We start from the raw sequence: 288358 nt of genomic DNA on the forward strand, positions 1-288358 counted from the left end.
TTAATAAAAAAATATTTTTTAGCTTATAATACAACTTTTTTCTATTCTTTTAAACTTTTATTGAGGTCTTATTGGCTTATAACATTGTGTAAATTTCAAATGTACATCATCATATATCTGTTTCTGTACAGACTGCATCGCGTTTGTCACCAGTAGTCTACTTTTATCCCTCACTGTAGATACGTGCCCTTTTTCCCTTTCTGCCCTCCCCCCACTCTCTTCCCCTCCAGTAACCACTTATCTGTTCTCTTTATCCATGTGTTTGTTTGTCTTTACAGGGAGGATAACATGTTAACTGGTTAGCAAACACAGCCAGATTACCATGATCTTCTGGTTCTCATTAAAACTACAGAATGCAATTCTTCAAGCCAGTTTCTATGCGAAACAAATGTGTTCTGTATCTTGTTATTGTGTTGGCATTAGGATCCCAGTTAGAACTCTTTACAGCTCATAATTTTAAATGTATAATATAATGCGGCACACCTTTAAATCTGTTGACTCCTTGAGTTTTCACAACATTGTAATGCAGGCAGGACTACTATAATAAAAAATAAGAATAATAATGCAACAGATAGTTATTTCAACATTTCTCAGATGTGATCTGCAGGCAACCTGCATTACAAGACTTGGGCTTCTTTAATGAAGGCAAGTTCTTGGGCCCCAACAGCAGCCTGCTAAATTCTTGTGTGTGCTGAATTTGAGAACCACTGGTTACTTGAGTGTGTATGATGGCCCAGGCACTGTGCTTAGTCCTTATTTAAGTTTTCTTCTTTACAACAACCCTAAGGAGAAAGAAGTCATCCTTGTCTTACACAAGTAATTGAAGCTTACAATGTTGACTAGTGACAGAGAATCAGAATCCTTGTTAATTGCCTGAAAGTCAAATGCTTTTCCTATGATGCCCTGACTATCTCTGGTTTGAGCAATCAGCTCTGATTTCTAAGAAATTCTTGCTATCCAGCATGACATATAACGACAAAAAATCTGTTGATGACATAAAGAACACCTTCACAGACCCCCTCCATTTGGGCAAACAAATGGGCTAAGGATGTTTTGTAGGCAGATTTCTTTGTTTCTTCCTTTTCCTGTCTGCAAAGAACACAAATGGGCAGAGATTGCTGGGTGCTGTAAAATGCATGCAGGATCTCCAACAATTCTGTTGATAGTTTAAGGGTAAATGACACAGCAGTTAAGTTCATGTGCTCTGCTTCAGTAGCACAGGGTTCACTGGCTTGGATCCTGGATGCCGACCTACATGCTGCTGTTTATCAAGCCATTCCGTGGTAGGCATCCCACATGTAACGTAGAGGAAGATGGGCACAGATGTTAACTCAGGGCCAATATTCATCAGGAAAAGGAGGGGGATTTATGACAGCTGTTAGCTCAGGGCTAAGCTTCCTCAAAAAAAAAAAAAAAAACAACAACCAAAAACAACCTGAAAATAGATAATTGGCCTAAGTGTAAGAGCTTAAACTATACGAGGAAGAAAACAAAGCAAGTATTTATAACCTTGGGTTAGTCAACTTATTAAATAAGACACAAAAGCAAGCTAGAAAATAAAATGTAGATAAATTGAACTTTTTCAAATTTAAAAATTTTTCTACATCAATGGAGACCATGAAGAAAATAGAAAAGATAACCTAAATGATGGGAGAAAATATTTGCCAGTAATGTATCTGATGAGGGACTTGTATTCAGAATATATAAGAATCCTTACAATTCAAAAATGAGGAGAAAAATTAAAAGATGATCCAAAGATTTAAATAGATATTTCTCCAAAGAAGATAAATAAGTAGTCACTAAGTACATGAAAAGATGCTCAACATCATTAGTCATTAGGAAAATGTAAGTCAAAGCCACGATATAGTAGCACTTCACATTCACTAAGATTGTTAAAATCAAAAAGAAAGAAAATAACTTGTGTAGGTAAGAAGGAAAAATTGGAACTCTCATACCTTGCTGGTGTGATTGAAAAGTGGTACAGCTAATTTGGAAGACAGTCTGGCAGTTCCTTAAGATGTTAAATATAGATTCAACATGTGACTCAGCAATTCTGTTTTATATATCTACTCAAGATAAATCAAAACATATGTCCATACAAAATTCATACAAGAATGTTCATAGCAGCTGTCAAGAAGCAGAAGGAACAAAATATCCATCGATGGATGAATGAGTAAACAATATATGGTGTATCCATATGAAGAATATTATTCAAAAAGGGATCCAAATATGAAGGGAGGAAGTGAAACACTCACTATTTGTGGATGAAATTATTCTATATATAGAAAACTCTAAAGAATCCACTAAAAATGAGAAATAATAAATACAGTAAATTTACAAAATATAATATCAAGATACAAACCTTATTGCATTTCTATTCACTAATAATGAGGTATGAAAAAGTGAAGTCAAGAATACAGTCTGGGGGCCAGCCATGTGACTGAGTGTTTAAGTTCGTGCACTCTGCTGCAGTGGCCTAGGGTCTTGCTGGTTTGGGTCCTGGCCACAGACATGGCACCACTGGTCAGGCCACGCTGAGGTGGCATCCCATGTACCACAACTAGAAGGACTCATAACTAAAATATACAACCATGTGCTGGGGGCATTTAGGGAGAAAAAGCAGAAAGAAAGAAAAAGAAAGAAGATTGGCAACAGTTGTTAGCTCAGATGCCAACCTTTAAAAAAAAAAGAATACAATCTGATTTAAAGCCACAATAAAAAGAATAAGATCCTAGGAATAAATTTAACCAAGGAGGTGAAAGACTTACACACTTAAAACTATAAGACGTTATTGAAAGAAATCAATGAAGACATGAAGAAATGGAAAAGTATTCCATGCTCATAGATTAGAAGAATAAAATACTTAAAATGTATGTAAATAATTAATATACTTATATACACTTAAATATACTTAAATTAAATATACCTAAATTAAAGAATACTTAGTATACTTAAATATGCTTAACATACTTAAAATGAATATGTAGATTAACTAAAGCAATCTACATATTCAGTGCCATCCTGATCAAAATCCTAGTGACATTCTTCAGAGAAATACAACAAACCATCCTAAAATTTATGTGGAAGCAAAAGATGCCAAATAGCCAAAAGAATCCTGAGAAAAAGAATAAAGTTGGAGGTATCACACTCCCTGAATTCAAGCTATACTACAAAACTATAGTAATCAAAACAGGACAGTACTGGTAGGAAAACATACACAGAGATCAGAATTCTCAACAGAATTGAGAGCCCAGAAATCAAACACATCTATGGGCAGCTAATTTTTAACAAAAGAGTCAAGAATACACATGGAGAAAGGGAAGTCTCTTCAATAAATGCTTTTGGGAAAATTGGACAGGCACATACAAAAGAATGAAAGTAGACCATTATCTTACGCTATACACAAAATTTAACTCAAAATGGATTAAGGATTTGAATGTAAAATCTGTAATAAAAAAATTCTTAGAAGAAAATACAGGCAGCACACATTTTGACATTGGTCTTAGTAGTATCTTTTCAAATACCACATTCTATTCAGGCATGAGAAAAAAAGAAGTAACAAATAAATGGGACTACATCAGATTAAAAAGCTTCTGCACATCAAAAGAAACCATCAACAAAATGAAAAAACAACGCACCACTGGTTAGAGTATTTGCAAATCATATATCTGACAAGGGGTTAATTCCCAAGGTATATAAAGAACTGATACAGCTCAATAATAAAAAAAATGAACAATCCAATCAAAAAATGGGCAGAGGATATGGACGGACATTTTTCCAAAGAAGATATGCAGATGGCCAACAGGCACCTTAAAAGATAGTCAGCATCACTAATTATTAGGGAAATGCAAATAAAAACTACCAGAAGATATCACCTCACACACATCAGACTGGCTATAATTAAAAAGACAAGAAATAACAAATGTTGGAGAGGATGTGGGGGAAAATGAGCCCTCATGCACTCCTGGGGGAATGCAAACTGGTGCAGCCACTATGGAAAACAGTATGGAGATTTCTCAAAAAATTAAAAATTGAAATCTCATGTTATCCAACTAACTCACTACAGGCATTTATCAAAAGAACATGAAGTCAACAATTCAAAGAGATTTATGCATCCCTGGGTTCATCAGAGCATTATTGACAATAGCTAAGATGTGGAATCAAGCCAAGTGACCATAAATGGATGAATGGACAAAGAAGACGTACATATGCAATATAATACTGCTCAGCTATAAAAAAGACAAAACCATGCCATTTGCAGCAACTGGATGGACTTGAGGGCATTATGATAAGCAAAATAATTCAGACACAGAAAGACAAATATCATATGATTTTTCTCATATGTGGAAGATAAACAAACACACACATAGATATGGAGAATAAACTGGTGATTACCAGAGAAGATGGGTTGGGAAGAGGATGAAAGGGATAAAGGGACACATATGCATGGTGATGGATAAAAACTAGACTCTTGGTGGCAAACAAGTCGCAGTCTATTCAGAAACTGAAATATAATAATGTACATCTGATATTTACAATAAAAAGGAAGAAAGTAATGATATTTGCTAAAACATGGATGAAAAAGGAAAAGAACAAATTATTTTGACAATAATACATTTATATAGCTCTCCTCTCAGTTTTCACCCATCATCTAGTTTTATTTTCTTAATATAATCTGACATTAACTGAAAGTATTTCTAAACTTATTCATTTATGATGTATTTCTTCTTTTTAAATAAATGTTACACAGAATAAATTTCAGCCGTATGATCGTCATTGCTGTTTCCCAATACCTAAACAGCATCTGGGGCTCAAGAAATATATTCTTGAAAAATGAATAAACTGTCAACAGGCAGCAAAGCTTTCCTTTTATTAAAATAATTTTATTGAAATGAATATATTGAGGCTCAGAAAACTCCCATTACTTGTCTAAGTCAGGCCAGATTATTGCTTAGATCTTCCTTACTCTAAAATTCATAGACTGGAAGAGAGAATGCCCTCCTTTGGCACTGGTTGAGAGAATTAAACTCTTTACTCTTCCATCTGTAGGTGAGGTCTTTTTAAGCCATGGAAAGGAGCAATCACACAGTGACAGAGCTCATCCTTCTGGGCTTCATTAACAGAGCCCCTGATGCAGATGGTCCTGTTCCTAGTGTTTCCTGGTGTGTAATCTTTGACTGTGGTAGGAAATATCACCATCATTGTGGTGATCTGTAATGACTCCTGGCTGCACATGCCTGTGTATTTTCTCAGTGGCAAACTTTCTTTTCTGCACCCTACCTACATCTGGTATTCCTCTGTGTACACCCCAGGGATCCTAGTGACCTGCATGTCTGCACACAAAAGTAACTCCTTTGGTTTCTGTGTAGCTCAGTTCTTCTTCTCCACTGGGCTGGTATACAAAGAGTGTTACCTAACTGCCACAGCTTATGACAGCTGTGTGGCCATTTCCAACCCCCTGCTTTATGCTCAGGTCATGTCAAGGAGAGTATACATCTGTGTGATTGTATATTCCTATACTAGAGGTTCTGTCAATGCAATAATTCCCACCGGCAACACATTCACAATGTATTTTTGTGGTGACAATGTCATTGATGCCTTTTTCTGTGATGTTCCATGCCTAGTGAAGTTGGCATGTCATGTGAAAACAGCTTACAGGCTGTGCAGAACTTGCTACTGGCCTCCAATGTCTTTACTCCCACTGCACTTATATTGGCGTCCTACCTCTTCATCAAGGCCACCATCTTGAGGATCTTTTCCACCCAGGGCTGCCTCAAAGCCTTCTCCACATGCTCTTCCCACTCGATCTCTGTCACCTTGTACTATGGCTCGACTCTCTGCATCTACTCTCACCCAAATTTCAGCTGTTTCCTCTAGAGAGGAAAACTACATTCCACAGTTTATACAGTGGCATTCCCCATGTTGCATCCCATGATCTACAATGTGAGGACTAAAGATGTCAAAGAAGCTCTGAAAAATTTTTCAGGTTAACAAAATCCAAACACTAAATTGACATAAATTTCTTAAATCAATGCCCAGTGAAAGTGGAATTCTTCAGGGGAAGCTTGCAGAAATGGATTGAAAAGAAAAAAGAAAATTTTATTCTGTTAAGAAATCCAGGTGCCGGCGCGCTAGCACAGCATTTAAGTGCACACGTTCCGCTTTTGCGGCCCAGGGTTCGCTGGTTTGGATCCCCGGTGCGGACATGGCACCACTTATCAAGCCATGCTGTGGCAGGCATCTCACATATAAAGTGGAGGAAGATGGTCACAGATGTCAGCTCAGGGACAGCCTTTCTCAGCAAAAAGAGGGGGATTGGCGTCAATTGTTGGCTCAGGGCTAATCTTCCTCAAACAGCAACAAAAACAACAACAACAACAACAAAGAAATCCAATGAAAAAAATTTATTTCTTTGTATTAGTTTATTTTGTTTTTGTGATCAGACTATAATCTGTACTATGGAATCAATTTACTATTAATATCGTTTTAAAAAGCAGTATTACAGTTTAATGCAAAAAAATGAGTATATGTTACTTTGGGATCAAAGGAATGCACTTTACTTTGCTATCTCCCCTGAGACTGATCCTTTTTTTTTTTTTTTTACCCCCTATGTGATGGGTATTGTGGGAATGTGATGAAAAGATTATTTGGATATTTGAGGTTTGTGGAATACATCCCAAATCCTTCTTGTCCTGTATACACTGAGCTTATGTGGTATGGAAGAATAAGGAATGTTAAAAATTTTGTGATAAAAAAAGCGAGAGAACTGATATGTTAAATAATAAATTCTGGTGAAAAGATAGATCAGAAATGTCAGAGCTAATAAAAATGGTGAAGTGGCTACAACTATGCGTTCTAAAATTTTCATTTAAATGCATTCTATAAATGTGCTCATTACAACAAGTGTAAGTTTTCAATAGCAAATTCTAACTTCTCAGGCTCAAGGGGCTCATTTGTCAAATGTGATTAAAACTCCTTAATTTGCAGTGTTGTTGCAAAGAGTATTGAGAAAAAAAATTCAACTAAACCTGCCACATACTGAATATTGAGCTGTAAGTTTCTTTGTATTGAAAAATTCCACTGGGGGAAAGAAACAAGCATTGGGTCTAGAATACAATGGGGTTTGGTTTGTTGGTTTTTTGTTTCAGTTGTTTCCCTGAATGTTGTTATTTTCTGCATGCGGATATGTAGTGGTATGGAATGACAGACAGGATGAAAGACCAACTCATTCTGTGTGCAAAAGATCACTCTTTCATAGTGATATACAATCCTAAAGACACATCTTTCTCCATGGATTTAAAGGTGTTTTGGCTGTTTTCCTTTTTTTTTTTTTTTTTGTAATCTAAGCAACTCAAACATTTTGCTTAATGTTAAATTGATGTAGAAGGCTCAATGTTTGCAAAGATATATTCTATCTACTCAAATTAGAGTTTTATGCAAGTACTTGGAGGGAATGACATCAAAAATAAATATGTGTAAATTTCCAAGAGTTTCACCATTCCAAATCTTATTCTTAACAAACAAAGTTTTCCTGCCAAGCTTCAAATTCAAATTATGTACACTAAAACCATTCAATTTTATATTCTCTTTAGGAGACTTCCCAAAGATAAGCAAGATGATAAATTTTTAGAAAATCCAAAACTGCAAAGAAGCAAAATGCAATATTGCAGAACGTCAAACAAGTCAATATTAGAAGTTTACAATAGTTTAATCATAATAAAATAATAAACTGTTAGAAAATGGTTTCCTCAACGTGTCATTGTTTTAAGTATAACTTCTTGAATATATTTGAAATATTACAACGTTTACAAATTATCTATAAGCCCATAATTTGGAAAATAGAATAAGAGCATTCTGCAAAATGATAAGCTTCATCTCTGTGGCCTTATGATCTGTGTTGCTTTCCAGAAGGCCCCCTTGACCTCTTTGTTTCTCAGAATATAGATGAGAGGATTGAGCAATGAGTTGACCAGGGTGTAGAGGAGAGAAGCCAGTTTGTCTCTCCACATGGAGTAGGTGGAACTTGGCCCTGAATACATGAAGAGTAAGGATCCACAGAAGAACATGATGGAGATGAGGTAAGAAGCACAGATGGAGAAGGCCTTGTGCCTTCCTGAGGCTCAGCGGATCCTCAAGATAGCCAGAAGGATGTTAAAATAAGAAATCACGATGGCAAGAATGCTGGAGAGTACCGTGAAGCCCACCAAACCCTGGGGGACTTTTCATATACCTGGGTGTCTATACAAGACATTTTTGCCAATGTTGTTCCATCACAGAAATGGTGATCAATGATATTTTTACCACAGAAATTCAAGTGGAAATTGTTAACAATATGAGCTACAGCATTCAAGGACCCTCCTATGTAGGAGGCAGCAACCAGTCCAGTACACAGAGAATTGGACATAATACTTGAATAAACTAATGGATTACGGATGGCCACAAGAGAGTCATAAGCCATGGGTGCTAGGAGATAGCAGTCAGTGTAGGCAGCAAGGTAATTAAAGAACAGTTGGGCTGCACATCCAGCCAAGGAAATACACTTATTTTCTGAGACACAAATGGCTAGGATTTGGGGAATATACACAGACGTGTACCAGAAATCCAAAAAAGATATATTGCCGATGAAAAAGTACATAGGAATGTGCAGGTGGGACTCAATATGGATTAAGAAAACCATGGTCATGTTTCCTGACATGGTTATCAAACAGAGCATCAGAAATATTTCAGTTAGAATCAGCTGCCACAAGGGATCTTCTGAGAAGCCCACCAAGATGAATTCAGACAGAATGGTGCAATTTCCAACTTCCATGTCCACAGAGGTAAAAGTGTGATAAACATTATGAGGAAAAAATTATGTAGTGATTTTACTGTTGAAAGAAATACACAAAGGTATCAGTTAAGACGGTAATTACTAGAGGCTTATGGAATTTTATCTCTTACTATCTAGAATGATACAATTTCAATCTGAGACTAAAGAAATACAGGAATTGGAGTAGAATCTGATTCTGAAATTAGGGTTTTCACTTAGTAATTGCTTAATGCAGGGTCAGTCCCCAATTCTCACCAAAAAGATGAGCAAAATGATGACCCCTGACAGGTGTCTCATTGAATAAAGAAGATATGCATGAAAACAGCGAGCCTGATGTTTGGTATATCATGAGAACTCAAAAAATTTCAGTATATTTCATATATTATTAAGAACTTATGTGTCAAGCATTGTCCTCACAGTTATACAAAAACAATATATTGTTCTATTCCTTCTATTTATTCTGTTAGTACAAACAGAATAAATAAATAAATATGTGTACATATAGATATATATATATATTTCTCACTATTTGCCAGTTAATATTCTAAGTTCTAATATGACCCACTTAATGCTTACCACAACTTGATAAGATAGGTATGTATATGATCCTCATGTAGTTTAAGAAATATTTCCAAGGTTATAGAGTTATTCAACAGCAGAACTGATTAGAACACAGAATTTTCTTTATCAAGTGCATATGCTTTCAACTGTTAAGCTTTACATCTTTTACAGGAGAATTGTGTTCTCTCTTTTTCTAGCTAAGGATATCCTATAATTCTCTGACAACTTGAATTTCTTTACCTATTAAAAAGAGCTTTAAAACATCACTTTTTAAAAACAATTCATTGTTTTACACTTTCTCCTACTAGATGTAAGATTCATATTCATAATTTGGGCATTATTTTATATAGTGGGTGGTGAACATTAGACCGAACCCAATTTTTGGTGTCAAGGATTTATTGCGAAACAGTGAATCCTTCAGAGTTACTATCTTGAAGCTCCAAAGCTCTCTGAGAGAAGCTAAAAGGAGGTATCTAATTTAAAATTTTACTTAATTAGGGCTGATGCCCCAAGAGCTTTAGATCTGATGTCCCTTTAACTAAAAAGGCAGTCAGGAAAGCTAAAATCAAGAAAGGATTGTAATTTATTCTGATGCGTAAAACATTTACCATAGAGAACCCAAGTCTTCGCCCTTGAGCTCTAGATCTGCTTCTGCTAGGAAGAGAGTTACAGTATCTTTCAAATGTGGCTGATGATGTTATGATAGGTCATGACTTCATTGATGACACTTTGGTAAAAGCAGCTTGAAGTTCTGAAGACCATTCCATTTCTTTATTACTAGATGATGTATCTTTTCCCATTAACATACAAAGAACAGATGCTTTAGTGCTACACCCAATGTTCCATAAGCTTGCTCTAATTTACCTTTATAACTCTCTCTCTCACCACTTGTCTTCATCTATTTAGGATGTCAACCAAACTAAATTCCTCCTTGATTGATTTCCCATGATAATCTCACAGGAGCTTCACAGTTGATAGTGCTATGATGTTATTCACATGTATGCTATGAATTTTTTTCATAATTTGCTCAAACTTGAGTATAAATACTTGCCAAGAATGTATGCTTATTATATTGGTAAAGTAAAAGTGGTGGGTTATAGCCACCATCTCAATAGTTACCATGAATTTTTTCTGCTATGTTATCATGTGTCTGTACATAGAAGTGTATCTGCATCTTATTAAGCTCATTTTTAATACAGTATAATTTGGGGAAAAATGTAAATATCTAGCCAGAGCCAATTACTACTTTTCTTATATTACCTTCAAAACAGGCAAATAACTGATAAAATAAAAATTCTGCCCTAAGTTCAAAGTCTTCCCAGAAGAAAAGGTATTTAAATGAGACTAAAAATGACTTGAAATGAAAAATCATGTTAAAATGCTCCTAATGTTTTCTAAGTTAAAGTCAAATTCCATACGATGGCCTAAGGGTCTGCCAAGAGCCTACCCTCCATTACCTACTGGCCCTTATCTCCTAAGACTCACCCCTCCTCCTGCATTCTGTTCCAGTTCTGCTGACTTAATCACTGATTGTGAAAAAACACCAGCCCTTCCCCAACATCAAAGATTTCTAAACTGTCTATATCTTTGCCTGAAACACTATTCCTCAGATATTTCCAGGCTGAGACCCTCATCTCTTTTAAGTCCCATTCAAATATCATTTTCTGACTAAGACACATCCTCATCACTATTTTAAATTCTATGCCTTCTTCCCATCAACAATCTTCAACATTTTTATTCTATTCAGACTCTGCTCTATTTTGTACCAGACCTATTGGGATCATCTAACTCTTGTTTACTAAGTTTATTGTCCATTTTTCCCACCAGAAGGGATTAACCATGGGGAGAAAGATTTCCCTGTTTTGTTTACTACTGTATCCCAGCATACAGAATGGTTCCTAAAAACTAATTGGCACTTAATAAATATTTCCATAATGAATAAGGGGGTAATTACTTTTTTACTTTGAAGTTGTTTTTCTTAAAGTGTTGTCTACTTCTAACTTAGCTCAAAATACTCGCGACTAATCTACTCTCACGTGGACTTTCTTTGCCTAGTGTACTGTATTGCTAATAAGAAAGAAGAATAAATAAAGAGAAGACACATAACCACAACCTCAAATCCATCTTGATTTTGAAATAAACTACAATAAAATGTGAATGTGAAATGAAAGACACAGAAAATATCAGAGCCAATTATGCTAAAGTTTCCCATATAGAATGGCTTCTAAAGATATGTGTTCCCTTGTAGAAGCTCTGTTCCATGCTCTCTTCACTGGAGCACTCAAAATTATATGGATGAATGTGCCCCTGTAGCACCTAAAAATGAATACCAAGAAGTGAAAATATGATACATTAGCAGTTTGGACTGCACAGAGTACCACAATCTCTAGAATCAAAAAGCATGTCACGTTTTTTTGTCCTCTTGATTTGTGTAGGCGAATATATGATGACCCAGCATAACTACGACGCTGAATTTCAAATTCTTGATGAGAGTTACATATATCATTTGTGGGAATACTATTTAGGAATGTGTGTGTGTGTGTGATTGCATAACAATGATCTTTTGAGAGCAAGGCCAGACTCTGTAATCACCTTCTAATTGCAGTAGCTGAGGTCATAGAGAGGTCAGACCACTTAGCTGTCCCTAATTCCAGTTGCTAACCCTTAATCAGGAAGGACCCTCCTGGAACTCACATACATTTCCCTCTCCTGTGATATTTTGGCATGCTCTGTTAGACTCCACATGCGTATTTTCTCACACAGTCCTTTGGACCTCCTTTCACAGAAGCCAAGAAATATGTACCTCAGTTTCCAAAGATCAGTTAGAATTCATTTGGAACATAGAGATGATAGCTTAATTAGGATACAATGAAACGAAGAAGGTTTTACTAAACATTAGCTCTCTTAATGGATCTAAGTCACAATACAGTTATTAAATGCATCTGATGATAGAAACTCTCCAAATTGTACTAAATAGACTTTTCTAGAATGTGTCATATTGTTCATAATTTCTTTCCTTGCCATATTCTCTCCTCTATCTTCTTGGCTACTCTTCCTTGTCTCATTCATCAGGAGACTCTAATCAGTCCTGGTCTTATGGGTTGAATTGAATCCTACCACCATTCATATGTTGAAATCTCAATGCCCAGTAACTCAGAATGTGACTGTATTTGGAGATATGGCCTTTATAAGGTGACTATGTTAAAATGAGGTGGTTAGGGTGAGCACTAAACCAACTTGGCTGATATCTTTATAAAAAGAGGAAATGGAAATTTGGACACCCAAAAAGATACCAGGGATGGGTATGAACAAAGAAAGGACTATTTGACGACATCACAAAAGGGTGGTCATCTGCAAATCAAGAAAAGACGCCTCAGTAGAAACCAACCCTGATGGCATCCTGATCTTGGTCTTTTAGGATCCAGAATTGTGAGAAAATAAATTTCCATTGTTTACATCATCCAGTCTATGGTATTTTGATATTGACAGCCTTAGAAAACTAATATACTTGTTTATCAACACTAGCACGTTTTTATGTTGGTGCAATCTCATGTTTTATATGTCAAAAGACTATTAAAATTAGGAAATGTGATGCATCACAGTGAAATCTTCATCAATTTTTCATTAATGCATGCGTAACAGTGAACAAGGAAAGAAATACAAACATTCACAGAACCTTGATTGCTATCCATCATTGCTTCATTTAGTAAAAATGTGTACTCTGTCTTCTCATGCATGTAAAGCTTTTTGATATTTATCTCTCTATCTCTCTTCTTATCTATATGTTTCTATCTATATTTCCATATCTGCCTGTGGCATACATCTGTGTTACTTTTCCCTTAATTCTTTTATTTTCATTGCTGTTGAGGTAACATTGGTTTATAACGTAATTTTTTAATTGTTGGAGAAAATTTAATTTAATTAAATTTAATTGTTGGAGTCTTTTATTGGAACCTCACAGTGACTCTAAATAAAGCTATATGTTCTTTCTTGTATCTATTGCCAAGGAAATCTTTTTATCACAGCAAGTAAAATATTGAAAACCAGGAAAGTAAACTATTTATTTCTAGGTGCACTTCACATTAGATTTTTTTACTTAATGATATTCTAACTCTCTCTCCCAACAGATAGCTAAATACATTTGGAGTAATAAGTTCTGGGTTTGAATTCCTGTTTCCTTACCTATGAACTACATATTTTGAAGCAAGTCATTTAATCCACCTAACCCTGAGAATATTTCCGTAACCAATTTCATTATTCCCACTTACAGATTAAAATATGTGATATACAGGCAACTTATGTACTATGTGAAAATTATTTTAAAAATATACTCTCTCACTCCATTTTAAAAATCTTAGTAATGCTACAAACTCTGTTCCATACTAGCAGGTATACAAGTTTTTCCAAAAGGCCCAGCCTAATTTACTTTAAAAACTTATTTAAATGCATTAGTACCAACTTGAATAGACAAATGTAGATAGCTGCTCTCACATTTCTGTTGATGTTTTTGTTTTCTCATATTACATATTTCTGACAGAACAGGCTGATAACAATGATAGGTAGATAATCTGAAAAATAAAATACAGCCATTGCCTACCAAGTATTTTCATTTATGCAAACTACTTTAACCAACATTTTCTTCAGGGCAGTTTGAACAGCTTTATTTCTTAAGCTATAGATCAAGGTATTCAACATTGGAAACACCACAGTATAGAACACCAACACCATTTTATCCCTTTTGAGTTCATAGCTAGTACTTGGTCAGGAGTAAATGAAGAGAATTGAACCATAGCCCAAGGTGATAGCTTTCAAGTGAGAGCTACAAGTGGAGAAGGCCATGAGGAGGCCATTGGTGGAGGGATCTTCAAGATGGCAGCAATGATGAACAGGTAGGAGACAAGCATAAGCATGGTGGGAATGATGACATTGGAGGCAAATATGAAATACAGCACAGCCTGAAATAGCTCTCCTTCACATCACAAGCCAACGTTAAAAGAGGCGGCAGATAGAAGGACTCATCAATGATGTTCTTGGGCAGAAGTCCAGCGTAAATGTATTTGAGGTGATGAGGATTGAGTTAATAATGCCACGGATGTATGAAGTTACAACAAGACTGGCATATAATCTTAAGGAGAAGGTCTGGGATTAAAGCAAGGGTTTATCGGTCACCACATAGTGGTCACAAGCCATGGGAGCCAAAAAGTAACGCTCACTATAGCACAGTCCAGATGAGAAGAAGAACTGATCTACTCAACCAGCAAAAGAGACTCTTTTGTTATCAGAGATGCAGGTCATCAGGATTTTGGGTGTATAGACAGCAGAATACCAGAGATCCAGGAATGACAAGTTTCCAATGAAGAAATACATAGGTGTTTGCAACCAGGAATGCCCACAGATCAGAGAAATCAGGATGATATTCCCTAAGAGACCCACGACATAAATGATGAGGATGATGAAAAAGAACACTCTGTAACAATAAGTCTGCTGTGAACTGCAAAATTAGGAAATATTTTACTTTGTTGAAATTTTGTCCATCCATTGATTGTGGGTTTCTATGGTCCTTTTCTTGGAAAAGGTTAATAAATATGTCATGATTTGAGATATCAGCATATGAACTCCACAATGTTTTACCATTTCAATGACTGAAAAATCCAATTAATATATTATTCATTAAGAGACATAGCTAGGCTGAATTGGGCATCATTCTTGTTGGATAACTGGGAAATCATTCTATGCTGCCTTGAGAGACCAGGAATTATGCACAAACACAGTATGTATTACTTTATATTTTTAAAATTTTTTTCTACTTTTTGGAAGAGGTAATTTATGTTTTTTCTCTTCCATTTGCACTTAGGACGAATGTAGACCACGTAGAAGATATAAAAAAGGGAAGTTGAAAGGATATGCTGATTTCTCTTCAGGCATTTGAATCGCTTTGTCTTTTTCCAGAGAATTACATGAAGAAGCATCTTTATACTATTCTAACCATATTTTGGAATATCCTTTGAAGTACAGTTTACTGAAGTTTCTTGGAAGGCAATAGTTATATTTTATTCGACTATTTATCCGCAAAACCAATAAAGTAGTTTTGCATTAAAAAGAAAACATGTAACATATAAAATAATAAATTTGCTTAGATAATAAGAATTTGAGACCATAGCTACCTGTATAACTCTCAAGTGTACCCTCAAAGAACATGAAAATGTTAATCAATCGATAATCACATTCATAATGTGGTTGAATTTCCTATAGGAGAAAGAGTAAAACAAAAACCAAACAAGCAAAGGAAAATGAAGCTGGTAAACCTAAATTTTTTGGAAAATACAATAGGTTAAATAATGGCCTCTATTGATATCCATATTCTAATCACTGAAACCTGTGAATGTTACTTTATGTGGGAAAAGAGCTGTTAACTTAAGAATCTTGAGATGAGTAGATTATCAGGGTGAGCTCTAGGCAATGGGAAGTCAGAAGCAGACATTGGAGTGATACAACTGCAAGGAATGCCAACAGCCTCAAGAAGCCAGATGAACCAGAGAATGGATTGTCCTCTGGAGCCTCTGGGTGGAATGTGGCCCTGCCAACACCTTGATTCTAGCGCAGTTATATTGAGTTTGGACTTCTGACTTGTGGAACTGTGAGGGAATAAATTTTTGTTGTTTTAAGCCATCATGTTTGTGGTAATTTTTTAATACAGGAAGTTATAGACCTCAACCTCTACCAGTCTCCTTTCCTTTAAAAGTAGAAGCAGGTTACTGGACTGTTTCCAGCAATGTAAGATGCACCCTTTCTACTAGTCTATGTTGCAACCCAGGAGGTCCCTACTACAGCAATCAATAAAGGGCTAAATGATAATTGTCAGGGTTCTGAAGTGACAGGGGATGTAATATTTCTGCTATTAGACACAAAGCTTTGAACATCTCTTATGCTAGAGAAAAAATTAATAATTTTTGTTGTATGCTAGGTGATGGACTTAAAATTGTGCTAGAAAAATAAAGACACAGCTCTCCTGAACTGTATGCATTTGATGTTAAGAATCTATTATTTTTAACTAAAATAAATATTAATGCTATTGTTATTGTGTGACAAATAGAAATGGCAAGCAAGAGGACATATTGAAGCACATGAGGAAGCCCTTTGGTGTAAACCTAATTCGGCCTGACTTTGTTTTTCCAAAAGGGCCTGACACGGTCATTGAGCATGCATTGTATATCTGCTTTAAACATTTACTATGGCAAGAACAAATGGCCTTAAGATAAAGGTGCAACTTCCCCCCAAGTTGGCATTTCCTTAAGGATAAACATCTTTCTTCGTGTGAGATATAAAACACAGTTAAATAATATAAATTAAGAAAATGTGAAAAGGAAAAAAAAGCTAGACATAAAAGGGAGGCAAAGATAAACCTGTGGCACACCAATGAATCCAATCTACCGATCTGTACATGCCACATGTCAGACCAAAAGTTTCTAGCAGCTCATATACATACATATATATATATAATAAATAGCATCCAAAGGACAAGCAAAGCAAAGCAAACATTGGGCAACATGTTACAATTCTTAATGGTACTAACTTGCAATCATTTCTTGCAAGGGGCCTTACAAAAGAGTGAGTGAAATATCATACATAATATATGGAATGGTGCTCTTATATATGAAGACACAGAAAAAGAGCTTTGGTAAGTTACAGTTACTTGCCATTAATCTGTAGACTTAAAAGACAGAGGCATGTCTCGGTAGATTCAAGGGGCATTCAGAAACCTTCTTTGCACAGCATCTCTCCTCCTCATTGATCACATCTCCCTTCACAAGAAGACCTTTTTAAAAGGAAGATGCCTCTGGAAGTGGTCACCCAAAAGGAACAGATGCCTCAGCAGTCTCTAGGCTTAAGGCACCTGCCATTTCTGTCATTCAGTTTGAGATTTTAGTCAGATATTTCTTAATTTGTATATTAATCTTAAGTGTATTAAATGATCCCAAAAATATATCTATATTTTTATCTGTATCTATTTATGTATACATATTTTAGATAGATACATAAATAGATAATTCGATATAAATACAGAGATATAGAATTGTGCACTCCTCTTCTTAAGGAACTCCTGTCCCATACACTGCCTAACATAGAATAAGAACCATTTTAAAGTCATGAAAATATTGACTCATTTTAATTTTTCTATATTTGACCTACTCTAAGAACTAATAAGTTTCCTGCAAGATAACAGAAAAGACAACAATGGGCCACACACAGCTACAAAGGGTTTATGAGAGTGAAATCCATCAACTAATCATCTAATTGCCTGTTTCAGTAAAAGAGAAAATAAGGCCAGATAAAAAGATGTTTGGAGACAGTTTGGCTTCCTTTATTAAATATAATTACAGGAGAATAAATCTTATTCTATTTCATGAAGTGGAATTACCTATGTATGATTATTTTAAGAATTGTTTTCTCTTTTGTCCAAATTGTGATTTACTGACATTTTCCTTCTGGTTACTTAAAGCAGTAGTATTTCACGAACATAAATAGTTACTTCGTGAGAATTTTGACTCAAGTCCAGAATATCTCACATTACCTAGAATAAAAAGTGCCTTCTATTTACTCCACAGGAATCCTATTTCCAATTGTAACAATAGTGAAGACCGTATAAACTTGAGCATCCCATTGAGATATGCTGCTAAAAGTAAAGAGGATCTTCATGTGCTTTTCTGGTGCCAAGTGACCAATTATAATGCTCAATCAATTTTCTGGAATGCAGTAGGGAGAATTCCTTCATCATAGATATAATTGGTCCAACTGACCTGTAAAGCCCTTCTCCTTCATAAGTTTCCTTCATACATTTGAGATAGAAGAGAATTTGACAGAAAGGAATAACCAATAGGATAGTCTGCACACAATAGATGCTTGAGAATTATTTGCAGTCCATAATGATAATTATAATCATTATGATAACGAAATGCTCATAGGATTAGTACTGAAACATATTGATTATCAGTTAATAAAATGTGCCCATTTTCCAAACAGTAAAATTTGAGAGATAGAATTTAAGAAATTGAAATTGAGAGATAGAATTAGTGTCCTATAGTTAGAGCAAACATTATCTCTACATGAGACCATGATTATATTTATTCATTCACAATAGTTTTGTCGAGCAACTCCTATATACCCAGCATTGACTTAGATGTTGGGAGAGACAGAACAGTGAGGCAAAGTAAGGTCTTAGGTGACATTCAGTAGTGGGTAAGAGGAAAGCTCAGGAAAGGGATAACCAGGTGCGAATCCCAGGTCTAAACTCACTAGTTGTGTGAGTAAGGGCAGCACATGTAAAGTCACCAAGGTTCAGTTTCCCTATTTATAAAATAGACATAACTTGTCTTTCTCATAGCATTGTTCTGAAGATTGAATGAGATAACATATAATAGGTTTTAACAAACAACAATAAAAAATAAACAAAAGTAAAAATAAAATAAAGAGAAAGTGATACAGTGACTGCTCTTGTGGAAGTTATGACCTTGTGTGGAAGGTAATCAAATGATTACATAAATTTGTACTTATAAATTAGGACTAGTATTGTAGAATCATAAAAATAAGGAGTCATGAGATTTTATTATAGGATCTGTCATAGTGTGGGACCTTAGGGAAGATTTATCTGATGAGGTAATTTTTAACCTGAGAATTTAATAGTAATAATAGGATGTCATTAATCATAGTGAGTGATGAAGGTGAGGTTGGCAGCTGCAGGGAGGGTAGGGAGAATAGTCTTGCAGAGGTTACAGGAAATACAATGATCCCAGCTGAGAAAAAGCACCATGCATTACAGGAAGGGAAGGAAGTTGAGAGTAGCTGTCCCCTGGAGAAATAAATATAGCCACAATGAATTAGACAGGAGAGGTGAGCAAGGTCAAGTAGCTTAGGGACTGAATTGTCCATATTAATGAATATATGCTAAGTTCGATCATTGATGGGTTTTAATCCAATGCATGATTTGGTCAAATAAAATTCAAATAAAACTCTCTTTACAATGTGAAAAATAGAAGTGTGAAGGCAGAGAGGTTTAGGTGACTATTTCAAAAACCCAACCAATTACTGATGGCACTTGGAATTAGGGATAGCAATGGATTTGGTGATAAATAGTCTGATCTAAGAGATATTTGAGAAGTAATACACATACGGGATGTGGTGCCGAAAACTTTGAACACCCAAATATCTCTGACATTTCCTTGATTTTGAAAACAGCCACATTCCTCTCTCTCCGGGAAAAATAATTGAATGACTTTGTAAGGGAAGTTATCCTGCAGAAATTGTCAGTATCTTCTCAGTCCCTACCATCAACATTCCTCATTGTTTCCAGATCCAAAGAGAATTAGATCCAAGCGTAACCCAGACAAGGAGTAAAAGGACTTCTCTGGAAAAGACACATGTATTCAACCTCTGGAGGGGCAGGAACATGCTAAGTGTCATTAACAGGGTATGAGAAGCACACTAGGAATGGATACTAGGAAGTAAAACAAGGTGGATAAATGGAGAAATAACATCAACAGAGGCCTATATTCACTACAGGCTAGTGCAAGTGGATCCCTTACCAACTGCAAAGGAAAGATTCCAAAAGCTTACAGGGACAGGCATGTTGGTGTAGCTCAATTACATACATTTTACCCAACCCCCAACTAAATCTGATTTTCTCAAATCTTTTTTTCAGCACCCTTTTACACTCTTAAAAATTGTTGAAGACTCTAAACATATTTTCTTTATATAGAGTGTATTACCACATAAGAAATACAAACAATTATTTTTTTTAAATTAATGTTATGATAGATTACAACCTTGTGAGATTTCAGTTGTACATTTTTGTTAGTCATGTTGTGGGTACACCACTACCCCTTTGTGCCCTCCCCCCACCCCCCCTTTTCCCTGGTAACCACCGATCAGATCTCCTTATCAATATACTAACTTCCACCTATGAGTGTAGTCATATAGAGTTCGTCTTTCTCTGACTGGCTTATTTCGCTTAACATAATACCCTCGAGGTCCATCCACGTTGTTGTGAATGGGCCAATTTTGTCTTTTTTAATGGCTGAGTAGTATTCCATTGTGTATATATACCACATCTTCTTTATCCAATCATCAGTTTCTGGGCATGTAGGTTGGTTCCACGTCTTGGCTATTGTAAATAATGCTGCAATGAACATAGGGGTGCAACGGACTCTTGAGATTTCTGATTTCAGGTTCTTAGGATAGATACCCAGTAATGGGATGGCTGGGTCATAGGGTATTTCTATTTTTAACTTTTTGAGAAATCGCCATACTGTTTTCCATAGTGGCTGTACCAGTTTGCATTCCCACCAACAGTGTATGAGGGTTCCTTTTTCTCCACAACCTCTCCAACATTTGTCGCTCTTGGTTTTGGATGTTTTTGCCAATCTAACGGGTGTAAGGTGATATCTTAGTGTAGTTTTGATTTGCATTTCCCTGATGATTAGCGATGATGAACATCTTTTCATGTGTCTCTTGGCCATATTCATATCTTCTTTTGAGAAATGTCTGTTCATGTCCTCTGCCCATTTTTTGATCGGGTTGTTTGTTTTTTTGTTGTTAAGCAGTGTGAGTTCTTTGTATATTATGGAGATTAACCCTTTATCGGATAAGTGGCTTGTAAATATTTTTTCCCAATTAGTGGGCTGATTTTTTGTTTCAATCCTGTTTTCCCTTGCCTTGAAGAAGCTCTTTAGTCTGATGAAGTCCCATTTGTTTATTCTTTCTATTGTTTCCCTCAACTGAGGAGTTATGGTGTCTGAAAAGATTCTTTTGAAACTGATGTCAAAGAGTGTACTGCCTATATTCTATTCCAAAAGACTTATTGTCTCAGGCCTAATCTTTAGGTCTTTGATCCATTTTGAGTTTATTTTGGTGTGTGGTGAAAAAGAGTGGTCAATTTTCAATCTTTTGCATGTGGCTGTCCAGTTTTCCCAGTACCATTTGTTGAAGAGACTTTCTTTTCTCCATTGTAGGCCCTCTGCTCCTTTGTCGAAGATTAGCTGTCCATAGATGTGTGGTTTTATCTCTGGGCTTTCAATTCTGTTCCATTGATCTGTGGACCTGTTTTTGTACCAGTACCATGCTGTTTTGATCACTGTAGCTTTGTAGTATGTTTTGAAATCGGGTATTGTGATTCCACCGGCTTTGTTTTTCTTGCTCAGGAATGCTTTAGCAATTCGCGGTCTTTTGTTGCCCCATATGAATTTTAGGATAGTTTGTTCAATTTCTGTGAAGAATGTTCTTGGGATTCTGATTGGGATAGCATTGAATCTGTAGATTGCTTTAGGTAGTATGGACATTTTAACTATGTTTATTCTTCCAATCCATGTGCATGGAATGTCTTTCCATCTCTGTATGTCATCGTCAATTACTTTCAAGAAAGTCTTGTAGTTTTCATTGTATAGATCCTTCACTTCCTTGGTTAAGTTTATCCCAAGGTATTTTATTCTTTTTCTTGCGATTGTGAATGGGATTGAGTTCTTGAGTTCTTTTTCTCTTAGTTCATTGTTAGTGTATAGAAATGCTACTGATTTATGCACGTTAATCTTATACCCTGCTACTTTGCTGTAGTTGTTGATTATTTCTAATAGTTTTTCTGTGGATTCTTTGGGGTTTTCTATATATAAGATCATGTCGTCTGCAAACAGCGAGAGTTTTACTTCTTTGTTACCTATTTGGATTCCTTTTATTTCTTTTTCCTGCCAAATTGCTCTGGCCAGCACCTCCAGTACTATGTTGAATAGGAGTGGTGAAAGTGGGCACCCTTGTCTTGTTCCTGGCCTCAGAGGGATGGCTTTCAGTTTTTGTCCATTGAGTATGATGTTGGCTGTGGGTCTGTCATATATGGCCTTTATTATGTTGAGGTACTTTCCTTCTATACCCATTTTATTGAGGGTTTTTATCATAAATGAGTGTTGGATCTTGTCGAATGCTTTCTCTGCATCTATTGAGATGATCATGTGGTTTTTTTTTTCATTTTGTTGATGTAGTCTATCACGTTGATTGACTTGTGGATGTTGAACCATCCCCGTGTCCCTGGTATAAATCCCACTTGATCATGGTGTATAATCTTTTTGATGTATTGCTGTAATCGGTTTGCCAAAATTTTGTTGAGGATTTTTGCATCTATGTTCATCAGTGATATCGGCCTGTAGTTCTACTTCTTTGTGTTGTCCTTGTCAGGTTTGGGGATCAGAGTGATGTTGGCTTCATACAATGTGTTAATGAGTACTCCATCTTTCTCAATTTTCTGGAACAGTTTGAAAAGAATAGGTATTAAGTCTTCTTTGAATATTTGGTAGAATTCTCCAGAGAAGCCGTCTGGTCCTGGACTCTTATTTTTGGGGAGGTTTTTGATTACCGTTTCGATTTCCTTACTTGTGATTGGCCTATTCAGATTCTCCATTTCTTCCTGATTCAGTTTGGGGAGATTGTAGGAGTCTAGGAATTTGTCCATTTCTTCCAGGTTGTTCAATTTGTTGGCATATAGTTTTTCATAGTATTCTCTTATGATCCCTTGTATTTCATTGGTATCTGTTGTGATTTCTCCTCTCTCATTCCTAATTTTATTTATTTGTGATTTCTCTCTTCTTTGCTTGGTGAGTCTGGCTAAGGGTTTGTCAATTTTGTTAATTCTTTCGAAGAACCAACTCTTTGTTTCATTGATCCTTTCTATTGTCTTTTTTGTTTCAATATCGTTTATTTCTGCTCTTATTTTTATTATTTCCCTCCTTCTACTGACTCTGGGCTTTGTTTGTTCTTCTTTTTCTAGTTCTGTTAGGTGTCGTTTGAGGTTGCTTATGTGAGCTTTTTCTTGTTTAGTGAGGTGAGTCTGTATTGCGATGAATTTCCCTCTTAGGACTGCTTTTGCTGCATCCCAAATGATTTGGTATGTCGTGTTCTCATTTTCATTTGTCTCCAGATAATATTTGATTTCTTCTTTAATTTCTTCAATGATCCATTGTTTGCTGAGAAGCGTGTTGTTTAGTCTCCACATTTTTGCACCTTTCTCTGCTTTTTTCTTGTAGTTGATTTCTAGTTTCATAGCATTATGATCAGAAAAGCTGCTTGATATTATTTCAACTCTCTTGTATTTATTGATGTTTGCTTTGGTTCCCAAAATATGGTCAATCCTTGAGAATGTTCCATGTGCACTTGAGAAGAATGTGTAACCTGCTGTTTTTGGATGAAGTGTTCTATATATATCTATTAAGTCCATCTGGTCTAATTTTTCATTTAATTCTATTATTTCCTTGTTGATTTTCTGTCTGGATGTTCTGTCCATTGATGTTAATGGTGTGTTGAGGTCCCCTAGTATTATTGTATTGTTGTTGATGTCTTCTTTTAGTTCTATTAAGAGTTGCTTTACAAATTTTGGTGCTCCTGTGTTGGGTGCGTATATATTTATAAGTGTTATGTCTTCTTGGTGGAGAGTCCCTTTTATCATTATATACTGTCCCTCTTTGTCTTTCTTTATCTGTTTTGCTTTGAAATCTACCTTGTCTGATATTAGTATAGCGACACCTGCTTTCTTTTGTTCATTATTAGCTTGGAGTATTGTTCTCCATCCCTTCACTCTGAGTCTGTGTTTTTCTTTGGGGCTGAGGTGTGTTTCCTGGAGGCAGCATATTGTTGGATCTTGTTCTTTGATCCATCCTGCCACTCTGTGTCTTTTGATTGGGGCGTTCAATCCATTTACATTTAGAGTGATTATTGAGATGTGGGGGCCTACCACTACCATTTTGTGTCTTGTTTTCCGGTTTTCTTCAATTTCCTTTGTTTCTCGTCCCATGGTTTAATCTGTTCTGATGAAGAGCTGCTACTCTCTGTTGTTGTCCTTCTACTTATCTCCTCTGCTCTTGGTTTTGTAGCCCCTTTCCTTTTTGGATTTTTCAGGAATGAGGGTTTTCCTGAAGATTTCCTGAAGAGGAGGTTTTGTGGCAATGAACTCCCTTAATTTTTGTTTATTTGGGAAAATTTTTATTTCTCCATCGTATTTGAAGGATATTTTCGCTGGGTAGAGAATTCTCGGCTGTAGATTTTTGTCCTTCAGATTTTTGAATATATCATTCCACTCTCTTCTAGCCTGTAAAGTTTCTGCTGAGAAATCTGCTGATAGCCTGATGGGGGTACCTTTGTAGGTTAGTTTCTTTTGCCTGGCTGTCCTTAGTATTTTCTCCTTGTCGTTGACTTTTGCTAGCTTCACTACTATATGCCGTGGAGTTGGTCTTCTTGAATTGATAAAGTTTGGAGACCTATTGGCTTCTGTCACCTGGAGATCCATCTCTCTCACCAGATTTGGGAAGTTCTCAGCCATTATTTCTTTGAATAGGCTTTCTGCCCCTTTCTCCTTCTCTTCTCCCTCTGGTATACCTATAATCCTTACGTTGCATCTCCTAATTGTGTCTGATAATTCTTGGAGAGTTTCTTCATTTCTTTTTAGTCTTGCTTCTCTCTCCTCCTCTGCCTGCAGCAATTCTATATTGCCATCTTCCAAATTGCTAATTCTTTCCTCCATATTATCGGCCCTACTGTTCAGAGCATCTAGATTTTTCTTAATCTCCTCTATTGTGTTCTTCAGTTCCAATATTTCTGTTTGGTTCTTCTTTATCGTATCAAACTCTTTTGTGACATAGCTCCTGAACTCGTTGAGTTGTCGGTCAGAATTCTCTCTTAACTCATTGAGTATTTTAATGATGGCTATTTTGAAGTCGTCATCATTTAGGTTATATATCTCATTTTCTTTGGGATTGTTTTCTGTGTATTTGTTATTTTCTTTCTGTTCTGGAGATTTAATGTATTTTTTCATATTGCTTGATGTTGTTGATTTGTGCCTCCGCATGGAGATAGAGTTTAGTTGCTCCTTTCACTTGTTTCAGCTGCTGCGGTGGGGGAGCAGCTGTTTACACTGCACCAATGAGGAACCCTGTCCGCAGTTGCTAACTGGGCCTGGGCCCCTCCTCATAGTCACAGTGGTCCTTTGGATTCCCTCCTCTGCCGTGGGGGCCGTCACAGGGGGGCTTCAGGCTGCTGGTGCCTACTGTTGCAGCCCACCTAGACGTGCCCCATCCTTGGGGTCTGCAATGGTGTTATGGGCTTTTCCAGCGGCCAGGGGTGGGATCACTTATATTTGTCGCTCTGTCACTGTCGGCACCCACAAAATCTCACTTGTCCACTATGGGTCGCAGGAGGGCTATTGGCATCTTCTACAGTCTGTGGTTAGTTCACCTAGCTATGCTACTTTTGTCCCGGGGTCTTGCAGCCTTGTGACTGCCGGATGGGTGCTTTCTACTAGTGCTGTGCAGAGGCTTTCCCTGAGGCTGCTGTGATCCTGTAGGGTTTCCCCCTAGGCTATGGAGCTGGGTCGCTGGAACTCCCCCCCGCCCCAGTCCTGTTCCCCAGGAACTCGGGGAGCCCTTTGCCCTGTCTTGGGGGGATGGCCAGAGATCCTGATTTCAGTGGTAGCTGGTCAGCTGCTGCCCTGCCTGATATTCTCCTCTCCAGGACACTCCCGGTATTGTGGATGCTGGGCGTGGCCCCTCCACTAATAGCAGAGAGTTTTGTCTGCTGCCCGGGCAGAACTCTGGAGCTTCCCCTCCAGGCTGCGGAGCCGGCCTCTGGAGCTTCACCCAGCCCCAGTCCTCTCTGAGATCTCCAGCAATCCCCAGCCCCGTGGGGCGGGCAATGGCAGCCTGGGGTCACCTCGCCCTTGGGGATTCCCTCCAGGACCTTCCTGGAGTTGTGAATGCTGGGCGTGATCCCTCTCTTAATGGCAGACAGAGAGTTTTGTCTGCTGCCCGGGCAGAACTCTGGAGCTTCCCCTCCGGGGTGCAGAGCCGGCCTCTGGAGCTTCCCCCAGCCCCAGTCCTCTCTGATATCTCCGGCAATCCCTAGCCCCACGGGGCGGGCAACGGCAGCTGGAGGTCGCCCCACCCTCTGGGATTCTCTCCGGGACTTTCCCGGAGTTGAATGCTGGGCGTGGCCCCTCTGCTAATGGCAGACAGAGAGTTTTGTCTGCTGCCCGGGCAGAACTCCAGAGCTTCCCCTCCGAGGAGTGGAGTCGGTCTCTGGAGCTTCACCCAGCCCCAGTCCACTCGGAGATCTCCAGCAATCCCTAGCCCCACCATGCCAGCAGTGGCAGCCAGGAGACCTCCGTACCCTCAGCGACTCTCTCTAGGACCCTCCGGGCACCGCGAACACCAGGTGGGATCTCCCTGCCAATGGCAGGGAGAGACTCTCCCCACGGGCCCAGGTGTGCAACTCCAAAGTTTCCCTCTGCTTTTAGGAGTAATTGCGGGGGGTTTAGGTAGGGTTCTGGTCACCTGTTTCCACCGTCGCTCCTCTGTTGTGTGCTCGCTCCTGCCCTAGATATGTGTTGATCTTCTGGGGGCGTCCGTTGGAAGAAAGCCACTTGCGGGTACTAGGCTGTTCGGTCGGGGTCGGAGAGTTTTCACCTATTTCCACATCCTCCTGGAGGAAAGTCCGTCCGCCTTCCGCTGTATAGTCGCGTGGGCCTCTCAGACGTCCTGAGATGCTGTCTGGATATCCTTTGTTAAGCGATAAGTGTCCAAATAATTGTAGACTCGAAGGGGGAGAGACAAAGAGGACTACTCACGGTGCCATCTTGGATCAGCCTCCAAACAAAGAAATTTTAACAGATTTTATCAATTCATTTAAAATAAAAAACTAATGATATATCACCATAAGTAATAAATTAAAAAAATACAGGTAACTATTTATATACAAAAATAGTGAGAAGGGTGACATTGTTTTATATATTTGCAAATTTAAAAAATGTGTCTTATACAAGACAGTTGAATTCTCACACGTGTTTCTAAATCCCAAGTATGGAGCTCTAATGTTTCACCATAAGGAAAGGAAGACCCAAAAGAGTGTCAAAACATAGGTGTTTTTATAATTGTTTCAACAAAGTGAAGCAATTGTAGAAAAGAAACTAAAATATATGCGAAGGCTAAAGGAAGATAGAATTTATTTAAAAAAAGAAGAAAAATGTTAAATGATTCCCACTTCCTAATTTTAAAACTTACTACAAGTAGCATTAATTAAGACAATTAAGACACTGACATAAGGAAAGACAAACACATCAATGGAATAGAATGAAAAGCTCAGAAATAAACCTTTACATTTTTGGGTTTAGAAGGTAGGATAATGCCTCCCCCCAAAATGTCTATGTTCTAATCTCTGGACCCTGTGCCTATGCGAAGTTACACGGAAAGTGAAAATTAAGGTTGCTGATCAGCTGAATTTAAAATTAATTATCCTGGTTTATCGCCTGGGCCCAATGTAATCACAAGAGTCCTTAAATTTGAACAAGGAGGCAGAAGAGTTCAACTGGAGATGAGACTATGAACTAATGGCCATAAAGATACAATGCTGCTGGCTTTGAAGTTGGAAAAAAGGAGCCATAAACCAAGGAATGTGGGAAACCTTTAGAAGCAACAAAATAGATCCTCTCTTAGAGCCTCCAGACAGAAACACCACTGGACCAGTATCATGATTTCAGCCCAGTTGGACTAATTTTGGACTACTAATCTGTAGAAACATAAGATAATAGATTGTATGTTGTTTTAAGCCACTGAGAATGAGATAATTTGTTATAGGGGCAACAGAATACTAAAGCAATGGTCAAATGATTTTTGACAAGGATACCAAGACAATTCAGTAGGGAAAGAACAGCTTTTTTGACAAATGGTGTTGAGACAAATGGATATTCATATGGAAAAGAATAGATTTATATCCCTACTTCATACCATATACAAAAAGTGACTCAAAATGGATCAAAGACCTAATTGTAAGAGCTAAAATTGTAAAAATCTTACAAGAAAACAGCAAATATTTGCGACCTTGGGTTAGGCAATTGTTTCTTGAATAAGACACAAAGAGCAAGCAGGAAAAGAAAAATTAAATAAATTGGACCTGATCAACTTTAAAAGCTTTTGCACAACAAAGGAGGCCATCAAGAAAGTAAAAAGATAACCCAGACAGTAGACAAAAATATTCTCAAGTAATTTATCCCATAGGGACTTGTATCCAGAATATCTAAGAATCATCCCAATTCAACAATAGGGACAGAATACCTAATTAAAAGATTTTCCAAAGATTTATATACATTTCTCCATAGAAGATAAACAAATGGCCAATAAGTACATGAAAAGATGCTGAAAATCATTATCAGCAGGAAAATGTAAATAAAAATGATAATCTTATACATCTTCACATCCACAAGGATTGTTAAAATTAAAAATACAGATAATAATGGTAAGTTTGGCAGTTCCTGAAGGTGTTAAATATAGAATCAACAAATGTGAATATGAGATAAAAACACAGAAAATATCAAAGGCAATTATGCTGAAGTATCCCATATGGAGCAGCTTTTCAAGTTGTGTGTTCACCTGTAGCACTTAAAATTCCCTTCACTGGAGCACTTAAAATTCTATGAATGAATGTCTCCCTCCAGCATCTAAAAAAGAAATACTAAGAAGTGAAAATACCACACATCAGTAGTTTGGAAAGCACAGTACCACAACCACTAGACTCAAAAAGTGTGTCAAATTTTTTCATCCTCTTGATTTCTCCACTGCATAAGTGAATATGCGATGACCTAGCATAACTACCACATTGAATTTCAAATTCTAGATAAGGGTTATGTATGTCATTGGTTGGAATCCTGTTTAGGATAGTGTGTGTGTATGTTTAGGATAGCGTGTGTGTGTGTGTGTGTGTGTGTGTGTGTGTTTGGCACATGTGTTTGGCATAAGTGATCTTTTGAGATCCAGGAGAGGCTCTGTATCCCCCTTCTAATGCAGCTGAGGTCATAGAGAGGTCAAACCACTTCCCCGTCCCTGATCCCAGTTGCTTACCCTTGATCAGGAAGGACACTCCTGGAAGTGACACACTTTTCCCTCTCGTCTGATTTTTTGTGTGCTCTGTTTGACCCAATCTATGTATCTCCTGACAGCCCTTTGGGACTCCTTCCTCACAATAGCCCAGTAATATGTATCTCAGTCTCCAGATACTCAATTACAGTCCATCTGGAGTACAAGGATGATGTATTAATTAGGATATGATGAAATGAAGGATATTTTATCAAAACTTCACTATCTTAATGGATCTAAGTCACAATATGATTATTAAATGTGTCTGATGATAGAAACTCTCCAAATTATACTAATTATATTTTTCTAGACTGTATCATGTTGACTACAATTTATTTTTTTGTCATAGTCTTTTTTCTCTCTTTTAGGCTATTCTTTGTCTCATTCATCAGGAAACTTTTGTCAATCCCTTTTAAGAGTTGAATTGTAACCCCCCCAATTCATATGTTGAAGTCCTAATGCCCAGTGACTCTGAATATGACTGTATTTGGAGACAGGGCCTTTATAGAAGTGACTAAGTGAAAATGAAGTGGTTAGGGTAAGCCCTAATCTTTTCGGACTGGTATCTCTATAAAAAGCAGAAATGGAAATTTGGACACAGAAAGAGACACTGGGGATGGGTGTGAACAGAGAAAACACCATTTGAGGACACAGCAAGAAGGTGGTCATCTGCAGACCAAGGAAGGAGGCCTGAGAAGAAATCAACTTTGATGGCACCTTGATCTTGGCCTTTTAGCTTCCAGAACTCTGAGAAAATAAATTTCTTTTGTTTACATTGTCCAGTCTGTAGTATTTTGATATGGCAGCCCTAGCAAACTAATATACTTGCACACACATTAGGGTTTCTTTCATGTTGGTACACTCTCATGTTTCCCATGTAAAAATACCACTAAAATGAGGAAATGTGATGCACCAAAATGAAATATTCTCTAATTTCTCATTAATTCATATGTAACATTGAACAAGCAAAAAATTACAAATACTCATAGAATCTTAATTGTTATTAGTTATTGTTTCTCCTAGTGGAGATTTTAACTCTGAATCTTCTCTTGGATGTAAATCTTTTTAAAATTTATCTCTCTACTACCCATTTATATCTACATACAAATTTCTGTCTATTTCATATAGTCACTGTACATTTGCCCTTACTTCTTTTTTCATCTTTGTTGTTGAGGTAAGTTGAGTTTATAACTTAATTCTCCAATTGTTGGAGAAAAACTCTTTTGTCGGAAGCTCATGGTGATTCTACATAAAGATATTTGTTCTTTCCTGTATTTATTGCCGAGGAAATCATTGTATCATGGCAATCAAAATACTGAAATCAGAAAAGAAAATATTTATTTCTAAGGGCACTTTATAGTCGATGTTTCACTTATGACCCCCTAACTCACTCTTTCTCCCAACTTATGGGTAAGTACATTTGGAGTCAGAAGTTCTGGGTTTGCATTCCTATTTTCTCATCTATGAACTATATGATTTGCAGCAAGTCATTTAATCCATCTAATCCTGACAATCTTTCCATAACCCATTTCATTATTCCAATTAACAGATTAAAATATATTACTCACAGGCAATTTATAAACTGTCAAGTGAAATTTTTTAAAAAATCCACTCTCTTTCTACTCTCTTAGAATCCCAGTAATTTTATAAACTTTGTTTCAAGCTAGCAGGCATGGAAGGTTTTCCAAAAGGCTCTGTCTCATTTATTTTAAAAACTCATTTGAATACATTAGTACTAACTTAAATAGACAAACACATGCTAATGATTTCACATTATTCATGGATTTTTAAAATCTAATTCTCTTTAGTCTTTATTTTATTTATTTATTTATTTTGGGGGGAGGATCAGCTCTGAGATATCATCTGCCACCAATCCTCTTCTTTTTTGCTGAGGAAGACTGGCCCTGAGCTAACATCTGTGCCCATCTTCCTCTATATGTGGGATGCCTGCCACAGCATGGCTTGACATGTGGTGAGTAGGTCCACACCTAGGATGTAAACCAGTGAACCCCAGGCCACTGAAACAGAACATGCAAACTTAACTGCTGTGCCACTAGGCCGGCCCCCATTAATTTTTTGTTTTCTTATTTTATGTATTTCTGCGAGTACAGGCCAATATCAATGACAAGCTCTAAAATAAAATTCAGCCATCATTTACCAAGTATTTTCATTTAAGAAAACCTTGTTTTATCTAACATTTTCTTCAGGACATTCTTAGCACTTTTATTTGTTAAGCTATAGATCAAAGGATTCAACATTGAAAACACCACAGTACAGAACACCAACACCATTTTAATCCCTTTCCACTACAAATCTAGTACTGGGTCGACAGTAGATAAAGAGAATTGAATCAAAGAGCAAGGAGACAGCAGTCAAGTGAGAATAACAATTGGAGAAGGCCTTGATGTGTCCTTGGGTTGAGCAGATATTCAAGATGGCAGAAATGATGAAGAACTGGCAGGCAAAAATAACCATGGTGGCAGTGATGACATTGGAGGCAAGCATCAAGCAGATCACAGCCTGATATCTATTCTTCACATCCCAGGCTAACTTTACAAAAGGGGATGATCACAGGAGAAATCATTAATATTGTTGCCTAGAAGCTCAGGGTAAATGTCTCGCTGGTGGTGATAGTTGAGTTAATGAAGCCACTTGATATATGAAGTTGCAAAAAGACTGGCACATAACCTTGGTGACAAGGTGTGGGGATAAAGCAAGGGGTTAGAGAGATGGCCACATAATAACTTTCACTATAGGTCAGTCCAGCTGAGAAGAAGAACCGAGTAGGCAACCAGCAAAGGAGATCTTTTTGTCATCAGATATGCAGGTCATCCAGATTTTGGGATATGGACAGAAGAACATCAGAGGTCCAGGAACAACAGGATTCCAGTGAAGAAATGTATGAGTGTGTGGAGCTAAGAATCAGCAGAGATCAGAAAAATCAGGGTGATGTTCCATGAGAGACTGATGACATGAATGATGAGGAAGATGAGAAAGAGCACTCTCTCTAACTTCAAGTCTGCTGTGAACCCCAAAAGTATAAATTCTTTCACTTGGTGAAATTTTGTTCACCTATTGATTTTGGGTTTTTAAGCTCCCTTTCTGTGAAAAGAATAATAATTATGCTATGATTTCAGAAATAATTATTTCAGCTCGACCATGTTTTGCCGTTTTCAATCATGAAAAACCCAGTTGATGCATTTGCATTGTAAACTCTGAGACATGGTTATTCTGGTGTGGGTATCATCCTTGTTGGATACCTGGAAAACAATTCCATATTGCCTTGAAAGATCAGGAATTACACACAAACAGTGCCTATCACCTTATATTTTTAAACTTTTTTTCTACTTTTTGGAGGGAGTGATTTATGTATCTTTTCTTCTGTTTGCAATTAGGGTGAATGTGACCATTTGGAAGAGATAAAAAAGGAAGTTTGAAAGGATGTGCTGATTTCTCCTCAGCCATTTGAGTCTTTTTGTCTTTTTCCAGAGTATGAAGCACACATAGTAGCCTAACCATATTTTGGAATACCTGTGGAAATTCATTTTACTGTAATTTCTCAGAAGGCAATAATTATATTTTATTCATTTTTAATCCACAAAACCAAGAACAGAGTTTTGCATAAAGAAGAAAATGTATAACTTGAATAAAAGAATAGATTTACTTACATAATAAGAATTTGAGACCTTAGCAAACTGTATGACCCTCAAAGAAAGTTAAAATTTTAATCAATTGATGATTGTGTTCATAATACAGTTGAATTTCCTATAGAATCAAATCAAAAGAAAAACAAAACAAACAAACAAAAGAAAACCAAGTTAGCAAAACTAAATTGCTTTGGGGAATGCAGTAGGTTAAATAACAGTCTCTATAGATATCCATGTTCTAATTCCTGAAATCTGTGAATGTTATCTTATATGAGAAAAGAGCCAATAAGTTAAGAATCTTGAGAGGGGTAGACTATCAGGATTAGCCCTAAATGCAATAACAAATATCTTTCTATGAGGAAGGCAGAGGGAGATTAGAATATATAGACACAAGAGGACAAGGCAATGGAAACTCAGAAGCAGACATTGGAGTGATGTAACTGCATGGAATGCCAGCACCCTCAAGAAGTCAGAGGAGGAAGGGAAGGGACTCTCCACCGCAGCTTCTGGGTGAAGGTGGCCCGCCAGCACCTTGATTTTTGCTTAGTGACACTGGATTTGGACTTATGACATGCAGAGCTTTGAGAGAATAAACTTCTTTTGTTTAAAGCCATCAAGTTTCTGGTAATTTGTTAATATAGGAAAGCATAGAACTCAACCACTAACAGTCTTTCTTTTAAGAGAAGCAGGAGACTGAACTGTTGCCAACAATAGAGGAAGCATCCTCTCTGTCAATGATACAACCCAGGGGGCCCCTAGTAGACCACAAAAAAAAAGAGGGTTAAATGATGTTTGTCAAAGTTCTGAATTGAGAGGGAGTATAACATTTCTGTTATCAAATCCAAGGTCTTAAAAATTTCTTATGCTAAAGAAAAAAATTAATTATGTTCCTATGCTAGGTGATGGACTTAAAATTTTGTTGGAAAAAAGAATCTCTCTTGGAACTGTATCAATTTGATGTCAAGAACCCATAATTTTTAACTATAAAGTAAATATTAACACTATAGTTATTGTGAAATTCTTCATAACAAGCAAAAGAGGATTGAGATAGGTGACCTTTAAATTCCCTTAGAATTTCAAGGCTCTCAGAAGCTAAGATAATTTTTAACAAAGAATATTCCTGGCAAAACTTAAGACAAAGAAACAAGAGACCTGAGTCTGAACTTAGCTGGCTGCTGCCAATTTTAAATAAAATTATAACCTCCAAAATTGTTTTCTCACTATCTTTTTAGTTTAGTGAGACTTTATGAGATCACAGGTGTGATTAAGCACTTTAAAAACTAGAATTTATAATTAAGTAATAAATTTTCTATGATTTTGTGATGAATTCACCTCTGTCACCTGCTCTTCTGATATATTTGTTTTACCTCTCCAGAATTTCCAATTGTAGTTATGCTACTGCCCCCCTAGATTTTCTTGTGTTCTCATGAAGAAACTTCTCCTTCTTTAATATGCTGGGAAATTGCTGAGCTTTTTTGAAAAATTACAATTGGGAATAAAATTTGCAAAAGATATTTCATCTTTAATCTTTTTTTATACAATTACTAAAATATAACCTAAGTGTGCATGTCTACATATATGAATGTGTATATCAATGCTTTTACAAATAATAAATGGTTGAAGGTAGTTTAGTGTAGGACATGAGACACAGGTAAATAGCATAAATTAAGAAAATGTGAAAAGAAAGAGCATGCTCTGGACATAAATAGAGGCAAGGATAAAACTGTTGTACGTCAACCAGTCCAATCCACTGCTCTGTGCAGACCACAGGTTTGGTGAAAACATTCTAGCAGCCCGTAATTACAATTAGTAGCATCCAAAAGACAAGCAAACCAACTAAAAGGTTGGGTAACATATTACCATTCTCAATGACACTAACTTAAAATAATTTATCCTAAGAGTCATTTTAAAGAGTTTGAGTAAAATACTGTGCATAATATATTGAATAGTGTTCTTATATATTTAGTTCAAAAAAAGAGTTTTATTCAGTTGCATTTAATAGTCATTAATTAGCAGATGAAAGTTGAATGCATACATTATTAGATTTTAGGGATATTCAGAAAACTTCTTCCCACAACATCTTTCCTCCTCATCTATCTCCCTTCACAAGGAGAACTTTGTAAAAGGTAGATGCCTCTGAATGTGGTCACCCAAAAGGATCTGATGTCTCAGTCCTCCAGAGGTTTAATGCACCTACCATTCCTGTCATCCAGTTTGGGATTTTAACAGATATTTCTTTATTTATATATTGATTATAAATGTATGAGATGATCCCAATTATTTGCAACCTTCTCTTAAGGAGCCTAAGATAGAAAATCAACATTTCAAAGTCATGAAAATATTGACTCATTTTAAGGTTTTATACTTAACCTACTCTAAGGACTAATAAGTTTCCTGCAAGATAACAGAAGGGACAACATTGGGCCACACACAGCTACAGAGGGGTTATGAGAATGAAAAAATCCATCAAGTACACATCAAATTGTCTATTTCACTGAAAGAGAAAATAAAGATGGAATAAATGACATTTGGGGACATTTCAGCTTTCTTCACCAAATATAATTGTAGGAAAGAAAATCTTATTCTATTACAGGAGGTAGAATTACCTTATGTTTGATTATATTAAGAACTGTTTTATCTTTATCCATGTTGTAATTTACTGACCTTTTTCTTCTGGTTACTTAAGGCTATATATGTTATTTCATGAACATAAATAGTCACTTCATATGAATTTCAACTGAAGTCCAGAATTACTCTCAATACCTTAGAATAAAAGGTGCCTTCTATTAACTCTACAGGAATCTTATTTCCAGTGGTAAAAATACTGGAGAACATATAAGCCTGAGCATCCCTTTAGGATATGCAGCTAAAAGCAGACAGGATCTTCATATGCTATTGTGGTGCCAAGTGACCAATTACAATACTCAGTTATCTTTTGGTAATGTAGTAGGGAGAAATCATTCGTCATGTATAAAAATGGTCCTATTAATCTGTAGAGCACCTTTCCTTTGTAAATTCCATTCTTGCATGAGACAAAAGAGAATTTGGCAGAAAGAAATAACCAAGAGGACAGGCAGAACACAGTACATGGTGAAGAACTGCTTGCAGTCAATAATAATGATAATGAAAATACCTTAGGGTTTTAGTCCTGAAAAATGTTTACTATCACTTAATACACTGTGCCCATTTTACAAACAATGAAATTGAGAGACAGAATTTGAGAAATTGAAATTGAGAGACAGTACCAATTCATATGGTTAAAGCAAATTTTACATCAGATCATAATTATATTTATTCATTCAAAACATGTTTGTTGAACAACTCCTATATACTTAACATTCAGTTAAATGTTGGGGGAGATAGAACTGTGACACAAGGTAAGGTCTTAGGTGACCTTGAGTAGTGGTTATGGGGCAGTCTGACGAAAGGGATAACAGGTTGTGAAACTCAGTTTTCCTATCTATAAAATAGAGGCAAGTTTTCTTTCTCATAAAGTTATTGTAAAGACTGAATGAGATAACATATAATAAGGTTTTAATAAATATCAAGAAAAAATTAAAAAATAATCAAAAGTAAAAATATAAATAAAATAAAAAGAGAGACATACAATGCCTGTGCTTGTGCAAGTTATACACCTCATGGGGGAAGTAATCAAATAATTATATAAATTTATACTTGTAGATTAGGACTAGTGTCGTGGAGTCATAATAATGTGTCACGGGATTTTATTGCAGGACTTGACATAGTGTGGGATCATATGGAAGCATTATCTGGGGAGGTAATATTTGACATGAGAACTGAAGGACAACATGTCACTGGTCATAGTGGGTGATAAAGAAGGGGGTGGTAGTTGCAGAGAAGGTAGGGAGAGAAGTCTTGCAGAGGTTACAGGAAATGCAAAGATCCCATTTGAGAACAAACATTGTTGATTCCAGGAGTGGAAGGAAGTTCAGAGTGGCTGGATCCTGGAGGGATAAATAGAGACACACTGAATTAGGCAGGAGAGGTGGGCAAGTTCAAACAGCATAGGGACTGGCTGGTCCAGGTTAACGGTTTGTAGTATTTTCTAAGTGCAATGGGAGCCATTGATGGTTTTAGTCAGATGCATGCTGTGATCAAATAAAATCAAAATAACATTCTCTTTGCAATGGGAAATATAGAAGTGTGAAGGCAGAAAGTAGTTCAGATGAGTATTTCAGAAACCCAGGCAATTGCTTATAGCACTTGGATTTGGTGATAGCAATAGAACTGTTGATAAATAGTCATGTGTAAGTGATATTTGGGAAGTAACATACATATTTTGCATATACATATACATATACATCTATTAATGACTTTGTAAGAGCTGTTATCTTGCAGGAAACATCAGTATCTTCATAGTCCCTACCCTCAACACTCCTCTTTGCTTCCAGGTCCAGGAGAGTTACATCTAAGCATAACCCAGACGGGGAGTAAGAGGACTGCTCTGGGAGGACACATGTATACATCTGAGGAGTGGCAGGACTGCGCTAATTGTCATTAGGAGGACCTGGATAGCAGACCAGGAATGCATACTAGGGAGTGAGAAAAGGTAGATAAACCATGAAATAACACCAACAGAGGCCTACAGTCATTATAGTTTAGTGTAAGTCCATCTGTTAAAAACTGCAAAGGAAGGAATCCAAAAGCTTAGAGAGACAGGCATGTTGGTGTAGATCAATTATGTGCATTCTGCTCAACCATCAACTAAACCTGAGTTTCTCAAATCTTTAATCTCAGTCCTCTCTGAAGAATTCAAAGAGATTTCGTTTATGTGGATTGTATTCATCAGATAGAAGTAAAAGCAGAGAAATTTTAAATAGTTTTATTAATTCAGTTAAAATAATAAAACTAGTAATATAGTAACATAAGTAATAGATTAATAAATGCAGATAATTCTATTTCCATACCAAGAATATGTAGTGAGCAGAGTGGCATTGTTTTATATATTTGCATTTTTTAAAAATGTGTCTTATACAAGACAGTTGAATTCTCACATGTGTTTCTGAATTCAATCCATTGAGATATGTTGTTTTGGTTGAAGTACATGAAGAAAATTCAGCCTTGAACAGATATGCAGTTAAAAAGGAGAAGAATATTCAAATAGTCTTTTCAGATAATCATGATACCCTTCTTTCTCTTGCCATTTAAAAATTGGGTAACGAGTTGATGAAACATGAGAGAATGTTGCAAAATCTATCTGTATAGACACTCAGGTTAACACAAAGTCCACTTCTAAAACAGTGTAGTCACAGCTGAATATTACTCAAATAATATGACTCTCTGAAGTAAGCTTGGTGCAGTGGAAAGATAATGAATTTTATAATCAGATTTCCTTAAATTTCAATCCTGACTGCAATTGCTTTCTGAGTTTATTTTGGGCAAGTTAATTAATTGCTCTGGATTGATTTTCTTGTCTATAATGGGAACTGCACCACATACTCCATTGAACTATTTGACAGTTAAATAAACTTCCCAGGAAGGTGTTTTGCAAAGAATAGTTTCTCAAAATATAGTAATTGTTATTATTACTTTTTAAGTCATTCTATTCTTTTGCATTGAGCAAGATTTTCCTAAATAAAGTTAGCACACCTTTTCATTAATTGCCTTTTCAGAGACTTTCAAATCTCTGAACCCCTGAGATTCTTAAGGAATCAAATATATTGAGGAGCCTGATCAGGTATAAGTTATCTGGATCCATGGTATGGTCTTTGTTGGTTGGGACTGTGAGAGTTGCAGGTAAGTGTTCTGGTCCTGGGTGAAGTGAGTAGAATGTTTCTGCACTCATAATGAGAGTTTGCTGTAAGTATAAGGGACAAAGGACTCTGCCAGAAGATGATTTGTGGTAGCATTTATCTAACCCCGCGTGTATGAGATACTCACCTGGGACAGCATCTGAATCTCTCAGCATTCTCCATTTGGTTTTTCCTGTGGTGTTATAACAAAAACAGAGGAACCCATGGAGCCTATAAGCAACTGTTAACCTAATATCAAATATGAAAGGTGGTGGCTGAGTGTTAAATACTAGATCTCTGGATTAAGACAACACCACTTACTAACACTATAACTACCAGCTACTTATTAAAACTCAGTTTGATCATCTGCAAAATTATTGATATTAATCCTTAAACACACCTATGATGGATGCTGTGGGAATAAATATAATAATGCATGAGAAACTCTAAGCATGGTGCTTGACTCAGAGTAAAGTATTCAAAATTGTTAGCTACTATTTTTATAAATCATCAAATCCTGGGATAATTATGAGAATCAGAGAAAAATAGAATCAGGGGATACTAAGTTTAAGGTGGAATCCAGGAGTTTTCAACTTTTTCCTATAGGAAACCTCTTTTGTCTCATGTATTTATGTTTTCAGAGATTTTACTCAGCTACAAAATTGTTCTGTTTGTATTAAGTGATTCATTTAAAATAGGCAGCCCACAAAATCTTACAATAAACATACAAATTAATATGAGATACACATTGAACTGATGTATGTTTTCCACCAAAAGTAGATGGGGAAGAGTAGATTTTAGTGAAAATGAAAAGAAAATAATTTAAATTAATGGGATGTGTGTAATAGTAGATAATGAGCAGTGCTATGGAGAATGATAAAGTAGGAAACAGTTGTAATAAATGTCAGGAAAGTAGATTACAATATGGTGATCAGGGAATACCTGGAATGGGGTAATATTACTGTGAATTAAGACTTGAACAATGGGAGACAGTTCACCATAAAGACATCTGAGGATGACATTCCACTCCTAGGGAGGAGCAGATGTAAAGGCTCTGAGCATGCCCTGTTTAATCTAAGAACTAAAAGAAGGGTGGCATGGCTGGAGCTGAGTGAACAGTGGAAGGGAGAACTGTAAAAGTCAGATGTAGAAAGGTCTTGCAACCTTGTACATCTTCGTAAGTATTTTGGCTTTTATTCTAAATAAGTTGAGAAGTCATTGGAGTGTTTGAAGAAGAGAAGTAACATGATCTAACAGGTATTTTAATAAGATCACTCTAACTGCCTTGTTGAGGAACTCACATAGGGTAAGCATGGAAGCGGGGAGGAAGAAGGGAGACCATTAGGAAGTTCTGCAATAATGGAAATATGAGATAAGAGTGGCTTAATCTAGGGTGAAACCACTGACACTGGGACAAATTGGTCAGATTCTCAATCTGTTTTGAAAGTAGAACAAGATGTTGTTGACTGGTCAGCTACAATGTAAAATACAAAGACGAGTCAAAAAAATTCAGTGGTTTTCCTTAAAGTGAGATAGTGTCATTTACTGCAGTGGAGAGGTCTGAGAGAAAAACAGCCGTAGGAAGGATTATTAGGAACTTAGTTTTTCTGGAAATGTCCAGTGGACATCCTGTGGGAGATATTAAGTATGCATTTGTACTCATGAGCCTGAAGTTCAAGAAAGAGAAATGGGCAAGAGATTTTAAAAAATAATAATAAATTCACATATGGAGAGCATATAAAATCATTAGACTGGATGAATCAACAGGGAATATTGTGGATGGAAAAGAAAAGAGATTCAAGGGTTGATTCTGGGGCACTTCAAAATTCAAAGCTAGGAACAATAATTCTACTGAGACTATACAGCCATGGAAGTAGAAGGAAATTCAGGCAAGTTTGAGGAACTGGAAACCAAAGGAAGAGAGTGTATCTAGCAAGAAGGACTGATGAACTATGTCAAATGCTTCAGATAAGTTAAGTTAGATGAGGACTGAAATGTGATCATTGGATTCCGTTATGTGTGGTCACTGGACCTAGATGAAGACATGTTTAGTGGAGTAGAGGTAGCAAAAGTCTAGGAGGAACAATCTTCCTTTGTTCAATATTTTGCTGATAAATGTCAATTTATTACGTTATTTATTAATACTAATATTGATAGTCTAATATGAACTGTGTTTTCCTAGGTTCCAAGAGGATGGGCATACAAATAATAATATTCACTATGATATTTGCATATTTAGCTACAAAACCACTTAGGTTAATGGGAAATTAGTCTGACTGGAATTGCCCATGAAGTGTAATATAGATGTACTGTTGCTACATTCCCATCTATCCATTTCAATAGATCATTTATAGTTCCATGTGCAGGGAAGCCTGAAGAAAGTGAGTAGATTTCTGTGTCATCAGATCCATTACTGAGTCTCATTCATGATATTCTAAGTTACATATTTTTTCCTACTCATTATCATTAAGGAAAAAAATCCTTAATAATGAAAAAATATGAAAGAAATAAAAATGTAATATAATGTGTAAATTTCTAGTAATACATTACTTATGCAGTATAGATGAATTAATTAAATTTAAAATTGTCTCTTTAAATTATTGATATATAGGTTTTATGGTTAGAATATGTATAAAATATTTAGTTCTGAGTTCTTTATAATGTGATGATTGTATATCATCCTTCTGTATACATTTTTCCAAAACTTTCTACATATCCTCCTTTTTTCTTATAATCTCCTTTCTCTTATGCCTATAAATATTATTATGAAACATGAATTTATAATGGCTATACGATCTCAATATATGGAAGTACTGAAAAACATATTTGATTCTTTAAAAAATACATTAAAAATATGTGAAGTTTAGTATTTCAGATACAAATAATACAGATACAACAATTTAAGCTAAGAATTCACACATTTAAGAAAAAAGCACATTAATATTTTAGGGAAGACCAAAGTACAAGAAAAAAGAATTTATATGTCCATCCTTCCTTTAGTTGAACAATCATTCTTAAGCGAAAAAATAAATAACCAATTTCAGAAATTTGGAATTGAATATTGTTAAAGTCATTAACCAAGGAGGCCCTTAAGCTGAGGTGACTCAGCCTATACCTTATAGCTTATACCTATACCTTGGTAACAGTTGTAAGCCAACCAAAACCTTACTCGCAGTGAATGAACAGATGAACATGAAACTTAAAAACAAAAAAAACAATCACAAAGAACCAGCTGAGTTTTCATGAATAAGGCAGCCACATAATCTAATCGCAATCGAATAATTTCCTTACTTTGCTTCCAGTTCTTCTTGATAAATACTCTCCGAGCTCCTGTCTGTGGAGAACTCCCAAATGTTTTTGGGTTGGTGCTGTTTGATTCAGATCAATGTATGCTCAAATAAACTTAAAAATGTTAATGTACCTAAGTTAGTCTATTAATATGTAATTGTAAATTCTGAGTAGTTTGTTGCAAAATGAAAACTCTTTCTAAAATAAGCACTTATATTGCTAGATCTTAGACTTTTGGGTTTAACAATGATGCAATATTATTTATTTAGTATATTTTCCTTTTTTTCTTTTTTAAAATTTATTCATTTATTTATTTTAGGATGTACATCATAATATATTTCAAATTCTGTGTAGATTACATCATGTTCACCACCTGAAAACTAATTATAGTCCATCCATTCACATGTGAGCCTAATCACACTTTGCCCTCCCCCATCCCCCCCCCATCCCCTATGGTAACCACCAATCCAATCTCCAATGCCATGTGTTTATTTGTCATTGTGTTTATATTCTACTTATGAGTGAGATCATATGGTATTTGACTTTCTCCCTAGGACTTATTTCACTCAGCATAATACCTTCAAGGTCCATCCATGTTGTCACAAATGGCCGGATTTCATCATTTCTTATGGCTGAGTAGTAGGCCATGGTGTATGAATACCACATCTTCTTTATCCATTAGTCCCTTGATGGGCACCTAGGTTGCTTCCAAGTCTTGGCTATGGTGTATAATGCTGCAATGAACATAGGGGTGCAAGTATCTTTGTGTTTTCAAGTTCTTTGGATAAATACCCAGCAGTGGGATAGCTGGATCATATGGTAGACCTATCCTTAATTTTCTGAGGAAACTCCATACTGCTTTCCATAGTGGCTGCACCAGTTTGCTCTCCCACCAGCAGTGAACAAGGATTCCCTTCTCTCCACATCCTGACCAACATTTGTTGTTTCCTGTCTTGTAAATTATAGCCATTCTGACCAGAGTGAGGTGATACCTCATTGTAGTTTTGATTTGCATTTCCCTGATAGCTAATGATGTTCAGCATCTTTTCATATGTCTGTTGGCCCTCCATATATATTCTTTGGAGAAATCTCTGTTCAGATCTTTTGCCCATTTTTTAATTGGATTGTTGTTTTTTTGTTGTTGAGCTGTATGACTTGTTTGTATATTTTGTATATTAACCCCTTATCTGATATATGGTTTGCGAATATCTTCTCCCAATTGTTAGGTTGTCTTTTCATTTTGTTGATGGTTTCCTTTGCTGTGCAGAAGCTTTTTAGTTTGATGTAGTCCCATTTGTTCATTTTTTCTTTTGTTTCCCTTGCCCAGTCAGACATGGGACTTGAAAAGATGCTGCTCAGACCAATGTCAAAGAGCGTACTGCCTATCCTTTCTTCTAGATGTTCCATGGTTTTGAGTCTTAGATTCAAGTCTTTAATCCATTTTGTGTTGATTTTTGTGCATAGTGTAAGGGGATGGTCTGCTTTCATTCTTTTGCATGTGCCTGTCCAGTTTTCCTAACACCGTTTATTGAAGAGAGTCTCCTTTCTCCATTGTATGCTCTTGGATCCCTTGTCAAATATTAGCTGTCCATACATGTGTGAGTTTACTTCTGGGCTCTCAATTCTGTTCCTCTGATCTGTGTCTCTGTTTTTGTGCCAGTACCATGCTGTTTTGGTTACTATGGCTTTGTAGTATATTTTGAAATAAGGAGTGTTATACCTCCAGCTTTGTTCTTTTTCCTCAGGAATCCTTTGTCTGTTTGGGCTCTTTTCTTGTGCCTTATAAATTTTAGAATTCTTCATTCTATTTCTGAGAAAAATGTTGGAACTTTGACAGGGATTGGGTTGAATCTGTAGATTGCTTTAGGAAGTATGGGTATTTTAAAAATGTTAATTCTTCCAATCCAAGAGCACAGAATATCTTTCCATTTCTTTGTGTCTACTCTGATTTCTTTCAACAATGTTTTATAGTTTTCAGTATACAGAACTTTCACCTCTTTGGTTAAGTTTATTCCTAGGTATTTTATTCTTTTTGTTGCAATTGTAAATGGGATTGTATTCTTAATTTCTCTTTCTGCTACTTCGTTGTTAGTGTACAGAAACACAACCGATTTTTGTACATTGATTTTGTATCCCGCGACTTGACTGTATTCCTTTATTGATTCTAAATGTTTTTTTACTGGAATCTTTAGAATTTTCTAGATATAATATCATGTCATCTGCAAAGAGTGACAGTTTCACTTCTTTTCATATGTGGATCCAATTTATTTCTTTTTCTTGCCTGATTGCTCTGGCTAAGATTTCCAATACTGTGTTAAATAAGAGTGGTGGCAGCGGGCATCTTTGTTTGGTTCCTGTTCTTAGAGGGATAGCTTTCAGTTTTTCTCCATTGAGCATGATATTTGCTGTGGGTTTGTCATACATGGCCTTTATTATGTTGAGGTATTTTCCTTCTATACCCAGTTTATTTAGAGTTATTATTGTAAATGGATGCTGTATCTTGTCAAATGCTTTCTCTGCATCTATTTAGATGATCATGTGAGTTTTACTCTTCATTTTGTTAATGTGGTGTATCATGTTGATAGATTTGTGGATGTTGAACGATCCCTGCATCCCTGGAATGAAATCGACTTGATCATGATGTATGATCTTTTTAATGTATTGTTGTATTCCATTTGCTAGTATTTTGTTGAGGATTTTTGCATCAATGTTCATCAGTGATATTGGCCTGTAATTTTCTTTTTTTGTGTTGTCCTTGTCTGGTTTTGGTATCAGGATAATGTTGGCTTTGTAGAAGGAGTTAGGAAGCCTCCCCTCCTCTTCAATTTTTTGGAAGAGTTTGAGAAGGATAAATATTAAGTCTTCTTTGAATGTTTGGTAGAATTCACCAGGGAAGCCATCTGGTCCTGGACTTTTATTTTTTGGGAGGTTTTTGATTGCTATTTTGATCTCCTTACTGGTGAGCAGTCTAATCAAATTTTCTACTTCTTCTTGGTCAAGTTTTGGAAGGTTGTATGTTTCTAAGAATTTATCCATTTCTTTTAGATTATCCAATTTGTTGGCGTATGGCTTTTCATAGTATTCTCTTATTATCTTTTGTTTTTCTGAGGCGTCCGTTGTAACATCTCCTCTTTCACTTCTGATTTTATTTATTCGAGCTTCTCTCTTTTTTTCCTGGTGAGTCTAGCTAAGGATTTGTCTATTTTGTTTATCTTTTCAAAGAACCAGCTCTTGGTTTCATTAATTTCTTCTATTTTCTTTTTAGTCTCTAGTTCATTTCTTTCTGCTCTGATTTTTATTATTTCCTTCCTTCTGCTGATTTTGGGCTTTGTTTCTTCTTCTTTTTCCAGTACCTTGAGATGTGCTTTTAGATTGTCTATTTGGGATTTTTCTTCTTTGTTGAAGTAGGCCTGAAATGCTATAAACTTCTCTCTTAGAACTGCTTTTGCTGTATCCCATAGATTTTGGCATGTCATGTTTTCATTTTCATTTGTCTCCAGGAACTTTTTGATTTCTTCATTGACGCAATCATTTTTCAGTAGCATTTTGTTTAACCTCCTCATTTTTGTGGCTTTTCTGGTTTTCTTCCTGTAGTTGTCTTCTAGTTTCATACCTTTGTGGTCAGAAAAGATTCATGGTATGATTTCGATCTTGTTAAATTTATTGAGACTTGTTTTATGTCCTAAGATGTGATCAATCCTGGAAATTGTTCCATGTGTATTTGAAAAGAATGTGTATTCTGTGGTCTTTGGATGGAATGTTCTGTATATATCTGCTAAGTCCATCTGGTCTAATGTGTCCTTTAAGGCCAGTGTTTCCTTATTGATCTTCTGTTTGGATGATCTATCTGTTGATGTAAGTGGAGTGTTAAAGTCCCCTACTATTATTGTGTTACTGTCTATTTCTCCTCTTATGTCTATTAATAATTGCTTTATATATTTCAGTGCTCCTACGTTGGGTGCATAGATATTTACAAGTGTTATATATTCTTGTTGGATTGTTCCCTTTATCAGTATGTAGTGCATGTCTTTGTCTCTTGTTACACTTTTTGTTTTAAAGTCTATTTTGTCTGATATAAGTATTGCTACCCCCACTTTATTTTCTTTGCCATTTGCACGGAATATCTTTTTCCATGCTTTCACTTTCAGTTTGTGAGTGTCTTCAGGTCTGAAATGTGTCTCTTGTATGCAGCATATACATGGGTCTTGTTTTTTATCCAGTTGGCCACCCTATTGCATTTGACTGGAGAATTTAGTACATTGACATTTGAAGCAGCTGTTAATAAATATGTATTTATTGCCATTTTGTCACTTTTTTTCCTGGGTGTTTTAGTAGTTGTTCTCTAATCCTTTCTTTTTCTCTTGCTCTCTTCTCTTGTGGTTTGATGGCTATCTTTAGTAATATGTTTGATTTCTTTTGTCTTACTTTTTTTCTTGCTTCTTATAGGTTTCTGATTTGTGATTACCATGAGGATCTTATTTAATACTCTATGCATATAACAGTCTACATTGAGTTGATAGACTCTTTAGCTTGACGTCTCTCTAAAAGCTCTAGTTTTTCACTCCCCTCCTCCCACACTATATGTTTTTCAAATCATATATAGTCTCTTGTTTAGTGTGTGTCTATCTATTACCCTCTTATCATTGAAATAGGTGATTTTAGTACATTTGTCTTTTAACCTTCATATTATCTTCACAGGTAGTTGATCTGCTACCTTTACTACATTTTTACCTTACAAGTGATTTTATTGCCTGGTTTTAGTTGTTGTTGTTTTGTTTTTTTGATAATTTTTTTATCTCTGTTTGTGGTCATTGCTTTCCCACTTAAATAAGTCCCTTCAACATTTCTTGCAGAACTTGTTTCTTGGTGATAAACTCCTTTAATTTTTGCTTGTCTGGGAAGCTCTTTATCTCTCCTTCTGTTCTGAATGACAACCTTGATGGATAGAGTATTCTTGGCTGTAGGTTTTTTCCTTTTAGCACTTTAAATTCATCATGCCATTCTCTCTTGCCTGCAGGATCTAGGCTGAGAAGTCCACTGATTGTCTTATGAGTTTCCCTTTATATGTCACTTGTGGCCTTTCTCTTGCTGCTTTTAGGATTCTCTCTTTGTCTTTAATTTTTGACATTTTAATTAAAATATACCTTGGTGTGGGCCTCTTTGGGCTTATCTTGTTTGGAGCTCTCTGTGCTTCCTGAACGTGGCTGTCTGTTTCCTTCCTCAGGTTAGGAAAATTTTCTTCTATTATTTCTACAAATAAACTTTCTGCCCCTTTGTCTCTCTCTTCTGCTTCTGGGACACCTATAATCCAAATGTTAGCATGCTTGATATTGTCCCAGAGATCCCTTAGACTGTTCTCATTCTGTCTAATTCTTTTTTCTCTTTTCTGTTCTGCTTGGGTGATTTCCTCTAGTCTTTCATCTAACTCGCTGATCCGTTCTTCTGCTTCCTCTACTCTGCTATTGAGTCCCTCTAGTGAATTTCTCATTTCCAGTATTGTATTTTTCATTTCTGTTTTTTTTATATCTTTGCAGATGTGCTCACTGTGTTCATCCATTCTTCTCCCCATATCTGTGAGCATCCTCATGATATTTTGTTTGAACTCTGTCGAATAGGTCACTTGTTTCTGTTTCATTTAGTCCTTTTTCTTGGGTTGTGTACTGTTTCCTTGCTTGGAAAGCATTCCTTTGTCTCCTCATTATTCCTCTTTTTCTGTGCTTATTTCTATGTATTAGGTGAGTCAGCTATGTCTCCTGATCTTGGAGAAGTTGCCTTATGTATGAGATGCCTTATGACGCCCAGCAGTGTGCTTCCTTCTCGTCACCAGTCCATAAGAACCAGGAGTGATCCCTTTGTGGGCTACTTGTGTCTTTCTGCTGTGGCAGGGTTGCTTCCACTCCAGGTACCCAGGGAGTCTAATCTTTTCTTCCCTGGCCAGCTGTTTGTAAATCTGGTTTGGGGAGCCTCAGCACTGCTGCCTACAAAGCTTATCAGCACACTACTATTGCAGTTTTCCTCTTAATTGTGTTGGTACCCAGTTTAGCTGGTTGTTAGGCTCAGGGGTGTACAGTTGTGATAGGCCTTAGGCCTACAAGGCTGTTGTCAGTTCTCTTAGGAGTGCAGCTGAGTGGGGCTGGTCCCAGGCTTGGGAGCACTCAATTGTTTCAGGCTTTGGAAGGTGGGGCTTATCCTTTTTATGGCTATTTGTGAAACCAGGACTTCTGCCACTGGTATGCCTCAACCCCCACAGGACCACATACACGATTAACACAGTCCTGGTCCATACAGACTTCTCAACCCCCTGGAGTGTACCCCAGTGCCACACTGCAGAGGCCCCCACCTCTCCACCAATGCCCACCACAGTTCATCTGGTCCTCACACAGGCCCTGCCTCCAGAGGCAGACACACTTGCCTGCCTGTGGAGGATCAAGGCACCCAGCTAATGCAGGCTGAAAAGTAGCCTGAAGGCTTGCTGTTAGGTGGGACTAGTCTCTAGGGTGGGTTACCTGCCCTGGCTGTACTGGATTAAATCTGTGCTCTAGTGTGTGTGGCAGACCCCTGGGCTAATGGGCCAAGGGATGAACCTCAATGGCACCCACGAGGGTTGTGTCAGCATACCTGGACCAGCTCAGAACAATGGCCCCCACCAATATCTCAGTCTCTGGAGAGGTCTCTCCTCTCACCAAGATGCCCTCAGAGCCTACCAGGTGAGTATCGTTTCACCAAAGGACTGTCAGCCTTCTCTCTGGTGATTTTAGATTGCTGCAATGAGTGAGTTTGTGTGAAGGCACTTTAAGAGCCGGGTCTTTTTGGCTTTCAGCTGATAACTTTTCTGGGGGTATCCTTGCTGCAGTTCATAGCCAGCAAAGCCAGACAGTAAGAGCTATGTCTCAGTTGGGCTGAGTCTGAAGTATGCTTGTAGCAGTATTGGCCCTGCTCTGGACCTCACTCCTCCAGGGAGGGCTGCGTACCTTAGGGTGTTTCCCACCTGGCCAGCTGAGAAGCTGCACTGCTCCCAAAGGTGGCTTTTTTCCTCACCAGAAGCAATTTCTGCCTTCATCAGGACTGTGCCTTGTTGTGGGGGTTCTTTTTAACCAGTTTTCAGTCTGGGGTGATTTTTCCAAAAATAGTTGTAACCTGGTTGTGTTGGTGGGAGGAGACGAGTTCAACATCTGCTCACACCACCATCTTGATGAGCTCCCCTAAGCATCTTTTCCATCTGGCTACTCCCAAGCTATATCCTTTTATGATCAAACAGTAAGATGGTAAGTAAAGTGTTTCTCTGTGTTCTGTGAGCCAGCCACTCTAGCAAAGTAATCAGACCCAAGGAGGGAGTCTTCAGAACCTCATATCTGTAGCTGATTCTTCAGAAGCACAGGTGACAACCTGGACATGAGATTGGCATCTAGAATTGGAGAGGGGGTGCAATCTTGTGAGACTAAGGCCTTAACCTGTAGATCAGATCCTGTTCACCAGGTTGATAATGTCAGAATTGAGTTAAATTTTAGGACACCCAGCTGGTGACAGAGAATTTTTTGGTTGTTTGGTGAAAATAATTAGTGTTAGAATCCTACTTCCTTAATGGAAACCCCAAGAAGGCTAGGTCCATATCTATTTTTGCTCACCAACATATTGAATTCCAGCCCTAGCTTTGACACTTGCATAGCACCTAGCAGAGTAGCACTTGATAAATATTTAAGTTAATTCATTAATGTGCTGAAACATAATCATTTCTAGGTTATTTTTAAATTAAAAAAATACAGAGGAGAGTGTACAATGTCTTCCCATTGCCTGGGTGTGCAAAGATATATTCATATATACTCTTCTAAATGGAAAAAAAATCCTCCAGAAGGAGACACAGGAACTATTAATACTGTTTGTAGTTAGAGGTAAGCTGGAGGTCTGGACTGTGAAGATCACTTCTTATTATGTTCTCACTTGCATACCTTATTGGAATAATTACCATTGACATATATTATTTTTCAATATAAAAGCATGAAACAAAACAATAATAGTATAACCATTGTCAAATACAGATGGCAGATTATTGTTTTCCATAATGTAAAAGGGGGTAAGTAAAATTTCACATGCTTTTTAAAAGTTTTTATAATTAGATATATTTAAGGTGTGCAACATAATATTTTGATATACATATGCATAGTGAGTGATTACATCAGCAAGCTAATTAACATACCATTCTCCTTACATAATTAACATTTTTATGTCTGTGTGAGGACACCTGAGGTTTATTCTCTTAGTAAATCTCCAACATAAAATGTAGTATTTTTAACTATAGTCACCATGCTATACATTAGATTTCTAGAAATTATTCATCATACTTAATTGAAGCTTTTTATGCTTCAATTTGTATACATACAATTTGTATACACACAAATGCTTCAACATTTCCCCGTTTCCTTTAACTCCCTGGCCTGACCACTTTTTACTCTCTGCTTCTGTGAATTTGACTTTTCTAAATTCTACATACAATTGAGATTATGCAATATTTTTCTGTATCTAGTTTATTTCTTCTAGCATAACGTACTCCAGGTTCATTTATGCTTTTGCAAATGGGAAGTTCGTCTTCACTTTTAAAGCTGCATAATATTCCACTGTAAAAATATATATCATTGATGGGTAATTAAGATTGTCTCCTTATTTGGGCTATTCTGGATAATGCTGCAATGAACACAGGAGCACAAATACCTCTTCAAGGTATTGAGTTCATTTCCTTTGTATATATACCCAGCAGTGGGATTGCTGGATCCCATGGTAGTTCTAATCTTAATTTTTTGAGAAACCTCAATACTGTCTTCCAAAATGTCTGTACCAATTTAATATTCCCCAGAACAGTGTATAAGTGTTCCCTTTTCTCCACATCCTCACCAACATTTATCTTTTGACTTTTTGGTGATAGCCATTCTAAAAGTTGTGGGGAAACATCTCACATTTGCATTTTTCTGATGATTAGCAATTTTGAGCACCTTTTCATATATCTGTTGGGCATTTGTGTGTCTTCAGAAAAATGTCTAACTTAGGTCCTTTGCACATTTTTTAATCAAGTTGCTTGTTATTTTGCTATTCTGTTGTTTGAGCTCCTTATATATTTTGAATAATAGTCCCTTATCAGATCTATGGTTTGCAAATATTCTTTCCCAATCCATAGGTTGTGTTTCCATTTTGTTGATTGCTTCTTTTGCTGTGTAGGAACTTTTTAGTTCGAAGTAGTTGCACTTAATTATTTTTGCTTTAGGTACCAGTGCCATATTCCAGACATCATAACCAAGACCAATATTAAGATATTTTTTCCTATTTTTTCTTCTAGAATATTTATGGTTTTAGGTCTTATATTTAAATATTTAATTCATTTGAGTTGATTTTTGTATAGGTTTTAAGGTTCCATTTTAATTATTTTGTATAATTTCACCTAACTTTTATTTCAACCAGGTCATTTTTTCTTAAACCTTAGCACTTTAAACATTATTTCAGCAAATATGGAGCTAATATATGTATATACATATATATACACAAACACAAATATGTGTATATACATATACACATACACAAACTTTACATCTATAAGAAAATACATAAATTATATTTGCATAGCTTTATCCATTCAGAGGATTGTATCAATCAAGTGTCTCTCAGAGGAAAGATCCAGGTAAATTGATAAACAGGAAGAAAAGAGAACAAAGCAGGGGAAAGGGAGAACAAGTATCACTGCTTCCTTGTGTGCTCAAAACTATTTTCTTCCTCTTACTGGCTCCATCATAAAGTACCAGGAAGCACTGATTCTCTTTTCGAAAAAATCTGTACTTCTCTATCACAAGTTTCTAAAATCCTGCTAGAATATGTATATATTTTTAATTATTTTTTAATGGATTTCCTTTGGGAAGAGTCATGAGTTAATGAGTTATAAAAATGTTTAATATTCCCTTTCAACGTGAAAGCTATTGGAGTTTTCTTTTCCTCCTCCATATTCTTTCTCTCTTCTTTCTTTCTTTCTTTCATTTATTTTTCATGAAGACGTAGCATAGCACTTAGAATCAATCATGAGGACCGGCTTCTTGACAAAGTTGTGCTCCTAACTAACTCCCTGACCTAGAGGAGATCAATTCCCACTCTACTTATTAGTTCGTTCACCGGACAATGAAAGTGCTCACCCAGATCATCTCTAAAGTAGTCTTCACTTTTAACATTTCTATGACTAAAAGATACATATATATGTTAGTTTGGAGCCTGTCCAATCAGTAGTTAACTCTTCAGAGAAACTATCACAGCAAAATGCTAACTTAAACTGTTCTTGGTAGTGTGAGACTAACTGTTATGTATCGCAATGTGACTTCTGACATTCTGGGGATCCAGTGCCACTGCAGCTTCTCGTGCCATCATTGCTAGCTTACTGGTGGTAGCATCTGCCTAGTTTTACAGGGATATTGATGACTGCCTAAGCAGTGAGTTTCTTACTGCTTTAGTAAAATGAATGTCCTTGGAGCCTTTGGATGAGCAAGGTGGGAGGTGAGGAGGAGGATGATTAGGCAGTGGTAGAGCAGATTACACACAATGGATCATTTATAGTTTCTCAATCTTCCTTCAGATTTCTCCAATAGTATGGCAGGTTAGTTTGAGATTTTGACCTCAATGACTGCAGACAGCTTCTTTGAACTCAAGATTCAGTTAACCAGCCTCATGAATTATTAATATCATTCTAGGGATTCAAGCTATCACATTAAATCCCAAATCCTTGGTAAGTGTGCCTGTGTCAGTAAATTTAGCTATACGAAACTTAATATGTCCATGTCCTTGGTCTCATGCTATTAGAATTCTTTCCTGTCGATGTTCCCCATTCTCTTGTCAATAGGGATTGGTGAGGTCCTTTTAATCTTACCACATCAGGTTTTCTATGTCACTATCTGGGCTATATTGATTTTTAAGTTTCACCACAAGCCCACAAGCAATGTGGGGGCTTGGTGTTAAGGAGAATTATATTTGAATGTGCAACTACCTCAGGTGCTGTCAATAAAAGGCTGTCATTGAAGGGAAGTCCTTAGTCCTTATATGAGAGGAAGAAACTCTTTGTTTTTCAAAAGAGACTTAGGAGGATTTGAGATTCAGAATTCTCAGATTTGTCCTTCTCTGCCCAAATGCTCCTATCCTATATCTCAGAACCTCGCTCCTATCCAGTTAGAACTCCTCTATTCCCATGAAATACTTACAAAGGTTAACCATTTTTGGGGGGAGGAAACTTTTCAATGTTGACAAGGATGTCATGGCATTGGTCCTCAAATGCAGCTTATCAAGGACAACAGGAGATAAAGACTCCTTCATAGCTGTAATTTAAACTTCTTGGCTGCCTGTTTCCTTTTTCTGCAGGTTAGCCACAGGTATAAATTTGGGCAGGAGCCAACTCACCTCAGGATATTTATAAGCTCTACTTGCATGCCTCTGTGCCACAGAAAGTTGATCTCTCACTGTCTTCTCTTCACTCATCCTTCAGTCCATGATGCCCTCGGTAACCAGTTAAATAAGTTGGATGCCACTAGATGTCATAGATAAATAGTGTCCCATTTCCCACCACTATGGGTTTATATCTAATCTTCAAATATGTGAAGAATCCAGTTTCATTTGAATGTATGTCTTCTGGGACTATTGCTAGGACCAATAACATATATAAACCTAGTAGCTAGCAGACATTTACCTAAACGGCTAATTTGGGAAGGGATTAATAAAGGGATTATTAGAAAGAAATGTATGGTGCACGGAATTCCCCCAAACTCGTGTAATAATTCTAGAACTAATAACTTCTGAAAGATGTTCTTCCTCTATCCCTGAAGGAGCAAGAAGAGAGAGAGTTTACTAGCACTGGAGAGAGAGCTTTGAAAGAGGGTCACCTGGAAGGAGCTATGGTCCAGGTCCAGGGATGCAGCCACCTGTGGCATGTCTGCAAGCAAGGGGCCTTGGAAAAACATTATGACCTCACTCTCCTCCCTGCCAGTTACAACCACTGACTAAACCCATTAAATAGATGGAGAGTAAAGGAGCCCCCTAATGCAGTTAACACAACTAGCATCCTGGAGCAAAGAGGAGTTTAAAAGAGTAGAGGATGGATTTGGAAGGACAAAGGAAAGGTCTTCAATATAGAAGAAAATTATCAGCATCATTGAACTTATATGCTTTAATATGCAGATGTACGCATATGAATATATAGTATATGGAATTTATGTGTACACATATGTTTACATTAGCTTCTACACAACTCAAGAGAGAATGAGAATGCAAGTTCTGACTGATGACATTTTCACCAGGGACTTGCAGCCTTAAGTCAATTCCCCATCTTATTAAATAATACCCAACTTGTTAACACATAGTTTTCTTTAACTGCTATTTAAGCTATTTCTTAAGCTAGGAAATCCTGAGGGTTACAGGTATTTACCCTTCCAGGGATGCAGAAACTGATATAAATGATTCTGGGGCAGGCATATTTGAATTCTATTGAAGTGACAGTCTTGCTCAGAATTTTAGATGAATTACCTAATTCACATGTTAGAGGCTTTATCTTCATATTTAAAGACATATATTTTTGGCCTAATTGTTCTCATTAAGGTTAAAGTCCTTAATAATAAGAGCAATAAATAATTTAAATAAAATATAAATTTCCAGTACTACATTATTTATGTAGTGTATTTATGTATATTACTTATATTTAAAATTGGCTTTTTAGAGTATTTTTATATATTTTTACTGTATAATATGTATAAAATACAGTTAATTCTGGGTACTTTATGATTCCATCATTGTATATTATCTTCTGTACACATTTTTTCCAAACCTTGGTAAATGTCCTCTTTTTTCTTCATAATCTCCTGAGTATTTTCTTATGTCTACAGATATTATTATGAGATATGAATTTATAGTAGCTGCAGGATGTTTCAATAGATAGAAGCACTGATAGAAAAATATTTTATTCTTAAAATATGGATGAGTCTAGTTTTTCAGATATAAAAAAATAACACTTGAAGTTGAGATGTCGCACATTTAGCAAAAGAGCATTTGATATTCTGAAGACGACCAAAGTACAAGAAAATAGAAATTATAATTTAATCTTTCCTTTAATGAAACAGTCATTCCTAAAGGGAAAAAAAATAATAATCGTCTTGGGAAATTTTGAATTTAATATTATTAAAGTCATTAAAAAGGAAGCCATTACGGTGAGATGGGTCTTATACTTTGGTAGCCTATGTAAGCAAACAAGTGCCTAAGGACAGAGTCATTGCACGTGAATCTGGGAAAATGAAACTTAAGAACAACCAATCATAAACAACCATCTGAGTTTTCCCAAATATGACAACCACATGAGCTATAACCAATCAATTAATTTCCTTGTTTTGCTTCTATTTCTCTATAAAAACCTCTCCTCTAGCTCCTGTCCATGGAGGACTCCTAACCACATTCGGTTTGGTACTACCTGATTCAAATCAACGTATGTTCATATAAACTCTTGAAAATTTATATGTACCTAAGTCTATCTATTAACAACATATAATTGTAAATTCTGAGGAGTCTGTTGCAAAATGCAAACTCTTCTGAATTAAGCACTTATATTGCTGACTCTTAGACTTCAAGGTGTACCAGTGATCCAATGTTATTTATTTAACATATTTTTTCATTTATTTGCACAACAATTCAAGCTGAACTCTGATTTTCTCTTTTCTTAGGTGAGATTCCCTATAGCCATGGAGAGAAGCAATCACTCATTGACAGAGTTCATCCTGGTGAGCTTCACAACAGACTCTGTGATGCAGCTGGTCCTGTTTGTGGTGTTCCTTGGCATGTACTCTGTGACTGTGATAGGAAATACCACCCTTATAATGTTGATCTATAATTATTCTCTGTTGCACATGACCATATATCTTTTCACTGGGAAACTGTCTTTTCCAGGTTTCTGGTATTCTTCAGTCTACACCCCAAGGATCCTAGTGACCTGCATCTCTGAAAACAAAAGCATCTCCTTTACTGGTGGTGTAGCTCAGTTCTTCTTCTCTGCTGGGCTAGGGTAGAGTGAGAGTTACCGTTGGCTGCCATGGCTTATGACTGCTATGTGGCCATTTCCAAATCCCTGCTTTATGCTGAGGCCATGTCAAGGAGGTTGTGCATCTGTTTTGTTATATATTCCTATACTGGAGGTTTTGTTCAACGCAATAATACTCACCAGCCACATTCACTTTGAATTTTTGTGATGACAATGTCATTGATGACTTTTTCTGTGATGTCCCACCCTTGGTGAAGTTGGCATGTGATGGGAAAGAGAGCTACCAGGCTGTAGTGTACCTCTTCCTGGCCTCCAACATCATTACCCTTACTATGCTCATACTGGCCTCCTACTTCTTCATCATTGCCCCCATCTTGAGGATCCACTCCACCCAGGGCTGCCACAAAGCCTTCTCCACATGGTTGTCCCACCTGATCTCTGCCACCTTGTACTGTGGCTTTATGTTCCACATCTGCACTTGCCCAAATCCCAGCTATTCCCTGGAGAGAGATAAAATGGTTTCTACATTTTATACTGTGCTGTTTCCCATGTTCAACCCCATGATCTACAGTCTGAGGAATAAAGATGTGAAATAAGCTCTGAAAAAACTTTTCAGGTTAACACAATCTGAAGTCTAAATTAACATACATTACTCAAATCAGTGCTCAGTGAAAATGAACTGCTTCCATGAAAGGCTAGGGAACTAGGTTAAAAAAAACTTTTTTTGCTTTTCACAGAAATCCAATGAAAGAGATTCTATTTCTTTGTATTAGTTTGTTTTGTTTTAGTGATTGAACTATAGTCTATACTGTAGAAAGCAGAATCAGAGTTTAATGCAAAATAGACATGTATATGTTACTTCTGGGATCACAAAGGATTGGATTCTACTTAAATATATCCCCTAAGAGTGACCCAATTATTTTTTTCCCTACATAATGGCCAGTAGAGAATGTCAAGAAAATTTATATGGATTCTTGAGATTTGTGCAATATACCACAAATCCTTCTTGTCCAATACCCACAGAACTTTTGTAGTAATGGAAGAATAAGGAATGTTAAGTATTTTGTGATGCAAGAAAGAGAGTAGTGACATATTAGATAATAAATGCAGATGAAAAGAAAGATCACAAATGTCAGAGTTATTACAAATGGTGAAATGGCTACAATTATTTGTTCTAAAATTTAAATTTGTGCATTTTATAATTGTGCTCATTACAACAATAGCTATAATTTTTCAATAACAAACTTCTTCCTTCTTGGTCTCAAACTAATTATTTGTCAAGTGTAACTAATAATCCTTAATTTGCAGTCTTGTTAAAAAGAGTATTGAAAAAATATCAGCTAAACCTGTCATGTACTGAATATTGAGCTGTGGATGGAAAAAGAAAAACAAACAAGCATTGAGTCTAGAATATAGTGGGTTTTTTCTTACTGATTTGTTTGATTCCCTTGATGTTATTTTTGTTTCATAGGAAATATGTTGTGTTATGGAATGAAAGATATGATAGCAGAGTACGCATTCTCTGTGGAAGAGATCACTCTTTTATGGTGATGGTAAAACCATAAAGATACATCTTTCTCCAAACATTTAGAAAAGTGTTTTGGTCCCTTTGGTTTTTTATTTTTTGGGTTTTTTTTTTTTTGTAATCTTAACCCTTAAAGGTGTTGCCTAATATTAAATTGATATAAAATGCAAAAAGTTTACAAAGATTTTTTTCCTATTTACTCAATTAGAGCTTTACAAAGGAATTTGGAGGGACTGCTTTATGAAAAAATAAGTAATTGGAAAATCTTGAGAAAATTTCCACTATTTTAATCATTCCAAATATTTCTCCCCATAACATAAAGCTTGTTTTCCAAACTTCAAATTCAAACAATACCCATGAAAACCATCCAATTCTCATGTTCTCTTCCCAAATCTCCCAAAGAAATACAATATTGATACTTTGTAGTACTAGATTTGTAAAATTTATCATCATTTCTTTGATAAATTTTACAAATCTAGTACTACAAAGTATCAATATTGTGGGAGATGAAACAATCCAATATTATAGGTTTAAAATCTTGTAATTACAACAAAATAATAATAAACAATTAAAAGTGGTTTGCTCAATGTTTCATTGTTTTAGGCAGAGTTTGTTGAGTTTATTTGAAATATTGCAACGTTTTCAAATATGTGTATAACCAAATGTTTGGAAAATACTTTTAGAGCATTCTGCAAAATTACAAACGTCATCTCTGTGGCCTTAGGGTCTGCATGGTTTTCCAGAAGGCCTCTTTGACGTCTTTGTTTCTCATGCTATAGATGAGAGGATTGAGCAATGGGTTGACCACAGTGTAGAACAAAGCAGCCACTTTGTCTTTCTCCAGGGAGTAGCTGGAACTTGGCCTTGAATACATGAAGAGCAAGGATCCATAGAAAAGCATGACTGAAACTAGGTGAGAAGCACAGGTGGAGAAGGCCTTGTACCTTCCTGAGGCTGTTTGGATCCTCAGGATAGCTAGAAGTATGTTGAAATAAGAAATCAGGATGGCAAGAATGCTGGAGAGGACTGTGAATCCCACCACACCCAGAAGGACTTTTTCATAGACGTGAGTTTCTGTACAAGACATTTTTACCAATGGTGGTGCATCACAGAAGAAGTGATCAATGATATTTTCATCACAGAAACTCAGATGGAAAGTATTGGCAGTATGGGCTATTGCATTCAAGAGCCCTCCTACATAGGAGCCAGCAACAAGTCCGGTACAGAGAGAACTGGACATAGTACTTGAATAAAGTAATGGATTACAGATAGCCATGTGGCGGTCATAGGCCATGACTGCTAGGAGATAGCACTCAGTGTAGGCGACAACACAAGAAAAAAACAACTGGGCTCCACATCCAGCCAAGGAAATGCGCTTATCTTCTGAGATACAAATGGCCAGGATTTTAGGAGTATACACAGAGGTGTACCAGAAATCCAAAAATGACAGATTGCCGATGAAAAAATACATAGGCGTGTGCAGGTGGGAATCAATATGGATTAAGATAACCAGGGTCATGTTCCCTGACAGTGTTATCAAGTAGAGTGTCAGAAATATTCCAAATAGAATCAGTTGCCACTGGGGGTTTGCTGAGAAGCCCAGCAAGATGAATTCAGTCAGGGTGGTGCGATTTCCGACTTCCATATCAATAGAGGAGAAAGCCTGATAAAGATTATGAGAAAAAACACTGTTTAGTATTTTTCTATTGAAAGAAATAAACAAAGATATCAATTAAGTCAACAATTACTAGAGGCTTATGGACTGTTATCCAATATTACCCAAGATGATATAATTTCAGACTGTTACTTGGGAACTGCTTGAAGTGGAGTATAATCTGACCTTGGAATTAGGACTTTTACTCACTAATTGTTTAATGCAAGGTAAGTCCCTTAGTCTCCCCAAACATATGAGAACAATGAAGCCCCCTGACAAGTTGTCTAATCGAATAAATAATCTCTGCCTGAAAACCCGTAGCTCAATATTTGGAACATAAGGAACACTCAAAAAAAATTGAGTGTCCTTCATGTATTATTGAGAATTTATAGGTCATGCATCATGTTGGTAGTCACACAAAAACCAATGTATTGTCCTACTACTGCTACTATTAGTACAAATAGAAAAATATATTACAACTGTGGACAGATGGTATCCTGAGTCTTATACTTCATCTACTTAATCCTTTCCATAACTTTATAAGGTAGGTACTATTATGATCCTCATGAAGTTTAAGAAACATTTTCAACATCACAGAATAGTCTACAGCAGAGCTGGTATTTCAACCCAGGGTTATATTTACCTAGAATATATGCTCATGTTCTCAACTGTTAAGTAATATATGTGTTTTATAGGTGAATTCTTTGCTCTTTTGGTCTCCTGGCTAAGGCAATCCTATAATCATCTGGCAACCTGAATTTCTTTACCTATTAAAAAGAGCATTAAAAAATTCTTTTATTAAACACTGCTTTTTTTTCACAATTCTCTAGTTGATGTGAGATTTATATACATAGTTAAGGCCTTTTTTTTTAATATAGTGAATGCTGACCTTTTGGAAGAACCAGTTTTTGGTGTCAAGCATATTCAAACATCATGAATCCTTCCAAGTTGAAATTCCAAAGTTCTCAGAGAGAAGCAAAGGTGGTATCTAATTTAAAACGTTACAGAATTAGGGCTGATGCCCTAGTAGTCAGCTGACTTTCCCACTAGGTTTAAGGCAGTGGGAGAAAGCTAAAACCAAGAGGACTGTGGTTTACTTCAATGTTTAAAATATTTGCCTTTGAGCTAAACCAGAGCCAATGTTGTAACTAGATTGCAAATCCAAGTTTTCTACCTCAAGTTCTACTGTTACCATTTATTCGTTAGTGAGGTACCTTAACCTTTCAAATGTAGGTGATGATGTTCAGAGAGGATCTGACTTCACTGATGGCACTCTGGTAAAAACATCTTGGAGTCCTGAATACAATTCCATTTTTTCACTAGTATATAATGGATCTTTTCTTGATAGCACACAGAGTACAGATGCTTTATGCATACACACAAGATTCTATAAGCTGTCTCTAACTTACCTTTATAAAGGTCTCTCTTACCACTCCTCCTCATTGATTTAGTATTTCAACCGAACTATATTACTCACATGATTGATTTCCTCATAATATCCTCACACATCCTGGGTGTTTCACAGTTATAATGCTTTCCTATTATTCATTTATACAATACAACTTTTTTTCTGAATATGCTGAAGGTTGAGTAGAATTATCTTGGCAGAAATGTATAGTTTTTATACTCATAATGTATAAAATGGTGGGTTATAGCCATAATCTCAGTGGTTACTATGAACTTTCTCTGCTATGTTATCACTCATCTTTACAAGGAAAAATGTCTGGTACTTAATAAGTTCATTTTTAATACAATACGATTTGGGCAAAAATGAAATATCTGGACAGAGCTAATTACTACTCCTCTACTACTACCCTCTAAAGAGGCAAATAACTGATAAAATAAATTTTCTGGTCTAAGATCAAATTCTTCTCAGAAGAATAGATATTTAAATGAGACCTGAAAAATGAGCCCAATGCTAGCCCATTGTCAGGGTAAAGAGAGAGAGGAAAGCAGTTACATGAGAAGAAAGAACATAGAACAGAACCCTCCCCTGAGAGAGAGTCTGGTGAGTTTAAGGAGCAGAGAGAGATTAAACAAAGATTGAGATGGAGGAGGGAACCGGGGATAAGCCACAAGAGCTACCAGATCACAGAGCTTACTGAAAACCTTATTAAGGATTTTGACATTCAAACCAATACAAATGGAAGCCATCGCTATTATGAGGAGGTAACAGGGTCAGATTTATCATTTTAAAGTTTACTTTGGGTGCAGATCGGAGAATGGATTGAAAGGGAGGAAAAGTTCCCTCTTAACAGGAATCTCTCTGAAATCTTCAGTTGTTTATGTGTTGAGACCAGTCCTCTGGTAAAGGCACAAAAAAGAGGCATTCAAAATTAGAAATAGAATTGCTAGGGCTCGTATAAACTGGGACCGTATCCTGATAGACAGGACTCAAAGACTGTCAGTCTCAACCTCTCTTCTAGCCAAGAATGTGCATTTATACAGGAATTTAACCTCAAAATACTAGAAAAGTTTTAAAGACAAGATCCTTTCAAAGTACTAGTTGATAATGAAAGCATCGCCTCTCTATCTTTACACAAGAAAGTAGAAAGTCATGGAAGGAATGGATAAATCAATTTGATGAAAGCTTTAGAACATAGAATTAAATGAAAGATACAGTTATCATTCTGAATTCTGTGTGAAATATAATTGTATCTCAAATTCATCACATTATATTTTGTACAAAAGCTCTAATTTTGAAAGAGAAAGAGTGAAATTAACCAGTAACTAATAATCTATGTGATATGTGACAAAAGAAAGACTACAGTTCTTTACTGATTCCTTGATTTCAAGACTAGATTTTGTTATTCTAACCTTGGAGTCAGCCATGGCTTTGTGGTTTGTCGTGGCCAATAGTTTACAGCACAGACAGTGCTATGCAGATGCGAAAGTCTGGGTCTCAAGAGGCTTTGCAAACTTCTCTTCTCACTTTTCAAATCCTGCTACCACAATGTAAAAGAGCCTTAGTTAGCTTGCTGAATAATGAGGCATCTGCCTGTGTTCTCTTTGTGACCCCAGCTGACAACAAGCTGTCCCCCAGACATGTTAGTGGATCCATTCTTCATCATCCAGCTCTCAACTGAGCTAACAGATAATCACAAACCTATGAGCACAAACCCAGGTTAGAGCCGACATGTCTGACATAAGTAGATGTGCATAATTACAGAATTGGAATGGTACCTGCAGTCAAATCTTGATTCCACTCAGTAGTAGCTCTTCAATCTTGGGAAAGTCTTTAACAACCTCCAAGCCACATTTCTTTACCTTTTAAAAGGTAAGAAAAGTGTCAGTGCTATGTAGATCAAATGCATATCTCAGAACATGGTCAGAAAACATGCATAACTGATGGTAGCTACTTTTACTCTCCAAAGCATAAATACTACCTGACTTATTTCTAAAATGTGAGCTTCAGGGAAAAAAAGAGAAAGCCACTTTTCTACAAGGAAATAATTTAATCCAGAAGGATGATATATTTCAGAATCTTTCTAAAATCCTCAAAGTTAATATTTTTGTCACCTACACGCAAGCAATTTGACAAAGGAGTGTCAGGCTTGAAAGTGAACAGTTCATTGGCCTTGGATTGAGGAGTCTTGTGATAAGGATGGAGGCTGAAGCTTAATCACCAGTGTGACTTTAAGAGCATCACAGGTCCTCTCTGAACGTAATTTCATCCATATGAAAACATTGGTCGATCCTTTTCCAGTAGCCACCTTTTATGTTATCAGTTTGTTAACATCTCTTGTAAAATCTATCATAAAGATAAGAATAGAAACCTCATCTACAACAATGCAGTGTGTTAGAAGAGATTAGCAATCCTTATATATGCATATATTTCTGGATACTTGTGGCATTATCATCATCTTGGTTAAAGGGAGACATGGAATATACCAAAGACAGGAGCATCCTTTTCACTATAAGATTTGCATGTTCATATTTATTTCCCTAAAAATCAATCATGTGAGCTTGTGTACATTCTCCAACTACAGCGTTCCTTTGTTTATCTAAAATTTTAATGGCTCTTAAACTTTTGGAATCCTAGACCTCCTAAAGAATGTGGTAGAAGCAATGATTCTTCTCCCAACCTCCAAAATGTAGATATGTATAAGCACACCCAATTTTAGAGGGTTCACAAATCCTCAGAAATCTATCATTAGATTTTGTCATTATGATTCTCAATTAAAAATTCTACCACAGGGGTCTGGTCCCATGTCTGAGTGGTTAAGTTCGTGCACTCAGCTTCGACAGCCCAGGGTTTTGGTGGTTTGGATCCTGGGCTTGGACCTAGCACTGCTGATCAAGCCATGATGAGGTGGCATCCCACATAGCAGAACTAGAGGGACCTGCAACTAGAATATACACCTATATACTGGGGCACTTTGGGGAGAAGGAGAAAAAAGAAGATTGTCAACAGATGTTAGCTCAGGGCCAATCTTTAAAAAAAAAAAATCCCACCACTAAAAGATGCCTAAGTTTTTTTCAGTGCTAACACTATAATTAAAAGAGATGAGTAATAATTATTTCAAACTCTGCATGTTTACAGTTGAATTCCCAATATTCACTCCCCAAAATTGATCAATCTGCTCATTTATCATATCAGGTAATAAATCTACTTTTCCAGTTTCTCAAGTCACAAATTAGGAAACAACCTACTCTCTTCTACCTCTTCTTCAATCTTCCAAGAAATCCTGGCATCCTTACCTGCAAAACATATCCTGAATCTGAGCACTTCTCACCACCTCCACGACTACCAGTCTGGTCTAAGAGATCATCAGGTTTTGCCAGGAATATTGTGATAGCCTTCTAACTGGTCCACACACTTGTCCCTCTATAGCCTATTTTCAATATTTCAATCAGTATGGTCCTTCAAAAAATATTATCACAAGTAACTTTAGGATTGTTCTTAAAACCACCCTAAAATCCTTGTAATTTATTCCAAGCTAAAGTCAAATGCCATGCAATGTACTAAAGGTCCTCCAAAGTACCAGCCCTCCATTACCTGCAGGTGCAAATCTCCTAAGACTCACCTCTTGCTTCATTCTGCTCCAGCTTTGCTGATTTTCTTACTGTTTCTCAAAAATGACAATCCTGCCCCAGTATCAAAGATTTCAGAATTGTTTATTCCTCTGCCTGAAAAACTATTTACCGGTTATTTGCTAGGCTGACACCCTCATCTCTTTTATGTTTTATTCAAATATCATTTTCAGACTAAGACTCGGCCTCATCACTATTTTAAATACCATGCCCCCTTCCCACCAACAATCCGCTTCTTTCTTTTTCTGCTCGACTCTGCTCTATTTTCTCCCACACCTATTGTCATCATCTAATTCCTGTTTATTAAATTTATTGTCCATTTTTTCCCCACCAGAATATATTAACCATGGAGCAACACGATTTTTTGTTTTGTTTACTTCTGTTTCCCAACATACAGAACAGTTTATAGTAACTAATTAGCACTCAATAAATATTTCTATAATGAATAAATGGGTAACTACCTTTGTACCTTGAAGCTATTTTTCCCAAAGTATTGTATACTACTAACCTAGCTCAAACTATTCAGGACTAATCTACCCTGATAGGGAAATCCCTGGCTCAGTGTAGTTATCATTAATAAAAGGAAGGAGTAAATAAAGAGAAGATTCATAACCATCAAACTCATAACCATAAAGATGGAGTAAAATCCGTTTTGAATTTGAAATAAATTGCAATTAAAATGTGAATGTAAAGTAAAAGACACAGGAAATGTCAGAGCCAATCATGCTAAGCATTCCGTGTAGAACGTCTTCTCAACCTGTGTGTTCCCCTGCAGAAGCTCTGTTCCCTGCTTCCTTCACTGAAACACTTAAATTCTGTAGAAGAATATGTCCCTCTAGGACCTAAAAATGAGTACAAAGAACTGAAAATACCATACTTTAGTAGTTTGGACAGCACAGAATATCACAACCACTAGAGTGAAAAGGCATGTCATCTCTTTTGTCCTCTTAATTTCTCCACTGTGTAAGTGAATGTATGATGACCCACCATAACTACCACACTGAATTTTGATTTCTACAGGAGGGTTATGTATACTATAGGTTGGAATCCTATTTAAGATAGTGTGTGAGTGTGTGTGTGTGTGTGTGTGTGTCTGTTTGGCATAACAACAATCCTTTGAGAGACAGGTCAGACTCTGTATCTCCCTTCTAATCACAGTTGAAGTCACAGAGACCAAACAATACAGCTTTCCTTGATCCCAGTTTCTTACCTTGGTCAGGAAGGACACTCCTGGAAGTAACACACTTTTTCCTCCCCTTTGATGTTTTCGTGTGCTCTGTTGGGCACGATATATGTATTTCCCCAACAGCCCTTTGTGAATCCTTCCATAGAGCATCCCAGAAATATGCATCTCAGTCTCCAGAGACTCAATTAGAGTTCATTTGGAGTATGGAGATCATATATTAATTATGACAAGATGAAATTAGGAATATTTTATTAAGTACATTCTCTTAAGAGATCTAAGTTACAATAGAATCATTAAATGTGTCTGATGGTAAAAACTCTCCAAATTGCACTAATTACAACTTTCTAGAATATATCTTACAGTCCATAACTTTTTTCCTTGCCATATGCTCCTCTCTCTCTTCTAGCCTATCCTCCCTTATCTCATTCATAAAGAAACTATCAATCCCAATGTTATAGATTGAATTATATCCCCCTGAAATTCATATACTGATGCTCTAATGCCCAGTAACTCAGAATGTGACTGTATTTGAGATAGTGTCTTTGTAGAGGTGATTAAATGAAAATCAGGTGGTTAGGGTGTGCAGCTTGATTGCTGCCTTTATAAAAAGAAGGAATGGAAATTCGGACACAAAGAGACACCAGGGATGGATGTGAGCAGAGAAAAGACCATTTCATGACACAGTAAGAGACTGGCCATCTGCAAACTAAGGAAAGATGCCTCAGAAGAAAGCAACCATGACTGCACTTGAATCTTGGCCTTTCAGCCTCCAGAACTGTCAGAAAATAAATTTCTGTTGTCTACATGACCCAATCTGTGGTATGTTTTTACAGTAGCCCAGGCAATTTAATATATAAAGAATCAAACAGAAATATTTCAGACCCCATTTAGGCCACAGGCCAAATACTGATTGAACAGTGATTATGGACAATTTATGTGATAGTCACTAAAGATCCAACAGTGAACAACACAGAAAGACTGCTTGTGTTGCTTATAGTTCAAGTTGTCATGACTACAGAGCAAAGCAATTGCTTAATGTGATCGTCAGAAGTTGCAAGACTTGCCCAAGACCATGAAGGGAATTCATGGCAGAGCCAGTATCATCAGAATACCTAGCAATACATTTTGTATATCATAAGTACTATAGAACTTTGTCCTCTATCCTCCTTTTTTCACCCAAATGGTTTTCTCTATCTCTATTGGAACAGGAGTTCTAAATCTGGGTCCATTATTCACTAAGAAGAACACAGACAGGCTTCAAAGTGTACAAGATCCCCCATGAAAATGTTCAGGAGAAATCTTGCTTGTGTGCTTATGTGTTTAAGAGGGTCTATTAGATTCACAGGAGGGTCCATGGTTCAGAGCCATTGGTCTACAGATTTCAGATTTATATCCTTCAAAATTAAAGCCTTCTAAAGTGATGTTAGCACTTCCTGAAATGGATTTTACCAAAGGAATTTGGGCAACAAAGGGTAAACTCGATGAAATTTCCTTTAGAGGACCTTAGAAATCTGACCTGCTGGGGCGGACCCCTTGGCCAGGTGGTTAAGTTTGTGCACTCCACTTCAGCGGCCCAGGGTTTCGCAGATTCAGATCCTGGGTGCCAACATGGCACTGCTCCTCAAGTCATGCTGAGGTGGTTTACCACATATCACAACCAGAAAAACCTACAACTAGAATATACAACTATGTGTTAGGGGGCTTTGGGAGGGGAAGAAGAAAAGACTGACAACACATGTTAGCTCAGGTACCAATAAAAAAAAAAAAGAAATCCGACTTTCTAGATTTGACTGCTGAAAAGAGTTGTCAGCCAAATCTGAAAATCAATTCTCATTTTATCATATTGATCATATCCAGAAGAAGAAGAAACTTAGGTAAATCTTATGAAAACTGCCAAGAAGAGGAAGTAAGAAAGGGTATACTAAGGTTTCATATGGATGTTGTGATAAAAAAAAAAAGAGAGAGGAAGAAGACATTCTAAAGGAAGAATTATTGTTTTTCATATGAAAGAATTTCAAATCAAAGCAGAGTGACTAGAATCATGTGACTAACAGCATCAATGGAAGCAAATATTTGTAGGGTAATGGTTTGTTCTTCTGTTTAATTTTATCTTAAAAGGAAAAAAGTGTCCCTGTTCTCAAGGAGCTTAACTTCTACTGAGTATAGACAGGCTAGATGTTCACCAAGTCCTGCTACTCTTCTGGACACACAGGAAGATTGTGTTTTCCAGTTCACTTTGTAGCTAATCCAGGATCATGTGACTATGTTCTCTCCAGTGTGATATAACAAGAGTGAAGTACATCATTTCTTTTTCTGGAGATATAAATACACAATAAAACCCCATACACAAACATCCCTATCGTGTATACTCTCTCTTCCCCTTATACCAAAAGATGGTGGCCATCTTTGGCGATGACAACGGCAAAAGAAGGAAGAAAACTGCCTCTCCAAGTCACCGATTAGCAGAAAGATGATGCACTCCAGAACATAAATGTAATGTCTAGCCCATCCTAAATAAAATTATTTTAGTCACTCATTTAAAAATCAAGCAATTATATTTTAAAAATCGTACAACTAAACAGGCATTGCAATTGGTAAAAATCGAAAACAAACAAAAATTTAATCCCTACCTTCAAGGAAGCTAATTTAATTGTGGAAAGTGAAATTGCAAGAAGATATCACAATACAATATCTTTTGCAGGGAAATGGAAACGGGGAAATATATCTGTCAAAAGGAATTATTGTCTGTATGTTCCAATAAATTTTACTGTAAAACTAAAATTGCTCTAAAAATATGTAGTTTATTAAAAAAGTTGGGAGAAGGTGGTTGTTATATCATCAGATGAGTGTTGAATTTGAAAGGGGCTGAGCATGAAGGCTAAGATTGAAGGGAGTTTTCATTTTTCCTTTGTATACTTCAGAGCTTTTGACTCTTTTTAGTAAAGGCATGCATTAATGTACTTATGCAATAGAAATAAAGAATTAAAAAAGGTTTACTTATCTTTAATAAATATATCAGATATAATTAATGATATTGTTTATGAATATGTTTAAAACGTTTGTTTTATGTAATTATTTATCCATACACAGACAGTCAAAAGATAAACTTCAACTTTAGCTTAGCAAGGAAAAGACACCTTTCTTGGAGAATTTTTGCCATCTTGTGGTGTGTACAAGTAATACCACGTTTAGTGTATCCATACATGTGCTCAACAAGAAGCACCTTCCGTTAGCCAGGGTCTACTGCTCTAAATGCTTTTTGTAGAATCCATACCCTTCAAAATATCCATGACCCAGAATCCCTACTTTATACCATTTACTATGCGGAAAAATTTACATGCATCTGTGGTTATGCATGCCTTGTCTCTCTACCCTAAACCATAAACCCCAAGAAGGCTAGGACTGTATCTGTTTTTGCTCACTGATGTTTTATATCCCATCTCTAGCACAGGCCCCTGCACAGCACCTAGCACAGTAGCACTTGATAAATATTTGTTGTTAGCTAATTAATTAATTAATGTGCTGACACATAATCATCTCTTAGTTATTTTTTAATTTAAAAAAAGCAATACATAGAACAGTGTATAAAATATCTTCCCATTTACCTGGGTGTGCAAAGACATATTCATGTATATTCTTGTAAATGGACAAGAATCCTCCAGAAGGAAACAGAAGAAGTATTCACACTGAACCATGTTAGAGAATGAAGCTGGAGGTCTGGACTGTGATGATCCAGATCTCTTATTGTGTCTTCACTTGAATACCTTATTGGAATATTACCATGAACATACATTATTTTTCAACATGAAGGCACAAACCAAACAATAAATAGTATACCTATTACCAAATGTAGACAGGAAGTTACTTGCATTTTTCATTATAATAAAGGGAGAAAATAAAATTCCACATCATTTTTAAATTTTATTTTATTTAACAAAATCATATATATGTAAGGTGCACAATATGATGTTTTGGTTTACATACGCACAGTGAAATGATTACTACAGTCAAGCTGTGCATCTCCTCACATCATCATTTTCGTGCGTGTGGTGGAGCACTTGACATCTACTTTCTTAGCAAATTTCAGTACAAAACAGTGCTATTAATTACAATAACCATGCTGTATATTAGATTTCTAGAACTTATTCATCCTATATAAATGAAACTTTATATCCTTTGACCAACAGCACCCCATTTCCCCCACCTCTTCACCCTTGGTAACCACTGTTCTACTCTCTACTTCTATAAATTTGACTTTTTTAGATTCCATGTATAAGTGAAATCACGATTATTTTTCTTTCTAAGTCTGGCTTGTTTCACTTAGCATAATATCTTCCAGATTTATCCATATTGCCACAAAATACAAGATCTCCTTCATTTTTAAAAATATATATAGATAATTATATATTTAAAACTATATGTATATATATCACAATTCCTTTATCCATGCATCCATTGATGGACATTTAGATTATTTCCATATCTTGGCTAAAGTGGATAATGCTGCAATGAACATGGGAGCACAGATATATCTCTTCAAGGTACTGATTTCATTTTCTTTGGATATATATGCAGAAGTTGGATTGCTGGGTCATATGGTATTTCTATTTTTAGAGGAAACTCCATACTGTTTTCCATAATGCCTGCAACAATTTTCATTTCCACCAAAAGTGCACAAGGGTCCACTTTTTTTCACATCCTCAACAATGTTTGTTTTCTTTTGTCTTTTTGATAATAGTCATCCTAACAGGTATGAGCTAATATCTCACTTCGGTTTTGATTTGCATTTCTCTTATGATTAGTTATGTAGAGCATCTTTTTATACACCTATTTGTCATTTGTGTCTTCTTTGGAAAAATGTCTATTCAAATTCTTTGCCCATTTTTTAGTCGGGTTGTTTATTTTTGCCATTGAGTTGTTTGAGTTCCTTATACATTTTGACGTTTAACTCTTTATCAGATCTATGGTTTGCAAATACTTTCTCCCAATATATAGGTTGGCATTTCCTTATGTTGACTGTTTCCTTTACTGTGCAGAAGTTTTTAATTTGATGTAGATCTACTTGTTTATTTTTGCTTTTGTTTTCTGTGCTTTTGGTGCCATATCCCAGAAAATCATGACCAAGACCAATGTCAAGGATCTTTTCCCCTATGATTTCTTCTAGGAGTTTTTATGGTTTCAGGTCTTATTTTCAAGTTTTTAATTCATCTTGACTTGATTATTGCTTATGCTGTAAGACCAGGGTCCCCTGTTACTCTTGCATAATTCCACATGCCTTTTTTGTTTCAACCCTCTTATTTTTACATTACACCTTAGCATTGCGATATCTAACTATTTAAATGTCATTTCAACATTTCAGGACCTCTCTAGGATAAGGTTTACTCTGCCATGTATTCGTTCCAGTGTGTGTGTGTCTGTGTCTGTGTGTGTGTGTAGTGTAGGTATATCCACTCGGAAAATTACATCAATCTAGTATCTTTGAGAGGAATGATCCAGAGAAATTTTTAAAAGATTGGCAAGAAAAAAGAACAAAAGGAGAACAAATATCATTATTTCTTTGAATTCTCAAAACTATTTCCCTCCCCTTTCTGTCTTCATCAGAAAGTAACAGGAAGCACTGAGTCTCTTTTCAAAAAGATCTCCTGTACTTCTCTATGAGAAACTTCTAAAATCACACAAGAATATAATTGTCTTTATTTTTTTAATGGAAGGTCCTTTGGGGATAGTCATGAGTTAATCGTAAAATGTTTAATATTCTCTTTTAGTGTTATGGCTATTTGAGATTTCTTTTGTTCTTCATTTCTTTCCTTCCTTCCCTCCTTCTTTCTTTCCTTTTTTGTGAGCTGTTATAACGGAGCCCTACAAAGAGTAATTGCCCTAAATATCAGGAGGACTAAGTTCTTAACTTTATTGTGCTTCTAACTCCATGAACTCGAGCAGATTAATTTCTCACTCCACTTATTAGTTCTCTCACTTCACAAAGAAAGGGCTCAGCCCAGATAATTTCTAAAGTAATTTTCACTTCTAACATTTCTGTGACTCAAAAAACTACATAGGAGTAGGAGTTTGAAGCCTGAAAAATCAGCAGTTAATTCTTCAGAGAAACCATTACAGCAAAATGCCAACTTAAACTATTCTTACCAGTGTGAAACTGAGGCCCCAAGGCCCAACCTGGCTACTGATCCTCTCTAACAAATGCCTTAGGGCATCATTAAGATTGATTGGGTGCCAGGAGATGGGCAATTACTAAAGTTGAAAGAAATTATTTGCCTCACCTCTAAACAAATTCCAGAGGAACTAATTAATCAAGGCAATTTTAAATAACAAAACTACCTGGATGACAATATCTATTCAGCTGTGAAAGTTAGCTCCTGCGCCTGATCCAGGTCATGAAGCAAAGAAGGACTGACTTTGTGGATGGAAATGCCTTTGTAAATAGATGTAAAATGGAAGGGCCACTTCCCAACATTATCAGTCCGTTGGGTCCTGTCTTCTTGGGGTTTGATCCCTTGCCCTACAAAACAAAGCAAAACAAAAATGTATTCCAACTCAGCAAAAACTGGCAAACCCAGGAGATTAATTTATAAAAATCAGAAGCTTCAGAAATTCTATAAGTCAAATCTTTGCTTTGTTGAAGGACCTGTGTCTTGTACAAGGACACTTGTAGGTTTAACACCATTTTGTTGATCTTGAACAAGTTATTAAAACTCTTGAGTTTCAGTTCCTTCAAATGTAACAGCAGGTTAAATAATAGTACCTGTAGTGGAAATTTAAATGAGATAATGCCCATAATGTGCCTGAAACATAGTAAGAACTCAATGCATATTAATTCTCATTATTGTTTAGTCATCACTTTTATTCTCACCCAGGTTATTGCCCTAGCTCCTACCAGGTCCCCTCACCTCTGCTCACTCTTCAATCCTGATCATCCTACACAAAGCCACCTCTTCAATTGGGTAGCCCTACATGTTAAAAACGTTGGCCTTTTCCTATAGAAAGAATAATGCCCCAACTCCCCAAACTAATTAGGCCATAATCTGGCTCTATTTTTCTATCAATATCTCCCACCACTTTACTTCACATTTCTTATAATCCCAGCTCAATCAGACCCTTTCTTTGTCATATCATCATGCCCTTCCTCTGCCATTCTCTCCACCTGGTTTCCTTCTCACCATTGCTAGATGTCCAAATCCCACTTTCACTGCCAATCTCAAGGATCACCTCCTCTAGGAAACCAATCATTGCCCTAATCCAATATGAAGTTCTTTCTCCCTTCCTTCCTTTATTCCTTATTTACTTTGAGTCTCCATCAAACCATGTATTTTCTTCTTATGGCTATTATGTTCTGTTATACATTTTAGTCATTTATACATTAGCTATACTTTATTTGATAGGGGATTTTCTAAGGATAAAGACCATTTCTTTCTGGTTATTTTGATTAATAGTAATAAATACCAACAAATTTGTATACTATTTTAACTTTAATAAGTAACCCTATTTAATTGCTCACAACTGGTTGCAATTCTATTTTATAAATGAAGAAAATAAGGTCTTCCTAGAAGCAAGTTTGTTTCTAGAGAGTGCACAGAAAGTTAGTGACAAAGTTAAGTTTAAAACTCTGTTCTTTGACTCCATATCTAGTGATCTTCCCATCCCAGTACTTCCTTAATCTTGTACAGACAAGATTAATAGTCCTTTATGAATGTTGTCAATGGTACTTATGCACCAAGACTTCCAACATAGCTACTTACACATTTTCTAGAGTGTTATTTGGATCTCAATTTTACAAAACAAAATTTTATAAAAATTATAAGCATTTAACTTCTCCAGCCCCCTCTTGATTCCCCTTCTGCTCTTTCCCCCTCCCCGCACTGCACAATCTTGCGCAGCAGAAGATCCACAGGCCCAGAACCTCTTAAGAGCCTGTAGGGGAGGAGGACATTTCCTCTCCCCAAATGTGGGTTCATCTGGCCGGAGAACGAATTAAATTCACATGAGACAGAATAGCAAGAGAAAATTAAACAAAGCTTTATGAGGAACCATGGCCCGGGGCCTTTCTTCCCAAAGGAAGAAAGGGCACCAAAGAAGTGGGGTGCACATAGTGGTTATATACCCCCAAACAGGGTGTTTCACATGTGATTGAAATGTCCCTCCCACAATAGTCACAAGATTGCCCTGTCCGCCCATTGCTTGATGGACACAGCAGGTAGTGGTCTGCTATCTCGGTGGGCATAGCCAGAGGCAAGTCGATTGTCTGGAGCTGGGCGGTCACAGGTGAGCTCAGCAATCAGTTCCTAGCCTAAAGAAAGATGCTTAATCCTTAAAGAAATGCCAAAGTTGAGAGGGGGAGGGAAGTCAGTTACAGGAGGTTACCAGACTAGCACAATAAAATGCAGATTTAAGTCCTTGCCTTTGGTATTGATTAAGAGTTTTTAGAGAGAAGGTCATCTCCTTTCTTCTTCCTGGTACAGAGAGGGAGGCACCTTTTACAGATAGAGATTTACCTTACAAATGTAAATGAGTCCTAAGGAAGGGCAAGTTCCATTCCTCAGAGCCTCCTTCCCTGTCCCAGTTTATCAAAAGCAATCAGCCTCAAATAATCCTGATGCCAAAGAGACATATCTTGGGGTGGCCAATTCCAGGTCCCCACAAGCCCTTAGAAACACTTCATCAAGGGCAAAATCTGTGGCATGGGAGCTCAGGTTTAAAACCAGGCAACATAAGACATGAGGTAGGAGTGGTAAAGGCATCTTTTACAACAGCAAATATAAATTAAATATTTGAAGTCTATACATTGGCAAGACAATGCTTAAAACAGTGTCATTGACTGATAATAAATAAGTTAAAACAGCTTTCTTCTTAAATCCCACTCTCATTTAAAAATAAATAGGAAAGAGTTGCTATCCTTAAAAAGGACAGCAGAGAATTAAATGGACATTCTAAAGAGAATTTCAAGGTCCTTTTTCAGTAGATGTTTTAAAAAAATATTCATTATACAAAACTTGAATATTACAGAAATGTAGAGAGAAATTTTTTTAAAAAGTCAGGTATGGTCTCACCACACAAATATAAATGCTACTAAATTAGGTGATTTATTTCTTTTCTTCCTTTTTGTTCATCTTTCTTCCTTGTGTAATACTTTTAAACATGTATATAATATTTTATTTTTATTTCTTAGTGAGAAAAACTAGTATTTTCATGGTTTTACAGAAACTTTAATATTGGTAAAAGCTGAAAATATTTTTTCATAAAGGACATAATGTAACAATTCACTAGGCTTAAATGTTCTTTGGGGCAAATTATTCTTTCAATAGTTCATCATTCCATCTGTAGCTAGGGGCACAAGGGTTCTTCAACTTTAACCTGCGATTTCCAAATCATTTTGAAGTTCTTTTTTGTTTTAAGAAGACACAGACCTGGATACTTCTTTGAGGTGGAACATATTCCCTTATTCTATACAAATTCTGACAGTCACCATTTTAAAAAATCATGCTGAAGTAAATAAAACATAAAATTTATCATCATAACTATTTTACGTGTATAATTCAGTGGCATTAAGTGATGAGGATTTTAGGCTGGTTACTTTTAAAACTACAGATGAGAAGCAGGCTCCGAGGACTGGAATTTTGCTTGCCCTTTTGAGAGACATTTGCATTTGTGAAGGAAGGTGGGGATGAGCTTGTAGGGACGTGAAATTGGCCACCCCAAGATATGACTCTTTGGCATCGGGATTGTTTTGGGCTGATAGCTTTTGATAAACTGGGACAGGGAAGGAGGCTCTGGGGAATGGAACTTGCCCTTGTTGGGACACATTTACATTTGTAAGGTAAATCTCGATCTGTAAAATGTGCCTCCCTCTCTGTACCAGGAAGAAGAGGAGAGATGACCTTGTCCCTAGAAACTCTTAATGGGGAAGGCAAGAACTTAAGTTGGCTGTCTGGCAATCTCATGTAACTGGTTTAGGGTGGTGGCATCTAACCTTTCTAACCTTTACTTAATCCGATTTGATTCTTGTCTAAAAGTCATGGGATCACCCAATGACCAGACCCCACCTGCACTGATAACATTTTAACATTTTTCATGTTCTTTCCTTTGTCTTGTAAAGAGATGAATCATATACCTATGCCTTAAATTTAGCTCTAACCCTCAACTTGGGGCAGCGGAAGCTCTGACTGCCCATGGGTCCTGTCCCCATGCTACACTATTCTCTAAATAAAAGAGCACTACTGCCAGATCTTAAGAGTCTAAGAAATCTTCCTTTCGACTCCTCAGCTCACCGACCCACATCATTAAGTACCTTAACACTATCACTGAACCATCACGATCATCCATCTCCAGAATTATTTTTTCATCATCTCAAACTGAAACTCTGTACTCATCAAAAAATAACTCCACATTATCCCCTCCTCAGCACCTAGAAACCACTAATCTACTTTCTGTTTCTATAAATTTAGCTACTCTTAGTATCTCTTATAAGTGGAATCATACAATTGTTGTCCTTTGTGTCTGGCTTATTTCACTAAGCATAATGTCTTTAAGGTTCATCCTGGTTGTACCGTATGTCAGAGTTTCATTCTTTTTAAAAGCTGAATAATATTCTATTGTATGGATATATCATATTTGATAATCCATTCATTCCTTAATAGACATTTGGGTTGCTTCCATCATTTGGCTATGGTGAATAGTGCTGCTATGAATGTCAACCAGTGTTTTAGACATGCAAAGACAAAGTAAAGACTTTATATTGAGATAAAGATGAATATGATAACATAAACTATTGGACAGTTTATAGTCATTCATTCAACAAATATTGCTAAGCACTTACTCTGTAGCAGGCCTTCTTGTAGGTGGAAAGTGGTGAACAAAAAGAGCTTTGTGGGGACAGCCCCATGGCTTGGTTTTTTGTTGTTGTTGAGTTGTATGAATTGTTCATATATTTTGGATATTAACCCTTATTGGCTATAGGATTTGCAAATATTTCCTCCAAGTTGTTGGGTTGTCTTTTTATTTTGTTGATGATTTCTTTCAGTGCAATCTCAATCAGAATCCCAATGACATTCTTCATGGAAATAGAACAAAGAATCCAAAATTTATATTGAACAAGAAAAGATCTTGAATAGCCAAAGCAATCCTGAGAAAAAAGAACAAAGTTGGAGGTATAACACTCCCTGAATTCAAATTATAGTACAAAGCTATAGTAATCAAAACTGCATGGTGCTAGCAGAAAAACACAGAGATCAATGGAACAGAACTGAGAGTCCAGAAGTAAAACTACACAGTTACGGGCAGCTAGTCTTTGACAAAGAAGCCAAGAACATACAAAAGAGAAAGGAAAGTCTCTTCAATAAATGGTTTTGGGAAAACTAGACAGTGAGTTGCAAAAGAATGAAAGTAGACCATCATCTTATACCATACACAAAAACTAACTCAAAATGTATTAGTCTTGAATGTAAGACCTGAAACCATAAAACTCCTAGAGGAAAATATAGGCAGTACAGCCTTTGAGACTGGTCTTAGCAGTATCTTTTCTAATACTGTGTCTACTAAGGCAAGGGAAACAAAAGAAAAAATAAATAAATGGGAGTACCTCATGTTAAAAAGCTTCTGGACAGCAAAAGAAACCATCAACTTCCTGAATTTTAAAGTAGAGTATGTGGACATCTTCTTGTTAAGGGGATGGGAATATCCCATACTGTTTCCTCCAGCATTAGCAGATTGGACCATTCACTTCTAGTCTCTCTAAACCTACAGGAGAGGAAGTTGGGAAAAGGAGATGGAGAGAATTTGGGGAGGATTTCTTTGGAGAACATTGTCAATGTACCACTCTTTTCCTTTTACCCAAGCCAAATGACACAGCCTACTCTTCCAGAGCTGAAGGGCCCAGGAGTGCTGATGTTTTCCTGTAAGCCAGATATGGGCCTCATGGAAAGCAGAAGGTTCTCAGAACCTTCTTAAAAAGAAACTCTCTCAAGTCAACCTCCTGAAGGGGTGAAATAATCATAGTCTGGGAGTCAAGGCCAGAAGCTGGGGAACTGCTTTATGAGCCAGAAATGTCTGGCCAGATGGGGCAGTGACTTCACAAAGAACTAATGGACTGAATTCATGGGTCAGGATTGGTGGAGCTGAGGGGTGCTCTGGCTCTGAGGAACACACAAAAGCATCCCTCTAGGGAAAGAGCCAGCAATCATACATCTGTCATTAGAAGGTACTGATACCAGACCACATCTATTCCAGTCAACTTTTTCTGCCCTCTTTCCCTCTCCTTTCTATCAGGGCATTTGATCCTGGACTAGCTACATGTGGCACCTACGGAGTGGGAAAGGTGGTACAGCAATAAATAGAAAATCAGATTTACCCTCTTTCATCACTACAAACTTCAGAGACTGAGATGGGGAAGAGAGGATGATTTAATTTGGAAAAGGCTGTGTAGTTTGATATTATAGTGGATTTGACTTTTTAATACTTGGAAAAGCAAACAATTTGGTTTTTACTTTCGAGTGGAAGGAAAAACTGTTAGATGTGTCTTAGATGTTAGTGAGTGTTAGGGAGGTTTGAAATGACATAGCAGCATTTTGAAGGGGTGAAGATGAAAAATAATGAAGTTGCCTTCTTCTTATATGCTGTGAACTTCAGCTCCTTCAAGAAAGTGGTTATAATTCTTCAGTAAATTACACATTATTATCCCTAGTTTATAGGTGGAATTAAAAAGCAACCCTAAAACCACAAAATTCATTTAATGGATCTAGGATTAGAATTCAGGTGACTGTCTCCAAAACTCAAGCTCTTCCCTGTTCCAGACTGCCTCTATTTCCCCTCCCATTACTGCATTCTAAGATCCTGCAAAGGAACCAACACTGGGAAATCTGGCACACTTAGGATAGCACCCTAGTTCCAAAATTTTGCTGTTTTCACTGAATAGTTGTTGCTAGGAAGCAGAAAACATGTTTATAGTTTGTAAGGTGATTCCACACACATTCTCTTTAGTCTTCACAGTAGCCCTCTCTCTGATAAGGTAAATATTATCGTTACATCTATTGATCTCATTACAGTCTTGAATGATACATCAAAAGGGTAATGAACGGAAGTACATCTTAGATCTGCCAACCTGTAAACTGTGGATGCAGGAATGATATTCATTTTCTTCACTGTTGTATGCAACACCAGACTCCATGCCTGATGCACAGAAGAAGTTCAATAATTATTTCTTGCGTAAATGAATGTGTGAGGGCTTTTAACTCTAAATTGATAAAAGTTAAGTTTTGTGGTTATAAATGTTTAAGTTTTCTTTTTGTTATATCATGTTGCTTCTCTAGCATCGTCAACAAATAGTCTGGGAAAACGTTTATCCACCTAGAAAACTCACTCTAAAACAAGGCTTCTGGAGTTACAGTGAATCTGCCATAACTATATTTGATGGTAAGTCAAATTTTGAGCTTCTATAATGCATAAGGTAATAAAAGACATTTTTCTGCAAGCTTCAATGTCTAGCCAGTAATCTGGTTAGGAAAAACTGATCTCCAAGGCCCCTGAAGCTATAAAGCATGCTATGATTATGTGGGTACTCACTGATCAATTGTCTATTTTCAGAAATTGTGCATTGTACAATAATCAATAGAAGATAACCCATAATGCTTTGTGGAAAAACACTCAAAAGTTCAGAGAACTTATCTACCTAACTAATAGATAGATTGTGACTTTCAGAGAAAGCTTCTTAATTATCTTAGTTAAATTCATTCTAGGCAAATAGGTGGATGTAAGAGTTCCTTAAATTTCTGAGGACATTTCTATAACAAATTAGCCATGACAATATAACATCATCTAGGCATGGTGATCCATTTCCTCAGTGAAACTCTTTCCTTTCTGTCTCTTTATTCCAAAGTCAAGAGGCAAAGTCAGATTGAGAGATAGAATTGAGTTCTCTAAGAGAAGATGGGACTGTGGCAGGGGTGCCCACTCTACATATGCAGTGGTGGTACAGCACTGTGCTCAGACCCAAAGACTGCCCAGACTCCTCATGCATGGAGTCACAACCACTAAATTGAGTTGCATAGATGTACTCCCGTGTGATGCTACAAATCAACTGACCTTACTAGGAACAGGTAGCTCTAGACTAAGAGCTTACACTCCACTACAGCATTTCTCTGTACATTCTCAAGTAATGAACTTCATTACCAGGGTTTAGAGAGTATTATCATATGCTCAACCAAGCTCCAACCTAGAGAAGTTTAGTTAATCCTCTAAACACCTATCAGAAAATTGAATCCCAAGCAAATACAGGTGTAACCCATTCTATCAGAAGCTGTTTCATATGCAAAATGCATTAAAGATGAGCATAAATCTCTTTATTAATGCAAATGGGTCTTGTGGACCACACTATCTGCCATAATTGAACACAAATCCTTCTTCAGTCCCTGAGATGCATACAGTTTTTTGTATTAGGGCCATCACAAAAACTAGTGTATACGGCCAAGGGTTTCATTCCATTCACCAGGTGAAACTTAAAACCCCACATCGTTTTCCACAGATTCCTATTGATGGGAGCTACCTGTGAGTGCAAAACTTGGAGTAGTGCATTTTAAACTTTCAATGGCAGGGAGTTAGCAGGGAAAGAAAATATATTAGCAGAATGATGAAAAAAATAATAATTGAAATTAAGTAATAAAATAAAGCTTTTAAAACACTAAGTCTACTGTGAGGTGTCTGTAGGAAGCAAAATTGAATGGACTGGGGGTTTGAACTATAATATTGGTATATTATAAAGAAAACATCATATATAGGGTTTAATAAATTCATATTGATTGACTATAAATGAATGAACAATTCGATGGATGGAAGGATAAAAGGATGCCAACCAGCCCCCAAATGCTTTCCTGGAAGCTTAGGAATCCAAACAATTACTCTGTCCTTTTAGATTTCTTCCACTCTTCATTTCTAGATAAGAATTTAGGTCCTACAAAACATCCTCTTAGCAACAGTCCTGTACACCCTGTATATAGCATCTTTGACTTCCTTGTTCCTCAAGCAGTAGATAAGTGGGTTCAACATGGGGATCACTGCTGTATAAAACACAGACACCACTTTATTGAGATACAGGGAGAAACTTTCACTAGGCCATACATAAATAAAGAAAAGAGTACCATACAGGATGGAAACAGCTGTCAGATGAGATGAGCAGGTAGAAAAGGCTTTATGCCTCCCTTCAGCAGAGTGGATCTTCAGTATGGTAATGAGGATGTAAATGTAGGAGACCAGGATAGTCAGACCACTGAAGACTTCCACAGCTCCAGCCATGATGAAAACTACCAATTTATTGAGCCTAGTGTCAGCACATACAAGGGAAAGCAGCGGGGACATGTCACAGAAGAAATGATTAATGACATTGGGGCCACAAAAAGGGAGATGAAATGCATTTGTTGTATGAGTCATGGTGTTCATGAACCCACTGACATAGGGACCAATCACCAGCTGGATACAGAGTCTCTGAGACATCGTGACTGAATACAATAATGGGTTGCAGATGGCTACATAGTGGTCATAGGCCATGGATGCCAAGAGGAAACACTCTGCTGCCACAAAGAACCCAAAGAACCACTGCTGCAAAGCACAGCCCAAGAAAGAGATGGCTTTCCTCTTCACAAAAAAGTCAGTGAGCATCTTGGGGCTCACAACTGAGGAGAAGCAGATGTCCACAAAAGACAAGTGGCTGAGAAAAAAGTACATGGGCATGTGAAGGCGGGAACTGATCTGTATCAGAATAATCATACTCAAGTTTCCAGTTAGGTTGATGACGTGGAAACTCAGAAAGAGCAGGAAAAGTAAGATCTGTAACCGGGGGTTGTAATTCAAACCTGTGAAAATGAACTCATTGACCCTTGTGTAGTTTTCATGTGCCATTGGCTGGTTCTGGTTTCCACTAGAAGAAGAACAGAGGAGTCACAGCAGATTTGGCAAACATGTCTTCAAAATGGGACACGGGAAAAATATACTAGTAACTGGGAGAGCACTAGAGATGATACTACTTAGCTGCAAGTTCTGGCCAAGGAAACAAAAATTAAATATAGATCAGTGTAAAATTATCAGATCTTAAGTTATATTTTAAGTTTCTGTAGAAATCTATCAATACAGAGATAAGAAAATGGAAACCTAGGAAAGAGGAGAAGCTTGCTCCATGTCCCATAACTAACTGAGGCAAAAATGGTTCCAGAATAGATGTCTAATAACTCCCACTTCAGTGAACTTTGTGTGAGTTCACCAGGTGAATACACATCAGGAAAAGTGACATAGGAGAGTAGAAGTGAAGCAAGCTGGAGAAGAAATGAACAGCAACTCATTTTTTAAGTGGCATGCTGTGCACTTTGTGATTATAACCTAAGGCTAAATGTATATTCTCCAACTTGTCTCGAGTCTACCTCCAGACCCTGGAAAGCTACTTTTCTTCATCTCTGAAACAGAAATAATAATATGAAAAATTACCTTGTAAATTGTTGTGAGGATTAAATGAGATAATTCATGCAAAGCATTTAGCAGAGTGTTATTGAGGACCTAGATTAGAGAAGAATAATTGTTAGTATTTTTGTCATACATACTCCCTTTAATAGAGCTACAAGCTAAATGTCATTTTATTTTGCTTAGGAAGAAAACAGAAGCTCAATCTATATTCATAATACTAGTGACTGGAAGAGATGAGCTTTGAACATGCATCTTTAAAAAATGGACTATGTTTTTTCCTTTTCACACTGCAGAAATGTTTCCTGTGTCTTCACAATTCCTTCCATTTCAAAGAAATCCAAAATTCATTCCAATATGAGTACAGGATAATGCATTTTTGGCTTCCTGTTCCTGGAGTTGAGGTTATAGCCAATGGTCATTAGTGAAAAGGCCATGAAATGATAGTGTTGAGCATAAGTATCACCTTTATGGAAATGATGCATCGAAGAAGTCTGGAAAAAAGCCTAAATTCTCCCAACTCTGTATCCTCTACATTTCCTTTTGTCACTCACTGTAAGGAGGACCTTGGTTAAGTCACCTGATCTCTTTGAACCCGAGGTGCTTCATTCATTCAATGTGCTTTTGGCTTGATCTCAGAATTCTCATCCATTTCAATGAGAGCGTCGATGTGTAGGTGCTCAGAAATCTACTAATACTTTACTTTTAGAAAATTTTATTAGCCCAGGAATATTGAAGTCCCACATCATACTTTTGCTAGACACTTTTCCGTCTAATTTGAAATTTATTATTTGACTTTAGCAAGACTTCCTCTGAGGCAAATAATATAGTTTACATTATATATTTTGCTTCAGGAGAAATAAAGAGAAAGATGGAATGACCAGTCCAAGTGTTTACTCATCACACCTTTTGCTTAAACCTGTTCAAAAGTCTAATAACTCCTCCAGGATCCATCACATACTATATCTCAGTCCTCCACTTGACAGTTGCCCAAAGCTGCTCAACTCCTCCTTGTCAGTCTTGGTTTCAGCACCTGCCCAAGCCTTCTACCCATCTATACACATCTAAGTTTCTCAGTTTATCTATTTCATTTGGTGCTTAGAATAGAATATGATGCTCTGTACAGACCAAACCACACAGACTGGGGGACACAATCTCCCCTCATGTTGAGAGTAAGAGGATGACATCAACACAACCTATGACAGCCTTCTCTTGGCAAGGAATTCACCCAGGTGGTTTAGACAAGGATATGAATTGAATTCAGGACTATCTTTTTTTTATTGCAGTAACATTGGATTATAACATTATGTAGCTTTCAGATGTACATCATAATATATTTTGAATTCTGTGTAGATTACATCATGTTTACAGCCCAAAAACTAGTTATAGTCCATCACCACACATGTGAGTACTATATTTTCCTCTTATTCTGCTGTTAAAATATCTCTGTTCTATTTTATAGTTATGTCATTATAGTTTGATAAAGTTGCAGAACCTAAATTTGTGTCTACATAAATTCTCTCGTTAGGTCTTGCACAGTCATCTAACAAAGATGAGGATAATGCAGATCCTGACCAAGAATCAAATTCATAATTTATATTAATTCCAGTTAAAATAGTTTATGTTATCTTGAATTTGTTAAAATCAGGTAGAAAGAAGAACATAAAATTATTTAGAAGATTGCAACTTACAGTCTAATGGGCTGCCTCTCCTTTAAAGATGTCAAGAAGAACTAAGGTAAAAATGAGTCGTTTCTCAGGTTTCATCCCTTCCCTTAACAAGCCTACGTTCACACACAGAATGTGTCAGAATTTACAATACTTATTTGATTTTATTCTTTATTTTCTTACAGAAAGGAAATATGGAAGACTTCACTGTAAAACATATTCGGAGTCTTTATCAATTAGATAAAAGTTCGCTGAACTAGTTGCTTCATTAATCCCTTTGTATTTGTTATTGAAGATGCTCTGTCCCCTAAGTGTACTGTATCTTAGGAATGAGCCTGATAAGGGAAAGTGCAATTGAAGCTTTGTTTCATATTCTAAGTAAGTCCAATGAGATTTGTTATCTGATAATTTTACACTTGTTTCTAACTGGATGCATTCTCTCCATTCTCTCTAGTTCCAGGCTAAGCAAGAAAACTCTATGGAATCCTTTGTAAATTGAAGTAGCACAGAGAGGGTGGGCCACTGGAAGACCTTAGCTCCCCATGCCCCTCTCTCTTCTGCATTAGTATCTTGGGAGGAAGAGCAAAGAGTGTAGAAAATGGACTTTTCTCAGACATAGCATTTACTGCAACATGTTGCCAAAGAAATAATTTTCCTTGGACTTTTTCCAAAATATGTAGTTTCACCATTGTGAGCAAAGCCTGGAAGAGAACAACTGCTGACGTATTAACTGGTTGTTAACTTTAGCAGAAGATTATAGCTGAACTATTAGGAAAGGGCAAAGGAAATATATTTCTTATTGTCAAGAAAGGAATAAAAGCCAGTAAACCAAAACTCTTTGGGGTTATGTTTCACTTCCGATACAAACAACATCAGCCTGGCAAAATAGAGTCTACATGGAGAACCGAATTTTGGTTCTAGCCTGAATAAAGGAAAATTACAGGTCACTAGGCCTGCAACACAACTTCCCCACTGTAGAAGGTTCTGTATGGGGTTTTTCTGTCTTTCATTTCTTAGCATGCTAGTGTATTCTTTAAAGCAATTTTTCCATGAGATTTTAATTTTGGTAATAACTTTCTGTTGGCTCACATATGACAGATAATTTTATTTCTCCACTGAAAACCCTTTAGACATTGTCATTTTATTATATTTTTTTACTATTAATTTCATTTAAAACACAGAATTGTTTGAAATTTTCCCCGTTTTGGGTAGCAGATTTTATTTGCCTTCATTTTTAAATAATTATTTTATTAACCTTATAATTAAAAAAATCCTCCCGGATTTTTGGGCTTCTTTTTATTGATTTTTATCTAAAAGACAGTGAAAATTTTAAAGCTAAATATTTGACTCTTCATTAGCTCAGAAAACATTTTATAGCTTTGATCATCCCTTCCATTTCTATTACTCTGACTTACCCTAAACATACACATAATCTGTTGATGAATCTCAACTTTATGGTTTTGATATCATAATGTTTCTTCTCCTCTTCTTAGTCATGCTGTCCTTTTTCTCTGCATCTTGCAAGAGCTTTTCAAATTAGTACTTTCAAGCATGAATTAAATCTTCTAAATATCAGTTCTTTACTTAAAGCCTCCCATGTGGCTTTTAATTCTCACATTGCACTGTAGTTTCCTTAAAGTCCTCAATTAATACTTAAATACCTTTCTTCTCATCTTTTTTTTAAAAGGATATCTTCTCTTCCATGATTTCTGTCTCTTCTTCATGAAGACAAGCATATGTGTGATGCTCCTAGAAAATTCAAATATTTTCTAATGCTTTTTCTAGTTCCTTTGGTGCTTCATTTGAAAATTAGGTGATTCCTTTGAGATGTCTGCATAACAACCCCTTTCTGTTTGGTGGCAGCATGAGTCATTGGTTTGATATTGCTAAGGGTTTTTGTCTGTATGCTTTCTTGAGTAAAGGGTCTTCTATATACAACAAGCACTTGCCATCAGTCAGGGTGTGTAGAGAGCCTATGATCTTTTTTACTATCTTCCTGATGGTTAGTTAAAGCTCTTTTCCTTGAAGAACTGGTTAAGGCTTGTTCCATAAACATACTATTTATATTTTCTATTTTTTTTTTAATTTTAGTTACTGAATTCAATGGCTATTCATATTTTAATTTTTCCTTTTACCTATCACATAGTTTTGATTTATTTATGTAAGTATGTTTTGAACTGTTCTTTGCTTAGAGTATATATATATATATATATAAATTTTTTTTGAGGAAGATTAGCCCTGAGCTAACATCTGCTGCCAACCCTCCTCTTTTTGCTGAGGAAGATAATCCCAGCTAACATCTGTGCCCATCTTCCTCTATTTTATATGTGAGATGCCTGCATAGCATGGCTCGATAAGCAGTACATAGATCTGCACCTGGGATCTGAACCAGTGAACCCCAGGCAGCTGAAGCAGAGCCTGTGAACTTAACCTCTACACCATTGGGCCAGCCCTTAGAATATATATTTCTAAGATTTTTTTTTTAATTTACTTTCTGAAATAGAAAGACAAATACTGTATGATCTCATTTATATGTGGAAACTGAAACTAAAAAAAATAAAAACAAAACCAAAACTCTTAGATACAGAGAACATATTGGTGATTGACAAAGAGAGAGGGTAGGGGAAGAGAAAAATGGGTGAAGGGGTTCAAAAGGTATAAACTTCCAGTTATAAGATAAATAAGTCCAGAGGATGTAATGTACATCGTGGTGACTATAGTTAATCACACTTTATTACATCTTTGAAAGTTGCAAAAAGAGTAAATCTTAAAAGTTCTCATCACAAGAAAAACATTTGTAGCTATGTGTGCTGATGGATTTTAACTAAACTTATTGTGGTAAACGTTTATCAAAATATCAAACCATTGTGTTGTACACTTAAAACTAATACATTATATGTCAACTGTGTCTTAATAAAAAATTTACTTTCTAAAATCATAAAGACCTAATTTTCAAATAGTTCATTTCCAGTTCTAATGATATAATTACTTTTGATTAAGGTTGGAATGTCAAATTCACCAGACAAACCCATTTGTCAATGAAAATGCAAATAACTAGGTTTATCTACAGTGTATATTTGTGTGTTCTAAAAAATTATTTCCAGGCCAGCTCCATGGCTGAATGGTTAAGTTTGCGTGCTCCACTGTGGCTGCCCAGGGTTTGGATCCTGGGCACGGACATGGCACCGCTCATCAGGCCATGTTGAGGTGGAATCCCACATCCCACAACTAGAAAGACCTGCAACTAAGATATACAGCTACGTACTGGGGGTTTGGGGAGATAAAGCAGAAAAACAAAAAAAAGAAGATTGGCAACAGCTGTTAGGTCAGGTGCCAATCTTTAAAAAACAATTATTTTCTTCCTTTACCTAAATGACCTATTGGGCAGGAAAATTTAACAAAAGGAAGAAAGTTACCTGATTCACTGCTGGTGAGAGTGCAAACTGGTGCAGCCACTATGGAAAGCAGTATGGAGTATCCTCAGAAAATTAAGAATAGATATACCATATGATCCAGCTATCCCACTGCTGGGTATTTATCCAAAAAACTTGAAAACACAAAGGCATGAAGATACTTGCACCTCTATGTTCATTGCAGCATTATACACCATAGCCAAGACTTGGAAGCAACCTAGGTGCCCATCAAGGGACAAATGGATAAAGAAGGTGTGATATTTATACACAATGGAATACTACTCAGCCACAAGAAATGATGAAATCTGGCCATTTGTGACAACTTGGATGGACCTTGAGGGTGTTATGCTGAGTGAAATAAGTCAGAGGGAGAAAGTGAAATACCATCTGATCTCACTCATAAGTAGAAGATAAAAAGAACAACAAACAAACACATAGCCTTGAAGATTGGATTGGTGGTTACCATAGGGGAAGTGAGGAGTTAATTAGTAGTAATTAAAGTCCCCCAAAATAAATGCTGGGAAGAACAGTGTATTCTGCAGATATGATCCACAAAAAACGATTGAGGATATGTTCTCCTATGGTGGTAAGCTAATGTGTATGCTATAAATATACAATATATAAATATGACATCTTTATCACATATTCACCACTCTCCACCAATCCCCTATTCCCTGTATATCTCTGCATTACAGAGTATTGCCTTTCCCCATTCCCAAGGCTTTAGACATGGTCATATAACTTGCTTTAACCACTGTAATTTGAACAAAAGCGGCGCATGTCGCTGCTGGTAGAAAAAATTAAGAGCCTGTGTACTTTCTGCCCTCCCACGCTGTGTAACAAAGTTCCAAATGGTGGAAGCTTCAACTATATGAAGTCATTGGATATAAAATCCACTGAAAAACAATGAGAATGTAAACTGAATAAGAAAAAAATATTGCTTTATTGGTTTACAACATAGAGACATGGGGGTTGATGATAATTATAGAATAACCTAGCATATTCTAACCTAGTGTATCTGTTTACTATTCCAACAGATACTAAATACTTTGGAGATATCATGGGAACATTATGTAAATATGAACTGGTGGGGAAATATAATTACTTCGCATAGTCTATTTTTAAAATACTAAGATTAAAGAAATGTACAGTTTTCATTACAGGAAAACTCTGGTATGTAAAAACTTGCCTATATTTGATTATAAATCTCCATGAATGTGTAAAGATGGCCTAACATTCTAACTTTCATGGTTCTGCAATAAAGTGGCCCAGTGAATCCCACAATTCACAACCTTCATTCAGATACTCATAGATTCCAAACAGCCTTAGAATGACCCAATCTTAAATAGAGCAGACAACCATGAAGCACTCCACGTCTGAGAAAGCCTCTATAATGAAAGTCAAGGATAAAAACAAATAGTAAAAAGAACTTTGAGAAAACTAGATAGACTATGCATGAATAAGAAGTGGAAGTATCTGGCATGGTTTACCTTAAATTCAAGCACTCACAGCTGAAATCTCAGACATTCCAGATCACTTAAAGTGATCAACAGCAGACAGTGGGGGAGTAGTCTTCACCCCGTGCAAAGAAGTCTGTAGAATGAAGGTGTTGAAGAATTTATACTATTGAGTCTTTCATTACCCCAATCCTGACTGATGCTTCTCAAAATGAGTATCTATATGTATCTATCTGCTTTTCAAAGAAAATCTATGTATTTTTTTCTTGTACCATGTGAGAGAATGATTGTGGATTCTCAGGGATCTATGGACGTAGTTTGAGAAACATGAACTTAACTAACTAAACTGTTATGAAAATATTCCTCAATTTTGAATTGTCACTCCCCCAAAAGAGATATTTCATCTTTATATCTGGTAAAAAGATGTATATTTAAAATCCATAAATTTTCATTAAAGTGATTTTAGAAATTCTAAAATTCTCATAAAACTTTCACAAATAGTATAATGAAAGTGCCTTCAGACTCCAGTGTAGGAAACATTGACCTAGGCTAGTTGATGTCAACCTGGCTGTATGTTAGACTCACCTTGGAAGCTTGTTAAAAATGCCAGAAGCTAAGTCCTATTCTAAGATAATTAATCAGAATCTCTGGTGGGCCACAGGAGATTCAATGTTAAACTGCTTTCAGGAACTCCAGAGTGAGACCCAGACTGAGCCTCCTAATGGGCTTCCCTGCCTATGCTCTCTACCCTCAAGTCCATCCCACATGCAGCACCAGGATTTACATGGTGGGTGAGACAGAACCTAAACAGCCATTTGAGTACTGAATATGTTCAGAGTTGGTCTTATTTCCTTGCTCTTTGAGACCTCACTAACCCTTCCACAAACTACCTTTCCAACATGATATCTCATCCTCTTGCCTTTACTCACTGCAATTCAACCTAATGGGGCTACTCATTCTTCCCTCCTCTGAATCTTTGATCACAGTATTAAGTCTTCAACCTAGTCTTCAGGATAGCTTAACCCAATATCCTCTATAAATAGCCATCCTACTGACACCCACAGTTCAAAGCAATCTCTCTCTCTTTACTTCAAAACATGTAGTGACCTCAGTGGCCGGCAGGTGGCACAGTGGTTAAGCTCCTAGGTTCCGCTTCAGCAACCCTGGGTTTGCCAGCCTGATCTGGAGTGTGGACCTAGGCACTGCTTGTAAGGCCATGTTGTGGTAGGCATCCTACATAAAATAAAGGAAGACAGGCACAGATGTTAGCTCAGGGCTAATCTTCCTCAAAAAAAAAAAAAGTGTAGTGACCTCACTTATGGAATTTATTGGTGCTACCTTTTGTTATGGTGATTTTGTGTGGAACTTACCATCCCTTATAAAGCTATGACAATACAGGACAGAGATCACAACTTAATCAATTCAACAGACATTTACAGTATCCAGAGTAATACTAGTGTGGCTGTACCAGCAAAATATCAAAACACATGCACACTCTGGAAAATAGCCACCTGTCTTAGCCCTTCAAGTACCCACTGCCCAATCTGATCAGCTCAGCCCCTCTACTCCAACTCCAGACTTCCTTACAATCCAGCCACAAGAAGGATAACGCCTGGGATAGCAGAAGGCTCTAGGATCCTGTTTCAGCCAGCATTCTTCCTGAGGGATCAATTCCCTCGACCTACCAGTATATATATTGAATGCCATCCCTGATTGACGTCCACTCTTTCCAAGACCTTGTAACATGAAGTGAAGAATGCAGAGGAGACCAAAAAATGTTGGTCAAAGTAATTCAGCTTACATTCTTATGTCCTTATAAACAGAAGTACATTAATAACAAAACCTGTTCATTTTTCTCAGTCTTATTGGGTAGGGAATGTCAGGGGACAGAAATCATTAACTGAATTGTTATGCCAGTTCACAATTTATGTAAAAATTTTCCTTGAGGGGGCTGGCCCCGTGGTCTAGTGGTTAAGTTCCTGCGCTCCGCTGCAGGAGGCCCAGTGTTTCGTGGGTTCGAATCCTGGGTGAGGACATGGCACTGCTCATCAAACCACGCTGAGGCAGCGTCCCACATGCCGCAACTGGAAGGACCCACAACGAAGAATATACAACTACGTACTGGGGGGCTTTGGAGGGAAAAAGGAAAAAAAAAATTCCTTGAAAAATTATCAGATTGTTATAAAGATTTTTTCAAATTTACATTTTAATAGGAAAAAAATCAATCTGAATTTACATAAAAAATTTCATTAGTAAATATATCAAGCAAAATTCCAAAAATGATAAGTGAGGCATAAAAGACTAGACATACTGATTAATAGGCATTCTATATAAGTAAGAGTTAGAGCAGGTAATACTGGCACCAAACAAATGACTGAATAAAATTGATATTGTTAAGTTATATATTTCCCAATACACATATTTCATTTTATATATAATAACAAAAGTTTGTTATATATAAAATAAAGGTACAAATAAAAGTAAATACAAAACATAAAAAATACACATAGAATAAAGGAGGAAGTTTGATAAAAGGAAAGGAGAGCCTGAGAACCAAGTAGAATTTAATTGGATAGGTGTATCTGCTAGTTCCTTCTGTGTAGCTTCCAGCAAGTGACTCTATTTTTACGACCCTCAATTTTCCTTGTCATTTGAATGAGGATAATTCCTACCTTATAGAGTTATCTTAAAACAAAATGATCTTGGCAGGCCCAGTAGCAGAGTGGTTGAGTTCACACGTTCCGCTTGGGAGCCTGGGGTCTGCTGGTTCTGATCCCGGGTGTGGACATGGCACCTCTTAGCAAGCCATGCTGTGGTAGGCATCGCATATATAAACTAGAGGAAGATGGGAATGGATGTTAGTGCAGAGCCAATCTTCCTCAGCAAAAAGAGGAGGATTGGCAGCAGATGTTAGCTCAGGGCTAATCTTCCTCAAAATAAATAAATAAATAAATAAAATTATCTTTACAGGGCTTATGATATTACCTGTTGCTTAAGAATTTTACACTAGCTGTTCTTAAAGAGTATTCAATAGCTTAATTGACAGCAGCATTTTACAATTACCATTATTATTAATGTGTAAGTGTTATTCTATAAAGAGGAAGGAGAAAAATCTGTAGGTAGTTTTAAATTCCTGAATAATTAGATTAAAATAGAAATATGAAAAACATAAAAACACAAAAATAAATATTTGTCAAGTATTCTAATCTATGGTCAATGTTTAAAGATGGAAGTAGTAAAAAAAATGAAAAAAATTACCTGTTTATTTATTTTTAAAGTAGCAAAGGATAGACTAGGTAAAGTATTTGCAGCTACTGTTACAAAGCCATTTTATTTATTATCTTTATAATGTAAGGACTTGTAAGAATGATTGATGAAGGAGTAAAAATCTCTGAGCTATGTGTTCCTAGAACAGGTGTGCCATAATCCTGTTACATATCATAAGAAAATACTTTCCTCCCTCTGTAATTTAGTTTCACAATTCGAAGATAAGAGTGTTAGTGTAGATTAGCACTTGAAATAATTGCAATAGTCAAAGTCAGCTATCCCTGGAGTGAGGAGGAATAATTGTGCAACATGGTTGTCTCCATCAGTTTTGCCTAATACGACATTTCCTCATGCAGCAACCCAATAATGAAACTTATTTGGGCAGAAGATTGAGCTAAATCTATACCCTAATTATGCCCTGTATCACTACTCAAGCATGTCTTACTGTTTTTTTTTTTTCTACTCAGATGTAGATCTTTCTATAATCTAGAGATAAATTTTACATTTTTAGATCATGCCCACCTATCGGGGCTGGAAGGCCTGCAGACTCTAATTTGTACCAAATAGGTTCTTTTCAAAAATCATCTTACCTTCCCTGAAAATAATTATAATTCCTCTTCAATTCTTCAAAATGTTTTCTGAGGGGCAAAAAGATATTAAAACATTTCTTAGCAGCCAGCCTGGTAGCTTAGTGGTTAAGCTTGCATGCTCTGCTTTGGCAGCTCGGGGTTCGTGGGTGCAGATCCTGGGTGTGGACCTATGCACTACTCATTAATCCATGGTGTGGACACATCCTATATACAAAACAGAGGAAGAGTAGCACAGATGTTAGCTGAGCAACAATCTTCCTCAAACAAAAAGAGAAAGATTGGCAACAGATATTAGCTCAGGGCCAATTGTCCTCACAAAATAAATAAATAAAATAATTTTTAACTTCGCCCTATTGCATTCTTTTTTTTAAAAAAAACTTGGAAACAATAACAACAAAAGACCAGCATGAAAATAGGATATACATTTTATCCATTTTAGTTTACCTCTGACTTTTCAACATCTATTGCCTGTGATTTTTTTAGAATTTTTCTCATTTCTCATTCTCTTTTTTGAATTTTATCTCTAATTTCCATAGTAAGTTATCCCTATTTATTCTTATTTAAAAGAACCAATATAAAAATAAGTATCAACTAGTAAAATAATAATTGGAACAACTTAAGAGTCAAATATGTAGAAAAGCATCTGGAAATTATTACGAGGCCTTGTCACTTGGTGGAAAAATAAAAATATGGCATTTTTGTTAATGTTGTTCTTCATTTGCTTGTCTGTACTTTCTTTTCTTCTACAATGATCATGACATACTTTTAGAAGACAAGAATAAAGAAAATAGGCATAGATTGTTTTAAAAGGAATGTGATATGGGAGAAGTCTTCAGTTAACAAAAAATCATTCATAAGCTAAGTAACTGGTATATTTGATATTTTCAATTCTGTATTTAGGGATAGATGACATATATCTTGTTCCACTGAATCTCATCTGGTCTGGATGTTTACTTTGGTACAACTAGTGTGATAGTATTAGTAGCTAGGCAGTTTCAACCTTTATTATATTGTATTGTTTTTCCAGTGATGAATATGTTTGAGGAAGCAGAATTGCTCTGACTCTGTAGGTGACTGGGAATTTTGATCATCTATAGGGATGTGATGAAATGGAGAGTAAAAAATAAAACCAAATAGATACTGACATAAAAGTAGTATAGAAGGATGGAAGGATGCCATCCCCCAAATTCTGCAAATTCTTTAGCATCTTTGGATGATGATCATGTAATGTAGTTATGTCTGGAAGCTTTTCCTTCATCAATTTTGTATTTTAAATGGGAATTTAACTTGTAATGCAGAACTTCCTTCTGGTGACCATTCTGTGCATGGTAGCTTTCACTTCTTTATTTCTCAAGCTGTAAATGAAAGAATTCAACATGGGGATCACTGTTGTGTAAAACATCGTCACCTTTTTATTGAAGTCTAGAGAAAAAATCGTACCTAGCCTCACATAAATACAGAAAAGAGTCCCATATAAGATGGAAACAGCTGTGAGATGGGAAGAGCAGGTGGAAGAGGCTTTGCACCTGCCCTCAGCAGAGTGGATCCTTAGGATGGTAATAAGGATGTAGAAATAGGAGATTATAATGGTTGGGCTACTGATGACTAGTATAGCTCCAGACACAATGAAAACTAAAAATTTATTGACCTGGATATTAGCACATACGAGAGAAAGGAGGGGGGACATGTCACAGAAGAAATGATTGATAATGTTGGAGCGACATTCCATAGAGATGACACTACACCTGGAGTGAGTGGCCCAGGTTCTCTCCTGTTGAGGGCACAATCATTGGAACCTGAAGAGGGATTTCACTTGACTATAACCTCTTTGTGAATCTTAGAGGATTTCACATTATTTCTTATTCGTTTGGTGCAGCATTTGACTAGCTATGATCGGACAGTGGTTGTTTCTCTATGTACCAAATAAACACATTTTAAATGTCAGTCATTTTCATTTTCACATAAATCCATTAAACTTATTTTGAATTTCTTAAAGAGTAAACACAGGAGCAGAAATGGATAAAAAACTTATCTAAAGTTACATTCCAATGAGTTCCTTTCTTCTTTAGAGAATTAAAATTAAAATGGAGTATAAATTGTACTCTTGGTCAGCATGTATGCCATCTTCCCACCCCTACCTATGCTTCTGCACAGAGAAGAGGCCAGAATTTCCAGGGGTCACTTGGTTTTATTCTTGTTACTCTTCCAAAGGAACTAGTAAGTTTCCACTCTGAGACAAGTTATCTTTTTCACGTGGATTAAGGTTTCAGAAGTAGTTACATCATTTCTTGTTCTGAGAGAATTTATGTCCCTAAAGCATGTCATATCTTGGGAATTTTATTGTTGAAAGGGAAGTAGATTAAAATGTTCTTATTGCCTTTAAACTCTTAAAAATTCACTGGGATGAACTTATTTGTTTTCTGTGTTTGACTGGGTAAACTTTATTTCTTACCTCCTTCTTAAACAAGGAAATAGAGTAAACTTTAGTGTGATGATATAGCAACTGTCGAGTTTTCCCCGCAAAAAGTACCACAAAACTTCTACAATTGCTCAACTAAAGTACATTATAGTAGAGGATCCACCACAAGGATATCTTAGATACCTTATTTGGCATTGTGATAGTTTATCTTCTCTTTCTAATACTGACAGGAAAATCACTGAGAGTCAGAATGTGTGAAGAATTTCCATGATATTCATGTAGTTTTTTAAATGAGAAATTTAGAAAGGTTTCACTGACAAATATAAGCCTTATGCTAGATTTTTAAACTTTTATTGATGAATAACACACAGAAAAGTGCACAAATCTTAAGTGTACTGCTGAGTGAATTGTTACAAAGTGAACACATGCATGTAACCAACACCCAAGTCAGGAAATACAAAGTCTCCACCATCCCTATTATGTTTGTGCAATTCATCTTTTGCTGAATACATCTATAGTTAATATGTTTTGCTGCTTTTAGTATCCCATTATATTGATATTCCACAAATAACTCATCCACTCCTTTATTGTTAGGCATTTGAGTAGTTTCCAGTTTTTAACTTTTGTAAATTTTTCTCCAGTGAACATCCAATGAACACCATATCTTTTGGTATTCATAGCATACGTTTGTCGTGACAATATACCTGGTAAAAAGTTTCTTTGTAATATGGTACATATATGTTAATATTGACTGCTAATTCAAGAAATTTTACAAAACTTATTACTTACACTTCCGTAACTAGTGTATAAGACTTAAGATTTTTCATTTTAGCCATCTTGGTGAATGTATATAGTATCTCATTGTGCCTCTGTCATTTCCCTCAATTCTAGTGAAATTGAGAAACTTCGCAATATTTACAGACCATTTGCGTAACCACTTTTATGAGGTGCCTGTCAACCATCTTTTTTCTTTATTGTTTGTGCATTATTTCCTTTGATTAAAAAACACTATAATAAGTCAGGGGTTGTATCTTAATGGATTGAACTGACATTATGAAAGGCCCTCTAAATATATGCCTCTATTTCCTGAGTTGTTGAGAAAATGAGCATGCCAATAATACAGGAAGAACCTTCTTGTCAAACCAATTACCTCGAAGCATATCACTATTTTCAAATGAGAATACACTAAAGTGAACAGAAACTATTTATCAGAATCATTTGTGAATACTGTCTTTCCAAAGTAGATTGCATGAGAAAGAAGAAGTAATTACCTTTGATAGCTTAACATGAAACTCTTTTTTAATTACATAGTTTTACAAAATCTTATCAAGATTATCACATTACATAATATCTTTCTTAATCATTTTGTCCTCATTTTTGCCTAGAAAACTAAACAGATGTGAATTCAGAGAAATCAAGGGGAAAAATAAAGAATGATAGCCTCTCCTGCTGAATGGACTTAGTCTGGCTACATGTACAGTCTCAGGATTTGGAAGACTCAGAGTGGGGTCAAATGCTATCTCCTCCATTTAGTAGAAGTCTGATCTGAGGCATGTGGCTTAGGCTCTCAAAAGCCTCAGTATCCCCAGCTGTAAAGTGGACCTAATAACTCATACAACAAATGCAACTAAAATATTAAATGAGTTGTTTATAAAACACTGAGTGCAGTGTCTATGATAAAGTAGATCCTCAGCAAACATATAATAGTATTATTATAAAAATATAAATATTCTGCACTAAGTGCTTTTAAAATTATATTAGTGTGGAAACAAATAATAGGAAAAAAGCATCAAACTACAGGCCCAGGAAAGAAAACACATATACCATCACAAACACACCGTACATCAGCAAGGACAAGCTTGGATGTCAATTCTTCCCCTTTCTGACTACTCGTCTTTGGAATCACTGTTTATTCTATGAGCATCAGTGTAGTTGGCAGAATTCCTAAAATGGTCCTTCAAAGATCCCTGATCTTTACCCTAATCCCTGGAATCTGTGAATTTGAGAGCCATCCTCATATGATTATGTTATATTAAAAGGCACAGTTAACCTTAAAAGAGAGAGATTACCCTGGATGACCTGGAAGGTTTCAGAGCTTCCTGCAGCTGAGAGCACAAGAGTCAGACAGGTTTGAAATGTGTGAACTAGATGTGTCACTGCTGGTCTGAAGATAGAGGGGCCACATGAAAAGGAATGCTGGCAGCCTTAAGGAGCTGAGAGAAGACCCTGGCTGACAGTCAGTGAGGAACAGTCACTACAGCCCTACAACCACAAGGAACTGAATTTTGTTAAACGCAAAAATAAGCTTGGATATGGAGTTTTCCGTAGAGCCTCCAGAAAGGAGCCAAGACTTGTTAACGTGTTGATTTCAGCCTAGTGAGATGTTGATCAGAGAATTAGGCCATGAGGAACCTGGACTCCTGACCCATGGAAACTGAGAGGTACTGAATTTGCGTCATTTTTAAGTTACCAGCTTTGTGGTAATTTGTTATTCAGTAGTAAAAAAAATGACTAGGAGAGAATATGCATTTTTAAAATGGACACAGTAATATTTTACTTGTGTGCCCATCTATGCTAGTATAGAGATCAGTGTAATTCTGGAAAGCACATAGCATGTTTCCTGGTATACTGTGGAAGTTTAATCAAAGTCAATTATTATCAGAATTATTCAACAAGTGGAATTATATAACGGATCTTCAAAATAGAATCATTTAAGAATGACTGACATCCTCAACTAACATTTAACTAGAAATAATATCCCAATTTAATCTATTCCACTCTCTTGAGGTATGCTCCGCAATCAATTCTAAGCTGAGATTTTATTGAAGAAATTAATAAAGAGAAAAATAATGAACAGTGAATGCTTTTGTAGACAAAGAAAAATTGGACAATATATCAGAGCTCCTCAGTTACAAGCAACAGAAATAGGAAATTCCTGGGAACTATATTAGGTAGCTCACAGGTCTTATGCCTATAGCTTGTTGTGGGAGGCAGGGACCTCAGTTGTATCCATCCAAGGCTGAAATCTGTAGGTGAGAATTAAGTTTACAAAGGGAAATCAGGATACAATTATAAACATAAATACAGTAAATTGATGTCTATAAAAAGAAACAATTACATATCATAGGGAAATAATGCAAAATATGAGGCTTTACCAAAAAACTCATCCTGATATCATATCACTAGAACTGCCAGATAGTGATATATGGAATAATATTATAAAGAAAAAATCAATTCATTCTTAAAAAGTTACCATTTTTTATTACATGTTGAAAGACAAACTCCATGTAAAGTTGTACATGCCTTTCTGTGCACATATGTGTTTATTAAATTCTGATGCATTTTTGCTTTTTCAAGATAAACCTTTCATGCAAGAAAACATAACCAGTCAATAATTGAAACTATGTCTGTCAAATTATATTGTCCATTAAATAAAGAATAGAGCACTGAGTATATATTGATTGTTCAATACACAAATATATATTGAGCATGGATTACATGCCTGACTATGGAGTCAGTCATAAAGTAATGAACATAAAACATCCTTCTCTCATACATGTCATCTTCTATAGGGAGTGACACACAGTAAAGAAACAAGTAAATAAATAATATTTGGGTGTTTTTAAGTACTTCAAAAAATAATAAAGAAAAAAAGATAAATGGTTGAGAGATGGAAGGACAGAGAGAATTATTTTAGGCAAAGAAGTCTGGATGGGCTCTTTGATGATAGGACATTTGAGCAGTGACGTACATAAGGTAAACAGCGAACTATAACACAGCTCCAGGATGAGGAAACAGAAAATGTAAAAACCAGGTAAGACTGCAATTGTGACTGAAGAAATTCCACAGAGGATGCCTCTAGATGGTATATACACCATTTCATGGAAGTGCACCCTAAGCAGTGATTTTTTTTTTAAAGAAAATAAATCAGATAACATTGTTGAAGACTAACAAGATAATCTGCCTCAGTTTTTGTTTTGTTTTGTTTTCATGGTGCATGGGGACTTGGAGTAACTAAGCATAAAATACCTAGATCTTAATTAATGCAGCAAAGAGTCACCTACTAATAAAGTAATGAGTATTTTCATCTATTCATAAGAGTTATCATTTTTATTAGTACTCATACAGCTAATAGTAAATCTCTTCTCCCTACAAAGCATCACATAATGTCCTCCTACTTTCAACCTTCTCCACTTCCAAAACACCTACATCATATAAATGAATGAAAAAAATTATCCTGAGGATCAGAAAACTTAGCTTGAAAACTTTGCCCTTTGTTTTAGACTATCCAGCAGTATCTATTACTATTCTTCAGGACCCTTTCTCCTTTTATGATCCAAATAGTGACACCAACTTCATGGAAAGCCACACCATAAACAGAATTTCTTCATCTTTCAAAATCCCTACCTTCTTTAAAGAGGCTTTGCTTTACTACCCTTGATAAAATATACTCCTTTACACTGTATTTTGGTTCCTTGCTTATTTTTGTCACAGAAATGACTATGGATTTGTAATCATTATTTAATGTTTTTGTTTGTTTACTTGTCTTTCTACTCCACTAGCCTGTAGCTTCCATGAGGATTTTTTCTTTTCGATGTGAATAACACTCAATAAATTATGTCAATCACATGAGGCATATGTAAATTTTTTAAATTAATTATTCATTGTAGTATTCTTTGACTCTCATTTCCTGTTACCTTCTTTAAAGGCAAAGGTAGTATTAGAGAGTGCTATGGTGACATACTCCCTGAATAATTCACTTTTTTTAACAGTCACATGAAAAGATGTTCAACATCACTAATTATTTAAGAAATGCAAATCAAATCCAGAATGAGATATTGCCTTGTGCCCGTCAGAATGGCTATTACTATAAAGACAAGAAATAACAAGTGTTGGAAAGGACATGGAGAAAAGCCAACCCTCATACACTACTGCTAGGAATGTAAATTGGTATAGTCACTATGGAAAAGAGCATGGAGATTTTTCAAAAAATTAAGAATAAAAATACTATATGATCCAGCGATTCCACTTCTTGGCCTATACTCAAAGAACACGAAAACACTAATCTAAAAAGACATATGCACTCCTATGTTCACTGCAGCATTATTTACAATAGCCAAAACATGGAAACAACATAAGTCCTCATACATGGATAAATGGATAAAGAAGATGTGATATATATATGCACAATGGAGTATCAGTCAGCCATAAAAAAGATGAATTCTTGCCATTTGTGACAAAATGGATGGACCTTGAGGGTATTATGCTAAGCGTAATAAGACAGACGGAAAAAGACAAATACCGTATGATTTCACTCACATGTGGAAGATAGAAAAACAACAAATAAACATGTAGATACAGAGACGAGATTGGTGAATGCCAGAGGAGAAGGGGGTGAAGGAAGGGTGAAGGGGGTGAAGGAAGGGTGAAAGGGGTAAATGGGGACATTTTTACAATGATGGATGGAAACTAGAGTTTTGGTGCTGAACACAATGTAGTATACACAAAAGTAAAATATAATGAAGTATGTGACATTTTGATGTTATAAACCAATATTGCCTCAATAAAACCAAAAAAAAATTCAGTTTTTCCAGTTGTATTTATCCTATATAATTGACATAACACGTTCTACTAGTCCAAGGTGTACACCATAATGATTTGATAGATGTGTATATTACAAAATGATTACTACAGGTTTAGTTAACGTCAACCAACTTACATAGCTACAATTTTTTTTGAGGTAAAATTGGTTTATAACATTAATTTTTTTTCTTGTCAAGAGAACTTTTAATATCTGCTCTTTTAGCAATTTACAAATATACAATGCAGTATTATCAACTATAGTCCCCATGCTGTATATTAAATCTCCAGAACTTATTTATCTTAAAACTGGAATTATCTCCTTGGACAATAATGCACTTTTTAATAGTTTATATTTAAAGATTCAATACCAAACTCACAGACAATTGAGGAATCTCAACACCCTGTAAGCAGAACAGAAGTACTGTTAAGTCACTGGTTATAATATTTACTCAGGATTTAACAAAGAATCTCTCATATCCTAGTCACAAAACTTGAGAATATCTTTTAAAGTTTTGATGTTCAATAAGTCACTTATCTCAATCTAAAGTTATAAAACTCATTCCTTCTGAATGAGAAATCAGTAACCCAAAATGAAAAATTGTAACCTAAATACATTGTGTGACTTTTCAATGGCACAGAGTAATAAAGAGTGAATTTCAACATAAAAGTAGGACTTCTAACACCCAGCCCATGTTCTTACATCTTGCATTTCTGTTAGCTCTCAGTCTGTGGTACAGATGGTATTCTAGTTTACCTAAGAAAGAGAAACTTCATCCTTTCAAATGTCCTTATGAATGAATCCCTGATCTCTTTGTTTCTCAGGCTGTAGATGAGGGGGTTCAACATGGGAGTCACTGCTGTGTAGATCACAGAAACCACTTTATGGATGTGGGCCAAACTAGAACTCGAACATACATAGATGAAGAAGAGTTTCCCATAAAGTATGGAGATAGGTGTCAGGTGTGAAGAGCAGGTGGAGAAGGCCTTGCACCTTCCATAAGTAAATCAGATCCTCAGAATAGCAATGACAACATAAGCTTAGGAGACCAAGATGATCACACCACTGAGAACTACTGGAGCTCCAGCTAAGGTGATAAGTAAAACCTGATTGACTTGTGTGTCTGCACCTGCCAGAAAGAGAAGAAGGTCACAGAAGAAGTGATTGATGATATTGGGGCCACAGTAAGCCAGGAGAAAAGCAAAAGTTGTATGAGTCATGGAACTTAAAAGACCCATGGTATAAGGTCCCACCAGCAGCTGCACACAGACCCACGGGGACATAATAAGTGTATACAGCAATGGCTTACAGAAGGCCATACACCAATCATATGCCATGGAATCCAGAAGGAAACAGTTACAACAAAGTGAACAAAAAAACATAACCAGGTAGCACAACCAAAGAAAGAGATAACTTTTTTCTCCATAAAGATGTCAGTCATTTGAGATCGATGGCAGAAAGGGAACAGACATCCACTAAGGACAAGTGACTGAGAAAAAAGTACATGGGGCTATGGAGTCATGAGTCCATCCAAATGAGGGTGATCATCCCCAAGTTTCCCAGAAGACTGATGAGATAAATGAGAGAAACTTCACAAAGAGGACAGCCTGATGCTGGAAGTGATGTGTTAAGCCCACAAAAAACAAACAAACAAACAAAAAAACACAAAAAATCAACCACCAAAGTTCAATTTCCATAATCCATTTCTCTGATTTAATCTGTCACGAGAAAGAGAAAATTTTTTCTTTGCAATTAATTCATAATTAAAGGCTTCTTAATTCTAAATCCACATTTAACTCATATACTTTTTTAAGTTAAATCGAATAGCCTGACACCTAACTCTCTTGGTTCTATTCTTTGCAGTCATGCTGTCTATCTGCAAACTATTTGTGTGATCCTGAGTAAGTCACTGTACCTCACAGAGCTCTTCTGTTTCTTCCCTGGACACAGGGTTTTTTAATAGAATCATAGAATTTTAATCTAGAAGTGAACATTGGAGATTATCTAAAACAAGTTCCCTAACTGTGCCAGGTTATACGTCTGAAGATTTTCACCTTTCAATGAAGAATATTTTAAGAAACACTTCATTTAACAAGGTGCTATGAGAATTCAATGAATTCAGACTGATACCTATTCTCCTTGCAGATTAAGGGTAAGCATGTGTTAGACCTCTTCTCGTTGCAGATTAAGGGTAAACAGGTGTTAGGGATGTGACTTCCTCCCCAATTCCTTAGGTTCTCTAGCAATAGTTAATTGAGTTGTCTAAAAAACAAGTTCTGATGTCTGCAGAAGGAGGGCAAACTGAGTTAAGACAAATTAGCTTTGGAACAGGGATCAAAATCCTCAAAAGTATATCCTCTGTGTCTCCTTTTCCAAAATGCCTGTTCCCTCTTATCAATTGTATATATACTCATTACTCTAGTCAAACTCTATAAAACTTTTAAGTCCATCAAAAAAGAGAACAATTCTTAAATAATAAGTAGATGTGGTGACCCAATTAGTGTTCTTTCGTGCTTAGAGAAAAATATAAATATTTATAGGATGACAAGGTACACTCCTGCGCAATTATCCAAGAGAAATGAATATTTATGTCCACACAAAAAAACCTGTAAAATTTTGCTCAAATAAGTTTTATTTATAATGCCAAACATTTGAAATAACCAAAATGTCCTACCAGAGGTGAATGGTTAAACAAACTGTGCTGTGTCCATACCATGGAATGTTATACCCTAATAAAGGAGAACAAATTGACACATACAAAAACTTGGTTGCATCCAAGGGTATTAGACTAAGTTGAAAAAAGTCACAATCAAAAGTTCACAATACTATGATTCCACTTCTATAACATTCTCAAATGGCAAAATTATAGAGATGGAGAACAGGTTAGTGGTTGCCAGGGATTAGGAATGGTGGAAAGGAGGGTGGTGATGAGTCACTAAAGGAGTGGCAAAATGGAGATGTTTGTAGAGGTGGAATAGCTGTATATACTGACTGTGGTGTTGGTTAAAGAAATCTAAACATGTGATAAAGTTATATAGAATGATAGATGCATGCCATACCAATGTCAGTTTCCTAGATTTGATGTTGCACTGTAGTTACAAAAGATGTAACCATTGGGGAAAATGGAATGAAAGGTATGTTTGACTTCCATGTAGTATCTTTGAAGCTTCCTGTGAATCTTTATTTCAAAATAAGAAGTATTTTTAGAAGATAATGAATGAGAAGGGAGACAAGGGGATAGTGAGGACAATGCAAAAGAAAAAAAGAAAAATTGAGGGAGAGAGGCATACGCTTTGGACCTTGAAATAATCATGATTCCAACAGCAGAATCACAAAAATATTAATGGGTATGCATCAGGAGAAGTATCAACAGAAATCTAACAACATTCTTTCCCAGAAAAAACAGCTTGCAAAGGGTTTGCTTAACAATTCATTAATGAAACTAAAAGCCAATGACGTTCTGTGGTCTCAAAAGAAAAGGAGCTCGGAAGAAAAGAGTTGGAGAAGTAGAGTTTAAGATTAGTCAGAAAAGCTATATCTTAGCCTGGAAATGTTCCAATAATTTAATATTTTCTAAACATAGAAGCACATTACAGACCATGTATATTTGTATTACCTATTACTCAAGGAGGGTGGAAATAAAGCATTTCAAGTGTCACAAATTTAGATTATGAAAAAAATGTTATAAAAATGAAGCTAGAATATACACATCTATAATATAAACTAATTGCTTCTGTAAACAAATGTTATGAAGTATATCCATCAGTCACTGATAATTATTATGTTTTTAAAATATTGTATTCAACTTGAAATCCTGTGTGAAAACAGTACTTTCTGACTGTGGAAATGCCTATTTCATTATTTTTCCACAGTCATACCCAATCCAAAGATTCTAATACAGAAAATCATTATCCCAGGTATGCATCGAACTATGGGCATGAGCAGCATGAGGTTTATTTTCCACTTATCCAATTTAGGTAAAGTGAGGAAACGAACCATCAAGAGAAACCAATGCCTCTTAATTGGAATGTTCTCTGAGACCATAACACTCCCAGCACATTTCAGTATCTCTATGCCAAACTCAAAATTCAACCAAAATGTATCTTCAAGTTAGGTCATTTAAACCAAGAAACACAGACAAAATATATTATTTGTACCAAATTATTCTTCATGATTAGCTTAGAGACAATGTTTTCCTAGGCTCCTAACTTATTTTCCATATCTGGCCTCCTGAGGGCAACTGAGGAAGTCACTTAACTCACTTGTCTGAAGAAACAGGCCCTAGACTCTACCTGCCTATGGCAAAGTTAATTCCAAAATTAGCATGCCCTGATATGAACATGAATTACTTTACACATATAAACTTGTCATTCTTTTCAGCTACTTTGGGTGACTAGGAAGATAAATAATATAGTTATGCCATCCTGAAATCTGAACATTCCAATGACACTCTCAGAAAGAGTTCATTGCCTCAATTCTGCACAACACACAGCAGAGGTTTTTCTAAAGAGCTGTTGTGTCATTTGGAGCCAACTCCCTTGAGGAAACAGAAGTTCTGGAAATCAAGTCTAGAGAGAATATATTAAAACTACTTCATGAAAAAATAATTTGGGAATTTTGACTCAAGTGTAATTGCAGAAAATAAAACTCTCCCTTTGGACCACCCCCACACACTTTGAAATTCCAATTTTGAGCCATCAACTGCTGCATTATGAGCACCATCCCCTGCCACTGTGCAGATTTGAAATTCTCAAACAGAGCCCTGCTTCAGAGAGATTAAAATCAGACAAGGAATCTGGGTACACAGTAGCACTAGGGACCCCATGATTGACCCGTGAGGTACTAGGGTGGTTGGATCAATGTAACCAGAGGGTTTGGAAGTAGTCTCTTGAAGATAGTAAATCTCAAAGGAAGGCTAAGATAGAGATAAATAAAAATAAAGTGCCCTGGGATGTCTAGGCAGTGATAGAGAGCTATAAATTTGGACGGTATCTTTGAGAGATAAAGGTAACCTACACTGGCTGTTGAAAATTTCAAATTATAAGATTGTAAAAATAGATTTGGGCCCAAACTTCATAAATATTTTAACATTAGGCAAAGGAGTTAGAACTTTTTTCTGTAAGCAATAATGAGTCTTTCAAAGTGTTTTAGAAAAGTGATGCCATCTATTCACATAAAAGTTGTCACAGGAGATTAATCTGGTCACTGGGGATGTTTGCTACATTCCAGGTATTCTTCAAAGTGCTTTGAGAGTATTAAGTCATTTAAATTTCATAAGAGTCTAAGGAAGTGGATTAATAGAAAGAGCTAGCTTCGCCTATCCCCTACCACCTCACTCAACCCACTTTCTATTCTTGGAACAAGCAAAGCATGATTCTACCTCAGGAGCTTCCTCTCTCTTCCTCCTGCTTATAGTATATTTCTTTCCAGACATCTGGACACTCTTCTTCTTTACTTCATTACTTCTTTACTTCAAGTTTCTGCTAAAATATTCCCTCGTCATAAAGGCCATCTCTAATCACCTTTTGTAAAAGTGTATAGCTAACCCCACCACAATGCTCATTCATTTTCTCTCTTTACTCAGTTTCACTTTTCATCAAAGCAATTACCATCTCCTAACACTGAATTTTTATTGCATACTACTACCCTATGAAAATGGGAAAGGGTTTTGTCATTTTTTTCATACTATAACCCCAGCTTCCAGAAAAGTGCTGTAAAGAGTGCATATTAAATGAATATTTTTAAGCAAATGTATGAATGGACAAATAATTCTAAGAGTGTAGCAGCAGGAAGAAAAGTTAGGAGATTTATCTAACTTCTTTTAGGTGTTGGGTAATTAGAACTGTCTGTGAGAATGGAAAGGAATTAAAGTTATTTCTTTGATAGATAGTTCTAGGAAGATGGAACTTAAATGGACAGGAATTTTTTCCTGGGATGAGACAGAGAAGAGTTGAGCCAAGGGCAAACTCTAAGTGTCAAACTTGAGCATCTGATGAAATGTTCATATATCTTCCTAGACCTCACCTGGCCTTTGACTACTGTCCTTATATAGCTACCATAATTCATTTACAGCAAGATCATAACAGATCCAAGACATTGAAACTTGGTCTTACCACATAGATCATTGGGCTTTAGAGATCCAATTCTATATTGACTACCATTTCTACCATATCTTTAGAGAAGGTGTAAATTTCCTTTTGGCTGTGTTTGTATGTGGTTCAAGGTATTCATTCATAGCCTGGCCCTGGGTCATCTTGTTTTACAGGAAAATAGATATGGATAGGCCATGAGATCTCATCAAGGAAGAACATTCAGCCAAAATACAAAGAGTGCAGTTGGTAGACAGCCTTCAACTCTCAGCTACTTCAGAGTCTGCCTCAGCTGCAAAAGCCACTTAGCCAAAGTCCATGCCATACCAGGAACAGACACCATCAAGTGACTGAGTAGGCAAGAATATAAATATCTCACCTTTTTGGCTTACCTTGGGACAACTCTGACAATACTTGCTCTAGAATTTCACCATATTGGCGCAGGTTCTGTCAAGTCAGCTTCACACTCTTACTTCTTTCTCTCCTTGATCTAACTTCTTTCCCCTTCCATTCACAGATTTGATCCCTAATAAATATCTTAAAATTCAAACTCTCAGTATCTGCTTCAGAAAAAGACATTCTGCAATAGCTGGTACCATCAGTGGTCCGAGAGAGCAAGTAAAACGTACAATTGGAGCTAAATCATTCATCATCAAAGTGAAAAGTAGAACCCCATAACTGGTGAAGGGTAGAGTTCAGACATCCTCAGCAGAAGATAGTGTTCCAATAGCTACATTTTCAATAGGCTGGATTGGAAGGATATACCAGTGAGAGGGCTTGCACTAATGAGTGAAAGTATAATGTATCAGGTATCTGAGACACAGGAACAGAATAATACCTAACAAGATAATGGAGTTGGATGGCTACTGACAAGCCATTGATGATCTACAATAGAGGGAAAGTAACTAGCAATTGAAGCTAAGTGTGAAAGTCAGGAGATCTTTTTGGTTACATATGATGAAATTCTCATCTTCATTGTATGGCAAGAGACCAAGGACCAAGCTCAGGGTTTAAGTATAATGATGCCTGAACTTCAAAGATAGTTAAGTTGCCAAACAAGCCAAGTCTGTTATGACACGGGCTGGTCCTGGGACCCTAACACTTGGGATGGAGATATCTGGGTGGATGCCACTGAGGAAACTGGCTACTCAGAACCTTCCAAGCATGCAGACATGGCCTACCTCTCCTCAGTAAGAGCTAGTATTCCTCCAAGCTATGAGAAAATGTAGAAGTTTCTCTTCCTAGGGCAACATGCTCTCTCTTCAGAGAACTATAGAACATGCCTTAGAGAACGTAGAATATGCCCCATGCCTCTTCCCTGAAAAATCATTATTTGTCTCAATAAACAAAGTAGTCTAGAAATAAATTTAATATTCTGCATTTATTATAGTTCTATGCAATACAAGGAAATTACAGGCCATTATTATGGCCCTGATACAGAGTAAAGCAAAAGACTGAGTTAAAAACTAGATAAAGCATTAAACAGTTCTTTCTAAACATAACCAGTCTACAAATCAATATAAACTAATGCAATCAGCCACATGAGGCAGGTGACTTTCCTGAGAGGAATGCCAGGTTCTGTGAAGAATGCATTGATTATAAAAATGAGGGAACTGAAGTTTAATGATGGACCACTTAGTGAGAAAGCATTGGCCTCACCCAGTAGACATAAAATGACAAAAGAAAAAAAAACACACAACAATTCCTTTATAAAAAGATGCTAGATAGTGTAACACAAAGAAGAAAAATGGGGCCAATTATTTCTGCTATTTGAGGAGAACTCAACTTACATGTGATATACTCTCTCCAAAATCAAAGTCAATTTACATAATCTATCACACATTGATCTCATAAAAAAAGGAAGGGGAGGGAGCAGGAAGGAGAGGGTGAAGAGGAAAAAGGGTAAAAAGAAAGGAAAGAAAGCAAACAGTAATTTGGGGAGAGCGATGGATATGGCTGGCGTTTTGAAAAGTGGAAGAAAGAGAAAGCATGTGTAATTTCAAAATATAATGTAATGGCAGGGTAAGCAATTAGTAGCAACTATAGCTAGAGGAGTAGAAATGAAAAAATGTGAGGAAAGTATGTAAACTGTAAACTACAAGCAATTATAGATAGAGAGAAGGAGAATTGATAATCATAGGAAGAGATCATTCCCATGAGGAATGATGTGAGTCTTCAATCAGTTGGGTTTAAAAGACATCAGTGAGAAGAAGAATGATGAATGAAATACATCTAAAGGAAAATGGAAGAGAGCTATATCCCTAAACCATACCTGTTTCCAGTTTGTTAGGAGAGATTATATTTATGACTTAAATTCACTATATATATGAAATTTGTTTTATTCACTCATTCACTTAATTTTTTCCTGAAAACTTGCTATGTGTCAGGTGCTGCTATAATGTTTTATGTATTAATTTGTGTACAAAACTCACACAATGTTTACTCCCTTGAAATTGTCCATCCAGGGCTTCACGTAATTGCTCATAAAGGGCTAAAATTTCACTCCAATTTTGTGCTCAATTATTTTTAACAAATAATTGTGTTATCATTATAAAGTACTGGGTTGAAAAGTCTTCCAGGTAATTTAATTCAAGAGAGAGCAACTTCTTAGAAGGTAAAAGTGGAAAACTTGGGGGAATCATTGCTAGGAAGCTCTTTGTTTTGGCTGCTATAGGGAATGATGGCATCCACAGGAGTTTGAACACATTGTCTAAAATCATAGAACTTTAGAGAATAAAGTAATTTAGATGGTATTATGCAAGAAGAATATGTTAAACCAATTAACTTGTGGGGCTAGGCCTGTGGTATAGTGGTTGTTTGCACACTCTGCTTCAGCAGCCTGGGGTTTGTGGGTTCAGATCCTGGCCATGGACTCACACACCACTCATTACACCATGCTGTGGTGGCGTCCCACATGGAAGAAATAGAAGGACTTACAAGTAGGATGTACAGGATATACAATTATGTACTGGGACTTTGGGGAGAAAAATAACAAGAGGAATATTGGTGACAGATATTAGCTCAGGGCCAAAATTCCTCACTGAAAAAATAGCATACCTTTAAACCAATATTTAAAAAAAAAAACAATTCACTTGAAATTGATCAGCATTTCCAAATGAAAATACACTAAAACGAACAGAAACTATTTATCAGAATCAATTTGCAAATAGTCTTTCCAAAGTACAGTGCATGAGAAAGCAGAAGTGATTACTTTTGAGAGCTTTACAACAAACTCTCTTTTAATTCCATAGTTTTACAATGTCTTACAAGAATTATCATATTAAATAGATTTCGAAGTCATTTTGTCCTTATTTTTGTCTGGAAGAATAAACATATGTGACTCTAGAGAAATTCTGAGGGGAACAAAAAGAAGGGTCTCCTGCCTCTAAGGAATGACCTTAAACAAGCTACATGAAATGACTCAGGCTCTAGAGGACTCAGAGCGGGATCAAACACCACTTATTCCATTTAGTAGTTGCCTGATCTGAAGCATGTGGCTCGAGATCTCTGAAGCCTCAGTTTCCCTGGCTGTAGAGTTGTTTACAAAACACAGTGAAGTGTCTACAATAGAGTAGATTCTCAGAAAATATATAATACTGTTATTATGAAAGATTAAATATTCTCTACTAAGCAGTTCTTTTAAAAATTATATTAGCGTGGAGACAAACAGAAAAAAAAAATCAAAACTACAGGCCCAGGAAAAAAACTCACACACACACACACACACACACATTAGCAAAAACAAGCTTAAATGTCAATTCTCTCCCCTACTGATTACTTGTCTTTGGGATAGATGTTTACTCTGTGAACATCAGTATGGTTGGAATAACATTTGAAGTCATGCTTCAAAGATCTCTGATCTTTGCTCTCATCGCTGGAATCTGTGAATTTGATGATACATCCCCCATATGATTATGTTATATTATACAAAACGGTTAATCTTAAAAGAGGGAGATAAGCCCAGATGACCTTTATGGCTTTAGAGCTTTCTCCAGCTGAGAGCAGAATAGTCAGAAAGATTTGAAGTGTAGGAAGAACTAGATGAGTCACTGCTGGTCTGAAGATGCAGGGGCCATATGAGAAGACTATCAGCAGCCTTAAGGAGCTGAGAGTGGACCCTGACTGACAGTCAGCAAGGAACAGCTACTACAGCCCTACAACCACCAAGAACTGAAACTTGTCAAAGACACAAATAAGTTTGGAAGTCAAATGTTCCCCAGAGCCTCCAGAAAGGAGTCAACACCTGCTAACATGTTGATTTCAACCCTGTGAGATGTTGAGCAGAGAATCAGAGCATGATGGACTAAGACTCTTGAAGAATGGAAATTGAAAGGTCGTGAATTTGTGTAGTTTTAAGTTCCTAGCTTTGTGGTGATTTACTATGCAGTAATAAAGTGACTAAAACAGTATATTCATCTTTAAACAGAATACTAACAGTTTACTAGTGTGCATATCTATACTAGTATAGAGATCAGAGAAAATAATTCTGGAAAGCACATAACATGTTTCCTGGTACACCGTGGAAGTTTAATCAATGTTAATTATTATCATAATTATTCAACAAATGGAATTGTGTTAAATGATCATCAAAATAGAATCTTTTAAGAATAACTGAGATCCTCAACTAACATTCAAATAGAAATAAAATGCCAATTTAATCTATTCCACTCTCCTAATGTATGCTAAATAATCAATTATAAGCTGAGATTTTTATTGAAGAAATTATTAAAAAAAGAACCATGAACATTGAAAATTATTGTAGGCAAAGAAAAATTGGGCAATGTATCAGAGTTCCTCAGTTAACAGCAGTAGAAATGAGAGATTCCTGGGAAATATATAAGGTACCTCACAGCACAAATGGGAAGGTGAGAGAACAGACTAAACTGGACAAGGAACAGAACAGTTCTAAGTTTCCTGGTATTAGAGACTATTACTAGTAGACTCCAACTACTAAGGGGACACTGGTTGAAATAAATGAGATACAATCATTTTTAGATCATTGTGTCATTCTCCTTACAACTCAAAATCCAGGGAGAAAGAGTGCAAGCTAAGGTCATATGCCCATACTTTGATGTGGGAGGCACGGACCTCAGTCACATCCATCAGAGACTGAAATCTGTAAGTGAGAGGTAAATCTCCAAAATGAGAACAGGGTGTTGTTATATACAAAAATAGAATAAATTGATGTCTGCAAAAAGAAACAAGTACATATCACAAGGGAAAAATGCACAATATGAGGCTTTACCAAAAAATTATGCTAAAATTCTATCACCAGGATTGCCATAGAGTGATAAATGAAATAAAACATAAAATATGAATTCACTCTTAAAGTGTTGCCATTTTTACCCTCGCAGCTAGAATATACAACTATGTATTGGGGGGTTTTGGGGAGAAGAAGAAGGGGAAAATAAAAGATTGGCAACAGTTGTTAGCTCAATTGCCAATCTTTAAAAAAAATGCTACCATTTTCATTTTCCACTACATGCCACACCCCGTGTAAATTCATACATGTATTTATATGTGTATGTATAATTACTCAATTCTGATGCATTTTCCAATTTTACAGATAAACTTTCATCCAGGAAAACATAGCCAGAGTTGATAATTGAACCTATGCCTAGCAAACTATAATGTTCATGAAATACAGGATATAATGTTGACCATTTTTGATGGTTCAATCAACAAATATACATTGAGCACCTATTCCACACCACAAGGTAGAGTCAGGCACAAAGTAATGAATATAAAACATCCTTTATTCATGAATCCTATCTTCTAAACAAAGGAATACCCAATAAGCAAATAAGTAAATAAATAATATTTGGGTGTTCTTAAGTACTTCATAAAATAATAAAAAGAAGAAAATCGTTTGCGATATGGGAAGAGAAGACAAGTATTTTAGGTAAATAAGTCCAGATGGCTCTTTGATGATAGGATATTTGAGCAGAGACATCCATGAGGTAAACAATGCACTGCGATACTGCTCCAGGATGAAGAAAGAGAAAATGTAAAAGCCAGGTAAGACCCCAAGTTTAACTGAAGAAATTCCAGAGAGGAAGCCTCTGGATGGTGTACACACCATTGCAGGGCAATGCAATCTACATAGTAGTTTAAAAAGATAGAAAGGAAACAGAGTGCACTGTTTAAGGCTACCAAATAATCTATCCCAGGTTTTGTTTTGATTTTGTTGCAAGGTGCATGGGAACTTAGAGTGACTAGGAAATAGACCACAATTAATCTAGCATAATGTCCCTAGAAAGATATTATTTTATGCATCAAAGTGTCACCTGGTGAAAAAATGATGAGTATTTTAATGTATTTTCAAAAGTAATAATTTTTATTTGCACTCATACATTTCATGGTAAATGTCTTATCCCAACAAAGCAATACCTAAGGCCTTCCTACTTTCAACCTTCTCCATTCCAGAAACATCCACATCATATAAATGAATGAAGAAAATTATTCTGAGGATCAGAATCAATTAGTTTGAAAACATTACCCTCTGTTCTAGAATTTCCAGAATTATCTTTTACTGTTGATATTAAACACAAACACAGATTCATTAACCATCTTGAAGGAAGGCCAAATCACTAAAATGTCAGGCTTGCAGCAAGGAAAGAGGTTTATATTGAAAAGCAGCCATAGGAGGAGATAGGAGTTAAAATATTCCCTAGAGAAAAAACTTGAGACAAACTTTGATGATGGAAGATGTGCATACTCAGCATTACCTACTGTTTAAAATGAACCAGGTCTTTATTTCCCTTTTTAGCATATGAGTGTGCTGTATTTCCTAGGAAGTCAATGTCCAGACGTCAAGAAGAAAGAAGATTCAGTCTCATAAGGCCAAACCCACATGGTCTTAGGATGAAAACTAACCAGAAAAGTCCAAATGGTCAAGGAAAAAGGGATCAAATCTTCAAGGCAAAATGCAGGATTATAGGAAGGCACCAACTAGAAAGGACATGTGCTCCCCCTCCACTACCTAAAACCCCAGCATATGCTCCCACTCCTCTATCTAAAATCTCAGATATAAACACCTGGTCTTTTCCCTTCACAGAGGAGGATTTGAGGTTTAATTCCCATTGCTTTGTCTAGTTGTCTTTTGATAATAAACATATTTCCTTGCTACAAGTGTGACATTTGGGTGATTTTTGCCTTCCTGAGCATTGGGTAATGAACCTGTGTTTAGTTTGCTATAAATTAGGTGAGCCAGCCAAGAGGCTCTTTTGTCCTTGGCTCTGTGACCCTGGTCAGACTGGGATTTCCTGGGAAGCTGTCCAGCTTTGCCTATACAATTTGCCATAGGGACTATCCTGGGTGCTTTCTGCTGACCTGACACCACTGTACGTAGCTGCATTTTTCTCGTGGCAAGGAAACAGGCTTTAGATTCTTTTTAGTTTTTGCTTTTGGTTGGGAATGGATGTCCTTTTGGCAAGGTTCCTTGTTAAAATTAACCAAGTACTATTTTTACTTTTGTTTGTTTGTCTCTGCTGCAGAGGTTTTATTCCAGGTTACCAGAGTTTGTTTGAGGGGGTCTGAAGTTTATTTTTTAATTTTTTTTAATTTTAATTTTTAATTTTATTTTATTATCTTTTTCTGAACGAAGATTCACCCTGAGCTAACACCTACTAGCAATCTTCCTTTTTTTTTTTTTTTTGGCTTGAGGAAGATTTGCCCTGAGCCAACATCTGCACCAATCTCCCTCTATTTTGAATGTAGGTCACCACCACAACATGGCTAAGAAGTGGTGCAGGTGTGCATCTGAGATCTGGATCTACAAACCTGGGCTGCTGTAGCAGAGCATGCAGAATTTTAACCACTGGGTGATGGGGCTGGCCCCAAGGGGGCCACAATTTTGTTGAAAGTACTAGGAAATTTGCTCAGAGAGAAAACTCCAGCTTCCATTTTTTTGGTACTTTTGTTGAGTTGACGCATTAAAAGTTACTGAGTCTTATTTTCTCTTTCATTTTTTTTGCCTCTGCTTCAGGGGTTTTGTTCCAGGTTACTGGAGTTTGTTTGGAGGGGGTATTTTTGATGAAACAGCTAGAGATCCTCACTCAGCCAGGACTAACTCTGAGCTCCATTTGTTTTGATATTTGTGGGTGTGTGTATGTTTGTGAATGTGTGGTTTGTTTGCCTCAGTTTCATGGGCTTTGGTCCAGCTTACTAAAGTTTGTTCAGGGGAAGCCCGATTTGTTGAAAGAGCTAACTCTTGGTTCCACTTGTTTTAATATTTGTGTGTGTGTGTGTGTGTGCACATGTGAATGTGTAATTTGTTCACCTTTTCAGGGGTTCCCTTTCAGGTTACTGAAGCTTTGTTCTCATAAAGGAAATCTTGGTTCCATTTCTTTTGATAACTGTGTGTGTTTGTCTGCAAATGTGCATAATGTGTGTATGTGTGGGTGATGCCATAATGGGAAACTCAAATTTGATTCTCAGAGGCAAGCTTCTGGGTTATATATTGCAAAGTTGGAATGTTTTCTGTTATAAATTTGTGAAAAAGAAAAAGATGAAACAATCAAATTTGGGGTTTCAGCTTCCTCAAATGGTCTTACAGATGCTAATGAAAATATCAAGTTAACAGAATAATAAAATAAAGATAAAAAAATAAAGGGACTCTGCTTTACAAGGTGGAAATTTTTAAAGAGAATTTTAGGAAATAAGACAGTGGAGCAAATAAGATAAATATTATAAAGGGGGGAAAGAAAAAAGAATCAGAAAGGGAAGAGTCACAGGAGGCACCCCAGCAGGACAAAAATATTTATCTAGTTATTAAAATGAAAAAATGGGATGAATAGAATGGACATTAATGAAGTTAAAACAAAGGTTTTAATAAAACACTGTCTAAGGTTGAGCAGGCTAAAGGGACCCCCTACCAGCCCCCTAACGTGAAGGGACCTCAAAAAAGCCTGTCATATTTACTCTCATTTGGAAAAAATTAAAAAGCCAGAAGACAGAAATTACAATGAGAAACCTGACCAATAATCACTTGGGGCAACAGTTAATGTGCTAAGATTGATAAGATTATAAAGATTAAAATGTTTGAGCTAATATTATATTAAGAAGTCATGTTAACTTTGTTTGAATGTTTTTTGGGGAGGGATGTTATGCCTGGCTAGGAATGCTTCCCCTACCCAGTATTATAAGGCTGAGACTTATTGATAAAGTCCTAATGAATACTATAATTACAGTTATAAGAGTTGATGAAATTAAGAAAAAATTTTGTAAAAAAATTGGTATGTTTAAATGGGTTTTATATAAAATAATTTCATCTTTTTTGCTTGATTGTACTATAGATTATATTATGAAGATAAACATATGTCTCAGTGGGTAATGTTTCCAATGCCTGATATTGTCAGAGCATATAAATCCACCCTTCAGATAATTTTAACTAAACCTACTAAAGGAGGCCTCATTTTAAATTGGCCAAATAGTACAATTTCACTTTATCCAAACCGGTATATTTGCATGTGCAGTTTGGAAAAACTGGCTATAAAATTTACCCAGTGGGATGACTATTTTAAGTTTTGAGGCTTCTAAATAGGATCAGGAATCCTTTACTGCCTCTTTAAATAAAAATAATTAAATAAAATTCATGCCAGAATGGTGGATGTCAGCTGCAGCAGCAAACATGCTAGTGAAACGAAACCAAATCTGCTGCTCTTCTCTCACTAAGTTCCCTTTTTCAGCTCTTCCAAAATTCCTGATTTAAAATTATGCAAAAGGAAATGGGTAAGCTATTGAAGTAATTTGGATCTACAATGACCATTCTGAGGAAATTCTGTTTCAGGTAAGTCCACCTTAAGGGTCCTCTTTAAAAAGAGACTCAAAACCTCTCAGAGACAATGGAATGGAACATTTGGTTAGTATGCAGAAGCTTCTAAAAGGCAAAATGACTTCAAAAATAGCACTTAAAAGAATCCTTATAGCAAAAGCAAAAGAACTGTTAGTAAAAATCTTTGCCCATCTGAGCAGGTCCATCTGCCAAGTAGCAATTTGTATTCAACTATTTTTTGAATTTTGTAAGAGACATTGCTAAAATTTTGAAGATCTCTGTGTCTACCAGCATGTAACTCTTTCTATATATTTGTCTACCTCCAGATGGTATAATTTCTAAAACAGCTCTAACTAACCGGCTTGTAGTAAGGGCTTATCTATATAAATTATTTCTAAGTATAATAGAAACTACCTCAGATGTCTTTTGAGTTAACATGATATACAATGATCTTTGGTAAATGAAACTGTGTTTAAGTGTGTCAGTTTGATTAAAATAAAAATGCTTCAGAGTTGTCAACATTTGATATGATACAGAAATGTAACCTCTGTTACAAAATTTGTCAGCAAAAACATAATAACTTGGAATAATAGCAGATTTTGTCTGATGTTTCATGAAGTCTTTGTAGGGAATCTAAATATAACTATTGGGAATAGGTAAACTAAATGGGTGTGAAAAGGATGAAAGTTTTTTGGGGAAGTTTTTAACAATAATTACATTGTGATGAATGTACTTAAAAAGCTAATATGATGGCTGGCTGCTTAACATTGCATGAGGTTTTTGTGAGTAATCTAAACATAATTATTTAGATCACATGATTTACATATATAAAAAAGGAAGGAGTTTTTGGGTATAATAACTATGGTTTGTGGTATGTATACATGAAAAATAGCTTCCAAAATCTTTTTGTTAACTTGAATCCTTAGAATTTTATTAAATTAAGTTAATTAGTAAAAGTTTTTTTTGAATTGCTAGGTGCTTTCCACATAAGATAAAATATTAGAAATTGATTGCTAAGCATAGATTTGGCTGTCTTTGGATTGTTATCTCAGAGGAAATGATAGATGATTGGGTTTATCAATAAACATGTTTCATGCTATGATGAAAAATTTTCTATGAGAAAGCACGTATTTCTGGAAGAAGGTAAGATGAATGTTTTCTTACATTCTTACATCTTACAAGAAAACAAGATGTATGTTTTCAGTAAAGAAGTTATAAAAAATGGATTTTTTTTGTTTTCTTAAGAAAGATATATAAGTCCTAAAGTAAAAGGAAAGAAGACATGGGACAAATTCTGAATGTAAAAAGCAAGTGACAGCAAGCTTGTAGAAATAAAACCCTAAGGAAAGAGTTTTGTGCATTGGCAAGTTGGCAGTGATTAAAATGAATTTAATTAAGTGAATATGTATCAATATCACAAGTAAGCTGGTGCAAAATTAGAATTTGTCTTTCTCTCTCTTAAAAACATAATTTTCTTGAAATTTGCTCTGCTTTTGATAAAGAGGTTATAAAAGATTTTTCTTTATTTTTGAGTAAATCTACCTAAGAAAAAGAGAATCTATGTTCTGTTAAAATCATTTTCTACATTCAAAAAGGCTAAGGTCTCTCAATGAGAGGTTTTATTTAAGCATTTAAGTCTCTACATTTGCCTTTGCGATCTTCTGTCATCACTTTGGTTGAATGGATAACTAAGCATTGTTTCCCATTTGAGCAACTGTTTTACAATCTTCTTAAATTTTGACAAACTTTCCTCAAGTTTCAAATCCTGGATAAAGTCTTTCTTCTGATTTAAAATTAACTTTGAAGATTACCAATAAACTCTGGTAATTCTCAAAGAATTTATTCTCTCTTTCTATAAGAAGAGAGCTATTAAACTAAACTTGTTTGATGTGTTAAATTACATAGGAAGTATTGTCAAATAAAAGATGATAAACCTTCTGAGGTTATATTGTGTGCTAAATATCATTAATATAAGTGCTTTAAAAATTATATAACAATCCTAATACTCTGATCTGTCCTGGTTGTCAGTCATAATTCTAGTTATTATCTCAAACTGTTGTATGTCACAGAAATAGCTAGGTTTCTCTGTCAATTGCCATTTTTAAGTCTTTTGTTATTCACAGACAGTATCGTTTTACTCTGATGTTTTTGAAAATATGTTTCATCTCTAGAGAGATTCATGGAAATGAATCTGACATTTGCTCTAGAATCCAGATTTCTGATAAACTTTCAGATTATTAAATTTAGCTGGGTAAGAAATTACAGACGTGTAGTAGAGAAACTGATGGCCTCATAAAACTGCCAACAAAAGATCAAGATCAAAAGTGATTACATGGAACTGAATAAATTTATGAGGATGATTACAATTTTTATGAATTTCCTTTTGAAATATTGCTGATATTTTTTATTTTTTGTTTCCCTAGATTTAAGAAAATCTTTTTCTATTTTCTCTTAAGGGATTATGACATAGCAATTTATAAACTGAAGTGAAGCATTTATTTTTTTCCCCACCTTATCCCTCCAGAATTTCGAGACTCTTAATGAATAAGTATATTTATTTCCATGGCAATATAGTTATTTGCATAAGTTCAATAAAAATCTATTCTCCTTATACCAGGGCACAATTCAAAACACTGGTTATAGTACCAAGGCTTTGACTTGAATATCATATTTGGCATAAACAGGCATAGACTCAGATATTACCAAACAACTTTAAGTCACAGGATTGACTTTACATAACAAATAAAGCCACTTGGAAATACTGACCTGCTGCCTTGCTTAAAGGGTTCCCAACAACCTTACCAGGTGAATAAAGAAGGTGACTTCCCTGGCTGGTGCAAGAATCTCAAGATAATTTGGGATACTTGAGAAGAGAGGAATTTACCCAAAATATGTGTGCATTGCAGGCAGAGTCTGATGACAGTCCCTAGCTTGGCTTTCATGGCCTCAAGAGTCCTTTAAAGTTCAATCTGAGATTCCTTATATAAGTTTCAGCAAAGCAGACATAAAAGACCTTATATGATCAATTGCTATTCTTGCCGTACTTATGTAAATATTTGAGACAGGTTTATTGAAACTACTTATTTTTCAATTCAATGAGACTGAATTTGACTATATTTGGAAAAAATGAGGGTTATTTTAGAGAAAAAAATTATGTTTCAGTAGAAACTATAGTACACATTTGTGGAGTTAGATTCTAGTTCTGTTATTTGTCTTTGAAGTTTTTGCTTTTTACCTGTAAACTGGACTGGATCTTGAATTGTTTTAGTTCCCTCAAAAATCTGGCACACATCTCCAAATTGGTGTTTTTAATTTTTTCCATCTTTTTCATTTTGAGTCATTGAGAACTGAAAGCACCATTTTTCCAGACGTCCTGTAAACTAAAGCTTGATGACTTGATATAAATTTAAGAGAAAACACAACGATAACCTATGTTTAGACAATCTTCATGACTGTTACTGTATAAGCCAATCAAATGTTTACCTGAACACTCAATGACATCATCAGACATTTCAAACTGCAAAAGATGCTTGAACCTTGAAATCTGGAAATCTTCTTGACTGGTCATCCCCTGGGCTCAGAAATTGGATTATATTTTTTTTCTGAATATTAATCTCATTTTTCTTTCTATTTCTCTGGAAATGCTTCTTCTTAAATACTGGGTTACTTGCTTACAATATAGGTCTAACTTTGGGAGACATATTCTATGTTCTAGAGATCATCCAAAAGACACAGAGGGAACTCAAATTAAGGAATTAAACACTGTCAGATGTCCCTCTGCACCATCTTCATCATGGAGACTGAGTGTTATTGAAATCCTGGGAGTACCAGCATACCAAACATCAACTTCATCCCCACTGAATGAGACCACAAGAGAAATGCCACAGGGAACAGGAAGAATGTTGTAGAAAATCATCACAATTGGGATAACCCAAACCTTGCCTGGCTTCATACTCTAGACACTGACTTCTCTGAAACAACAAGGGAACACCTTATAGGCCACAGGTTGTTCAGAAGACTGCCCCCTAAAGATAAGTAATAAATGACTCCCAGTTTATCTTAGTTGTTGGACTATTAGATAGCAGGCTACATGGCTACATCAGGTTTCACCTCAGATTCTAGGCCCTAACCTTTATTGGTTTACAGGCATCTTACAAAGATTCCCCTAGGATTGAGGTCCACTATGGAGGGGATACTAAAACTTGGGCTGTCTATTTTGCCAATATGTGTGACCATCTGTGTAATTATAAAATATGGACTTAAATCTTGTTCCAAAGCCATTGATCAGACTGCTAAAATATTATTCATGCAAAGGATTCCTTGCTCTCCCCACCTAGTATCCAAAACCATTTAAAAATAAAGATAGAACAGTTTCATTCCTCAGACACTGAACTTCACCTTTTCACAGCAGGAAGTAGCTAGAGTGGTCTTCCCTCCAATTCCCTAAGATTTAGGAATGATCATAAGACAATGTGTACTGAAATTGAGAATGAAGAACTTAAAATCTTGCCTAGAACAAAAATTTGAGCTAAGCTTTACTAACTGCAGATGTGCATACTCAGCATAATCAACTGTTATTTAAAACTAACCAGGTCTTTCTGTCCCTCCTTAGAATAAGAGTGAAATGTTTTCCTAGGAAATTAACGTCTAGACATCAAGAAAAACGAGATGCAGCTTGAAAAAGCCAAACACAGGCTGAGAAGGAAAACTAAACAGAAAAGTCTAGACAGTCAAAGAAAAAGAAAGTCAGTCTTAAAGGAAAATGCAGACTGGTGGGAAAACGCCAATCAGGAAGGCCACTTTCTCCCTCTCCCCTACCTAAAATCCAAGCACATACTCTCCTCCACTACCTAAAACCCCAGGCAAAATCCCCTACCCTTTTTGGGCCCAGCCCTGAAGCCAAGTTGTTGACGTTGCATGCACTCCACTTCAGTGGTCCATGTTTGTGGGTTTGGATGCTTAGTGTGGACCTGCTGCACAAATCAGCCATGCTATAGAGGTGTCCCACATACAAAAAGTTAAGGAGGATTGGCACAGATGTTAGCTCAGGGCTAATATTCCTCAAGCAAAAAGAAAAAGAGGAGTACTGGCAGTGTAGGTTAGCTCAATGTGAATCTTCCTCGGCAAGAATATAAACCTTATCCTTTTCCCTTTGAGGATATGGATTTGACTTTTAACTCCCATCTCCTTGTCTGTCTGCATTTCAATGATAAACCTCTTTACTTTCTACAAACCCGACATTGCTGCAATTTGGCCTTCCTGCACATCAGGTAATGAAACTGTGTTGTGTTCAGTAACACTATTTTGTAGGTCCCTTCTAATTTTATAACCCAAATACTGACGTCCAGACTCCAAGGAAAGCCATACAATGAACAGAATTTATTCATATTTTTCACTATTTCTACATTATTTGCAAAGGTTTTGCTTTACTACCCCTGCATAAATATACTCCTTTATAGTCTATCTTGATGCCTTGATTATTTTTGTCACAGAAATCACCATGGATATGTAATCATCTTTTTAATATTTTAGTTTGTTGCTTGTCTTTATGCTCCACCAGGTTGTAATTTTCATGAGCACCATTCTTTTCAATATGAATAACACCCAGTAAAGTTTTAGGCACATGAAAGTCATATACAAAAAAAATTGTTAAATTAATTGTTGATTATAACATTACCTAACACCCGCTTCCTCTTAATTGAATAGTATCTTGACCCAAGTCATCACCTAATACAGACACCAAAACTACCAGAAAGTATGGTGAAAAATAAGCAAAACAAGCAAAAAAATTCTAGGGTATTAGAGATTATTTACATCCTTTAGTCAGTGGACTAAAATTAACTATTTTTTTTAACTTTTTTTAATTAAGATCATGATAGATTACAACCTTGTGAGATTTCAATTGTACATTATTGTTAGTAATTTTGTGGGCACACCATTTCACCCTTTGTACCCTCCACCCACCCCCCCTTTTCCCTGGTAACCACCCATCAGTTCTCCATGTCTATATGTTAACTTCCACCTATAAGTGGGGTCATATAGAGTTCGTCTTTCTCTGTCTGGCTTATTTCGCTTAACATAATACCCTCCAGGTCCATCCATGTTGAGGCGAATGGAACAATTTGGTCCTTTTTTATGGCTGAGTAGTATTCCATTGTGTATATATACCATATCTTCTTTATCCAGTCGTCAGGTTCTGGGCATTTAGGTTGGTTCCACGTCTTGGCTATTGTAAATAATGCTGTGATGAACATAGGGGTGCATGGGATTCTTGGGATTGCTGATTTCAGATTCTTAGGGTAGATACCCAGTAGTGGGATGGCTGGGTCATAGGGTATTTCTATTTTTAACTTTTTGAGAAATCTCCATAATGTTTTCCATAGTGGCTGCACTAGTTTGCATTCCCACCAACAGTGTATGAGGGTTCCTTTTTCTCCACAACCTCTCCAACATTTGTCACTTTTGGTTTTGGATATTTTTGCCAATCTAACGGGTGTAAGGTGATATCTTAGTGTAGTTTTGATTTGCATTTCCCTGATGATTAGGGATGATGAACATCTTTTCATGTGTCTCTTGGCCATATTCATATCTTCTTTTGAGAAATGTCTGTTCATGTCCTCTGCCCATTTTTTCATCGGGTTGTTTGTTTTTTTGTTGTTAAGCTGTGTGAGTTCTTTGTATATTATGGATATTAATCCTTTGTCGGATAAGTAGCTTGTAAATATTTTTTCCCAATTAGTGGGCTGATTTTTTGTTTCAATCCTGTTTTCCCTTGCTTTGAAGAAACTCTTTAGTCTGATGAAGTCCCATTTGTTTATTCTTTCTATTGTTTCCCTCATCTGAGGAGTTATAGTGTCCGAAAAGATTCTTTTGAAACTGATGTCAAAGATTGTACTGCCTCTATTCTCTTCTAGAAGACTTATTGTTTCAGGCCTAATCTTTAAATCTTTGATCCATTTTGAGTTTATTTTTGTGACTGGTGAAAAAGAATGATCGATCTTCATTCTTTTACATAGGCTGTCCAGTTTTCCCAACACCATTTGTTGAAGAGACTTTCTTTTCTCCATTGTAGGCCCTCAGCTCCTTTGTCAAAGATTATCTGTCCATAGATGTGAGGTTTTATCTCTGGGCTTTCAATTCTGTTCCATTGATCTGTGGACCTGTTTTTGTACCAGTACCATGCTGTTTTGATCACTGTAGCTTTGTAGTATGTTTTCAAATCAGGGATTGTGATGCCTCCGGATTTGTTTTTCTTACTCAGGATTGTTATAGTAATTTGCAGTCTTTTGCTGCCCCATATGAACTTTAGGATTCTTTGTTCAATTTCTGTAAAGAATGCCCTTGGGATTCTGATTGGGATAGCGTTGAATCTGTAGATGGCTTTAGGTAGTATGGACATTTTTACTATGTTTATTCTTCCAACCCATGTGCATGGAATGTCTTTCCATGTCTTTATGTCGTCGTCCATTTCTTTGAAGAAAGTCTTGTAGTTTTCATTGTATAGATCTTTCACTTCCTTGGTTAAATTTATCCCAAGGTATTTTATACTTTTTGTTGCGATTGTGAATGGGATTGAGTTCTTGAGTTCTTTTTCTGTTGGTTCATTGTTTGTGTATAGAAATACTACTGATTTATGTATGTTGATTTTATACCCTGCAACTTTGCTGAAGCTGTTGATTGTTTCTAGTAGTTTTCCTATGGATTCTTTGGGGTTTTCTATATATAAGATCATGTCGTCTGCAAACAGCGAGAGTTTTACTTCTTCATTGCCTATTTGGATTCCTTTTATTTCTTTTACCTGCCTAATTGCTCTGGCTAACACCTCCAGTACTATGTTGAATAGGATTTGTGAAAGTGGGCACCCTTGTCTTGTTCCTGGCCTCAGAGGGATGGCTTTCAGTTTTTGTCCATTGAGTATGATGTTGGCTGTGGGTTTGTCATATATGGCCTTTATTATGTTGAGGTACTTTCCTTCTATACCCATTTTATTGAGGGTTTTTATCATAAATGGGTGTTGGATCTTGTCGAATGCTTTCTCTGCATCTATTGAGGTGATCATGTGGTTTTTGTTTCTCATTTTGTTAATGTAGTGTATCACGTTGATTGACTTATGGATGTTGAACCATCCCTGTGTCCCTGATATAAATCCCACTTGATCATGGTGTATAATATTTTTTACGTATTGCTGTATTCAGTTTGCCAGAATTTTGTTGAGGATTTTTGCATCTATGTTCATCAGTGATATCAGCCTGTAGTTCTCCTTCTTTGTGTTGTCCTTGTCAGGTTTGGGGATCAGAGTGATGTTGGCTTCATAGAATGTGTTGGGGAGTACTCCATCTTCCTCAATTTTCTGGAATAGTTTGAGAAGGATAGGTATTAAGTCTTCTTTGAATGTTTGGTAGAATTCTCCAGAGAAGCCGTCTGGTCCTGGACTCTTATTTTTGGGGAGCTTTTCGATTACTGTTTCTATTTCTTTACTTGTGATTGGCCAATTCAGATTCTCCATTTCTTCCTGCTTCAGTTTGGGGAGGTTGTAAGAGTCCAGGAATTTGTCCATTTCTTCTAGGTTGTTCAATTTGTTGGCATATAGTTTTTCATAGTATTCTCTTATGATCCCTTGTATTTCTTTGGTATCCGTTGTGATTTCTCCTCTGTCATTCCTGATTTTATTAATTTGCGCTTTCTCCCTTCTTTTCTTGGTGAGTCTGGCTAAGGGTTTGTTGATTTTGCTAATTTTTTCGAAGAACCAACTCTTTGTTTCATTGATCCTTTCTATTGTCTTTTTTGTTTCAATATCGTTTATTTCTGCTCTTATTTTTATTATTTCCCTCCTTATGCTGACTCTTGGCTTTGTTCTTCTTTTTCTAATTCTGTTATGTGTTGTTTGAGGTTGCTTATGTGAACTTTTTCTTGTTTTGTGAGGTGAGCCTGTATTGCTATGAATTTCCCTCTTAGGACTGCTTTTTCTGCATCCCAAATGATTTGGTATGACGTGTTCTCATTTTCACCTGTCTCCAGATAATATTTGATTTCTTCTTTAATTTCTTCAATAATCCATTGTTTGTTCAGTAGCGTGTTGTTTAGTCTCCACATTTTTGCACCTTTCTCTGCTTTATTCTTGTAGTTGATTTCTAGTTTCATAGCATTGTGATCAGAAAAAATGCCTGATATTATTTCAACTCTCTTGTATTTATTGATGCTTGCTTTGTTTCCCAGAATATGGTCTATTCTTGAGAATGTTCAATGCGCACTTGAGAAGAATGTGTAGCCTACTGTTTTTGGATGATGTGTTCTATATATATCTATTAAGTCCATCTGGTCTAAGTTTTCATTTAATTCTATAATATCCTTGTTGATTTTCTGTCTGGATGCTCTATCCATTGGTGTTAATGGGGTGTTGAGGTCCCCTACTATTATAGTATTGTTGATGTCTTCTTTTAGTTCTGTTAAGAGTTGCTTTACAAATTTTGGTGCTCCTGTGTTGGGTGCATATATATTTACAAGTGTTATGTCTTCTTGGTGGAGAATCCCTTTTATCATTATATACTGTCCCTCTTTGTCTTTCTTTACCTGTTTTACTTTGAAGTCTACTTTGTCTGATATTAGTATTGCGACACCTGCTTTCTTTTGTTCATTATTAGCTTAGAGTATTGTCTTCCATCCCTTCACTCTGAGTCTGTGTTTGTCTTTGAGGCTGATGTGTGTTTCCTGGAGGCAGCATATTGTTGGGTCTTGTTCTTTGATCCATCCTGCCACTCTGTGTCTTTTGATTGGAGAGTTCAATCCATTTACAATTAGAGTGATTATTGAAGTGTGGGGGCCTACCACTGCCATTTTATGTCTTGTTTTCCAGTTCTCTTCAATTTCCTTTGTTTCTCGTCCCATGGCTTAGTCTGTTGTGATGTAGAGCTGCTACTCTCTGTTGTTGTCCTTCTACTTATCTTCTTTGCTCTTGGTTTTATAGTCCCTTTCCTTTTTTTGATTTTTCAGGAATGAGGGTTTTCCTGAGCATTTCTTGAAGAAGAGGTTTGCTGGCAATGAACTCCCTTAATTTTTGTTTATCTGGGAAAGTTATTATTTCTCCATCGTATTTGAAGGATATTTTCGCTGGGTAGAGAATTCTCGGCTACAGGTTTTTGTCCTTCAGATTTTTGAATATATCATTCCATTCTCTCTAGCCTGTAAAGTTTCTGCTGAGAAGTCTGCTGAAAGCCTAATGGGGGTTCCTTTGTAGGTTAATTTCTTCTGCCTGGCTGCCCTTAATATTCTCTCCTTGTCGTTGACCTTTGCTAGCTTCACTACTATGTGTCTTGGGGTTGGTCTACTTGCATTGATAAAGTTTGGAGATCTATTGGCTTCTGTTACATGAAGTTCCATCTCCCTCCCCAGGTTTGCGAAGTTCTCAGCCATCATTTCTTTGAATAGGCTTTCTGCCCCCTTCTCCCTCTCTTCTCCCTCTGGTATACCTATAATCCTTAGGTTGCATCTCCTAATTGCATCAGATAATTCTCAGAGAGTTTCTTCATTTCTTTTTAGTCTTAGCTCTCTCTCCTCCTCTGTCTGCAGCATTTCTGTATTTCTATCTTCCAAATTGCTAATTCTTTCCTTCATATTATCAGCCCTACTGTTCAGTGTGTCTAGATTATTCTTAATCTCCTCTATTGTGTTCTTCATTTCCAGTATTTCTGTTTGGTTCTTCTTTATAGTATCAAACTCTTTTGTGACATAGCTCCTGAACTCTTTGAGTTGTATCTGAATTCTCTTTTAACTCATTGAGTTTTTTAATGATGGCTGTTTTGAAGTCATCATCCTTTAGGTTGTATATTTCATTGTCTTTGGTGTTGTTTTCTGTGTGTTTGTCATTTTCCTTCTGTTCTGGAGATTTAATGTATTTTTTCATATTGCTTGATGGTGTAGATTTGTGCCTCCACATAGAGATAGAGTTTAGTTACTGCTTCCACTTGTTTCTACTGGTGTGGTGGGAGGACAGCTGTTTATACTGCTCCAACCAGGAACCCTATCAGCTGTTGCTAACTGGGCCTGGGCCCCTCCACACAGTCACAGTGATCCTACGGGTTCCCTCTTCAGCTGTGGAGGCTTTCACAGGGGGGCTTCAGACTGCTGGTGCCTACTGTTGCAGACCACCTAGACGTGGTCCCTCCTTAGGTTTTGCAGTGGTTTTATGGGCTTTCCCAGCGGCCAGGGGCAGGATCACTTATATTTGCAGCTCTGTCACTGTCGGCACCCACAAAATCTTGCTTGTCCACTATGGGTCACAGCAGAGCTATGGGCATTTTCTACAGTCTGTGGTTAGCTCCCCTAGCTATGCTACTTTTTTCCCAAGGTCTTCCAGCCTTGTGGTTGACAGATGGGTGCTCTCTACTAGTGCTGTGCAGAGGCTATTGCTGAGGCTTCTGTGAGACTGTAGAGTTTCCCCCCTGGGCCACAGAACCAGGTCGCTGGAACTCCACCCAGCCCCAGTCCTCTCCCCTAGGATCTCGGGGAGCTCATTGCCCTAACTTGGGGATAGCTGGATACCTTGAGTTCAGTGGCAGCTTGTCGGCTGATGCCCTGCCTGAGATTCTCGTCTTTGGGACCCTCCTGGCATTGTGGATGCTGGGCAAGACCTCTCTGCTAATGGCAGGCAAAGACCCTGCCTGCTGCCTGGATGGGCCTTCAGAGTTTCTCCCCCAGGCTGTGCAGCTGGACGATGGAGCTCCACCCAGCCCCGGACCTCTCCCAGGAGATCTCTGGTAGTCCCGAGCCTCTCCCAAGCTAGAGCCCGGTCAGTGGAGCTTGCTGTGGCAGCTGGCGGGCTGGCGCACCATCTGGGAGAGCCCCCAGGCTTTGCGGAGGCTGGGCAGGGCCGCTCCAATAATGGCAGGCAAAGTCCCTGCCTGCCGCCAGGACAGGACTTCAGAGTTTTTCACCCTGGGCCGCGTTGCCAGCAGCTGGATCTCCACCCAGCCCCGGACCTCTCCCAGGAGATCTTTGGTAGTCCAGATCCCCTCCTGGGCAAAAGCCTGTTTAGAGGAGCTGGCGGCGGCAGCCAGCGGGCTGGCGTGCCTCTTGGGTTTCTCTCTGGGGGCCCCCAGGCATTGTTGATGCTGGGCGGGACCTCTCTGCTTATGGCGGGTAGGGGTTTTCCCCATGGCCTCCGGTGTGCAACCCTGGAGCCTCCCTCTGGTCTCAGGAGTAAATGCGGGGGGCTTGGGTAGGGGTCCATTCACCTGTTTCCACCGTCCCTCCTCTGGTATGCGCTCCCTCCTGCCCTTGGCGTGTGGCGATGCTCTGGGGGTGTCTGCAGGGAGAAAGCTGCCCACAGGATCTAGGCTGTTCGGGGGTCGGGGTTGGATAGGTTTCACCTATCTCCACCTCCGCTGGTAGGGAAGTCCGTCTGCCTTCTGATGTATAGCATGTGGGTCTCTCCGATGTCCTGAGATGCTATATAGATATCCTTTGTCAAGCGATGAATGTCCAATTAGCTGTAGATTCGAAGGGGGATAGACAAAGAAGTCTGTTCACGCCGCCATCTTGGATCTTCCTCCTAAAATTAACTACTTTTTAAAAAAGGCCTTCAAGATTAAAATGTTGATCCCAGTGAGTCGTACAATTGTACAACAAATGGTTTGTTCCCTTATTTCTTGGATTTGTTGTTATGTTACAGAAATAAATATAAAACACAAAAGTATGGTTGAAAGAATATTGTATCTGAAGAAAATAAATGTGTGAGACAAACGTATGAGGTAATGGCAATCCGTTGATTCTTCACAGCTCTCAGGCTCATTTTCTATAAAAATAGAATTAATGTCCCACCCTTGACACAAAAATCAATACGTATCAATAGTAATAACTAACACTTTATTAAATAACTTCAATGCATTCTGCACTTCACATGCATGAATAATGTAATTACAGTGACAAAATCCCAATAAATTATTACTATGAGTAGAGAGTATATGGGATTTAAAAAGCCTTTGCAAAATATGTACTCCAAACACAAAAGGAGTATTAGAGAGTGTTATATTTACATACCTACTGATTAATACATTTTTTAACAATCACATAAAAGATGTTCAACATCACTAATTGTTTGGGAAATGCAAATCAGAACCACAATGAGGTATTATCCACACCCATCAGAATGGCAGTTATTAAAAAGACAAGAAATAACAAGTGTTGGAGAGGATGTGGATAAAAGGAAACTCATATGCTGTAGGTGGAAATATAAACTAGTGAGACATTCTGGAAAACAGTATGGAGATTTTTCAAAAGATTAAGAATAAAACTACCATATGATCCAGCTGTTCCACTTCTGGGTATTTATCCAAATAATATGGAAACACTAAATTGAAGAGATATAGGTACCCCTATAATGAAGCATTGTTTACAATAGCCAAGACATGGAAACAACCTAAGTGCCCTTTGACAGATGAATGGATAAAGAAGATGTGGTTACATAATTACATAATATATAATATACACACACAATGGAGAACTGCTCAACCATAAGAAAGGTGACATCTTGCCAATTGTGACAACATGGATGGAACTTTAGGGTATTATGCTAAGTAAAATATGTCTGATGGAGTAACACAAATACTATGTTATTTCAGTCATATGTGGAAGATGAAAAGCAACAAGAAATAAACACACAGATATGGAGAACAGATTGTTGTTTCCCAGAAGAGAAGTGGCATGGGAAAGTGTGAAAATGGTAAAGGTGGACATTTGTACAGTGATGGATAGAAATTAGACTTTTAGCAGTGAACATGATGTATACAGAAGTCACAATATACTGATGCACACTTGAAATTGATATAATGTTATAAACAAGTATTACCTCAATAAACAAATTAATAATAATTCAAAAATTCAATATTTTTCCTGCCTAGTGAATACCATATAATTGTCATGTCACATTGCATTAGTTCAAGGTATAGAATATGATGATATATGTATCTATTGCAAAATGATTAACACAAGTTTAGTTAACATCAATCACCTTACATAGCTACAAATATTTTTCTTGTTAAGAGAACTTTTGATATATTCTCTTTTAGCAACGTACAAATGTACAAGACAATATTGCTAACTATAGTCACTGTGCTGTTAATTACATCTCCAGGAATCATTTATCTTATAATTCGAATTTTTTACCTTTTGACCATAATCCAATTTTTAACAGTTTATTTTTAAAGAGACAAGACCAAGTTCACAGGCAATTGAGGGAACTTAACCTCCTGTCAGTAAAACAACACTACTGTTAAGTGAGTGGTTCTAACACTTACTCGGGATTTAGCAAAGAACTTTTTTTTATTTTGCTTGTAAAAGCTAATAACATAGTGAAGTTTCCGTTGTACATTATTATTTGTCATGCATCAGATAGGTATGCCCTTTCACCCCTTGTGCCAGCTCTCCACCCCGCTTCCCCAGAAACCACTAATTTATTCTCTTTGTCTGTAAATTTGTTTATATTCCACATATGAGTGAAACCATACAGTGTTGGTCTTTCTCTGTCTGACTTATTTCACTTAGCATAATGCCCTCAAGATCCATGTATCTGGTTGCAAATGGGACAATTTTACCATTTTTATGGCTGAGTAGTATTCCATTGTATATATAAACCATGTCTTCTTTATCCAATCCTTGGTCTATGGACACTTCGGTTGCTTCCAAGTTGGTTATTGTGAATAATGCTGCAAGGAACATAGGGGTACATTGGTGTCTTTCAGTTGTTGATTTCATATTCTTTGCATAAATACCCAGTAGTATGATAGCTAGACCATATGGTATTTCTATTATTAATTTTTTGAGAAATCTTCATACTGCTTTCCACAGTGACTGCACCAGTTTGTATTCCCACCAGCACTTGATGAGGGTTCCTTTTCTCCACAACCTCTCCAACGTTTGTTGTTTTTTATCTTGGTGATTATAGCCATTCTAATGGGCATAAGATGATATCTAATTGTAGTTTTAATTTGCATTTCCCTGATGACTGGTGATGATGAGCATCTTTTCATGTGCCTATTGGCCATCTGTATATATTCTTATTATATGAGTCACAACCCTTGAGAATATCTTTTAAAGTTTTGACATTCAATAATCCACCAAACTCAGTTTAAAGTTCTAAGACTCATTCCTGCTGAATGAGAAAATAAAAATGAAAAAGTTATAATGTAAAGACTTTCTATGATGTTTCAATGACACAGAATACTTAAGAGTAAAATAAAGAGTGAATCTAAACACGTTTCCCACATCCAGCCCATATTCATGTATCTTGTATTTATCTTAGTTCTCAACCTGTAATACAAAAGATGTTCTAGTTTCTCTACCCATAAGAAACTCTTTTCTTTCAAATGCCCTTCTGAAAGAATCCTTGACCTCTTTGTTTCTCAGCTGTAGATGAGGGGGTTCCACATGGGAATCACTGATGTGTAGAACACAGAAACCACTTTATTGATGTCCAGGGAGAAACTAGAACACGGACATACATAGATGGAGAAGAGTGTCCCATAAAGGATTGAGACAGCTGTCCCATAAAGGATTGAGAAAGCCGTGGAAGCGAGAAGGAAACACTCAGTCACAACAAACTGACCAAAAAGCCATAACTTGGTAGCACAACCAAAGAAAGAGATTAGGTTTTTCTCCACAAAGATGTCAGTCAACATCTTGGGACCAAGGACAGAAGAGGAGCAAACATCCACAAAGGGCAAGTGATTGACAAAAAAGTACATTGGGGTGTGGGGTCGGGAGTCCATCCAAATGAGAGTGATCATCCCCAATTTTCCCAGAAGACTGATGAGATAAAACAAGAGAAATATTACAAAAAGGACGACCTGGTGCTGGAATTGATGTGTTAAGCCCACATAAAAAAATCTCAATCACCGTAGTTTGATTTCCATTAATCCATTTCTCTGATTTAATGTCATGAGAAAGAGAAAAATGTTTCTTTGCATTCAGTTCATAATTAACGACTTCTTAATTTTTGATCTGCATTTAACTTTATTTTTTTAAGTTAAAAAGCATGGCCTGACGTCTCACTTTCTTGATTTCTACTCCTGACAGTTATGCTGTCTATCCACGAACTATTTGTGTGATCCTGAGTAAGACATTATAGCTCATAGAACTCTTCTGTTTCTTCCTTGGAAACAGGTTTTTTAAATAGAATCATAGAATTTTAACCCAGAAGTGGACATTGGAGATTATCTGAGGCAAGTTCTCTAACCATCCCAGGTTATGTTTCTAAAAATATTTACCTTGAAACCAAGGACATTTTAAGAAGCACACCATCAAAAAGGGCACTATGAGAATTCAATGAATTTAGACTGATACCTATTCTCACTGCTAATTAAGGGTAAATAGACGTTAGTAACGTAACTTCCTCCCCAATGCCCTTAGAATCTATAGCAGTAGTTAATTAAGTTATCTAAGGTTATGATATCTAAAGAGGGAGGGAAAACTGAGACAAGAGAAGTTAACTTTGGAACTGGATGAAAATCCGGTGTGACTCCTTTTCCAAAACTCTCATGTTCCCTCATATCAATGGTGTATACACTGATTACTTTAATCGAACTCCATCAGATTTTTAAGTCCATCAAAGGAGGGAGCAGTTCTTAAATATTGTGTGACATAAATATTGCTTTTGTGATCCAAATAGTGTTAATAGGTTTTTGAGAGGAAAAATATAAATATTTTAAGGACGATTGGGACACTCTGGGTAATTTTGTAAGAAAAATGAATATTTATGTACACATAAAATACCTGGACAATTTTGTTCATACAAGTTTCATTTATAATGCCAAACATTTTAAATAACCAAAAAGTCCTACCATAAGTGAATGTTAAACTGTGGTGTATCCATACAATAGAACAATATTCAATAATAAAGAAGAACAAAATATGACACACACAAGAACTTGGATGCACCCAAGGTTATTAGACTGAATTGAAAAGGTGCATCTCAAAAGTCCACAATTCTATGATTCCATTTATATAACCTTCTCAAAATGTCAAAATTGTAGAGATGGAGAGCATGTGAGTGGTTGTCAGTCTCAGGAATCGTGGGAAGCAGGGTGGTGGTGAGTCTGTAAAGGGGTAGCATACGGGAGATCTTTGTAGAGATGGAATAACTCTGTCTACTGACTGAGGTGTTGGTTAAAAAAACCTAAGCATGTTATAAAGTTATATAGAAGGATACACACACATCATACCAATGTCACTTTCCAGGATTAGATGTTGTACTGTAGTTACATCAGATGTAACCCCTGGGGAAAACAGGGTGAAGGGTATGTGGAACTTCTCTGTACTATCTTTGAAGCTCCCTGTGAATCTTTATCCCAAAATAAAACATATTTTCATAAGAAATGAATGAGGAGGGAGGACAAGAGGAAATGAGGACAACGATCAACAAAAATTGAAGAAGAAAGGTATCAATTTGGGCATTGAAATAATCATAATGATTCCAAAAGCACAATCATATAAAAATATTAATGGATGTGCCACAGGAGAAGTAGTGACATAAGTCTAACAATATTCTTTCCTGAAAAAAATCTTGAAAGGGTTTTGTTAAGAAGAAATTAATGAAATTAAAAGCCCCTGACCTCCTGTTGTCTCAGAGCTTGGAAGAAAAGACCTTGAGGGGTAGAGTTTAAGATTAGTCATAAAAACTATACTTTAGTAGTAAAATGTTCCAAGAATTTAGTTTTTCTAAACATAGAAAATCACTAGAGGTCATTCATATGTGAATCAGCTATACTAAAGAAGATGGAAACAGGGCATTTTAAGTGTCACAAACTTAGGTTATGAAAAAAAATTCATAAGATGAAACTAGAATATATACATCTATCATCTCAAGAAATTGCCTCTGTAAACAAATGTGATGAAATACATCCATCAGTGATAATTGTTGTGCTTTATAATTTGTATAAAACTTAAATTCCTGTGTGAAAATGATGGTTTCTTTCTGTGGAAGTGCCTATTAAGTTAAATTTCCTTGGCTGTACCCAATCCAAATATTCTAATACTGAAAAGTCATTATCCAAGGTATGCATGCGACTATGACATGAGCAGCATGAAAATTCAAGTCAGCCGATTCAGAGGGTTGTTTTCTACTTATAACACCCAATTTAGGTAAGGTGAATAAATTAAGACCCAGAGAAGTCAAAGTCTCTTAATTTGAACATTCTCTGAGCCCAAAAATGACCCAGTAAATTACAATATCTCTATGACAAATACAAAATTCAACTAAAATGTACATGCAAGTTAGGTTATTTAAACCAAAATACACCGAGTAAATATTCTATTTGCACCAAATTATTTGTCATGCTGAGCTTAGAGATGATATTTTCCCAGGTTCCTAAATTCTTTTCCATATGTGGCCTCCTGAAGGCTATTGAGAAGTCACTTGACTCACCTGTCTAAAGAAACATGCCCTAGACTCTGCCTGCTTATGGCAAAGTGAATTCCAAAATTAACACACCCTGATATGAAAATGAATTACTCAAAAAATGTAGACTTGTCATTCTTTTTAGTTTCCTCAGGTGTCTAGGAAGATAAACAATATAGTTACACCATCTTGAAACCTGGACCTTCTAATGACACCTTCAAAAGGAGCTCATTGAGTCAGTTCTGAAAACGTGCAGGAGAGGTTGTTGTATAAATTGGAACCAACTCCCTTGAGGAACCAGAAGCTCAGGAGATCAGGACTAGAGAGAGGATAATAAAGTTATTTTATGAGAAAATAGTCTGGGGACTTTGTGTCAAGCATAACTGCACAAAATAATATTCTCTCTCCCTTTGGGACCACCTACACACACAGTTTTGAGCCATAAACTACTGCATGATGAGTACCAGTTGTTCACATTGTGCAGATTTGAGATTCTAAAATAGAGCTCTGCTTCAGACAGATTATAATCAGACAGGGAGCCTGGGTACATAGCAGCACTAGTGACCCCGTAATTGACCCATGAATTACTAGGAAGGTAGAATCATTGCAACCAGAGGGTTTGGAAATAGTCCCTTGGACATGGTGAATCGCAAAGGCATGCTAAAATATAGGTAAATAAAAGTAAGGTGGACTGCGGTTGTCTATGCTGCAATAGAAAGCTATAAATATGCACAGCATCTTTGAGAGAAAATGTAATCCACATTGGCTGTTAAAAATTTCAAATTATAAGGTCAGATAGATAGACTTGGCCTCAAATTCATAAGTAATTTAACATTAGGCAAATGAGTTTGAACTTGTTTCTGTAAGCAATAAGGAGTCTTTCATGGTATTTCAGAAAAGAGATGGCATCTGTTCACATAAAATTTTCCAGAGGACACTAATCTACTCACTGGAGATGTTTACTATATGCCAGGCATTCTTCAAAGTGCTTTGAGAGTATTAACTAATTTTAAGCTTCATAAGAGCCCAAGAAAGTGGGTTAACAGAAAGACCTAGATCTTTCTACCTCTCGTCACCTCACTCAGTCCATTTTCCATTCTTAGAAAGCAAATCAAGATTCTACCTCAGAAGCTTCCTCTCTCTTTCTTCTGCTTATGGTATATTTCTCTCCAGAGAGCTGCACAATTTTCTTCTTTATTTCATTCAGCTTTCTGCTAAAATATCCAATGATCATAAAGGCCATCTGTGATAATCCTTTGAAAAAGATTATAGTTAATCCTATCACGACACTCATTCACTTTTTCCCTTTCACCAGTTTAATTTTTCTTTAAAGCAGTTACCATTACCTAACACTGAATTTTTATTGTGTCCTACCAGCCTGTAACAATGGGCATAGATTGTTTTTAGTTTTTCCACACTATATCCCCAACTCCCGGAATAGTGCCTTAAGGAGTAAATGCTCAGTGAATGTTTTTAAACAAATGCAGTAATGGACAAATAGTTCTAAGAGTGTGGTTGCAGGTGGAAAACTTAGGAGAGTAATCTACCTTCTTTTAGGGGTTGGGTACTGAGAACTTTCTTTGTGAATGGAAATGAATTAAGGCTATTTCTTTGAGAGATAGTCCAGGGAAGATCAAACTTGAATGGACAGGGTTTTTTTCCTCATATGGGAGAGAGAAGAATTGAGCCAAGGCTGAATTCTAAACGTCAGTCTTCATTGTCTGAAAAAATGTTCATCTATCTTCCTAGACCTCACCTAGAAGGCTAGTCTCTGATATCTGCCTTTATGTGGTTTCTATAATTAGTTTCCACCAGGATCATAGCTGACCCAAGAGACTGAAACTTCATCTCAACACACAGATCACTGGGCTTTAGAGATCCAAGTCAATGTCTACTACCATTTCTACTATATCTTTAGAGAAAATGTATATTTTATTTTGGCTCTGTTTGTGCTTGGCTCCAATTCTTCATTCCTCCCCTGGCCTTAGGTAATCTGATTCTTCCAAAAGCTATACAGAGAGCTGGACCATCCAGATCTCATCAAGGAAGAACGTTCAAACTAAAAACAAAGAGTGCAGTAAGCAGACAGCCTTCAGTTGCTAGGATTGGCCTCAGCTGCAGAGAGCCACCTTGCCCAAGGTCACACTATTCCAGGAACAGACCCCATCAGCTGACTGAGTGGGCAGGAATATAAATTCTTGGCCATTTTGCCTTAACCTGAGACAACTCTGGCAGTACTTCTGTAGAAATTCACCACATTGGTGTAGGTTCTGTCAAGTTGGCTACACAGTCTTGCTTCTTTCTTTCCCCAATCTAACTTATTTCCCCTTCCATTCATAAGTGTTCATCCTTGATAAACATGTTGCAATTCAAACTCTATCTCAGTGTTTTTGCTTCAGGAGAAGGCAGCCTGCAATAGCTGGTAGCATCAGTAGTCTGAGAGAGCAGGCAAATGTCGAACTAGAGCTGAATCAGTCACCATCAATGTGACAATGAGAACCCCATAACCAGTAATAGATAAGAGTTCAGACATCCTTCAACAGAGGATAGCAGCCTAACAATTCTAATTTGCAATAGGCTGAATGGGGAGGATATACCAGTGGATGAGCTGCATTAATAGTGAATGTATGTTGTACCGGGTATTTAAGACATATGACTGGAATAGTAGCTATCAGGATAATGGAGTCGGAGGGTTACTGATAAGCCATTGATGATCTACAACAGAGGGAGAGTAAGTAGCCATTGAAGCCAAATATGAAAGCCAAGGGGCGTCTTTGGTTACATACAATGACATTCTCATGTTCATTTTATGTGGGGTTGGTAGAGACTAGGGACTAAGCTCAAGATTTAATAATAATAGTGTCTGAACTTCAAAGAGAGTTAAGTGGCCAAACAAGTCAAGTCTGTTATGCCAAGGTCTGGTCCTGGGACCCTATCACTTGGGATGGAGATATCTGGGTGGATGCCACTGAAGATATCGACATCTCAGAACTATCTAATCCTGAAGACATGGCCTGCCCTGCACACTGAGAGGTAGTATTCCACCAGGCTGTAAGAAAATGTAGAGGTCTCTCTCCCTAGGACAACATGCCTTCTCTTCAGAGATCTCTCCACCTCCTCAGGGCACTAGACCTATAATTGAGGTAAAGTCATGGTAAACCCAAATAGGAGGTCTTGGATTTGACAACAGTGTGAAAAATCTAGACTATACCCCAAAGGATTTGCAAATATTTGCTAGCTGTATTAGCATGAGACAAGGGTTTATGTGTAGGAGTAGAGTCTGAGAGTGCTTGGTCAAGGGAATCAGAATATAAAATTGGAAAATGAGAGATTTTTTACTTGGGAACACTCTCCCAAGATAGGGGCTTTGATACTCAGACAAGGGCCACTTGATTGGATTCTCTGCTTGAGTGGATGCATGAAAAGAGTGATGACTTATGCTAACCAAATCACTATGGTAGACAGTGTATAAATGAATTCAGAAGTTCAGGGATATGGGAAATCTAGAATTTACAGCTGGAGACCTTTTAGGTGACTATTTGGTAAGACATGGCCCATAGGGTGCAACAGTTATAAATACCATAAGAATATGCTGATCAGAAGGGCACCAATGTCACTAACAGTGATTGGTGGTAGCTCTCCTCTTTAGACTACACTTGGACATAGGAGACAGTGTTCCAGAACTACAATGCTAGCTGAGTAGTGTGAGGATAATAGGACCCCAGACAAGAGATGTCAGTGGGTGTTGCTGAACCACCAGAAGACAGGAATAGATGATTGAACTGAAAGAACATATATCTTATATTCTTCTATTTTCTCCTATTATTTACTTGAAATATAACAATATCCTTCACTATTTTTCTGCCATCAGAATTAATAATAAAGAATTAATACACTTTTCTAATTTATAATGACTAATTTCACATTTCTAATTACACATTCACTAATTAGACATTTCTAATTACTAATTAAATAACATAATTAACTGTTAGGTTAGATTTGATATGTGATGGAGTGATTCTCCCTTATAGTTATCATTCAAATTTTTCCTGACTGGTGTGAATTTTCTGTATTTGAAGGAAGCGGCAAATTTATCATATACAAATTCCCAAAATACTCATCTGTCTGTTTCTAGATATTTCTTTCCATTATATATATTTTTTCTATTCCACTAATATGAAAACTAGTGTCATGATAAGAAATTTATGTTTATGGTAGAGACTATGCGCTCTCACTCATCACACTTGTATAATTCTTATTTCTGAAATTTGAGATCACTGGAACTTAACAGGTATGATGTATGAGACCTAGAGTTCAAGAAGTGAGAGAATTCAAGTTGCACAACATCAGGGCTGTAAAGCCTGAAAATACCAGAGATTTCTTGGTCTAAGTGATCATTCAAATGCCAGACATAATAAGTTATTGATGAAAAACCAGATAAACTTGGAAGATTGATCCAGAAAAACTTTCGCTTTTGCCTCCCTTGTGGTCACAGCAATGAATGGGGACAGAAGTGTAAGGAGATTCCATAAGTACTTAAGAGGAAAAGGGTAAATTATATTTTACTCCATGTCACATTTGTATTCATTCATTCAGTGCATAAATACTTACTGATTACCCATGATGTATCAAGCAGTATTCTAGGTGCTTGGGATACATCAGTGAGTAAGACAGCTGAAAAAAACCCAAAGCTTTGACAGGATTAAAATCTCAGCATCACTGCCATGAAAATATTTTAGGCTCCATGTGTATCCAATGTGTCAGTCTGTGTATCAAGGTCTAGAAAAACCTATTTTAATCACATCAGCAGCCTTCTCAGAAATAGGAAAGCTAAACTATTCATCAACAATCACATGAGATTGCCTGGGTCCAAGTCAAAGGGCTGGATTAGATAAATGTTGTAGCCTGGGTCCTCCTGTTATAGCACTTAGAATATGCCCTACTCCTCTGCTCTGAAAAATTACTTGTCTCAATAAAGTAAAGAGTCTACAAATAAGTCTATAAATACATTTCATATCCTATGCTTATTACCATTCTATTCACTATAAGAAAATACCAAGCCATAAATATGGCCTTGATACAGAAGAAAGCAAGAAAATGAGTTAAAAATTAGATAAAAGTATTAACCAGTTCTTCCTAGACATAGCCAGCCTACAAACCAATGTGCACTAGAGGAAACAGCCATAGAATGCAGGTGAGTTTCCTAAGAAGGTGGCCAGATTCAATTAAGAAGGAACACGTTATAAAAATCAGGGAGTTGACATTTAATGATGGACCATATAGTAAGAAAACTTTGGCCCCACCAAGTAGACAACAAATGAAAAAAGTAAAATTCCTTTTTAAAAAGATGTTAGATAGTGTAACATGAAGAAAGAAAATGGGGACAAATATTTCTGCTGTTTGAGGAGGACTCAACTTAGATGAGACACATTCCTCCAAAATCAAGGGCAATATACATGATCTCTCATACATTGATCTCATGAAAAAAAGGAGGGAAAGGAGCAGGAAGGAACAGAAGAAAGGAAAATAGGAGGAGGAAAAGAAATGAGAAGAAAAGAGAAAAAACAAATAGTAGTTTAGGGAGGAGCATGGTCATGGCCAGCATTTTGAAAAGTGGAAGAAAGAGCAAATATCTTTAGTTTCAAAATCTCATGTAGTAACAGAATAACCAAATAGTACCAGCCATAGCTAGAGGAATAGAAATAAAAAGTGTCAGGAATACATGTAGATTGTAAACTAGAAGCAATTACAGATAGAGAGAATGAGAATTGCTAATCCTAGGAAGTGGTCATTTCCATGAAGAATGATGTGGGTCTTAAATCACTTTGGGTTGAAAAGACATCAGTGAGAAGAAGACTAATGAAAGAAATTTATCCAGAGAAAACTAGAAGAGATATATCCCTAAAGCAGTTATGTTTCCCATTTGTTAGGAGAGGGTATATTTATGACTTAAGGTCACTATTTGTCTTATTCATTCACTCATTTAAATTTTTTCCTGAAAATTTATCATGTTTCAGGTATTGTTTTAATGTTATGTATTAATTTGTGTACAAAACACACATGATGTTTACTCCCTCACAATTTTCCACCTAGGGCTTTTAACTTATTGTTTATAAAGTACTAAAGTTTCATTCTACCTTTTGTGCTTAATCATTTTTATCAAAACTTGTGTTATGATTATAAAGCATTGAGTTGAAAAACCTTTCAGGTAATTGAACTCAAGGGATACAGTTACTAGTAGGGAAAACTGGAAAACTGGGGATATCATTGCTAGGAAGCTCTTTTTTTGTTTTTTGGTCACTATATGAAAAGATGGCATTCATAGGAGTTTGGACACATTGTGTAAAATCATAGAACTTTAGAGAAGAAAATAATTTAGATGGCTTTGAGTTAATTACCTCATTTTACAGATTAAGACATTGAGAACCCAAAATGGTGTAGGATTTATATGCTTTTAATATTCTTGATAATTGGAGGAGACAAGGTTTAAACTGACATTTATTTAGACCAAGTCCAGTTCTCTCTTTGTGCATGTGTGTGAGGAAGATTAGCCCTGAGCTAACATCTTTTGTCAATCTTCCTCTTTTTGCTTGAAGAAGATTGTTGCTTAGCTAACACCTGTGCCAATCTTCCTCTACTTTATGTGGGATGATGCCAAAATGTGGCTTGACAAGCAGTGCTAGGTCCATGCCTGGGATCTGAACCTAAAAACTCTAGGCCACTGAAGTGGAGCACGTGTACTTAACCACTACATCACTGGTCTGGCCCCCACGTTATCTTTCTAATACACACTTTAGCTGCTCCACCTGTACAATGGCAAAAGCTAGTCTTGAATTACTTGAATATTCTTGAATTATTTACCCAGCATGAAATTCTTCCTAACAAAAGTCCTCTTAAATGCATCTTTTACATTTGTGTTCCTCAAGCTGTAAATGAGAGGGTTCAAAATAAGAATCAATGTGGTATAGAATGCAGAAACCACCTTATTAATGTCCAAGATGAACTTGAATTGGGCTGTATTTAAATGAAGAAAAGGGTACCATACAAGCTGGCCACAGCAGACAAGGGTGAAGAGCAGGTAGAGAAAGTTTTTTGCCTCCCATAAGCATACCAGATATTCAATATGGTTTTGAGGACATAAATATAGGAGACCAGGATGATCAGGGTACTGAGTATTCCTATTAATCCAGCCATGATGAAAAGAACCAAATTATTGTTCTGAGTGTCAGCACATGCCAAGGAAAGAACAGGGAAAATGTCACAGAAAAAGTGGTTGACCAGAGTTGAACCCCAGAAAGGCAAGAGAAAAGTGAAGGTCTCATAGATGATGGCACTTAAAATGCCCATCACATAAGGTCCTACTACCAGCTGCACACAGACCCACTGGGACATGGTGATTGTGTACAATAAAGAGTTGCAGATGGCTATGTACTGATCATATGTCACGGTGACCAGGAAAAAATACTCAAATCACTACAAACTGACCAAAAACCCACAGTTATAAAGCACATCTCATAAAGGAGATGACTTTTCTCTCTGGAAAGCTATCACACGACATTTTTGGAGCAACAGAAGAAAAGGCACAGACATCCACAAGGGACAAGTGGCTGAGAAAAAAGTAGAAGGGGGTGCGGAGTTGGGAATCCATCCAAATGAGAGTGATCATCCCCAAGTTTTCTCCTAATGTGACAAGACAGACAAAAAGAAATATCAAGAAGAAAATAATCTTATGTGGAAGATGATCTTTTAAGCCCACGAAAATAAATTAAGTCACTGCTCTTTGATTTTTATTATCCATTGTTTCCTGACAATCTGTAATAAGAACAACAAAAATAAATTTTATAGATTAATAATTACAAAGCCGTATAGCCTTTTAATACATTAGCTGTAATTAAAATCGATGTTCTTATGATATTCAAGTATTTACTTTGTTCAGTTTTAGTTTGCTTTTTATGCCAAACAGTTCAAACATGTAAAAGTAATAGAGATGTGGGCCCAGCCCAGTGGCACAGTAGTTAAATTCATGCACTCTGTTTTGGTGGCCTTGGGTTCACAGATTGAGATCCTGGGCACAGACCTAACACTGCCCTTCAAGCCACACTGTGGCACAATCCCAAATAAAATAGAGGAAGATTGCCACAAATGATAACTCAGTGATAATCTTCCTCAAGCAAAAAGAGGAAGATGGGCAACAGATGTTAGCTCAGGGCCAATCTTCCTCACAGAAAAACAAGAAACAAACAAAAAAATACACTTCCAAGTGAATTTGAGTCACTGCCTAATATGAAGAATCAGCTGGGAATATTTCTCACTAATAAAAACAAAACAAAAGTCTATGTTAACATGTACCATGTTAAACTTATAAAGTCTGAAGAAAAAAAAAAAACATGATGCTGTAACAGCAAAATACAGAGGGGCTCTAATTGAGATTGGAGAATTAGGATAATGTCTGAGTGGAAGCTATATGTAAGCAGTATATGAAAAACAAGTAGAATTCATTTAAATATGGTAGGAAGAGAATTGTAGGCAGAAGAATACATTACAATATCAGAACATCAATAACTGGAGCTAGAGGAAGACAGTTGGTTTGAATATATTTGCATACAATTTGAAAAGGAACAGAAAGCAAGTCAAGAAATTTATAATTATCACCTGCTTCCTGCTGTTCTCCTCCCAATCCCCTTTCAGTATATTTTGTATCATAAATGTTTAAGAAAAAAATTGAAAGTCAAAATACTTCAGGTGTCATACTAGGACATGACTATCTCAAAATTTGACTTGTACTTTAAGACATGGTATATAATGAAGAAACAGAATAGAGTCATTTTAAGGCAAAAGAAATTGTTGATCTCTTTAGAAAGAATTAGGAAAATTACATTTCCCTTTGTCCTCCTAAGCCCAAGTTTTAACAATTCTTAGTAAAATGGTGTTGGAAAATTTCACAAGATTGGCTGATTGTACACAAACTTTGAACTAGCTATCTTACATTTGGAAATCTATGATATAAAAATATAAATACCAGATGCAAAGTTTGAAACATCATTTGTAGGCAGGTATAAAATAAAACAAATTGCATTTGTATCAGGAGAAACATGCATTCTGTCTAGGAAATGTTTTGCTACAAAGGCAATAAAATGTAGTTTTGTATGGACATATTTAAGATAATATTTAGCATACTTTTCAAATTTCAATGTATTTGCATTGTGTCACTTTTAAGAGCATTTTGTTATCATTTCAAAGTTTTTAATACGGGGAAAATTTACTATTATATATGAAAATTACAGATCTGGCGGGTAGGGGAAAATACAAATCCTTAGATGGAAAAAGTAAGACACTGAAGAATAGAGTTGATGAGAATTTCTCCATTTTATTTATTTATTTATTTATTTATTTATTTATTTATTTATTTATTTCATTTAAAGATTTTTATTTTTTCCTTTTTCTCCCCAATGCCACCAGGTACATAGTTGTATATTCTTCGTTGTGGGTCCCTCTAGTTGTGGCATGTGGGATGCTGCCTCAGCGTGGTTTGAAGAGCAGTGCCATGTCCGCACCCAGGGTTTGAACCAATGAAACACTGGGCTGCCTGCAGTGGAGCGTGAGAACTTAACCACTCGGCCATGGGGCCAGCCCCTCCGTTTTATTTATTTTTGAAAAATATTTCATTCATCAATGCTTAGAAATGTTTTGTGAAATCACAGAATATTATATGTAGAAGTAGCCTTAGGAGAAGGCATTGGGCCCAACTCCCTGAATTTATTTATTTACTGATGTATTCATTCACTCACTCATTCAGTTTTAACAAAGATTGTAGATTTTCAAAAGTGAATTTTAACTAAAAGATTAAACATATTTATTGTAAAACAAGTCCAACAACTTAGATGAGTATGAAACACCCTCCTTTGCTACTTTCAATGTCATGCTTCAATAACCAATGTGCACAGTTTGGCCTGGAGCTTCTCCATGATGGCATGCTTCTCTCCATGATCATGTACATATGAACATACCAGCATATTTTACACATTAGGTAGATTTTACCCTTACATTTTCTTTACAAGTGTGATTTTGTGATTGTAAAATCTAATTCTACACATTAAACTTTGTCTTGATTTTTTTTCCCCATCTATCAATGATTGTATCAGGGAGTTTCCTCCAAAGCATGAATACTTAACTCATTCATCGTGTAATGAGTTACACAATGTTTAAAAGAAAGAAAGATTCTGCAAAGTTAGTGTCTGGTATTCATATTTCTATAGCATAGATTTCCAAATGAGATAGCTAGATCAAAGATTATGTGCGTTTTAACAACAATCATCAAATTACTTTCTGAAATGTAGCTATTCATAGCTTAGCTACAGTAGCTAAGTGTAAAATTGCTATCTATAACCAAATGGTAACCTTACCAGGATGGCACATAATCACTGTTTTAAATTGAGGTAACATTGGCTTATAACATAAATTTTATGTGTACATCATTATATTTTGATTTCTGTGTAGATTACATCATGTTCACCACCCCGAGACTAATTACAATCCATCACCATACACATGTGCCTAATCACCCTTTCCACATTCCTCCCTACCCCCTTTCCCTCTGTTAGCCACTAACCCAATCTCTGCCTCTTTGTCGTTCCCTGTCGCTGTTTTACCTTCTATTTATGAGTGAGATTATATGGTGTTTGACTATCTTCCTCTGACTTATTTCCCCTAGCATAATACTCTTAACGTCTATCCCATGTTGTTATAAATGGCCAGATTTCATCATTTTTTATAGCTGAGTAGAATTCCATTATGCATATATATCACATCTTTATCCATCCGTCTCTTGATGGGCACTTAGGTTGTGTCTAAGACTTGGCTATTGTGCATAATGCTGCAATGAATATAGGGGTACATTTATCTTTACACTTTCATGTTCTTTTGACAAATACCCCGTGGTGGAATAACTGGATCACATGGTAGTTCTATTCTTAACTTTTCTAGGAATCTCCATACTGTTTTCCATAGTGGCTGTACCAGTTTGTGCTTCCACTAGCAGTGTATGAAAATTCCCTTTTCTCCACATCCTCTTCAACATTTGTTATTTCCTGTATTGTTAATTACAGCCATTCTGATGGGAGTGATGTGATATGTCCTTGTAGTTTTCATTTGCATTTTCCTGATAGTGAGTGATGTTGAACATCTTTTCATGTGTCTGTTGGTGATCTGTATATTTTCTTTGGAGAAATGTCTGTTCATATGTTTTGCTCATTTTTTAATTAGGTTGTTAGTTTTTTTGTTGTTGATATGTATGAGGTCATTATATATTTTGGATATTAACCCCTTATCAGATATATGGTTTGTGACTGTTAGGTTGTCTTTTTGTTTTGTTGGTGGTGTCCTTTACTCTGCAGAAGCTTTTTAGTTTGATGTAGTCCGATTTCTTTATTTTTCCCGTTGTTTCACTTCCCTGGTCAGAAACGGTACTCGAAAATATGCTGCTAAGACCGACGTCAATGAGTGTACTGCCTATGTTTTCTTCTAGAAGTTGAAAAGTGTCAGGTCTTACATTCAAGTCCTTAAGCTATTTTAGTTAATTTTGTATATGGTGAAAGATAATTGTCTACTTTCATTCTTTTGCATATGGCTGTCCAGTTTTCCCAACACCATTTATTAAAGAGAATTTCCTATCTCCATTGTATGTTCTTGGCTCCCTTGTTGAAAATTAGCTGTCCATAGATGTGTGGGTTTATGTCTGGGCTTTTGATTCTGTTCCACAAATCTATGTGTCTGTTTTTGTGCCAGTACCATGCTATTTTGGTTATTATAGGTTTTTAGTATATTTTGAAATCAGCAAATGAGATATCTCCAGCTTTGCTCTTTTTTCTCAGGATTCCTTTGGTTTTTAGGGTCTTTTGTTGTTCCATATAAATTTTAGCATTCTTTGTCCTATTTCTGTGAAAAATGAAACTGGAACTTTCGTAGGGATTGCACTGAATCTGTAGATTATTTTAGGAAGTATGGACATCTTAACTACGTTAATTCTTACAAGGAAAGAGCATGGGATATCTTTCAATTTCTTTGTGCCTTCCTCAATTCTTTCAATGTTCTAAAGTTTTCAGTGTACAGATCTTTCATCTCTTTGGTTAAGTTTATTTGTAGGTATTTTATTCTTTTTGTTGCAGTTGTAAATGGGATTGTATTCTTAATTTCTCTCTGCTGATTTTTGGTAGCGTATAGGTAGGGAACTGATTTTTGTATGTGGATTTTATATCCTAAAAATTTACCAGATTCATTTAATATTTCTAAATATTTTGGTGTATTATTTAGAGTTTTCTATATATAAAATCATGTTGTCTGCAAATAGTGACAGTTTCACTTCTTCCTTTCAAGTTTGGATCATATTTATTTCTTTTTCTTGTCTAAGTGCTCCGGGTAGTACTTTCAATTCTATGATAAATAAGAGGGGTGAAAGTGGGCATCATTGTCTGGTTCTAGTTCTTAGAGGAATAGATTTAAGTTTTTCTCCAATGAGAATGATATTAGCTGTGGATTTGTCATATATGACCTTCAGGATGTTGAAGTACTTTCATTCTATAACCATTTTATTTAGAGTTTTTACCATAAATGGATGTTGTATCTTGTCAAATTCTTTGTCTGCATCACGTATGTTTTAGTCTTCATTTTGTTAATGTGATATATTATCTTGATTGATTTGCAGATTTTGAACCATCCCTGAATCCTTGGAATAAATCCCACTGGATCATTATGTATGATCTTTTTAATGTATTGTTGTATTCTATTTGCTAGTATTTTGTTGAGGGTTTTTGCACTGTAATTTTCTTTTTTTGTGTTTTTCTTGTCTGGTTTTGGTATCAGGACAATGTTGGCTTCATAGAATGTTAGGAAGGCTCTGGTCTGCTTCAATCTTTTGGAACAGTTTGACACAGATAGGTATTAAGTCTTCTTTGAATGTTTGGTAGAATTCACCAGGGAAGCCATCTGGTCCTGGATTTTTTTTTTTGGAGGTTTTTGATTACTGTTTCAATCTCCTTACTAGTGATTGGTTGATTCAAGTTCTCTATTTCTTCTTGATTCAGTTTTGGAAGGTTGTGTGACTCTAAGAATGTATTCATGTCTACTAGATTATCCAATTTGTTGACATATTGTTTTTCATAGTATTTGCTTATGATCTTTTTATTTCAGAGGTGTCTATTGTAATTTCTCATCTTCCATTTCTGATTTTATTTATTTAAGCCTTCTCTCTTTTTTTCTTAGTGAGTCTAGCTACAGTTCTGTCAATTTTGTTTATCTTTAAAGAATCAGTTCATCATTTCATTGATTTTGTCTATTTTTTAACCTCTATTTATTTCTGCTCTGATTTTTATTATTTCCTTCTTTCTACTGATTTTGTACTTTCTTTTTTCTTTTTTTTCTAGTTTCTTTAGATACACTGTTAGATTGTTTATTTGAGATTTTTCTCGTTTCTCAAGTAAAGCTTGTATTGCTATTAACTTCTTTCTTAGAACCACTTTTGCTGTATCCTATACATCTTGGCGTATGTTATTTTCATTTTGACTTGTCTCCAGATATGTTTTGATTTCTCCTTTGATTTCTTCATTGACCCAATCGTTGTTCAGTAGCATCCTATTTATTCTCCCCATATTTATTCCTTTTCTGATTTTCTTCCTGCAATTGATTTCTAGCTTCATACCTTTATGGTCAGAAAATGTGCTTGGTATTATTAAATCTTCTTAAATTTATTGAGACTTGGTTTTTGGCATAATATGTGTTCAGTCCTTGAGAATGTTCTATGTGCATTTAAAACGAATGTGCATTCTGTAGGGTTTGGATTGAATATTCTTTATAAATCTACTAAGTCTGTCTGCCTAATGTGTCATTTAAGGCCAATGTTTCCTTATTGATCTTATGTTTGGATTATCTACCCATTGGTGTAAGTAGAATCTTAAAGTCCCATGGGGACTTATTTTTGTGTTACTATTTATTGCTCCTTTTCTATCTGTTAATAATTGATATGTATATTTACATGTTCCTATGTTGGGTGCATCAATATTCACAAGTGTTATAACCTCCTGGGGAGTGTTCCATTTGTTATTATGTAGTGCTTTGTCTCTTGTTACAAATTCTGCTTTAAAATCTATTTTGTCTGATATAAGTATGGCTACCTCAGGTTTCTTTGCATTGTCATTTGCATGGAGGATGTTTTTCCATCACCTTGCTTTCAGTTTGAGAGTGTCTTAAGATTTGAAGTGTGTCTCTCATATGTAGCATACATATAAACCTTGGGTTTTTTTCAATCATTCACTGTTTGACTTTGATGGGAGCATTTAGACCATTGCCATTTAAATTGTCTATTGATAAGTAGGTACTTAAGGCCATTTCATTACTTTTTTTTGGTTGTTTTAGTAGTTCTTCACTAGTCCTTTCTTCTCTTGCTCTCGTCACTTATGGTTTGATGGCTTTCTTTATTATTATCTTTGGGTTCCTTTCTCTTGAACTTTTGTGTATCTATATAGGTTTCTGGTTTGTGATTACCATAAGGTTCATATATCATAACGTATGTATATAGCAATATATATTAAGTTGATGATCTCATTAATTTGCCTTCTTGTTAAAAGTTCTACTCTGTTCCTCTCCTCCTCCCACATTTTATGTTTTCTATATCATATCTGATCCCTTTTTGTGTGTGTGTGTATCCTTTACCCTCTTATCCTGGAAATAAATAATTTTGGTAGTTTTGACTTTTGACCTTCATATTATCTTGTTAGCTGGTTCATCTGCTACCTTTACTGTATATTTGCCTTTACCAAAGATTTTATTTTTAAGAATTTTCTTATTCTTATTTGCAGTCTTCTCTTTTCCACTTAAATAAGTCACTGTGGCATTTCTCATAGGCCTGGTTTCTTGTTGATAAACTCTTTCAGTTTTTGCTTCTCTGGGAAACTCTTTATCTCTCCTTTCATTCTGAATGATAACCTCGCTGGGTAGAGTACTCTTGGCTGTAGATTTTTTCCTTTCAGCACTTTAAATATATCTTGCCAATTTCTTCTAGTCTGTAAGGTTTCTACTGAGAAGTCAACTGATAGCCTAGTGGGGATTCCTTTGTATGTAACCTACTGCCTTTCTCTTGCAGCTTTTAGAGATAAATTTCTCATTTTATCTTTAACTCTTGACATTTTAATTATAATGTGTCTGGGTGTGGGTCTCTTTGGGTTTATCTTGTTTAGTGCTCTCTGTGCTGCTTGTACCTGGATGTCTGTTTCCTTCCTTAGGTTAGGAAAGAATTCAGCTATTATTTCCTCATATAGATTCTCTGCCCCTTTGTCTCACTCTTCGCTTTCTGGGACACCTATAATATGAATGTTGTTGTGCCTGATGTTGTCCCAGAGGTCCTTTAGACTGTCCTCATTCTTTTTAATTCTTTTTTCTTTTATTTGTCCAGCTTGGGTGATTTCCTCTAGTCATTCATCCAGCTCACTGATTCATTCATCTGTATCATCTACTCTGCTATTGAGGCCCTCTAGTGAATTTTTCCTTTCCAGAATTGTATTATTCATTTCTCATCATTTCTTTTTTTATATTTTCCAATTTTTTGTTGAAGTTCTCATGGAGTTCCTCCATTCTTCTCCCAAGATCAGTGAGCGTCATTATTACTTATGTTTTTTTTAACTATTTGTCAGGTAGATTGTTTATTTCTGTTTCATTTAGTTATTTTTCTAATGTCTTGTCCTTTTCCTTTGCTTGGAATGTATTACTTTGTCTCCTCATTTTGTGCCTTTCTCTGAGCTTGTATCTATGTATAAGTAGGTCAGCTAAGTTTCCTAACGTTGGAGAGTTGGCCTTATGTAAGTGATGCCTTTTGATGCCCAGCAATGTGCTTCCCTCTTATCATCAGTTCTAAATATTCCAGGAGATTTCCCTGTGTGGGCTATGTGTATCCTTCTATTGTGGCAGGGTTGCTCTTGCTGCAGGTGCCTGGGGAGACTAGGCTGTCACCCTGGCTGCTGGTTGTAATGCTCAGCCATTTGTGGCTGCTACGGACTCTTCCATCACTTTATATCTGGAGTTGGGAATCCCAACACAGTTGGCTGAAAGCTCTAATAGCACATTCCTGTTGCAGATTTTCTGTTCAGTGAGTGGCCCTGAGCATGGCTGGTTGCTAGGCTCAGGTGTTGACAATTACTGTTGACCTCTGGCCTGCAAAGCCCTTGTCAGGATTGCAGCTAAGTAGGGATGGCCCCAGGCATGGGTGCACCCAATTGTTTTAGGCTTTGGAAGGTGGGGCTGATCCCCTATGTGGCTGTTTGAGAAGCACAAGTCTGCTGCAGCTGTAACATCCTACTGACCACACTGTGTCACACACTGCATCAACACTCTCTTGCCCCATGTGCATGCCCCAACCCACTGAAGTGGGTCCAGTCACCCCATTGCAGAGATCTCACACACACCACCAATGCCCCACAGACTCCACCAACTCCTCGTGCATGCTGTGACCTGAAGAGGTGACCCAATCACCTGGCTGTAGAGGTTCCATGTACCCCACCTATGTGGGCCCACAAGTTGCCTGAGGGCTTGCTTTAGGTGATGCCAGTACCTAGAGCAGACTGCTTTTCCTGGATGACCTTGATTAAATTGCTTTTCTATTGTGTGGGGCAGACCCCTGGGCTAATAGGCCAGGGGAAGTATTCCAGTGGTCTCTGCAAGTGTCTGTGTCAGAACATCTGTACTAGGTTACAATAATGGCTACTTCCAATGTCTCAGTCCCCAGAGAGTTCTCACCTCTTACCAAGATGCACCCAGAACCTAGGAGGTGAATCTCTTTTCACCAAAAGGCTGTGCATCTTTCTTTCTGGTGATTTTAGGTTGCCTTTCAAAGTGGGTGAACTTGTATGTGGGTCCTTTAAGAGTATGCTTTTTCCCCCTTATGTCAAATATCTTTTCTGGGGGCATTCCCCATTGTACTTAATAACCAGCAAAATGAGATATTATGACCCTCATTTTGGTTGTGCTGAGTCCAAAAGCTGCTTATAGCTGTAATGCTCCCTCACTCAAATCACCCACTCCTCCAGCAAAGGCTGTGTATGTTAGGATTGCTCACAACTGGCTGTAAAGGACTGTAGTTCATGAAGGTGGCTTTTTTTATGCCCAGAAAGGAATTTCTGCCTCTTCCACCTCAGTCAGCACTGTACCTTGTTGCATGGATTCTTTTTACCCAGTTTTAAGTTCTCATTCAGGGGTAATACTTGCAAGAGTAGTTGTAAATTTGTTGTGTCTGTAGGAGGACGTGAGTTCAGAGTCTCCCTATACTGCCATCTTGACTGAACTACACACATGATCATTTTTTATTTGCCAATCTGATGGATGAACAAAAGCATTGTGGTATCATTTTGATTTACATGAGCAATTGTGAAGTTGAACAATTTTGTATATAATTATGTTTTTAGCAATTTGAATTTCCAATTGTGTCAATTTCCCTTTCATTTGTTGGTCTATTTCTATACTTTGTTTCATTTCTCTGCTGTTTTTCATATATATGCATATATGTTCCAATATTTTCCTGTTGGGACATTAACTCATTGTGAGTCACTTGTTTTGCAATTGTTCTCTCACCTTCCACTTTCTAACTTTGAACAAGCTCTATGGAACATTTGTTATTGAAATCTGTTAATCTTTCCCTTATAATATCGGCATTTCTTGTCTGGAATAAAATGTCTTCTCATATATAAGAAAATATAAATTTTATGGATTTTCTTCTGGCATGTATTACAATTATATCTTTAATATATTTGAAAATTATTTTTTATTTCCCATAATTTTTCAAAGGAGAAGATTGAAGGAAAAAACAATATAATCAGTATTCCCAGTATATAAGTGACCTGGTAACTGGCAGACTCAGGAAGTAAAAAGAATTTCTAATATTCTTTTTACCACACTTTATTGAATCAACACCTGTGGTGCAGCACAATTAAAATTATTTTTATCTACCTTCTGTAGTTTTTTTCCTTTCAAATTTGCTCCTTAGTGAATGTTTCAACTCCCTGTTCCTCAAGCTGTAGATGAGGGGATTCAACATTGAGATTACCAGAGTATAAAATAGAGAAACCATGTTATTGATGTCCAGGGAGAAACCTGAGCTATGCTGAACACAGATAAAGAAAAGAGTCCCGTATAAGATGGAGATCACTGCCAGGTGAGAAGAACAAGTGGACAAAGCTTTCTTTCTGCCATCAGCTGTGTGAATCTTCAAGATGGCCACCAGGGTAAAAGCCTAGGAGACTCTGATGATCAGGCCACTGAGTATTTGAAAGATCCAGCCAAAAATAAAAACATAAGTTTAATCATAGAGGTCTTTGTGCATGCAGGAGAAAGCAGTGATGAAATTTTACAGAAAACGTGATTAATTATATTTGACCAAAGAAGGGTAAGCAAAAAGTCAATATCATAAGGGTCATGGTGCTTATGAGAGCTGTGATATAAGGTCCTACCACCAGCTGCACATAGACCATTTGGGATATAATGAGTGTATACAACATAGGCTTAGAGATGTCCATATACAAATCACATGGCATGAAAGCAAGAGGGAAAGACTCAGTTACCACAAAGAGACCATAAAAACACATCTGTGCAGCACAACCCATGAAAGAGAAGACTTTTTTCCCCACAAATATATTACACAACTGCTTGGGGTCAAGAGACGAGGAGGAGCAAATAGCAACAAATTTGCTTAGGCAAAAGTATGTAGGAGTGTGAGGTTTGGAATCAACTCATATGAGAGTGATCATTGCCAAGTTACCCCCTACTGTGAAAAGATGGACAAGGAAAAGCATGCCAAAGAGGACAATCTGCTGAGGGAGACGGTCTGTGAGACTCCAGAGAAGAAATTCAATCACTGATGTCTGATTCTTATCTTCCATTGGTCGCTTGTAATGTGTTATAAGAAATTTAAAAAAAAAAATTTTAAATGAATTGGTGTGTACAAAATAGTCTTTTAAACTACATGTGTTTTTATCTGTGTAGGAGGCAATTATGGGAATAGTGTTGGAGTGGTCAACAGTATTCTGAGTACTAGTTTCTGTCAGTTATGCACAGATTCCATGTAAACTTGAGCAATTCATACTTGATATTTTTGGATTCAGTACCCTCTGCCACTCAAAAAGGAGTCCAATTATAAGATGTAAAACCCTCTTGGCTTCTAAAATTGAAATGAAATTCAGTCTCAGTATTTCATCTTTATGGCTTGATAGTATAATAATATCCACCCCAGAATACAGTTACCAGTGATAATGTAAGAAATGATGAGGAATTCAGATTCTGATAACAGACATTTGAGATAGGCTAAACAATACAGAAGTAAAGCCCTTTCTGTTCCTGTCCTTATGGAATGGATGGAACCACTCAGACGTCATAACAACATTCATACCTTTGTACATTAATCTATTCACCTTATAAAAGGATTAGAAGGGGGAATGTATACAAATATCAGAGAGGTATTTAGAATGGACATTATATAGTAGCATATAATGATCATATTTATATTTATAAAGGACTGCTCTTCAGACAAGACGTCAGATTTTTTTATTCTTTGACTATCCTGAAGACAGAAGTGGCACAAACAAATAAGAACAGAGGATTCTAGATTGGTGTTAAATGAAGTTAAGAAAATTTCACCAACTATATAATTCAAATAAAAGAATACAATGCATTGGAACACATTGAGATAGCCTTCCTTTGAGATTAATTCATCAGTCAAATATTGTATAGAAACTTTTCATGGAAATCATATAGAAAAATAAGTAGCCACCATAAGCTCAGCAGACTTCATCTCCAGATAATTTTTACCTATCATATCTATGACTGTATAAATATATTTTGTACATGACAATAATAAAATTATTTCCCCTAAGTTCCCATAATGTTTATTATCCTCTTTAAAGCATAAATTCAGACAGGCAATATCTATTATTAATGAAATATGTAAAATGCCAAATGATTAACATTTTTATTTAGACAAAATTTTCAAGTGAATATTACCTGTCTGACTCATTAATTAAGGAAGAATGTATTAAACTTATTAAAATTACAGTAAGAAGCACAAGGTGCAAGAGTATCCATAGGAAAGATTCTAATATCATATAATGTTTATAACCAACTCAATTCCATTCATAAACAAACAAAAATATCATACTTTGACAATATAATAATTAAGATGCTATAGTGACAAAACAATAGTTAAAACAATATTTTTGTCTCCGAATTTATATTATTTGAGAAATCTGTGGGATACATTTTCCACAGGGCAATTGCTTATTAAAGTTAGCCACTAACATCAGTTGTTATTTTTAGGAATTTACACCTAGTTGGGGATATAGGACCTAGTAGTAAAAAGAAAACCTACATTTCAAAGTAGCATTTGCTAGTACTTTGCAGTATTTGATCAAAGACAAAACATGCCACAGGATTTCAGAAGAAGAAAGGATCACTTTGAACTGAAGAGGTTGGAAAAATAATTCTTTAACTTTATGTCTGAAATAGTTCTAAAGTTCTATTGGAACTTGTAGGCAATGATTTTGGATATTTATGGACATACCTGGTAAGTGTATATGGTGAGGGAGGCATGCTGCTTCTGCCACTATTCAGCATGTGAACATAAATAAGACACTCTGTTTCTTCTGTAAATAAGGGGTATAATCTCTAAGCCCTTTCCGTTCCTACATTCTATGACCCTAGAATTCCTCCTAGACATTGTAGTGTCTCTATATTATTAAAAAATAAAGAACAACTTCAGATTAAAATGTAAACAAAAGAATCAGTTGTTTAGCATCAGGAAGAGCTGGACTAAACATCAAAGGCCACTCACTTTGGAGTTTCTGGGGTGGTGAGTTTTGTTTATAAAACTCAAATTCATTATGAAATATTTCCAGCATATTTCAAAATTTCTTTTTATCAAAAATGCAGGATACTCACCTCTTTAAGGGGATCCTCTGTTTCCCTACTAAGTGCTTCAAGGTAAAGGGCAAAATGCAAGGTTTTATGATCTTTATCAGAAAGTCAGTTTGGAAGATTTAATTTCCTCAGTAGTGACCTTCTGAAACAAGCATGACACCCTAAGCTCTTGGTAAAGAAGATAAATCTCCATGCTGATAAGCCTGAGTAAAGATATGCCCCTAGACCTCCAAGCTGACTCACATCCAGTACAAAATAAGGAACACATGTTCTTGATAGATTTAAACATGTTAAATCCAGGTTTCTGAAGAATTAAAACCTCACAAGTCTGAGGGACAAAATTAAAGTGATCTCACTGGCATTTATGGCAAGTTTATTTCCAAAATGATGTATTTTCTCAAACAGCAGATTCCTAAGCAAACAATGCTTTTTTAAATTTGATATTTTCTTTGCAAAAGGAGACCATCTTTTTCATCCATACACAGTGATGTGTTAAGCAGCAGGCACACAGCTAGGGTGAAGCAATATGCTGCCTAGATCCTGAAGCTACATGGCCCAGTTTCAAATCTCAGCTACACAGCTTATGCCTTTGGGCAAGTGGGTTTCTTGGTTTTGTTTTGTCTGCCTGTTATTTTGTTCATTTGTTTCCAATTCTCTGTGCATCAATATTCTTATCTGTAAAATGGGGATAATTATAGTACCTGGCTTACAGAGACATTGGGAGAATTAGATGAATTACAAATGAATCGTGCTTACAAGAGTACATGCCTCAGGATAAGTGCTCACTAATGTCATAATATTTTTTAGGAACATACAGCCTAGTTGTGGAGACAGAACCTAGAAATAAAAAGAAAGCCTACAGTTTAATGAATCACTTGCTTGGTTCAAGGCAAAACATTCCAAAGGATTTTAGAAGAAGGAAGAATCATGGGGAGCTGAAGTGGTTGGAGAAAATTTCATGGAAAGATTTAGTTTGGAAACATGAGCAAGTTTGAGATTACCTGAAGTTAAGGGGAAAGGCATTCCAGGTAGAATCAAGGATATAAACAGAAGCAGGGAAACAGGAACATTCAAGTTAGTTGTAATGAAGATTCATAGAGGAGAGAAGAAAATGTAGCATCCAAGGAGAAAGTGTGGTAGTCAGAATAAAGTCTTCCAAAGATGTCCATCTCCTAATCCCAGGAACATATAAACAGGTTACCTTATGAGGCAAAAGGGATTTTGCAGATGTGTTCAAATTAAGGACCTTAAGATGAGGAGATTATCTGGTTGGACTTTTCTGACTGTGGTTAGAGGGAGACATAACTCAGTAAAAATGGTCAGAGATATGCAAATTTGCTGGCTTTAAAGATTGAGGAAGGGAACCATGAGCAAAGGAATGTAGGCAACTTCTAGAAGCTGGGAAAAATAAAGAAACAGATTTTTTCCTAAAACCTCCAGGAAGCAATGCAATCATGCCAACAACTTGATTTTAGCTGAGTGAGGTTTGTGTAGGATTTTTTGACCTGCAAATCTTTAAAGTAATAAATGTGTGTTGTTTTAGGCATTAATTTTGTTTCAATATTTTACAGCAGCAATTGGAAACTAATTCAGATAAGTTGGAGGATGACAATCACCACTTTCTTTGGAAAGTTTCTCTTGATCTCCCACTCTTGCACACCCCCAAAATTTCACTGGCAGGTCATCTTGATTATGAACTGACTTTTTGAGTTCAAGGACATAGTCTCACAATTTTCTGTATCCCATGAAGTATCTATCTCAGAAAGTTTCAAATAAGATATATCCCAGAAGCATTTTTTGAATGAAGCATAAAATAAACCAAAACCATTCCACAATCCATAATGTGGTATAACTGTAGCAATTTATGTTAAAGTATACACTTCTGATTAAGACAAGTAAATAAAATGACAGTTCATTTAACTTAAAGAGGAGAAAATAATATGATATGAAAAATCTGATAAAGCAAATTCTCCTTTGGAAGATGCTTCTTTTTTACATTTATATGAAATTTTATCTATGAAGAACATAAGCATTCAAAAAATAGGATAAAGTTGCCTACTTTGATGGTCAATGAGCTGGATGACTCTAGGAAGAAAGTGAAGTGAGAAATAAAATCTTAGAAATTACTGTTACATGAGAAAATGTAGAATTGAGTAAAGACACTACTGGAAACAGTCAAGGACATGAAAAACAGTCTTGAAAAAAATGAGCAAATGAAACAGGACAAAACTACAGCTTTAAAATGTTTACAAAGTGCAGGAGGCAGAGCAAAATGGCAGGGTGAGCTGACCTGGGACTCTCTCCCCGCCAAAATACAACCAAGGAAACGGAAAAACTGAATTTCAACCAATAACCCCTAATGCTGAGACCGTCAGAGACCTACAGAGCAAGATGACAGAGGACGGAGAGAGGCTGCAGCCAGCCTTGGAGGAGCTGGAACAGGGTAAGAGAGAACATTGCTCCCTCCCCTAGAGACTGGGGTTGCTGCCGTGGGTGAGGGAAGGAGTGGGGGAGGGGCCGTGCGACAAGGGGATCGTCCAGGACTCCCGCGGCTGGTGCAGTGGAAACCCATTGATGAGAGAAAGCTTCTGTGTGTGGAAACCCCATCAAGCCAGGCCCCCTTGAGACCAGAGAACAATAGCTGATCAGAATCCAGATTGGCGCACGAGAGAAATGCCCCTCCTCCCTCAACCTGTGCTGGGTGCCGCCATCTTGGCTGAACATGGAGGGCACAGAACATGCAGCTCTCAACCCCCATCTAATGGTGGCAGGCTGTAATTGCAAGTGAATACTACCATCATGTGCAAAAACCACCCCTCTACCATTCAGCAATTTATAAAAGCTCCAGACTGGAAGGAAAAAAATAAAAACAAAGAATTAAGTCCTGAGGACTTGGAAATAGGTAACCTAAGTGAAAATGAGCTCAGAGTAGCTATCATCAAAAAACTCAATGAGATAGATGGAAAGATAGAGAAACAAGTCAATGAGTTCTGGAGTTACTTTACAAAAGTTATTGAAGCTATAAAGAAGAATCAAACAGAAATACTAAAGATGAAAAATACAATGGACCAGATAAAACAGAATATGGATTCCCTGAATGCCTGTGTAGACGCCATAGAGGAGCAAATTAGCATAATCGAAGACAGACAGCCTGAATGTCTCCAGACAGAGAAAGAAAGAGAAGTAAGGATTAAAAAGAATGAGGAAAATATCAGAGAAATAGAGGATTCAGTAAGGAGAACGAATTTAATAATTATCTGAATAATGGAGAGCGTGGAAAAAGAAAATGGAGTAGAAAGTGTGCTTAATGAAATTATGGAAGAGAATTTCCCAAATCTAGGGATTGAGGGAGAAATGTGTGTGGAGGAAGCTTTCAGATCTCCTAGATTCGTCAATGTATAAAGACCTACTGCAAGGCATATAGTAGTAAAAATGGAAAAATGAAAGACAAAGAAAGAATACTCAGGGAAGCAAGACAGAAGAAAATAACCTACAAGGGAACTCCTATCAGACTTTCAGCGGATTTCTCTACAGAAATCTTACAAGCTAGGAGAAAATGCAGTGACATATTCAAAACTTTAAAAGGTAAAAATCTTCAGCCAAGAATACTCTATCCAGCAAAAATACCCTTCAGATATGAGGGAGAAATTAAATCTTTTCCAGACAAACAAAAGTTAAGGGAATTTGTAACCAAAAGTCCTCCACTACAACAAATCCTCAAGAAGGCTCTCATACCTGAAAAAAAGAAAAGGGAGAAAGGGGTCACAAAACACAGAGTAGGGAGACAGATATATAGAACAAGAATAGGATAGCAAATATTCAACTATAGCATTAGGATAAAGGTAAGGAAACCACTAAAGCAAAGACGATCTTATCACTCTAACTACAAACTCATAACATGAGTTGGAATAACAGATGAAAATAATAATTTAGGAGGGGAAGAGCACAGGGACTAAATAAGGCTAGGCCAAGTAAGTAAGAGACCACCGGAGAATAGACTATATTATACACAAGATTCTAAATACAAACTTCAGGGTAACCACTAAACAAAAAAACAGAACAGAGCCACAAAACATAAATAAGGAAAAATCTAGGAAACCCAGCATATGAAATTGCAGAAGTCAATGGGAAAGCTAAAACACACAGGACAAGAAACAAAGGTAATGCAGGAAAACCAGATAACGAGCAACAGAATGACAGCTTTAAGTCCACATGCATCAATAATCACCCTCAATGTAAACGGATTGAACTCTCCAATAAAGAGATACAGAGTGGCAAAATGGATTAAAGAAGAAGATCCAACAATTTGTTGCCTCCAGGAAACACACCTCAGCCCCATGGACAAACACAGGCTCAGAGTGAAGGGGTGGAAGACAATACTTCAATAGTGAGCAAATGAAAGAGGGTGTTGCAATACTTATATCAGGCAAAACAGATTTCAAAATAAGTCCGGTAAAGAGAGACACAGAGGGACAATATATAATGATCAAAGGGACACTTCATCAAGAAGAAATAACGCTTATAAATATCTATGCACCCGACACAGGAGCACCAAAGTTCATAAAGCAACTATTAACAGACTTAAAGGAAGATGTTAAAAACAGCACAATAATAGTAGGGGACCTCAACACTGAACTCACATCAATGGACAGATCATCAAGACAGGAAATCAACATGGAAATAGTGGAGTTAAATGAAAAACTAAAATAATTGGGCTTAACAGACATATATAGAATACTTCATCCCAAAACAGCAGAATACACATTCTTCTCAAGTGCACATGGAACATTCTCAAGGATAGACCATATGTTGGGAAACAAGGCAAGCCTCTACAAATTTAAAAAAAATTGAAATAGTAACAAGCATCTTCTCCTATCATAATGCTATAAGGCTAGAAATTAATTACAGGAAAAAAGCTGAGAAAGGCACCAGGATGTGGAGACTAAACAATACACTACTCAACAAGAAATGGATCACTGAAGAAATTAAAGAAGAAATCAAAAAATACCTGGAGATAAATGAAAATGATGACATGCCATACCAACTCATATGTGATACAGCAAAAGCTGTATTAAGAGGAAAATTCATTGCAATACAGACACATATTAACAAACAAGAAAAATCCCAAATAAGCAATCTTAAACTACACCTAACTGAATTAGAGAAAGAAGAAAAAACAAAGCCCAAAGTCAGCAGAAGGAGAGAAATAATAAAAATCAGCAGAAATAAATGCTATTGAAATGAAAAAGGCAGTAGAAAGCTTCAATGAAACAAAGAGCTGGTTCTTTGAGAAGATAAATAAAATTGACAAACCCCTCACCAGACTTACAAAGAAAAAGGGGAGAAAGCTCAAATAAACAAAATCAGAAATGAAAGAGGGGTAATAACAACAGACTCCCCAGAAGTGCAATGGATTATAAGAGAATACAACGAAAAATTACACGCCAACAAAATGGATAACCTAGAGGAAATGGATAAATTCTTGAACTCCTCTAATCTCCCAAAGCTAAGTCAAGAAAAGCAGACAATTTGAGCAGACCAACCACAAGGAAAGAGATTGAAACAGCAATCAAAAATATCCCAAAGAATAAAACCCCATGACCAGATCGCTTTCCTGGGGAATTCTACCAAACTTTCAGAGAGGATTTAATACCTATCTTTTTCAAGCTATTCCAAAAAATTAGGGAGGATAGAACAATTCCTAACACATTCTACAAGGCCGACATCATGCTGATACCAAAGCCTGACAAGGACCTCACAAAAAAAGAGAACTAAAGGCCAATATCACTGATGAGCACATATGCAAAAATTCTAAACAAAATTTTGGCAACCAGAATTCAGCAATTCATCAAAAGGATCATACATCATGATCAAGTGGGATTCATACCAGGGACACAGGGATGCTTCAACATCTGCAAACCAATCAATGTGATATACCACATCAACAAACTGAGGAATAAATCCACATGATCATCTCAATAGATGCAGAGAAAGCATTTGACAAGATCCAACAGCCATTTATGATAAAAACTCCGAACAAAATGGGCATAGAAGGGAACTGCCTCAACATAATAAAGGCCATATATGACAACCCCACAGCCAATATCATACTCAATGGGCAAAAACTGAGCTCCATGCCCCTGAAAATAGGAATGAGACAAGGATGCACTCTATCACCACTCTTTTTTAACATAGTACTGGAGATCCTGGCCAGAGCAATCAGGCAAGAAAAGGGAGTAAAAGGAATCCAAATAGGGAGGGAAGAAGTGAAACTCTCACTGTTTGCAGTTGACATGATCTTATATATAGAAAATCCCAAAGAATCCATTGGAAAACGCTTAGAAGTAATCAACAACTACAACAAAGTTGCAGGATATAAAATCAATTTGCATAAGTCAGTAGCATTTCTATATCCTAATAACGAGCTAACAGAAAAAGAACTCAAGAACACAATACCATTCACAATTGCTACAAAAAGAATAAAATACCTCGGGGTGAATTTAACTAAGGAAGTGAAAGACCTATGCAATGAAAATTACAATGCCTTTATGAGAGAATTGGATGACAACATAAGGAAGTGGAAAGACATTCCATGTGCATGGATTGGAAGAATAAACATAGTTAAAATGTCTGTTCTACCTAAAGCAATCTACAGATTCAATGCTATCCCAATCAGAATCCCAATGACATTCTTTACAGAATTAGAACAAAGTGTCCTAAAATTCATATGGGGCAACAAAAGACCCTGAATTGCTAAAGCAATCCTGAGAAAAAAGAAGAAAATGGGAGGCATCACAATCCCTTACTTCAAAACATACTACAAAGTTACAGTAATCAAAACAGCAGGGTACTGGTACGAAACCAGGTGCACAGATGAATGGAACAGAACTGAAAACCTGGAAATAAAAGCACACATCTATGAACAGCTTATCTTCGACAAAGGAGCTGAGGGAATACAATGGAGAAAAGAAAGTCTTTTCAACAAATGGTGCTGGGAAAACTGGAAAGCCATATGTAAAAGAATGAAAATTGAGCATTCTTTCTCACTATTCATCAAAATAAACTCAAAATGGATCAAAGACCTAAAGGTGAGACCTGAAACCATAAGGCTTCTAGAAGAAAACGTAGGCAGTACACTCTTTGACATGAGTATTAAAAGGATGTTTTTAGACACCATGTCTTTTCAGAGAAGGGAAAGAATAGAAAGAATAAACAAATGGGGCTTCATCAGACTAAAGAGCTTCTTCAAGGCAAATGAAAACAGGATTAAAACAAAAAAACAACCCACTAACTTGGAGAAAATATTTGCAAGTCATATATCAAAGCAATAACAACAACAAAATGTTTACAAAGAAAACGATTAGTAAGGCTCAAAAGAAGAAATAACATATAAATAATTAATATCTTTAAAAACCAGAAGCAAACAAATGGAATGGAACATGTAATAATTTTATAATTACTATATCTATGGGCTAGAAGTGCACAATATGTTTCAAAAGAATAAATACAAAAGTGAGGATATCCTGACTTCTCTTGGTAATGAATCTGGAATTCTAAGACCACATTTTTTCTTAATGAGAGCAAGAACAAAGGCACAATTATTCAAATTAGCCTCAAAATTTCTCCACACCATTATTCTGACTACATTATAGTGAATATGTTTATATAGAGAACCAATGTTAAAAATATATGGAAATTGACAGTGATGTCAGCATCATTGTAGAGTGAGCTCTCCTGGTGATCTCGTCCCTCCACAACACAATGAAAAAAACATTCATACTCCAACAGAGAGCATCCATACAACATAAAAGATGTCTGAGACACCCATGCAGCCATATGTCAGAGAATGGAGAGGCTGGAGCTCCTCTTGGAGAAGGTGGAATGGGCTAAGAGAAAACTTTGCTCCCTCCCCAAAAGACTGCAATCTGGGACAATGAATAGCCTCCAAGAGGGAATGAAGTGGGGAGGGTTAGCCCTTTAACGGGAACATCAAAGACATCTGAGGTCCCTCACAGCCTAGGGGAAAGCCTCCATCAAAGTGAAAGCTAGTTTAGGGGTGACTTCATCAAATCACCACCCTAGGAGAGTAGATAGTGATGGCAGAATGAGAAAATACCCAGAGCATTCAGAAGAAAGAGCCTCTTCCCCTAATCCACCCAGTGCAGGCTCCAGCACCTGGGATCCTGGCAGAACAAAGAGGGCTCAGAATACACAACTCTTGACCCTCACACAGTGGTGATTGGTGGTAATCACAACCAAATAATACCAAGATGCAAAAGAACAAAGTCAGGTCCTCTAGCAGCATCAAAAATTATATTAAATCTCCAGACCAACTACCCAGAAATCAGTCCTGAAGACAGAGAAATATGCAATCTAAATCATGGAGAATTCAAAATAGCTATCATCAAAAAAATCAGTGAAATAAAAGGGAATGTAGAGAAACAAATTAATGACTTCAGGAGCTACTTCACAAAAGAGTTTGAAACTATAAAGAAGAATCAACCAGAAACATTGGAGATTAAAGACACAATGGGTGAGATAAAACTAAACAAGGATTTCCTAAACTCTGGAGCAGACATCATAGAAGAGCCAATCAGCATAATCGAGGGTAGATATATTGAAATGCTCCAGATAGAAGAGGAGAGAGAACCATGACTAAAAAGAAATGAAGAAAGTCTCTGAGAAATATCTGACTCAATTAGAAAATGCAACATAAGAATTATAGGTGTTCCAGAGGGAAAAGAGAAGGAGAATAGAGCAGAAAGCTTTTTCAAGGAAATAATAAACTTCACAAACCTGGGAAGGAGAAGGAAATCCATGTGAAAGAACTTATCAGATCTATTAAATATGTAAATGTAAAGAGACCTACTGTAGGGCATATAGGAGTGAAACAGCCAAAAGTAAATGGCAAAGAAAAAATACTAAGGACAGTAAGACAGAAGAATATAACCTAAAAAGGAACACCTATCAGGCTTTCAGTGGATTTCTATGCAGAAATTTTACAGGAATGACATATTCAAATCTTTAAAGGACAAACTTTCAGCCAAGAATACACCATAAAACAGAGATAATCTTGTCATTTTAACCACAAACTTACAACACAAGATGGAATAAGATGTGACAAAACAACATAGGAGGGGAAGAGGTAAGGGACTGAATCAATTTAATCTAAGTAAATAAAAGGCCATAAGAAAGTAGACTATCTTATCTACAACATTTTGTATACAATCCTCAGGGTTACCACTAACCAAATAAATAAAACAGAGAACCAAACAATAAATAAAGAGAAAACAAAGAAATCCAACATAAAAAAAAAACCTAAATAAGTCAATTGGTAAACCAAAACACATGTGGTGAGAAACAAAGAAATGAAGGATAACCAGAAAACCAGTGATAAAATTGCACCATTATGCCCTCATATGTCGATAATCTCCTTACATGTAAATGTATTGAATTCTCCAATAAAAAGAGACACAGTAGTGAGATATATTACAGAACAAGACTCAACAATATGCTGCCTTCAGGAAACACATCTCAGCTCCAATGACAAACACAGGCTCAGAGTGAAAGGATGAAGGTGATACTCCAAGCTAATGGCAAACAAAAGACAGCAGGTGTTTCACTACTTATATCAGGCAAAATAGACTTCAAGATGAGACAGGCAAAGAGAGAGAAAGAGGGGTGGTATATAATGATCAAAGGGACACTCCACCAAGAAGACATAACACTTATAAATATCTATGCACCCAACACAGAAGCATCAGAGTACATAAAGCAATTAACAAACTTAAAAGGAGATATTAATAATAACACGATAATATTAGGGCACCTCACACTCCACTCATTTCAACGGATAGATCATTCAGATGGAAAATAAGGAAACAGTGGAATTAAATGAAAAGCTGGACCACTTGGACTTAGTAGACCTATATAGAACACTCCATCCCAAAACAGCAGAATACACATTCTTCTCATGCATGCATGGAACATTCTCAAGGATAGACCATATGTTGGGAAACAAAGCATGTCTCAATAAATTTAGGAAGATTGAGTTAATAACAAACATCTCTTCTGATCACAATGCTATGAAGCAAGAAATAAGTTACAAGATAAAAGCTGAGAAAGGGAAAAAGATGTGGAGACTAAACAACATGCTATTGAACAACCAATTTATTATTGAAGAAATTAAAGGGGAAATAAAAAAAATCTGGAGACAAATGAAAATGAAAACACATCATACCAACTCATATGGGATGCAGCAAAAGCAATACTAAGAGGGAATTTCATTGAAATACAGGCTGACCTTAAAAAACAAGATGAATCCCAAACAAGGAATCGCAAACTACACCTAACTGAATTAGAAAAGGAAGAACAAAGCCCAGAGTCAGCAGAGAGAAATAATAAAAATAAGAGCACAAACAAATGCAATTGAAACAAAAAAGGCAGTAGAAAGGATAAATGAAACAAAGAGCTGGTTCTTTGAGAAGATAAGCAAAATTGGCAAACCCCTAGTCAGTCTTACAAAGAAAAACAGAGAGAAAGCTCACATAAATTAGAGATGAAATGAGTAGAAATAACAATGGATACCACAGAAATACAAAGGACCATAACAGAATGCTACAAAAAGCTATATGCCAACAAAATGGGCAATCTCGACTAAATGGATAAAGTCTTAGACTTACAACTGCTCAAACCTGAATCAAGAAGAAATAGGTAATCTTAATAGATCAATCACAAGAGACTGAAACAGTAATCAAAAGCATCTCAAAAATTAAAACCCCAGGACCAGATAGCTTTGCTAGAGAATTCTACCAAACTTTCAGAGAGGATTTAATGCCTATCCTTCTCAAGCTAGTTCAAAAAATTAGGAAAGACGGAATGCTTCCTAACATATTCTATGAAGTCAACATCAGTCTGATACTAAATCCTGACCAGGACAACAAAAAAAGGAAACCACTGGCTAATATCACTGATGAAAATAGATGCAAATATCCTCAACAAAATATTGGCAGCACAAATACAGCAATACATCAAAAACATCGTACATCATGATCAAGTGGGATGTGTAACAGGGACATAGGGATGGTTCAACATCTGCAAGTCAATCAATGTGATATACCACTTTAACAAAAGATAAAAACTACATGATCATCTCAATAGATGCAGAGAAAGCATTTGACAAGATCCAACAACGATTTATGATAAAAACTCTTAACAAAATGGGGATAGAAGGAAATTACCACAACATAATAAAGTCCATATATAACAACCACACAGCCAACATCATCCTCAATGGGCAAAAACTGAACGCCATACCTCTGAGAACAGGAACAAGACAAGGATGCCCACTTTCACCACTCTTATTCAACATAGTCTGGAGGTTTTGGCCAGAGCAATTAGGCAAGAGAAAGGAACAAAAAGAAATCAAATAGAGAGTGTAGAAGTGAAACTCTCACTGTTCGTAGATGACATGATCTTATATATAGAAAACCCTAAATGATCTATCGGAAAACTAGTAGAAATAATCAACAACTACAGTAAAGTTGTAGGGTACAAAGTCAGCCTACAAAAATCAGTTGCATTTCTATAGTCTAATGACAAACTTACAGAAAGAGAACTCCATAATACAATTCTATTTACACTCTCAACAAAAAATATAAAATATCTAGGAATAAATTTAACCAAGGAGATATAGGACTTATACAATAAAAACTTAAGGGGCTGGCCCGGTGGTGCAGCGGTTAAGTTCTCACATTCCGCTTCATTGGCCCGGGGTTCGCTGGTTTGGATCCCAGGTGTGGACATGGCACCGCTTGGCAAAGCCATGCTGTGGTAGGTGTCCCACATATAAAGTAGAGGTAGGTGGGCATGGATGTTAGCACAGGGACAGCCTTCCTTAGCAAAAAGAGGAGGATTGGCAGCAGTTAGCTGAGGGCTAATCTTCCTCAAAAAAACAAAGAAAAACCTAAAAAAAAAGCTTAAGACATTATTGAAAGAAACAGATGATGACGTAAAGAAATGGAAAGAGATTCTATGCATATGGATCAGAACAAACGTAGTTAAAATGTCCATACTACCCAAAGCAATCTACAGATTCAATGCAATTCCAATCAGAATCCCAGTGACATTCTTCACAGAAATACGACAAAGAATCCTAAAATTCACCTTAGGCAACCAAAGACCCTGAATTGCTAAAGCAATCCTGAGAAAAAAGGAACAAAGCTGGAGGCATCATAATCACTGACTTCAAAATGTACTACAAAGCCACAGTAATTAAAACAGTGTGATACTGGTACAAAAACAGGCACACAGATCAGTGGAACAGCATTGAAAGCCCAGAGATAAAATTTCACATCTACAGGCAGCTAATCTTTGATAAAGGTGCTAAGAACATACAATGGTGTTGGGAAATCTGGACAATCACTTGCAAAAGAATGAAAGTAGATCATTATCTCATGCCATATACAAAAATAAGCTCAAAATGAATCAAAGACTTGCAGATAAGTCGTGAAACCATAAAACTTCTGGAAGAAAACATAGATAGTACACTCTGTGACATGGAACTTAAAAGAATCTTTTCAAATAGCATGTCTTCTCAGACAAGGGAAACAAAAGAAAAAATAAACAAGTGGGACTTCATCAGACTAAAGAGTTTTTGCAAGGTAAAAGAAACAAGGATCAAAACAAAAAGACACCCCACAAATTGGGAGAAAATATTTGCAAATCATATATCTGACAAGGGGTTAATCTCCATAATATATAAGGAACGCACACAACTGAACAGCAAAAAAACAAACGGCCCAATCAAAAACTGGGCAGAGGATATGAACAGACGTTTTTCCAAAGAAGATATATAAATGGCCAACAGACACATGAAAAGACACTCAACATCACTAGTCATCAGGGAAATGCAAGTCAAAACTACACTAAGATACCACCTTATGCCTGTCAAAATAGTTATAATCACTAAAACTAAAAATAACACATGTTGGAGAGAGTGTGTGGAAAAGCGAGCCCTCATACACTGCTGGCAGGAATACAAACTGGTGCAGCCACTATGGAACACAGTATGGAAATTCCTCTAAAAACTAAAAATAGAGGGGCTGGCCCTGTGGCCGAGTGTTTGGGTTCGTGCGCTCCGCTGCAGGCAGCCCAGTGTTTCATTGGTTCGAATCCTGGTCACGGACATGGCACTGCTTATCGAGCCACACTGAGGCAGCGTCCCACGTGCCACAACTGGGAGGACCCACAGCAGAGAATACACAACTATGTACCAGGGGGCTTTGCAGAGAAAAAGGAAGAAATAAAATCTTTAAAAAAAAAAAAAACTAAAAATAGAAATACCATGTGACCCAGCCTTGCCATTACTTGGTATCTACCCAAACAACATGACATGAAATCAACAATCCAAACTGATGTATGTACCCCTATATTCATTGCAGCACTATTCATAATAGCCAAGACGTTGAAACAATTCAAGTGCCCCTCAAACAATAACTGGATAAAGAAGATGTGGTATATATATATATACAATTGAATACTACTCAGCCATAAAAAAACACGCAGTCATCCCATTTGCAACAACATAGATGGACCTGGAGGATATCATCCTAAGCAAAATAAGCCAGACAGGGAAAGACAAACACAATATGATTTCACTCATATGTGGAATATATAGAAACACATGGACAAAGAAAACAGTTCAGTCATTACCAGGGGGAGGGGGAGATGGGGTGGGGAGTGAGCACAGGGGGTGAAGGGGAGCACTTGTATGATGATAGACAAGAAATAATTTACAACTGAAATTTCACAATGATGAAAACTATTATGAACTCATTAAAAATACGGTAAGTATGGAATACAAACTAAATGTAACAAGAAATGATGATATGACAATGATGATATAACTAACAAAAGTAAGGAGTGGAATAAGAAAGAGTTTGTCAGGTAGTGTAAGTGACCAAGTTTCTAATCTCATCTGAGGGGTCCATGACAAATGTTTAAAGCTGACAGTATTGTCATTATAAGTGTATTTTAAAAAGGAAGAAAATTAACCACTAAAAATAACAAAAATAATAATATAGCCTAAAAGTTAGTTTGTGGAATAGAAGTAAGACATATACATACACTACTTGAACAGTTTTCTTAGTGTCGTAGGGTTTTAAAGTCATAATGCAAGAAATAGAATTTTAATAGCTACAATTCTAAAGGTAACCCTAGAAGATATAAAAACAAATCATGAAGTTTCCATGTTATAAAAAGGAGTCCAGACCTTCACACACTCCCTGAAGCACAGGAAACTCACACTGGAGCAATTAAAAAAAAAACATAAAAAGATGTACTGGTTACTAACTGTACTGTGGTTATGTTAGGTAATATCCCTATTCTTAGAAAATACACAAGGAAGCATCCAGGGATAAAGGGCTGTGATGACTATAACTCACACTCAAGTGGTTTAAGAAAAACTTTTATATATGTGATATCTATCTATGTGAGTATGTGTATATTGAGACAGAGAGAGAATGCAAGTGCACAAAAGATAAAACAAAATATTAATAGCTTAAGCTGAGCAGAGGGTATATGGCTGTTCTTGTTATTATTTATTTATATTTATGTATGTCCTTATTTATTTATTTAAGGTTGAAATCCTTGCCATGCAAATGTTCTAGAGAAAAGCATTCAAATAAAAAAACCATTAAAGAATGGAATGTTAAAAATTAAAACTATATATTTCTTACATGGTTTTTGCAAAATTAGTTTTTATTATTGCAAAGGACTGAATAATAAATGTTTACATTAAGGGGCATGCTAAATATGTAGTTAAGAACAAGTTAGAGCTATGTGTGTTTATACGAAAATATAATCAGTAAAATATTTAAGCAAAGAAAGCAAAGAATGGAGCACTGTCTATAGTAAGCATTTATATGTATTATTTTTAAAAACCCACACATGCACACAGTTACATATGTTTCTTATATGCAGAAAAAGGTCTGAAAATACAAAAAACAAATTCTGTGTGTAGTGAATTGGAAGCTTATTCTTGTTTAGGTGTCCTAATGTGCTATTTGAATTTTGCACCCCATGCAATTATACTGCATATTAAAAATGCACGTTAAAATATAAAAATTGCTTTAATAGAATATGCTGTAAGGAATATTTAGCAAATTAAAGATAACTACAATATTATCAATTGATAGAGAATAGAATACAAAAATAGTATATAGAGTATATTAGTTCACAGAAATATTCAAGAATTAGGTCTAAATCTCCAATTTTACTAAAGTTTTCCCTTTCATATTTTAATTTTTTTTTACTGCCATTATTTTGCCAAAAATAAAGTAATAATACTACTCCCCAGCTAATCATACTAAACAGGGGGAGATCTATTCCTTCTAGCCAAGGACATGAACCACAACGGGTGTATGTAAACATTCCTATGATGGCCCTAGCTTGTGGTGACTTTGATTGTCAAAGTCTTCTTCACATCTCTGCTCAGTAACTCTTTTTTTTCCAGAATCTAAATTGTGAAATGTAGCTAAGAAGCAGCTGCTAGTGGGGGATATATGGATTTATAATATCTGATCTCAATATTCCCAATAGTTTATTTGAATCAGATTTGTCCATTCTCCTGAAACTAGACACAGTCATTCAAAAGGAAACATGGTCATTTATTCATTGAGTAGGACTAGTGCATGATGCAATTGTCCCTACAATTGCTACCTAGAAAGAAGGAAGTTTTAAAATCAGCTCTTGGCTGCATGCCAGGCAATATGGAAAGTGTGAACTAGAAGCCGTTTATATTTGTTATACTGATTGATGCAGCAGATTCTGTTTGTGCCTCACCTTTACCATTTCAGTGTATATCAGCCCAACCTTCAACCACCAGCATCTGAATTTCTTCTTTTGAAGATTGTTCTTCCTGCTGCTCTTCCACTTTCCTGGCAAGCCAAAAGTCCCAGGAAATTAGCACTTCTCAGGAGCAGCTCTCCACCAAAGACTGGCTTACATACACATTCTCCGGCTCCATTGCCCCTGAAGTGGTATTAGTCCAATGCCTGGGTTTTTCACACTGCCACCCAGAGATCTCCAGAAGGATTAACATTCAGTTGCCTACTGCAGCAATCTGCTCATGAACTCATTAAAGTAATAATTCAAGACATAAAAGTTTGTTACATATGCTGCTAAATGTAACCAGTAGAAAAGATAAAAACATATTGGAAAGGAATACATTTCCTTTCACCACCAATCCCAAAATAAAAATAGAAAACTCATACCAGAGAGTATTTTTTCCCATTCACTGTCACATTTCCTAACTCCTCCACTAGTGCTTCCTTTGCCTCCAAATCAGCTGCTCAAACTTGAATTCTTATCACAGGGTTTGCTTCTGGGAAAACTCAAACTAAGACAATGGTACCAGAAGTGACCCTTTGGAAGCAGATTCTTGGAAGGAGATTCCGGAATCAATCACTACTGGACAGATGGCAACAAGAGCCAATTGCTGGTGGAGCCCTTAAAACATTACATTGACTCCCCATTTCTTCAACTCATATATCAAGTGGCACAGAAGACAGTCAGCTTTAATTAGGACGCAGAGCAGGAAGGGGCTCTGCAGCAGGTCTCACTTGCTGTACAAGTAGCCTTGTCACTTAGGTCACGTGATACAATCGACTGTATGATGAAAGTTTTAATAGTGGGGAAAGTGACGAAATAATACAGGTCTGGATCTTTAGGAGAAAATGCTTGTCACACGTAATCAGGAATTTTATGTCTTTTGAGAAACAGCTGCTGGTCTATTTCTGGATCCTGATAGAATGCTTGTGAAGGGGCATCATGTGAGTACGCATCCAGGCCTTCTATAATGAGCTGGTCTTGTTGGAACCTCCAATAAATAAAGTCAGACAGTGCAACAGGAATCTATCAAATGATGAAAATGATACATCTAGATTGAGCCCAAGTAAGACCAGAGCACACGAAGAAGCTACAGTTCAAATGTGTATAAATAAAACCTCTCCTTTCCTACCTCCCCAGTGCAACTCCCACTGAAGTAATCAATGTCAACACGTTGTTGTGTATCCTTTATAGTTCCCCCATGTTCATTTACCTGCACATATATGTTTGTCTTATTAATTATTTAGGTTTCACCTTTTTTCTTAATGTTCAGTGCTGCATATTGATCTTCAACTTGATTTTTTTTTTTCACCTAACAGTGAGTGAGCATAGACCATAATTCTCTGCAGGTCAGTCTATGATTGCCTAATTCAGTCTTTTTCATTAGTTGCACATTAAACAGAAAAAAATATACTTTTCTACTAGTAACAGATATTCAAGTTATTTCTTTTATTTTTCTTTGCCACTACACTTAATGCTGAAATATATGTAATCTTATGGACTGGCATTTATATTTCTGTAGTGTAGATTTCTAAAGGAAATTTATAGGTCAAATGCCATATAAACTACGTAATTTGTGGACTGTGTACTGTGGAAATGGAGTAATTCATATTCTCAGCAAGAAATAATGGGTGTACACAACCAACAAGGAACCTCATCATCATTGAAAATTATGAATGTTTCATTTGCATTGAAAGGCTGCACTGACATTTTCATTTCATTTCATTTACTTGACCGATACTGATATTGGACATTTTTTTATACATTTTTGGCAATTTGCATTCCTATATTGGCGAACTGCCTGTTTTTGTTTTAGTTTTTGTTTTTTTTTGAGGATAATTAGCCCTGAGCTAACTACTGCCAATCCTCCTGTTTTTGCTGAGGAAGACTGGCCCTGAGCTAACATCCATGCCCATCTGCCTCTACTTTATATGTGGGACACCTACCACAGCATGGCTTTTGCCAGGCAGTGCCATGTCCACACCCGTGATCCAAACCCATGAACCCTGGGCGGCCAAGAAGCAGAACGTCCGAACTTAACCACTGTGCCACTGGGCCAGCCCCCTGCTGGTTCTTTTGTCCATGTATGTATAGATTTTCTTTTTGGTTGTGAATTTTGTACTATTTGTTGAATATTGGGTTATCTTCCCATTGTTTGGCACATGTGCAGAAATATTTTCTCTAATTGCATTATTTATCTTTTAGTATTGTTACAGGGCTTTGCTCTTTCCATTATAACTTTTAATTTTCATTCCTGAATTAAATAGTATTCACACACTCACAAATGTACAAATATTCATCCAAGTTTTCTTTCTACTATATTTTCACATTTGTATTCTCAATCTGTCTCAATATTATTTTGACACCCATTATGTCACAGAGAACAAGACAAAGGGAAGAAAATATTTAAAAACTATTTCATTTTTAAGTACCTGTTAACTGACAGAGGCAGGACACACATACAGCCTCTGACTTCGAGGATAGTGTTTTTATCACTATACATCCTGCACCAACATCTATGGTGCAACACAAATAGAGTTCTATTTTATCTACCTATTAGAGAATTTTTCCTTTCAACCTTCTCCTGAAGGCATCTTTTACTTCCTTGTTCTTCAAGCTATAGATGAGGGGGTTCAACATTGGGATTACCACAGTATAAAATAGAGAAATAGGTTTATTGATATCGAGGGAGGAACCTGAGCCAGGCCAAACATAGATAAAGAAAAGAGTCCCACCTAGGATGGAGACAGCTGTCAGGTGAGAAGAACAAGTGCAGAAAGCTTTTTGCCTCCCATCAGCTGTCTGGATCTTCAAGACGGCCACCAGGATGAAAACAGGAGACCATGATGATCAGGCCACTGAGTACTCCTATAGCTCCAGCCAAGATAAGAAGCACTAACTTATTAATCCAGGTGTCTGCACATGCAAGGGAAAGAAGTGGTGAAATGTCACAGAAGAAGTGATTGATAATATTTGGACCACAGAAGGGTAAGCAAAAAGTGAGAGTTGTGTGAGTCATTGTGCTTATCAGACCTGTGGCATAAGGTCCTACCACCAACTGCATACAGACCCTCTGCCTCATAAGGAGTGTATACAACAAGGGCTTACAGATGGCCAGATACCGATCATATGCCATGGAAGCAAGGAGCAAACACTCAGTTGCAATAAAGAGACCAAATGACCACATCTGTGCAGCACAACCCATGAAAGAGATTCCTTTTTTTTCCGCAAAGGTATCACACAGCATCTTGGGGGCAATGGAAGAGGAGGAACAAATATCTACAAAGGACAAGTGGCTAAGGAAAAAGTACATAGGAGTGTGGAGGCTGTGATCAATCCATATGAGAGTGATCATCCCCAAGTTACCCCCCAGTGTGACAAGATAGACAAGGAGAAGCATGACAAAGAGGATAATCTGCTCAGGAAGATGATCTGTGAGGCCCAAGAAAAGAAGATCAGTTACTGCTGTCTGATTCTTATCTTCCATTGGTTAGTTGTAATCTGCTACATTAAAGAAAAAATCATTAAAAAATCAATCATTAGCAGCTAAAAATAATATTTTAAGCAAATAACAGATTATTTTTAAAATTTCTATAACAATTACTGAAATGTTGTTCAACTGGAAGACAATGTTCCTAGATACTACGTCTGGGAGTTGTACAAACATCATGTTTAAGCTTGGGAATTCACCCGTGAACTGTTTGGAGTTGGTACTCTCTCCTATAAGAAGAGGTGTGCAACTCTATTATCCACAACTTCCTCAAGTTATAAAATTGTATTTGAAATGAGAATTACTCTCCATGTTTCGCCTTACTGTATGAGGGATAATAAAACCCACTGGTGAATATCTGTACTGGAAATACTGTACAAACCAATGAGATTCAGATCGTAATATTAGACATCTGGGAAAGCCTAAGAGGTGAGACACTGTTCCCATTGAATGATTAGTACCATTCTAACATTATTAAGACCTAATTTATATCTGTGTTTATCAGTCTATTTCCTAGTACCACTTGTAATAAGATGTGGGAAGGATAATGCACACATTTGACAAAGAGGTTACACACTCTGAAGATTAGTAGAAATAATGAAAGATGTTTATGTTTTATAAAGAGCAGCTCTGAAAAAGAGAGAATAGTTTTAACTTTGACAGTTGTAAAGACAGAAGAGGCAACACGAGTGAAGAATATAAAATGATAAATTGAGAGCAAAGGTGGGGGGTAGAAATTACTCCCAACCACATAATTCCAATAAAGGAATATTATGCTTTGTGATGAATGGAGAGGCACTGCCTTTGAGGGCAAGTGATCTGGCACATGTTCGACAGCAACTTGTCATAAAGATTGTATAGAAAATTAAGCATCTGTTGGGCCAAAATAATATAGAATTATTTTATGTAATTTTCTTTATTGTATACGAACTTATTTTAAGGCACTTATGCCAAAATCTGTTTGGCAATATCAATTGTAGTAATATTGTATGTAAAACATCAAATAAATAATACTTTATGCAAGGAACACCCCCTAAGAAAATATTACTTTCTGACTCATTAGTGAAGGAAGAAAAAATAAATCTTTAAAATTCTGAGAGAAAGATCATTATGCAGGATAATTTATATGAAAAAAATCTGATTTTAAATATTATCATTTCAAATAATGTCTTCTTTAAAATAAAAACAATATCCTACTCTTGAATTATGCAAATTAATTAATAATTGGTGTTTCATATATGATATAAATAATGACTGTATCTATTAAATTTATGATCATGTTATTACTATCATGATTATTTGTTTAGTGCTATGTGGAGTATATTTTCAGCAGTCACAAAGACAGTCATAGGCATACAGGAGCATTGTCCATGGCCGTGAATATTTCTGTCTATGCCCATCCAAATATCCCAGTATAGGTGTGTGAGGGTAGGGGTAATACAGATAGCTCCTAGTTTTGGTACAGCCACTCACCCTTTCTTTCCTTCCTTCCTTTGTCTCTTTCTTTTATTTATTTGAGTATAAGTCAATGTGAGTCCTCTATAAAATGAGGAAGATGATCTCTATACCCTTTCATATCTAACATTGTGTGACTTTAGAATTCTTCATGAACACTGCTGTATCTCTATATCATAAAGAAATAAACAAGAAATTCAGTTCAGAAAAGTCACATAGATGAGTAGTGTTGTTTCACAAGGATGTAAACAAAATGCCAAAGTCTGCTTTCTTTAGAGAACTTGGAGTGAGGAGGTTATATTCCTGAAGTTCTACCTCATCCTGATGTTTCGCCACCATATCTCAAAAACTTCATATTATCCAAAGTGAAATGTACTCACTTCTTCAAGGATATCCTTTGTGTAGCTTCTTTAACTGCCTCAAAGGAAATGATCATTTTCTAAAAGGAAGGATAAAACGTTCAGCTCCCTTCTTGACGGTAACCTTTCCTTAAGGGCATGACTTTCTAAATGCTTGGTGAAGAAGACAAATCCCCCATCTTGAAGAGCTTAGGAGTAGAGATGCTATTTGACCTGCACATTGATTCACATATTGCACAGAATAAGTGTCATTTTCTTTGGAGTTTTCAATAGTTTAGAGCCAGTTCCCCAAAGAACTACAACCTCAAGTGTTTACACCTGAAGGAACAAAATTAACACAATCTTGATGGCATTTGGACCAGGTATTATTTCCTAATTGTGTATTTTCTCAAAGAGAGGATTCCTAAGAAACAATATACAGTTTTCCCCTGTTGGGAGCTTCCTTTGCCAAAAGAGATCTCTTTTTCTGTCAGTATGGAGTGAGATATTGAGCAGCTAAAACTATCTGGAATGAAGTAGGTTGCTCCTGGATGGAAATTGCAATTCCACAGCTTACTTTTTGTGTCATTTTGAGCAAGTTTTTAAATATCTTGGTGCCTGATTCTCTTCATCTCTAAAACAAAGAAAAATGATTTCCAGCTCTAAGAGATGTTGGAAGGATTTAATGAAGTAATACATTTAAAGTACTTCATAGAGTGTCCAGGATAGAATCATTGCCCATCAGTGTCATCTAGTATTATTAGAGATCTGTAGCATAGGTTTTGGGGAGACAAAACCTAGACATGAAAATAAAACAATAGTTCAAAGGGGAATTTACTTATCTTTAGGAAAATATTTTTTAAAATGTTCACTGGAATCCAAAGGAAGGATAGATTCCTGTAAACCAGAGTATATGAGAAAATGTTCAGAGAAGGAATTGGTCTGGAAAGACAAGCAAAATTTAAATAAATCAAAGTTAACAGGAAAGGCAGTCCAGGCAGTGCTAAGGAGATGAATAGAAGCAGGGAAGCAGGAAGAGAAGAAAGGAAGTTTTGGGCATGGAAGGGTCACAAGGGAGAGAAGAAATTATAGAGTCTAATGACATAGGTTGAACTATCTCACTCACCACCTTCTCTGAGAACATTATTGTTTATCCCTAGAAGAGCTGTTATCTCATATTATCAACCTCCATAACATTTCATTGGTAGTTTGTAGATAGCTCAAAGTATCTATCTCAGAAGGTTGTCAATAATTGGTGTTCTGTGAATATTTGTTGAATTACTGGAAAATAAAATTCAAAAATCTATAATTCACAACTGCTTATATTTAACATTTAAGATTTTACTATATACTTTTGATTAAAGATGTCAAGGAAAAAGTATTTCTACCTGTTATTCTCCTGAAAATTAATTAAAAGCAATAGAAAAACAGCAAAAACAGAGTAAAAATAGAAAATGACATTCATTAAACATGAAAAGGAAAAAGTAATATGGAAAATAGTAGGAAAAATGTGAGCAATTGACAGGCAAAATTCTTCTTTATTATATTATTGAGAATAACAACATCCATTCAGTGAAATAGCAAGGTTGAAAAAAAATAACAAAATTCTATCAGGTTATGAGAAATAAGCTGGGTGAGTCCAGGAAAGAAAATGATATGAGAATTATGAGTCATATGAAACACAATAGGAAGGGATTATAGACAATTTGAAATAATCATGGAAGACATTCGAGAAAACTAAAAAAATAAAAATTTAAAAACAAACTATAACTTCAAATAGTTTAGAGAAAAATGATTAATAAGGCAGAAAGGAAAATGTAACATACGGATAATTTTTATCTCTGAAGAAGAGAAATGTAATATTAAAAAACAGTGAGAAGATCTGTACTATGAAATAAAGGTAAATAAATATATCTTAAGAAAAAATATAAAACTACACAGTTTATTCTGATAAGTGTCTGGACTTCATTTTTTTTTATCCTGGTAACAGTGGTTTATAACATTATATAAATTTCAGGTGTACACCATTATATTTTAATTCCTGTGTAGATTACATCATGTTCACCAACTAAAGACTAATTGCAATCCATCACCACATACATGTGCCTAATCACACCTTTTACCCTCTTCCTCCCCACTGCCCCTCTGGTAACCACCAGTCCAATCTCTTTCTCTATGTGATTATTTTTGGTTATTTTTATCTTCTACTTATGAGTGAGATCAAACTGTATTTGACTTTCTCCCTCTGCCTTATTTCACTTTGCATAAGACCTTCAGGGTCCACCCATGTTGTCACAAATGCCTGGATTTCATCAGTCCTTATGGCTGAGTAGTATTCCACTGTGTATATATACCACATCCTCTTTATCCATTCATGTCTTGATGGACACTTAGGTTGCTTCCAAGCCTTGGCTATTGTGAATGATGCTGCAGTGAATATATCAGTGCATGTATCTTTACACATTCATGTTTTCATATTCTTTGGATAAATACCCAGAAGTGGAATAGCTGAATCATATGGTAGTTAAATTCTTAATTTTTGGAGCAATTGCCTTTCAGTTTTCCATAGTGGCTGCACCAGTTTGCACTCCCACAAGCAGTGTATGAGAGTTCTCTTCTCTCCACATCCTCTCAAACACTTGTTGTTTGATTATAGCCATTCTGACAGGAGTGAGGTGATATCTCATTGTAGCTTTAATTTGCATTTCTCTGATAGTTAATGATGTTGAACATTCTTTCATGTGCCTGTTGGTCATCTATATATGTTCTTTGGAGAAATGTCTGTTCAGATCTTTTACCCATTTTTAATTAGGTTATTAGTTTCTTTTGCTGTTGAAATGCATGAGTTCTTCATATATTTTGGATATTCACCCCTTATAAGATATACAGTTTGTAAATATCATCACCCAATTGTTAGGTTTCTTAATTGAAGAGGAAAGAAATGTCAAATTTCATTCAAAATTATCCACAATATCATTCCACACTGCATCCATTACAGTGAATACTCTTATAGATAAACCAAGATTGGAAAACTGGGTATTATAGGAAATGGTGATATAACAATAGGAATATAATCAGTAATGATACTAGTACTAGTACTAATAATGTAGTAACATAGTCAATGAGAACTTGAAATGAAAGAAGAGCAAGTTCTAAAGACACTTGTAGCCCACCAATATCCTCCTCTCAGTGCAGGAAGCTATTAAATACTGCTTAAATGTGATAAATACAATATTTTATATGTAAGTATATTCTAAGAAAGAAAATTTGCCACTAGGAGTATTAGGGATAACAATATAATCTATCAAAATCAGGCTAAGGAAGAAAAATAAGAAAAATATTAATGTGTTAATATTAACATCTTTCACACTGATATGGTTTTAAGGTATTAATTCAATAACTAGGAGTTTATTCTATACAATGATAAAGGTTAACATCAAAAAACAAAAAATGAATTATACAATTTTCAAAGTATCAGAGGAAATATATATACTGTACTCATGCCCTAAACATGAAAGAATCATAGCATGAAGTAAAATATTTTTAATAGAAGTATTAAGAGCAGAAAGTTTTAAAAATGAAATGGTATAGCTAAGACAATTTATGATCCTAAATTGGGGTGATATGACTTTGATTTTCACTGTCTTCCTCACTTCTCTGCTCAGTAACCCTTTTTGAGTCCGGAATCCAAACGTTGAAATGTAGCTAAGAAGTAGCTGTTAATGAGGTGATATATGGACTTACAATATCTGATCTCAGTATTCCCCATATTTTATTTGAATCAGATTTGTAAACCACCCTGAAATTAGACAGGGTCATTCAAAAGTAGAGATGATCACTTATTCCTCTGGTGAGACGAGTGGGTGAAGCAATTGTCCCAACAATTACTACCTAGGAAAAAGGAGGTTTTAAAATCAGCTCTTGGCTATATGTCAGGCACTAGGGAAAGTGTGAACTAGAAGCTGTTTACAGTCACTACATTGTTAATATAGCAGACAGTGCTTCACCCTTATCATTTCAGTGCATCACTCTTATCATCTCAGAGCACATCAGCCCAACATTCAACCAGCAGCATCTGCATTTCTTCACTTGAAAACTACTCTTCCTGCTGCTCTTCTGCCTGCCCAGCAAGCAAAAAGTGCCAGAAAATTAGCATCTCTCAGAAACAGCTCTCCACCGAAGACTGGTTTATGTACAGGCTCCCTGCAGAGCAAGTGGGATTAATGTGATGCGTGGATTTTTCACACTGGCACCCAGAGATCTCTAGCAAGATTAGCCCTCAGTTGCCCACTGCAGCAATCTGCTCATGAATACATTAAAGCAGTAATTCAAGACAGAAGTATTCTACATATAATCATAAAGGTAACCACTAGAATAGAGAAAAACAGATTAGAAAGTTTCCAAATTATTAGAAGGAATACATATCCTTACACCACTACTCCCAAAATAAAAATAGGACAATTTAAAGCAGAGAATATTAATTTATTATCATTCATTGCCTCACTTCCTAACTCTTAAACCACCTCTCCTTTGCCTCCTAAATAAACTGCCTTCACTGGAATCCTTATCTCAGGGTTTGCTTCTGTAAAAACTCAAGCTAAGACAGCTGGTACCAGAATCGGTCCTTTAGAAGTAGGTTCTTGGGATGAGATTCTGTAATCAGATCACTAATGGACAGATGGCAACAACAGCACATTGCTAGTGGAATAGGGTGGTCGGTAACCACCTGCACGTCCTAGCACTGCAGTCCTAAGACTCACCTGCAGTGAACTTGGATGTGGTCAGGTGAAAAATGTGCACTGATTTATGCATTATCTCTAGAATGTGAGAGATATGGGGAGCAATGGTACTATTACGAAGATGGTTGTTGTTGAATGCCTTTAACATGCTGAAGGATGAAAATATTGGACTCAGGTCAGAAAATCTCAAACTCAGGATATGACATCAATGTCAGAAAGGCAGCATTGAAAAATATCCTCATCTCCTACAATTAGAGATCAGACAGTACAAAAACTCAACCCAAGAACATTATGGTGAAAAAGAGAATATTAAAGAAGCTGAAATGACCGCCTCTGCTATCTCTTGTACAAAAGTCAGGACTCTGATATGGAAGGACTTGGACAGTGAAAATTGGGAATAATACATCTATGTGGGATGTGTTTGAGATATTCCATTTCCCCTAATGTCTCTAACTGTAGGAGTGGCCTTCTCTCTTTTGCTGGAAGACTCTAGTCTTCTTTTAACTTAGAGAACATAAAGAGGCCTCACCAGTGTCAGATGCTTCACAAGAAAATGAAATGCTTTTCTCAAGATCTAGCCCCACCTCCCTCACAGCTTTGAGACATAATTACCAGAGGAAAGGTTCAAAATGGTATTGTCTGATCACTAAAGAAAATTGGTCCTGCTTTGGAAAGAAAAGGATTATTCACAAAAAGAGTTATAGAATGTGGCTAAAAAGTAGCAGCCAGGACTGGAAAAACATGTGGTGGTATACATCTTGAGGATAACAAGCTTATATAAAGCTGGGTAAGGAAGAATTTACTTACATGGAAGGACTCCACCGTCTCAGAAATTAGTTTGCAGGCAATACACCAGGAGCTGAGGGGAATGCACTATTTGGATGTCTCCTTGAATCTTGGAAAAATTGACAGCCTACACTAAGTAAGGTAGAGATACCAGTAAGACCATGACAGAGAGTTGAAGAAGGGGCCCAAAGGCTCACAGATATAGTTATCCTTGAAAAAGATTTGAGATATAAGACCAGAGAATGTTTCAGGTAACTATATCCCATAGAAAAGACCCAAAGGACAGTCCTTCCACTAAAGCAATAAAGAAAAACACTAGAGAGAGGGATTCCAGCTTGCTGAGAAACTCAGTTGTGTGAGGTAGTGTTATGGATTTTGGCTTCCTGGAATCAATGGGGATGATAGGATTCCAGAACACTTGAATCCAGAAATGAATGCCACTACCCAAGCCATAAAGGATGCAGCAGAGGTAGTCACATTTCTATTTAGTTCAATACCTGGCACAAATGAGGTGGCTCCTAGAGAATCACAGTAGACTGCCTCATGTTCAACAATGTGCTTCACCAATAGTAGTGCTATTCTATACATGGGATCACTTATAAGGTCTCTAGTAATGGTATGCAATCAACGATTTGGGGAATGCATTATTTTCTCTTCTGATTAGAAAAGAGGACTCAGAAACAGTTTCCATTCATGTGAGATGAACAATGATATTCATTTACAATTTTGCCTCAAGGCTAGGCTAACTCCCCTGCCTTCCTTCATAATATAGTCTGAAGATACCTGGCCACCTAAACATCACTCAAAACCTTACATTGACCCCCTACTTTGATAACATCATAAGGATAAAGCAGGTTCCACAAGCGGTTGCTAGAACGTTGGAGGGCAGGGCAAAATATGTGCTTTAGCAGGTGGAAGATAAACCCTATTAAGACTCAGGAACTTGACACTTTGGGAGAGTTTTTACAGGTCCAGCAGGTAGGGTGATGCTGGAACTGCCCCTCCAAAGTAAAATTCACTAAGAACCAGCATCCAGGTTGATTCCTTGGGTTTTGGAAGCAACATATTCCACAACTAGGAATATTTCTTCAACCCATATACCAAATGGCACAGAAGGCAGTCATCATTAAGTGGAATGCAGACTAGGAAAGGGCTCTGCTGCAAGTCCAACTTGCAGTACAAGCAGTCTTGCCACTTAGGTGACATGATACAACAGACTGTATGATGAAAGTTTCAATAGTGGGAAAAGAAGCAGAAAGGAGCTTATCACAAGCTTCAGTAAGAGAATAGCAAAGGTCAAGAGCTTCAGGAGCAAATACTTGCCATTTGCAACAAAGAATTGCATGTCTTTTGGGAAACAGCTCCTGGTCTATTTCTGGACCCTGATAAAGAGGGAACACTTGCACGAGCGGCAGCATGTGAGTATGCCTCCAGGCTTGCTATAATAAGCTGCATCCTGTCAGATCCTCCAACAAAGTCAGATGGGCACAGCAGCGATCTGACATAAGATGAAAATGATACTTCCAGATTGAGCCCAAGCAGGACCAGAGAGCAAATGTGTATGAATAAATCCTCTCCTTTCTTACCTCCACTACAACCTTCACTAAAATAATCAATGTCAATAGGTTGTTACGTATCCTTTATAGTTCTCCATATGTTCATTTACACCTACATATATATGTATATTTTATTCATTATTTAGGTTTCGCCCTTTTTCTTAATGCTCACTGCTACACATTGATCTTCAACTTGATTTTTTTTTCACCTAACAGTGACTGTATACAATAGTTCTTTCCAGGTCAGTACATGATTACCTAATTCAGTCTTCTCTTTCACTGAACAATGTTTTGACAGATAAAAAATGTGCTTTCCTGAGCCAGCCCTGGTGGCTTAGTGGTTAAAGTTTGGCACACTCTGCTTCAGTGGCCCAGGCCTGTTTTCCAGGTGTGAAACCACACCATTTATCTTTCAGTAATCATGCTGTGGTGGGGGCTCACATAGAAGAACTAGAAGGACTTACCACTAGAGTATACAACTATGTACTGGTGCTTTGGGAAGGGAAAAAAAAAAGAGAGAGGAAGATTGGCAATGGATGTTAGCTCAGGGCAAATCTTTCTCAGGAAAAAAAAAAAGCACCTTTCTTGTAATGATGGATATTCAAGTGATTTATTTTATTTTTTATTTTTTTGCCACTACATATAATGCTGAGATATATGTAATCTTAAGCCTTCACGTTTATATTTCTGTAGTGTAGAGTTCTATGGAGGTCCCTAGGTCAAATGCCACATATATTTTTCATTTTAATGGAAACTACCAACTGACTTAGTGGAAATGCAGTAATTCATACTACCGTCAAGAAATGAGTATACATAGACAAAAAGGAAGCTAACCATCATTGAAAATTATCAATGCTTCCTTTTCATTGAAGGGCATGACATTCCAATTTTCATTTTATTTCACTTACTTGACAAATAACAACTCTGGAAAATTTTTCCGTACATTTTGGCAAGTTTCATTCCCATATCTGTGAATTGTCTGTTCATTTGTTCATTTATCTATTGTTTTTCTTTGTTATTGTGGATTTTGAAATTTTCTTTGAAAATTAAGTATATTATCCCATTGTTTGACACAAATGTACAAATATTTTCTTTCATTTTATTATTTGCCTTTAAAAGTTGTTATGGTGCTTTGATCTTTTCATTATATTTTTTAGTTTTCATATATGGATAAAATAGTATTCACATACCCATGATTGCACAAATATTCACTCAAATTTTCTTCCAATATATTTTCACATTTGCATTATCAATCTAATTCAATATTATTTTGAAACCCCATCATATCACAGAGAACAACACTAAGGCAGAAAAATATTTAAGTATTCGTTTTTTCAAATTATCTGTGAACTGGCAGAGCCAGGACTCACATAGCTTCTGATTTCCAGGATAGTATTCTTTTTGCTATATATTCTGCATGAACATTTATTCTGTAACACAAATAGAGTTCTATTTTACCTACCTATTAGAGAATTTATCCTTTCAACTTCTTCCTGAATGCATCCTTTACTTCCTTGTTCCTCAAGCTATAGATGAGAGGGTTCAACAATGGGATTACCACAGTATAAAATAGAGAAATTGACTTATTGATATCGAGGGAGGAACCTGAGCCAGGCTGAACATAGATAAAGAAAAGATCTCCATATAGGATGAAGACAGCTGCCAAGTGAGAAGAACAAGTGGAGAAAGTTTTTTGCCTCCCATCAGCTGTCTGGATCTTCAAGATGGCCACCAGGATGAAAACATAGGAGACCATGATGATCAGGCCACTGAGTACTCCTATAGCTCCAGCCAAGATAAGAAGCACTAACTTATTAATCCAGGTGTCTGCACATGCAAGGGAAAGAAGTGGTGAAATGTCACAGAAGAAGTGATTGATAATATTTGGACCACAGAAGGGTAAGCAAAAAGTGAGAGTTGTGTGAGTCATTGTGCTTATCAGACCTGTGGCATAAGGTCTTACCACCAACTGCATACAGACCCTCTGCCTCATAAGGAGTGTATACAACAAGGGCTTACAGATGGCCAGATACCGATCATATGCCATGGAAGCAAGGAGCAAACACTCAGTTGCAATAAAGAGACCAAATGACCACATCTGTGCAGCACAACCCATGAAAGAGATTCCTTTTTTTTCCGCAAAGGTATCACACAGCATCTTGGGGGCAATGGAAGAGGAGGAACAAATATCTACAAAGGACAAGTGGCTAAGGAAAAAGTACATAGGAGTGTGGAGGCTGTGATCAATCCATATGAGAGTGATCATCCCCAAGTTACCCCCCAGTGTGACAAGATAGACAAGGAGAAGCATGACAAAGAGGACAATCTGCTCAGGAAGATGATCTGTGAGGCCCAAGAAAAGAAATTCAGCCATTGCTGTTTGATTCTTATCTTCCCTTGGTTAGTGGTAATCTATTACCAGAAAGGAAAATAATTTTAATCATGAAAAATCAACCATTAACAATTACAAATAATATTTCAAGCTAATAACAGATATTTTAAACATGTCTATAACAATTATTGAAGTGTTGTTGAACTGGAAGGCAATATTCCTAGATATTAGGTCTGTGAGTTGTATGAAGATCCTGTGTAAACTTAGGCAATTCACCCTTGATGTCTTTGGATTTAGTACTCTCTCATATAAGAAGTAAAGTCTAAATATATTACCTAGAACTCCCTAAAGCTATAAAATTATATTTGAAGTGAGAATTACTTTCCATGTTTCATTTTACTGTATGGTGAGATTATAAAGTCTACTTAGGAATACCAGTACTAGGAATATTGTACAAACCAATGAGATTTAGATCCTAACATTAGTCTACTGGGAAAGACAAAGAAGGGAGGCCTTGTTTTTGCTGAAGCATCAGTGTCATTCTAATATTATTTAAAAATAATTTACTTATGTGTTTTTCAGTGTATTTCCTACTCTCACATACAATAGGATGTGAAAAGGACAATGTACACAATTGAAAATCTGGTTACTCATGCCAAAAATTAGTAGAAACAAACGATGGCTGTCTATGTTCAAAAACAGCTGCCCTAAAAAAGAGAGCATAGATTTAGCCTATGATATATGTGAAGACAAAAGAGGCACCAAGAAGCAAGAACATAAAATGATAGATTAAGAGCAAAGGGTAATTATAGAAATTACTCCCAACTGCATAATTCCCATAAAGTAATATGATGCCATCGAAGGAATGGAGAGGCTCTGCCTTTGAGATCAAGTCATCTGGCAAATGTTGGACAGTGATTTGTCATAGAAATCATACAGAACATTAAGCATCTGTTTCACTAGAACAACATAGAGTTATTTTATGTAATTTACCTATTATATATAAACTTATTTGAGTGCACTTATCCTGAAATCTGTTAAGCAATATCAATTACAGTAATAATATATGTAAAATATGAAAAGCACACCCTCACGAAAATATTACTTTCTAACTCATTAGTCAAAGAAGAAAAAATCAAGCCACTTAAAAGCCCTAGGAGAAGATCATTATGTAGGACAATTTATATGAAAAAATCTGGTTTTGCATAATATTTGATATAATGTTAATTAACGTCCTATTGAAATAAAATAGAAGCAATATTCTGCTCATGAATTTTACAACAATTAATATAGTTAGTTTAACAATAAATTATATGATATATGATATAGTGACTATAAATATGAAATTTATGACTATTTTGTCATTATCATTCTTACTTGTTTAATGCTATGTGGAGTATATTTTCAGCAGTCACAAAGACAATTCTAAGCTTATATTGGGAGCATTGTCAATTGCATGAATGTTTCTGTTTATGCCCATCAAAATAAGCCAAGATAGGTGTGTGAGGGTAGGGGTAATGCAGGCTGCTCCTAGTTTTGGTCCAACCACCTACGCTTTCTTTCTCTTTCTCTCTTTCACTCTCTCTCTCTTTCTTTCGTTTTTACTTATTTGAATATAGATCATTTTTAGTCTACTATAAAATGAGGGGCTTATCTCTATACCCCTTTCATATCTAACATTCTGTGACCTTAGAATTCCCCATGGACTCTGCAATATCTCTATATTATAAAGAAATAAACAGGAATTCAGTTCAGAAAAACTCACAGAAATCTGTTGCTTGGTCTCACAAGGATATGGAAAAAATGCTAAATCTGCTCTCTTTAGAGAGCATGAGATTATATTTTCCTAAAGTTCAAACTTGTCTTGATGATTTCCACCAAATTTCAAAAACTTTATATTATCCAAAATTAAATGTACTCACATCTTTAAGGATATCCTTTATGTAGCTCCTTTAATTGCTTCGAAAAGAATGATCATTTTCTATAAGGAAGGATAGAACACTCAGTTCCCTTCATGGTGGTAACCTTTCCCAATGGGCATGAATCTCTAGGGGCTTAGTGAAGAAAACAAGTCCCCCATGTTGAACAGTTTGGGAGAAAAGAGATGCTCTATGACCTGTACATTGATTCACCTGCTGCACAGAATAAGTGACATTTTCTTGAGAGTTTTCCATAATTTGGAGCCAAGTCCCCATAGAACTAAAACCTCAAGAGTTTATACCTAAAGGGACAAAATTATCATGATCTTCAAGGCCTTTATACGAGGTATTATTTCCTAATTGTGTCTTTTCTCAAGGAGAGAATTCCTAAGAAAACAATGTGGCTTTTTTCCCCCTTTGGGATCTTGCCTTGCCAAAAGTTAGCTCTCTTTTCTACGAATGGACGGTGATGCAGCAATCTGCCAGTATAATCTGGGATGAAGTAGTTTGCTGCCTGAATTTTGGAGCCACACTGCCTGTGTGTAAGTGTCAATTCCATTGCTTAATGGCTATGTCAGTTTCTACGAGTACTTAAATCTCTCTGTGCCTCATTCTCTTAATGTCTAAAATAAACAAAAATTTTTCTAGCCCACAGAGATATTGGAAGGATTTAATGAAGTAATACATTTAAAGTACTTTAAAGAGTATCCAGGACAGAGTCAGTGCTCATTAATGTCATTTAGTATTATTAGAGGTCTATAGCACGTTTGGAGAGACAATACCTAGACATGAAAATAAAATAGAAGTTAAAGGTAACTTTAGTTTATCTTTAGGAAAAAATTTTAAAGAAATTGTCATTGGACTCCAAAAGAAGGACAGATTACTGTAAACTGCAGTATATAAAAAAATTCAAAGACTGACTTGGTCTGGAAAGAAAAGTAAAGTTAGATAAACAGAAGTTAAGAGGATAGGCATTCCAGGCATTGCTAAGGAGATGAAGAGAAGCAGAGATGCAGGAAGTGAAGCAAGAAGGTTGTTTGGTATGGAAGGGTCACAAGAGAGAGAAGAACATGTAGACTCTGATGACGTAGGTTGAACTATCTCAGTCAACACCTTCTCTGAGAGTTATTGTTTATCCCTAGAAGAGCTGATAGCTCGTTCTATCAACCTTCATAACATTTCATTGGTAGTTCACTGGTAGTTCAAAATATCTATCTCAGAAGGTTTCCAACAATTGGTAGTGTGTATATATTTGTTCAAATAGTGGAAAATAAACCGCCAAATCTGTAATTCATAATGGCTTATATTTTTCAGTTAAGATTATATTATATACTTTTGATTAAAGATGTCAGAGAAAAAAAATTTTTACCTGTTATTCTTATTAAAACCAATTAAAAGTAATAAGAAAAGTAAAAACAGAATAAAAAACAGAGTAAAAAGTGGCACATCTTTAAAGCTAAAAAACTAATACAAAAATAGGAAAACAGTAATCTATTGAGATAAAATTGTAGGAAAATTCTACTTTTAACACTTTCTTTAAAATAAAAATATATATTCTGTGGAAAAACAGGGTTAAAAAATTATATAAGATGATGGGAAGTAAGCTGGCTGAGCCTAAGAGTGAAATGATATGAGAATTTTCATTAATGTGAAACAGAACAGGAATATAAATGCTATTTTAAAAAACTATGGAAGACATTAGAGAAAATTAAAAAATTAAAATTTAAAAATAAACTAATACTGCAAAACGTTTAGAGAAAAAAATGATTAAGGTGTAAAAAAAGACATAATATACCAATAATTATTACCCAAAGAATAGAGATCTACTATGTAGAAAACTGTCTAAAATGTAAGGAGATCTCTATGAATGGAATCAAAGAGCATAATTATGTGTTAATAAAAAATATAAAATGGACAGCTCATAGTTTATACTAGTAAAGTGTCTGAACTTCATTTTCCTTTCTTCATTGAAGGTGAAAAGACTCAAAATGTTGTCAGAATTCTCCACAATACCATTCTACACCTCATTACTTACAGTGAATACTCTTATAGATGAACCGAGTTTGCAAAACTGTGGATATTATAGGAAATGGTGATATGGCAATAGCAATATAATAAATAATTATATTAAAGTGCTAATAACATAGTAGTATAATCAATACCAACTTGAAATGAAAGAACAGAGAGTTTTAGAGATAGTCTTAGCCCTGGTGAGATCTCACTCTCCCAGTGTACGAGTTATTAAATACTGTTTAAACGTGATAAATACAGTATTTTTATGTAAGTATATCCAAAGACACAGAAAATTTGCCACTAACAGTATTAAGGGTAGTGATATAATCTATCAAGTCAGTCTATGGAAGGAAAATAAGAAGAAATATAAATACACTAATATTAACATCTTTCATACTAATATGATTTTAAGATAATAATTCAAGAAGTAGAACACTATTATATACAATACCAAAGGTCAACATCAGAAAGGGTAAAAATGAATTATATCATTTTCAAATTATCAGAAGAACTGTGCATAATTTACACATGCCCCAAAGGATGAAAAAAATCATACCATGAAGTAAAATATTTTTAAAAAGAAGTATTAAAAGCAAAAGGTTTAAAAATGAAATAGCACAGCTAAGACAAAACTTACTGTTTCAGCTTAAGATAAAATAGCAAAAGATTGGAAATAATTTTTTTTGGTAAGGGACAGGTTAAATAAAGTGCTTTTGAAATTAGAGCTGTGTGTTTGTATTGATGTGACACAACATCCTATAAAATGGTCAACTTAAAAAATCAAAGAATAGTGATATATCCAAGAGAAGCCTTCACTTATTAATGTTATTTATAAAAGCAAACACACATACATACATGCATGCTTTTATATGCAGAAAAATATCTTGTGATAGAAATCTCTTCCTAAGATTTTCTGTGGATTGGATGGGAAATTTACATTTATTTATGTTTTCTGTTATACAATTTAATTTTTGTACTATGTACAACCCTACTTTATAAGTCAAAAAGAAAAAACAGTAAAAATATGTTGGAAGAAATATTTAGTCAGATGAAAAGATATTCATTAATTGAAATAGAACATAAAAGAATATGTATAATATGCATAAGCCAACTAAGGCATTACATCCAAATCTACTATTTTTCCCATATCTTCACTTCTAAACCTTATATTCTCACTTTCTTCTTATAGTTTTCCCAAAAGTAAATGTAGCATGTAAGCCACTAGCCATAAAGCAAGAAATTTACTTCTCTAGTGTATGTACTAGACTTGTCATGGTGATCATTTCATAAGTATATAAATATCAAATCACTATGATGTACACCTGAAACTAATAGGATATGGTGCATCAATTATACTTCAATAAAATAAAGAAAATGAAGGAGCCAGCCTTGTGGCTAAGTGGTTAAGTTCACACACTCCACTTCAGCAGCCCCGGGATTCGTCAGTTCAGATCTGGGGCATGGACCTAGCAATGCTCATCAAGCCATGCTGAGGTGGCATCCCACATAGCAGAACTAGAAGGACCTACAACTAGAATATACAATTATGTCCTTGGGGGCTTTGGCAAGAGAAAGAGGAAAACAAAGACTGGCAATAGATGTTAGCTTAGAGCCAATCTCTTTTTTAAAAAAAGAAAAAGAAAATGTATATGTATTTCAACAGGAATAATGCAGGTGTTAGTAGAGATGGTTCGAGCTTGCAGTGGCTTCTGATTTTTGATCTACCCCCTTGTACTATCATCTTCAATTCATTACTGTATAGTCCCTTTTGTGTTCAGTATCTAATCCCTGGTATGCAGCCAAGTACTAGTACTATGAAGCTGGTACTGCTGACATGATAAGTGAAACTAAAATAAAATGTCATAAGATGCCAAGTTGTTTATTTAAGTCATATTTGCAGTTTTTCCTGAACTAGAAACAGTAATTTAAAATAAACCTTAGCTGCCTACTCATTGGACACTCCCACTGCATCATGAGGTTACATCTCCAATTACTAGGCAGCAAGAAAAAGATTTTAAAATCATATCTTAGCTAAAGTTTAAGCACTACAGAAAGTATAGTGTATACACTGCTTCTCTTTGTTACATTCGTGGGCATGGCAGACTCTATTGTGACTCACTGTTATCATTCAGTGCACAATAGCCAAACTCCACCATCACCACTTGTGTTTCTTTATCTGAGAATGTCTCTTCCAACTACTTTTCCACCACCTAAAGAGCCAGAAAAGCCAAAAAACTTAACATTCACCAAGATCATTTTTCAACTAAAGATTGATTCAAAGAAATGAGAAAATGAGGCAAAAGTGAATAAAGAACAGATGGGACAAAAAGAAAATAAAAATCAAGTTAGTAAACTTAAGCCCGAGTATATCAATAATCACTCTAAATGTAAATGTGCTAAATATCCCCAATTAAAAAGTAAAATTTGGAGGACATGGCACCCTGAAGACAAAAAGCCAGTTCAGGCACTGGAAAATGCATGGACAAGGCAGAGGTGAGGAGGTGCATGTCTGTCACCCACCCTAAGGCAGAAGGTCTTTATATATTAAGGAAAATAGACCTCTACTAAAATTGAGGTCAGTATGATGGTGGCGTGATCCCTTCCATTACACGCTCACCAGTAAGATACAATGAAAAAGATACCATAAACCAATAGAGGCCGTTCACACAACACAGTAGACATCTGAGAGGGCAGTGTAGCCATGTGTCTGAAGGTTGAGGTGCTGGACCATCTAGCAGGCAGTGATGGGAGTTAAAGGGATCTCCAGTGGCAGCAACTTAGGGTGTGGGGCAGCACATGACTCTGAGATCAGAGGTGAGGAAGCAGTCCTCCATGTGAATGCCTTCACTTTCCTATTTGCATGCCAACCTGTGGGAAGCTCCACACTGAGGGTCTAATCAATCACAAGGGTATATTAATCAAGCCAAGCAGCCCAGGAGTGAGGACGGAAAGTGCACCTGGGATTATGCACATGAAAGACAGCACCCCTCCCACTGTCTGGTGCACCAGTTCAGTCCATCAGAGAGAGCAATGGATCCTCACCAGAGAACTTTTGCGTAGTGTTTGAAAAGCCGTGGCAGCCAGTGGGCAAATGCAGATGGGCTGTGTAAGTATAGCTTCAAAAGGACAGGCACAGCTGCTAGGGATTGCAGTGGGGTCAGAATACGGAGCTCCTACCCTGCCTCCCAGAGGTGGCAGGTGGAATCTGTGACCAGATACTGCCAATGAGCAAAGGCACAAATTCACCTCATTAAATAGTATGAAGAGGTATATTAATACTCCAGACCAGAAGGAAACTTACAAGCACTAAGTAACTAATCCTGAAGGCACAGAAATTTACAATCTAAATGCCAGAGAATTCAAAATAGGTATCATCAAAAACTGCAATGAGTTACAAGAAAACTCAGAAAAACAATTCAATGAAATCAGGAATAAAATTAATGAACAGAGAGAATTCTTCACAAAATATGGAAACTATAAAGAAAAAAATAATCAGAAATGTTGGAGATGAAAAATACAATGAGTGAGATAAAGAAAAATCTAGTCCTTAAATAACAGAGCTGATACTCTGAAGGACAGAATTAGCATTTTAGAGGACAGAAATATAGAAATTCTTCAGATGGATGAGGAGAGAGAACTAAGACTAAAAAGAAATGAAAAAATTTTCCAAGAAATATCTGAGTCAATTAGGAAATGCAACATAAGGATTATATTCCAGAGGGAGAAGAGGGGGAGAAAGGAGCAGAAAGAAATAATAGCTGAGAACTTCCCAGACCCGGAGAAAAATCTGGAATCACAAGTAAAATAACCTAATAGAACTCCTAATTACATCAATGTAAAAAGACCTTCTTCAAGGAAGAAATTGGTAAAACTGGCAAAAGTCAATGACAAAGAAAAAAAAATATTAACAGTAGTAAGGCAGAAGAAAATAACCTACAAAGTAACCTCTATCAGGTTTTCAGTGGATTTCTCAGGTGAAATCTTACAAGCTAGAAGGGAGTGAAATGTTATGAAAATCCTGAAAGACAAATTCTTTCAGCAAAGAATACTCCATCCAGTAAAATTATCCTTCAGATATGATGGAGAAATAAATAATTTCCCAGATAAACAAAAGCTGAAGGAGTTCATCCCCACAGGATCCCCCTACAAGCAATGATCAAGAAGGTCTTCATACTGGAAAAAAAAAAGAAAGAGCTTACAAACTCTTGAGTAAGGAGATAAAAAGGCAGACAGAATCAGAAAATCGCAGCTCGCTATCAGAACAGGTTAGAAAACATTTAAATATAACAGTAAATAAAGATAAAGTGAATTAAAACATCTAAAACAACTATAATCACTTCATTTTACCTACAGACTCACAACAGAAAATAGAACATGCTGTGAAAACAATAAATTGGAATAGGAAGAGAAAGGGGATGAAACCTGCTTAGACTAAGAAAATAGGCTATCAGAAAGTGGACTATCTCATCTGTGAGATCTTTTATGCAAAACTCATGGCAAACAGTAAACAAAAATCAGCACAGACATACAAATGAAAAATAAAGAGAAAACTATCATAGAGAACCACCAAACTGAACTGACAGTCTGAAACAAAGGGAAAGAGAAACAAAGGAAATATAAGGCAACCACAAAACAAGTGATAAAATGTCAGCATTAGGCCATTATATATCAATAATCACACTAAATGTAAAAGGATTGAATTCTCCAATCAAAAGGCACAGAGTGGCTAGATGTATTAAAAAACAAGACCCAGCAATATGCTGCCTCCAGGAAACATATCTCAGCTCTAAAGACAAACAAAGCCTTAGAGTGAAGACATAGAAGTAAATACTCCAAGATAATGGGAAAAAAGAAAGTAGGTGTTGCCATATTTATTTCAGACAATGTAGACTTCAAGATAAAAAGGCAATGAAAGATAAAGAGGAACACTATATAATGACAAAAAGGTCACTCTACCAAGAGGACATAACACTTTTAAATATATACGCACCTAACACAGGAGACTGAATATACATAAAGTAACTAATAACAAACCAAAAGGGAGATATTAACAGCAACACAATAATAAGAAGGGACCTCAATACTCCACTTACATAAATAGATCATTCAGACAGAAAGTCAACAAGGAATTGGTGAAATTAAACAAAAAACTAGACCAGATGGACTTAGTAGATAGATATAGAGCAGTCCACCCAAGTCAACAGAATACACATTCTTCTCAAATGCACATGGAACATTCTCAAAGATTGACAATATGTTTGGAAACCAAGGCAATCCTCAATAAATTTAAGAAGATTGAGGTCATGTGAAACATCTTTTCCATCCATAATGCACTGAAACTAGAAATCAGCTACAAGAAAAAAGGCTGATACATGGATAAATATGTGGAGACTAAACAACATGCTATAGAACAACAAATGGATCATGGAAGAAATTAAAGGAAAAATAAAAAAAATATCTAGAGACAATGAGAATGGAAATACACCACAGCAACTCACACGGGATGCAGCAAAAGTGGTCCTAAGAGTGAAATTCATGGCAATACAGGCCCATCAGCAATATTATCCTGTAATTTTCCTTCTTTGTGTTGTCCTTGTCTGGTGTTGGGGTCAGGGTGATGTTGGCTTCATAAAATGTGTCAACAAAATATTGGTAAAATGAATACAGCAATACATTAAAAGGATACTACACCATGATCAAGTGTAATACTGGCATGCATGGATAGTTCCAAATCTGGACTTCAAACAATGTGATACACCAGTTTAACAAAATGAGGACTAGAAAGCACATGATCATCTCAATAAACACATAGAAAGCATTTGACAAGATCCAACATCCATTTGTGATTAAAAAAAAATCTCAATAACACGGGAATAGAAGGAAAGTACCTCAACATAATAAAGGCCATATACAACAAACATACAGTCAACATCATATTCACTTGGGAAAAAGTGAAAGCCATGGCTCTGAAAACAGGAACAAGGCAAGGGTGCCCACTCTCGCCACTCTCATTCAACACAGTACTGGGGGTTTTGGCAAGAGCGATTATGCAGTAAAGGAAATGAAGTTATCCAAATTGGAAGGGAAGAAGTGACACTCTCGCTGTTGGCAGATGACAAATTTTATATATAGAAAACCCTAAAGAATCCATGCAATCCTATCAGTGATAATCAACAACTACAGCAAGGTTGCAGGATACAAAATGAACTTAAAAAATCAGTTGCATTTGTATAGTCTAATAACAATATAGCAGAAAGCAAACTCAAGAATACAATCCCCTTTACAATTGCAACAAAAAGAATAAAATATTTGGAGTAAATTTAGCCAAGAAGGTGAAAGACCTATAGAATGAAAAGAATAAGATATTATTGAAATAAATTGATGCTGACATAAAGGAAAGATAATTCATGTATGGATCAGAAGAATAAACAAAGTAAAAATGTCCATATTACCTAAAGCAATCTACATATTCAATGCAATCCCAATCAGAATCCCAATGACATTCTTCATGGAAATAGAAAAAGAATCCAAAAATTCATATGGAGCAACGAAAGAATTTGAATAGGTAAGAAATCCTCAGAAAAAAGAACAAAGCTGGAGGCATCACAATCCCTGACTTCAAAATTCACTTTTGATTTGATTTGATTACAAAGCTTTAGTAATCAAAACAGCATGGTATTGGTACAAAAACAGACACACAGATCAATGGGACAGAATTGAAAGCCCAGAAATAAAACCACACTTCTACGGACAGCTAATCTTTGACAAAGGAAATAAGAACATACCATGGAAAAAGGAAAGTCTGTTTGGGAAATGGTGTTGGGAAAAGTGGACAGCCACATGCAAAAGAATGAAAGTAGACCGTTATTTTTCACCATTCACAAAAATTAACTCAAAATGAATTAAAGACTTGAAACTAAATCACTAACAGCAGCTATGAATAGAAGCATCTTATTTCTACTCTCTCCTCCCCACTCCAACATCAGAGGGAATAAAGAGGAAAGCACCTCCAATCACTGGGCCAATTCAGGGAAGGTTTCAGCAGAGTGCAAAAAGCTTTAAACTATTGATTGTTTAATAACTTCTTATTTTAAAACACTTTAAGACTCACAGGAGTTGCAAAAATCATAGAGTTCCAATGTACTCTTCACCTAGCTTCTCGTTCTCCCAATAACGCTGTGTTACATAACCACAGCACATGGTCAAAACGGCATATTGACTCTGATAAAATACTGTTAACTCAGTTACAGATGTTATTTGGGTTTCATCAATATTTACATGTCCTCTTTTTATTTATTTGTTTGTTTTGATATACAGTTCTATAAAGTTTTACCACACGTGTAGACTAAAGTAACCATGACAATAATCAAGACACAGAACTGTTCCAAAACTACGATGAAACTCTCTCTCATGTTACCCCTCAATAGTCATATCCTTCCCTCAGCACTCATCTCTGATAACCACTGATGTGTTCCCAATCACTATAATTCTGTCACCCCCAAAATGTTATGTAACTGGAATCATAGAGTATATAGCCTTTGAATTTGTTGTCCACTTAGTACAATGCCCTTGAGAGTCATCCAAGTTCTTGTATGTTTCAATAACGTATTCCTTCTTACTGATGAATAGTGTTCCATTGTATGGATGTACCACAGTTGGTTTAACCATTTACTTGTTGAAGGACATCTGGATTGTCTTTACTTTGGGCATAAGGTAAATAAAGTTGCTGTGAACTTTCGTGTTCAGGCTTTTATGTGAACATAAGTTCTCATTTCTCTAGGACAAATACCCAGGAGTGCCACTGCTGCATTATTCATATGATAAGTGGACACAAACCTATATAAGGATCTATAAAACTGTATTCCAATGGGTCTGTACCATTTACTTTCACATCAGGAATGCATGTGCGATCCATTTATGAGACTGATATTTTAAAATGAAAAATGATGTACCTTAGTAGCCCATAGGGACTCTTTTAATAACTAAAATGACTGTACATCTAAGGTATCTAACTACAATCATATTAGTGGAGCTCACTGCACACCTGCTGTAGCCGCCCTGACACAGGAAGGGTTAATAATCACTGGAGAAAGCTTGCCACCAAACTGTGACCCAGAGGTGAGAAGGCCGGTTAGCCAATGATGGGTAAGGCCTCCAGGGGGAGGAAACCTAAGACAGGCATCAGCCGCCCGGGGTCACAGATGGAGACGCGATATTGGGAGCAGGAGGGGCCGTTGCCTAGGAGGCCTTGCATGCTCTGAAAGAAAGTCTAAGAGCACAGCAATAACATGATAATATCAAAACAGAGGCCAAGGGAGGGCTCCTTGAGAAATCACTAAGAATTCTTGGCATTCGCTAATTACTTCATCCAGAACACCTGTGTATGTTTAACAGATGTAAGCTATATATATATCAAAACGCGGTTATAATAAACTCAGAGTGGCCATCAGCCCTCTCCGCATCTATCCTGATGTGTACATTGGATTGCGACACCAACATATGGTGACCCCCGATGTGATCCAAGATAGGTGGCATTATTGGTGAGTAACGATATGGGGGAATTTCAACCGCCTTTCGGCGGTCCGCCGTCAGAATGATGGGCCAACAATTGGCGACTCAGCAGAAATTATACTTTAAGACACTTCAGCGGCTGCTGAAGGCGATTTCAGTTTCAGTTTCTCCCTCTGAGTCACAGAGACAACCGTGACTTGGCGTCGGGAAACTCGAAATGGGGCACACTCCCCAGTGCCCTGAAAAACCAAATTTGGGGAGCTCTCAACAAGCATGCCGACTCTATGTGAATGATTTAGTGGTGGCCTCGTCAGGAAGTGTCGGAGTGGATCTCATGGCTTCAGAGACAGTAGTCATAGATTGTGTCGACAAAACCTTTCTTGTTCCTACCCAATGTATGGGGACCTTTACAATCAGGATATTTTGGGTTATTAATGGGACGCTCTAGTTCAGCTTTGAAGGGCTTAAACATCATTCCCAGGGTAATTGATGCTGACTATCAAGGTGAAATAAAAATCATGCTCCGTTTATCTAGTTATTATGTGATAGAAGCTTTTACGAGGATAGCTCAGTTGATATTAATACCTTACTTGTCCCCTGCTCACACCTCGATTTCAGTTTTGGTTTCTCCCACCGAGTTACAGAGGATATTGCAATATCTACACATTGCCCCTGGTTCCCTGAGGATGGCACCTTGGACAGTGAGTTGTGGGAAAGAGCTGGCAAGGCACTAAAGTCTCGCTTTGAGCATGGCCTTTTAAAGGATGTACATATCTTAATGACTTGGGGAAAAGCACGTACTGCGCTGTTCCCTTTGTGGGATCTATCAGATGAGGAAAACTCGGCCTGTTTCACTGGAGCGCCCCTCAGGCAAAGCTGAGGAGGCGCCGCCACTGCCTCCTCTGCTTTGCTTGCCACCAAGAGACTCTTTTAAAAGGGCCATTAGTAAGTCTCAGACAAATTTTGAACAAACGTCTTCAGACGATGATGATTTACCATTCCCCCCTCCTTTAGAGAAGAGTTTTGCCTTCAAGAACCCTCCTGTCTTGCTTACTGCTCCTCCTTGTACTCCACCAGCCCCGTATGTTGATTTCAGGCAGTATAGTGTGGTTCATAATTGGCTTCGGGAAGGATTAAATCGTGGAGATGCTGAGGTTTTTTCCTGTGCCTTCCCAGTGATGGTCAATCATGGATGAAGAGAACATGAATCCCTTCTTTGGGGGGTGTTTAAGGAGCTGAAAAAGAGCATTAGAGAGAACGGAGTGCAGTCACCTTTCACTGTCAGGATGATAGAGGCACTGGGAGCCAGTTATCCTATGCTACCCTGTGATTGGTTTTTGCTCACAAAGACTCTTTTGTCGCATGCTGAATATACTCTTTTCAGGTCTGAGTGTAACGAGATATCTGTATCCTGATCTATGGATAATCTATCTTTAAACCCTCCTCTTCCAATCAGTGCCGACATGTTACAGGGGGTCGACCAATATGCGACACCTCAAGCACAGGCTGAGGCAAATGGAATGTTGCATAGACAATGTTCAGAGGTGGCATTAGCAGCCTGGAAGGCAACTCTCCCTTCAGGGGCAGACAAAGCCACCGATTCCTTTGTGAATGTCCGACAAGGGCCAAAAGAGCCATACATAGAATTTATTGACCATCTCCAGCAGGCAATTGAGAGACAAATAGCTCATCCTGAAGCAGCTCAAATTATTCTGTTGAAAATAGCCTTTGAAAATGCTAATCCTGATTGCCAGTCTGCTATGTCTCACCTTAAAGGGCGAACTCACACCTTAGGGGATATGCTGGAGCGTGTCAGGAAGTAGGAACTCATAGTCATGTGGCCAAAGTAATGGCAGCAGTGTTTTTCCAGCTGCCAAAAGGTGCTTTTTGATAATGCCTGTTTTAAGTGTGGAAGACCTGGACACCGTGCAAAACAATGCAAGTCCGGTCCAAAAGATACCCCTGGTAAAGGAGGGCCAGCCAATATTAAAAAGCCGCCTTCTAAACCGTGTCCTCAGTGCTGAAGGGGATTCCATTGGGTGAATCATTGTTGCTCTAAAATTAATGTAGATGGTAATCTAATCAACCGTGACTTGGCGTTGGGAAACTCAAAACGGGGCACACTCCCCAGTGCCCCGAAAAGCGAAGTTTGGGGAGCTCCGCTGCCAAGGTGCGGGGGGCAGTGGCTTCGGCCACACTGATGACGGTGATTTATAGCCTTGCCCACTTGGCCTCCCCATTGGCCTAAAGAACAAACCTCTGCATCTGTACAAGGTGTAGGGGGGCTTATGACACCTGAGGGAAGTGATCACGTACTCAAAGTCAGAGGACCTGAAAACAGAATTGCCTTAATTACACCCTACGTTCTTCCAACTCCATACTAACTATGGGGGTGACAAATAAAAATGGCAAGCAATAGAGTATTCTGTAGTATATGAGGAAGCCATTTGGTATAAACCTAATTCGGCCTGAGTTTGTTTTTCCAAAAGGGCCTGACTGTGGCCATTGAGCATGCATTGTATATCTGCTTAGACATTTTGAGATAAAGGTGCAACTTCCCTCCCCCTCCCAACGTTGGCATCTCCTTAAAGATTAAGCATCTTTCTTTTGGCTGGGAACTGATTGCAGCGCTCATCTGTGACCGCCCAGCTCAAGGCAACAGACCTTCCAGCCTGCGGGGTTCACCGAGACAGCAGACCTATCTGCCATTTCCATCAATGGCTGTGCCAACAGAGCAGCCTTCTGACTATTGTAAAAGGGACATTTCACTCATATGTGAAACATACTCTTTGAGGGTATATAACCACCCTGTATACCTCCACTTCTTTGTAGTGCTCTGTTCCTTTGTGGAAAGACTCTCTCGGGTTATAATCCTCAGATTTAAGGTCAGAATAAACTCATCCAAATTTTCATTTATAGATTGGTTGTGGATTATTTTTGTCGACAGGGGCAAGATTTGCTTTCTCAATGGAAACTATCTCTAAACGTTAAGCATTTTTCCTAGGGGCCACTGATGTTATTAACATTCCTCCCATACCTATTCAATGGAAAACTACCGCACCTGTATGGATAGATCAGTGGCCCCTTCCAAAAGAAAAATTACAGGCTTTAAAGATGCTAGTACAGGAGCAAATGAAATTAGTCCATATTGTACCCTTAAACACCCCAGTATTTGTGATAAAAAAGAAATCTGAAAAATGGAGATTACTCCAGGACTTAAGGGCAATTAATGCTGTCATGCAACCTATGGGGGCTTTACAGAAGGGATTGGCAAACTCTTCTTTAATACCTGAAAATTGGCAAATTGTTGTTATTGACATTAGAGACTGTTTCTTGTCTCTACCTTTGTGCGCTGCTGATAGGGAAAAGTTCACATTCACTGTCCCAGTTTATAACAATCAAGAGGCCCCCCGGAGATATCAGTGGAAGGTCTTGCCTCAGGGCATGAAAAACAGTCCTACCATGTGCCAACAGTCAGTAGGAGATGTGTTATTAACTTTTCGAAGCAAATACCCTACTATACAATTTTACCATTATATGGATGATATTTTATTAGCAGCGTCAACTAAAAATTTTTCATTAACAGCATACCAGCAATTAATTGCATGCTAAAAGGCAAAGTCCTGCTTATGGCTCAAGATAAGGTACAGTTTACCTCCCCCTGGAAATTTCTAGGATTAATGATTGATAGACATCTGGTAAAGCCATGCATTCCCTCTATTTCCATACCCAATACTTTAACATTACTTACATTGCAACAGCTTTTGGGAAATATCAATTGGATACGTCCTTTTCTTGGCATCCCAACACATTCTCTGAGTCACTTGTCTTCCTTGCTACATGGTAACTCTTCCCCCTCTTCTACCGCACTCTTATCCCTGAGACAAAACAAGAACTAAGCCTAGTAAACAAGGCTCTAACGTCCCAATTTTTAAATCGCATTGATCCAGAAATTCCCTTATGCCTTTATGTAATAAACACACCTAAGAGTCCTACTGTTATTGTCTTTCAAAAAGCAGGCAAGGTTATAAAATGCTTGCAGTGGATATACTTGCCCCACACACCAGCTAAGGTACTCTATACATATTTTGATGGAATAGCAGAGGTTATTCAAAGGGCACGTTTACGGTGTTTACAATTGCGAGGCGCTGACCCTCAGACCATTTTTTTTACCTTGCACATCTTCTCAATTTAATCATCTCCTCGGTTATCTCTTCCCAACCTATTCCTGATGCCTTAACCTTGTTCACTGACAGCTCCGGAAAAACCAGAAAAGCCGATATAGCTTGGTTTGCTAATAGTGACTGGCTGACCAAACTCTCTCACGGACATTCAACTACTCAAATTGCAGAATTGGCAGCTGTGCACCTTTCCTTCTGTTCCTTTGAATATTCTTACGGATTCTGCTTATGAAGCTAATGCTGTCCTGCTTTTGCACTCATTTTCTGAAAATCAAGCAATTGTTGTCCCAGCATACTCACTTCTGCTTTATTGCACACATATGCTCTCACACTCCTCTTCCTGGTCCTTTATCTCAAGGGAATGCTATTGTTGATTCTGTTGTAGCCAATGTTTCACTTGACTGTCCTGCGTTTACAGCAGCACGTTCGTTTCATGCCTTACATTGCTGTAATGCTCCAGCCCTGTGCTCGCGGTTTCACTTAACAAAAGGACAGGCTGCCCAAATAATTGCTGGTTGCCCAGCCTGTCAACAATCTTCCCTAGCCACCTCTCCCTTCGCTGCTGATGGGGTTAACCCTCGTGGACTATACAGCAATGATCTTTGGCAAACGGACACAATATTTCCGCCTTTTGGATGTTTCAAGTATATTATCTCTTCTGTTGACACTCACTCTCGATTTCTTTTCGCATTGGCACATACAAAAAATAGCGCTAAACAAGTCATTCATCATTGGCTTGCTATATTTGCTTTCGTGGGGTCTCCTACATGCATTAAAACTGATAATTGTCCTAAGTTCTCAGTGCAAATTTTCCGCCAATTTTGTGCAAATTGGAATATTATCCATAAAACTGGCATCCCCTATAATTCTACAGGACAAGCTATTATTGAGCGATGTCTTAGAACGCTAAAGGCTGCTTTACAAAAAATGAAAGGGGGAAATGAGTATTATGAGAATGATCTGCAAGGTATTCTCAATCTCGCCTTATTTACTTAAAATGTTTTGAATCTGGCAGAGGATGGTACATCAGCTGCAGAAAGATATATGGGTCAAACTCAGAACCATATGGCCCAACAGAAGCCGCATTACACACATCTGTTTTGACACAACATCGTGGCAAAGTGTGGATTAAAACGTCCTTATACGGATATCTGGGAGGGCCCTTTTATGGTTAAATGTGGGAAGAGAGGAGCTCTTTGTGTTTTGACAGATAAAGGCATTGAGTGCATTCCATCAAAACGCACACAGCCTGCTCTGGAATAACTGGAAAATGGACAAACGGATAAGTAAATCAGTTTTTTTCTTTTTCCTCTTTTCATCTCTAATGCATGTTGAGGTGATTTCAGAGCATGAGAATCTCACATATTGGGCCTTTATTCCTAATCCTCCTGTCTCTACTCCGGTTACTTGGTGGCATGCCAATCCCCCTTTGTCCTCTAACGATTATGATTGGATAGGAGGAACTGGGGTACCCCGACAACAACATACAGGCCTGCACCAAAAGGAAGAAGAGCCTCTGGTGATGTATGCTAACAATTCACCTTTTTGTATGGTTTATTAAAACAAAAGCACAACATGTCTCACCTTTCAGGAACAAATGTATTTGTATTACCAACCTAAGAAAGGACAACAGGCAGCCAATGTGACATACATTACTGCTATATCAACATCTTACGAAGACAAAAGTAATGTCACACAAGTATCTTCCATCCCAATTTGCCATCCAAAAACCGATTGTGTTACAAACATTACTCAGTACAGTGGTCCCCTTGCCGTACAGCATATCCAAGGTGGGGCAACATCTTTGGGGCCAACGTGCTGGATTAGGGACCTCATGGACATCTTTTGAGTGACAGTCATACTTGGGCCTTCAACAGATCAAGTCAGAAACCTATAACATGGAGCGAACACAGCCTATCCGGACCCCTTTTACAACTATCTCACAATGAGACAGTGTACAGCCCCCTCACAAAGGAATATGGAGGGTCGGGTTGCCTTTTATATCACGACAATTGTCCCCTGGCAAGTATGGGAATGAAACTGGCAATTATTTACTAACATTGGTCAAAAATGTTTCTGATACCGTTATGATTTGTACCACCCATCCTTATGTGTTATTATGGGGAAACAGTGTCCCTGCTATCCAAGAATCTTCTGGTATGTATGTGGTTAATATTTCTCCTCCTTATTGGTATTCTGATTGTTTAACACATTATAATGTAACCTCATTGAATGTGACCCATGTAGTGGTGTTAAAAGAAGAGCACATATTTGGTTACCTGTTTCTCTAAATCGGACATGGTCCGAAGAGCATGCTCTACATATCCTCCTTGAGTCCATGAGAAAATTACGCCCTAATCGGTTTTTGGCTACGCTAATCGCGTTCGTTGTGTTCGCTGTGATTATCATTGCATCAGCTGCTACTGCCTTGGTTAACAGTGTCCAAACAGCCCATAAGGTGGAGTCCGTCTTGGTAAATATCATTCAAGAATTACAGACACAGGTGGATGTTGATAAAGGGCTAATGTCAGGATTGCAGGCATTAGAGGCAGCAGTAGAGTGGCTGGGAGAGCAGCAAAATGCATTATATATACATATGAAATTAAAATGTGACTGGCAATTTACCATGCAATGCGTTACCCCCTACTGTATAATAGCTCTCTGACATCTTAGCAAGAAATAAAAAAAACATTTACAGGGGGCATTTAATACCTCCCTGGCTAATGACATCACTGGGTTACAAGCTCGGTTAGAGAGGCAGTTACAAGAAGTACATAAGGTGTTCTCTCAAAAAATATTTCAAGACATTGAAAATGGGTTACACTGGCTAGAGTCCTCCAATTGGTTCTCGGGCCTCAATTTATGCATATTTGTTAATGCTGGTGTGATTTTGATATTATCCATGTTAATAGTTTATGCTTTACATCTTCTGTGCTCCCTGAAAAAACAACAAAGTCAACAAGAGCCAGCATTGGTTATGATGGGTCTTCTGGCCTCAGCACAACATGACACCTTCCTTGCTTTAAAAAACAGAAAGCAGGGAAATGTAGCTGCCCCTGACACAGGAAGGGTTAATAATCACTGGAAAAAGCTTGCCAACAAACTGTGACCCAGAGGTGAGAAGGCCGGTTAGCCAATGATGGGTAAGACCTCCAAGGGGAGGAAACCTAAGACAGGCATCAGCCGCCCGGGGGCACAGATGGAGATGCGATATAGGGAGCAGGAGGGCCTTTGCCTAGGAGGCCTTGCATGCTCTGAGAGAAAGTCTAAGAGCACAGCAATAACATGATAATATCAAAACAGAGGCCAAGGGAGGGCTCCTTGAGAAATCACTAAGAATTCTTGGCATTCGCTAATTACTTCATCCAGAACACCTGTGTATGTTTAACAGATGTAAACTATGTATATATTGAAATGCGGTTATAATAAACTCAGAGTGGCCATCAAGCCTCTCTGCATCTATCCTGATGTGTACATTGGATTGCGACACCGACACCTGCAAAGAGAAGTCCCAAAGAGTACAGTAACTAGCAGTTATTAAAGAAAATAAAACCATTTATTTTTAGATCTCAACAAGTAGAGACTCCTCAATCAAACATTCTATCAGTAAATGTCATTTTCTCTGAAACACAAACTTCTATTCCCAGTTTTTATTACTTTTTGTTGTTATTGTTGTTTTTATTTTCATATGTACGACATATTTCAAATTCTGTGTACATTACATTGTGTTCACCACCCGAAAACTAATTATAGTCCATCCCCTCACATGTGAGGCTAATCACCACATTTGCCCTCCGCCCTCCCCCCTTCCCCTATGGTAAGCACCAATCCAATCTCCAATGCTATGTATTTTTTTGTCGTTGTTTTTATCTTCTACTTATGATTGAGATCATATGGTATCTGACTTTCTCCCTCTGACTTATTTCACTCAGCATGATACCCTCAAGGTCCATCCATGTTATCACAAATGGCTGGATTTCATCATTTCTTATGTCTGAGTAGTAGTCCATCGTGTATAAATACCACATCTTCTTTATCCATTCATCCCTTGATGGGCACCTAGGTTGCTTCCATGTCGTGGCTATTGTGTATAATGCTGCAACGAACATAAGGGTGCAAGTATCTTTATGCCTTTGTGTTTTCAAGTTCTTTGGATAAATACCCAGCAGTGGGATAGCTGGATCATATTGTAGGCCTATACTTAATTTTCTGAGGATACTCCATACTGCTTTCCATAGTGGCTGCACCAGTTTGGACCCCCACCAGCAGTGAACAGGGGTTCCCTTCTCTCCACATCCTCTCCAAGACTTGTTGTTTCCTGTCTTATTAATCATAGCCATTCTGAACCGGAGTGAGGTGAGAGCTCATTGTAGTTTCGATTTGCACTTCCCTGATAGCTAATGATGTTGAGCATCTTTTCATATGCCTGGTGGCCATGCCTATATCTTCTTTGGAGAAATCTCTGTTCAGATCTTTTGCACATTTTCCAATTGGATTGTTGGCTTTTTTGTTGTTGAGCTGTATGAGTTCTTTGTATATTTTGGATATTAACCCCTTATCTGATATATTGTTTGCAAATATCTTCTCCCAATTGTTAGGTTGTCTTTTAGTTTTGATGGTTTCCTTTGCCATGCAGAAGCTTTTCAGTTTGATGTAGTCCCATTTGTTCATTTTTTCTTTTGTTTCCCTTGCCCAGTCAGACATGGGACTTGAAAAGATGCTGCTCAGACCGATGTCAAAGAGCGTACTGCCTATGTTTTCTTCTAGAAGTCTCATGGTTTTGGGTCTTACATTCAAGTCTTTAATCCATTTTGAGTTGATTTTTGTTCATGGTGTAAGGGAATGGTCTACTTTCATTCTTTCGCACGTTGCTGTCCAGTTTTCCAAACACCGTTTATTGAAGAGACTCTCCTTTCTCCATAGTATGCTTTTCATTCCCTTGTCAAATATTAGCTGTCCATAAACGTGTGGGTTCAATTCTGAACTCTCAATTCTGTTCCATTGCTCTGTGTGTCTGTTTTTGTGCCAGTACCATGCTGTTTTGGTTACTATGGCTTTGTAGTGTAATTTGAAATCAGGGAGTGGGATATCTCCAGCTTTGTTCTTTTTTCTCAGGAATCCTTTTGCTATTCGGGGTCTTTTGTTGGTCCATATACATTTTATGGTTCTTTGTTCTATTTTTGTAAAAAATGTTGTTGGAACTTTGCTAGGGATTGCGTTGAATCTATAGATTGCTTTAGAAAGTATGGACATTTTAAAAATGTTAATTCTTCCAATCCAAGAGCACTGAATATCCTTCCTTTTCTTTGTGTCTTCTTGATTTCTTTCAACAATGTTTTATAGGTTTCAGTGTACAGATCTTTCACCTCTTTGCTTAAGTTTATTCCTAGGTATTTTATTCTTTTTGTTGCAATTGTAAATGGGGTTGTATCCTTAATTTCTCTTTCTGTTACTTCGTTGTAGTGTATAGAAACGCAACCGAGTTTTCTATGTAGATTTTGTATCCCGCGACTTGACTGTATCCCTTTATTATTTCTAAAAGTTTTTTTAGTGGAATATTTAGGGTTTTCTAGATATAAAATCATGTCGTCTGCAAAGATTGACAGTTTCACTTCTTATTTTCCAATGTGGATCCCTCTTATTTCTTTTTCTTGCCTGATTGCTCTGGCGAGGATTTCCAATACTATGTTAAATAAAAGTGGTGACAGTAGGCATCCTTGTCTGGTTCCTGTTCTTAGAGGGATAGCTTTCAGTTTTTCTCCATTGAGAATGATATTTGCTGTGGGTTTGTCATATGTGGCCTTTATTATGTTGAGGTATTTTCCTTCTATACCCATTTTATTTAGAGTTTTTATAATGAATGTATGCTGTATCCTGTCAAATGTTTTCTCTGCATCTATTGAGATGATCATGTGTGTTTTACTCTTCATTTTGTTAATGTGGTGTATCACGTTGATAGATTTGCAGATGTTGAACCATCCCTGCATCCCTGGAATGAAACCCACTTGATCATGATGTATGATCTTTTCAATGTATTGTTGTATACGATTTGCTAGTATATTGTTGAGGATTTTTGCATCGATGTTCATCAGTGATATGGCCTGCAATTTCCTTTTATTGTGTTGTCTTTGTCTGCTTTTGGTATCAGGATGATGTTTGCTTCATAGAAGGAGTTAGGGAGACCCCTTTCTCTTCAATTTTTTGGAAGAGTTTCAGAAGGATAGGTATTAAATCTTCTTTGAATGTTTGGTAGAATTCACCTAGGAAGTCATCTGGTCCCGGACTTTTTTTGGGGGGAAGGTTTTTGATTGCTGTTTCGATCTCCTTCCTGGTGATCAGTCTATTCAAATTTTCTACATCTTCTTGGTCCAGTTTTGGAAGGTTGTATGTTTCTAAGAATTTATCCATTTCTTATAGATTATCCAATTTGTTGGCATATAGCTTTTCATAGTATTCTCTTATTATCTTTTGTATTTCTGAGGTGTCCGTTGTAATCTCTCTGCTTTCACTTCTGATTTTATTTATTTGAGCCTTCTCTCTTTTTTTCTTGGTGAGTCTAGCTAAGGGTTGGTCAATTTTGTTTATCTTTTTGAAGAACCAGCTCTTCGTTTCATTAATTTTTTTTACGGTTTTTTTTAGTCTCTAGTTTGTTTAGTTCTGCTCTGATTTTTATTATTTCCTTCTTTCTGCTGATTTTGGGCTTTGTTTGTTGTTCTTTTTCCAGTACCTTTAGGTGCACTTTTAGATTGTCTATTTGGGATTTTTCTTCTTTGTTGAGGTAGGTCTGAATTGCTATAAACTTCCCTTTTAGAACCACTTTTACTGTATCCCACAGATTTTGGCATGCCATGTTTTCAGTTTCATTTGTCTCCAGGAATTTTTTGATTTCTTCATTGAACCAATCATTGTTCAGTAGCCTTTCGTTCAATCTCCACATTTTGGGGCTTTTCTGGTTTTCTTTCTGTAGTTGATTTCCAGTCTCACACCTTTGTGGTCAGAAAAGATGCATGGTATTATTTTGATCTTCTTAAGTTTATTGAGACTTATTTTGTGGCCTAATATGTGATCAATCCTGGAGAATGTTGCACAGGCATTTGAAAAGAATGTGTATTCTGTGGTTTTTGGATGGAATGTTCTGTATATATCTACTAAGTCCATCTGATCTAATGTGTCATTTAAGGCCAGTGTTTCCTTATTGATCTTCTGTTTGGATGATCTATCCATTGGTGTAAGTGGAGTGTTAAAGTCCCCTACTATTATTGTGTTACTGTCTATTTCTCCTCTTATGTCTGTTAGTAATTGCTTTATATATGTAGGTGCTCCTATGTTGGGTTCATAGATATTTACAAGTGTTATATTTTCTTGTTGGATTGTTCCCTTTATCATTATGTCATGCCCATCTTTGTCTCTTATTACAGTTTTTGTTTTAAACTCTATTTTGTCTGATATAAGTATTGCTTACCCTGCTTTCTTTTCTTTGCCATTTGCGTGGAATATCTTTTTCCATCCTTTCACTTTCAGTTTGTGAGTGTGTGTAGGTCTGAATTGTGTCTCATGTATGCAGCATATACATGGGTCTTGTTTTTTTATCCAGTTGGCCACCCTATGGCATTTGATTGGAGCATTTAGTCCATTGACATTTAAAGTAGCTATTGATAAATATGTATTTATTGCCATTTTGTCACTTTTTTTCTGAGTGTTTTAGTAGTTCTTCTCTAATCGTTTCTTTTTCTCTTGCTCTCTTCCCTGTGGTTTGATGGCTACCTTTAGTAATATGTTTGATTTCTTTTGTCTTACTTTTTTTCTTGCTTCTTATAGATTTCTGATTTGTGGTTACCATGAGGATCTTATTTAATATTCTATGCATATAACACTCTACATTGAGTTGCTAGACTCTTTACCTTGACATCTTTCTCAAAGCTAAACTTTTTCACTCACCTCCTCCCACATTATATTTTTTTGAAATCATATATTGTCTCTTGTTTATTGTGTGTCTATCAATTACCCTATTATCATTGAAATAGGTGATTTTAGTACATTTGTCTTTTAACCTTCATATTATCTTCACAGGTAGTTGATCTGCTACCTTTAATATATTTTTACCTTACAAGTGATTTTATCGCCTGGTTTTTGTTGTTGTTTTGTTTTTCAGGAGTTTTTTTAAATCTCTATTTGTGGTCATTGCTTTCCCACTTAAATAAGTCACTTCAGCATTTCTTGAAGAACTGGTTTCTAGGTAATAAACTCCTTTAATTTTTGCTTGTCTGGGAAGCTCTTTATCTCTACTTTCATTCTGAATGACAGCCTTGATGGATAGAGTATTCTTGGCTGTACGTTTTTTCCTTTTAGCACTTAAAATATGTCATGCCATTCTCTTCTCGCCTGTAGGGTCTTGGCTAGAAACCTGCTGATAGCCTCATGGGCTTCCCATAATATGTCCCTTGTGGCCTTTCTCTTGTTGCTTCTAGGATTCTCTCTTTGTCTTTAACTTTGGACATTTTGATTATAATATGTCTTGGTGTGGGCCTCTTTGGGCTTATCTTGTTTGGAGCTCTCTGTGCTTCCTGAACTTGGATGTCTGTTTCCTTCCTCAAGTTAGGAAAACTTTCATCTATTATTTCTACAAATAAATTTTCTGCCCCTTTGTCTGTCTCTTCCCCTCTGGAACCCCTATAATCTGAATGTTAGCACGCTTGATATTGTCCCAGAGTTCCTTTACACTGTTCTCATTCTGTCTAATCCTTTTTTCTTTTCTGTTCTGCTTGGGTGATTTCCTCTAGTCTTTCATCTAGCTCGCTGGTCCATTCTTCTGCTTCCTCTATTCTGCTATTGAGTCCCTCTAGTGAATTTCTCATTTCGAGTATTGTATTCTTCATTTCTGTTTTTTTTTTTTTTTTATATCTTCCAGTTCTTTGCTGATGTGCTCACGGTGTTCATCCATTCTTCTCCACATATCTGTGAGTATCCTCATGATATTTGGTTTGAACTCTTTGTCGAGTAGGTCACTAGTTTCTGTTTCACTTAGTCCTTTTTCTGGGGTTTTGTACTGTTCCCTTGCTTGGAAAGTATTCCTTTGCCTCCTCATTATGCCTCTTTCTCTGTGCTGTTTTCTTTGTAGCAGGTCAGTTGACTAAGTCTCCTGATCTTGGAGAAGTGGCCTTGTGTATGAGATGTCTTATGAGGCCCAGCAGTGTGCTTCCCTCTCATCACCAGACCATAAGAACCAGGAGTGAACCCTTTGTGAGCTCCTTGTGTCCTTCTGCTGTGACAGGGTTGCTCCAACTGCAGGTACCCAGGGATTCTGATCTTTCCTTCCCTGGTCAGCTGTTTGTAAATCTGGTTTGGGGAGCCTCAGCACTGTTGGCTACAAAGTCTATCAGCACTCTCTTATTGAAGTTTTCCTCTTAATTGGGTTGGTACCCAGTGTAGCTCTTGCTAGGCTCAGGGGTGTAAAGTTGTGATAGGCCTCAGACCAACAAGGCTGTTGTCAGTTCTCTTAGGAGTGCAGCTGAATGTGGCTAGCCCTTGGCATGGGGGCACTCAATAGTTTCATGCTTTGGAAGGTATGTCTGATCCTTTTTATGGCTACTTGTGAAGCACAAGTCTTCTGCTGCTGATAAACCTTACCCCCCACAGGACCACATAACTGTCAACACAGTCCTGGTCTATGTAGCTTTCTCAACCCCCTGGAGCATACCCTGATGCCACACTGCAGATGCCCCCACCTCTCCACTTATGCCCCCACAGTTCACCTGGTCCTCACACAGGCCCTGCCCCACAGAGGCAGACACCCTTGCCTGCCTGCAGAGGAGGAAGGCACCCAGTTAATGCAGGCTGAAAAGTAGCCTGAGGGCTTGCTGTTAGGTGGGGCCATTCCCTAGGGCAGGTTGCCTGCCCTGGCTGAACTGGATTAAATCTGTGCTTTAGTGGGCATGGCTACTAATAGTAGACCCCTGGGCTAACAGCCCAAGGGATGAACCTCAATGGCCCCCACAGGTGTCCATATCAGCATGCCTAGACCAGCTCAGAACAATGGCCCCCACCAATGTCTCAGTCTCCAGAGAGGTCCCTCCTCTCACCAAGATGCCCCCAGAGCCCACTAGGTGAGTCTTGTTTCATCAAAGGACAGTCAGCCTTCTCTCTGGTGATTTTAGGTTGCTGCAATGAGTGAGTTTGTGCGTGGGCCCTTTAAGACCCGGGTCTTTTCGGCTTTCAGCTGATAGCTTTTCTGGGGTTGTCCCTGCTGCGGTCAATAGCCAGCAAAGCCAGATGGTAAGACCTCCGTCTCAGTTGGGCAGAGTCCTAAGGAGGCATATAGCAGTATTGCCACCGCTCTGGACCTCACTCTTCCAGAGAGAGCTTCGTACCTTAGGGTGACTCCCGCCTGGCCAACTGAGAAGCTCTGCTGCTCCCAAAGGTGGCTTTTATCCTCTCCAGCAGTAATTACTGCCTCTTCTGCCTTTGTCAGGACAGTCCCTTGTCGTGGGGGTTCTTTTTATCCAGTTTTTAGCTTTCAATCCAGGGTAATTCTTCCAAAAATTGTTGTAACCTGGTTGTGTTGGTAGGAGGAGATGAGTTCAACATCTGCTCACACCACCATCTTGATGAGATCCCCCCCAGTTTTATTTCTTAAGAACATAAATAACTGCCACTTGGAGCTTCTGCTTGCCATGTGATAACTCATAGTGTTATCATAAGTTCAATGAATTTCAGCCAAGTGCAAAGAACCTGACTTCTTAGTGAGTCTAGTGGATCTTACGTGAAATATTAGTACCTTTTGTAAACCTGGAAACAACTGGATCTGTCAGTTAATAATATGAGTATGATATCCTATAAGGTATTTAACCTCTCCAATCTATTGTAAACTATAAAACACAATAGTTCCTGCTTCATACTTTTTGTGCAATTTGATAGAGTATAGAAGACAGTTAACACACTGCCTGAGACATACTGAATATTTAATAAATATTTTTCTTTTTTTATGAGAAAATGGCATATAAGAAAATGAAGTAAAAGATGAGAGAGGTCCTGGTTACAAATAAGTCATTCATATTAAAAGAGATGTCAGGATAACAGCCTGTTCTAGAATAGAATTCAATAGGTTTTGAGGAATATTGAGTATAATTTACTAACTGTTATCCAGCAGATATGAGGAAATAGATATCTAGATCTGCACTTATCCTATGCCCTAAGCACTAGCCTCATGTGGCTTTTTACATTTAAATTTGAATTAATTAAATGAAATTAAAAATTTAGTCACAGTTACCACATTTCAACATTAGCCACATTTCAAGTCCTCAACAAGCACATGTAGCTAGTGCCTATTGTCTTGAACAGCATCGATATAGAATATTGTCATCATGGGGGAAAGTTCTACTGGACAGTGCAAATAGATTCTCAGATTTTTAAACATACTTTAAATATACCTGACCCTTTTAATAATATTCTATATTTTGTTTTGTGTTTTTAAAACATCTTTCCAAGAAGAATTCCATAGGCTTTACCAGAGTGCCAAGTAAGATTTAGAGCCACAGCAAAAGATCTGATCTCGACATATAGATATTGAGACACTCTTGTGGTGAAGTAATGTGAGTCAACACTGTTGCAGAAAGAGCAAAGGTACATGAGAAGGAGGAAAAGTCTTAGGAAGTGCTCATATGGTAGGAGAAAAAATGATGAATGATAGGAGAAGGCAAAGAACCAAGAGAGTTCAGTATCCAGAAGCCAGGTGTGGAAAGAGTAGGCTGTGTAACTGGGCCAAATGCTGCCTCGAGATGAAGAGGTTGAATACTGAGGAGGAGCTCCTGGTTTGAGCAGTTAAGCAATCATGGTAACCCAGGGGAGAATTTTCTGTGGTTGCTGGGGGAAGTAGTCAGTTAACATGGAAGTAAGTGGGTGCATAAGAATGGTAGCAGTACCTAAAGTCTACTTTTTCAAAAATTGGTAAGAGTGAAGGAAAAGAAAATAAGGTAGCTTCAGGATATAGAATTAAACATTGATTAAGCTTGTGGTTATGTATAGACAAAGGAAAATGAGCTCATGATCAAGGAAATACTGAGGATGTTCTATTAGAGGTTGGACACAGGGCAAGAGAATAAGCTGTGTAAGAGCCCATATTTCTCCACTTGCCATTTATCCCTATGTGCAGGAAATCCATGGCCTTGGGGCCATCTGCGGAAGATAGATTAGGCTAGAAGGCAGTGATCATGTCCCACTATCAGCTTTGCAGAGCAAACCTTTCATTTAAGAACTCCATTTTCATAAAGTCTGTTGCGGGGCCTTTTGGTTCTTCAAAACTCAGCTTAGGGTCTCCTCCACCAAGGCTTCCCTTAATACCCAAAGACAATTTTGGGCCCTCTCTTTCTGTGATATCATAACATCCTATGAATGCTTCTCTCTCACATTGAACCAAGACACTTGAGGGTCAGAGTTTTGTCTTGTTCTTTTTGGTGTCCTCAACACCCAGCTTGTAAAAGGATCTTGGCAAATGTTTGTTGAATAAATAAATTAGTGAAAATTGTGTCTTGATATTTCTCCCATTAGCCTTTCAAAAAGCCTTCCTAAAAATATATATTCCATATTTGCTGAAGGGAATTCCCTTTACAAGCTTGGAATTACTAAGGCCAACAATGGGCAAAATAAGGACTCTTATAATTGATGGAAATAGTTGACACATCCCATGTCACCCAAATGCACTAGGCATGAATATTTAACACTATCCATACTGAATTACCTATAGTAAAGTTAACAGCACGGCTTGGATTCATACAGACCAGGGATTAAATCCCACTTCAGTCCCTTGCTAAATATAAAATCCAGAATGAGGTGTTTTACCTCTAAGACCTTCAATTTTCTCATCTGTGAGATGGGAGTGAAAATATCTACCTGTCTGTGATGAAGAAGAAACAAAATAACAGATGTGAAGCACATAGCCAAGAGTGGAACCTCCATAAATGTTAGATGAATATATTTGTCATCTTGAGTATGTAATCCAGGAGGTATGCCTTGTGAATAATACTGCAATGAACATAGGGGTGTATATGTATTTTTGAATTAGATTTTTCATGTTTTGGCGGCAATGCACTGAAGTGGAAGAGCTGGATAATATGGTAGTTCTATTTTTAATTTTTTTAGGACTCCCTATACTGTTTTCCATAGTGGCTGCAGTAGTTTGCATTCCAACCAGCCGTGTATAAGGATTCTTTTTTCTCCACATCCTTTCCTATACTTATTTCTTGTTTTCTTTTTGTTTTGAGGAAGACTAGCCCTGAGTTAATGACTGCCAATCCTCCTCTTTTTGATGAGGAAGAATGGCCCAGAGCTAACATCTGTGCCCATCTTCCCCTACTTTATATGTGGGACCCCTACAACAGCATGGCTTGCCAAGTGGCACCATGTCCATACCCAGGATCTGAACTAGAGCAGCCTGGGTCACTGAAGTGCAATGTGCAAACTTAACCACTTCGCCACATGGCTGGCCCTCTTGTCTTCTTAATACCAGTTATTCTGATGGGAATGAAGAGGTATCTCATTGGAGTTTTGTTTGGATTTCCCTAATAGTTAATTATATTGAACATCTTTTCTTGTACCTGTTAGCCATCTGTATATCTTTGGAAAAAAGTCTCTTCAGATCCAAACAAACTTAATTGGGTTGTTTGTTTTTCTTGCTTCTGAGTTGGATGAGTTCTCTATACATTTTGGATATCAACCCCTTATCAAATATATGATTTACAAATGTCTTCTCCCAATTGGTAGGTTGCCTTTTCCTTTTGTTAATAGTTTCCTTTGCCATGCAGGTGCTTTTTAGTTTGATGTAATCTTATTTATTTTTCCTTTTGTTTCCCTTGCCTGAAGAGACATATTCGAAAGGATCCACTTGGAATGATGATGCCAAAGAACATACGGCCCTTGTTTTCATTTAGGACTTTTATGGTGTCAGGTCTTGCATTTAAGTCTATGAATCATTTTGAGGTAATTTTTGTGGATGGTGTAAGATAACGGTATACTTTCATTCGTTTGCATGTCGCTCTCTGGTTTCCCCAACACCATTTATTGAAGAGACTTTCTTTCCTCCATTGTATGTCCTTGGCTCCTTTATTGAAAATTAGCTGTCCATAGATGCATGTGTTTATTTCTGGGCCCTCAATTCTGTTCCATTGATCTGTGTGTCTGTTTTTCTGCCAGTACCATGCTGTTTTGACTACTATAGCTTTGTGGTATACTTTGAAATCAGGAAGTGTGATGTCTCCATCTTTGTTCTTTTTTCTCGGGATTGCTTTTATTATTTGGGTTCTTTTGTTGTTCTATATAAATTTTAGAACTCTTTGTTCTATTTAGATCAAAAATGTCATTGAAATTCTAATAGGGATGCAATTATTAAATGTTTAATGAAACTAATGAGCATAAATCCTCAAAGGAAACTTGATAAAAGGTGTCAAAGCTTTAAAAACAAACACATTGACTCAGTACTTCCCATTCAAGACATTTCTTCTACAGAAATAATGCAGATACATACTTAGGTAAAAGGATTTCATTACTTAATTATTCATAATAGAAATGGAATCACCTAATCCATAATAGGGATATTGCAAAATAAGGATGTTATATCCTTAGTGTGGAAAATTATGTAGCCATTTAACATGCTGCTTTCAAAGAATATTTTACAGAGAGGAAATTATAAAAATATGCTAAGTAGGTAAAAGCAGGAAACAAAATAGCATACATTATTTAATTTGCCAATTCTTATTAAAAGTATAAATACATATGCATGTATATGTACATTTATGTGTGCATGTGGCTATGTGTGTATATAATCATCTAGGTAAAAGGGAGTTGGCCATCTCTGCATGATTGAATTAAAGGTGATTTCCCTTCTTCTGCATATTTTCTATAGAGGTGGATATCTGCTGTTTTACTTTTTGTTCTGCTGGTAATAATACTCACATATTTTCGTTCAGGTAACTACCTCTCCTGGATTGACAAAAATTTGATTCTAGGGAGCTAACCTTATCAATTGGATTCATGACTTCTTGGTCTTAGTTCTTGAGTGGGATCCAGGATTGTGGTCTGTGAACCTGGCATCTCTCTTCCTGAGGCCATAGAATGAGAGTTAATCTGGGTCTCTATTTTGCACTATTAGTAAAGAGTTGCTATTTGTATAGCATCAAACTTCTAGCATTTATCAAAGAAGTAATATGCTTGAAAATGAGGCCAGCATGGAGAAGAACCAAGTTGAACATTGAGAAAAATAGACAACGACCAAGTTTTGGAAAAATTACTTTTGCCAATCAGATGTAGTCATGCTTAAAAGCATGTGTACTTCAGGACTTTTCAGTTAATTAATTAATTACCTTTTTAAGTTAATTTTTGGGGAAATAGATTCCATTTTTTAAATCAATTTGATTTGTGTTTTGTTTTTCAACTCATGGAGTGGTTACTAATATGGATACATCTTTCAAGAGTACAGTAAAATTATGGAATCAGGGAGAAAGAGGTCATTTCCAGCCTGATTGATTGCTAAAAGGTTCTCAGAGAAGAAGCGATCTTACTGCACATTGGAGAAATAAAATAGAGAGCAAGCATAAGAATCAGAAGTAAGCTAGGTTTTTCAGAGGGGTAAATTAATGTGTTTGGTAAGATGGTTCTTCTGAGGTAGAGCAAGTGTTGGGGAGCAGTAGGAGATAGACTGGGCCAAAATTTTGACTACCAGGCTAATGAGTTTAGAAATTATGCAAGAAACATAAAAGATCCATTAAAGATTTTTAATAAGGGAGTGTGACCCTTTGAAAATCATCCTCCCAAGAAAATAGTTCAATGGGAATCTTACCTAATAAAAATGTAAGTTGGAAATTTCTCCTTGGCATCCTCCTTCACTCTTCTATTCCTTGTATGATCTCTTTTCAAAGAAATTTACCAGCTAATCTCCTAGCATTTAATCTACTCTCTGATTTATCCTCCATACATTTTTTAGATGGACATTTTAAAACTATGTCTAATTGTGACACTTCAAAATGTAAGATGTTTCTTAATGTATATGCTATAACATGGATAAATCTCACAGTAATTATGTTGAGTGAAAAAAAGCCAGGCTCTGCCTCCAAAAAATACATAGTGTATTATTCTATTTATATAAAATTATTGAAAAATAACAGAAATGCAGTTAGTGATTGCATGGAATTTGGATAGGACTTCAGGCGGAAGAGGGAGAGAATTATTACAAGAGGGCATGAAGAAACTTTGGGAGGGATGCATACGATCACTATCTTGATTGTGGTGATGGTTTCACGGCTATAAATATATGTCAAAACTCATCAGGTTGTATACACTACATATGTGCAGTTTACTGTATATCAATTATACCTTAAAAAAAGGTGTTTGAGAAGAAGCCAAGGTGGTCATGTGGTCTAGTCTTAGAGCAATAAGCAAAAAAACTACTATACAGCTAAAAATTAATTCTCATAATAGTTCAAGGTCTTTACTTGGGTTTCTTGAACCTTATTGCAATAACTCTCTAAATCACCCCTATTCTCTCTTGTCCCCATGTCTTCTGGATCACTCAGCCGCTTCCACATCTCTTTATTTTAAATTCACTGAACATTTCACCTTCAGCCACAAGTCTAAGCAAATATATTCTTTCTAAGTCATACTAAATCTAATTCCAGACCCCAAATGTTGGCAAGAGTGTCCAAAATCAAGCATTTTTAGTGCTACCATCTGCCCTTGCGTAGCATAAGAACCTCAGGGTTTACTTGGTACTGATGGAAATAAAATGATAGAGGATGACCCAGCATCATTTTGTGGCAGTCACCCTCATTATTGTTAAGCATTTTGCTAGACAAAACTATTTTGAGCAGTTAACATTTGCTGCTTCTTCCATTGTGCCATGCTTTGAGCTAAATGTGTTTTCTCACTCCTCATAACAACCCGTAAGAAAGGTGTACAGTACCCTTCTTTCCCACTCAATTTCTGTGTAATTTAAGGCTAGTCACTTGCCTTCTCTGATCATCACTTTTCTCTTGGAAAGCAATATGACACCAGGTGTCTCTTCTAAGACTGATTTTGGACTTTTTCTTTGCAACAGATAAAAACAGCAAAAAGAAGACTGTAGTAAAGGAAGTGGGAGGATTCCATACTCTAATTTGGTACAATTTTACTAGACTGGTCCTATATGGGAATTTATTGCCCTAAAGTGACTTCACCACTTTTGCAACATATTGTGAACCTCTCAGGACAGACTGGTACCACAAGAAATTCTCTGGAAGTGTATACACAGTCAAAATCTTGGAGACATTCTGATCACTCCAAGATCTTTGTTTCCAAATACAGTATCCTATTAATATGTACCAAGTGGCTGATTCCAGGGCTGGAGCAGGAAAAGTGAACCTGGTGCGTCTTTGTATGCCAGGAAGTAAGGATGTGCTCAAAAGTTGATGGGAATATTTCAGATGATCAAGAAGTCATCTGGAGGGGCTGGCCCAGTGGCACAGCGGTTAAGTTCACACTTTCCACTCTGGCGGCCCAGGGTTTGCCAGTTGGGATCCTGGGTGCAGACACGGTGCTGCTTGGCAAGCCATGCTGTGGCAGGCATCCCACATATAAAAAGTAGGAAGATGGGCATGGATGTTAGCTCAGGGCCAGTCTTGCTCAGCAAAAAGAGGAGGGTTGGCAGTAGATGTTAGCACAGGGCTAATCTTCCTCAAAATTAATTAATTAAATTAAAAGCAAGAAGTCAGCTGGAAAGTGCTTCCTTTGGTAATAATTGGCAAATTTGCTAGATAAATAATTATAGGAATGGATAAAAGTCCACTGATTTAAAAAGAATCCATGAATCTTTACTCATACAAATAGATTAACAGATAGATAAGTAGATAGATAGATACAGGTGTCCTTACATATGCAGTGAGAAAGAAATAAAGCAATTATGGTAAAATTTTGACAATTGGTGAATCTAATTGTTAGATGTAGGAGTATTTACTTCTGTATTCTTGCAACTTTTATGTAGGATGCAGATTTAAAAACATGAAAATTTGGGGAGAAACCTGAACCAAGTGATTTTGCTCTTAAATGACTGTGAACTATGGACTTCAAAAACTCTCTGAAAGTACTAAGATTTCATCTCCCTTTAAAGCCAAGAGCTCCAAAAGTTGCAATGGTCATTGATGAATAAAATCTTGCCCTGATCATCCACAAGTCCTTTCTGAATTTTAACTAACTCTTTCACACAAACAGCCTTCATGTTCTGTTTTTTTCAGAACGTTAAATTTGCTATCTTTAATTCTTAAAAGGGTAAATTGCTTTGCTATGATAATTTAGAAAATGCATAACATGCATCTTAACCAGTAAGTTTCTAATTCTTCGTCCAGGGCTGATGTATTAGAGGTGTGGAAAATGAATTTAAAAATGTTGAATTCAAAATAACCAATAAATATATTTTAATTTATATTTTCAAAAAAGCCTCCTTGTATTATATGAATCACCATAGTTGATTCATAACTTCACACACATAGGCCAGTCTAGAATCATTCTGCAGAACAGCTTACTCAGGCCGGTTCTTCCTTCTCCGATGTAAAACACACACAGACACACACAGACATTACAGATGCACTTAGGGGAAGTACCATTGAGATCCTGAGAAGCACAACACTAGTTTTGTCTTCACTTGAAGAGACATGGTGAAGCGGACATAATTTACTAATCTCTGACAGGCCCACAGAAAGGAAGAAAAGAAGGATAATGAACAAAAGAGGGAGAAAGAGGAAAAGAAGAGGAGAGGGCAAGGTGAAGAGAGAAGAAAAAGTTAAGAAATCGGAGAGAAGAAGAATCAAGATTTCAGTTGTGTGAAGGAGTGTGTTTCAAGAAATCAGCATGTTACAATAATGCTTGCCCACAAACTTGACCCCAGGAATTCACAGTGAACATGCAGGAGAAATGTGTAAATATCTTTAAATGTGACCTCCAGGTCCTAGAGGCCAAATGACATTATGCAAAGTTTATCAACCTGGGGAACGTGAGCCAAGTGTCTCATGAAAACAAATAGTAAACGTAGAGTATGTTCCAAAATTGAGATCAGACCATACTGGATATTACTGACAAGGAATCAAAGTTGCCATTAACTTTTAAAATAAAACTGAATTAACCAGTCATTTGAAGCAACTTGGAGCATGACTACCAGGGCAAGCATTTATTTTCCTCGAATTTTGGAGGGTGTTTTGCAAAAAAATGAGAAGAGGCCATCTCCATCTCCACCAATTTTGAGCAATCTAATCCCTTGAAAAATATTTAATCTCTCTGAATCTGATTTATCCTGCCTAATACATAGAGCTAGTAATACTTATCATATACCACTATTGTGAGAATTAAGCAAAATGAGGTAAGTGAATATGATGAATATATGCAAATGCTTGACAAATGACTCCTCTCTTCACTCTTTCTCTCTAAAAATGAAGTACCCAAGAGACCAGCTAAAGATTACTGGAAAACCTGAAACTTGGTGCCAGACCTCTGGTCGTACCTTCACACGTTTATTCGCTTAACAAATATTTAGTGAGAATCTAATCCTAGACCATACTCTACAAATAGAGTGCCAAACAAAACAGGTAAAATTACTGCCCTCCTGGACCTGAGAATTTAATTTCCTGCTCTATCCTCTAGCCAATCTCATCTCTTCTTTGATGAGTTGAACAGAAATAATCGTGGCCGTTCATGTTTCCCTTTTCAGGATTAGGTGCCTATTTCTCCATTCTGTGCATGAGATAAGGCAGTAGCTTAGACAACAACAGTAAGTGATTGTGATAAGGCTATAAGACTATGAGGTCATGCTGCCCCACTTGAATCCTGCTCATGGTAGGACAAAGGCCAGCCAAACAGTCACTGTCAGGAGTCCAGCTGTGTGCTGGGAGCCTCTGTGACTAAAGCAGCCCTTCCTGAATGTCTGCAATGAAACCATGAGATTCTTTAAAGCCAAAGTACCAGTAGCTAATTGGGTTGTTTTCCAAACAAACTTAGTCAAAATGGTAAGGTTGCTGGGCCTGAATAGCAATGATCATTTAAATGACATTAAAAACAGAAAAATGAAGTAAAGCCCAGGGAGCTAAGAGAATATCTAACAAATAAAAGTACCTACATTCCTGAGAAAAATTGAAACATGTATGATAAATACTAATACCAGCTGCTACATCTTTTGAATAACTCGAAGCATTAGGCACTAGCCAAGTTTCTTGGTACATATAACATAATTTAATGGTCTCCACATCTTATGAGTATAGTCTTTGTTCACCCAGTTTTATAGAATAAGAAAGCTGAGGTACCAGGATAATAAGAACCTTGTGCAAGAGTATTTTAGCTAAGATATTTCTGGCTCCAAAGTTTATGTTGTTTCCAGTATTGTAAACAAGCCCCCATGCCTGCAACATAAATCAAGTATAAATGTTTTAAAGGAAAGGGTAGCTACATTTATAGTCTACTTGGTATCCAAGTAAGCACAGAGTGGAAACTAACAATTACACAGCCCCTGCTATGCACCAAGTGTTGCCAATGGTAACACCAGAGGAGGGATATGAAGGTCTTTAGCTACCTCTCTCAGTAAACACACACACACTTCCCACAAGTATGTCTGCTTTGTGTGATATGACAGAATGATATTATCTCAAGGCTATATAAGGTACCTGTCAACTCCCTTGAACAAGCCCCTTACCTTCCACTAACAAGCTTCCAACAAGATGGTTGCCCTCAAACTCCACTTACGCTGAAATTCTGCGGCTATCCTGAACTTATGCATTTAACCCACCAAATGTGCCAAATGCATATATGTACTGATTTTTGAGATTCCCATATAGAAATCATGGAAATTACTGAGAGTTGCTGTAAATATCATAGCACTGATGTTAATGTACTGTAGTCCTGAGAATTGTGTTTATTCTTTCATTTTACAGATGAGAAAACTAAAGCCCAAAGAAGTAAGGTAATTTGCATGATGTTTCAGAGTTAATAAGTGGTAGAGCTGATATAGGATCCAAGATCTATGTAGATCCAAAATCCAAGCTTTGTCTTTCTTTCTTTGTTTCCCTATTTAAAAAAAAAAAAAATCCTTCCTTTTTATATATTATAAACATAACATGACTTAATTTATAGAACATTTGCAACATATCATAAAGAATAAAGAGGGAAAAAAACTTCAATAATACTATGATCCAAAGAGAACTATTGCCAACATATTGGTTTTGCTTCTAATCATATACTATTCAGTAAATAGACTTTTATAGACTGAGTTTTTTCACTTGTTATATTGCAAACGAGTCCCTGCCATTAAAAAATCTACAAAGCTTTGTTTTTAATATCTATATAATATTCAATATATTCACAATTAATCAGCCTTTTTTCTTATTGTTATACATTTAGTCAATTTCTGATTTTTAACAATTATAAGTGGCACTGAAATAAAAATTTAAGTACATAAATCTTGGTCTGATTTACTGCTGATTTCCTTGGAACTGATCTGCAAATACAAGAATGGGCTCTTTCTATTATTTCATGCTGCCTCTTTTCTTAAAATTAAGACCATTTTACCCGCCCACACCCACTGCCACCCTGGAATGTCTCCTTCTGCCTCCTTTCTAAACCACTAAGTCAAATTACTACATATATATGTCTAGACCCTAGATTTGGAGAATAGAGTGGAAAGAGGTTGGGATTTGGAATCAGAAAATCTGAATTCATGCACCAGTTTACTTCTCACTGACAGCCTGTCTCTGCCAGTTACCTGAGGTCTTCAGCCTGTGTTTTCTCACCTGGAAAATGGGACACTAATAGCAATTTTCTGAAAAAATCAGTTTGAGGTTTAAATCAGGAAAAGCATGTGATAAGGACTGTGTAAATCATAATGTGTTCTAGCAAACGTCAGTTGCTCACTTACCTTTAGGCATATTGACAGAGCTAGTTAGCTTTCAAAGGGAAGTAAAAGAGATAAAACTGGTTTATTGCTGATTTTCTTTTTGGGGAAACCTAAACCTTTCTTTGAAAAAATGTTTTTAAAGAAGTTTAAAAACTCTGACCCGTTGAATTAACAAATCTGAATGTCTTCATTCACATGCAAGTCAGAGAGCTGGTGAACCCAAACCAGCATGACACAGAGAGGGGAGTCATGTGACCCAAGCCTAGCCCCTCCTCCCTGGGGCATGACACAGCATTCAGGCAAGCGCCGTTGGCCCCAGCTCTATACTGAGAGACATTTAATGATGAGGGAGGAGGCTACTAAGAGATCAGCCACAGGGAGAGACAGGTGAGCCTACCTCCCAGGAAAAAAGGTGGCTCATCATCCATCAGGGCAGAAAAGATTTGGGACAGACAGAGAAGTTAACAACAGAGAAGGTGCTCACTTTCAGGCTTATGAGAAGACAATGAAGTGAAAGTCTTTTCTGTGTAGGCATCATACTGCAACAGAATAAAAAGAGAGGAAAAGCCTCATTTTAATGATACAATCAGAGGTTAGGATTAGAAATTTCAGGAGTCAATCCCGAAACCCCAGGGGTTCAATGATGATGAAATTTGAAGAATATCATGAGGGCAATGGGGGCCTTGTAGGAAAGAGTCAACCCTACCTGGGTGAGAAGCATCAGGGGAGTTGGAAACCAGTAGAAAATGAGAAAGCTGAGGCTTCTATGAAGCAGGAGGCAAATGGGAAGTGTTGTGATACGTCCAGAAAAATCTTCAACACTTACATCTGGCAGGAGATCCAGAGACACAATCAGTGGCTGACCAGCAGCTGGTGATCAATCGCAAGGTCTACGATGTCACTGGCTGGGCCAAGAGGCATCCAGGTGGACGCTGGGTCCTCAACTACTATGCCGGGGAAGATGCCACAGTAAGGAAATCAAAGCTCTGCCCTCTCTCTCTTCCAGCTGCTGGATGGCTGGGACCTTGGTTCTCTTCCCAAACGTATTTCAAGAACATGTTCAAGCACCGCAATTGCTCCTCTTTTTTTTTCCAGGAATCTTATCAACCAAGAATTTGGAAACAAATTGAGCCCCAAGGTCTAGCTTTAATCTGTGCCAGTTTGTGGATGAACTCAGATGTTGAGGGTGGATACTATGTTTGTATATTCCTGTTTTTCTGTGTTCTTGGTATTTTGTTTTGTTTTGTTTTGAAGTGGAGTCTCAGTTTTATAAGAAGAAATTTACAAATAGGTGAGTATATTCTAGAAAAATATGTCTGCACACAAGAGAAATTTCTCAGGCTTGCATAATTGGAGGGTCTAAAACAAAGACAGCAGTTCATCTGTTAGGCATCAAAAGGTTAATAACAATGATGAAAACCTACAGTTACATAGGCTTGTAGAATTTGCAGAGCTCTCTTGCATCCTGTAGTTCATTCAGTGTAATGCAGGTAATACAACGCTCTTTCACAGATAAAGGAATTGAAATCAGAGACATTAAGTGACTGGCCCAAGGTCACCCAGCAGCAGATCGCAGATTCAAAACTTATCTTTCTGAAATTCTAGTTTTTCCACTTATCTACACTGCTTCTCCGCATCAGCCTCCCCCAGCAAAACAGCTAAGGAAAATCAAAAATACCATAACATTTATTGGATACCTAGAATACTCTAGACACATTGAAATGCCTCACCCCGCTTGCACCTCCCCATGAGGAAGGTGGATATTATCCCCTTATCACAGATGAGAAAATTAATGTTCAAACAGTCAAATAATGTATCACACAGCCAGCAGGTAATAGTGCCAAATTTTGAAATCACATAGGTTTTTGACCATACAGCCTTTTATGGCTAAGACCTTACCAAACTTTCCACTTAATATTTGATAGGGAGGTCTCTCAAACCCTTAAATGCATTTAGAAATAACTTTTAAAATATCCCATAAGGAAGTTTGTTTTATCCCAGTTAGGAAATTTATTCTGCACAAGGTACAGACAGAGAATCAGAGGAGGTAAATAACTAACCGAAACTCAGAAATTAATATGTTATTGCTCAGAGAGTTAAACTTTGGCTTTTCTTTTTTTACTTCATTGCCCTTGTTGTTTTCACATGTGGTATATAAATTCTCCAACTGGTTTTAAAGCATAGGATTGAAAACACCGATTCACTCCACACCACTCTGTAAATGGGACTGCACTAGTAACAGCACAAGAAGCAAATTTGCAAAATAAGCAAGATTCTGTTTTTTGATGCTATCAAATCTTTTTAACCCAATTTCTCATGCCCTGTCTCTGACTAGGTTCTGCTTCTACTGACTTCTTGTCTTGATTCTTGATTCTGCAGTCAGTTTTATTCATTTATGAACATACCTTGCTACATCCTCACTGTTTCTGTCAGATCTGATATTTTTTAAACAAAGGTCAAACTTTTCTTGTGAAAGTGAGCATGAGCTTGGAACAAGGTATGGGAGAATTGTGTGTGCCAGGAAGATACTTGCTGTGTCAGAATCCAGAGAGCTAAGGGTACACGAAGCAAAGTGGAAAGCATTTGTCCAAGAATAATAGGACAGAAGGGATGGCCTGGTGGTGGGGTGGTTAAGTCCACAGGCTCCACTTCAGCGACCAGAGTTCAGAGGTTTGGATCCTGGGCACAGATCTATACACCTCTCTTCAGGCCATGCTGTGGTGGCGTCCCACATACAAAATAGTGGAATATTGGCACAGATGTTAGCTCAGCGACAATCTTCCTAGAGCAAAAAGAGGAAGATTGCCAACAGATGTTATCTCAGGGCCAATCTTTCTCACCAAAACTGATGATGATGATAATAATAATAATAAAATAAAAAACAAAAGGAGAGAGAATAACAAATATAAAATGAAACCAATACTACAAATTCCTGTCTAGCCCATCCTCCCATTCCCCCAAATCAGAGATAATATGCATAGTGGTTTCCTTACAAAAGTCAGAGAATTAGCTCAGAGGATATGATGGTAAAGACATGAACCTTCAACCATTGTGAAAATAACTGATAGACTCACTCATCTTGAGGCAGCTCAGCTGATAAATATGTAATGTATTGATAACTTTTACCTCCTAGAACTTAGGAAAAGACCATGATTCTGCATCCAATTCTAGCCAAGAAGGAGGAATTGATTAATAAAATAAAAATCATCAGAACCTTAGAGAAAAATAGCCATGCCACCTTAGGATTCATAACTTTAGAATGAAAATTCTGAGAATGGTCAGCCATTTACCTTAGACTTAAGGAAAGTAAATCCAAAAACGTTCATAGAAAATATGTTCCAAAGGGACATGGTTCAAGAAGAATGGGAAAGTGCCAGGAGAATTCTGACAAGCACCATACTCCAAGGCTACTCAGAGTATGGGGAGCCTGAGCTTTGGAATCAGATGTGAACCTGGGAATGTTATTGAAATGCTCTGAACCTCAGCTTCAACATCTTCAAAATGGGAATGACCTTCCCCATCTAATTGGTTTATGGTAAATAAGACTAATGGTTATAAAGTGCTTAGCATAATGTCAAACACTTAATAAAACTTTATTAAATTATAGTTACTATTATTCATATCACCAGCACCTGTAGCCTCGGGATGTGATTTTTTACTTCCTGGTTACCACTAGCTTAGAAATCTGATTATATTTGGTGTCATCTGACTGGGAACAGAGGGGTCCTTGAGGAGTGGAAGAGCATCATGCTCTCTAGTGAAGGGGGACAGAACCTAAAGTCAGAGGACCTGAGGTCTAATACTTACTCTAGAACTTAAGAGGTTTACAGGTTGCATCTCGAAAGGCAAATATGGACCAAGTATGGTCTCTGTGTGCCAGCTTTGGACCCATGGCTGCACCTGCCTGGAAGGGGCACCATTTTCCTATTTACACAGAAACTATTCTCCAATCCTACATCTTTATGAGGATGTAAAGTTGAATAATGATACCTAGCAGTCTGTCCTATAGGGTCATTAATTAATTAATTCATGTAGTCGGTTATTCTAAAACTCTTGTTAGGTTTCCAGGCTTTTTAATGATTATGAGTACAGGTTTGGGAAGGAAACAGGTCTGCTTTTCATCTAGGCTCCACTACTTACAAAGAATGCCCTGAGGAGTTTGCTGAAGCTCTTGGAACCTTGGCTCCCTTATGGGGAAAGTGGCGATAATAACACCTTCATCTCAGTATTGTTGTAAAAGTCAGTGGAGATCAAATAAGGTACTCCCTTTGGTGCTTGTCACAGATCATACACTCAATAAATGCAACTCTTCTGTTTTGTTGTTACTTCTCCTGAGATCGGTTGCAATTTTTCCAAAGAACTTACTGAGGAAAATAAGTTCCTAAAACAAAATTAGCAAATCAGCTCCTATTACTGCATATATGAGTTATCTGATTGTGTTGCAACTATATGATTTAAACCTAATGGCCCAGTGCTAATAACTAGAATCTAGGCCAGGTGTTCCCACTTGGAAGAGCTCACCCCAGAAAAGCCAGAAACAACCTATAAATCCAAGAAGTACTGATCATATAGATAACAATATCCATATGATAGGCTATTTTGCAATCAATAAAATGAGGATTACAAAGCATTTGATGACAAGGAATGCATATGAATAAATAGCCACAACATTCTTTTTTTTCCCCAGAAATAATTGAATTTAATCAATTTCTTTAAAGTATGATATAATGACATAGACAGAAGAAGTGCAATTTTGTTAGAGAAATTTGGGTGCATATTTTTTTTGCCTTTAAATCATTTTATTGTGGTCATATTGGCTTATAACATTGTATAGATTTCATGTGTACATTACTATATTTCAGTTTGGTGTAAACTGCATCATGTTCACCACTAATGGATAAGGAAAACAGATAGCTCGTTACCAGAAGGTAATGGGTGGGGTGAGGGAGAGACGGGTAAAGGTAAACTAGAGACAAGTTTTATATAAGGCAAGAGTGTGTTCTGTGCTTAATGAAAGAAGTAAATGCAGTCTTGTGAAGTGTGCCCATGAGCAGCATCTTTGGAACAAAGAAAGCAGGTTTCTTATCCTGTGTGTTGGACAGTCCACTCCTTATTCCTGGACACCATACTCAAGGAAGGACACTGAGAACCTCAAGTTCTTTCTCATGAGAGTCAAAAGTCAATATAATAGGGACGGGATGAGAAAAACTTAGAGGAAATATAGCAAAGTCCATTTCAACTATTTGGAGGAGTGTCGTGTGAAAGAGGGTAGAGTTATGTAGAGCTCCAAAACAGAGAATCAAATGGGTTGGAATGAGCAGAGCCAACAGAGGCAAGACTGGGCAGTGGGAAGAGAGGATATGTACAGAGGTGGAGTACAGATATGATTCATGATAGAGGTAAGTGCTCAGCCAAAATGGGCATCGCAGCTTAGCCACTTATTTTGTTTAGCACAATATTAGCAAGGAGTATGTGCTCAATGAATGCCAGTGACTGTCATGGCATAAGGATGAGAAGAGAAGGAGGAGGAGGAGATGAGTGGAGGGGAGAGGTAAGGAAAGAGAAAGGAGAAAGAGGAGAGGGAGAAAGTGTATTGTGTGCTGAGCTAAGCTGTCTGCATTTTGCCCTCACTGTATGTCTTCCTCTCATTTGGCTACACATGGCATTTAACTAGCACAGCATTCCTTCCCCGTTCACAATCATCACAACAAAATTCACCAAGGTTTCTAAGCTGAGGCTGAAAGGAAAGTAATAATTGCATATAATCTGGGCTGTCAAAATGTCTTAACCGGATTCTCATTTGAATGATGGTTCAAATTGAAAAATACATAGAGGATTAGAGAGAGAAGTGCCACAGTGCTAAGAGGTGAAAATAGGCCATGAGAAGATTCTGTCTTTCTGAAAGCCCAGCTTGGCAGTTAAGTGAAGAATGAAATAGAGACTAGTGAGTCAAAACGAAGGAAGGCGTCCCGGGAACTTGTTAAAGGCCTGACAAAAGGCGTTTACAACAGAAATGGAGAAGAGGGGATAAGTGCCAAGGATATCTAGGAGACATAACTTATAATATTCAATGAGTAACTGGATGAGTAAACAGGATGAAAGAGTCTAAACTGAGTTATGAATATCTGGCTCAAGTAACGTCACCATTGTAATTAACCATATTCATTACATAAGCTGTTTCTTATGAATAGGCTTGTATCTAATTCTTCTTATAGGATTTGAAGATGGAAGTTTTACTATATGCACTAATTAGAATGCATTCCACATTAGACATTGGCGTTTGGGCACAAAATCTCTGAATTTCTGTATTGAAAAGAAGGTATGTAGTGAGTTCTTGTCACTATAGGTATAAATATAAGAAAGATAGTTATTATACAGTGAGAATGTACTATATGCCAATCAGATTCTAATGAATTCACATAATCCTTATAATAACTTAATGAATTCTCTTGCTCTTATGATCACACCCATGTTGGAGAAGCAAAAATACAAGAAGGAACAGGTCAAGAACTTGTCAACCATAACATAGCTAGTAAGTGGCAAAGCCAGATTTTAGATGTAGGAAAGTTGCTCCATGGTCCACTTTCTTAGTATTATGCAACACCAGCACTCCAGAGTAATGTGTATGACTGCCATGTATTCAAGTTACGACCTTGGTTATATTTCATTTTTAATCACTCCTGTCCTCAGTGCCATAAAAGCAAGAAGTCTAGCATCTTTCTCTTGGAAAATCTTCCTTCCTCCAATGCTGTTTAAATCCCTAGGGCATGAGAGAATATCTCTTACTTCCAAATATAACCAGGATACAGGCACCACTGCTGCTTCTCAAAGCCTCTTGGAATTGCTATTTAACGTGGGACCTGAGATGGAAAACGCAGTTGTTCAGCTCTGTTCTGTGCCTGACTGTCACAAGACCCTGCAGAGACTGCTCTGGTACATTTTAGGAATAGTGATGAGACTACTTCAGTGAAAACTTAGCCAAGAGTGAGCCACTTCGAACAACCTAGAGCTTAAGGTCTGTGCTCTCATGCTCTCTTAGGCATTTGTTAAATTTAACCTTTCTCCAGAAAGAACTTAATTGAAGGGTCTCATTCCCCTGTGCCTTGGCCAAGAACCAAGAGAGAGACTTTGCTGGGAGATAGGGTTTGCATAGCCAGTCTTTGTTGCTGCATGCCTCAGAGAGTGTGAGCAACTTCCACATCAAGCCTGGTGTTGGAAGTTGAAGATTCATCATGGCCCATTAACTCAACGTTTCTTCTGTGCTCAGTAAAGTAAGCAGTGTTCTCTTTCAATACTTAGGGATAGCCTGGCTTCATTGGACTTACTGAGTGAAGCAGTGCATTTAGTAGGTGGATCTCCAGCAGGAGGTTCTCACAGAGGGTTCCCAAAGGTAATTTTGATCAACTTGAAGCATCAACCTGGAGTTCAAACAAGCCCTTTATAACAAAGTTCCTGCTGGTTCCAAAGTTGGGCTGATGATGAGGTAAGGAGTGGGACTAATCTATGGATCAGCATGTCTATTTTAAGCCTCTAACAACCCTCTCTGATTTACAGGACGCCTTCAGAGCCATGCACCCAAAGCTTGACATTGTGCAGTTATTCCTTAAGCCCCTGCTCATTGGAGAGCTTATCCCAGAAGAGGCCATCCAGGAGAGAAACAAAAATGTGAGTGAAGTCTAAGGACCCAAGAGTGTGTAGAGGGTTTGGGAAAGGATATATTTCCGGGCCAAGTTATCATTTTCTGTGAGAAATCAGCCATCATGCCTTGGTGGACCTACAATAGCATGAAGGATTGGATTCTGCTTATATGAAAAAATATGCTATCTTCTTTAGACTTTCAGAATACTTAAACTTCTGTAAAACGAAGGAATGGAATTTTTGGTCCTGCACCAAACAGTAATTCCGTGTCTCTAAGCACCTACTGAATGTCAGAAAACTTAAAACTATATTTTTTTCCTGTGATGGCTTGTAATTATTTATTTAATGTCTAGATCTATGTTTCCTGTGAAACTAAGGTCCACAAGAGCAGAGAATATGTCTGTTTTGCTTATCTCTATGTCCTCAGGATCTACATGCACAGGATCAGACATGCATTAAGGATGCTATAAATAGCTGTTGAATGAAAGATGTGGATATCTTAACTACAGCCCTTTTTACGTTTGGAGAAACTATAGTTCAGGTAGAATAAACTACTTTCTGAAATTCCCACAACTGGTGTATCAAAGAACTGGGTCTACAAGTCACTTCTTTTTGGCCCAGTTTCTTAGTTATTCCCAAGGCAGGGCACCACTCTTTCTTTGTCTAACACTTTGGTTACCTGAAATACTTTCTTTCAAAGGACAGGGTCTCTTGAAGATTAAAAATTTACTGGGATGGTTTTACATTAACCTTAAGGGGATTTTAACTAATATTTAACATTTCATTTTTCGCAATGTATTTTTTTAAAACAGCTTACATTTGCATAATTCTTTTAAAATAATTTCCACAAAGTACTTTTACATATATCATTGTGAGACAGATAAAATAAGGATTATATTTCTTCTTTAAGAAATGAGGAAACAAACTCACAGAGGGACAGGAGGCATCTGAGATAACAGAACAGGTTAGGTGCTGATCTGAGACAAACACTCAGGCTTGCTCCTTAGGTCCTCATGCATGCTGTTCATCCTGCAAGGCTGCGTGTCAGGAAGCACAGCTCTGTATTTAAAAGAGTGGGATCTGAGGGTGGACAGCCTGAGCTCATGACCCAGCACAGTCACAAGTTGTGGTGGTTTAAACCACTTACCAAATCTCTCTGTGGTTCAGTTTCTCTGTCTATAAAATAGCAATCACAATACCACCAACCTCATAAATATCATTGGGAGATTATTGAAAGAGCTAAAAGTATTAAAAGTGCAGGGTCTGGAACATAGGAAACGCTAAACAAATTTTAGATGCTATCAATGGCATGAACTCAATGGTGGCAATAGTAGTTGACAAATCTCTAGATATATCCCCATAATTTAGGGCAGGAAGCCCTAGGTTTAAAAGGGAAGATGGCGCAAAGCTTAATTATTTTTCAGAAAGATTTTCTTTATGGAAAAGAAAATGCAACTAGTGGCTGAAAGTTATAAGTTAATTATTCATTATCTAAAAGATTTTTGCCACTGACTTGTTGATGATTTCAGACCTGTCATTTTTGGGGCTTTGGTGACCCCCTACTCTGTAAAATAAATGAGTTGTAAAAGATGACCAGGCTGGGAGGCACTCTCGAGATGACCCGTTAAAATTATCGATTGCCATCAGAATTCCATGGTTAATGAGGGCTTGAGAGATGAGCCCATGCAGACATTTCTAAGGCAGTGGATCCTTTAGAAGATGCATCAGTAAATTTTGAAATAAAATTTTTCTAGAACTATGTTCATAACTCTTTCTTTTTTGGTTCAAATTTCTCATCTGTCTTACATCTGAGCAATCCTGTTCTCTTTCTTAGACCATGATTACTTTCTCATTTATTTTGATTTTAAGCCCATTATAGTCATTAAGCTAAGAGATATTTTTTTCCAACCTTTGCACTGACTCTCCAGTATAATGTGGCAAGCTTGTAAACCAGTGCTTGAATTATACATTATACAAACATGAGGATATGCATACTATATGTACACAGGACAAGGACCCCTCCCATAAGCAGACATACACTAATGCCGCTGAAGACCCTGTGTCTTGTTTCTGGAGATCAGTTGAGCAGCTCATGGGAAAGTCACCCTTTGACCTAATCTAATTGAATTATCTTTATCTGTGTTGATCATTTTCTATGCAAGAGCCCTTTGTGCGTACAAACAGGTGATGACATTGAAAACACTGTGTAAACTGTACCACTAACTATAGTAACAGATGCATATAGACAACAGAGTTCCCCAAAACATAACCAGAGATCAGTGGGAACCTGAAATAATACTGATGGTTTAGAAGACAACTATTACACATGTGTATCTCTTAACTGACCACCCCCACTCAGAAAAAGCAACTAATTCTAACTGAATTATCTAACAGTTTGAGGACAGTTTACAAATCACTACTCATCTTTCTCTTCTCAAGAGAAAAATAAATATCATAACCTTTTATAAAGGTTTTGTTTGTTCACTTTTTTTGGTTTATAATTCTGTCTAATTAAATTTGTTCATATTAATAAATTTCTACTCATAAACTAAAGACATTAGTAAGTTAATAAAATAGATTCTCAATTATGTTCATTTGTTCTTCCTTTTCCCCTAAGGAACTAATTCATTCCTTGAATATTTATTTCACAGTCCTAGTTGGTGGAAGATTTCCAAGAATTGAGGAGGAAATTATAGTCTATAAATATTTTCAATGCCAACCTGTGGTTCTTTTTCCTTCACCTTGCCCAGATCTTGATTTTGGAAGCACTGGCTTGGTTAATACTGTGACATTTTGGAAAATGGCTGGCTTATTACGATATTCATTTCCTTTCTTCTCACAATTTCTCAGGTAAGCAGGCATCCTAAGGCCGGGAAGTGGCTTCAAATGAAGGCTTAGAATTTTTCTTCTGTCTTTGGATTTGTGTCAGCTGCTGCCTGATACTTCTTGGCAACCTCTTCATCAGTGTCTCACACCAGCAAGTTACCAAACCTCGCTGGGTCCCAGTTCTCTTGTCTGTAAAATGGGGATAACAAATCTTGTATGGAAATATTATGAGGAGGGCTAAACAATTTAATGTGGAAAACATCTAGTATATGCTAAATATTTAATTCATGACAGTTGTTACTCTTTACCTAATTTTATCCATACAACTTCAGTATCTAAATTTCCATTCTTAGCCAGGTAACACTCATCTTTCTCTTTCATTCATTTACCAACCAAGATTTATCAATGCATCCAACCGTGAATTCTTCAATAGTAGAGATAATATCTTATTATATGAGGATTAAGAATGTGTGGATTTTACCATAAAGGAAAACCAGGAACTGGCACATAGAAGGGCATTTGACAAATCTTTGTTGAATCAAGAATGAATATCTGAGCACGGCCTTCTATGAGCACAACATTGTGTTGTGGACATAAAGGCCTCTGGTCCCTGCCCTTAGAAAATGAGTCATCCACTGGAGGAGACTGTCATTCAAATATCTAAACATACTATGTGACAGAATGACATGGATGTCAAGGAGAGGAACAAGCATGTCCTGTTGGAGCAGAAAGAGACATTTAATTCTGATTGGAACAAATGGGGAAGGTTTTATGGAGAATTAACAGCAATGTTAATGCCAGAATTTTATATGTTACTTTTCTTTTAAAAAGCTAACTTGCTTTATTCCTTGAAAAGCAACTTTTGGAAACAAGAAAGGAAGCAAACATTTGTTTTGAGCTTAGCATAACCCAATCACTTTGCATGTATTTAAGTTGCATAACAGCTCCATGAGTAAGGTGTTATTATCCCTGCTTATCAGATGAAGAACTGAAGTTCGAGCTACCAATATCTTACCAAGAGTCGTGCAGCTCATAAGTGGCAAAGAAGATTTAGAACCCAAATCTGCCTGACTCCAAAGGTCATGCTCTTTCCACTCCGCTCTGGAAGATTTTGATGGTGGCAAGGAGGGCATTCTAGGCTGAGAGAACCATCTGTGCAAAATCACGGAGGATGGAAATGGAAAGGAAGTGACATGTGTGAGAAATGCAAAGTAAACTTAGCTTGAGGTCAAATGAGATCTCCCACTCAATTTCTCCAGCTGGCCTCTGAATCTACTAGCGGGCTAATTTATTAATTACTTCCTGACTTCCCAATTTCTCTAAAAACTTCGTCTATTCTAGGTTCAGGGTGAATTTTTACAGGACACCAATCCATATTTAAGAAGTGCAAGTAGAACCACCTGATGCACGACTTTGTGATGTGTCATCTCAAGGTACCAGATGTTCGAGGAATATGCTGGGATTCTTGAATGTCGTTTCCTAAGGCACAGGTTTCCAAGTTTCTTTGACTATGTACTCATATAAATATAAACTGTTTTTTATACCACCACAAATAAATGTAAATCTACTAACAATGTAGATATATATACACTTATATATACTAATATGTAATATAACATTATAATATATATGCCAAAATTAGAATTTTATGAGGAAAAAGTTTATTTTTATTTGAGAAGTTCTAATATTTTTCCTTAACCCAGTAAACTATTTGGCCCAATCCCTGGTACCTCATTAAGAATCCACCTCAGAGAAAAAATATTGTGTCTTTACAAATGAAGATGTGCCTGTAAAATCATGAGAGGGACTATTCTTAGAAGGGATCAGGACATTTATTGCTGGGGAAGCTAGGGGATGCCAGCAAGCCTGATGAGTTCTGGAACGGTAAGTCTATGAAGAAATAAAGCAAAAATACAGGAAAACAGATAAACAGGAAGAGAAAGAGAATAGGAAAGGAAGTTCGGATGGCTCTGTTCAACAGTTGAGGGCTACAAAACCTAGACTGCTGGAAAAACAGGTGGCGGTGATGGCAGTTGGTCTTATCCCCCATAAGATAAGCTCCAGGACAGTAGGAACACTGTCCTATGCAATGCAAACTGCATTGCAGCGCCTGGCAGAGTGCGTAGCTCATAGTAGGCCTTCAATAAATATGTGTTGAATGAATGAATGAATGAAAAAAAACATGGTAATAGTACACTACTGCTCAAAGAAGCTTCCAGCCCTGGCTCCGATAACGCTCACCATGTGACCTTGTTTAAGTCACATACTATCTCTGGCCCTCAGTGTTCTCATCTCTAATATTGAAAGTTAAATTGGATTTTTTTTTCTATGAAACTCTAGGATTTGGTGACTATATACTCTTGCACAAACTGGGGGCAGGGGAGAGGTGGGAAAGAATTCCTCTGAGCCTTTCATGAGACAAATCATTGCATTCAGACCAGACCATCTTAGGAAAACTCATAAGCACTGGCTCAGAACCTTTTTCTTTCCTTAACAGGCTGGTTTTATATTGAATTGGAAAAATCTTAGAATCACTTAGTCTTATCTACCCTGTCTCCAGCTGAGCAAACTGAGGCTTAAGTATATTAAATAACACAGGGTTGGATCTGGATTCATATTAGAAATATGTCTGTCCCCTAAATGTTTATAATAGATGATCTATTGCCTTTTTATGTGAGAAGTTTCATTTAACCAGATAATAGATGTACTCCTGGCTATCTGGTTCCCTAGCCTCTAGTGACTTGGAAGTGGTCAAGTAATAAGAGAGTGAAGGGAATGCTGGGGTCAGGTCCAGAGAGTAGTTAGTCAGCAGAAACTACTGACAACAAGTGATAAGGAAGGCAGCTGGGAACTCACATTAGATGAGCGCCTGCCATGTTCCAGGTTCAGAACTAGCCCCTTTAGACAATTGTCTTATATAATGCTCATGACATGGTGGATTATAGCACCTACATGTTAGAGAAGACTGATGTCCAAAGGGTTAATTACCTATTTGAGCCAATGTCCATAAGGTGATGAGTTGGAGAAATTATAGCAGAGTATTAAATCCTCCAGGCTCCAGAGGAGTCATTCTGGCTTCTTAATTCTGGCTATGATTTACAGTCATCTGAAGAGATTTAGAAAACCGTGCTTCCCAGGTACCCGCTCTAGAGGTTCTGATTTAATTCTTCTCTTGTAAGGTCTGTCCCTCAGCACTGGTTTGAAATCTCCTCAGGTGATTCTAAACTTCAGCCAGGATTTAGAACTTCTGCTCTAACAACAGACCTGCCTTTTATGGGAACTCAGCCACTAGTTATCTGGGTCACTTTAAAGAAGTTACTTAATGTCTATGAACCTCACTTTCTTCAATTGTAAAATGGAGATAGATGATTGTTTCAACTCGATAGGGATGTTGTTAAGATTATATGTGATACTCATGTGTTGTGCTGAACACAAAGCATGACATATGGGAAATGCTCAATAAGCTTCAGCTGTTACTAATATTAGGCACAGTCTTTCCATAATCAAAATTATGACCCAGAATCACTAAGAAAATTGTTTAATCATCATGTTACTAAGAAGATAGGGAAGTGGACCATAAATCACAGCATCATAAAATTGCAAGAATCTTAGAATCACCTAGTCTTCTTATCTACTTTATTCCCAGTTGAGAAAACTGAGGCTTAACTAGATTTAACAACAAAGGGTTGGATCTGGATTCATATTAGAAATATATCTGTCACTTAAAATGGTTAAAATGGATAATATTTTGTCATTATGTGTGACAAGATTCTTTTAAACACAAAATTTCTGTAAGCACACTGTCCACCAGTGTTAGATAGTTGAAGTGTTTCTGGATTCACTCAGAAATAGTTTCTTATGTCATCATGAGATTCAGGTAATGGACCCTTCGACCCTCCCTCCCCTGTTATGAGAAAATCAGAGGAAAAGTGAGACTCATCTGCCCTAGTGGTAACTGGCAGTTGATTTGGTGCCACCGTACGGAATATTTCAGATCAGCCCCATCCTTGTTAATGCTTTTTAAAAGCTCACTGCTTTCCCATTGGTCCAAATTTGTACACAGTTCTCTATAAATTATTTTTCAGAAATATTTTTGCATTAGTTTAAATCAATATAACTTTGATGACTCCTGAACAGGGTAAGGGGAAATAGCTCAAACCAAATCAAGTGAACTCTGCCTTCTTGCAGACAAAACCAATCATTCACGAGCAATATGAATATAGGCTTCAGCTATGTGAGGAAAGAAGATTAGCTGTGGGAAGAAAAATGAGTGATAGGGAGATAACAAAGAAAATTAAGATATAAACATCAATATCCCTGCCTTATGCATACATCATAATTTTAAATTTCAAAACTTGATTTGGTATCAATTTATCCTCCCACTGAAAAACACACAGATATTGAGATAATTTGGAATTCCCCTTCACTAGCTGTGCAAAAAATATATATGTTCTGATCTTTGGAGCTTTTGCACAAATAAATAGCCCTTCTGAAAATAGAAAACAAAATATCACACATTACGGACTTCTGTGCAATGCTAAAATCCAAATGTACTCCCTGTAGCACATTTTCCTACTGCTCTCCAGTGTGTATATTTCAAATCCTATAAGAATCGAGTGTTATTATAGGGATAAAGAGGCAGAACATTTGAAATTAAGACCCTGTCTGAAAATCTGGCCCATACTCTTTCCATGACTCCATCCTGAAACACTTTTGTGGGGAGGAGTGTCAAGCATGTTATTTCCTGTAATCCTTCCTGTAACCTCATCCATTTTACAGATAAGGAAATTGCTCAGTGCCACATACCTAGTAACAAGGATTTAAATTCAGGATGGTTTCGGTCCAGAGTCTGTATTCTCTGTACTGCACCAAGACAAGACCTATCTTGGAAATAAAGAATGAGGGTGGGTTCTGCATGGAACTTGGTTCAGGAGCAGTCCATTATGCATGAAGCTAGTAATTATACTTCCTTATGGATCACTCTCTCCCTGGTCTCCAATAATAGTGTCTTCCAGACAGAGGGTCCAACAGCTTTGGATCTCACCCATAATCACTCTGACCAGTATTCTAAGCTCCAAGACCTTGAGCTGTCAAGATCTACTCCTGATCTGTCATGAACAAAAACCTGTCACTCATATTATCAATTTCCACATGTAGTCGTTATCTAACAGGGTGCAGTCAGGTACTGGTTTAGGCAAAATGATGGCTCTCAGAGGTTTTAATTGAAAACAAGAATCATTGCTTACGACATTGTCCTTGTTTAAGTGTCTACTGCACCCATTAGGTTGTATGTTTCATTAGTGTGGGAACACCACTTTATCCTTTCTGTCTTTATATTCCAAACACCTAGCTCAGTATCTGTCACATGGGAGATACTTCAGAATAAATAATGAATAGGTGAATAAATGAGTGAATACACAATTTCAAGAGTGAGTGATTGGTATGCACTTTGATAGAAGTGTGCAGCATTGTGGGGCCCCAGAAAGAGGAAGAGAAATTGAGTAGTACACATTGAGTTTTAAATATCATGAGACTTCCAAAAGGAAATGTTTGGAAAGTGATTTCCCAGTCAAGCATAAAATTCAAGAGGGAGATCTAGACCGGAGAGAGAGAGAGATTCCAGTGTAAGGGTATTAGAGAGTGTTAGAAGTGAGAAGAGAATCCTTCTCCTGATGGATTGGGATGGGGGGTGGGTTGCTAAGAGAAGACTCAATGAATACTCTGGAAAGGCAAAACTTACAGATTTTCAGACATACTCATCTCTCCCTACCATAGATGAATCAATCAACATAGTCTAACATGAAAATGATACCAACCACTTTTAAATGAAATGTCATTTCAAATTTTCTGATAGCCACATTTTAAAAGGTAACTTATCACAATATATGTATTCAAATGTTATCATTTCAACCTGTATTCAGTATAAAAGTTATTAATATGATACTTACAGTCCCTTTTCATCCAGAGTCTTCAAAATCTAGTATGTATTATACAGTTTCATCCCGTCTTATTTTGGTCACATTTGAAGTGCTCAGCCACATGTGGTTAGGGGTTACTTAATTGGAAAGTGCAAATCTAAAACATTCATTGACCAGTTATGGAGAGATGTCAAATACTAAAGAAAAGCTATGGCTACTGCTTATTCTTCTATAAATTATTAACATAATAGGAGAAAGGAGGGGAAATTCAATATGTCAATGTGTCAACATGTTATGTACAGCGTCTCCTGTCTCCCCAAATGCCCCATGGATATAAACGTCATTATACTATACTTACTGGGGATGAACTTGAGCCTCAAAGAGGATGTGTAATTTGTCCAAACCACACAGCAATATCTATCTAGTTTGTGAAACAAGTTAATGTGTTTCTAAATACTTTGCTTTATTAAGACATTAAGACATTCAAACTTTCACTCAAAGAGATAAAACCACAACCATCTTGAGAGAGATGATTCAAGCTTGGCATCAGCTGCAATAATCTTACTCACATTTATTTGTATATGACAGCATTGAAATCTGTTCATGCAATGATCTGAGCCAAGCCCCACTGGGAGATCACTTCAGATCCATAATTCTGTGAAATATTCATTGAAGTTGGATTCATCAAAATGAAAGACCATTTTTTTTCCCCAGAACTAATTCAAGCCTTGGAGCCGAGGTTTCTTTATTTGTAAAATAGGAAGAATACTCTCTGCCCCACCTACATTCAGACTTTTGTTTAAATGAGAATCAAAAAACAGAAGGATGGAAAAACAATTTATTTCAACAGGTTTTTATGATTTTTTCATTATCAAGAGTTGTTTTATCTTGAATTTATGTTCCTGAATCACATAATTATTTGTTTGTAGGCTTTGAGAACTTCTGTCCCGTGAATCATCCTATGACCTGGCTGTGGGGACAAGTTTGAGAAGCTCAAATACTTTATTTTGACTTTGGAGATGCATGAAGAAAACTGCGATAGTAAAGGATATTTCAGGAGAGAAATCTTGTGGCTAATCAACCCTCTCTTATCCTCAGCGCATATCGAGAAAGTGGTGGAATTATGCACACTTCCAGCATCATGTAAAACCAAACATCTACTACAAAGACCCAGATATTAATTTGGTACCACTATTTCTGGTTGGAGATTTGCAACCTGTCAAGGTACATTTAGAAATCAGGGGCACCAGAAAAATGTTCCTGGAAGTGGTTCTTGGAAAAGTCTTGAGCCTTGCTTTGGAAACATCAAGTTGGTGGTTCCAGCTTCAAGCATAGTCTGAGGGTACCTCTCCTTTAAGTCCAGGCTACAAATTTGAAATGACTGAATATGGGGTTTTAAGAACAGAAGGAGATGTGGAGTGTGTGACTCTATGACCATAAAGGTCATCCAGTCCAACTTCCTGCCATATAAAATGTGATAACCGTATCACTCTGCTTCAGCAATCCTGGTGGCAGAGGGCTGGATCCCTGCCCAGTGCCTGTCAGTACCTCTGGACAACCCAAGCTAATGTTAGACGGTGAAACTAGATGACTGAGGTTGACAATGATTCTTCAATGTTTAACAAGCGTATAGAGACATTCACTTAGAGAAGACATGTCAGTATATTCAATAATTGCTAAATCACAAACAACTAAATAGCTAATTATCTCAACTAATTCCAGGTCAGCTAGAAGATACTATGTTGTTATTTTTACTTAATGTCCATTTTGGTTGATTTATACAGGAACCACTGCCCAAGTGCCTTGAAGACACTTAGAGACACCAGCTCTAATATGGACTTCTTCAACTACAGAAAACAAAACAGAAAACTCAACTCTAGAAACTCTCCACACATTGATTTTTTTTTAAACCTCAACTTAAAGTCATCATGTCAAGAACAATTGCTAAGGTTTTTAATAGTTAATCTTCTTTCAAGAAATGAGATTTAGGGACAACCACAGAAGTATCTCTTCTCATGGGTAAATGATGAATCATGAGGATCAGGTACTTAGGAAGAGGGTGCTGTCTCTTTCTAGAAGAATTTAGGAGTTTTATAAAAATAAAAGAGCATAGGTTTGTCATCGCTGCCCAAGCCCTGTGGTTCATAAACCAAAAATTATGTACAACTTTTTGAAAATAGGCTTTGCCATCTTTGGGGAATTCATCCTCTTCCCCAGCTGAATTAGGAAATGAAATATGCTGCCAAGATTTCAAAAAAAAATCCTTGGTTTGATCACAAATCACTTACTTTTAACCATGGCTCCACAAACAATTTGGACTACTGTGATGTCTGTGGACTCATATGCTCATAACCCAAACTGTGACATTTTAATTTCTCTAATTATCCCCCCAGAGAAAGAGAGATTTGTCTCATTGAAGTTCATGAAGCAGCCTGACTTCCTCCAGAAGTGCCTTCTTTAGAGCCATATTCTATGTGTTTTGCCTCTTCACAAATGGTGGAAGCCACCTCGCAGGGTTTACAGCTGTTCTTGGGACTTATCCCTTGAAACATTGACTTCTGTACAGTATAGTTTCAAAACTACCACAGAAGACATTATTTAAATTTATTTGAATTCTTAAATTCAGTTATTTCACAACAAAAATTAGTTCTTATGAATCTTGAACTTTTCCTTTCTTCTCATTTTACTGTGAATCTTTCTACCAATGTCTTCAAACATTCTATCCTTCAACAATCGTGAAGCAAATCTTCAATGTGTTGGGTCCCTTGCACCTGGAAGGTCCCCCTGTGGAGAGACATTCAAAGTCAGCCCTTCACCTCAGTTTGCTAACGCCCAAGCATTTTCTACCTATTCTTTCTTCCAGGCTTTCCATTACTTAAATATTTGGAAGTTTGAGAGTAACTGCAAATAGCTATCATTACTTCATCACCATGATATTTCTTTTTTGTTTGTGACAATAAAAGAAGGATGTAAAACTTCTACTGTCCACAAGAGAGGAAAACTATATGTAAGAGTGAAGTTATCAAGGGAATGAGGAAAGCAAGAGTCAAGCACTGCCCATGGAGTTGTAACTAAATGAACATACAGCAAAAATACAGAGTGAATGTGAACTATCATTTATTTATTCATTCCTTCAATTAAACATTGATTGGGTGTCTGCTAATTACTGGAGATATAAGCATTACTTTTATCTCTCCTCTTAGGGTATTTGCTGTCTTTGTGCACTGAAAGACTAACTGAGAGAGACGCCAAGAAAATGAATCAAATTCCCAGCCATGGTATCATATATATAATATTATCATGTCTTAGAAATAGAAAACTACAGCATGAGATCCATGATGAGAACACAAAGGAGGAATAATGAGATAAATAGGAGGGGCCATGCCTATATCTTTCCTCACATGATTATTCAATAAATATCTGTTGAATTAATAAATATAGATGGAGACTGAGCTTCAAGCACAATTCTATGCACTGCAGTTAAAGAAGAGCTGGGAAAACTTTTAAGAAATTTTCTCCTCAATCACCACTCCACTCAACATAAGGACAAAACAATTCAAAATGGTTTCCATGTGAATAAAAAAAGATATGATAGCAATCCTCATGGTCAAATATAATAAACCATGCTTGGAAGAATTACTCACATTTAATTAAAGCAAAAAGATGCCACAATATTTCCTCCCATCCCTGTTCTGGTCTTCTAGTGCCTCAAATATTACTACCAGTCAACGTTGATCAGATCGCTCTTTGCATAGAGATTTTAGACACTCAGATATCCACTTATTCATACACACAGATGTCCTTGACTGTAGTGGCCAGAGGTATTGTGTTCCATCTGAGTTTCTTTCTCTCTCCATGCAGTATTGCAAGAAGAAAATCAAATACATCAACTATGAGAAGCAGCACCTGTTCTTCTACACGGGTGAGTCTCCTTGCAGCCACATTTCTTCTCATTCCATTTCCTTAAGGCAAGCAGTTGTCAAGCCAGAAAGCAGACTGGAACCCGCCAACAGAGACAAGCCACTGTCTTATTGTGACTGAGAAAAGCAGCATGTCTTCTTTCAGAATTCCTGGGGTGAAAATCTGAAAAGTAAAATGGAAAAGCAAATGGGAATTTTTAATAGTCATCTCATCACTCTGGGTATGAGGCAGGGAAGGAGATGCTCCAAGAAGGATGGAAGGCAGGATGTCAATCAAGGGAATTTGCATCTGGGACTCTCATCCTGGATAGACTAAATACCTGTCAAGAAGAAAAGAATAGCGGTATTTGGATCAGGAGAAAAGAGAGATAGGAAAAGAATGCCAAAGCATGGACAGTATGATGCCAGGAAATGTAGAGCTCTGGGAGTAAAAGACACCTATACAGCTTCTGTGTGAAGGAATGTTGGCTGTTCCCACAGGTTACACATAGCTGTACAAGATGTCTTGGTAGACCATAATATATATACATAGTTTGGATATACATATGTGTACCTGTTATATATCTATATCTATCTTTTGACATATATATATGTATATGTATATAAATATGTGTATATATCTATATATACATATACATATACATATACATATACATATTAGGTCTGAATCTGGTCCAGGGTGAAAAGAAACCCGGGTAACTGAATAATGCTGACAGTAATAAAAACCTCCATAGCAAAAGTGCTTTGCTCTAAATCAAAATTAAACTCATAAGAGCTCCCAAATAAAGGTTTCATGGAACCTCAAAATATGCTCATCTAAAATATTCAGGAAATAACCCCGAATCAGGGAATGTCCCAAACATCTCCTGCAGATCACTGGTTCTTTACCAGGAGTAACGTTGCTGCCAATGGGAGATTTAACAATGTCTGGAGACATTTTTGGTTATTATAACAGAGAGGAAAATATGGTAGTAGCTGCCAGGTGTGTAGAAAACCAGGGACACTGTCAAACATCCTACAGTCCATAAGACAATCCCTAACAATAAATAATTGTCTGGTCCAAAATGTCCACAGTGGTAAGGCTGGGAAACTCTGTTGCATATGATCTGATTTGCCAAGATTTTGGTTGCCAATGGTCATCGGTAACATGCCTGAAAAGAGTGTCACGTAAGCTAATTTTTTGAGATATGGGGGCAACTGCCACTGCTGCACATACTGGAATTCTGCAGCCCCTTCCTATGCTAGTCACCTGCTCCTTTTCTTCCATGACCAAAAAGAGGAATGAGGACAACGGTGCCCCATTTTGACAAGAATATGACCCCCAGCCTAAGTAGATGTGTGTTCATATAAGAGAATAAAGCAGTTGGAGTTTCTTTTCTGGACTCACCTACCATGTCTGTAGTGATGCAACATACCCTTAGCTTGTGAAGAATGAATGAAGGGCATGGATTCACTGCAGAATGCCCACCTAACAAACTACACTGCGCTCAGCAGTAGATTTTCACTGTACCCTGTCCCTTCAAATGCCAACTTAGCAACATGGGTAAAAATGAGTCATCCTCAAGTTGTCAAAGAGAAACAGAGCTGGTCTTGTCTTAAACTTGGCAAGACAGATTTTATTCAAGCTACGACCATAGGAAACAGAAACTTCTGTATAAGTGGAGCTCGATTCTGGTGAATCAAGAAGTGGGAGACATTAAACCCTGGGCCATGCTAAAGGAAATTAGTGAAAGACGTTGATGGGAGGGGAAGCTCCTAAATGTGATTAGGAAATCTGTGTTAGGCTCCTACCCTCCCACAGAGACACGGATGCAGGGCCCTATCCTTCCTGATGATTATTTTTCCAAAGGATGACTCCCAGGACCTTGAGAAAGATATTTCTGCATGTAGAAGATACATCTCAAAGGGACATAGAAAAGGTTTATTGTTGTAAGTTTTCTAGCAGAAATGAAAAGGGAGGTCAGAGGCCCATAGTCAAGTTTTGGCTTGAACAAGCAGTGCCTTCTGTGGACAGTCTTGAACTTTCTCAGGAAGGAACTTTAAGGGGGCTGGCGTCATCCCAGAGATGTGGCTTTGACCTATTAGAAGCTATGCTGGTGTTTGTTCAAGTCTCTTAGTGTGGAGGGTAGATGAAATCATTTTTGTTGAGAGTTTGCAGAGGTTAAGAGTTTGTAGACCAATGCTGTGGCCTAGTCAAGAAGAGGATTCAGAGGACTTGACTAAAGTTTGGTCAAGGAGAGAGTCTGTCAAAACCCAAAGGCTCTCCATAAATGCCTTTGTGCTCTAGGCAGCCTCATTGGTTCTAGGGGACAAACAAGTACGTAACCCTCTACCCAGTCAATGAGTACACCTTCTTTATTTCTGCCACCTTGACATACTGTGACAGTGATGAATCCTAAAGAAATTGAAGGACTGATGGATTCCATAGACCTTGAGTAAACTTGAAAGCTCACAGCAGAAGCTCTTCCAGGATGCTTCAATCAAGAATGACCCAAATCTTCAAAGTTTCTCTACTCTCCTTGAGGGAATTTGAACCAAATTCCTGGTTCATCCTAAAAGACTGGAAAAGCGCAGTGGAGTCTAGGATGTGGTTTTAGATCTACACCTTGCATTCCTTCTCAGGGGCAATATTCCAGGGGTGGCATGGGGAAAAGATAGACTCCTGCTCACTTGAGGTCACAATCTGCTCATTCATTCATCATATTTTCTTTTGTATTTCTTCAGTTCTTCTTCCCTTATTCATGCTGACATATGTCAACAGGGTATCCGTGCGACTGCTGTACTTGCGAAGGTGGCGGGGGGTGATTAACTTGACTCGTTCTCTGAAGCTAGATCAGGTTGAAAATGGGAAATGAAAATGCTTTGTCCCTTCCAGATGTAACTTCCTTGAATAACAGGACATAAGATTTAGCAAGTATGTGAAGGGACCCTAGCCCAATGAAGGGGAATTGAAATTGTGTTCAAGGCATCTAACTTTTGAGCACTTCTCTCTACAGGATCTGGCCTGGGTCAGCAGTTTTTACATCCGCTATTTCATCATATTTGGCCATTTCTATGGAATCTGTGGAAACCTGGGCCTCATCTATTTGGTCAAGTAAGAAAGCAAGAATATCCTCTTATTCCAATAACCTGGATGGTCCTCTTACATTCCTTGTCTACTCTATTTGTGATTTTCAGAAGATTATGACAATATGTCCCATTCTCTATAACTGTGACATTAGCAAAATAGTGTGAAAATAATTGGTTGAAATAGTTTAATACACAGAGATACTTGGAAAAACATTAACCAATCTTCTCTTTTTTCCCCCACTTTCTTTATTCACAATTTCAGTATTCCATCTAATCCCAAATCCTTTAAAATTATAATCCAGTTGTACACCCATAAACCTTCCCAAAGATAATACAAGGAGAGGAATTTTTAAAGTTACTTCATGACTAGAGAGTCTCCCAAAACCAAAGTCAGAAAGATCGAATCACTTTCCCAAGTTTCTAAAGCCAGTAAGTGCCACTGGCAGTGCCAAACCAGAGATTGGAACCAGCTCTACCTGATGACAAAACTTAGGCTGTCAATCATTTTGCATATGCAGTTAATTTCTCTAGATATCTTTTGATCCTGCACCAATGTTTACAACAAATTATTGGGGCACTGCTCTCACACAATAGGCAGTATGACAAGTTATGTAAACAAATGCTGAAAGTGTCATCTCCAGATAAAAAGAGCAACAAATGACTACCATTTTCGGGGAACTGTTGAGTCTCTTCCATTTCCCCCAATGCTCAGCTAGCTCTTGCAGCCTTGTGATTGGAACCATAGCACCCCATGGAGTCATCACTTCCCCTTTTATTCTATGAAAAGTTTCTTGAAAGTCCCTGGATAGTATATGTCACCCAGACGAGACACATACCAATGAAAATAAGCAGAGAAGAGAATCGGGACTGGCTCAGCACTCAGGTAATAATGGAGATCCTGGAAGATGATACTTCAAAACATACTGATTAAGAGTATGATTGCCTAAAATAATAATAATTTGGAGGCTGGCCAGGTGGTATAGTGGTTGAGTTTACATGCTGCGCTTTGGTGATCTGGGTTTCTTGTGTTCAGCTCCAGGGTGCAGACCTACACAGGGCTCATAAAGCCATGATGTTATGGCCTCTCACATACCATCCAGAGGAAGATTGACACAGATGTTAGCTCATGGAGAATCTTCCTCAAACAAAAAGAGAAAGATTGGTAACAGATGTTAACTCAGGAGCAATCTTCTACAACTCCACTCAAAAAATTAATAATAATAATAGTAATTCATACTTACTGAATGTCTGCTGGGGGCCAAGCACTGTCTACTTTTTCGCATGCAACTACATATGGGAAGTGCTATGATTTTTCCTATTTTATAGATGAGAAATTGAGGCATGAAGAAGTTGAGTAACTTGCCTAAAGTCACAGAGATAATAGGTGGTAGAAGTAGGTCTTAAACCTTAGCAGTAGGATTTCAGAGCTCTTGCACTCAAGCAAAGGTCAATAAATTTCAGTCCAAGGGTCAAATCCAGCTCACTACCTGTTTTCACAAGTAAAGTTTTATTGGAACACAGCCATGCTCACTCATTTGCATATTATCTGTGACTGTTTTCATGCTATGACAGCAGAATTCAGTAGCTCTGGCAAAGGATTAAAATCTTTACCTTCTGGTACTTTGTAGAAAAAGTTTACAGACCCCTGCTTTAAACCATCACATGACACAGACTTTCAAGTGATTACAAGACTCCTGGAATTACAGAATGAATTTTTAACCTAGAAAGACCCTAGAATTCACCTCCTTTCATTTATATAAAGAGAGTCTAAGAGAGAATACATGACATGCTCTCTAAGCATGCCACTAATGATCAACAGATTTGTGATCAATGCAGAACACCCCTGCCTCCTCAGCCTTGCAGTAGTCCTGCCATAATTAACTCCAGAATCCAGCCAATATGCTGATCCCTCCTCCAACTTCCTTCCCAAGCTCAAGGGACCTTCCATGGTGTATAGAATAGTGGTTCTCAAACCTTTTGGTCACAGAACAATTTTACATTTCTAAAAGTTATTGAGAAGCTCAAAGAGCTTTTGTTTACATAGGTCATATGTATTTATATTTATTGTATTTGAAAATAAAATGGAGAAAATTTAAATTATTGAGTTTAAAATAACAAGAATAAAACCAATACATGAAAACATAAGATTCATGATGCCATCCCATGTTTAGTAAACTCTGGAAAAATACATTATACAAGGACAAAAGAATGAGAATAAAAATAGCAAATAATATCTTAGAAGAATTACAGGAATAGTTTTGAAACTGAAGACCCCCTGAAAAAATCCTACAGAACCCCAAGTTTTTCTGAAGTACACTTTGAGAAACATTGACATAGAACAAATAGAAAAATTGCATTCAAAATGACAACAACCCCAACTGGAATTAAACCTTAGAAAGGCGTTGAATCAAATGACCTTCATGAGGGTTCTTAATCTAGGTAGTCTGGAGAAGTTTATGAATTCATTCTCAGAATAATGTTTTTTAAATTCATAAAATAGAATACATTATACTACAAAGGAAGCCAGTTATATTTGACTGCACTAATATGCACAGAACTATTGAATGCCTTACTCTGCATTTAGGAGTCCACTCAATGGACATGGTATTCTAACCCCTACATCTTTACCAGATCCTTACAATCCCACTTCTAACTTCCAAAGTCTTCACTCATGACACCTTAGTCTTCTGTATCCAAGGGATGGTAGTGACATAGCCCCTTCACATCCTACATATGTTTTCACGTCTGTTGCCTTCTATGTAGTTCTTAGCAAAATATTTTATTGCCTTGTTAAATTGTAAGTTCCTTGAGATGTAGGACCATGTATAATTTTTATCCCTCACAGTTTCTTACACAAAATAGGTACTCAATAAGCACTTGTTGACTGAATAAAAGAATAAATAAACATTTTCTTTCTTTGACCCTTGGGCTCATTTACATCTAATGTAATCTTTATCTTTGCAGGTCTTGACAAGCTGTAATGTTGAACAGTCCTTTTTCAACGACTGGTTCACAGGGCACCTGAACTTCCAAATCAAGTACCAGTGAGTGATAGGAACAGTGATATTAATGATCACAGGGGCAAGGGCTATCACTTATAACATCACTCCCATACAGTCCAGAGCAGAGCCCTGGTGTTGAGATATCAGAAGGAAAATATGAACCAGAATTCTCTAAAGGCATCTATCTTTCCATTAATATCAATGGTAAGGAAAGGAAGAAATAAAAGAAGGATGTATAATAGTTTTGAGTAGATGGAGTGAAATCTTAGAAAAGTACCAGCGCCTGAATTTCCAGATTCCTATGACTTAGAAATTGGTGATTTTTTTCTTTTTTTGCATTTGGTTTGTTGGAAAAATCCAAGAAAAATTTTATCACTTGGATGAAAATTTGTGTTTAACTTAATTACAATTTAATTATCTATCTATATCTTTAGAGCCAAGGTTAGAAAATAATCCATGAGAGAATCCAATCCCTCCTGCAATTTCTGAATGGTACCTGGAAATAATTTACCAATGGGTCAGTTAGGTAGACATGCCCCAAAGAAAGAGAAAATGATAATACTTTGAGAGTCAGTCAGTCTAGAATATTCAGGGGAGGGACTTTCCAGATCCTCTCTGTCTAAGCCATATCTGTGACAGTCAGAGAAGGAAAGAGATCTTAGATTTATTCATGATATGTTCTCATCCTTGCTCTCATGTTAGTCTTTTAAAACATCTGCAACAAGAGAAAGGATTATTATTCCTATTTTACCAAGGAGGAGCTCGAAACTCTAGAAGGTCATCTGGTGATTAGAGAAAACTTGCATAAAATCTCACCTCTCCTCACTTCTTACTCCTGTCTTAGGACTTTTCCCCACATATCATTACTAGATCATTTCCATGACACAGTAGTTAGAAGGATAGAGAGAAACAGACACAGAGATGAAGTGTGGTTATCTCTAATTCTCTTGGTCCTTCAAAATAATGGTTAAAAAACCCATGCTTCTATTGCCCTGGCCAAATATGAACACTTTCAATGGAGCTAATATTTTTTCTCTTAGCCCTTCCTCAACATTTGCCACCCACAGGGCTCACAGAGGGTGAGGAGAAAATGACAGTGTTTTGCCAAGAGTTTTTGAATTTCCCAGAACAGAAGCATTGTGCAAGGTCAAGGTTGTGTATGCATTGCTGATATAATTTTATTGAATAATAGGGGAAAGACATCTGTGCTTTGAGTTTCTCTTTAGGCCCAAGTATTATATCTCTCATCTCTCTTTCCCTAGTCTATTCCCCACAATGCCCCGCCATAATTATCACAAGGTGGCACCTCTGGTGAGGTCACTGTGTGCCAAGCATGGACTGCAGTATGTGAACAAGCCCTTGTTGAAAGCGTTTGGAGATATTGTCAGGCAATAAAGAGTCTCTCTCAACTCAAAGCTCTCATTTCTCTTCACTGCCATTCGTCAGAATATTCTCTGACTTTGGATTCATTCACCCAAAAAACATTCATTAAGGAGCAGCTGTGTATGCCCACTGTGGACATGAGACTCTACAGGGCCCAACATCAATGACAGTAATGATAATCATAATTCTTACTGTTACCTACTGCCTTCTAAGTACTTCTTAGTGAAAGTGCCCTACTGCCCTACTAAACTTCAAGCTTCTTAAAATCAGGGCTACGTTTATTTGTCTTTGTATCCCCTGCTGAAACTCTACCTGCTTTAGATTTAAGTGGTGGAAGAGATGGTCAAATCATCTGGTCCAGTGTTGCAAACTTGGATACCTGCAGGGTGTGGTGGGGCATAAGTGTGTGGATCAGGAAGGGGTGACTGATCTCCTCTATACTGACCACAGGGGTGACTAACCAAGAGTGTTCAGACTTGGAGAAACTGAAAACCCATCCTCATCCTGAAGCATTCACTGTTCCCTAGAGAACATTGTGCTGGTGAAATTAACAGCCAGTGATCTGAGTTTAATAACTTTCTCTTTTGTTTAGGATTGAAAACAAAACATTATATTGAATGATGTCAACAACGCCAGGCCCAGTCTGATCTGATCCCTGCCTACTGCTCAAGTTTGAGACTCTCTGCGACTCTCTTCCTACTTTTTTACCCTACAGATTTCTGGCCTCCCTTCAGTTGCTGAATAACTCTTTGCTCTGTGCCATTTTATTTTTTTTTTTGCCACATTTTCTTCTGCTTAGAGGGTTCCTCCAACACACCCCCTCCCTTCATATCATCTAGTCAATTTCTGTTTACTCTCCAAGGCTCATATCAAATGCCTTTTCCTCATCTCATTCTTCCCTGGCCCTAACACAAATTTCATCACATGCTCTTGTAGTACCTGGATCTCTTCATTCATGACCTTTACCACAATAATGGCTAAATAACATATTGGTTGATAAATTATCTAATGTATATCTCCAAATCTAGACCAGGAACTCCATGTGCACAGGAGAGTCACTTCTGTTCTTTTCATTGCTGTATTTCCAGAGCCTAAAAAAATTTGTTTCACATTATAAAATAGCATGGGTAGGTGGAAATAGGGTGGGCTGGTTTACAAGTATCTGCCTTATCTTCTAGTGACTCAGAGAAATTTTATTTTAAATAGAGAAAAGTATAGGTGATGTTTTTGGGTACGTAATAAAATAAGTTGAAAAAAAACTCAATCTCATCCATAAAGGAAAGATGAACTCACCTGCTAAAAATCAATTCAGTGCATTTGACTCCCTCTACTGGGAAACAGATAAAGACATTTTGCAGATATAGTTGAAAATGATAACATTGCCCTGAACCAGGTAAAAGAACAAATGATCTGTGGAGTAGCTCCTTTTATATTAGAGTCTCACCTTCTGGTGATTTTGTTTACCCCTCCCACAGGGCACTGAAGAAATCTGGAGCCCTCTGGAAGGATGCTTACTACGAAACAGGGAAACGATGCAGAATCTCAGACTTAATATGCACATAATTGCATCTCTGAAGGGGTAGGTGAATGTGTAGGAGTTTTTTCCTGCTTAACTGTGAACACCATTGGCATACCTGAGTGTGCCAAAAGTGTGAATTTCAAGGACACATGATGACTCCCTTCCCTGAAGGTTTTCTCTGCAAATAAGAAGCAGAGGAAACACAAGGTGGCTTTGGTCAGGGTGACAAAAGGGAAATGGGAGCCAATATTTTCATTTTTTTCAATAGGATCTTGAACTTATTTCTACCAGTATTCCTTAGTCAGATTATCTTGATCACTGTGCAGGAAGCGAGGGACCAGGCAAAAGCTTTACTGATGAAGAGGGCATAGGCAGCATTGGGTCAGAGCAGAGACCACTAATGGGGTACTTTGGAAATGAGTGCAATTGCTTTTAGAAGAGAATCATATATTTAAGAACTTCCTACTGAAGTACGAAATTTTGCTTATTCTTCTTTCAAATGTGTGAACTTCATTTATTTAAGAATTCAGTATAATTAACATTAAAGTCTCTAAATATTTCAATATTCACCTTAGATTTTCAATATTGTACATGACTATGTGTAATAAACGTGTATAGATATACATTTTTTGTCCAAGTTATAAAATCTCTTAAAGGAACTTTCTACATCCAGTCCCAAAAGCAACCGATCATGCAGATCAAGGTTCAATCTTTGAAGGTGATTAATGTTCTAGTAAAGAATTGAGTGTCCCTGAGTGTAAGATTTGTTTGCCTAATCTCTCCCGACCAGAACAGAACTATGGTACATCGTCATTGGGTGACCCTAATGAAATAAAGGAAACTGTTTTCTATAATGTAGACTCCAGGCTGTGTCAAGGCATTTTTCAAGCTTGGCATTGAGTTAAGCATGTCTTAGGATGAGAAAGTTTCAATGCTATAGGATGAGTGGACATTCTCAGAAGTATACTAATATTTAGAGTCTGTGCTTTTGCTCATGTAATCATGGGGGCATGTTAAAGCTGACCTTAGCTGTATGGAAGGAATGGACAATATTACCAGCTTCCATCCTCAGCTCCAAATGAGTCAACAGTATGAGTTTCTCTCTTTTCTTGTATTCTACCAGGGACCATTTCATTCCCTTATTTCAAATACTACAAAGTACTCTTTTTGTCTGATTGTTTCATAATTAAATCCCTGGATTCAGAAACAAAGACCCTGTGGCAGAAGGGAATGTGATGACTTGAAAGAAGCCATTAGGGCTGAGGCAGAGGGCACAAGGGCCAGAGTAGTACAAGGTGGAGCAATGAATGACAGTACATTAAATTGCTCTGCAGTCCTGGGACTAAGCCATGCATGCCAAAGCTAAGAAAAGCTAACTGGTTGTCTGGGAGAATTGGGCAATGAAGTGGTAATAATATCAAATAAAAATATCAGATGGGGAAATTGGGCAGAGAATGAAAAGGAAAAAAGGCTTTGTTGACTTCAGGATTCTCATAGTGCAGCCATGTACCACATAATATGGTTTCAGTCAATAATGAACATAATATGCAGCAGTGGTACCATAAAATTGTGATGGAGCTGGATAATTCCTATCACCTAGTGATGTCATAGCTGTCATAACATTGACAGACGACATGTGACTCACAAGTTTGTGATGATGCTGGTATAAACAAATTTACTGCTCTTCCAGTCAAGTAAGAGTATATGCTGTATAATTACATACAGTAAGTAATACTTGATAATTTTAATAAATGACTACCTCACTGGTTTACGTATTTAATATATTATACTCTTATCCTTATTTTAGAGTATACTCTTCCTACTTATAAAAAAAGTTTGCTGTATGCCACAACTAGAAGGACCCACAACAAAAATATATACAACTGTGTACTGGGGGGATTAGGGGAGAAAAAAGCAGGAAAAAGAAAGTTTGCTGTGAAACAGTATGCCCTGTTACTCCAGCAGCAGCCTCATACGTATCCTGTTGCCTAGGTGCAATAGGCTATACCATCTGGGTTTCTGTAAGTACAGTCTATGATGTTCACATAATCATGAAATCACCTAGTGACACATTTGATTTCTGCCCTCTGTACTGTAGGGCTCTGAACTGTTTTATGAATGAAAGCAGCTTAATCAGCCAGCCTTCTGCCTCTTTAAGCTAAATGACTCCTGAGAGTTATGTTACAGCCCTACCTAAAATTCTTCCATGGACAAACCCTGAAGATTGCCAACAAACTTTGCCTGCATTAGCCCTACCCTATGCATTCTGCCCTGCGTTGTACCATTCTGGCCCTTGCTTCCTCTATTTCAGCCCCAAAGGCTTCTTTCAAATCATCACACTCCCTTTTGCTGCAGGGTCCTTGCTCCTGAACCCAGTGTCTGAACTGCTCCTTCACTCTTCCTGCCCTCACTCCTTCTCACCTGGTTAGCTGCCACTCACCTGCAGATCTCAGCACCATTATCACATCCCAAGGAAAGCTTCCAACATAAGTCAAGGTCTTCTGTAATATATTGTGTAGTAATTGTTACAGGTGTAATTTTACATGTATTTCTGTGATTCCTTAATTAATTTGTTTGTCTTCCACTCTAGTCTGCAATATCCTTCACGGCAGGGGCTGGGTGACATGTTACACATTCAATAAAGATGTTCAGAGGAAAGGAAGGAAGGAAGGACGGAAAGAAGGGATAAAGGGATTTAGAAAAGGAGGAAGGGAGGGGGGAAGGGAGGGACAAAGGAAGGAATAGATGTATGTGAATATAATTCATTCTAATTAGATACAAAGGTAAATTTTAGCAAATATATGAAGAGCAGTTCTACATTCTAACTCTGAATTATTAAAATTCTTACCAAAAGTTAAGAGACTCTACAAAGCGATAAGTACTGAGCTACATCTTCACGGGCATTGTTTCATTTAATCCTTACAACAACCTCATGATGTAAGTCTTATAATTAATCTCATTTTACAGGTGAAAACCTTGAGGCTTAAGGAGGCAAAACAACACGCCTGATATCAAGGTAGAAAATGAACAAAAAAGTTTCAGATCCAAGGATGACTGACTCCATAGTCAACACTCATTAATTTCCATGCCACACAATTCAAAATAAAGGGGAGTTAAGAGGCATTAGAAGACAAGGGCAATTGCTTATTGGCTTTTTGGCTAAGATGAAATGCAGAAGACAGGGTCAGTTGGCTTCTGGAATATCTCTAATAGGTTCCCAGAAGCTGAAAGAATAAGCATTAAGGTGGTTATCTTTCCATCTCAGTAAGAACAGGTGCCTGGGGAGGGGAAGTTGGGAGGATCCCATGACAGACACAGCAGCAACTTAGAAAGCGTCCCTGGTGATTACGTCTAGCCAACAATCCTGAAAGAGTATCCAGCTCACAGAACTTTCACTTGGGGGTAGCCAAGGTGAGATTTAACTTTTCATAAAGGACAGACACCCATTAAACATGGACGAACATTATAAAAAATGGATTTGAGATTTTGTGGTTCCTGAGCAGGAATTCAAGGCAAGAAGAATTCACCTTCCCTGTAGCTATTTTCATGAAGTTTTCCTGGACCTTGTATCCTCTAAATTCTCACTCCTCTTCTTAAAATTAAGCTGTGGGAAATTGTGTGCATATTCAGTTCAGCATTAGTTAAGGGTGACTGGATTGGAAGTCCAGAACCTAGATTCCAATTTCTGTTCCTTCACTTAAGGCTGTATAGTGAAATTGGCCAGACCTTTTATACACTTCCTATTGCAATCTCTAAAATCGATATGGAGCATAATATTACCTTGCCTTTATGCATCATAGCATGGTTGGCACAACCAAATGAATTAAGGAAAATGGAACAGTTTCATAAACCAAGAATACTCATTCAGATGCTGATTATTGTTCTTATTATTATAGTGAGGGTTCCTCTCATTCTAGACCCACCAAAAGCAAGAAAGGCTTTAGGATCACATAGGCCCAAAGGTTAGAAAGACACTGGGTCATTTTAACAATGACTGGAGCACTTTTACACAGATGACAGGCTTATGAGTCACAAGGGAAAAAAGAATGTCTCCTGTTACAAGAAGTAACACCCCTGTAAACTTGCATGTCTGACTGTGTTAAAACTTATGGGACCAGTGTGCACATTTCAGGCCTGAGGGACCATAGACAACCAGGGGTTCTAATCAGATAAACTTCTAGTTAACCATGTGAGTGCACAGTTCTTACTGTTGGAAATCATACCAAATATAAGCACCATTTGTTGCACAACCAGTATATTATAAAGGACTATCTCGACTATTTCCCTGTTAAGCACCAACTCTAAAGTTGCAGAAAGTAGAGGAGTTTGAACTTCAACACTATTGATGGCAGGACTATACTCAGAATGCACTTCTTCTTTCTTGACTTCATTTATTAAACTTTGCAAACACACAGCAACATTGAAAGAATATTGCAATGAACATCTGTATAGCCATCACCTAAATTTCAACTTGAACATTTTAGTAAACATTTTTCATTTCATATTTGTCCATCTACCTATCTCTCTACATATTAATCCCTCTTATTCGTTAATGCACTTCAAAGTAAATTTACAGAGTTTTACTTTTAAAAATAAACCTCAGATTATGCAAACAACAAAGCATATTTCTCCTCTTCAGTAAAGAATTGGTGAAAATTCAGTAGAAGCTTCATCTTTAAGGGAATTTTGCTATGTTAAGGGAATATAATGTAGTTAACTTTATGCAAAATCAAATATTAACTCAAAACACAATAAACCTTCTCATGCATACACTTATCTTTCATTATTTTTCATGTATTTATATATATAAATATATTTATCTTCATCCTTCTTTTTCATTTGACAACATTTATTGAGCACTTACCTTATGTCACACATTTGGCTAGGTGATGTGAACAAGAGAGGCAGGAGCCTGGCCTTTTGGAGCTTACAATCTAGAGAAGACTGTCAATAAACAAGTAAATGGAAGAAAAATCAAGATGATAGCATAAAGAAAATAGGGCATGAGGAGAGAGATTGATAAGTAGGGGACTAGTTTAGATAAGGAGGTCAGGGAAAGATGAATGTGAGAAGAATGTGAAGAAGGCTGCCATGAGATCCTGAGGAGCAGGATCATAGGAAGCAAGTGCAAAGGCCCTGAGGCAGGAATGAGCTCCTGTTCAAAGAACAGAGCAGAGGGTCTGCAGGACTGTGGCACAGAGTGCTAGATCTTGCCTTCAGTATCGCTTCAACTTCATTTCTTGAGAGTAGGTTCACCTTGGCCTTTCAGCACCATTGAAAGAAAACTTTTCTGTTATGTCTATGAGCCTAGTTTTCTCTAAGACGTCTTCTCTGATTTAACTGACCAGGTTAATTCTCTCTTTATAAGCTATTTTGCCCTGTGTACATCACTTATACAACTTATTTCTGCCTGTACACCCACTAGACTGAAAACTCCATGAGGGGAGTATGCAGTTACCATTTTATCACCAGCCTTAGTCCATTGTAGCACATTGACTTGGCATTCAATAAATATTTTGATGATTACTTAGATAATTAGTTAATTAGAGAAATGCTAGATAAGCCTGGAAAGTGAAATTTGAGTTCATATTGAAAAATATCTAAAATGTCAGACTAGAAATTAAATGCTTGATTAGGTAGACGACATGGGTCCACAGAGAATCTTTGAGCTGTAGAGCAGTGTAATTGGAATTGGGCTCTGGAAGGACCCTTCTTGAAGCCACACAAAGGGAAGATTGGAAGAGTGAGTGGCATGGAGTGTAAGACACCAGAGTTGACAATTGCCACAATCTGTACAAGAGAGAAAAGAAACCTGAATGCAGCTGGTGGTACAAATATGAAATGGAAAGGAATAAATTGAGATGTGGTGCCAAGGCTGGGTCCCTGAACATGGTAAGTAACTAAACACTGGGGAAACCTAAAGACAAACTAAAGTTTCGATCATAGGTGGTGACATTAATCAGGGGAGGAAAAGTAGAAGATGGAGCAAAAGTGAAGGGTTGCTTTTAAAGGACCCTTCTAACTAACGAGTTTACTGTAGTGAAAGAAAACCTAAGTGGAGTTGTGTAGCAAGTAATTGGAGGAAATACCCTTATGGATCATGGAAGGCAAATAAGAGTAAGAGATACCAGTATGGAGTGGTAATAAACACGTAGGTGTGTCAGGTGAAAAGGATTAATGTGTGTTACCTATCCTACCTCAACAACAGACTATAGACTATCAGAAAAGAAGGTATATGGAAACAAGCTACTCCTGCTCCCTCAAAGCTGTAGGTCTGGTTGTAGGTTACCTGCTGATTTCTACAGGAGGTTGACAAGGACTCAGCTGAGCTCCCCTCAGGAAGTTTAAGCAGATAAGGGGTCAGCTAAAATGGGAGCTCTGGTTGTTTGCCTTTGTAGTGGGCTGCTTGGGGATTGTTTACTCTGCAACTCAGCTATGTAAAGTTTTGTAAAGGGACCAAATGAATCTGTTTTTGACTCCTTGGACCCCTGTGGACCCTGGTTAGCAGTTTTTCACCATTTTCAGTTTTGACAATGTGCCTTATGAAGCCTTTTGAAATCCACTTTATATTTAAATTATGCTGAGGCTGGATTTTGTGGTGTTTTTCATAATGTCTTATCTGATTTATCTGCACTTTATTTTACCCTACTCTGTCTGTCTTCTCCATCACAGTTAAGTGCACCATCATCACGCAATTGATTAGAATAAGAACCTAGAGTCAAACAGCTTTTCTCTGTTTCTTTCACTTACTACATGCAAACCAAAGCAATTTCTAGAAACTCTACCTTCTCAAAAAAGTGAAATTAATTATCATTGTCTCCACTTCCCTCACATTACCCTACTCAAGCCACTGTTATCTCCCAATTGAAAGACTGAACTAGCCTCATATATGGGGTCACAACTTCCATTCTTGTTAATATAATCTATACTCCAATAAGAAACAAGAATAATTTGTCCACTGCAATGATTTATCCAATGTCACTTCCCCACTGACCCTACATTGACACCCTATCACACTTAGGATGAAAGCCAAACTCCTCACCAAGACCCCAAAGACACTATGTTATAAGGCCATTGCCTGGGCCTCTGACCCAATGTGTAACGTGTTCTCCTTCTGTCCCTCCAGGCTGCTTTCTTGTCCTTGGAGCACACAAACAAGCCAAGCTTATTCCAGTTCTCATTTTAAAGATTATGAACAATCTTTTGCCTCAGATGTGTTTGCTTTTCCCACCATAGTATCTGAATAAAGAGGCCTCTCCTGACTGAGGGGGTGCCTCCTCTTAGGCACCTTAATACCATAGTATATTTTCCTTCTTGTACTTATCCTTGGTAGAAATTATCTTTCTTATTAGTGAATTTCCTTGTTTATTCTCTGCTCTCCACACACACTAGGATGCAAATTCCATGAAAGTTATAGCCATATGTTTCTGTTTCCTAGGTGTCCCCAGTGCCTAAAACGGCATCTGGCAGGCATTAAGTGCTAATATTATCTATTGCAATAACATGGAACATTTAAAATACAATCATTGCAACTTTGTTTTTCCTCAAGAAGATATAATATTTCTCCATTTTAGTTCTTTTCAATCTTGGGTCTGGTCCAGCCTGATGACTAAGATCTTAAATTCTGAATTCCAACTGACTTATTTGAACTCCATCTTAATCCTGTACCATCCCTGTGGTCTTGGCTGACTCCTTTCATTCATGTCTCTGCACCTCAGCTCCTTTGTCTGTAAAATGCAGATAATAACAGTACTCACACCATAAGGTGTGGGCAGATTAACAAGACAATGCATGTAAAAGCTTTCTGTTCAATGTCTTGAAATGGCAAGTCTTCGATAAACATTACTACTGTAGCCAATGTTGGTTTTGTGCTCACAGTTGTCATTGGCATAAATTTGAAGGGATAGATTTCTCTATCAAAGATCTTGCCTCTTTCTTTCACATTCATTCATTTATGTATTCCATGAAGTTTGGAATACATTCTATTTCCAGATGCCATGCTAGGCATAACCTACAAATAAGTGTACTTGCCCTCAAGTAGCACACCATCCATTGCAAACAAATGATCCACATTAGTAGCTAGCATATAGGGACAAAGAATACATACATGCCTATTGGCTATGGGAAGAAAGACAGAAATATCTGAGTCACAAGGGATGAGGAGGAAGTAGATGCACATTTCCCTGAACTAAGAGTCAAATTAGTCAGAAAAAGTGTGAGTTGTGGGAAAGTGGATGGAAGGATGCGACAGTGGGTCTCAGAATGCTTTGCAGGAAACAGCATGGTTTGAAGAGCAGCAATGATGCCTTTGGGACATTTGGAGCAGACAGCAGGGGGAAGTTGGTGAGACATCATCTGTGCTGAGCCAAAGAGTTTGAACTTTATCCTGAAAGAATGAGGCATCATGGAACGAATTAAGTCAGAGAAGATGCATCACCAGATGTGCATTTAAGAAAGACTGGATTTGTGGGAGGTAAGAGTTGTGAATATAAGTTTTATTAGGAAGTTAGGTTTGTAACCCTGAGCAGGAGTAGCAAAGTTGTGAACTAAGGCACTGGCTGTGGAGATAGGAAGTAGGAGACATAGGAAGAAGTAGAATTAACTTGGGTTTATGAGGCGTTCAAAAACCAGATTGAGAAACCCAAGTATGGCCAATGGAAGGGAACCATAGGCCTCATTAGTTTTAGGACTGTGAAATTTAATTTCCTTTTAGGCATGCTCTAAGACTTGAGTCATGAGTGATTAAGCACAGCCCATGATGAAGATGTGGTGGGACAGTTGATGAAATTAAAACATGGTAAGCTGTGCTCATCACCAATATCAATCTTCAGTGTGGATTATCCTTCTAGTACAGTGATCACTTGTTCAATCAAAGTACAACAGGAATAATGCCTGATTTGTTGTTGTTAGTGCCATCAAGTTAATTGTGACTTCTAGTGAACATACGTACTGAAGAACAGAATGCTGCACAGTGTTTTTGCACCATCCTTACATCTTCTGGTGCTATGTCAGACAATGTTGCACAGATATTCATAGAGTTTTCATGGCCTGTTTTTCAGAAGTGAGTGGCCAGATCTTTCTTTCTAGCCCATCAGGATTGGAAGCTCCATTGAAACCTGTCCACCAGGGCTGAACCTGCTGGTATTTGAAATATTGGTGGCATAGCTTTCCATGTCACAGCAACATGCAGCTGCTACAGCATGCCAACTGACAGATATGTGGTGTGCTTCCATGACTGGGAAATGTACCATATCTGTAGTGCTGAGAGTGAGGTATCTTAATCTCTAGACCACCAGGGCTGGCAACTGGCAGACACTGATGCCTGCTACTTGCTAGATATTCAGGCAACAGATTCACATGTATCAAGCACTACAATAAACATGGATTACATAATAGAATGCATTATACAATCCTTAAACCCAGGAAACCTGAAGTCTGAAGTCTCCAACAGATTCACTACTTTGTCAATATTCACTTGGTTAATAAGTGATATAATCAACATTTGGACATAGATAGGTGACTCGAATACTTCATAATTTAAACCCCTATGCCACAGAGCTTATCACCTTGCCCATCCTTCTAGGAAAAAGATCAAGGAAGATGGCCATTTAATACTTCCTGATAAAAACTGAGAGATCACTGAATGTAAGAAGAGGAAGTAATAAAATGCAACCATTTTTTGTTTGGCCAGAGTCCCTACCAGGGAGAGCATTTATAGACAAGAGGAGAAAGGACGACAATTCTGAAGAATCTCTCAGATATTGAACTCAGGGAGGGTACGTAAAGAACTTTCTGAAATGATGGTCTAGAACTATAGAATAATGCCTGTGATCTTTATTTTAATAACTACCACAAGGTTAATAAAGTGAGGCATAGAGCTAATCAAGTTAAAAAGGCATGTGAATGTCTCTTCTGCTTTTCAAGGCAGAGCTTCAGTGGAAGAGCCTGTCTGTATAGGGGCCAAGAAGGTCCTCAAGTTATGTGAGAACGACAACAGCTTCAGCAGTGAAAGAGGAAAAAGTGGCACCCAGATTTGGAGAGCCTTCTAAAAATGACAATCACGAAAACCGTTTCATGCCAAAGCCCTTCACAGTTCAAAAACAATGTGCGTGTGCATTCCCTCGCTTGCTCTTCCAGCACCACTGAGGTGGCTATGACTAGTGTCATTAACCCTATTTTATAAATGGAGAAACTGAGGTTGAGAATGAGTGGAAGATCCAGGATGAAGAACCTGGTTTTCAAAAACCAAGATTAGCCCCAAGTTGGAACAGATGTTCCCCAAGCTCATGGAAGTAAACAAGGTGCAAAGTCCCTAAAGGACGGAAAATTGGGGGAAAAAAATAATGGTCTCACCTTGCAAGCTCAGTACTATACATTCAACACAGTCCCCAGTATCTAAGATTTAAATGGGAATAGGTCTTAATCCCACGGCCTTCAAAAATAAACCCACATTTGTAACAAAAGCAAAACTATCACCTCTACAGCAGGTGTAGAAAGGGATATTCCATATAAATATGACTTTTCAAAAAGTAATTCTTGTATTTTTGTAAGCAGATGCTGGTTGTAGGAAAGGAAAATCCAACTCTAGAATTCCAAGAAATACACCAAAAATTTTATCTTTGCCTCTTTGCAGGCTCCAGAAAATCTTTCTCCTGAAAATCAAACATGGAAACAGAGTAGCAGGATATGCTGATGGGGTTAGTTTGGAGCACTTTGGGCATTCAGTACCTAAAACAATGCCTTGAATATTGTCAATGCTCTAAGTTTTGCGATTGTAATAATTCATCTTATTTGCAAACTAACACTTTGAGAAAGGGAGAAGTCAGGCATAGACTTAAAATTTACTTTACTTAAGGGGAGATACATCAGCGTCATGGTGGAGTGAGCTTTCCCAGGACTCTCTCCCCTCCAACATACAACAAAAAGGAGAAACCATATAGCATCAGAAAATACTCTAATAGCACAGGAATCCTTGGAGAATCATGGCAGCCACACAATGGAGGCCAGAGAGACTGGAGTCCCCCTCAGAGGAGCTGGAATGGAGTAAGAGAGAACTTCACTCCCTCCCCTAAAGACTGGGATCACTGCTGCAGGCAGCTTCCTGAGGGAAGGAGAGGGGAAGGGGTTGCATGTCCTGAGGATCACCCAGGATTCCCTAGCACCCTTGCAGCCTAGAGGGAAAGACTCTAATAGGGCCAAAGCTTTCATGTTGGTTGATCTCACCAAGGCAAGACCCCAGGAAACCAGATAGTGAGAGCTGATCAGGAAACCTGGGACTGCCCTGCTAGAGAAAATGTGCCCCCTACCTGCACTGGTCTGTGCTGTTTTGGCTATAGGCAGAGGGGTCAGAATATGTGGCTATAGACCACCATCTAGTGGCGATAGGATGCAGTGACAAAATATCATAATGGGGAAAACCATACTTCCAGCATCAAACAGTTCATCAAATCTCCAAACCAGAAGGAATACAATAAACATCCAGAATTATGTCCTGAGGACTCAGAAATAATTAAACTAAACGATAATGAATTCAGAATAGCTATCATAAAAAAACTGGATGATGTAAAAGAAAATATAGAGAAACTATTCAAGGAGTTCAGGAGCTGCTGCACAAAAGAGATTGAAACTATAAAGAAGAATCAATCAGAAATACTAGAGATGATAGACACAACAGAAGAGATAAAACAAAATACGGATTCCCTGAATGATCGTGTGGGCACCTTAGAGGAGCAAATCAGCATTATTGAAGATAGACATGTTGAATTGTTCCAGAGGAGGAGAGAGGACTAAGACTAAAAGAAATGAAGAAAGTCTCCAAGGAATACCTGACTGAATGAGGAAAGGCAACATAAGAATTACAGGTATCTCAGAAGGTGAAGAGGAGAATGGAGCAGAAAGCATGCTCAAAGAAATAATAGCAGCGAATTTCCCAAATCTAAGTAGTGAGATGGAAATGTGTGTGGAGGAAGCTTTCAGATCTCCTAGATATGTCAATGTAAAAAGACCTACTGCAAGGCATGAAGTAGTAAAACTGGCAAAAATGGATGACAAAGAAAGACTACTCAGGGCAACAAGACAGAAGAAAATAATCTACAAAGAAACCCCTGTCAGACTTTCAGCAGATTTCTCTGCAGAAACCTTACAAGCTAGGAGAGAATGAAATGACATATTGGAAACTTTAAAAGATAAAATTCTTCAGCCAAGAATAACTCTACCCAGCAAAAATATCCTTCAGATATGAGGGAGAAATTAAATCTTTCCCAGACAAACAGAAGTTCAGGGACTTCATAGCCACAAGACCCTGCCTACAAGATATCCTCAAGTAGGTCCTCATACATTAAAAAAACAAGGAGAAAGGGGTCACAAAATGCTGAGTAAGGAGACAAACAGAATACAAACAGGATAGGAAATATTCAACTATTATAGCATTAGGATAAAGGGAAGGAAAACAACTTGTTTTCAAGGACATTCTCGTCACTTTAACCTCAAACTCACAACACAAATTGGAATAAGATATGAGAATAATAACTTAGGAAGAGGGCAGGAAATAGACTGAATCAGTTTAGACTAAGGAAATAAGAAACCATCAGAAAATGGACTATGTTATGCATGAGATTCTGAATACAAACTTCAGGGTAGCCACTAAACTAAAAAGCAGAACAGAGACCCAAAAAATAAATAAGGAAAAAACTAATAAACACAGGGTAAGAAACTGCAGAAGTAAAAGTGTAGACCAAAACACACAGGACAAGAAACAAAGGAAACACAGGAAAACCAGAAAACGAGTGACAGAATGACAGCATGAAGCCCTCATACATCAATAGTCACCCTCAATGTAAACGTATTGAACTCTCCAAAACAAAGACACAGTGACAAGATGGATTAAAGAACAAGATCCAACAGTTTGTTGTCTCCAGGAAACACATCTCAGCTCCAATGACAAATACAGGCACAAAGTGAAAGGGTGGAAGACGATACTCCAAGCTAATGGCAAACAAAATAAAGCAAGTATCACAATACTTATACCAGACAAAGTAGATTTCAAGATAAGGCAGGTAAAGAGAGACAAAGAGAGGCAATATATAATGATCAAAGGGACACTACATCAATGAGAAATAATGCTTATAAATATCTATGCACCCAACACAGGAGCATCAAAGTTCATAAAGCAACTATTAAGAAACCTAAAAGAAGACATCAAAAATAACACAATAATAGTAGAGGACCTCAACACCTAACTCACATCATTGGGCAGATGACCCAGACAGAAAATCAACAAGAAACTGTGGAATTAAATGAAAAGCTAAAACAGTTGGACTTAATAAACATATATGAAACACTCCCTCCGAAAACAGCAGAATACACATTCTTCTCAAGTTCACATGGATCATTCTCAAGGATAGACCATATGTTGGGAAACAAGGCAAACCTCTATAAATTTAAAGAAATTTGAAATAATAACAAGCATCCTCTACAATCATAATGCTAGAAAGCTAGAAATTAATTACAAGAATAAATCTGAGAAAGGGACAAAGATGTGGAGACTAAACAATATGCTATTGAACAAGCAAGGGATCATTGAAGAAATTAAAGAAGAAATCAAAAAATATCAAGAGACAAATGAAAATGATAACATGCCATCCTAACTCATGTGGGATACAGCAAAAGCTGTATTAAGAGGGAAATTCATCACAATACAGGCACATCTTAACAAACAAGAAAAATCCCAAATAGAGGATTTCAAATTACACCTAACTAAATTAGAAAAAGAAGAAAAAACAAAGCCCAAAGTCACCAGAAGAGAAATAAAATAAAAGTCAGAGCAGAAATAAATGCTATTGAAACAAAAAAGGCAGTAGAAAGGATCAATGAAACAAAGAGATGGTTCTTTGAGAAGATAAATAAAATTGACAAACCCCTTGCCAGACTTACAAAGAAAATAGGAGAGAAATCTCGAATAAACATAATCAGAAATGAAAGAGGAGAAATAACAATGGATTCCACAGAAATACAATGGATTGTAAGAGAATACTACAAAAAAGTATATGTCAACAAAATGGATAACCTAGAGGAAATGGATAAATTCTTAGACTCTTACAACCTCCCAAAGCTACATCAAGGAAAAGCAGACAAACTGAATAGACCAATCACAAGGAAAGAGATTGAAACAGTAATCAAAATCATCCCAAAGAATAAAACCCCAGGACCAGATGGCTTTCCTGGGGAATTCTGCCAAACTTTCTGAGAGGATTTAATACCTATTCTTTTCAAGCTATTCCAAAAAATTAGGGATGATGGGACACTTCCTAACAAATTCTACGAGGCCAACATCACTCTGATACCAAAACCTGACAAGAACAGGACGAAAAAAGAGAACTATAGGCCAATATCACTGATGAACGTAGATGCAAAAATTCTCAAAAAAATTTTGGCAATCCAAATTCATCAATACATGAAGAGGATCATGCATCACAATCAAGTGGGATTCATACCAGGCATAGAAGGATTATTCAGCCTCGGAAAATCAATCAACATATACACCAGATCAACAAATTGAGGAATAAAAATCACATGATCATCTCAATAGATGCAGAGAAAGCATTTGACAAGATCCAACAGCCATTTAAGGTAAAAACTGAACAAAATGGGGATAGAAGGAAATTACCTCAACATAATAAAGGCCATATATGACAAACCCACAGCCAACATCATATTCAATGGGCAAAAACTGAGTGCCATACCCCTGAGAACAGGAATGAGACAAGGATGCCTTCTGTCACCACTCCTATTCAACATAGTACTGGAGGTTTGGCCAGAGCAATTAGGTGAGAGAAAGTAATAAAAGGAATCCAAATAGGAAGTGAAGGAGGAAACTCTCACTGTTGTAGACAACATGATCTTATATATAGAAAACCCCAAGGAATCCATTGGAAAATTATTAGAAATAATCAACAAATGCAGCAAAGTTGCAGGGTATAAAATCAATTTACATAAACCAGTAGCATTTCTATACTCTAATAACGAACAAACAGAAAAAGAACTCAAGAAGACATACCATTCACAATCACAACAAAAAGAAGAAAATACCTTGGGGTGAATTTAACTAAGGAAGTGAAAGACTTGTACAATGAAAAACTACATGACTTTCCTGAAAGAAATTGATGACATCATAAAGAGATGGAAAGACATTCCATGCACATTGTTTGGAAGAATAAACATAGTTAAAATGTCCATACTACCTAAAGCAATCTACAGATTCAACACTATCCCAATCAGAATCCCAATGACATTCTTTACAGAAATTGAACAAAGAATCCTAAAATTCATATGGGGCAACAAAAGACCCTGAATTGCTAAAGCAATCCTGAGAAACGAGAACAACACTGGAGGCATCACAATCTCTGACTTCAAAACATACTACAAAGCTACAGAAATCAAAACAGCATGGTACTGGTGCAAAAACAGCCACACAGATCAATGGAACAGAATTGAAAGCCCAGAAATAAAATCACACATCTATGGACAGCTAATCTTTGACAAAGGGGCTGAGGACATACAATGGAGAAAAGAAAGTCTCTTCAACAAATGGTGCTGGGAAAACTGGACAGCCACATGTAAAAGAATGAAAATTGACCATTCTTTTTCACCCTTCACAAAATTAAACTCAAAATGGATCAAAGACCTAAAGGTAAGACCTGAACCCATAAGGCTTCTAGGAGAAAATATAGGCAGGGCATTCTTTGACATCAGTATCAAAAGGATCTTTTCAGACACCATGTCTTCTCAGACAAGGGAAACAATAGAAAGAATAAACAAATGGACTTCATCAGAGTAAAGAGCTTCTTCAAGGCAAGAGAAAACAGGATTGAAACAAAAAAGAAAAAACCCACCAATTGGGAAAAAATATTTTCAAGTCATATATCCGACAAAGGGTTAATCTCCATAATATATAGAGAACTGACACAACTCCACAACAAAAATCAAACAACCCGATGAAAAAATGGGCAGGGAACATGAACAGACATTTCTCCAAAGAAGATTAACGGATGGTCAATAGGCACATGCAAAGATGCTCGTTATCCCTGATCATGAGGGAAATGCACATCAAAACTACACTAAGATATCACCTTACAACCATTAGAATGGCAAAAATAACCAAAACAAAAAGTAAAAAATGTTGGCGAGGTTGTGGAGAAAAAGCAACCCTCATACACTGCTGGTGGGAATGCAAGCTGGTGCAGCCACTATGGAAAACAGTATGGATATTTCTGGAAAAATTACAAATAGAAATACCATATGACTCAGCCATCCCACTACTGAGTATCTATTCAAAAAACTTGAAATCAGAACTTCCAAAAGTCCCATGCACCCCTATATTCATTCCAGCTTTATTTACAATAGCCAAGATGTGGAGGCAAAATGTGGATAACGAAGATATGCTATATATACACAATGGAGTACTCAGGCTTAAAAAAAGATAAAATCGTCCCATTCACAACAGCATGGATGGACCTTGAGGATATGATGTTAAGTGAAATGAGCGAGATAGAGAAAGACAATCTCTGTGAGACTCCACTCATAGGTGGAAGTTAAACATGTAGACAAAGAGAACAGATTAGTGGCTACTAGGGGAAAGTGGGGGTTGGGGTGGGCACAAAGGGTGAAGGGGTGCACCTACACCAAGACTGACAAACAATAATGTGAAACTGAAATTTCACAAGGTTGTAAACTATCATAATCTCAATAAAAAGGTAAAAAAATTACTTAAGAATAACTTGGAGTAGAACAGTGATTTCCAGGGGCCAGAGGGTGGGAGAAATGAGATGTTGGTCAAAGGGCACAGACTTCCAGTTATAAGAGGAACTGGATCTGGGGATCTAAAGTACAACATGGTGACTGCAGTTAATAATAGTGCATTGTAAATGTGAAAGTTGCTGTGAGAGTAGATTTTAAATCTTCCTGTCAAAACTACAGCACCAACATGATCATTATGTGAGGTGAAGGATGTGTTACCTAACATTATGATGAACATTTCACAGTATATATGTGTATCAAATTCATCACATTGCACAATTTAAACTTACACAATGTCCTATGCCACTTATATCTCAATAAAGCTGGGGAAAAGATGGAAATCTCTGAAAGACATGCAGGAAATGTCTGCTGTCATTTAATATGGAAATTGCAGCCATTTAGGGCATTTCATCTTCACTGATGCAAAGTATTTTATTCTTTCCTATACCATGATTTCTATACCATTAATCATTAGTTGTTTATATTCTTTTCAATTTTTCTTCAATTATATCCGACTTGATTTTAGCTTTTTAAAATCTCATTTGACAATATTTGAATTTTAACAGTGAGTTTAGTCCACTGATACTTTTCTTACTAACTAATTTGGATTTATTTATGCCTTCTCAGGTGATTTACATTTGTCTTAGTTTTTTTCTATTATTTTTTATCTCTTTCATTATATTTATTCAGATTGATTTTTAAAATTCCCTTTATTGCCATACACTTTGAAAAAACTACATTTTTATCTTTTCTAATTATTGAAAATATGTACATCTAAGTAAAAGTCTAAAGTACAAGAATTTTAAAGCACCTTAAATCTAATGAATCCCCCAATCCTATATTAGCGTTATCTATTTTTATTTTATCACTTCCCCATGGACAATATTGTTAATATTTTATACTTCCTGTATTCCAGTTTTCCCATGTTTACCAACTTTTAAGCTCACCATTTTTTCTTGCTTCTGAGACTTTTTTCAGAGATCATATTACTTTCTTCTGAACAACAGTCATTAGAAGTGTCTTTAGTCTACAACTGTTGATGGTAAACTTTATCCATTTGTTTTCACATGAAAATCTTTCATTTTCTCCTTGTTTTTCCTTACCTTCTTATTTTTAAATGTAAAATCTTCATCATAGTTAAAATGAGGCCTGGACCAGAGGCATAGTGGTTAAGTTTGTGCATTCCTCTTCAGAGGCCAGGGGTTCTTGGGATCAGATCTGGGGCACAGACCTACACATCACTCATCAAGCCATGCTGTGGTGACATCCCCTAAACAAAATACAGGAACTTTCGTATGGATCTCAACTTAGGGACAGTCTTAATCAAGGAAAAAAATAGGAATATTGGCAACAGATCTTAGCTCAGAGCCAATCCTCCTCACATACACACACACACACAAAAGTTAAAATGATAGTATGGTGAAATGGTATATGCTTCACCTAGATTAACCAATTCTTTTTCTTTTCATTTTGCTTTGTCTCTACATAGACAAATGGATAGAGTAGAGCTATTCAGTGTATATATATATATATATATATATATATATATATATATATATATATATATATATATCCTACAGGGGCTAGCCCAGTGGTGTAGCTCTTAAATTTGCCTGCTCTGCTTTGACAGCCTGAGCTTCGCAGGTTTGGGCCCTGGCTGCAGACCATCATATCACTCATCAAGCTATGCAGTGGCAGCCTCCCACGTACAAAATAGATGAAGATTGGCACAGATGTTAGCTAGAAGACAATCTTCCACAAGTTAAGTGAAAAAATAAAGAAAACCTTTGTTAAAACCAACTTTTCACACCAAAGGAATTAAATGTTGATAAAATAACATAATCTAATATATAATCACTCTTCAAATTCCCCCAGTTTTCTCAACAATATCATTTGGAGATGTTTTATTTTCAGATTCAGGATCCAATCAATGATTGTTTATTAAATTTAGATATAACATCTTGTATTTTAAGATTTTATTTTATTTTTATTTTTTTTAAGATTTTATTTTTTTCCTTTTTCTCCCCAAAGCCCCCCGGTACATAGCTGTATATTCCTCGTTGTGGGTCCTTCTAGCTGTGGCATGTGGGATGCTGCCTCAGCATGGTTTGATGAGCAGTGCCATATTCGTGCCCAGGACTCAAACCAACGAAACACTGGGTTGCCCACAGCGGAGCGCATGAACTTAACCACTCGGACACGGGGCCAGCCCCATCTTCTTGTATTTTAAAATCTAGAACAGTTCCCTGTTTTATTATTTCTTTGTCTTTTACAAAATTGATATTGTTAGGTGTTCAATCAAGTTAATTTTTAGAATTCCCCACCATATGAATTTTTTCAAGTTTCTCCATCATGATTAGATTCATGAAAAACATTTTGGCATTAAAAAAAAAGTAGGCGATGTTTTTGTCCTCCCTTTTTCACTATTTATATAGGTACACATTTCTGGGCTGTGATTATTTTCTCATAGCACTCTGAAAATTTTATTTTTGTCTCTTCAGGTTTTTATTGTAACTATTGGGATGTCTGCTTTTTCAGAGACTGTCATTCTCTTCTTTTGCTCTGCTTTTGTGATCTTTCCTTTTTTGTCTTACTTTGTTTTACAACAGATGTAGACAATTTTTTATTTTGCTGCTTGAGATTCTTCATACCTTCCAATTTTTTTTTTTACCTTTTGGCATGTCTCAGAACTTCTCAGCCATTTCCTTTTCCTATGCCAATTTAATGCCTACTATTCTAACTTCCACATTTCTTAAACTCTCTTTTATACTTTTCATATCATTGTCACTATGTCCCATATTCTGGGGAATTCCTTCATATATGTCTTCCAGCTCACAAATTCTCTTTTCAGGAGTCTTTAATTTTTTTGTTAACTCCTAAAAGAGTATTTCATTTCAATGACTTTTTTTTTAGGAAATCTACAAATTACTTTTGTGAATATTCATGGTTTATCATTTTATCTTTGCTCTGATTTTCATTTTTAAAATTTCTTTCAATAATAAGAATCTACTATTCTATATTCTATACCTGATATGTCCAATATCCCAAATCCTATGTTATTCATTTCTGCTATTTATTGTTTCTGCTAAGTTTTGTTCAGGATGACATTTTCCTTTGTATTCCTTAAACATTTTTGAATTATAATATCATTTTTACTGATTGCAGGAATATTAAGGAATCTGGATTACTAGCATATTCCTCCTCAGAATTTTACCTTGTTTCAGCCAAATAGTTAATGTAGTCACAAGCCACCATGATTTTCTGTTAATTTCTTATCTAGGAATGAGAATTTTAACTACAAACCCATGAGAATTGCAGGGAGGTAGTTACAAATCCTCAGGTGATACATTTTTTTTTTTTGCCAAAGCAGATATTTTCCAAGGGTGATATTTTTCTAAGCCATTGTGTACTGAGATTTTTGATTTGAGTGCATCTGCACTCAGCATATTCAAGACATATCCTCCCATCCCCCACTGAGCTCTTTAAGCCATAGACCTATGTTTCGTGTAATGGCAAAATCTTTGTTGCAGCCCAAGCAACTTCTCATGACCACAACTCTGGTTTGCAGGTTCCTTTTCAATCTTCAGTTGCTAAGCATTTTCCTTACTTGCTTATAAGCTCAGTATGACTTTACAATTATCTTGGTTATATTTTATCCAGTCTAGTTTTCCCATTATTTATTATATTAAGAAGACTGGAGCAGAAGGATGAATGCAGTTTTCAAAAGTAATTCTCCACACCTTCTCACTTGTGTTGAATTGCCCTTAAAGGAACAACAATTTCCACTCTTGGTTAATGTACAAGAAACTGGACTTCAGACTCTGAACGCAATTACAAAAGGAGAATTCTCAAAATCTATTTTATTAAAGATACTATCACTAGTACTAAATATTGTTATCCAAAGTATATTGACCATGACAATCTTCATTTAAATGTCAAATGTCTGATAAGTTAGTAATGTTAATTTGTTTTGCTGAGATGCTGCATGTAAAATTGATTGTATCATTTTGCAGCAAAACCCTCACATAGAGTTGGCATTTGACATTTGTGATGGTTAGGTTTAGAGAACTTTTTGAAATCCTTAATTTCTTTTAATGCTAGAAAATACAAATGGCATAGTATTCTAACATAAGTTATACAGGTGAAAAAGTCATTGAGATTTATTAATTATGCTTTCATTTTTTCATAATAATGTATTCTGAACAATATAAAGAGTCACAGCTCACAAGATTCAATGAGTTTTTTTTTTTTTGGAGGAAAATTAGTCCTGAGCTAACATCTGCCACCAATCCTCCTCTTTTTGCTGAGGAAGACTGCCCCTGAGCTAACATCCATGCCCTTATTCCTCTACTTTATGTGTGGGACACCTGCCCAAGCACGGATGGACAACCAGCGTGTAGGTCTGCACCCTGGATCTGAACCGGTGAAGCCCAGGCTGCTGATGTGGAATGTGTGAACTTCACTACTGTACCAACAGGCTGGCCCCTCACAAGATTCAGTGTGTTCTTACCTTAGAAATACTCCAAATTATTATATTTTAAAAGTTTAAAGGTCATACATGAATAATCAAAATCATGACTACAGTGAAGTTTGCTTAAAACAACAATAGATGTTATAATCAATAAAAAACAAAATCTCGGTGACTTTATCACAATAGAAGTTCTCCATCACATAAAATGCACTAGAGAAATGATGTGCTGGAAAAGGGGTTCTGCTCTTCACAGTCATTCAGTAGCACACCCTGAAAGCATCTATAAAATTGAGATTATGATAGAATCTAATTCATAGAAATATCAGTGAGAATTAATTGAAATTATGTATTTAAAATGGTGAGCACAGTGCTTACCCCATAGCAAACATTTCATCCTCCACATCCTCACCATCACAGCAAGTGTTTTGGAGTTTGGAAGACTCACATACATTGAATCTTCTTTGAAGTTAGGCATTAGTGATGTTGTATAGATAAAGAGACAGGTTCAGAAAGACACTTGATTAAATTCACACACCCTGTTACATGAAAACACAAGCAGAGGTCTTCTGACACCAAGACTCATGCTTCTCCTCCAAAGTTTCCTACCTTCCAGTTAAGACTTTTGTACTAGATGGCTATTTCCTGTGGCTTTGAATATATAGAGCAAGTGTTAAATATTTGCTGGGCCAAATATTCTATTGTTTCTTGTATGTTGATCCCCCTCCCCAAAACACCTCTAGCTAAAAGTTCTTAGAAGGCAGGATCTAATCTCAGATCTCTTGAGAGGCCACATACATAGGGTTAGAAACTGAACCCACAACTTGTTTTTCACGAATACTCCTTGATGCAGACGTTGCAGTATGCAAGGGAGAGGTGATGTGAGTTCTGATGTCTAGGCAGCCTATTCTTTCTATGCAAAGGTCAGAAGAAAGATCAAATGATATCATAGGTCATGCAGGTGGAGTGGGGCAAGAAAGGGTCACCAGACCAGGGCTTATGAAATGCCATTTGTCACTTTGAGTCTAAGCAAAAGACAAAGACAAACCAAAAAAGAGTGGAGAAAAGGGGAGAACACAAAGGAGAGAAAGTGGAGTCACCTTCAATAATTCAAAATGCCTGAAGGAAAATATACTTTTCCATATAATTAATAAATATGGTACATTTGTTTGATTTTTGTTGGTGTGGCTTAAGAATAACAACAATAACTCCTATGAAATAAGGTTTTGACAGGGAGTTGACATTCACATAATTCTTTTGTTATTCTTCAGATAAAATTTTCTCTGAGGCCTGAGCCACAGATGTAAAAAAGCTTGTTGGAGGAACTGCAAAGGAAGGTCTGTGTGCCTGGAATTGTTAAATGAGTGGGACAGTGACATGGAAAGAGTTAAAGAGATAACAGATACAAGATCATGCTGGTACTTTGATGGGGTTTGGATTTTACTTGAAGTACAATTGGTTCACATTAACAGATTATAAGTAGCTGCGGAATATGATTTGCTTGGAGATATTGAAAGATCATTTATTCTGGATACCACGTAGAAAGACTTTGGAAAAGACTGTAAGTGGAGACACCAATTAGGGAGCTTTGCCATAGTAAAAGTAAGACGCCTACTAGATGTTTTATGAGTGAAGAGTGAAAGAATAAGTTCAATCACTCAGTTATCTGAACAGAGCCAAAATTCAGACAGTAAGTAGAGTAAAATTCTGAGCAATCCATATGAATGCCACAGCATTCATGCTCTGAAATGCCCTCAGATAAGTGTGGTTAAGTGGGTGAAATCATCTGTCATGTCTTTCTAAGGGAATTGCCCAGCCACTCTCTGATGATGTGGTTCCATTGGAGCAGCCATCACCCTGTAACATGATCTCTCTCCTACAGGCTATAGTACCTGGTCGAGGAGAGCTACATGGCCGAATTTGTACCAGTGGGCTTCTGTTGGATTTGGCTATTATTTTGAATGGAGGAGAGGGAAATTTAAGAGCTGTTGGCAGTGGTTACTTTCTACCATTTGGGCCAGGAACCCAAAAAGTTTTGTCTGTATCAAGTGTGAAGTGTAAAGAGATTCCAGGAAATAATATTTCCAGCTTTAAATGCAGGAGAACATCCTGGGTAAATCTATTGTATTTCTGTAGTGACTGAGATCTACGAGGTCATGATAAAATGGCCATTTATCTTGTGCTCATTATTGTATACACAGGTCCCGCATGGTAGAGAATTAATAATTATTGGTTAAATGAATGAATACTAGAATCTTAAACAGAGGAAATAGCTGGAGGCAGGAAAGGAACAGCTGCTCCCAGTTCCCTTGATGCTGGGAAGTCTTACATCTTATGTAGGATTATAATTGACTGCTAGAGCTGATTCCATCAATTAATGTAGAATCTTTTCCATTGAAAAATATAGCAAGAGTTCATTTGGATTGATTAAATAATCATCAGAGTTACCTGGAAGTTTTTGTAAATGTTGAATTCTGAGCATCAGCCATGCAAATTCTGATTCAATTAGTCTGGGGGTCTAGTTCCAGTATTTTCCTTTTCCTAATACTTCCCAGGTAATTCTGCTGAACAGCCAGGTTCTAGAGTTCCATGGATCCACACACCCTGTGATTCCTTTATCTCCCACTTCTCAGTTCGACTATTTAGTGCATTAAATGGGTGTTTTAGGAAACATCAACTTGTCCTTCATTCAGTGACTACATATAAGGTATCAAATACCTATAAAGCAGACCATAAATTGACAGCTTGCTCTGCATTTAAACTTTCTTAATAAGAAAGTTGTTATTTGCTCCCTTCAATTAAGCAAAAAATCAATAATTACCTTAGGATCAGAAGTTTCATGGTAACATCTGTTGTTATGCAAATTTCGAGGGAGCTTCCAGGTGTAACCTGAAACAAGCCCTCTTAGTCAAGGGCAGGGAGAGACTGAAGAAAGAGGGAGCCCTTTCCAGATTGGTAGATGACAGGCTTAATAACCAAGGGAACTTACTCACAAGCCTTCTCTTGGGCAGCCACAAGATGAGTAGATTTCTGCAACTGCCTGCCAAATCCTAAAGTTCATATGGGTGCCTTAACTGGATTCAGTCATATACACAGGGAAACTTAATTTGGTTCAGTTATGCACACAGTCTAGATAACTTCATTACCATGTTACTACCTCAAACTCATTGTCTTGGGGTAGCTTCTGGGAATTGGAAGAGCAAGCAGAGCACTCATCCCATAGAGAGGGGAGGGGTAGGGAACCTCCAACTGTTCAGAGCCAGCTTGCAGGTCATCTGCTGGTCAGGACTTGTTGAGCTCCTCCCACACCATCTCATCAGAATTTAAAAAATGAAACCCCTGCTTCCTATACATGTGAAGTCACAAATTCTGTAATATGTGAAGATTAGAGAGTGTGGATTTGTTTAAAACCTATTTTATTTTACCCTAAGCTGGAGTCATTTATCCTGACCCTTTCTGCTTGCTTCTCAGAGAGGTAGGTCACAGACCTAGTCCAAGATAAACTGGAAGTTGACACTCTGACAAAAAAGGTAGACTGTAAAAAAAAAAAAAAAGGTAAACTGTATCCCTGTGAATTATGAACTTTTATGTACTTAGAGATCCTGAAAGTCATGGGATTGATGACTGTCTATTCAGAGGGGGTGTTGGCTGAACTTTGCTAAAGCAAACATTGATCCAGGCTTTTGAGGTTCCAGTTCCCATTATTGATTAACTCGATGTATTACAAAGCCATATACCCTTTCTGGTCTACAAAGCCTCATCTTTCATTGAGGGATGGCATCAGATAAACTTATTCTCAAATTCAGGACTTGGGGATCCCAAAGTATGATGACTTAGAAGCCAAAAGCTATCACTTGGCTGATCATTTGGTGTCAAGAGGTTCAAAACAACAGGTGCAAAACTTGAGTACCAAGATTGCAAGACAGAACTTGATAATAGGGTGGTCATCTTAATATACATGTGAGTTTTATAACTTGAATAAAAACAAAAGTGTTCTTTGAGTATTTAAGGATGCAAAGTTAAGAAAACTACCTTAGGTAATATCTGAGAGTCCTTCCAGCTCTTAGATAAAAGGAAGTCTTGTCTCATTTCCCTGCGGTGGTAAGTTCTTCAGTCCTCTTTGCCACCACAGCAGAGTGTGCTTCTGATTCTGCTCTATCACATAGGGAGATTAGATCTGCAGACAACATGAGGTTTAGTAATAAACACTCATCTCCCGGGAACATATGTGCTGAACATCCAACTAGACGTTCTTAGAAGACACACAAGAAAAGGGAATGTGTTATCTCTGCCCACCAGTTGTTTATCATGTGCTACCTTTCTCACATCTTCTGTGCTCCTGCACTAGACTATGAGTGGGGTCACAAGGAGGACACTGTGCTTTTGCTGATGCACACTATCCTTCCTTTCTAGGAGACTTCTACTCATTGTTCAGAACCCAGTTTAAGTTGCACTTTTACTTTCTCATGATCAACCTGGATAGAGCTGGAACTCCTTCTTTGTGTTCTCATTGTCTCTTGGGCATGATGTGATGTAGCTCTTACCATGTCTTGTATACACTGTCATCATTACTGTCTCCTTCCTCCCCTAGATTTTGAATATTTTTGAGGGCAGGGGTCATACCTTTTTGAATCCTGTATTCTCAAAACTGCCAGTCATGAGGGCTCAGTCAGGACTTGATGTGTCCTGAATGAATGGGTGGATTGATGGCTTACTAACACCCAGAGTGTTCACATTCTACTTTGTCATATATTCTCTGTGATGGAGGGGGCAGGTTGGATGGGTGCAAGGCTCAGTTAAAATACCCCCCAGCTCCCTTCTCATCTTAGCAGTGTCAGGCCTTGTGACTCATTTCAGTGTCATCCCTGATTGTTCTCTCTAACCCTAATTAGAAGTGCCCTTAGATGTTTCATGTTAGGTGCACTTTTTTGTGGAGGGAGGTGCTGTTTACACACTCATATCATTTGCATCATCTTAGATCTGATGATAATTGCAAAGCCCACATAACAAATTTTCATGGAGGGGGAAAGGTGCTTTCTAAAGGCTTCATAAACTCTTCAGTTCACAAAATAAAGACCCAAACTTCGTTTTTCTAAGAGGTGCTTGATCCTGCAAGCAGAAGTTACATGCATCTGCTGGCTGGTGGTCAGTAATAAACATTCATCTCTGCAGTGGATGTCTTTTTTTTTTTCAGAAAGATTAGCCCTGAGCTAATATCTGCTACCAATCTTCCTCTTTTTGCTGAGGAAGACTGCCTCTGAGCTAACATCCATGCCCATCTTCCTCTACTTTATATGTGGGACGCCTACCACAACATGAATTGCCAAGCAGTGCCATGTCCCCACCTGGGATCAGAACCGCCCAAGCCCCAGCAGTAGAAACAGAATGTGCGTGCTTAACTGCTGCACCATCTGGCCAGCCCCTGCAGTAGTTTTCTGATTCGTGTCAGTGTCATTTTTACTTTTTACTGTATAACTACTTTCTACCAAAATGTTAAATACAACCTTTCAAGCAGTCTTTACAGCTGACCCTTAGCCTCATTTTGTAAATGTGAATCAGAATAGACAGGAAGGATCTTGTTCAAAATCTCACAGCTGGAATGTGACTGGACTGAGATCAGGACATTGTTGCAACTGGCTTCGTAGCTAAAGCTCTTTTTATTTTGGCGAAGTGATCCAGTTCTCACTAATTTTATTGGATCTCTCTTTATTGTCTAGCTGCCTCCTTAAGACCCTCCATCTTTCTCTGTCTTTTTGGGTAGTGCCTTTGGATATTTCAAAAGGAATCACTCTTGATTTTCTCTCTTCCATATTCTCTATGGGCTGGTTCTAAACTGGGGAAAGGATACTGAGGATCTCTCAGCCCTGTCCTTTCATCAAATACGGTACTGAACACTCAGTGTGCCCCAGGCATTGTATTAGTCCTTTTAGGAAATAAAAAGATAAATAGGTCAGTTCTGCCCTCAGAGAACTCACAATATATATTGGGAATAAAATAATTTCAAAAATAAAGATGACACAAGGCAACATCTTAAAATTGCCATGAAAGTGGTAAAAGCAATCCATGGTGGGGAGTCAAAGTTAGAATGCTTGCTTGCTTAATGTGAACAAGGAAGCCTTTACAAGGAGATAGCATGGAATTAGGCCATGAAAGATAGAGTAGATTTCCAATGACAGTGGTCAGCAGAGAACATATGGACAGAGGTAATAAGATGAGTAAAGTTCTACATTTCTGAAATATAGAGCATGGTGTGGGAATGAGGAGCACTCAACATTTCTGAGTCACAGCATGAATGAAAGCAGAAATTTGGAGATAAAATTTGAATTATAGTGTTAAGGTTGGATTGTGAAAGGCCTTCAATGCCAGGTTGGGGTCATTGTATCTAAACATGATTGGAGATTCTGGAATTTCTACCATTCTTTTTTGGTAGGAGAGTCTCAGACTGTGTGAAGAAGAGTGTTTGTATAACAGCTTTAATTGCAAGATGACCAACTAGAAAATAATGTTGATGGCAGATGAATGGGGAACGACTGGAGGCAGAGACAACAATCAGATGATTTACACAATGGTTTATGGCGAGAGGTAATGAGGACTGGAAAAGAGATGGAGGTGGTGAGAATGGAGGGGAAGAGGGCTGGCATCTCCCAAGCCCTTTCATTGAAACTACAGGAATGGTCCTTTAACTATTTTCTTCGGATATAAAGAAGTAATATTCCTAGTATAAGGTCCACTTTGTAGAATTATAGTGGCAACAGATTTACTTTTCCCCTCTCAGCTTTCACTGAGGCAAAAGGAGAATTTATTACTCTGAGCAAGTACTACAGATGTCTATTTTTGTCTCATGAGATGGGCAGAGAACATAAATTGATGAAAATCATCTTCCAACTACCCTGTGTTTTAAAAGAATGTCAAATATCTTTAAGAACGTGGTTTGGGGATTGGGAGTGGGTATGATAAGGCATACTGGAAAGAGCTATGGAATGGGACCCAGGAGTTGGAGATTCTTGCAATGGCTCTGTTCTTCCAGAAATGTATCTTTGGGCTAGCCATTTACTCTTTCTGAGCTTTGGTGTCCTTCCAGATCAAATGATGGGGTTTGGGGGTCCCTTGGAGTTTTAACTTTTCCCAAAGATGGAACCCTTAGTTCAAATACATCCATATGAGGAACCCAAGATATGAAACAGATATGTGAAATATGTAGTGGTCTGAGTGAGAATGAAGAGCTTGAATCTTACTTACTCAGCATCTGTATATATTGTCCTGACTGCAATCTCTGGGGTTTTGTGAGACATTGTCGAAAACCATTGTCAGACCACAGATTATTCAATGATCTCAGATGTTCCTTTTAGCTCATCACAATGATGCATGAGTTTCCAGGCCAAAGTGACACATTGAGTTCCTTAATATCTTGGTGCTCCTGAGTTTGTTAGAAAGATGGAGAAGCTATACTCCATAAGTGGTGGCTTTCTTTCAATGCCTCCAATGTCCCGTATTTGTTCTTGCCTCAAGCCTTTGTATTAACAATTCACTATTTCAAAGATATCCTTCCTCCATATTTTTTCATGACTTGCTTATTTCTTATCATTTAAATCCCTAAATTACTATGTTCCCAGAAACCCTCCTTTAGAGGCAGATTTGTCAGGAAGCTCCTGACTTGAATTGGTCCATTTCAGGGGCCTCTGATGGACCCAATCACATGTTCATGTAAAATTTACAAAAGTAAGATATTTTTGTTGCAATTGATTATGGCCACTCTTTCTTGTTTCAGTTTTCCCTCTGTCGTACTCTTTTGCATGTTGGCCTCACTCTCCTCATCAACAAAATGAGAATATTAACAGTATCTACCTCCCAATGTTGTTGTGAGGGTTTGATATGTTCATATATGAAAAGTGCTTAGAACAGTCAGTGTCTGATATGCAAGAAACACTTATTTATTTTTTGTTATCACTATACTTAGAAATTGACAATATAGTTGACATATTACTGGATTCAAGTTCTGGCTGGACTATTATAGACCATAAGTAACTTACTAACATTAAGAATATCCAAGCAGAAATGGTATAAACTACTTTTTCTATAGTTGATGTAACTAAGGCCAAGGGAGATGAAGTGACTTGTCCAAATCTCTTGGCTAGGAAGGATCCACGGTAGAACCAAGACCTACTTTTTCTCATAGGTAGTGGTGTGACTTTCAAGCACACTATCAAGTGCCTATGTTATGCAGAAAAAAGCCTGGCTGGAACAGTTCTTCAATCCCTTCTTCATTCTTCTTTTATACACTCCACTCATGTGTATCCCTTCTAATAGTCTGTAGAAGAGCTGGGTGTGCCAAAACAGTATGCCAGGAACACTGCAGAAATCTGTGACAGTTAGTGCTACCAAACTAATTTTGAGTGGCTGAGATACATATTTTAGGTTTTGGGTAGGTTTTGTTTTTAGGCTACTGCCTGACTTTAGAATGTAGCCAGAGAGCATAGGCAGATCTGAATTCAAATCTCAGTTCTTGGAAATTAGAGTCATACTTCATTACCATACACAAGGAAAAGCTCTGGATGATGGAATGATATAACTGTACAAAACAAAGCCTGAAATATTGCTTGAACAATGTATGGATAAATGTTTATAATCTTGAAAAGGAGAGAGCCTTTGCTACTATCACTTACATGTCTATATGCCACAGAAAGAATGGGCTAACTCGTTCACCTTACAGAACAAAAACATGATAAAAAGTAAATAAGTCTTCCACATGGCAAAAAAACCCACCATAAATAAAATCAAAAGATAAATGACAAATAGAAAAGTATATGTCTCAGAGAAAAGATTAATTTTTTATTAAGATTATGATAGTTAACAACCTTGTGAAATTAGAGTTGTACATTATTATTAGTCATGTTGCAGGTACACCACTTCACCCTTAGTGCCCTCCCCCCACCACCCCTTTCCCCTGGTAACCAGCGACCAGTTCTCTTTGTCTATATGTTAACTACAACCTAGGAGTGGAGTCATACAGAGTTCATTTTTCCCTGTCTGGCTTATTTCACTCAACATACCCTCAAGGTCTAACCATGTTGTTGCGAATGGGACAACTTTGCCCTTTTTTATGGCTGAGTAGTATTCCATTGTATATATATATATACCATATTTTCTTTATCCAATCATCAGTTGCTGGGCACTTAGGTTGGTTCCATGACTTGGCTATTGTGAATAATGCTGCGATGAACATAGGGGTGCATGGGACTTTTGGAATTGCTGATTTCAGCTTCTTAGGATAGATACCCAGTAGTGAGATAGCTGGGTCATAAGCTATTTCTATTTTTAACTTTTTGAGAAATCTCCATACTGTTTTCCATAGTGGCTGCACCAGTTTGCATTCCCACGAACAGTGTATGAGGGTTCCTTTTTCTCCACAACCTCTCCTACATTGGTCACTTTTGGTTTTGGATATTTTTTTCATTCTAACAGGTGTAAGGTGATATCTTAGTGTAGTTTTGATTTGCATTTCCCTGATGATTAGTGATGATGAGCATCTTTTCATGTGTCTATTGGCCATCCATATATCTTCTTTGGAGAAATGTCTGTTCATGTCCCCTGCCCATTTTTTCATCGGGTTGTTTGATTTTTTGTTGTTGAGCTGTGTGAGTTCTCTATATATTATGGGGACTAACCCTTTGTCAGATAAGTAAATTGTAAATATTTTTTTCCCAATTAGTGGGCTGTTTTTTTGTTTCAATCCTGTTTTCCCTTGCTTTGAAGAAACTCTTTAGTCTGATGAAGTCCCATTTGTTTATTCTTTCTATTGTTTCCCTCGTCTGAGGTGTTATGGTGTCCAAAAAGATTCTTTTGAAACTGATGTCAAAGAGTGTACTGCCTATATTCTCTGCTAGAAGACTTATTGTTTCAGGCCTAATCTTTTGGTATTTGATCCATTTTGAGTTTACTTTAGTGAATGATGAAAAAGAGTGGTCAATTTTCATTCATTTACATGTGGCTGTCCAGTTTTCCTAGCTCCATTTGTTGAAGAGACTTTGTTTTCTCCATTGTATGCCCTCAGCTCCTTTGTCTAAGATTAGCTGTCCATAGATGTGTGGTTTTATTTCTGGGCTTTAAATTCTGTTCCATTGATCTGTGCACCTGTTTTTGTACCAGTACCACGCTGTTTTGATTACTGTAGCTTTGCATTATGCTTTGAAGTCAGGTATTGAGATGCCTCCAGCGTTTGTTCTTTTTTCTCAGGATTGCTTTAGCAATTCGGGGTCTTTTGTTGCCGCATATGAATTTTAGGATTCTTTGTTCAATTTCTGTAAAGAATGTCATTGGGATTCTGATTGGGATAGTGTTGAATCTGTAGATTTCTTTAGGTAGTATGGACATTTTAACTATGTTTATTCTTCCAAACAATGTGCATGGAATGTCTTTCCATCTCTTTACGTCGTCATCGATTTCTTTCAAGAAAGTCTTGTAGTTTTGTTGTATAGATCTTTCACTTCCTTGGTTAAATTTATCCCAAAGTATTTTATTCTTTTTGCTGTGATCGTGAATGGGATTGAGTTCTTGAGATCTTTTTCTGTTAGATCATTGTTAGCGTATAGAAATGCTACTGATTTATGTATGTTGATTTTATACCCTGCAACTTTGCTGTAGCTGCTGATTGTTTCTAATAGTTTTCCTATGGATTCTTTGGGGTTTTCTATATATAAGATCATGTCATCTGCAAACAGCAAGAGTTTTACTTCTTCATTGTCTATTTGGATTCCATTTATTTATTTTTGCTGCTGAATTGCACTGGCCAACACAACCAGTACTATGTTGAATGAGTGGTGTAAGTGGTCACCCTTGTCTTGTTCCTGTTCTGAGAGAGAGGGGTTCCAGTTTTTGTCCATTGAGTATGACGTTGGTTTGGGGTTTGTCATATATGGCCTTTACTACGTTGAGGTACTTTCCTTCTATACCTATTTTATTGAGGGTTTTTATCATAAATGTATGTTGGATCTTGTTGAATGCTTTCTCTGCATCTATTGAGATGATCATGTGTTTTTTGCTTCTCATTTTGTTAATGTAGTGAATCACATTGATTGACTTGAGGATGTTGAACCATCCCTGTGTCCCTGGTAGAAATCCCACTTGATTATGGTGTATAATCTTTTCATGTATTGCTGTCTGTGGTTTGCCAGAATTTTGTTGAGGATTTTTGCATCTGTGTTCATCATTGATATTGGCCTGTAGTTTTCCTTCTTTGTGTTGTCCTTGTCAGGTTTTGGGATCAGGGTGTTGTTGGCTTCATAGAATGTGTTGGGGAGTACTCCATCTTCCTCAATTTTCTGGAATTGTTTGAGAAGGATAGGTATTAAATTTTCTTTGAATGTTTGGTAGAATTCTCCAGAGAAGCCGTCTGGTCCTGGACTCTTATTTTTGGGGAGGTTTTTGATTACTGTTTCTATTTGTTTACTTGTGATTGGTCTATTCAGAGTCTCTATTTCTTCCTGATTCAGTTTGGGGAGGTTGTATGAGTCTAGGAATGTATCCATTTCTTCTAGGTTGTTCAATTTGTTGTCAAATAGTTTTTCATAGAATTCTCTTATGATCCTTTGCATTTCTTTGATATCTGTTGTGATTTCTCCTCTCTCATTTCTAATTTTATTTATTTGCGACTTCTCTCTTTTTTTCTTAGTGAGTCTGGCTAAGGGTTTATTGATTTTGTTAATTTTTGAAGAACCAACTCTTTGTTTGATCTGTTCTATTGTCTTTTTTGTTTCAATATCATTTATTTCTGCTCTAATTTTTACTATTTGCCTACTTCTACTGACTTTGGGCTTTGTTTGTTCTTCTTTTTCTAATTTTGTTAGGTGTCATTTGAGGTTGTTTATGTAAGATTTTTCCTGCTTATTGAGGTGAGGCTGTATTGCAATGAATTTCCCTCTTAGGACTGCCTTTGCTGCATCCCAAATAAGTTAGTATGGTGTGTTTTCATTTTCATTTGTCTCCAGATAATATTTGATTTCTTCTTTAATTTCTTCAACCATCCATTGTTTGTTCAGTAGCATGTTGTTTAGTCTCCAGATTTTTGCCCCTTTCCCAGTTTTATTTTTGTAGTTGATTTCCAGTTTCATAGCATTATGATCCAAAAAGATGCTCGATATTTTTTCAAACCTCTTGAACTTATTGATGCTTGCTTTGTTTCCCAAGGTATGGTCTATCCTTGAGAATGTTCCATGTGCACTTGAGAAGAATGTGTAACCTGCTGTTTTTGGATGAAGTGTGCTATATATATCTATTAAGTCCATCTGGTCTAATTTTTCATTTAATTCTATAATCTCCTTGTTGATTTTCTGTCTGGATGATCTATCCATTGGTGTTAATGGGTGTTGAGGTCCCCGACTATTATTGTATTGTTGTTGATGTCTCTAATTTTAGTTTTGTTAATAGGTTCTTTACAAATTTTGGTGCTCCTGTGTTGGGTGCGTATGTATTTATAAGTGTTGTGTCATCTTGGTGGAGTGTTCCTTTTATCATTATATACTGCCCCTCTTTGTCTTTCTTTATATGTTTTGCTTTGAAGTCTACTTTGTCTGATATAAGTATGGCAACACCTGCTTTCTTTTGTTCATTATTAGCTTGGAGTATTGTCTTCCATCCCTTCACTCTGAGTCTGTGTTTGTCTTTGGGGCCGAGGAGTGTTTCCTTAAGGCAGCATATTGTTGGATCTTGTTCTTTGATCCATCCTGCCACTCTGTGTCTTTTGGTTGGAGAGTTCAATCCATTTACATTTAGAGTGATTATTGAAATGTGGGGGCCTACTGCTGCCATTTTATCACTTGTTTTCCGGTTCTTTTGCATTTCCTTTGTTTATCTCCCATGATTTTTGGATTCCTAATTCAAGTAGGTAAATTTCTGTATTGGCTTTCTTCTTATTTGTAATTCGTGTCTTTATTCTTGTTATTTGTTTAGTGGTTGCCAGGTGTTTTGTATAGCACATCTCGTAGATGAGATAGTCTTTTTTCTGATAGCCTCTTCTTTCCTTAAATTAAAAGGTTCCACCCCTTTTCTCTTCCCCTTCTAGGTTGTTATCATCAGATTTTTTTTCTCTTCCTTTTGTGTTGTGAGTTTGTGGTTAAAATGACTAGGTTATATTTATTCTTGGTGTTTCCATTCCGTTTATCTTTAATGTTTTATTTAACTTTTGCTAACCTGTTCTGATGGAGAGCTGCTACTTTCTGTTATTGTCCTTCTGCTTATCTCCTTTGTTCTCGATTTTGTAATCCCTTTCCTTTTTTT

General features: G+C 37.0%; 2 protein-coding genes and 5 pseudogenes across 3 annotated transcripts; 2 read left to right on the top strand and 5 right to left on the bottom strand.

The window, feature by feature from the left end:
• The first annotated feature begins 5067 nt into the window (after window positions 1-5067).
• On the top strand, window positions 5068-5991 carry LOC106832622 (olfactory receptor 9G19-like; annotated as a pseudogene).
• Window positions 5992-7871: 1880 nt separating this feature from the next.
• On the bottom strand, window positions 7872-8818 carry LOC106832628 (olfactory receptor 9G4-like; annotated as a pseudogene).
• A 5145-nt stretch (window positions 8819-13963) lies between these two features.
• Window positions 13964-14909, bottom strand: LOC106832637 (olfactory receptor 9G19-like; annotated as a pseudogene).
• Window positions 14910-31469: 16560 nt separating this feature from the next.
• LOC139040588 (olfactory receptor 9G19-like) lies at window positions 31470-42634 on the bottom strand (annotated as a pseudogene).
• Window positions 42635-55722: 13088 nt separating this feature from the next.
• Window positions 55723-56656, top strand: LOC139040460 (olfactory receptor 9G19-like; annotated as a pseudogene).
• A 1469-nt stretch (window positions 56657-58125) lies between these two features.
• LOC106835842 (olfactory receptor 9G4) lies at window positions 58126-203224 on the bottom strand. 2 transcript variants are annotated; one of them, XM_014848443.3, is made up of 4 exons: window positions 202961-203224; window positions 202231-202357; window positions 62381-62464; window positions 58126-59206 (listed from the first exon to the last, which is right to left on the bottom strand). In XM_014848443.3, the coding sequence occupies exon 4, from the start codon at window positions 59186-59188 to the stop codon at window positions 58250-58252; it is 939 nt and encodes a 312-aa protein (XP_014703929.3). In that variant the 5' UTR covers window positions 59189-59206; window positions 62381-62464; window positions 202231-202357; window positions 202961-203224; the 3' UTR covers window positions 58126-58249. The 2 variants fall into 2 exon arrangements, 1 of the variants encoding a protein (XP_014703929.3); XR_011495082.1 differs by lacking the exons at window positions 58126-59206; window positions 62381-62464 and adding an exon at window positions 196360-199714 and having other exon boundaries at window positions 202961-203096.
• Window positions 80361-81311, bottom strand: LOC106835850 (olfactory receptor 5G9-like). Its single transcript, XM_014848454.3, has one exon. The coding sequence runs from the start codon at window positions 81309-81311 to the stop codon at window positions 80361-80363; it is 951 nt and encodes a 316-aa protein (XP_014703940.3).
• Window positions 203225-288358: the final 85134 nt, after the last annotated feature.

The sequence above is a fragment of the Equus asinus genome, chromosome 17 (genome assembly GCF_041296235.1).
Source record: "Equus asinus isolate D_3611 breed Donkey chromosome 17, EquAss-T2T_v2, whole genome shotgun sequence".
Taxonomy (NCBI): domain Eukaryota; kingdom Metazoa; phylum Chordata; class Mammalia; order Perissodactyla; family Equidae; genus Equus; species Equus asinus.

Excerpts from the sequence above, each read along its gene's own strand:
- LOC106835850 (XM_014848454.3), bottom strand. The coding sequence starts at position 81,311 with ATGGCACATGAAAACTACACAAGGGTCAATGAGTTCATTTTCACAGGT.
- LOC106835842 (XM_014848443.3), bottom strand. The coding sequence starts at position 59,188 with ATGGAAGTCGGAAATCGCACCACCCTGACTGAATTCATCTTGCTGGGC.